Source organism: Cryptomeria japonica, chromosome 5, assembly GCF_030272615.1.
Source record: "Cryptomeria japonica chromosome 5, Sugi_1.0, whole genome shotgun sequence".
Classification (NCBI taxonomy): domain Eukaryota; kingdom Viridiplantae; phylum Streptophyta; class Pinopsida; order Cupressales; family Cupressaceae; genus Cryptomeria; species Cryptomeria japonica.
Window position 1 is genome coordinate 854,090,691 of NC_081409.1, and position 288,358 is coordinate 854,379,048.

The window sequence follows — 288,358 nt, forward strand, 5'->3', positions numbered from 1 at the left end:
TTACAAAATGATTTTAACTACAATCCAAAAGAAATGAATTGCAATAGTAGCATCTACATATGCTTGATGACAGTTCCTGTTAACCACACTTGTCTACTCTGCAACATTGATCTCACCACAAAACTTCACTGAATGATGTATCTCTTGTTCACACAATTACCTCTCTCTGATAATGCACACATAATACTAACACCAAAATTACATAAGTATATCACCTATATATACAAATCATCAACCATGATAGCAAGGTCGGTTAACCCCTCAACCCTAAACTCATAATCACAAAAATTACATCACACGATACAAATATCGACCACCAGACCAATATTATGATTTACATTATATAGCATGGACCTAATTCAAACTTTCAAATTATCACATCCACCATAAATCATGCCAAGATCAACCTCAACACGCTACACCACCAGAAATACTGCATAACACACAAATGAACATCAGTTGATATAAATCACCAAAAAATTGCACAATGATCAATATGGATCACCAAAACAAATAGGAAATGATTAGGAGAAATCAACTAACACATTAGAATCATCTGAAACAATTGCACCAACACCTCTTTTCAATTCTTCATCGATCAATGTCTCAAAGCTCAAGAACACAACCAAACAACAACTGTCACAAAGAAATATAACTTGTGGGTGACCAAATCATGAACCATCTGAAATGAAGATACACAAGATCATCCCAAACAATATCCCAAACTCTCAGCAAAAAATCTGATTATACTAGAATATATTGGAGGGAATATCGATAGGAACACCAACAAGAACACCACTAGGAACTTGTAACCAAAGACGAGCAAACTGGATCAGAAAATCTTCCCAAACTCACCAGAATAAGCCATAGGAATATGTTGGCATCAATGACAACAACATATCAAAGTCCAACAACCAAATCTAACAGACTACAACAATCTCCCCAACAATCTCCAACAAGAATCTCCAACAACCTATCCCTATAGTTTCCCCATTTTGTAATCTAACTCAAAATTGTAGTGGCACCACTAGCCAATGTTTCTAGGATAGTGGAAAAGGATAAATGATTTTCAAGCTTAGATGTTTTCAATCTATTAATCAGTCTAGTTATTTTAGTTGTGATTTTCCCTAACTGATTAAGCAAATCCTCTTGTGTTGTTGTAGTATGGTCTAAAGGAGAAGCTGGAGGTGTATCCTGAGGGTTTTGTTGTGGGTTTTTGTTGTGTGTTTTGTTGTGGGTTTTGAGGTGCATCGTGTTGTGTTTTTCGATTTTCAGAATCTAATATTGGTAACAAAAAAATAAATAATCAAAATCAATGAATTTCAATTGAAAATGTAAATAAAATTTATCAAATGTGCAAGAAAAATTAAAAAAATGTGTAACCTACCTCTTTCCATGGTGTCTCGGTGTGAAAAAATGGAGCCCGTGCACGGTTTGGAAGGAAAAAATGCTCAAACTTGCTCTCAGCAGCGGGATAAAATGATACAATCGACAATGAAAAAAATAATTTATTAATAGGGACCGCGTACATAGTTTTTTAGGAACTAAAACTGCATACAGGGTCCTAGTTCCTAAAGGAATGCGTACATTGTTTTTCCCCTTTAGACTCGAGCACAATGAACCTAACCACATACAAGGTATTTTAAAATTTTAAAACCACAAACACGGTTGGTATTTTTCAAATTTTTTTTGGTGTGTCCATTTTTTTGCACACATTTTAATGTAAGGTGCAAAGGAATATTTTCAGTTAGAATAAAAGGGAAAAGTGCACATCAGAAGGTTGAGAAATCAAAATATTTTCACATGTAGAGAGATGAAAGAGGAAGGACAAGGGTCACTTGCAAATCAAATTTGGGGAGAAGACATGTGGTAGCAATGAGATGATTCTGGAAGCATCTTCTCTTCCTTTTTATTTTCCTTTCTTCTTCTTTTTAAAAGGTTTTGAAGTTTTTTTTTAAGTTTTTTTGTGTATAGAGATGGAGCTGAATCTCAAAGTTAGGGATATGACTTGCTATTTCCAAATGTGTGGTTTCATGAAGTAAATAATAACCATTTTGGGCATTAGGTAGATAAGATCACAAAATTGTCTCCATGATTGAATATTCAGTTTCATTTGAATGCAATACATCAAGGATTCCTTGAATTCATCCTTTCAAAATTCTTAATTTGTGTTAATTGTTTCTTGCTTCTTTCCAAGGGAGGGATTAAATTACTTTGAGAAACTTACAGTGATATTGATTGAATGATTTGGATCTGTAAGAAGAATTTTATGACAATATGAGAAGATTTGTTAATGTCAAGCATTAACACAATAAAATATATTGGTTATAGTGTGTTTACTACTGGGATTCTATTTGCAGTCTCTTGTTTGACTCCATGCCCTAGGATAAACATTGTTCTATGTATGGCTTAATTCATTTTTAGAATACATTCAAATTATCAACATCAATTTTCCTTTCATGTTTGTAGAAGTAGATTTAGAGTAGAGATTCTATGTGGTGTACGTAAATGATATATAACTAGAATAGAACCAATTCCGGATGAAGTTTTATGTATTTTGGGCATTTTACTGAGTTATTTTTTGTACTCAATATTTATCCCAATTATCTTAGATTTATGGATGTTGTAAGAGGTCTACCCACCTATGTTTTATAGAGCCTGGAGTGCAAAAGGGTTTCTTAGCTTATTGAAAACCCTTGTTAATTGGCCAATGATCTTAGAATATTGTTAAAGGAGGAAGGCTAATACTTACATAATTCAGAGAAATCAATCTAGAGAAAACCACAAAATGACGACTATTCTAGGGAGACAATGTTGAAAATCTTGTGGGTAAAGAGTTGAGAAATATTTAGAATCTGAAATCTATTTCAAATCTAGAATTTTTCAACCTAGAAACGGTTTAATAGCTAATAAGGAAAGAAGAATGTGACTCTACTATTGTAAGAAGCCCAAAATGAAAATGTATCTCATATGGCTTCCAAAGGTTTAAAAAAATTTCCTCTATGAGGGAGGTGGTGACATTGTGAAAAATGAACCTGAGATGTGAAGAAGATCTTCAAATATTCATATGAAAATGAACCGAAAGCTGCAATTTATTTTCAAGTATTCTTTAATATTTTCATGAAATAGAAAAGTTCCCTTATAGGTGAAAAATAGGACTTAAATAGGGAAAGACATGGTAGTCTTTTATGTTTCTCATATTTGATTGTATTCATTATACAAAGAGAAGCATGCAAATGGTATCAATCTATGACTAAGACCTTGGGTATGTTAGATCATGTATTACATAATTTTAAGGTCTCATGTGAAAAAATCTTGTAACAGCATAAATGTCCAGGATGTATTAGCAATTTATACATCCTTGTGTGATTCCAAATGAAATCACACCATGTAATAAGTCTTATCAATGTAGTCTGAGAAGTAATTTTCATGTTGAAAGGTATAGACTCATACATTTCACTCATATTCATGGTTTTCCAAATGTCACACAAGCTGGAGTTAAAAATGAGATACCAAAGTTTAGTGGCTAGGAGCATTTTAAGATCTAATAGATGACAATGAAATAGACCATGAGGATGTAATCATGAGGTTATTTGTCCAATCCTTGAAGGATGAAGCAAGAGAGTGATTCTTGAATTGGCTTCCAATTTCAATCAGATCTTGGAATTCCAATCAATTTTCATTGAGCAATTTGGTGAAAGGGCTTGTGTTGCATCAATGGTCATGGATTTCATGAATATTCACATTAATGAGAATGAATTTGTTTCAACTTTCAACCTCGGGTTTATGAAGACACTGAACAAAATACCGAAGGATACTAGACCAAATGATGATTTGGCTTTGATCATTTACTTGGGTGCATTTGATAAAAAGATGAGTTACCAATTGAGGAATGGAGATCTTTAAATTTTGCATGAGTCTCTTCAAATCGCCATGAATATTGAAAAGGTCTCAAGGTTTAGAATGAGCATAAGATAAAAGCCTGAGAAGGGAGCTATAAGTACAAGGAGATGGTGCAATTCAAAATTTAGTTGTGGCATCCCAAATGGTTATCAATTTGCTACTCTAGCTTGTCCTTACTTCTATGGTGTTGACTAGTCTTCTCTGCTTGCTAATAATAGATTCAAAAATGATACCATGGATCTTTCCTATGTACCTTCATTTCATGATATAAATCAAGTTCCATGTTGTCCTAATATGTACAGTAACCTTTATGAATTAGATTTAAAATCATTTGTAGCACTAGAGTATGTAAATGGCTTATATGATGCTCATGGTAAGTGTAATGGTGTTGAACCTTTTCACAATATCGTTGTTTGTGAAGATAATCATACTACACATCATGTTGTTGATCAAGATGATTTGAATGAAATGTGAATGCAGTCAGTCATTGTAAATGAGTATGATGTTGACATACGAGTGTTTGACAATGTATATTCATAAATAAAAATTCCAAATGAATATTGTGTTGATCATCTAGATCAAGAATTCATGTCAATACCCATAGGAGGTTTGGGTGACCTTGAGAGGTTTTCAAATTTGTATGAGCCAACCTACGAAAGTTTTCATTACGAGATATCCTATCAGTTGAAAAAGAAATCTGATTGTATATTGGAACCAAAGATGGAAATGTTCATGTATGATGTAAGCATTGATGACATGGATATGAATCATGGTTATGAAAAGGAGGATGCAAATGTTGTCTACTATGTGGAGGTACTGTCTAGTCAAATGGAGACCAATGATATTGATAAAGTTGTCTGTAGCAGCTATTTATACCAAGAAGAGTACCATTATGAAGATATTTATAATGGGTTGCCCTTAGATTTGTTTGAGCCATGCAATGAAATCATATATGTGGTAATGAATATAGATGAAAATATTGAATCAGAACTTGACAATAAATTAGAGATGGATGCATTTTTACAAGATCAGGATGATGAGGGTTCGCTGTGTGGTTTACAATCTAATGACCATGAGAGTTCCATGATATGTGTGCAAGATTGTGACAAAATCAAATTTGATGATACCAACTACATGGTAAGGAATAAGTGTTTTAATCTTTCACTCCAGTTAGATGAATTTTTTATGAAGCATGAAAGTGATATTGGTGATGAAGGATATCACATTAAATATGAATATGCACTAAATTATGGGTATGAAAAATATATCTTAGATTGTGATATATTTTAGTATGTGCATAATTTTTTGACACCTATCAGTGTTAGGTTTGTTGATATTGACAAGAATGATGGATGGGTGAATGATGATGGTTATAATAAATGTTATCAAGTGGTTTTTAATGATTTTTTCAGATTGGTCATATTGGTATATGATGAAAATAAGGCTTATGACATAGGGAGACTTTGGTATTGATGGACTTGAAAAGCACTGAGAGGGGGGGGGGGTGAATCAGTGACAACAAAATAAAACTACTTCAAATTATAACCGGTAGATGAACTTATCAAAGCTTTTAAACACAATGCATGCAATCCAAAATGATATAACATCCACAAAAAGTAAAGCATCCACCATAACACAAGTGTTTGTATGTGGAAAACCCAAATACGTAAAAACCACGGTGAGATGGAACTCACAAGTTAACTATCTGCAGTAATAGATAACTGACCAATTAAGGTCTACAAAGTGATCTGCTAGGAGTGAATCTTGTTAGAGATCCCAAAGCTTGATTAGAAGCTTATACCCTGTTAAAGGTAGTACCCTGTTAAGAGTAACCTCGGTGGAGGATTTCTGAATCCAAACTAATGGATCACCCTATTAAATAATTTATACATTGAAGCTTGTTAGAGCTTACCTGATTAGGGGATTGGAATTTGCTATAATTGTTAGAAAACAACAAGAATGGTTTGATCTGTTCTGAGTAGCACATTACTTGCTTAATCAAATCCTTCTAAACATATTCAACACTGCTCTTCTACATACTCTGCGACTTAACTCTTTTTCCTGTCACACATAACATAACACTTTCACTATATCAAATAAGTCATTTCCATGCCAATATATAGACCTTATGATTTCATGTCGGCCTTAAGAAATCATAACACAATTTCCTAGGTGTAATGTATCTAGACAAGTGATTATAACTCATCACAAAAATTACTGCCAAGCAATCAGTGCAAGTAACTCATCACAAAATTACAAAATACCAGTTGGAACAATCAAATACAGGTGTGAGTAAAACATATGAACCGTTGTCCTTGAATCTCAAATTGGTCTCAATCTTGATCTTCAACTTGATGCCAACTTAGTATAACCACAGATTGTCTATTATGCACATACCGATTGACACAAAGTACCAATTAGAGATAAACCACTAAGTATAAACTCTAACATACCTATTGATAGAGTAAACAATTTGAAGTTACACTGGTAGTCAATATAATCATATGTGTGTGTGAGAGTGTTTCATCAATGACAACAAATGATGAATAAATTACAATCATCATCAAGCCAACAATCTCCCCCTTTGGCATTGATGGCAACACTTAGAAAATTTTACAGTATTACTGCTAAGTGTGCATACACAACAAGTTTACACATATACTCATGCTCCCCCTTAATGCATACATTATACAAAATTTTCAAAAACACACATACATATTTCTACTCCCCCTTTGACAACAATGCCAAACTGAAAAAGTAAAAAATATATATATAGAAAATTTGTATCAATGTTTTTAGCATATACACAAATAACTTAAAAGTTCATGCATTAGCTAATCTCATAAAAATATCATTAAAGTTATGCTTCAACTGTGATATGGCATTTGACCATGTTGCTAGCACATTCTTAGTGTACTCTTTTGTAGACATAAGCTATGTATGGAATTCTTCCATTGAGTCCAATGTGTAGGTTTCAGGAGTTGCTAAGATAGTTTCTTGATTTGATTAGGCTCTCTGTAATATGTCTACCTGTGATGTGAGAAGACTCTTGATTTCCTTGAGAGATCAGAGTCTCTTTTCTTTCTCAATATCATGGGTATCCAACTTGCGATGCAAATCGTCTACAGTTTTGATAAAGGAAAATATAGAGTCCTGAAGTGGGATATATGCCTTGCATATCTTTTCCACCTCTTGCTTTGTTTTTGTTTGTCTTTTTGAGATATTAGAATAACAGAAAGAAATAGTAGAGGTAGAAGAAAGATACTTTCCTCCTATTTCAATAGCTTTACTCAACAAATCTTTACTATGCGACAAAGCCATTCTTCCATTATCAATATCTTTTCCCAATTTTTCTCCATACTTCTTGTGACTCTTTTCAACATAGAGTTGAGAAGCATCTTATAGTGACTTGATTTGATCAGATGAATCTGCAACTAACTGACCAAGTTTGCTAATAGGTGTAGGTAGATGTGTTGTAGATGTTTCCGGTAGCAAACCTGATAAAATATCTACTGCGGTCTGAATTGTTTCAGCTTAAACCCTTTGCTCTTTTAGTCTCTTCTTATGTGCTCTTTTTCTGAAATTCATTAAAATACTTATTCAACGTTGCTAGAAAAGTATTTTTTACCACCTTAATGTTGCTCTTAATCTGTGTCGAGACTGGTGAGTCTTTTGGCCACTCAATGTCTCCAATTCCTAGTAGAAAGTTCTAAAAATAGAAGAATAATCTGACCAATAGCTGACTATACTTGAATTTTTGACTGTTATCCTTTGTAACAGATTGCAAATTCAGAAACAGTTGACTCCTGATAGCTTCATACAGATCATAATTTTGATTATAAACAATCATTTTGTGAGTTGTATGAACTACTGCAGATGGAACTCTATTAAGTCTACTGGAGTAAAATACTTGGTAGCCTATCACCATTACTGCTAGTTTCACTGTAGGGTCTTTAATATTGTTAACGAAAAAGGCGCGACTATTAGAAGTAGAACCGGTTAAAGAGAATACCGTGTCTTTTGAAATTCGTCTGAGAACAAGTACCTCACCGGTTGAGAAATAACCAGTTACATCCTGAATGGCTTCCTTGGTTATTGTGTGAATTCTCTCTAAATACATATTCTCTCCATGAACTTGACTCAAAATGTTTTTGATATGCTCTTCCTTGAAATCTTCAAGAAAGTAAGCAGCATTATGAAAACCCTTTTCGAAAACCCTAGAATACTTTATTTCAATCTTATTGTTCTCATCACAAAGTGATTTCAGCTGTGTATAAATGTATAGAGATCCTAAATCTTCTATCTTGTTGTCAATGTAACTAGATAAATCACCTTTGACCAAAAATCCACTCGAAACTTGTGACAACACATTATATGACACAATTTGTTTTGCCTCTACAACTTCCATAGGCTCAAAAGTAATCATTAACCTCTCTACAATCTTTGAAGTTGATGTCATTCCAGATGAACAAGATTCAAGGTAGTATGTTCAAAGAAATACCTTGTTTTCCACATGTTGCCCCGTTTACTAGTTGAGATGCCCAAGTGCACACCAGTTCGACCTTCTGCAACCTTCAATTTAGCTTAATTTCAAAAGTCATGAAACAATTTGGCAATTAATAGAAAAACAATCTTTCTCAGCTCAACAAGCGCTCCAAATTTCTTTCTCGAATGAGAGGGTAAAAATGACAAAGAAAACTCGCTTTTATGCTTTTTACCTATTGAATTAAATTCTCTCCCATTAGGGTTACAAACCCTAATTTCACCACTCAAGGAGAAAACTGGTTGATAACATATTGACAAAAAGTTACCAAAATTTTATGTTTCAAAATTCTTTTCTCACTCGTTTTTCTCAAGGGGTCCAAAGGTAATTAGACCATTAATCTCCCTTTCGCCATATTAAAAAGGCTTAAGTCATCAGTGCAGGGTTCTCTTCACTGGGTGAAGGAACGGTTTCTTCAACAGGTGATTCATCACTTTTCTTCTTCCAAATCCGATTCATTTCCTCTCTGGCTTCTTTAACATTAACTTTCTGCTTTCCTTTCTGATCCTTTGAAAAACTGTCTGGTTTGCTATGTCTAGATCTACAGAATTTTGCTAAGTGCCCCGGTTTGTTACAATGATAACAGGCCATACCACATGATCTCCAAGGTCTTGCATTTCCTCTTCTTGTTCTTCTACTGCAGTTCATAGCCACATGATCAAAGTTATTATAGATGGTGTAAATAACATTTGTTACCTTTTCCATCTCAAATGGACTAAACCGATTGCCACAGGGTCTTTGCCAGTTCAAGTTTATTAAGTTGTCAAAGTTCCTCATGTGATCACCATTTGGTCTTGGATGCATGTGTAGTATAGGATTGTTTTCTCCATGTCTACACTCAATAGATCTATGTCCATACATTTCACATGTGAAGCAATGACCTTCAAATTTCTTGGTCACATACCTAGCATTAGTATTGTAACTTGCATTTCTATTAGATTTGTCTCTACCAACATTTACAGTGTGACCAAGTTTTTGGCAAACAAAACAAACAGGTTTAAAGACCTTCTTACCGGTAGGCTTATTGATCTTAGGAGTAGATTTGTTCTTAAGAATGTTTTTCTTTGTACCAAAGCATTCACCTTTTTCAGATGTGTGAAAACAAAGTCCAGAGATATCACCCTTCATTCTTTGTGATTGAATTTGTTCTTCCAACTTGGTGGAACTTCTGTTGAACTTCTCCAATTTCTCATTGGCTTCAATAAGCTATTTGGTGAGATCTTCATTATGCTTTGACAGGTTATCTCTCAGAGATTATGCAAGTTCAAGATCTAGCTATAGGTTCTCCTTTTCTTCTCTTTCAGCAACCAAATACTCATGCATAGTGACATTTTCCTGTTTGATCTTTGTAATCTCTTGATATCTTTCCTTGATAAGATCTTCCGCAGCTCTTATGGCTTCCAGTTCCTGACTCATGCGGATAGTGAGACCTTCTAGCACTCTCCTTGGATTCAGTTTCTCACCATTTAACTTTTCAACTTCCTCTACTAAAGCATCAATATTGGGTTCATCTAAAGAACTATTATCAGATATCTCTAATAGTTGTTTAGTAAGCTCTCTCATTTTGACTTGTGAAGTTTTTCAGTTTGAACCTAAGGGTTTCAATCTCATTTCCGCTAGCTTCTAGCTCTCTAGCCATCTCAAAGTAGCTCATGTCCCCCATGGTGGTTTCAAGACTAACTTCTAAGCGATTAGGCCTCAAAGAAGTTAGCCTCTAATACCAATTGATGGACTTGAAAAACACTAGAGGGGGGGGTGAATTAGTGACACCAAAAATAAAACTACTTCAAACACTAACCGGTAGATGAAGTTGACAAATCTTTTAAACACAATGCATGCAATCCAAAATGATATAAGAACATCCACAAAAAGTAAAGCATCCACCATAACACAAGTGTTTGTACATGGAAAACCCAAATAGGTAAAAACCATGGTGAGATGGAACTCACAAGTTAACTATCTACAGTAATAGATAACTGATCGGTTAAGGTCTACAAAGTGCTCTGCTAGGAGCGAATCTTGTTAGAGATCCCAAAGATTGATTAGAAGCTTATACCTTGTTAATGGTAGTACCCTGTTAGGAGTAACCTCAGTGGAGGATTTCTGAATCCAAACTAATGGATCACCCTATTAAAGGATTTATACATTGAAACTTGTTAGAGCTTACCCAATTAGGGGATTTGATTCTGCTGTAATTGTTAGAAAACAACAAGAATGGTTTGGTTTATTCTAAGGAGCACAATAATTGCTTAATCAGATCTTTCTAAACATATTCAATACTGCTCTTCATACTCTCCGACTTAACTCTATTTTTTCACACATAACATAACACTTTCACTATATCAAATAATTCATTGTGATGTCAATATATAGACCTTATGATTTTATGTTAGCCTTAAGAAATCATAACACAATTTCCTAGGTGTAGTGTATCTAGACAAGTGATCATAACTCATCACAAAAATTACTGCCAAGCAGTTAGTGCAAGTAACTCATCACAAAATTACCAAATACCAGTTGGAACAATCAAATACCGGTTTGAGTAAAACATATGAACCATTGTCCTTGAATCTCCACTTGATCTCCATCTTGATCTTTAGCTTGATGTCAACTTAGTATAACCACAGATTGTCTCTTATGCACATACCGGTTGACACAAAGTACCGGTTAGAGATAAACAATTAAGTATAACCTCTAACATACCGGTTGACGGAGTAAACAATTTGAAGTTACACTGGTAGTCAGTATAATCATATGTGTGTGAGAGAGTGTTTCATCAATGACAACAAATGATGAATAGATTACAATCATCATCAAGCCAATCATTTTTTTTTTGTTGGCCTTGGTCCACCCATTGAGAGACAAGTTTCATTTTCATCCGATGTAAGTTAATGCTCAAGGAGGCCAATAGAGTATGCGAATGGTATCCTTCTACTAGAGACTTGGATCCTTGCTATGCCCAGAGGAGGCACACATCCCTAGAAAGAGCCATTGTTGGCACCTTCAAGTTTGAGAGAAATTTGAAGTGCCTATGAATTAAAATCAGTTGTAATACTCAAAGGTACACTTGGAAGGATTGCCCAAGTAGCTCACTTTGAAGAGCTATATTTTGAAGCTTGGTGAATACTATGGAAAATGGCTCTGGGAATGTGGTCACCTAATATCAATAAGAATATTAACTCACTTGCAGCCTCCCATGATTAGATTTGACAAGTTTTAGATGCACTCTGTTGGAGGGGTCGACAAAGGTTCACTATGTGCATATTTTCAAAAAAATCTAAATAGCCTACTTTGAAGGCTTGCATTTCACACCCAATTAATTGTAATAACAAATCACTTGTTCACCTATATTCCTAGCATATTTTTGTAGTCCTTTGTCCATTTGCATGTCTCCAGGACCTCATTTGGCATGCTGTCCATGTCAAATCCATTTGCGCAAGTTGAACTATGTAAAATCTGCTGAAGTAGACTACATTTGAATTTTTATTCCGTGGCCTATTGACCTGGATGCAAAGGTGAATTGTCTCCATGATTCTCCATATGTTTATCTACCACTTTGTTAGTTTGTAGCACCGCATCTCTTCATTTGATATTTTTTCAAAGGCCAATCCAAATGGACTTTGTAAGGGCTGAAAATCAGCGTTTCCACAAAATTCAGAGGAGACAAGTTTGATGTTAATATCTTGTACATGTGGTCAATTCGAGCGAAACACCATTTCATACATTCTCACTATATCCAGATGAAGTGATTCCCCAAGTGGCGGCCTCTGAATTCAAAGTTTGATAGTTTTTCAAAAAAGTGATTCGAGGGGTTTCAGACAAGTTCGGCATGTGAACTGTTAGAAAATATTCAAGTGAGCAATTTTGAGCTTTGAAATTTTTCAACTCAGGACACTTCAAGAAAATCCATTTGGCAAAGTGTTTTCTAGAGGCATAGGAGAATATGTATGCTCAACTTCGAGGTCTGTAAGTGAGGGCCAGTATAGTATTTAATTGTTTTTCGACTGCTCTTGAGCTAGATTTGACGTCCTAAAAATATTGCAAAATTCAAAAAATGAAGAATGTCACGAGTTTTGGTATGGTCTCAAGAGTCTCCAATTTTGATTTCATCAAAATCCCAACCCGTTTGATGTTTTATTTTATACTTTACATATTTTTGCTCCCCGCTGCAATGGGCCAGTTTACAAATGAAGTATCCCAATTTGATGAGCTGCTCAAAATCCAACAAAAAAAACTCATGTTTTATTTTAATTATAATAGCATCTCACAAGATTCTGCAGCTCCGAGATACCTGGTTAGCCCGTAGTGAAATTAGCTCAAAATAGTTACAGCAAAAATTAAAAATTGCAGTCATGCCTAATGTCTAAATTTTATTTATTTTAAAACATTTTCTTTTTAATATTTTTAAAATGGGATTTCCAGGCAGCCTTTCAAATGTTTTGAAGATTTAAATAAATCGAAAAAGACTTTATAAACCTTTTGATTTGTTATTTCATAGAAAGTCTCTCTCAGCACTCGATGGAATAAAAGTAAAATCTGAGCAAGCCCCGAGTTATGTGTATGTAAGCTGCCACATATGCTGGAGATAATGCGGAGGTTTCAACTCGCATACTCAGTGAAGGAAAAATGAATGTTGAAAGTTGCCCTAAATTTGTGCCTGTAGAGTGAGAATAGGGTTTTATCTCAGACTAAGAGCAGTGAATGATGAAAGCTTTTGGACGATGTATGGAAATCCATTAAAGCATTGAAGGAGCAGAATGCTAGAAACATTGCAAACATATATACAAAATAAAGAAGCATAGGCAATGCACAAATAGTTTTCCAGAAGGCACCAAAGAAACGTGGTCTCATTGGGCTACACTGACTGCAGAAAATAAACATAAGAATTTGATGGTGAATAGACAAGAAAATTTCAGCAAATGCATCTAGCAGAGTGGTAATCAAACCAACCTATGACCATTTTTAAAGTATTGTGGCTAAGGATGTAGATATTATTCATTCCATAGCTCAATTTAGCATAGTGATGAAAAGGATTTTCTGACAGTTAAATTGCAGTAGTGTCCTTGATGTGGATCACACTCTAATGGGGAATGGTTGCAGTAGCTAAATTTGTATTGGCTATACCTCAGTTGGTTTTGCTTAGCATGTGGAAGATTTAATTTGTGAAATAATACGTCTGACAAGAGGGTGTTTACCAGACAAAGATCGTTGAGAAAGGAAAGCTACAATAGGGATATTGAGATAATAATATGCATATGTCGGATTAAATGTTTCCACTTGTGTGAAATATATTGACAAAAAGGTCCTATATATTGCAACATAGTGAATGTTTTCACGTCCATCTGGAGTATCATAGAGTAAATTATTTTCAAAATGAGTATGCTACAAGAAGTTGCATCTGAGCTAAGAGTTTAAAATTATTTTTACATATGTTTCAAGTAAAAGAGTATAAAATGTAAAAAGTGAAATAATTGTTGAAATTAATCTTCAACTGCCCACCTACTCCTCCGTAGACTGCTGTCCATCCCATCTACTCAACTTTACCATGCCTGTGCCTTCCTTCTTACTCCAAACATGACAGTTTTTTGAATTAAAAATATTGATTGCAATCTTTTTGATGTACATACAAGACAGTAGTAAATCGACTTGAACTAAATATAATTTACTGTTTATAATTTACTGTTTAGTTTTCTTCTTCTTCTTGTAGAATTTGTAGAAGAGTCTAGACGCTGTATTATTTTAATACAAAAGTTAATTTGTAAGAAGTATTGTAGAAGAGGTAATGCTGGGAGAGCAACACAGAAAAAACAGTGTATGAAAAATACAGAGTAGATGATGTGGCTGCAGTAACATAAAATCAGAACTGGGGAGCTGTTTTGATGCATTAGATTGGAAAGAGCAGTAGCTCTATTTTAAATCAGATTGTATATCTTTTATGTATGTATATATGAAGTGTTCATAGCTATAAAGCTCATTTTTCTGTCTTGTCTCTATTATAGTCTATTTATAATTTGTTTTATTTCTATATCCTCTGCCTCTCTTTCCATCAGTGGTATCAGAGCTGAAGGTTAAAGGTTAGTGGGTGAAGTGACTGAAGAATTTTTTTTCAAAGAGATAGAAGGGTTATACAAAGTCTATAATGGCAGCTCCAAGCACAAGTTTGACAAATCCACAGATCCCACAGTTTAATGGGAAAAATTATGATTATTGGCAATCACAATGAAGGCATTATTTTGTGCACAAGATTTATGGGAGTTTGTTGAAAATGGCTACCAAGAACCAGTAGATGCAACAACATATAATGCATTAACTCAAGCAGAGAAAGACTTATTGAAGGAAAATAAAAAGAAAGACTCAAAAGCCCTCTTCCTCATCTTTCAAGGAGTGAATGAAAGCATGTTTCCAAGGATTCAGGCAGCAACAAAGTCCAAGCAAGCATGGGACATTCTTCAAACAGCTTATCAAGGAATGGAAAAGGTAAAAATAGCTAAGTTGCAAATGTTAAGAAGGGATTTTGAGACCATCTACATGAAAGAATCAGATAAAATAGATTCATTTTTCACTCAAATCATTGGATTGGTAAACCAAATCAGATCTCACAGTGAAAACCTTGAAGAAAGAAGAGTGGTTGAAAAGGTTTTGAGAAGTTTGCCTACAAGATTTGAATCTATTGTGGTGGCCATAGAAGAGACAAAGAATCTCTCACAATTTTCAGTGGATGAGCTTCATGCTTCACTCATTTCTCATGAGCATAGACTGAGCAGGTCAACAAATTCAAATTTGGAGCATGCATTCAAGACACAAGTTTCAATCAGCCATGGTAGAGGCAGGGGAAGAACAAATTTCAAAGGTAGAGGAAGAAATTCATATAGAGGTGGAAGAGGCAGCCCATCAAACTCAAGTGGAAGAGGCAACTATCAAACATCAACTCAAAATCAGCCCCAAAGCCAAAGGTATGACAAATCCTCAGTCCAATGTCATTATTGCAAGAAATTTGGGCATTACATAAATGAATGTCGAAAGAAGCAATATGATTCTAGATAACAAAGTGCAAATTTTACCAAGGAAAATCAAACTCAAGACAGCATGTTCATAGCTTGTAATGTTGCACAAGAAAGTGAGAAAGATATATGGTTTTTAGACTCGGGTTGTAGCAATCATATGATTGGAAATTTGGAAATGTTTTCTAGTTTGGATGAGACTGTAAAATCAGATGTAACATTGGGGAATGACAACAAAGTTTCAGTTATGGGTAAAGGTAGTGTCAACATTCTAACCAAAATGGGGGAGAAAAAGTATATTTCAAATGTCTATTTTGTTCCTGGACTGAAACATAACTTAATAAGTATAGGGCAGCTCATTCAAAAAGGGTATAGAGTATATTTTAAGAACAAAGAATGCACAATTTTAGACAAATTTCCAAGCAATCAGCTCATAGCAAAAGTCCAAATGACAAGCAATAGAATGTTTCCCCTAACGATAAAATCAGATTTAAAGGTAGAGTTTTCTCAAGAACATAACACAATGAATCCACGAGTGCATGAAGGAAAAATTGCAGCAGTCCCCCAAGTAGTTTATCAAGCTGAAATTAAAGATGAAAATTGGTTATGGCACCTAAGATTTGGGCATCTAAACTTTGGAAACTTAAACTTATTGCATAAGAAGAAAATGGTGAAGGGGTTGCGACTAATAGAAAAATCAGATAGAATATGTGAAGGATGTATTTTGGGTAAACAACATAGAGAATCATTTCCAGCTGGAAAGTCAATTCGTGCAAACAAACCATTAGAGATTATTCATTTAGATTTGTGTGGACCAATGCAAACACCTTCCATTGGTGGGAGCTACTACTTCTTGACATTCATTGATGACTTCATAGGAAAAATATGGGTCTACTTTCTAAAACATAAGCATGAGGTGTTTCATTATTTCCGTCAATTCAAGGTTCTTGTTGAGAAACAAAGTGGGCACTACATCAAAGCAGTGAGAACAGATAGAGGAGGTGAATATATCTCAAATGACTTCATAAGATTTTGCAAAGATGATGGAATCCACAAACAATTTACTGCAAGGTATACCCCACAACAAAATGGTGTCGCTGAAAGGAAAAATAGAACAATAATGGAAATGGCTAGAAGCATGTTGAAGGCAAAACATTTGTCAAATGAGTATTGGGCTGAAGCAATAGCATGTGCAGCATATATAATTAATAGATCTCCTACTAAAAGTGTTATCAATATGATTCCGAAAGAAGCATGGAGTGGAAGAAAACATAATGTTTCTCATATGAAAGTATTTGGATGTGTGGCATATGCACATGTGCCAAATGAGTTGAGAAGAAAGTTGGACAACAAAGGAGAAAAATGTATATTTGTGGGATATAGTGATGAGTCAAAGGCATACAAGTTATACAATCCAATCAGCAAAAAGGTTATAATTAGCAGAGATGTGCAGTTCATAGAAGATGAATCATGGGATGGAACTTTGGACAAAACAATCAATATTGCAGCCAACATACCACAAGAAGAAAATGAAGATTTTATATCAGCAAGTAATCGTTCAAATGTAACTCCTCCTATAGTTGTTCAAGGTCAACAAAGTGGACAACAAATGACACCATCAAGTGTAAGGACAACCCCATGCACTCAAGCAAATACTCCATCAAATGTGCAATTAACACCATCTTCAATTGGTAGTCTTGGTGCTAGACCATCAAGCCCACATTCAACAAATTCAAGTGACATGTCCAATCCTACATTAGCAAGCTTGAGGAGACAAAAAATCAGAAGTTTAAGGGAGATTTATGAACAAAATAAAGGTGAAAATAATGCAGGTCAGACTTCTCTTTTTGCTTTATACTCGCATGTAGATGATCCAATTCATTTTGAAGAAGCTATTAAGGAAGAAAAATGGGTGCAAGCAATGGATGAAGAAATTGAAGCAATTGAAAAGAATGAAACATGGGAGTTAGTCTTCCACAAGGAAAAGAGGTGATAGGAGTGAAGTGGATTTACAAAATGAAATTGAATGCAAATGGAGATGTGCAAAAACACAAGGCAAGGTTGGTGGCAAAAGGTTATTCACAATAACCTGGGGTAGACTACAATGAGACATTTGCACCGGTTGCCCTCTTAGACACCGTGAGAACAATACTAGCCATAGCAGCTCAAAACAAGTGGGCAGTATATCAAATGGATGTGAAATCAACTTTCTTAAATGGTATTTTAGAAGAAGAAGTCTATGAGGAGCAACCACCCGGATATGAGATTTTGGGTCATGAAAACAAGGTTTACAAGCTCAAGAAGGCACTTGATGGACTCAAACAAGCCCCAAGAGCATGGTATAGCATAATTGATAGTTATCTTTTACGAAATGGATTCAATAGGTGCAGCAGTGAGACTACATTGTATACCAAGATGAATGAGCAAGGTGAGATCATAATTGTTTGTTTATATGTTGATGACTTGATATTCATTGGTGATCTTTCAATTGGCATGTTCAAATCAGCTATGAAGAAAGAATTTGAGATGACTGATTTGGGTTTAATGAGATATTTTCTTGGCATTGAAGTAAGTCAAAATGATAAAGGTATTTTCATTTCACAATCTAAGTATGCAAATGATATTTTGAAGAGGTTTAATATGATGAATTGCAAATCAGCACCAACACCAATAGTGACAAGTTTGAAGTTGAGTAAAAATGACAAAGGAGCTAATGTAAATCCAACTTTGTGTAAAAAACTTGCTGGTAGTCTCATGTATCTAACAGCCACAAGGCCGGATATAATGTTTGGAGTTAGTCTCATTTCAAGGTTCATGGAGTCTCCAAAAGTTACACATTGGAATGCTGGAAAAAGAATTTTGAAATATGTTAGTGGAACAAAGAATTATGGAATATTTTACTTAATGTCAAATGATTTCAAGTTGATAGGATACATGGATAGTGATTGTGCTGGCAGCATAGATGATAGGAAGAGAACTTCTGGTTATGCTTTTCATTTTGGATCAGGTGTAGTATCATGGGCTTCAAACAAACAACCAATTGTAACTCTTTCATCAGCTGAAGCAGAGTATGTAGCAGCTACAGGGGCAACGTGTCAAGCCGTTTGGATGAGAAGAATGTTGAAAGAATTGAGGTATGAACAAGAAAGTGCAACAAAGATATATTGTGACAATAACTCAGCTATAGCATTATCAAAAAATCTAGTATTTCACAAAAGGAGAAAGCATATAGACACAAGGTATCACTTCATCAGGGAGCTGATCAACAATGGAGAAATAATTTTGGAGCATTGCAAGTCAGAAGACCAATTTGCTGATATCTTCACCAGACCATTGGGAAATGAAAGTTTTGTGCATCAATGAAACAACTTAGGTATTATAGATGGCAGTTGCGATTAAGGGGGAGTGTTGAAATTAATCTTCAACTGCCCACCTACTCCTCCGTAGACTACTGTCCATCCCATCTACTCAAGTTTACCATGCCCGTGCCTTCCTTCTTAATCCAAACATGACAGTTTTTTGAATTAAAAATATTGATTGCAATCTATTTGATGTACATACAAGACAGTAGTAAATGGACTTGAACTAAATATAATTTACTGTTTAGTTTTCTTCTTCTTCTTCTTCTAGAATTTGTAGAAGAGTCTAGAAGCTGTATTATTTTAATACAAAAGTTAATTTGTAAGAAGTATTGTAGAAGAGGTAATGCTGGGAGAGCAACATAGAAAAAACAGAGTATGAAAAATACAGAGTAGATGATGTGGTTGCAAAGAGCAGCAGCTCTATTTTAAATCAGATTGTATATCTTTTATGTATGAATATATATGAAGTGTTCATAGCTATAAAGCTCATTTTTATGTCTTGTCTCTATTATAGTCTATTTATAATTTGTTTTGTTTCTATATCCTCTGCCTCTCTTTCCATCAATAATTCTCATCAAGGTAAATGATTCTCATAGGGAATAAAATCATGGGCAAGTGAGAATACATGATTTTCACCAACAATGGAAACTTTTGACATAAACTACTAAATATGTAAAGGAGTAAAAACTTAGCATAATGGGTGCATGTTTTTACAAAGATAAAGATGTAATGCTAGAGTAAATTTACCACAATGTCAAGCACATGGGAGAATTATTTATACAAAGGGAATTAATGTGATGTAGGGAAAAATGTTTTCATCAAAGTAATATTTGCACCCAGTAGAGTACATGAAGAAGTGAATTTTTTTTTCATCAAAGTCTAAGGGCACAAATTTTATTTTTTAAAATATGTGGTGTGCAACAAATAATATTTTCCACTTCTGTAAAAAAATATTCACGATAAGAGGTAAAATGTAGTAGAATCAGTGTTGCAAGTTAAATATTTTAATGTAAGCTCTAAAGGAATATTTTCAGTTAAAACAAAAAGAAAAGTGTAGATCAAAAGGTTAAGAAATTGAAATATTTTGATATGTAGAGAAATGAAAGAGGAAGGATAATTGTCACTTGCAAAACAGATTTGGGGAGAAGACATGTGGTAGTAATCAAATTCTGGAAGCTTCTTCTCTTCCTTTTTATTTTCCTTTCTTCTTCTTTTTCAAAGGTTGTAAAGTTTTGTTTTAAATTTTTTGTGAATAGAGATAGGGCTAAATCTTAGAGTTAGGGATATAACTTGTTGTTTGTAAATGTGTGGTTTCATGAAGTAAATAATAAATAGTTTGGACATTAGGTAAATAAGATTACAAAGTTATCTTCATCATTGAACATTTAGTTTCATTTGAATGCAACGCATCAAGGATTCCTTAAGTTCATTCTTTCAAAATTCTTAATTTATGATAGTTGTTTCTTGCTTCCTTCCAAGGAAGGGATTAAATTGCTTTGAGAAAGTTACAGTGATATTGAGTGAATAGTTTGGATCTGTAAGAAAATGTTGTGACAATATGAGCAAATTTGTTATGTGAGGAATTACTGCAATCAAATCTATTGGTTATAGTGTGTTTACTAATGAGGTTACAGTTGCACTCTCTTGTTTAACTCCATGCCTTAGGATAAGCATTGTTTTATATATGGCTTAATTCAATTTCAGAATACATTCAAACTATCAAGATCAATTTTCGTTTCATGTTTATAGAAGTAGATTCAGAATAGAGATTCTACTCTCAGGTGCACATAAATGATATATAACTAGAATAGAGCTGATTTTGGATGAAGTTTTATGTATTCTGGGCATTTTACTGAGAGTTATCTATTGTATGCAACATTTATCCCAATTATGTCAAATTTATGGATGTTGCAAGAGGTCTACCTACATAGGTTTTGTAGAGCCTAAAGTGTAGAAGGGTTGCTTAGCTTATTGGAAACCATTATTTTTTATTAAGGTTAAATAAGTTTTGAGGGGACCAGAAACCTCGTAAACAGGTTTTTAAAGGACCCAAAACCCCCAAATTTTTAAGGGACCCAAAACCCTCAGATTTTACCAGGATCTAGAACCCGCATAACAATGTTGCTAAAAGAAAAGAACATCAGCGAACCAGTAGCCAAGACACAAACTAGACACAAAGTGTCCCTAACAAATTAAAAAGGGTTTTACAAGGCTCCCTAAACCTACATAATATTGGGGTTTTGAAAGGCTCCCCTATCCTTCATCAAGGGTTTTAAATTGGCTCCCAAAACCAGCATACAAGGGTTTTCCCAGGCTCCCATAATTAGTAACATAGTCATTAGCTTACCAATAGTACAAGTAACCCTTAACCAAAAACCATCACTAGCCAAACTAGGCTCTTTAAAATTGTTAGCATCTAGCATGCCTATGGAACGAACAAAATACATATGGGGGTTTTGAAAGGCTCCCCTAAACTTCATGACATACACAAAGATGGGTTTTAAGGCTCAGTCAAATCCCCAAAAGAACTGGAAAGCATGGTTAAAAAACCCATCCCTAACCATGAAAGTAATGGCAAGTAGCCTCAACCAGCAACTCGAGCAGCATCCTCACCCAAAAGACCTTCTCCCACCAGCTTCCCACCTCAATAGGGAAGAGGTCCACCTCAATAAGAATAGAAAGAAGGAAGATATTTAGCTTCAGAGACTCTCATGTAGCAAGAAAAAACTCGACCGCTCCCAACTACCAAATCTCTGCCTCCATAGGAGAAAGGGCCACTTTAGATAGGCTGGGAAGAGAGTAGTCCAAAAGCCCCCACAAAATAATCATGGACTAGAAAAGAAAAGTCTCCTCCACCTCAGAAGAAGGACTATCTAGAATAGGGAAGAGAAAAGCAGATTGAGCAGAGGAAACCCTAACCTAGAATAAAATATGAGAGGACCATAGGGTCTGCTCACCCCTGAAACAAAAAAACCCCTCCAAAATAGCCATACTCTTCCATGACCACACAAAGCCCTACTTCCAAAGACCCACAAAAACATCAAGGGATAGGAGATCCCCCCATAGAGGCCCGAGAAAGAAAAAGTCATGCAGAACAGTTTGTACCCCATCGCGAGGCACCAAGGACAAACCTACACCACCAAAAAGATAGGACCAGACAAAAAGGGTGGGAAAAAAAACTTCACCAGTCCCTGAAAGGGACCCATAGCCTAGCCTGACACGGGGCACCAAAGCCAAAACACCTCCATGCAAGATCAAAGACACCCAACAAGGAATATCTCCTGTGGGCAAACAACTGCAGCCATCCGGAAGCACAACGATCTCACTGCACAAAAACACGAAAAGGGGCAAGGACACACCACCCATCTCAATGTGATCAAACCACACAATCTGTGAACCACATAAGCCTGTGTAGAAATCAGGGTAGCCAACCTGGGACAAAAAGAAAGCCCCCCCCCTTCACCATCTGCCTCGCCATCGTCCTTGTCTCTATCGCCTGAATCAGCAAGCATCGAAACCCTAGCTTTCCCTGCTCCTCCTTTCTCACTCATCGCTAATTGTTAGAACTATACAAGCTCATCACTAATTACCAATTATTGAAAACTATTGTTAATTACCCAATGATCTTAGAATTTTGTTGAAGGAGGAAGGCTAATCCTTAGGTAATTTTGAGAAATCAATTGGAGCAACCAGGAGAGATTAAAGAACTTGTTGTCTCGAGAGGAAGGTCACTACCATAAAAAGATGGTTAAACACTGAAAATTATTGAAATTTTTGTAGCTGCCAAATAGAAGAGGCAAGTACGGAAAGAAAGCCAACACCCAAACAAGATAATATGTAGAGCTTAGTTTGCAAAAGCTATTAAAATCAATTTTTAAGAAGACAATATAGAGAGGTCATTAGTGGACAAGAGGAAAAGATTTTAAAAGAAGAGTTAAAGGCATAGAAGAATTGGCGATCCATACAAAAAACAAAAAGTTGTGGACCACATAGTCAAGTCACTACATACAAACAAGAGACCATTTAGCACCAAGAAGTGTTGTGTAAAGGAATCAAAGATTGAGAAAGCACAATAAAATAAGGTAGAACTGCCACAGACCAAGAAGGAGCCCACAAGCATAAGGCGACTGCTAAATTTTGAAGATCAAATATATTAAAAAGGTATGCATGGTTGGTTGATAATATTTATTGTTTCAAAAGAGAATTTATTACTATCAATAAAGAGAAATAGTGATTGATTCAAAGGCCAATAAAAATATAGGATGAATAGTTTATCAAGACATCAAGGCAAGATGATTCCTTCACAAGAAAGTTGTGATTTTTGTGTGAGTCCCTCAAAATTTGTGTAAATTATATGTCAAAAATTATAATTTGCAAGCTTAATTTATTGTTAAAAACTTTTAATCAAATAAGAAAATAAAAAAGAGCCAAAGGTATTTGAAGGTTGATGTTGATGGTATGAAAAAAGAATAAGTATCCTGTAGATTACTGAGAGTGGGGGGCTGAATCAATAAACTGAAAAACTAATAAAAACTTTCCCAAACTCAATTTCAATCTATCAATGTAAACTTATCAATGAAATACCACTGTCAAGATAAAAACTAATAAGATAAACCAGTTGAGTGTTATAACAATTTAACAGTTTACAACATCTAACTTATAAACATCCAAATGCTTTATCATATATCAACAAACTTCATTCTCAGTACTTTCGGTTATCATGACTTATCAAAAATAGTTAAGTAGTTAATCAAATCAACCATAAGATCATAACCACAAAAATATTCATCACTTGAAACAAATATTTTTTACGTGGAAACCCAAATCGAAAATACCACAGTGAGATGAAACTCATAAGATAACTATCTGAACTCTTCTAAAGTTTGCCCTATTAGGAGCCAAGCCTATTAAAGCTTTACAAAAGTCTTGTTAAGAACCACCCGGTTAAGGGATTGACTACAAATGCCTTGTTAGAAGCAATACCTTGTAAGGAGTAACCTCGGTAGAGGATTTGAAAACCCAAACTAATGGATCACCGTGTTAGAGGATTTAAATAGCACCAAGCTTGTTAGAGCTTACCCGGTTAAGGGATTTCAATTCTACTGTAATTGTTAGAAAACAACAAGAGTTTGTTGATTTGTCTGAATAGCAGTACACTTGCTTGATTAGATCCTTTTTATACTCCTATCTGCCTTTTCTCAAACTATAGATACATCATCCTATTCAAAATCCACACATTGAAATGATCTTTTGTCAACACTTAAACTAAACAACTTCATAGACCTTATAAACAAATCAATTAGGTCGGTAATACAACAAAAATCTATTTTTTATAGAGATTACAAACAAATCGATTCAAGTATGACCATTAGATCACATAGAAATCTTTTCACATTAATTAAGAAAACCTTGACCGCTCCTTGATCACCGCTTCATTGATCTTAGTAACTCATCACGCACTTTGCATTATATGCAATACAGTTTGCTCATTCCCTAGACAAAAATTGTTACAACAACGCGCCAAAAACCACTTGAAATTTATTTTATACAATAATCATACGTGTCACCATCATTACCGCTTATCATCAGATCATAAACCAACATAACCAATTCAACAACCTTAATCGGTTAGGGTTTAACAAAAACAATAGGTAGGATTTACCATTTACATAAATGGATAGGGTTTAACCTTTTTATCGGTTCCTGGTTCAACTCACAAACTTACATATCATTACTAGTTAATTGATATCAATGAAAACATAACAAATCATTAATGCAATCTTCATGCAAATGCCAACAATATCCCCCTTTGGCATTGATGACAATACAAATATCAACACCATTGATTGTTGTGTGATTGTGAATAGGAATCCTAGTTTACTAATTACCAAGTATTCACCATGCTCTCCATGTCTTCAGCTTGTCACTAGTTCTCCTCCTCATAATCACATAATTCTTCCCCCCCTTTGACAACAATGCCAAATTGAAAGTAAAACATGTAGTGTCAAATTTCACTGTGCAACAACAACAATCTGCAACTAGATGCTCCCCTTGTGGAATAACTTACAATTCTACACCAATCCTTCTATAAAATTATGCAAGTAGCTTAGGGACTGATGTAATCTACGTCATGCTCAACTAACCTCATGAATTGGTACAACCCCTAACTAACTTCTAAGATACTGAAATATAGTCTTAGGTAGAGGTTTAGTAAAAATATCTAGAAGTTTCTCCTTGGTAGAAACATGCTCTAAGAAAAAATCTTTGCTTTGCACTTTTTCCCTCAAGAAATGATACTTCAATTCAATATGTTTGGTTCGTGCGTGCAAAACAAGATTCTTGGAAATATGTATGGCACTTGTATTATCACATAGAATCTTTATAGGTTCTGAAATCTTCATCTTAGAACCTTCCAAAATGTACCTCATCCAAATATCCTTTGTGCAATTCATGTAAGCTGTAGAATACTCAACTTCAGTAGTAGACTGTGAAGTACAACTCTTCTTCTTACTACTCCATGAAAAATGTCTTCCTCCAAGAAAGAATTCTCCACCGGTTGTGCTTTTCCGGTCATCAACATTTCCTGCCCAATCTGCATCTGTGTACACCTTCAAGTCAAAATTTCCTCCATATGGATACCATAATCCATAGTCAACAGTACCTTTCAAGTACCTAAAAATCCTCTTCATTGCTATCAGATGTGTTTCCTTAGGATTCTTCTAGAATCTTGCAACTATCCCAACTGCATGAGCTATGTTTGGTCTGCTGTGAACAACATAGTACAATTTTCCAATCATTGACCTGTATTCCTTCTCACCAACAGACTTTTAAGCATCTTCCTTAGACAACTTATAACCTACAACAATTGGTGTCCCAACTTGTTTATAGTCACTCATGCCAAATGTCTTCAAGACCTCTTTTACATACTTAGACTGTGTATTGAAAATACCATTCTTCATTTGTTGTATTTGCAAGCCTATGAAAATATTTATTTCCCCTACTAAAGACATTTCAAATTCATTTTTCATTTCATCTGCAAAACTATTGCTCATGACATCTCCAAATATGATATCATCTACAAATACTTCGTTGACCAGTATTTCATCTCCTTCAGATTTGAGATATATGTTAGTTTTATCACTAGTTGTCAGAAAGCTTACCTTCATTAGATGTGTATGAAGCCTTTCATACCATGCTCTGGGTGCCTTCTTTAATCCATATAAAGCCTTATGAAATCTACATACCATGTCTTTCTCATTAGTTAAAGCATACCCATCTAGTTGCTCAATATAAACTGCTTCTTCCAGTATCTCATTCAAAAATGTAGACTTAACATCCATCTGGTACACCTTGAATTTATTATGGGCTGCAAATGCAAGTAAATTTCTTACACCTTCCATTCTTTCCATTGGTGCAAAAGTCTCACCATAGTCTTATCCTTCCTCTTGAGCATAACCTTTGCAAACCAACCTAGCTTTGTTGTGAACTACAACAGTATCTTCATTTAGCTTGTTCCTGAATACCCATTTAGTACCTATTACATTTTTATTCACCGGTCGGGGTACTAGGGTCCAAGTATTGTTCTTCTCAATTTGATCCAATTCCTCCTCCATAGCTTTAACCCCATTATCATCACCAAATGCTTCCATAGCAGTTCTTCGTTCAATGGTGGAGATCATGCAAGAATTTTCTCATACTCTTCTTCTGGTTAGTACTCCAGCATCCTTATCTCTAATAATCTATGTAGGATTGTGATTCAATCTCACATATCTTGGAATAACATGATCATTATCTTTAGGTTCAGCTTCTTCATTATCATCATCTTCAAAATTCGTCTATTCTGGTTGAACTAGTGCATCAAAATTTGCTTTGTCGGTTTCAGATTTCACAGTTTCTAGTTCCAAAAATAAAATGCAAGGATCTTCATCCTTCTTCTCCAAACTAGTTTCCTTTGAGACTTTAGAATGTTCGGTTGTTAAAATACTTGTAGGCCTTACTCTTGGTTGAATAGCCAAGAAATATACCTTCATCACTTTTAGCCTCAAATTTTCTAATATAATCTCTCTTAATTAAACATTTTCTTCCAAATATCTTGAAACAACTAACATCACACGATATTTCATACTAGTATTCATAAGGAGTCTTGTCCTTATCTCCTTTTACAAGAACTCAGTTCATAGTGTAGACAGTTGTCCTAACAACTTCTCTCCAAAAACATTTTGCTACACCTCCTTGTATCAACATTTTCCTAGTAGCTTCAACAACTGACCGGTTGTTCCTCTTTGCTATACCATTTTGTTGTAGTGTGTCCTTGGTTCAGAAAGCTATCATTTGATACCATTCTCTTCACAATACCTAGTGAATTCCTCAGAAGTAAATTCACCGCCTTGATCTGTCCTTAAAATTTTTATCTTCCTACCACTCTCCTTCTTAGCTAAGGCCTTGAATTCCTTGAACTTACCAAAAGTTTCAATCTTATCCTTCAAGAATGTGATCCACATCATCCTTAAGCAATCATCAGTGTGGATCATGAAATATCTCTCGCCTTGAATTATTTTTGTTTGTTATTGGTCCACAAATATCTATATGAACCAAATCTAACAATGCTCCACTGAAAATGATTTTCTGTTGAAAGTTGAGGATGTCATCTTTCCTAACTGACATTCTTTGCAAAGAGAATTAACAGGTTTGTCCAGTTGACGCAAACCTCTCACTGTCTTGGACTTACTAACTTTAACAATGTTATCAAAGTTTATATGACAAAATCTCCTATGCCAAAGCCAGCTATCATCTATTTTTTCAATTAAACAGTTGCTAACTTTAGGATTAAGGTGAAACAGGTTATCTTTAGTTTGCTTCTTGGTTGCAATCAATTCACCTTTGTTGTCAAATATTTTCAACATACCATTTTTAAACTCCAGTGCGTATCCTTTGTCATCAAGTTGTGCCACACTCAAAAGATTGTGCTTTAGACCTTAAACCTAGTAGACATCATATCCACTGCTCTTCCCATTAAGAGAAATAATTCCCTTACCTTTAACCATGCAGGGTGAGTCATTACCAGATCTTACAACTCCGCCATCAAATTCCTTCAAAGAAAGAAATTTTCTCCGATCATCGGTCATATGATGTGAACAACCACTATCAATGATCCAATCATCAGAGTTATCCCTCCTGGATACTAATGCCTTCTGGTCTGATATCTCTTCTTTAATAGCTAAAAACACTATATCTTCATTAGCATCACTATCAGATTCTTCATCAGTGATACCACCATCAATAGCAATACGACAATCTCTCTTGCCTTTACCCTTATACTTCTTGAATTTCTCTTGCTTGTTTTTATTTTCACCATTAGGACAATAAGAAGCTATGTGTCCAATCTTGTTGCATGCAAAACATTTCAAAGGCAATTTACCTCTATATTTTCCAGTGCCTCTAGGCAACCGCTTTGCCAACAATGCTTCAAGCTCCACTAAACTGTCTTCATCATCATCATCTCTGCTAGAACTGGATTCATAACTGTGACTAGCATCTCTACTTTTTCTCATAGATGGGTTAGAAATAGAAGCTCTAAACACAGAAACAGATTTATGTACACTACCATCATAACCGTTCAATTCAAAAGCAGCAACTTTGTCAATGATGGAGTCTAGAGTTACCTTAGTTTTGTCAATGGACTTCATCTCCTGAATGGCTACAACTCGGATAGCATAGAATGGTAGCAGGGTTCTCAGTACATTACTGATCACTGGGGCATTTTCCACTTTCCATCCTGCACTCTTAATTTCACTGACTATCTCATCTTCAGCCATCTCCATGTGCAGTGTCATCAAACTTTCCTCTTAGACTCTCCTCTTTATCAATCTTAACATGTTCATCACCACTATAAATATCTTCAAGTTTTTGCCATACCTCATGTGCAGTCTCTAGACCATGAACATCTACATATTCAGCATCAAACAAGGAACTAATAATGGCCTCTAATGCTTGATGATTTTCTTGTTGTTCTTTCCTCTGATCATCAGTTAACATCCCAGTGGGTGCAATATATTTAGTACTGACATGTTCCCAATACTGACTTTCCAGACTCTTGATCTAAATTTTCATTCTGTAGCTCCATATCCTATATTTCTCTCTACTAAACTTCAAACCTTCCTTCTTCATCACGATCTGCAAGATCTTTACCTCAAGTTGTTAGACTTAGATCTTAAAGGACTTGAGATGCTCTGATACCAATTGATCGTATGAAGAAAGAATAAGTATCTGGTAAATTACTAAGAGGGGGGGGGTGTGAATCGGTAAATGGAAAAACTGATACAAACTTTCCCAAACTCAATTTCAATCTCTCAAAGTAAACTTATCAATAAAATACAACTCCCAAGATTAAAACTCATAAGATAAACCAGTTGACTGTTACAACAATTTAACAGTAAACGACATCAAACTTATAAACATCCAAATGCTTTATCATATGTCAACAAAATTCATTTCTCAATACTTCCTGTTATCATGACTTATAAAAAATAGTTAAGTAGTTAATCAAATCAACCATAAGATCATAACCACAAAAACATTCATCACTTGACACAAATATTTTTGACATGGAAACCCAAATGAGAAAAACCATGGTGAGATGAGACTCGCAAGATAACTATATGAGCTCTTTTGAAGTTCACCCTATTAGGAGCCAAGCCTGTTAAAGATTTACAAAAGTCCTGATAAGAACTGACCCTGTTAAGAACTACCCAGTTAAGGGATTGACTACAAATGTCCTGTTAGAAGCAATACCCTGTAAGGACTAACCTCGTTAGAGGATTTCAAAACCCAAACTAATGGATTACCTTGTTAGAGGATTTAAATAGCACTAAGCTTGTTAGACCTTACTCAGTTAAGGGATTTCAATTCTGTTGTAATTGTTAGAAACAATAGGAGTTTGTTGATCTGTCTGAATAGCACTACACTTGCATGATCAGATCCTTTTTATGGTCCTATTTTCCTTTACTCAAATTATAGATACATCATCCGGTTTGGCAACCACACACTCAACTCATATTTTGCCAACACTTAAACTAAACAACTTCATCGACCTTATAAATAAATCAATTAGGTCGGTAACATAATAAAAATCTAATTCTCATAGAGATTACAAACCAATTGGTTCAAGTTTGACCGTTAGATCACATAACAATCTTTGTACATTAATCAAGAAAACCTTGACTGCTCCTTGATCACCGCTTCATCAATCTCAGTAACTCATCACGAGCTTTGCATTATATGCAATACACTTTGCTCATTCCTTAGACAAAAATTGTTACAACAACATGCCAAAAAACACTTGAAATTGTCTTCATACAATAATCATACGTGTCACCATCATTACCGCTCATCATCAGATCATAAACCAACATAACCAATTCAACAACCTTAATCGGTTAGGGTTTAACAAAAATAACAAGTAGGGTTTACCGGTTACATCAATGGATAGGGTTTAACCTTTCTATCGGTTACCAGTTCAACTCACAAACTTACATACTAGTTTACAGTTTCCTTCACTTAGCTCATCCTACCAGTTACGAGACAATATCAACAACATCAGCAATATCATTAGTATCATTACCAGTTAATTGACATTAATGACAACATAATATATCATTAATGCAATCTTCATGCAAATGCCAATAGATGTGAACCAATATTTAGGAATTAATTGCTAGAAGACATTAAAGCCACCATTCAAAGGTGAGATTACCAATTGGAGATCAATCATTGTTTTTATACCAGCCACTAAAAAGAATTGAAGATGCTTTAAGGAAGAATTCAAAAAGAGATAAAGTCAATGATTGAGATTGCCAAAGTTGCCAGTTTGTGTAGCCACTGACCAAAGCGAACAAGTGTGGAATAATTTATTGTTGGAGAAGACTGCCGGCCAAATTGTAGGAGCTAGAGATGAAAGAATCATGCATGAGTAAGAATGTTGTCTTCCTTTGAAAATTAATTTTTTTGTGATTAAAGATGTAGTTGTTAAGGGGGAGTCGGTTGCCATGTAAAAAGAGAGGTTATTGTTCCCAGAATATTATTGCTATAAGATTGTAGATTCTGAATTTGTTTGGAGAAAGACTGTCAAGACTAAAGATTGAAGACATTGCGAAAAGTCAAAAGACTAAAGGCAAGCATAGTTGTTGAATATCAGAATAATGAAATCATGAGAACAAGGTGAATTTAATTGACTGTTGCAATGGGAAATATAGGAGAAAAGGTGAAGAAAGAAATCAAAATTTTAATTTATGAGGTAGATCTTTTAAATGGAGAATTAATGAAAATAAAAAAAGAAAATGAAACTTTAATTTGTAAGGTAGATCTTTTAAGAGAAAAACTCAAGAAAAATAAGAGAGTTGAAGAGAAAAACATAGAGTTAGAAAAAAAAAATCTAAAGTTGTTTGATGATATTAAGAAGAGGAATAAAGAATTAGAACAAAGAGGGAAATTGATTGATGAAAAGAAGCCAAAAAAATTAGTATAAAAAATAAAGAGCTAGAGAAAAAGATGAAGATGTTTGATGAAGTTAAGAAAGAGAATGAAGATCTAGAAGAAAATATGAAAAGATTAGAAGACGAGAATAGGTTGCACAAGAAGGAAACATGAAGATTGAATGGATGTCTAAAGTCAAAGCCAATGGTATGTGATGTTTCATGCAGTATGGAAGATTTGTGTTTATCATTTGGAAAGTGTGATTTTGTTGAAGTTGTTTGTGAAAAAGAGTGTGAAGTTGAACATATAAGGTGTAATGATAATGAAAAAGGTACTAGTTGTTTGACAACAATGTTGGCTTAAAATTATGAAAAAGAATGGGTTATAAAAGTCAAGGATTGGGAAACAATGAACAAGGAATGAAAGATCCAATTTGAACCAATAATGAGGTCGAAGCATGAAGGTCTCAAGTATGTTGCAATTAAAGGAAAGAAGGATACATGTGTTCCAAGTGCAAGCAAATTAGTTCAAGAGAAGCAGAGTACGGGGTCTTCATATTGTAACAAGAAAAGACACGCAAAGGACAAGTGTTGGGATTTATATCCTTGAAATTATTATGATTTGAGAGATCATTATGAAAAGACATGTTCGAAGAAAGAGTCAAAGAATGAATGTATGAAAACGGATTGTGCATGGTGTTATGGATCAAGTATGATCAAAAGGATGTTTAAGTTTAAATATTCATATGTTGATGGTAATCAAGAAAGGTTTGAATTTTCAAAGAAAACATATGTTTTGGGTCATAGAAAACTATTGTCTAGCAAGACATCTACAAAAAGTGAAGTTGCAGGAAGATCAAGATGGGTATTTTAAAGATTTGAAAACAAAGGTTTCAAAGACTATTGTAGCGATTAGACAAAGCTAATACAAAGGTGTCATGATTAATATTAGATCAATAGATCTAGAAATGGTGTGAAGCTATGGAAGAAAAGAATTTGATGAAGTTCACAGACTTCATTGAAGACAAAGGAAAATAATTTGCAAAGAATAATGTTTTATTGGCATGATTGGATTATTGTGAATTTGATTGTAAATGGGTACCTAACAAGGCTTTAGGCTAGGACCCATCTCTACTAAATCATGGCATGTATATTCAAAGCAATTGGTTTGTGGTAGTTGTGATTAAGGGGGAGTGATGGAGAAATAATCCCAATTACCTTGCCCTTACTATCATCCTCCGTATGCACATTGTCGATAAAGCATTAACTACAGAATTCTACTAACCATTCTGGATAGTTCTCACCAACCATGGAAATTGCATGCGTTTTGAATGAGTAGAATTCTAGATTGTTCTAAGACCTCTATTTAAAGAGGCACTTAAATGGTTTTGAAATTAAGGAATCAAACTGATTACCAATATGATTAGTAGATCATTTGTAATATTTGTATCATGAAAGAGTAATAGAGTTTGCGCTATAGCACATTAAGTAAGTTATGTGTTTGATGTGTTTATGTATGTGTTTGTGAGTTTTCCAGATCCACCCCATCCACCCCATCAACAAGCAGTTCACAAACAGTTCCCTCATGAAGTGGGAGAGATTACAAACAGTTCCAGGGAGAGCGGCATTAGCTTCAACAGATTCTATGACAAGTTGAAGGAGTCTGAAGAAGAATGGATTTGTTAAATTTTCTGCAAAACAAAAATATAGATCTAGCTAGGAAAGAGAAAACAAAGCTTGTAGGAGAAATCAAAATAATGAACAGAGAGAAAGAAACTCTATTAATTCATCTTCATTATTACAAATCTGTATAATTACAAATGATATATAGATCATAGGAGCAGAAATTATGCATGAGATGCATGAAATTTCTGAAGATGTAGATCAGTTAAATTGAAATAATGACGTAGATGGAGTTTAAAACTCTTTATTTAGCTTACATTCACAATGCATATGCAACTCTTATTAATCATAAATCATGGGCAAAACATGGAGTTTACTATGTGCTAACAGGATTAAAGTGGTGAGTTGCAACAGATAGGTGGTAGAGTTCTTACACATTGCCTAGGCAAGCGTAAGGGCACTCGACGTTACCTCCCCAATCCACCATAACATTGCTTGATTTAATGTCTCTGTGGACCACACATTAATCCTGCAACTCATGAAGGTAAAACAGTGCAGAGGCTATGTCGGAGGCAATTTTATACCTACGCTTCCAAACTAGCTCTCCTCTTCTTTCTCCGAAAAGGAAATTGTCAAGACTTCCATTACACAGTCTATGTTTTACTGTTTAATATGCACTCAATACATAATGTGTGTAGACGTCTAAAAATGGTCAACGCTTGCGGAGTCATACTTTAACATTTGCGCATTGCCTTATTTTAGGGTTCTTGCGTCGCATTAACATTTCTTCTATGTTGCGCACTTTGTCTTTATCATTTGCGAGCATCGAGTCCTTCTTCTACATTCCTCATTTTTCTCGCTTTCGAATTAGGTCTTGTGGATAACAATCTTTAGTCATGATTTTGGTCGATCCTTGTCCTTGTCAATTTTGTCATTTTGCGATTGATTCGTCATCGATCCTAGTCCTTGTCTATTTTGTCATTTTGCGATCAATTTGTCATTGATCCTAGTCCTTGTAAATTTTGTCATTTTAAGATCGATTTATCATTGATCCTAGTCCTTGTCAATTTTGTCATTTTGCAATCGATTTGTCATCAATCCTTGTCCTTGTTTGCCTTGCCATTTTGCGATCGATTCGTCATCGATCCTTGTCCCTTGTCAATCTCGTCATTTTTGCGATCTATTCGTCATCGATCCTTGTCCGTTTCAATCATGTCAATTTGGATCATTTAATCATTGTTCCTCATCAATTGGCACCTATCAATTTGATCTCCTTGTCAATTTTGGTCAATTTGTCATTGATTTTTCTCAACCAATCTCAATCATTTATCAACATTGGTCCTTTGCCAATCAGAATCATGATCGAACCTACATTGATTTCTTGTTGTCTTCACCTAATTCCTTGTCCTCTTATTTCTAGGGTTTTAATCCTTTTCTTCTTCTTGGTGGGTTAAATAAATTAATTTATTTAGTCCTAGGTCTCTTTCATGAATTAATTAATGGATGAAAACCTATTAATTAATTCACCTAATTTCTATTTTTCCTATTTTCTTCAATTTTTCTAATATTTCCCCTAATTTCATGGGAATGGCATTTCAATTTTGTCATAATTTGTCATAATTTGTCAATCAATCAATCTTGCATGTCAAATTTGTCATAATTTTGTCAATCAATCAATCTTGCATAGAAAATGTCAATCTTGTCATAATTTGTCATATTTGTCATCCTTGATTTGAAATTTCCTTTCAAATCTCTTCATGCTAATCTTGTCATCTCTCCAGTTTGTCTATAAATTGGATGATTTTCTTCAATCAATGGAGGATCAATCACGATTCTAGTATCCTTATGCTGCCATTTCATCTTGTCAATCTTGCTTTCATACTATGCTTTTGCATTTGTAGGTGAGATCCACAAACAAAGTAATTTGAAGGAGAAAGAAGGACAATGGAGAATTATGGAGGAGATATTCGCATTTGTAATGGTTTGCATTTGGTTTGATTATCTTGTCTTCATACCTCTATTGAATGTTTTTTAGGATTTCTTATCATAGCAATCTAGTTTTTGTGGTTGAGCTAGTTTAATATTTATTGCTTTGATACATCCCAAATTCCTATCTACATTTTCTGGTGAACCCAACATGAACTAACCCCTTAACCCTGTTTTTGAGTGCTTTTCTGCTGATTTGCAGGTAAAAAACTCAAGAAACAGGGCGACTCAGAGCTTTCTGGACACTTATGTGCCTGTGTCAAAGCATTATGCGCCTGTGTCAGGGCATCATGTGCCTGTGTCAAAGAGATATGCGCCTGTGTCAAAAGGATCTACAGCTGTGTCAAGGCATTTTGCGCCTGTGTCAAAGCATTCTGCGCCTGTGTTGAGACATTATGTGCTTGTGTAAGGCCAGAAACAGAGGTGAAACCAGTGTTTTTACTTGCAAATTAATTTGTTTTCATTTTGTTCTTATATTATGGTTTTTCTTTGGTACTGATTCTCTGTGCAGCACCTTGGCGTTATGTGCGACGAAGACTAAAAATGAAACCACTAACGAATCTTATGCAGGACGCAGTCAAAGACTTTATTAAAACATCTTGCATGTGATTTTTAAAGTAGTTGCACATTTAGTTTCTTAAAGGTTAATGAACACCATTCCTGCTTTGTTTGCTTTTAGTTTAATTGCATGTTTTAACCCTTAGAATTGGGCCTGCCTCCCGATTTGCCTGGCACTTCGCACAGGCATTGGTGAGAGGGAACGACCCAAAGTGGTGACGAGCTGAAGCCAAGCTCTTCCGAACCACTCTAAATAACTTTGGATGCAATGAAAGTTGTAGACAACGGGTGCTGGAATGGTATTGCGACGATTTATTCGCCGGATCAATACCCACCCAAACGGATGCCCTTACTAGAATCTCTTGTTTTTAGATGCCAAAATCCTTCTATCTGTTGGCTCAGGCATTGTGATACGTGCATGCCAAAAACACCTCTCATCTATTGCTCAGTTAGAGATAGCAAGTTCTTAGGAAGTGATGCCCCTTGAACTCGAAGCTTGGTATGCTCGAGAAGTGAGTGCACTGTAAGGGGGAGCCAGTGCTACCAAGCGTCTAGCTATCCGGCTGAGTGTTGTATTTTATGGTTAGAGGATTCAACAGATATTGCCCTTGCCAGCCATAGGATTTGTTGTGAATGTGCTTGATTGTCTTGAGTCAAAGTCAAACAAACATTTTGTCTTCCGTGATTGTCAAAGGTTAAAAAAAAAAAAAAAAAACCTTTCAAAAGTGCTCATAATCAACTTGGGTTTTTCAAAATCAACAACCTTCAATTCAAAACAAAATCCAAACAAAAGTCCAAATTTGTCCAAGTATTCATCCAACATTTGAACATGGCTTGTCAAAACATTGAATGTCTTTGTTTCAAACTTCATGTCACTTTAGGCTAGGTTTTGCATAGTCCCACTTAGGTCCTAAGGCATATTGTCATCTCCTTTCATTTTAGTCCTTTTCATTGCAAGCGTCCTCATTTTGCACTTAGGTCCAAGATCATTTTCCCTAAGTTTGCATTTCATTGTCATATCTAAGCTAGATTTCCATTTAGGTGACATTCGTGCATTATCCTTGTAATGCTAAAATTAGGTCTTGCCTAGGTTGCATTTTGCATATTCCAAGCCATTGGTCTTCGCATATAATTATCATTGTATTGTCATCTTGTCTTGGCTTCATCTTTTCATATCATATCCTTAGATCATTTTCATGTCATAACCTAAGTCATTGTCATAATCATTGTCTTCCTGCATTTAGTCTCAAAAATTTGATTTGTCAAACTTGGAAAATTGAAACTTTGGATAATACCCTAAGTTGTTGTTAGGGAGTCTTGACCTTGTCTAAAATTTGTCGTCTCATTAATATCATTTTTTGTCAAACCTATCTTAGTATCCAAGCATATAGGTGAGACATTGTCAATTTATCCTATTGTCATTTGGTCCTTTGTCCTTTAAGGTCTTGGCTTCATTTCAACTTCCCAAGGTTGAGTCTTTAGGTTTGCATTCCAAAAAGTTTGTCCAAATCTTGAAAAACAACAAAAACATAGGTTGCATTCTTGAAAAACAACAAAAAAATAGGTTGCATTCTTGCCATAGATTGCATTTTCATTTATTTAGGTTGCATTTAGTTGCATATCATACATCATCCTTTTAAAATAAAAAATCCCAAAAACATTGCATAGTGACATGTCTATTGAAACAAGGTTCCAAGCACCAATGATGCAACAAAGTTTGATGTATCAACCGACAATGCAATCAAATTTTAATCCAAGTCAATCACAATTATATACAACCCAACAACAAGGCAATATCGGTCAAACTTTTTATGATGAAACAGGGCTCCAAATACAAAAACTAGAGGAGAAACTAGCTCAAGAAAAGGAGATTTTGGAACAAAAAGTAAAAAAAATTGAGAAGAATAGATCACAAATGTCCAAAATGTTTTAAAAATTTCCAGGTCGAAATCCAAAGATTGAGCCAATTGATGTAAGATCTCTTATTGAACCATCAGACATACCAGCTCTCCTCTCACAAATAGAGATGATGAAACAATTTCAAGAAAAGAGACAACAACATTATGTGCCTCCACAACAAGAACAAGAAGGTGTTTACTATCAATCACATTTTCAACCATCACAACTAATTGTTCAACAGTTCAAACATTTCCAACAGACACAACCAATGGTCCAACATATACAACCAACACAACCAATGGTTCAATTTCAACAATATGTCCAACCAACTATACAATGTCCACAAATAGTTCAACCAATGGTGGAATATCAATGTCAACAACTACAACCAAACATTCAAAAACAAAGGTTGCAACACACACCAACCCAAGTTTCAAACATGTCGGAACAATTGAACCAAGTCCAATATCAAAACATGACATCAAACCAAAAACAAGTTCAAATTCCAGATACAACTATGTCAAAACCTTGAAAGAAAGGTGGCCTTATTGCAAGGACCTTAAGGAAATTACCAAGTGAGTTATTTGAGGAAGATCAAGATAATACACTTATGTCTAGCAATGCCTCATCCCCCCACAAACAAATTGACTCTCCAGTGGCATCTATCCCTACACCTTTAGAAGTTTCACAAGAACCTTCCATATTGTCCTCATCAAACAATACACCCAAGGATAAAATTATCCAAGGGCTATCCATAATTGATTGCCAAGATAATCAATTCATTTATACAAATCCCTTGTACTATTTGGAAATGCAAGATTTAATGCCATCAAATGCTTCTCTTTTAGAGAGTCCCATTCAAATTCCATCCCCTTCGTGCCAAAGCATTGATCCCTTGCCAAAATCCCCTATGCATATCCAAAGTCCAACCCCATGTCAAGAGGATAATTTAGAGCATGAAGAAACATGTCTTGAAATAGATGAAGATCAAGATCTTGAAACCTTATCATCCCATCCAATTGTTGACCAAGATCCCATTTCCCCAGACACTCGCAATGATTCACTTATTCCTGTCAATTCTATCCAAGAACACAATGTCCTTTCAAATCCCATTGACATTCCACTTCCTAAGAAAGATCAATATATCCCTTCCATCCTTTCCAATGATCCCACTAAAAGTCAAGAGCAAAGCACCTTTAAAGAGGATTCCAATGATCTGCCTCCTTGTCAAGATCAAATTATTCCTTTAAATTCTCCACAAGATCCTTTTGTTCCTCCATCTCCTTGTCTTAATGCTCCATATACACTCCAAGATCTCATTTCTTTTGATGATCCCATTATTTCTCCCATTCCATCTCTTGAAGAGTCTGTCATTGAACCATGTCCACTACACAATCCTAGTCCCCCTCATGATCCTAATCCCCCTCATGATTCTAATGTGTCAGTGCAAGATGTTCATGAACCCTCGACATGCATAATGGGTTCTTCCACTTTGGTGCAATCTGATCCACTTCAAGATCTCATTATTTCTCTCATATCATATCCACTTCATGATGGACTCGCATCTTCTTCCCAAAGAAAAGAGTATCCTACAAGTCAAGATATTCATAAAGGCAAAGGAGTAGACCTTCATGAGAAAGAACCCCTCCATATCAAAGAAGATCTTAAGGGTCATGTCTACACAACTCACTCTCAAGACGTTGGTATCCCTCCATCAAAATCAAAACATACACCTTCCCCATCATACTTTCTATCCATCTTAGGTCCTTATATCCCTTCATCCTCTATGCAAGGTCAGCAAAGGCACACATCCTTGAGTAAATTTCATCAATCCAAAAGAAGTCCATTTCATTCATATCCATCCATGCATTCCTTTCCCCCTCCAAGCAATTTGGATGTCAAGTATAAAAGTCACAAGTCTAGAAATCCACATGTATTCAAGGATCAACATGTCCAATATAATCAACATGTCAAAACAAAGAAAAATTTAATCTATAAAGCAAAGGAAAAATCCAAAAGGTCACAAAGGCCCATTGCTCAAAAACAAAAGTTAAAATCTATATGGGTTCCTAAATCCCTTGTGTTGGCAATGCACTCCAAGGAACCACAAAAGCATGAAAAATCAAAAACCATGTGAATCCCTAAGTGGCTCCTTGAAGCACAAAAGCCTAAAGAAACATCCAACTTGGCATCCAAAGTTGCTATTCCTCCATCCAACCCTCTCAAATTTGTTCCTCCATCACCTTCTTCATCCATTTTGGGCCCTTATGTCCCAAAATCCCAAGCTATTCCTCCATCCAAATCTCACAATCTGAGATCCATTTTTCCTCCATCAATCCACCACCCGTCAAGGTGTGTGCCAATGTCAATCTTGCCAATATTTATATACACTCAAGCACAGTTCTTCCAATACCCCATCCATTATCCAATGCATATTTTCCATCCTTCGATCCCTTTGGTCCAATCCTTTGCATAAATCCTTTCCTTAGTTCCATCTCATTTTCCATATCTTTATCCTACCAACGTCTTTGAGCATTCTTTTAAAGGTCATGGTCCATTTTTTTTTCAAGGCTACTATCCAAAAACAAAAAGACGCTTGAGTCCTTCTTCCATTCCCTATCATGTGTCCATCTTCTATTGAAAAAGTCAAAATACAAAAAAAAAAATCAAAAAAAAAAGTGAAAAAAAAAAGACAAAAGAAAAAAAGTAAAGGAAAAATAATTCATCCATTGGTGAAAACTTGGCAAGCAGGCGTCTTGGGCAAGTACCGTGATGAAAACCTGGCAAACATGTGTCATGCGTAATCTATGAACTTCTTGCATACCGTACTTGGGGACAGGTTTTATCCTATCATATCCTTTTGTCCTTCATTGTTCCATTATCCTATCGAATCCCTGTCATTACACTTCATTATCCTATCATGTCCTATTACCCTTCATATCCTATTGTCCCTCATGCACATATCCCCTTTTCCACATTTGATCTTGACAAGGCTGAGGATCGTCATGAGCATCATGCATCTTGTTTGCAGCTTTTAGTCCATCATAGCTTTTCGTCTTTATCCATTTGCTTGTTATAACCTTTCATCCATATTCCCTAGCTGATTGCAACTTTCTGCCACTATCCCTTAGCCTACCCCAACCTTCAGTCCATGTCCCTTATCCATTCTTGGTCTTGCTTATCCTATTCATATCTTATCACTATCCATACACCCTTTTTCATTCCTCGATCTTGATCTGACATAAGGACGCAAAATTTAAACATAGTTTCAAAAACCTCTTGACATGTCCCTCATGCCATGTCAGTGCTTTACATTGTCATATCTAGTCTCTTGTCCCATCACGCAACAGCCCTTGAAAATTGCATCTATATTGTCTCCATAATAAAAGGCCTTTGTCTTCCCTCTATCCACCATCATTTTAGAAAGCCTATTTATTCACCTGTCATATTCCTTGCCTTGCTAGACACTGGGGGCAAAATCATAAAAATTGAAAAATGTCCTGAAATAATCAAAAAAATTGAAAAAAATCCTGAAAACATTCAAAAACATAAAAAAAAATCATGTGTTCATTTTCAACTAAAATGTCTTGAAAAAATCCCTAAAAATCAAATAATGTCCTGAAAAAAATCTCTAAAAATCAAATAATGTCCTAAAAAAATCCCTAAAATGTCAAATAAAGTCTTGACAAACGAACAAAAAAAATTGTAAAAAACTCGAAATTCCTACAAAGTAAAAAACATCAAAATCCAAAAAACAATTTCTGTGGCATTTTGCATTTTGTCAATAAATGGTACCCTTTGTGCATAGACAAATTGTTGAGCATACATTCAACGACAATCAATCAAACATTGTGCTTTAATGAAATCATGTATTAATAGATGAACTTTTCAATCAAACCAGGCATTCAAACTGATCAAAATTGTCATGTCCATCAATCAACATCCATATCATTTGTCCTTGTCACTATTATCATGGGTCTTATACAGGGTGTGGTATACTCGAAACCAAATTGTGTCCTGACTTTGATGGGGTACCGCATTCCCTGAAACCAGACAGCATGATCATTCTTGTTTTCCACTTTTGACAATGACGATCAAACTGTTTGTTTGACTTGGTTGAATTTGTGCATCTTATCTTTTTAGTGATTTATCTTTGGCTTCGATCATGTTCCTATGTTGCTCGATGATGTCACTGAGTGATTTAGAGTGACTGGGATGGTTCATGGTCCCTTTCTTTTTTTTGTTGTGTTTGTTGTTTGTGGAATGTTTGTCACAAACTGGGGCAACTATATCATTGGGTGTCTGTGATAAGTACGTTCTCTTTGTGAACGCCGCACATACCTCGACCCTTGGTGTATGCACCCTAGGATGCTTCACTCATTCCTTGTGTGTGATGTGTCTGTCTTTTGCAAAAGGGGTTCCGTTCCAGCTCTGGCCTTCAATGCCATGATGCTCTGCATCCGCTTTGCTACAATAAATAAAGGTTCTCACCTACTTATGTGCATTTGTGAAAGCAAGTTTTCCTTCATCTCTAACTGTCCTCTGTCTAATTTCTGCTTACTAACATTTCTTCCGTCAGTCTTGGCAGTCCGTTTGGTCTAGTTCTCCAATCTCCAACCTATTGTCTTCTGTCATTCTTATCGATCACTTGGCCTCTTTTCTGGATTTTTCCAGCCAATTCCTCGAGGGGGCATGCATATGTCATTGTTATTGTCTGGGGCATTTTCATTATTGTTCTTTGAAACAACGCTTAGAATCGCATTGTCTCAAAGAGGGGCAAAATGTAGACATCTAAAAATGGTCAACACTTGCGGAATCATACTTTAACATTTGCGCATTGCCTTATTTTGGGGTTTTTGCGTCGCATTAACATTTCTTCTATGTTGCGCACTTGGTCTTTATCATTTGCGAGCATCGAGTCCTTCTTCTGCATTCCTCATTTTTCTCGCTTTCGAATTAGGTCTTGTGGATAACAATCTTCAGTCATGATTTTGGTCGATCCTTGTCCTTGTCAATTTTGTCATTTTGTGATCGATTCGTCATTGATCCTAGTTCTTGTCAATTTTGTCATTTTGCGATCAATTCGTCATCGATCCTAGTCCTTGTCAATTTTGTCATTTTGCGATCAATTCGTCATCAATCCTTGTCCTTGTCAGCCTCGTCATTTTGCGATCGATTCATCATCGATCCTTGTCCCTTGTCAATCTTGTCATTTTTGCGATTGATTCATCATCGATCCTTGTCCTTTTCAATCATGTCAATTTGGATCGGTTAGTCATTGTTCCTCATCAATTGGCGCCTATCAATTTGATCTCCTTGTCAATCTTGGTCAATTTGTCATTGATTTTTGTCAACCAATCTCAATCATTTATCATCATTGGTCCTTTGCCAATCAGAATCATGATCGAACCTACATTGATTTCTTGTTGTCTTCACCTAATTCCTTGTCCTCTTATTTCTAGGGTTTTAATCCTTTTCTTCTTCTTGGTGGGTTAAATAAATTAATTTATTTAGTCCTAGGTCTCTTTCATGAATTAATTAATGGATGAAAACCTATTAATTAATTCACCTAATTTCTATTTTTCCTATTTTCTTCAATTTTTCTAATATTTCCCCTAATTTCATGGGAATGGCATTTCAATTTTGTCATAATTTGTCATAATTTGTCAATCAATCAATCTTGCATGTCAAATTTGTCATAATTTTGTCAATCAATCAATCTTGCCTAGAAAATTTCAATGTTGTCATAATTTGTCATATTTGTCATCCTTGATTTGAAATTTCCTTTCAAATCTCTTCATGCTAATCTTGTCATATCTCCAATTTGTCTATAAATTGGATGATTTTCTTCAATCAATGGAGGATCAATCACGCTTCTAGTATCCTTACGCTGCCATTTCATCTTGTCAATCTCGCTTTCATACTATGCTTTTGCATTTGTAGGTGAGATCCACAAACAAAGTAATTTGAAGGAGAAAGAAGGACAATGGAGAATTATGGAGGAGATATTCGCGTTTGTAATGGTTTGCATTTGGTTTGATTTTCTTGTCTTCATACCTCTATTGAATGTTTTTAGGATTTCTTATCATTGCAATCTAGTTTTTGTGGTTGAGCTAGTTTAATATTTATTGCTTTGATGCATCCCAAATTCCTATCTACAATGTGTACTGCCTTGTAACATCAACTTTGATTGATTAAAGGTAATGGTGTATTACGAATGAATCGAGGACTTCATATTCCGTGAAATTCTCTTTGAAATATAATTAACTATTTTAAAATGCATTCACAAGATTTGCAAAAAATTTTTATTTCAATTCCATTAAAATCGAACAAATTTCGGACATTTTTGAGAGAGCAGAGAGAAAAAATAATAAAAATACAATCGCTACTGCAGAGAAAACAGATTTTATTAATTTATTAATCAATTTGGATTACAACATAGTCACCTCTTTTATAGAGGATTTCACTTCTTCTAAACTGGGAATAAGAATCAGTGAAAGCACTCCCTAACTCAGTAGGTTGCATTGGTGGAGAAACCAACACCTTAACTACATGCAGAGTTTTAGGGAACGTGAGGAGAATCTGCAGTCTTAGTTTAACTCAATGCAAACGTGGAGAATATACTTGGAGAAGTTTCTCCTTATTAATAGGAAATGTGAGGAAACATGTACTTAACTTCTGGCAGAACTTTACGAATCGTGAGTAGGTGTTTTAAATTGATCTAAACAACATGAGTTTTAAATAAGTTGGAATAAACTCATATATCTAGATAAGGATGGATATGATGATGGAATGATCCTAGTAATTCAATAAAAAAAATTGAAGATCTTAGATTAAAATCGTAACCGATACATCGAAAACTAAATACTTGTGAAAGCATTTGTTTTTATGCTCAGCCTCTTCACTTGTTTAAACGGATTCTGAGTTGAAGAAATTGAACACAGGAAGTGCTAGAAATCTCTATAGAAATAAAGACAAATATTTTTTCATTTAATGAAATACAAAAACTTCTTGATCACAAGATCAATTGATCGACAGATGAGAGAAAAACAAAAAAACCTAATTACATTCTACCTCTGTATATAGAGGTCTTAGGCAAATCAAAACACGACTAAAATAAAAGAAATCTTGTGCATATTCATGTAAAACTGGAGATTAAACAATCTATTTTTACATTCATACAAGACTGCACAAGCAGCTCCCTCATGTGAAGTGGGAGAGATTACAAACAGTTCCAACAAGAGCATCCTTAGCTTCAAGAGATTCTAGGACGAGTTCAAGGATTATGAAGAAGAGTGGATTAAAGCGGGGAGTTGCAACAGAAGGGTGGTAGAGCTCTTACACATCGTCTGGGCAAGCGCAAGCGCAATCGATGTTACCTCCCCACCATGGCTAAGAATAAGACTGAGCTATTCTCAGAGCTCACATCCAGCCTGCAAAGCTTCCAAACAACAGTGAAGACAATATAGACAGTAAGCAGTTATGCGAATATCTGCATCTTGTTGAGGAGTTTATGTTCAGAGCCCAAAAAATTGTGAAATCTGAAACATGTTGCGAGCTGATGCATGAACCTCACTGCCAAGCACTGTTTAGTTCACTAACATGCACCGACCATGCACTGCCGCGCAAGCAATTCATCCTTAGGTATAATTTTTGACAGTTGTTTAGAAGTAGTTTGCATATTTCAATAACAGTTAATAGTGTTTCATTTCACCGTTTATACCAGTCATCAAGTTGGATGAATTTGCATGTTATAGTTAATTTTGTTATATTTAGCTGTATATGTTATAGTTTATTGTAAAGGGCTGTGACCTCTATGACCTCTATAAAATAGAAGCTTATTGCTATTTCAGATACAGCCTTGTCGCCAGAATGTAGAGTAGGAGAAAGACCTCAAATGAGGCATGATCTAATGCAGTTTGTGAATTGAATAAAGATTTTAATTGTGTGTAAATCAGTGCTCTGTTTCTCCTCTGTTTTACTGTAGCATTTTGTGTTTCATTGTTTTTTTCGCCTCTGCTTTCAGAATTTACAAAAATTGTTTAGAATGTCATCAAATCAAATTCAATCAAACATTTTACCTACCATCATGTTACAATCATAAATCAAGAAAAGAAAGATTAATAGATATTGATCTTCCCCATATGTTACAATCATGGATCTACTCTAATGTAAAATGACCAGTTTGTAGGTTATATTCATTACAACTTGATGGTCAAGATCTTTGATAATAATTCTGTTAATTTCCCCCGATCTTTATATTTCTTGAAATGCTCCTCACAAGAAACCGCCTATAAATATAATCAAATAGCAGGAGGAACATGTGCATGTCATTAGTATACGAAAATGTGATACATAGAATGATCTTGGGTTAGATTAGAGGAATGGTAGCTAAAAGACAGGGAAACCTTATATTTTTACTGGAAATTAAGCCATATTTGAATAAAAAATGGACCTGTCATTAAACTGTCAGTAGTCTAGTGTTAGATTATCCTGTTGTAAATGAAAGGTATCAGATTTGATAGTAGTTGATCTATGAAATGCTTAAATATGGTATAAACGTTCAATTAGGTAGAGTCCAGGTCAAATTAGGATTCTCACCACCTATAACCTATATTCTAGTTCAAGTGGGATGTTGGAAAATGAGTCATATCTAAATCAGAGATATACAGTGGGATGTTGGAAAATGAGTCATATCTAATCAGAGATATACAGCTTCAGCAGTAGAACATTCCAATATAAAAAAACTTAAGCTTAACTTTTAATTCGTCCATCACAATATTAAAGCCCAGTCCACAAAACCATCAGGAGTTAAAATCCCCTCCTTCAATGTTGCCCAATTGAGATGTTGAAAAATAAAACACCCTCTGACTGATTATTAAAAAGATAAAAGGAACTCAATAATAGAACACCCTTACAGCAAATAAAAGATCCTAAAACCTACTCTTAATATCATATAGTCCAATTTTCCGCTGACACATACAATTCAAAGAAAACATATTTCACCCTATTACACAACATAATAAGCGAGCTGCTGTATCAGACCGCTTGTACTTTGACATAGGTTGCGAAAGAAGAAATATTGTACTGCGAGACATACAACTATTTGCCTATGTCTAACTGCGGCCATGATTACAATACCTTATATGTACAAGAAAAGCCCAATTATCTAATTCTTTAGAAATTAAAACTAATGTTGAGGAAAACCTTTTGCTATTATTTGGAGATGCTTGAAATGTTCGATGCAGACGCCAGAGTAGAAGAAGAAGCTGCAGAGCTTGAAAACAAGCTCATCTCCTGCGAACTAGACCCAACTGGTCGAGAAATATCTGATGTAGTGTCAAAGCAAGAGCCTTTTCCCAGAGTAGAATATGCTGCTGTAGGCAGCGTGTGTGGAAGGCTAGGCAGAGGTACTTCAAAGTTTAAGAGCTGGAGGACTTGCCTTATTTTGGGTCTGGTAAAAGGATCTGGATGCGAGCACCATAGTCCTATCATAATCAGCGTCTCCATTTCTGCCCTGTCGAACTCTCCATTTAGTCTGCTATCAGCTGCGTCAAACAATCTTCCTTGCCCATATAAATCCCACACCCACTCCACAAGGCGTATCACTGATTCTCCCAGGCTGAAATCAAGGGCTCGCTTTCCGCAGGCGATTTCCAAGGCAACAGCGCCAAAACTATAGACGTCTGATTCTGAGCTGGAGATTCCTGTGACTGCACATTCAGGGGCCAGGTACCCGAGAGTTCCTGCTATAGTGGAGGTTTGGGACCATTGGTTATGCTTCACCAGCCTTGCCAATCCGAAATCCCCAAGCTTCGCATTGAATTCTGAATCCAGCATAACATTGCTTGACTTAACGTCTCTGTGCACCACACATTCATCCCACAACTCATGAAGGTAAAGAAGCGCAGAGGCTATATCAGAGGCAATTTTGTACCTGCGCCCCCAATCTAGCTCTCCTCTTCTTTTTCCGAAAAGGAAATTGTCTAGACTTCCATTAGGCAAATATTCGTAGACCAACATAAGCCGGGCTTTTTCATGGCACCAACCCAACAGCTGAACCAAATTGCGATGCCGCAGACGGGTGATTGTGCTTATTTCTGCAAGATATTCCTTTTTCCCTTGCCTTGATCCCGCGGATATGCGTTTTACTGCCACAATTTCATCTGATTGCACTAAAATGGCTTTGTAGACATCGCCGAAGCCGCCATGTCCCAGCTTGCAGGATTCGCTGAAATTATTAGTACCCGTGCAGAGCTCCCCGTAGGTAAATTTACGGGGAATATGATCCAACGCCATCTCTATATCTGCATCTACCTCCATATCTGACCCTTGCAGGTCTTCCATGTTTTCAGATGTTGTTCTGCTTCGCTTTTTATAATAGATGATAAAGGAGATCAAACTAGTTATAATCAAACTTGGAAAACCGATTGCTATAGTTACTTTCCATGGGAATTCCTTTTTCCCTCCACCCTTCAAAGATTTATAAATGGTGTTGGTGAAGTTCCAATAGATCAGTTCGTGACTCTCACTTGACTCGTATGCTGCTGCAGAAAATCCCACCACAATATCCTCCGGAAGATACTGTGTCAAATTTATTCTATGTGACAATTTCCATGGTCCTTTGCCGTTGCATCTGCACGAAGCAAGAACTTCCAACACATTTTCTCGGCCTTCGTAATCTACCCGAGCAGTCCATATTTCACCCCCATTCAATCTGTGATCTAGAGGAAGGGTGGCTGATGACCTGATTGTGTTGACATCAATTCCAATGTGGTTACCGTCTGCATCCCACGGACTATTTTTATATGTATCGAATTCAACAGCAACAACTTTGTTGGATGAGTTCCCGTCATTTTCACTATTAAAAAGGCCAATATATGCGCCTTTGCCTCTGAATGACATACTGTAATCCGATTCTTTACGCGCCATGTAAAAGGTAATTCCACTCCCACCATAATCTTTAATACTATCAGTGCTTTTGTTAGTCCAATTGAATCGAAATTGAAAATGTGTGGTAAAGTTGGCAACAGCTTTAGTAGAAGCGTCCAATAGAGGAATCGTTTCATTATATATCAACCCCCCTGCAGATCCGTCGTTTAAACCCCTGACATCATTTGTAAGTTGTAATATATTTTCAGAGTCAAAAATTGCATCTCCAATAAGTCCAATGCGATCTGCAGGAGAACTATCTGCAGTGGAAGCATTCCATTCATAGCTAACTTGGACAATTTTGGCTTCGATAGCCGAAATTTCTGATATGAAAAAATGCAATATGACAGAAACGAGAACTGCTTTTAGGGTAGAAACAGCCATCAAAGAGTCGTGGACAGGAAACTTAGATTAACAAAAGCATTCTGCTAAAAAATATTTTGAGAGTATCACGAGCAGCAGACCAGAATCTCCTTCAAACAAAGAATAATGTCAGCAGTACCGTAGCTAAAACGTCTAGAAGAAATTTCCTCCATTATCGTCATATTTACTCCCCGATGTGATGATGAGTACTAGTCTTATGATAATCGGATTGTGACAACCTGACCAGTGGGGCTGTGGATAGTTTCCTCGAGTCAAGTAGGTGACACACAACTACCAGACATTTTAGGTCGCAAATCCTCAAGTCAAGTACGTGACACAACAACCAGACTTTTTTAAGTAGCAAAAGTGATGTTTCGGGATTCTTCGTTAAGTTGCAGACCTCGGGCTTAAGCTAAAAACATGAAAGAATGGCAAATCGACCCGTTCTGATGGGCAAATACATTCTTTAGTTTCTTTGAAAGGTAGAATACTATTGTTATTATGTAGTTTAGTACATCAGAATAAAAATTAAAAATTTTGAATTAAGAATTTATAGTCTATATTTATTTTATATTTTATATAATTATTATAATATCATTTTTCTTTATTGCTATTGGTTCATATTGAAAAGTGGGTTAAAATTTTAATTTTTCTAAAAAATAAATACAAATTATTATGCATACAACAAGTACTTCATTTAATATTATATAAGTACAATTGGCATCACTGTCAATAAATTGTTCCTGTTGTTAATTAATATATAGCATGAGAACAATACGTTAGATCGGTTTTAATAAAAATAAATCTTAAATCTGCGTACAACAAAGGACTTTAAAAATGATGTTGCTGGTAGAATCGATGGCGCCCGTGCGAGCTTTTGCGAGCAACCGAGCTAGGGCATCGATGCCCTAGCTCGAGGGAGGCGGAGCTGCAGGTGGGTCGTCGAGGGGAGGTAGGTACATGTGCTACGGGGGAGTGGTGGTGCAGGCGGGGCAGGGTTGGGTTCTGCAGAGGGAGGGGTGGGTGTTTCGGGGGGCTGCTGGTGGAGTGTGGTCTACATGCGACTGGGGGCTGCAGGTGGAGTGGGGTCTGTGTGCGGCTGGGGGTTGGGGTTGTTGTGGGCCGTGGGTGTTATAGGGGTTAGGGGTTAGGGCAGGCTCTCTCTCTTGGTGGGCTTTGAGGGGGTGGGGCTGCTGGTCGAGTTCTTCCTCGAGAGGCCCTTCGGGGTGGGGCTCATTTTCTAAACCTTGTTTATTTTTTTTGGAGCTCCGATGATGAGTATTGGTGGTAAGGACTCGCAAGTACCTCCAGTCATGGATTTTCGCGCTACGGTGGGCTCAAAACCCCCATTCCAGAGTATGAAGACTATTAACAGTAACCTTTTCTCATCTGAATCGGGATATGGGACTGCTGGCGGTTCTTGCATTATGAAGATTAATGGTTGACTAGAGAGATGCAATGAGAGACCGAAGCTGGTTATTCCTCCTGAACTGATTGCTGCAGACAATGACTACTTTTCAAAACATTTGCTTTATTGCAAGTTTTTGGGAATGAGGGTTTCTTTGCAGTTTCTGGATAATTGGGCGTAGAGGATTTGGGCTCCGGAAGGGGAAATGGAGATTATGATGTTGGAAAACAACTATTTCATGGTTACCTTCAACTGCATGGAGGATCGCAATAGGGTCTTTGAGGGAGGTTTGTATTTTTACAATCAGGTAGGGTTGTTCATCAAGCCTTGGCATGCAAGGTTTAACCCTTTGGAGGAGCTCCCAAACAGGGTTCTAGTGTGGGTTTGTTTGCCACGTTTTCCTATGGAATGTTGTCAGAAGGATGTGCTACGGATGCTAGTGCACTGCTTGGCAAGATAGTTGGATCCTCAACGCAAACCCTAAGAAGAAAGGTGATGACTTGCTCGTATCTGTGTTGAAATTGATCTTAGTAAACCTTTGGCAGATGCTATAGATATGAGTGCAGGCTCTTATTCATAGGTCCAGCAGCTAGATCAAGAGACTTTACCTTTTGGATGTCGTCTGTGTCATGAGTATGGTCATTTACAACGTAAGTGCCCTAGATATAAACCGGTGGTACGCCAACCTCAACAGCCGGCATAGAGTCAAGATAGGGCTGATAAAGGAAAAGCTTCTATGTCAGCTAAGGTAGAGGGCGTTGATGGTTTTGTCTCAGTTAAGACAAGGAACACGAATCGAGGACAAAAGAGGTCCTTACAGGAGAGACAAGAGGAACATACCTTTAACAGATTTGAGGCCTTGGATGACCTTAGCCATTGAGAAGTGAACCCAGGGTTCACTCCTTTGGAACTAGGTGCTTCAGGTGGGGGTCTAGAAAGTGGTATTGAGGATTTTACTCAACCCCTGCAAGTGATTGGAAGCCAACAAATGGAGATGGACCAGTCAGTAGGGGTCCAGCTGGGAATCACTTTGGGCTCTGAGGTAAATTCGATTGGGGGGAGGGCTCTTTGATAGCCCTGAAATTGGAACCGGTTGGGGCTAAAAATAACAAGTCTTCCTTTCACTTAGGTCTACATCAGAAGGATATTAAGAAAAGTGCTACGGAGAAGAACTCAAAGGTTGGCAGAAAGAAGGATTTGGATAAAATCAAACTGATGGGAGAAAATTTGGTTGAGTCAGGGTCAGTAAAGACTTTGGATTCTCACTTTTCCAATCCTCCTTAATGTGCTCTCATGGAATGTAAGGGGCTTGAATAGTGGCCTTGGACAAAAAGTTGTTCCGGATTTGATCAGGAATCATTCACCTGATGTCTTGCTCTTGCAATAAACTAAACTCTCGGTGGAGAGTATGATGGGTCTGGTGCCGAAGCTCTGGGGGTGAGGCGAATGTCAGTGGATAGGGGCTACTGGCTCCTCTGGAGGGGTGGCCTATCTATGGAACCCTTCAAGGATTCGCCCTGTTTGGTGGATGGCTTCCAGATCTTCGCTATCCAGGGTTGCCTCCAGTCTGGAGACCGGAGATCTAATTTTGTTTACTAGTATATATGCTCCCATCGATTTCCAGGGCAAATAGAACTTATGGTCTCATATTTCTTATATACGAAGGCTAGTCCCTTTCCATCCTTGGATTATGGCAGGAGATTTCAATGCTATCCTAGAGTTGAGTGAGAAGAAGGTGGGTGTCATGCGGTTGAAGCCCTCTTCTCTCCTTTTTTGGGATAGTATCTCATCCTTGTATCTTGTGGCCATTAAGCCTGGTAATAGTATGTTCACTTGGAACAATAGGAGAATGGGGGAGGGTTGGATTGCGGAGAGGTTGGACCGATTTCTGGTTTCCAATTTTTCAGTCGGTGGAGGGTGGTCCACTAGCTCTGAGATTCTTGATTGGAGAGGGTCAGACCATTGGCCTATCAAGCTGGTTTCTTCTTCTGCCCGGAGTGCTCACTCTCCTTCTTTCAAATCCCAACTTATGTGGCTTCGAAATCCTGCTCTTGTTGAGCAGTGGTTGAGGAAGGGGAGGGTGGCCTTTGGTACAGCTATGTACACTTTTGCCAAGTAGCTGCAGTTTATTAAGTTCCAGCTTAAACAATGGAATCGACAGGGTTTTGAGAACATTTTTCATGCTATGAAAGCAGCCCAAATAGAGTTAAATGGCATCACCAGGGAAATCAGAGAGCATAGTTTGTCTGAAGCTTTTCTTAGGGAGGAGGAGAGGGTTGTGAGGGTCTTAGAGGAATGGGAGCTTAGGGAAGAAATTTATTGGAAACAGAGAGCCAGTATTGATTGGCTTCAAGCGGGCGATAAGAACACGACTTTCTTTTTCAACTCAGTGAAAGAAAGATGTCATGGAAACTCCATTCCTGCTCTGGTCAATGATAGAGGTGAGGTGTTATTATCCTTGGAGGAGATATCTAGGGAGGCTTTACAGTATTTCTAAACCCTCTTTAGTGAGGAGTCTTAGGGGGAAGCGGTGGAGGAGAACCAAGTTCTTGCTTGCATTCGTCCTCTTGTTACCAGGGAGATGAATGAGAAGCTTATGGCCCTTATTTTGCTGGAAGAACTTGAGAGGATTGTTTTTTAGATGAGGAAAGGAAAAGCCCCTGGCCCAGATGGGTTCCCTATTGAATTCTTTCGGGAGTTCTGGGATATCATCAATTTGGACTTACTAGCAGTAGTCCAAGAATCCCAAAGGAATAAACAAATGCTGAGGATCTTGAATGCGACCTTCACTGCACTTATCCCTAAGTGTGAGGGGGCCAACAGGTTAGGCTAGTTCCGTCCTATATCTCTCTGCAATGTCATTTATAAGATCATCTCGAAGCTGATTGCATCAAGGCTGAAGAAGTGCCTTGGGGGTGTTAGCTCTGAGGAACAGAGCAGGTTTGTGGAAGGGTGTCAAATTTTGGATGGTGTGGTCATTGCTATGGAGACCATTCATTCTATGGCTACATCCAAGGAAAAAGCTATGTTTATCAAGTTGGACATGGCTAAAGCTTACGATAGAGTTCGTTGGTCTTTCCTCTAGAAGATCCTTAGGGCTTTTGGTTTTGCTGAGGAATGGATTCAATGGGTTATGAGTGGAGTTACGTCCACTTCTTTCTCATTACTAATCAATGGGGATCATACTGAGTTGTTTGGTGCATCTAGGGGCAATGAATTGCAGCCGTGGTCTCATTTGCAATTTGTTGATGACAGGACCTTGATGGGACTTGCTCGGATTAGAGAAGCTACGAATATGCATAAGGTTCTGGATGTTTATCTGGTGGCCTCAAGCTAGTTGATCAATGAAGATAAATCTTCTATCATTTTCTTCAACACCCCTGAAGCTATTCAAAGGAGGATTTCTCTTATCTTGAGATTCCAAGTTGGCTCCTTGCCCTTGACTTATTTGGGTATTACTATCTCTCCTGGTAACCCTCCTCGGGAGTCATGGCAGGGTATCTTGGATAAATTTTGCTCGAAGGTTGAACATTGGACTCATAGATGGTTGTCTTTTGCTGGGAGGGCTCAATTGATTCAGTCACTAGTTCAAGCTCTTCTGACCTATAGATGTATGCTTCAAGTGGCTCCCAAGTGGTTCTTGAAGGACCTGGATTCTTTGGCAAGGCAATTCTTATGGGCAGGCAATCTATCCTCGTCCAAATGGAGTCTGGTCAATTAGGACCTGGTGTGTAGCTCGAAGCAATCGGGTGGGCTTAGTTTAAGGCAGACTATTCTATTTAGGGAGGCTCTGGTGGCAAAATTGTGCTAGAGGTGGTGTGTTGAGCAGGATCGTGGCTGGGCTAAGATTTTGGCCTTCAAATATATGCAAAGGATACCAGCTTAGGAGGTTCCAAGATATCCACTAGAGGGTAAAGGCTCTACGATTTGGTATACTCTCAAGAGGGGGTCTTCTCTCATTAAGAAAGGACTCTTTTGGATCTGTAGGAGGGGGCAAGAGGTCCTTTTCTAGAATGACTCTTAGGATGGGTACCCCCCCATTCTTGATCAGTTTCCTAATCTAGGGAACCTTAGCTAGAGGTTTTTGGAGGTGAGGTGGTCAAGGGTGAGTGACTTCAAGACTGTTTATAGGTGTGGGAGGCTGGAGATCGAGTAGTGGAAGGATCTTAATGAGTGGCCGGTTCCTGGGATGGAGGATTGTGCTGAGTTACAAGGCATTTGGCGAGTAGACACTGTAGTGGCATTATTGGTAGGGATGGACTTGCCTGGTCTCTGAATCCTAAGGGAGTCTTTACCGTAGCTAGTGGTTACAGGGAACTGTTGAACCGAAGATTGGAGGGAAGAGAGGTGCACTGGTGGAAACAATTTTGGAACAATTCTTCTTGATCAAAGTGCAACTACTTCATGTGGACTCTGGCCTGGAATATATGCCTTACTTGGGATGATATTCGCAAGCGGGGTTTCTCGGGGCCTTTAATTTGTGCTTTGTGTGGCAATGGGGAGGAAGACTCCTCACATTTGTTCTTCAGATGCCCCTTTTCTATGCTTATTTGGCATTACTGGTGGGGTGTGTGGAAGTGTACTTGTGTTCACGCAGAATATCTCGTGGAGTTTTGGAGCAGTTTGGGCAGACCTCCTAGCTTGTCCCCCTTCCTCTAGACGGTCTGATATATTGGGCCCATCTTCTTTCTCTGGCAGATTTGGCTTGAGAGGAATAAAAGGATCTTCTATGAGGCCAGACTGTTAGTGCAACGAGTGTTGAACATAATCATGGTTATGATTCGGGAGACGGTGGAAGCTAAATGTGAGGTGAATTTTCCTTTGGACAAAGCTAAGGTGGATATCGTGAGTAGGTTTGGCTGGTAGGAGTTGTCTCCTGCCTCTACTTGTGTCAGAAGAGGTAGGTGTGCTATGAAGAAGGTCCAAAGGTTGGGAGGGTGGAGGCACCCCCAGGATGAGATTATCAAGATTAACACTGATGGCTCCTCCAGGGGCAACCCAGGCCCGACAAGGGTTGAAAGTGTTGGTAGGAATTGTTTGGGGGAGGTGGTGTTCTTCTTTTCAGTGCATAAAGGGAGGCAATCTAATAATCTTATGGAGGGACTTGCTATTCTCTATGCCCTGGAGCGGACTTGGGAGTTGGGTAGAAGGAAGGTTATCTGTGAATCAGATTCATAAATTACTGTGAATTTGTTGACTAAGAAGAAGGTAAGTGGGATTCATTGGCAGATGGCAGGGATAGTTCATCAGATTCTTCAAATCAGTTCTTTAATGGAGCAGGTCTCCTTCATCCACATTCCTCGTGAATGGAATAGAGAAGCTGATTGTAAAATATTCATATAGTTTATTTCTTTTTCATAATTTATTTGCAGTAAAATTTTAATTTTTAAAATTTAATTTATTGAAATTAAGTTAATTATATTTTTATGCAATTTAATAATAATATTTTATTTGTTCTCTTTTTCTCTATATCTCTATATCGGCATATATTTATCTCATTGTCTCTCTGGTATAGCTCTTTATCTAGATATATCTCTACCTGTCTCTATATATCACTTCCTATCATTCGCTCACTTTGTCTCTCCCTCTATATATGTTTATCTCTTAAACATCTCTCTCTCTCTCTCTCTCTCTCTCTCTCTCTCTCTCTCTCTCTCTCTCTCTCTCTCTCTCTCTCTCTCTCTCTAATTATTGGCAAGAACTTGATGCATTGCATCCCTTGTTGTTAGAGGTAGATTTTCACAAGGAGCATCTTTCTATTTAATTTGATAAAAAATGATTACAAATTATTTAAATAGCGAGTTCTTAATATTTGATCTATTTAGGTGTTTTATCTAAAATCATACTTATAAGAGAGTCTTATTGGAGAGGCTAACATGATTTTAGACATTTCACTTAAACAGGTCAAATCTTAGAGTATTTTGTTTAAGCTTGATTATTCTTAAGTGGTCTCTAGAAATTTAACTAACATGAAAATTAAAAAGCTCTAGTGAATATCCAACATGTAAACCACATAATTTAGTAAATAGTTTTAATATTTTTTTCTTTTTAGAAACTATAAACAATTTACTATTTTTATGGTGGTAAAAAATATTTTTTAATTCAACACTCCCAATTAACTTCTATAACTAATTGCTTTAGCATTCACAATATCCAAATGCTATTTTAAATGTTTAAAATTACCCTTTTCTCATGCCTTTGTGAGTATATTTGTCAAATAGTCTTCAAATCTCCAAAACTAGAAATAGTTTTTTCCATTGTTTCCTCTCTTATGAGATGTTATTTGGTATCAATGTATTTTCTCCTCTTGTGAAAGGATGATTCTTTAAGACAATATAATTGTTAACTTGTTATTGCAAAATATTGTTATTAGATCCTCTAATTTATGCAATATATTAAAAAATAATCTCTACATCCTAACTAATTTACATGATGTTTATGTCACTACCACATACACTATTTTTATTTATGAAATTGTCATTATAGGTTGATTCTTTGATGCCCATAAGATCAGACCTAATTCAAAATGAAAAATATACTCAGAAGTGAAAAAAAATTAATCATATATGTAATTGGCAAAACTATTATCAATATAACCAATCGAATAAAAATAAATACTTGTTTAATATAGTTTTCCATGCATTGTTATTCCCTCTACATATCTAAATATTCTCTTGCCAACTTGTCAATGTGAGTCTTTTAATCACTCCATAAATATTGAAATTAGCCTTATGGATATGACGTACATCTTGAACTTCCAATTAGTCCTTTGAACTTTATTGAATCAATATTAGACTCTTCATCTTTTTTGCTAAGTTCGATTCCTATTACAACTAGATTTGGTGTTGTATTAGAACTCAATAACCTAAATCTCTTAAAAGAATCCTTAGTAAAATTTGATTAACAAATAAAAATGTCATTATCTAATTAGACAAATCTCATGCCAAGAAAATATCTAACCAATACAAAATCTATAATTTCAGACTCTTTATTATAATTGATTTGAACAAGTGGTAAGTGCACGAAAACGGGAATCAAAAGGAGGTCTTAGGTAGCAAAGTTTTGTAAATTAAGAAAAAATGATCTTGAATGAGAAAATGAGGATAATTATATTTAACATTTGAAAATGCAACAAGAACAAGAATCATAATGCTCTAAATCTACTTTCTAAATTATTATTTATAAAAATGGTAGAGAGTAAAGGGTTCAATGCGTGTGCGTGCCTGTTAGGACTCCTTACCAAAGAGCTAGTCAAGTCAATAGAGTGTTTTTAACTTTGGTTTTTAGGTCTTTTTCTTAGTATGGCGAGTGTTAGGACTTCTTACCAAAGAGCTAGTCAAGTCAATAGAGTGTTTTTAACCTTGGTTTTTAGGTCTTTTTCTTAGTATGGCGAGTAATGAGATTACAAAGTAACATGTGAGTTTTCATATTGTAAGGGATTAAGGATTCTTATTTTTTTATTTATCATTCATATATATTACTTTATCTATCAGTTTTATCAATTGTAATGTCTTAAATCATAGAAAAGGTATTCTAAATAAACATATATGATTGTAGGAAAATGGTAGATGAAATGTATTTTGTAGCAAGTGATAAAAAAGAGAAGAAAAACACTTATTGTAGCATAATATTTTATGTTGGAAATAACTAGAAAAAAAGACTAACCACAAATATATTAAGGGTGGTCATACTCTTTTGAAAATTTCTATTAGAGATCAAGTATGCTATGGCCTACATGTGCTCAAAATTCTAGTATAATATTAAAACATAATGAAATCAAATAGTGTCATGTTTCTTTCAACTTCTACTTGCTCATTCCTTCTGCTATCAAAATTAAATTAATATTTGACAATTAAAATTATCATTAAAGATGAAGACTCTTCAATTGATTTTTTACTATAGTTTAAGAATTATTAAAATAACAAAAGCAATAAGAAATTACCTTTGAGCAACCACAAAGTATCCCAATAGCAAGGACAATTCATCATCATTTTCATAACAAATCAATTTTTTTAGTCTTGAATACCATGAGCTATGTCACATAGAAAGAAGTTTGTGTTGTAAAAGACTCATTCCATAACAAAGTAGTAACTCCATTGTAAAATCCTCCAAACAAAAACACATAATTAAGAAATAAATGTCCCAAACCAACCTTTCAATGTATTTCCAGACAATAATGTCATTATTAATAAACTATTTATTTATTTCTTAATCGAACAATGCAAAAATACAAAGGATAATCAACCATTGGAAAATGCTGGATCAAAAATATCAGAATAATTACTTTTATATATAAACTCTTAATTTGTACAAAGTTGCCCTCTATGTAGAAATTGAAAACCAACCAAGGTAAGCAAAATGTTGAGAAACAAAACTTCAACTAAACAGAAAAGCTAAGTAGGGGAAGAGTACTAGTAGTGGATCATATTCCAATAACCAATCACTCCTTGTGCACCTGATCACTCAATTACTAATTTTAAAGGAGCCAGAAAAATGATAATGAAAACCTCATTAATAAGTTTGACATGTACCAATACCAAATCACTTTTTCACTTTTTCAATCCATAATTGGCCTATTTGTGCACCACTATTAGGAAATTCATGCACAAGTATTGGGACATTTGTCCACAAGTACTAGCAATTTTGAGGGGAGGGTTATTGGAACATCTTTAAGTAGGTATTGGGTGACACTTTGAAATCTGTACTTTTTTTTTAATCTTTGTGCAGAGAATTGAACCCATAGTGTGCGTGGTTACCACATAGAAACCAGATCCTTAGACACAAATAGTTAAGTCGCATACGAAGAAAACAAAAAAATTGTTGAAATCCGACATATTGTGTAAGATCTATAGATGTACAAAGCTAATTATAACCACTACTAATATACTTCCCCAAAAAAAATCACAAAATTTATTTTCATAATCTCATTTTACCATTGTAAAAAATTACTTTTAACTATTTGATGTGAACGGCATATCAGTACAGGAAAGATGCGTATTCCATCAACGATCTACTTCAATTTATCACTACCGAACTCTATCCCTCGATGAGCTGTAATAAACTACAAAACACATTTTTCTTCATTGACCAGGCTAAACCAGACTTTTCAGCATCGATTTCTACCTGCAACTTCCAAGGATCGACCCAAAGTCTTCAGAAAAAAGACTCCAGGCATCGACCCAAAGTCTTTAGAAAAAATACAAGGTAGTGCATTGTCATTTGATTGGAAGAATATCAACAAGCAGTGACACATCGTATTCATATCTACCATGGCGTGTCACCAATAGTGATATCTATCAAACCTTCTGCAATGGTGAAATTACCACAAAATTACTCCGAGAATGCTTCGATTACTAACGACGCGCAGAGGTTGGGTTGTTCCCCAAATGTCATTGTTTTGTTATTTATAGGGACAAAATAAACTGATTTCTAGATCTTATATGTGCTGCTTTTGGATTTGATTGTGTGAGTGTTTTTGAATCAACGTTTCGGATGACAATTCCTATACAGTCTCATGGATTGTGGAAATCAACTAGCATTAGACCTCTAGATCACTAAAAATTAGTGTGTTGGAAATTTCAAGTTATTTATGGAGAACGGCACCTAGATTAAGGCTTATTTAGATGTAAGAGACATAATGTCTTATGAAATGTATGATATATGTAAGCCACATGTGATGGAAAATGGCAAGGGCTTGATGGTGTAGTGGTCTTTATAAAAGAAACATTCAATTCAAAGAATTAAAAAGATAAATAAATAAATAAACAATATATTTGATTTCAATGTATGTGAGGCTCACAAGAATTGTATCGTTTGATTTTGCTCTTTAGTTGTAAAAAATCTACACAAAAAGAGTTAGATTGTAAGGACCCTTTTATAGTACTTAAAAAAGAAAATTCATCTTTCTCCCTATAAGGTTTAAAAGATGCTTCTCTAAATTCTTAAGAGATACCTACACAACTAGGGGTTGTCATTCATGAAGGAAAAATAAAGGTTGAACAAAAAATTAAAAAGGGTATAAAGTCAATAAATGAAAGTGGATACGCACTCCTACACTTTAGGCTCAACTTACATCTTAGAGGGTACTCCTAGAGGTATCCTCAAAATATTAGGTGCTTAAAAATAATGTAATGTATGAAAATTAGAGTTGTATTCAATGTAAGTTGAATCTTAAAGTTTGTCACTAGGTTAAAACTAATCAACTACATAATGACCTCTCATATAGTTGATATGGGCATCATTACAAGTACACTTGCAAGATGTAGGAAATTTGACATGATCAATGGAGATAGATAAAGATGAGAGGCTTCACTAATAATGTTCCCTAATTAATTTCTAACCAATGAACTCTAAAGAAACCTATTTCTAATCCTAAGCTACCACTGAATGATTTCTTTTATTCTTAGGAATGGATGATTGAATTGTTAATTATCAATATTTTAGTGCCTATTTATTAGGGATCAAAGTCACAACTTATTACAAGAAGGAAAACTAAAACCATAAATATTATTGATCTTTGTATTTTCATACATCAAATGAGTGAAATTAAGAATAGAATGTACTTAAAAATTAATCAAAAGACTACATTAATCCATGTATAAAACTGAAGGAGGCCATTACAATACATTCATATTGCTTTAGATTGTTGTCATTTTCATTAAATTCAATATTGCACTTGTAGCAATAAATGTGGATAATAAAAGAAACCCCTAGCTATGACAAAAAGTCTCTATCAGGTCTTGAAACCACTTCCCCATTTCTTGTAATTCACTAGCAAAGCTAGGGTTTTCATTGAGTAAGGGAAATTCCTTCATCAATAGAATATGAATGGTTTGAGATAAACTCAAGAGAGAGGATTTTCTCTTTTATTATTTGATCTCTTCTTAACTTAGGAAGGTGTTCCTAGATCATTGTGTTATTAAAAGTAGAACTTAGAAACAATGGTACTAAATCAAAATTGTTAAAATGGTTTATGGTCTTCCCTTCTAGATTTGAACAAATGGGGTTTTGATTCTGAAAGGTTCATTATTGGTGATAGGATTGAACTTTATCCCACTAGTAGGGTTTTTTTTTGTGGTAACCTTCCAAACCTCTTTTTAAATCTATTAATGTTTTTCCTACTTCCTAATCTTCTTCTTCAATATTAGGTTAAGTCTTTCTTTGAATCTATTGGAAGGTTTGTTATAGTTGATGCTTCTTATTTAGTAATTGATCATCCTATATTTTCCAATATTTTTATGGACATAGATACCTCAAAATATTTGTTTGGATAGGTCATTTATGGTTTGGGATGGACATTTGTCTCATATTCTTGATTATGATGGTCTCTCTTTTTGTCATACTTAACATATTTTTCTACTAGTTACCTTGCAGCTAATTGTCAAAAATCTCATCATAATGATGTGGCATGGTGGAATTTTTCTGTTGTGAGAATCTTATTGTGGGAAACTTTTATGATTTTTAAGATGATTTGGGGATGAGAAAGTGGACGTTTCAGCTACTTTAGTGATTCCTAATGGTCCTATTGAATAGTGTGTGAATTTTACCATGCCATCATAGCCTATTGTGGCATGTTCACATGATGATCCTACTCCAGTATCTATACCTTCAGAGAAAATGGCAGGTCATCCTCCTACCTATCCGTGCTCATTAAATTTTGAGGATGAAATTTCTTAGGTAGTTGTGCATTGTAGGAAGAGAGGTTTTTTGAAGCATAACCTAACTTTTCTATCTTCTCTATCCCTAATTAAGGGTGCTCATGGTGGTCAAAAATATTCAAAGATGGTTTAGTTTCCATATTTTCTTCCTTCAAATTTTTGTAAAGGATTTCAAGATGGTGCAGGGTCACCTAGTCAACTTTTGTAAATAGGGTCACATGTTAAGTATTTAGAAGTATTGTTTGGTGTAATAAGGTCTATTTAGACTATTTGCAATGTAATAAGTCTCATGGGGTTGGTTTGAGTACATTTTGTCATGTTTGTAATTTGCTGCAAAAGTTGCTTTGCAACTTTGCAATTTTGTCATATTTGGAAGTTGAAGGGTCAAGTCATTCAAAAGTTAGTTGTAACTGATGATTGTAATTTGGAAAAGTCTTAAACATAGCCTCCAACTCAAATTCCAGGGTTGGAGGTGGTTGGAGAAGGGTTTGGTTACATTTTTGAAGTGAAATTTAATAAAGACATCTTTGTTTCTACTAATTTGGGTTTTTCATTGTTGTTGTTTAATGTCGTAGGGACATGTAGGGTCGTTTTAGGGTGTGAGACCAATGGAAAATGAAATTTGATTGAGTCTACCTCATTTTTATTTTTGTGGCATCAGTTTTCATTAAGACATGAAAGTTATCACTATTTTTGTGAAAGCAGTTTTGTAGCAGTTCTAGGATTTTGCACAAGAACAGTTGTCTTTTTGTCCTAGTTCATGCAAAGGAACCACAAACCATTTTCACATATGTTGTACAAAGCCCAAATAGATATTTGAATAAAAAAAAAAATTCTTGGAGATCAGTTCTTGTTTGAATGTAATGGGCAAAAAATATCATTTGCTGCTATAAGTTTGTTCATGTAATTAGGCCTCGTTGCAACATTACCAGTCAATTGTTGAAGGTTTTGGTCTATAATAACCCCATCTATAAATTGGATATGTTAAATAAGGCTGAAATGGGTACTCAAAAATAGTTTTACATTATAGGTATTAGGTCTTCATAGAAAGTTATGATGGAAAAACCAATTAAGGAGTACTACTAGGAGAGGGAGGCCTTATGAATGAAAACCCAGTATTTGAATGTTTAGAGATTGAAAATTTGGTTTTTTGAGGATTGTTTGGATCTTACCACCACTGATCTACATCAAATTGGTATCAGAGCTAGAATACACTGAGAGGGAGTTGTGAGAGAGAGTTTGGTGTATCTTCCAACAGTGATGAACCTAGGTAGAAGGTGTGCAGATTTCTTCCACAGAGAGGAAGTGTGTAGAAGCGGTCTTGGAGAGTGCATCTTCCAGAATACTATTGGGTAGAGGATAGTTGTGTGTGTGAAGAATGGATGTGTGGAAGAGATACTTGCAAAGTGAGGTTTACAAAATAAGAAACATGAGAGAAAAAGAGAAGAAAGAGAGGTAAAGAAGAAAAATGAGAAGGAAGAACAAATAAACATTCAACAAGAGATAACCGAGTTAAGGCAGGCCTTGGAGAAATTAAAAGAAATGCAAGAAAAAAAGGAGAAAAGAATGGAATTTGAGATGCAAAGTTGGCATTTGTCAATAAAAAAGAAGGTTACATGGCCTATCAAGAAGATTATTCAAAGGAGAAGATAAGAGGAGACAATAGGACCAAACAACACAGAATGTTTGTTAATGAAGGAAGAGCCTAAGCCATCTGAGAAAGAGGAAAAATATGAAGAAAATGGGTCCATTGAGACTCAAGATTTTATTTCTAACAATAATTGTGATTATGTGTTTGCAAGTGCAATAGATGAAGACAAATATGGAAAATGCTATAAAGAAAAATGAGAAGTGATGTATGCAGATTTTTATGCACAATATGATGATGAAGATGAAGACATGGATAATGGTAATAAGATGTATGAACAAGAACTCAAATTTTTGTACCTTGAAGTTGAGAAGATGCTTAGTAAGAGATGGTACAAGAAGAAGAAAAATGATCCAGGGAAAGTTGCAAAGATGAAGGACAAATTACAGAAGAATTGGAAGACCGCGAAGAGAAAGAAGACCTGCACTCAACTAGAGTTGAGTTCATTTTTTGACCAAGAGTATGGTGCAAGGGCACCTAGTCAACTTTTGTAAATAGGGTCACATATTAAGTGTTTAGAAGTCTTATTTGGTGCAATGAGGTCTATTTATACTATTTACAGTGTAATTAGTCTCATGGGGTCAATTTGAGTACATTTTGTCATGTTTGTAATTTGTTGCAAAAGTTGCTTTGCAACTTTGCCATTTGTCATATTTGGAAGTTGAAGGGTCAATTCATTCAAAAGTTATATATAACTGATGATTGTAGGTTGGAAAGGGTTTAAACATGTTCTCCAACTCAAATTATAGGGTTGGAGGTGGTTGGAGAAGGGTGTGGTTACATTTTTGAAGTGAAATTCAATAAAGACATCTTTGTTTCTACAAAACTGGGTTTTTCATTGATGTTCTTTAATGTGGTACAGACCTATATAGTTGTTTTATGGCATGAGACCAATGGGAAATTAAATTTCATTGAATCTACTACACTTTTATTTTTGTGGTATCAATTTTCATTGAGATTTGTGAAAATTGTGGCTATTTTGGTGAAAGCAGCTTTGTAGCAGTCCTAAGGTTTCGCACAAGAAGAGTCGTGTTTTTTCCCTAGTTCATACAAAGTAACTGTTGTGACCTTTTTCAAACATAATCTCATTAAGAATGGGGAACCTACATTTTTCCTTCTTTCTAGGGTTTTTGTTAGAGCCTTGTGACCTTTTGACATTAGTATTGCCAAGTTTGTAAGTTTTGAATCGTCTAAATTTTGAAAGTCATCAGTCAGTTTGTGCAAGCCGTGTTTATAATAGAGTCTAGACACTGTCAGAATTCCTAGAAATTCTGAAGGACGAATATTGCAATTGATTTGGGTCTATTTGGACAACTTTCTATTTTTGGAAAGTTTTTCTTTTTGCTTTTTCCTATTTTTTTGGAAGTTTCATTTTTGGCATTTTAAGCACGATCCCTAAAATGGATATTCTTAGAAATTTTTTCCTATTTTTTAGTGATGCTTTCTTTTTCTATTTTTAGAAAGAGGATCTAGGGTTTGCACTATCAACTTTGAATTACACTAGAAATGAAGCATGATCCCAAAAATTCAAGTTTTGTTTGGAAAAGCTAAATTCCCAAATTTTAGGGATCATGAGGAATTCAAGGGATGATTGAAGTATTGTTTTCAAATTTCAAGGCAATCCAAGGAGTATTGTTCAAGTTATTAATATTCAAAGTTTTGATCTCATGGTGCATGGATTTCTTGAAGTCCACCCTTCTTGGTTCTTGAAATTCATGAAGTCTACCTTGGAGGTGATAGAAATGGGTCATGAAGTTGAGAAAGCCTGCCCTTGTCAAAGTGAAATGTGCCTAAGATTATCCAACTCCACCCTCACCATGGTGCAAGGAAGTGATAAAGTTCACCCAAGGGTATGAAGGTGGCATGAGAAAGGTTCGCCTTACTGTATGAACAAATGTGACATGAAGTAAGTAAAGTCTGCTCTCCTAAAATCACAAATATGACAAAGTCCACCTTCATGAAGCTTAAGATTAGTAAAGTCCGCCATGAGTAAGGTGTATGCAATTAACAAAGTTTGCCTTGGAGGTGTTAGGAAAGGTTTTGAAGTGCACAATGCAAGTGAAGTTTGCCTAAAAGCTAAATAGGAGTGGCATGAACATTACAAAGTCCGCCCTTAACCAACATAAAGGTGCATATGTTTCACTAAATCTGCCCTCACTTAGGTGCAAAGAATGAGTGAATTTTAGCTAGAGGTATATGGAGTGCACAACCTTGATAAAGTCTGCCCGTTATCACTTGAAACATGGAATAAATCACATGAAATCCGCCATGCTCATTGGGAAGAAAATTGTTGAAGTCGGCCTTGCCTTGAAAAATGTGATTAACAAGGAAAGAAGTTCTTCAAGTCTGCCATGAAGAATGAGGAAAGAGAGGGTTGAAGTCCACCCAAGCTCAGATATAATGAGGAAATATTTTGGTGAAGTCTGTTGGGCAAGAGGAAAGAATCTCCAAAAGTCTGCCCAACTATCAACGTATTGAAGTTTGGACAAAGAAATAATTCTAGAATGTTTTGAGATTTGGAAAGAAAAAATTTATTTTAGAAAGTTTCAAAATTTGGAAGAGAAGGAAGAGATGAGTTCGATTCATGAACTCAAATTAAAATTAGAAAATTTCTCAAGGAACTAAACTCAAACTAGAAACAAAATTAGAATTTTCTTAAGTGACCGAGTTCAACTGAAATCAAAATAGAAACTTTCTTAAGGAGATTAAACTCAACTGAAAATAGAAATGATAACTTTCTTATTGCATTCAAAGACTGAAATAAATTTGGAAACAAATCCAGTTCGAATTTGGAATGACCAATTGTGTTTCCAATTGCCAAAAATTGAACTACTTGAAGGTTTATACGAATGGCAAATCATTCATTCATTTTGTTCATTGTGAAAGTTTGAACATGGAAGAGAAAGACACAGGAGGAGGAGAAGATTTTAAGAGTTTTTGTCAAGATTTCAAGAGGATTTTGAAGGTTTTCAAGAGCATTTCAAAGACATTCCAAGTGCAGATTCAAAATTTTCTGAGATTTTGAAGGTGATAGGGGTATTCAAGGTAGATTTATTGAATTTTCAATCTACTATTCAAATTTTGAATGAATTTTTTAGGGACTTACTCTGATTTTCACATATTTTCCAAGATTTGAATTTGATTATAACATTTAATTTCACATATTTTGGGACTAAGTTGTTCATTTTCATATTAATCAAAGACAAATTTCACTCCCAAACCTTCAAAACAGATTGAGTTTTCAAGGGTTTCTAAAATTTCTAAGTGTTCGCAGCTTGTTAAATGCTAAAAGTTCTGAGGAATTCGAGAATCAGAGCACACTCTACCATCAAACCTTCGAAATTTACACTCAAATTTAGAATCCTAACTTAATTTTGTTTTGGTTTTGTAGATCATAAATGGCAGGTGAATCATCACAGAAAACACAATTGGAGTTTCAGGCCAAATTCAAAATTGAAGACAAGGCGACGAGCAATGTTCATCCAAGCATAAAGATGGCCAAAATTTGGCTAAGTATGAGAAATACTTTGCAAAGGGATTCTTCTCCAAATTCAAGGCACTTGAAAGAATCTCAAAGCATCAAGAAAGAAAACTTCTCAGACTTGGTAAAAATATAGAAAGAATTTTAGACTTCTTGGGGGATTTAATCTACAAAACTATACCTATGAAAGCAATCAGGACAACTTCTTGAAGGATTTCATCTCCTGAAAAATTAAAGACAAGCTCCCAATCAGAATCCAATGGTGACAAGAAGAAACAAATTTCTATACTTAGACAATTTATTGACACAAATTGGAGAATTCAAAGAGGACATCCAACACATTGTGGTGGCGCCTCATCATCTTCGAACCAATCAGATTGTTCCAAGTCAACATGTCCAGGATCAATGAACCAGACTTATCCAAAAAATCTTCTAGAGGGAACACTTCACAATTCAACAACCTTTTATTTTTATTGTTGGTTCATATTTAGCAAGAAGGACAAGTATCCCCAAATGTAATTTCCTCATTGGTCGAGGGTAGTTAGTTGTAACAAACCCTAATTAGGGTTTTTATCTTTCAATCTAGGCCCTTGATCGCTGTTCGATCTCGGTCATTCAAAAACTTTTGTGTGCGTATATAAGGTTTCCTCCTCTCATTTGGAGAGTATGAGGTTTTTGAAATATTGTTGCAAGAAAGTCATTTTCAGATAATATATTACTTGTGTGCTTTTTCTTGAGGATTTTGTAATCTCTACTATTTGAGTGATTAGCAAGGTTTTCAATTTCTTCAACATCTTAGTTAGATTTTATTTCATGTTGTTAGGATTGAATGAAAGATCTAATAAGTGTTGATTCATGGTGTATCTTCGCTCATAATTTTGATGAATAGATGATTTTGATTCATTGTGCAAAGTTAGTGTAAGCTTTCCATTTTGTGTATTCTTAAACTTTCGATCATAAGCACATTCCTTGAAGATCGCGTCCACTCTGTGCATTTGTCTTAAGTGAGGTGAAGCAAAGTGTGGTTTATTGAGTTCACCAAATCAATACCATTTCTTGAGTTCATAGGAATAGAGTATATTTCTAAACCCTTACCATTTTTTATCCCTTTTTGAGAGTCTTAATATGAAAATCCAAAAAAAAGAGGAGAGCATCAATCGATAAACCTATCTAAATCCCAAAGTGGTGAGAAATTCAAGCGTAAGCCCCTTTGTGTATTACCATCATATCACAATGCCCATTGAACTTATCCACACGTCAAGACCTAACTAAAAAAACCTTGGAATTTCCATATGATCTTCTAGAAATCTTAGCATACGCGGTGATTTTTTTCAAGAAAGGATAAATTATCTTTGGGTACTTTATTCTAATGTTTGGTATATGATAAAACGTACACCAATAGGAACCACAACCCATTTTCACATATGTTCTATAAAGCCCAAATGGGTAATTGAATCAAGTTTTCTCTCTTGTAGATCAATTCTGGTTTGAAAGTTATGGATGAAAAACCTCATTTAGTGCTATAAGTTTGTTCATGTGATTAGGCCTAGTTGCAGCATTACCGGTCAATTTTTGAGGGTGCTGATCCAAAATAACCCCTTCTAAAAATTGGATATGTTAAATAAGGCCGAAATGGGTGCTCAAAAATGCTTTTACATTTTGGGTATGAGGTTTGCACAAGAAGTTATGATGAAAAAACTAGTTAGGGAGTACTACTAGGATAGGGAGGCCTAATGAATAAAATCCCACCATTTGAATGTTTAGATATTGAAATTTTTCTTGTTTGAGGATTTTTTGGAGTTTACCACCCATTCTCTACATCACAAGAGCCTTCAAAATCTAGTTGTGTTCTTTGTAAAGGGTTTTGGATGCCCTTCAAAACCTGCTTGTCTTCTTGTTGGTTGGCTTTTTTTTACATGTGCTCTATCTTCTATCAACATTCTATATGTGGGTTTCAAAATGTAGCGAAAATATATTCCTACAAATTTTTGGATCCCTTTAAAACCTAGTTTACATTTGATCAAAAAGTAGACCCAAACCATTGATATAGCTCCCATGATTTATTATTGAGCATGAAAGTAGCTGGTTGCCACTTACCTTGCTACCTCTATATAAATAATTAAATAATATTTTAGTGAGTTATATGTAAAAGGAAAGTACAGAATTCACATAATACTATAAATACTATTCTCTATAAATATAGAAAAATAATGAAAAATATGTACGTTTATTGATTTTCTCACTTAATGAGTTGTGATTGAATTAAATTATTCTTAGATCAGTGCTTGATGATGCTTTAGATAGTCAACCTAGTAGGGTAAACTTGTAGTGAAAGGGACAATATTGAGTTGTTGATTAAAAACTAAGATGCATCAAATTTAGAATATTGAAGACAAAACACCCTTAGCTATCCATAACCAAACTTCACAAGTTCATGTATAAATGTTGAGTGGTTACTACAACAAATAAAATTTTATTAAAATGTCATATTTTAAGACAAGATTTACATTCATTACATCAAAAATGTTGAGGAAAATCTTCAAAATACTCAAAAGATCCTTGAATATGTACTCATTACTATGAAAACATTACATCTACAATACATTCTCTACCTTATTAATATAAGTATCATGGCAATGTTCAATACTATTCTATAGTTTATTTTCAATGCTGAAACCCTTGAATATGTTGACACCTATTTTTCACTACCTCAATCATTCATTAAACAAAAAATTTAATAAAAACTTGTTTTTAGTTTGTAGTGAGTCAATGTAGTTCACAATTTCACCATATTTTTAGGGAATAATATTTGCAATCTTTTGTGAATCATGTATATGGATATCACCTTGCACTAATTACAATTGTATTTGATTGGTTATATCGAGGTATAGAAAGCTAACTAGTTGCTCTCATGCTTAGTGAAAAATATTTGGAGCTATATAAATAGTTTGGGTTTAGTTACCATCATTTATAACTATTTTTTTACTACACATGGTCTCCTAAGTTTAATTCAAGCTTGAAGCACTGGAGAGATAATCTACTCTCATAGAGATGACCTTAAACCATCCATTAATTTGTTGATGAATCAATTTTAATTAATGACAACATTGTCCTTTATGAGTGTAATTTTGTTCTGCAAAGTGAAGTTGCAGTTTTTAGACCCAATAGAATGTTATTGTTTTTGGGAGAAATTCTTAAACATCCAAAATCTATTTACAGATTCTAAAAATTTAGTGTGCTCGTAGTTCTTATTAGGTAAATCGAGATAGGGCCCGAACCCTACTACATATCAACCAACTAGGCAGAAAGAGAGGGATATCACAAGAAGTGAGACTACGTATATTGCCTATAGTGTGAATAGAACTAGTTAAAAGGGCTTGAGTTAAAGAACAAGAGCATGCAAATATTCGGCATGCAGAAGTAGTGAGAAATCTTCTCAAAATGGACACAAAACTAAATAGAAAAAAGGTACCCAAATGAATTCTTTGTCATTACAATGATCCTATTCCTTAATAATTCTTGTAATCTTGAATTTAGTGTGCAGTACCATTAATAAGGCTCAAACAATTTACAATAGCATTTTTACTATTTTTTTTTAACAAATTAAGTAGGTTAAAGATATTTCCCTTAAATATTGCTTTCATTAACATAAATTTCTTTAATAAATGTGACAATGTAAAAGTTATGGAGAAGTAACTACCAGAGCTACAACTTTACTTTGTCTATGAATATGCATATAATTATACTAGATATCCATAATGAACAAAAAGATTAAAAAATATTTATGCTAAATTTAGAATGTTGCACATTTCAATTATATAGATATGGGAGAGGACACAATGCATGGAGCACATTCTAATAGTGGTTGTATTTGTAAACAATATATGACACAGTACTTAGTACTTGTGAATTTGTTTGATCTAAAACTTATTGTTTAAATAAAAATCATGACAAATGAAATAAAACTATTTAATTATATGATTAGATGTAATCAGCAAATGATATTCCACATAATCCAAACCTCTTAATCCTATTGACTAATATGGTTCCAAATGAATATAGCAGCACTCTCAACATGAAGTCCCCTGCTACTATCCTTTGTCCTATTTCATTTTTAAAAATTTCATTTATCAAATATTTAGAAAGAATTAAATAGTTTTTAAAACACCTGCCAAACAAAGTATAATTGGCTTTCCATTTTGTACCAAAGATAATAAATATCTAATACTTTGCACAATATTAAGTTGGTGCAATCTAAATAGTTGTTCAACTAAATAACCATTTAGATTTAGTATTCTAAATAATTTTCAAATATCATTCCTATGTTGGATGAAAACAATTTATTTCAAGAATTTATAATACCATAGCTTTCACAATAAAATTATCATTTCATATTTTATTATCATAGAAAGAGTATAGAAATAATGTATATGATTTTCATACTTCAATGCCCAGAAATTATAAAATAATATTATTAAAATTTCTAATATAGGTAAGTGTAGATTAGTAGTTATATTTGGATAAATTCTTAAAAAGTCTTATTTGCTTTGTATTGTCTCTATATAGTACGCAGACTGATATTAAGATGTAGTGTCATTGGAATTAAATTATTTGCATTTATTTGTAAGGAATGATATATAAAATTATGGTTATAGTTCGATTTACAATTATAATGAAACTTAAGGTTAGAGATAATGAAATTTGTGTATAGTATCATTTAGAGATAATATTTTTTTTGTATATTATAATTTAGAGTTAAATTTTCATTTAGGGTTACCAAATTTGAAGTGAAAATATATAAAAGATTGACAACAATAATAAAGAAGACAATTCATAAATCAACAACACATGTGCTGAATTTAATAGAATTTTTAGATAAATTATTTTTTATAGATTCTAAAACCAGTTTATATTGTAAATACATTTTGCACAAATTAGTTTGCATTAATTAGCATTTAGATTTCTATATATTAAAATCTCTTCATTTACATTACAAATAATTACAATAAATTGCATAAATAAACAAATAAGTGTTTTGGATTAGTTTAGATTTCTCATAATAAAAATAAATAAGTAAACAATTATTCAATAAATTACATAAATTTTAAACTAAACAAAATAATTAGAAAAATTAATTGTTAAATAGTTTTAAATTTTAGAATAAAATAAAATGAATGTAAGAAATTGGAAATAACTTCTAGCTATAATAAAAGCATACTTTTCTAATATAATGAAATAATTTTTAAATTTTAAAGTAAATAATACAAATAGAAAAAAATACTTCTTAAACAGTTTTAAATGTTAGGGCAAAAAGGAAACAAAAAAAATTATTAAAAACATAATTTTTCTAATAAAAACAATTATTAAAATACTTCTTAAACAATTTTAAATTTTAGGGAAGAAAATAAAGACAATTATTATATACTATCTAGTATATAAGGTAATCAAATTTGTATTTTTTATTTGCTTATGTTTTAAATATTTATTAAAATTATTTCTTTAATAATAATACCATAATTTAATTATTCATTTGTGCATAATGCAAAATAATGCAGTTGATTAAAATATAAGTTTATAAGCTTTTTTAAAGTAACATATTATGTCAAATGCTAATTGTTATCGATCTTACTAATGACTCCTATCATTATGACTTCTACCAAAATCCTTTTCTGTCACCCCCTCCCAATACATAGGCTGAATTAAAAGTCTCCTTATTTTCGCAAAATCTTGCCTTCTTTCATAGCCCAAATTAAATAAACCCCTATATTTTCACTCATAGGCAATATATTGTGATAGTTCTGATACTAAATATGATTAGTACAGATGCCAAGCTACCAATATGAGAGGGGGGGTGAATCATTCAAACTTAATCTTCAATAAAAATAACAGATTCAACCTCTGTAACCTTATCAGAAAAACAGTAATGCATGCAGACCCATAAATAGATAAGATCACAAACATATAACACCAGATTTAACGTGGAAACCCAAATAGGGAAAAACCACTATGGGATTTCAGACCCACTAAGAAATATACTCTTCTAGAGTATGCTCGGTTAAAAGAAAATCCTGTTAAAGATTACAAACACATTGCTAGATGTGACCCGGTTAAGGGATTTCCCTCAGATCTATTAGGATCTTCACCTTGTTAGAAGTGACCTTGCCAAAGGATTTCAAACACTCAATAAGAATGTCACCTTGCTAGAGGATTTTACAAATAAGACTGTTAAGTCCACTCAATTAAGAGATTTTCTGCTACTTCTCAAAATAACAGTAATAAAAATATGTCTGCAACTTCACATCTAAAAATGCTGAAGCAAATTCTTATTTGCTCAATACAATCAATTCATAGGACTTATCTTGTCCCTCTGCTAGGCTCTATACTCTGTTATCAAAACAGGTCTTCAAGCTTCTATGCTCGGTAATCACTATGTAGCATCCTTGTGCATACACTTGCTCACATACATTGTTTATCAATAGTTTCCTATTTATAAACAATCTTCCAACCGCTTAATCTCCTTGATCACATTTCCCATGATCAATCATAGCCATCAGATCTTCAATCTTGTCTAGGTTCAATGTATCCTTCAATCTGAAAATGTTTTACCTGGCCTCGGAACTTGCATTTTCATCTTGGAACTTGTGTTAGGGTATTGCAGTTCTATCTGAGCTGTAGATCTTCCTGTCGATCTTTCTTTACCATAGATTCTTTAACAATCTTCATACATGGCTTACCAATCATTTAATTCGTTCCAGCTCATCAGCTTCCTTCATTAAATATCACATGTAAACATTTAATGCATTCTGTTATAGCTCGGTTGTAACTCAGTAAATACTAAACTTCACTCGCTAGACATTCTGCCTTCATTAACCGATAGTGATAACCTTAGGGTTTACCGACTAGGTTCTTTGCTTGGTAACATAGTATAGTATTAACCTTTCAAACAATAACATATGTAGGATATCAAAACAATCTAAACATCATGATCTCATCATTGTCTAACTTGGTAATAGTTGCCCATTGAATAACTTATCCCCTTATTCATCATATTCTTTCTGTGTCTTTTACCGACATCTTTATACTCATCAAATCATACTTCTTAAAATATGGCAACATCATACTGAATTAGAGAATCAATTTCTTGACATCAATGACAAAATAATAATATTAAGACAGTAATCATCCTTAATCTGTTATATCCATAGTCATCAACAACCTTCTCAATATCCTTATTGAAATGCCAACAATCTCTCATTGTAATTGGAATTCCAACCTTCTTCTTGTCTGTTATAATGCCAACAATCTCCCCCTTTGGCATTGATGGCAAAACCAATTGATTTGACTTTATTGATTCGGATTCAGATTGTTGTGAAATTCTGAAATGCTGAAATGCTCTCCCCCATACATTAGTCTTCTCTTGTTTTCTCAGTGTTCTTTCCAATCTGTAGTCTGCTCTTCTCTTCTTTCATATGTATTCTCCCCCTTTTACAACAATGCCAAAAATCAAAAGAACTAAAAACATAATTTGTTTCTGTAAGAAGTTATTTCCTGCTGTTGAGTATCAATTCAGTCTTGGTCAAAGCATTTTGTCTTCAATTCCTATTCCCTGTTTATTGTTTCCTGGACACCTTTAGAAAACCTCCTAAAGTGTGTAAATCAGCATCAACTCCTAAAAGATATTCTATAGAGTCATTGAATTGATGCTTTCACTGAACTCGATCAGTGAATGAAAGATAGGGGTAGGACCCCTAACTAACTTTTGAGATACTCAAAAGTGTCCTTTGGCAGTGGCTTGGTGAAGATGTTTGCAATTTGCTCCTTTGTGCTAACATACTCCAAAACCAATTTCTTTTCTTGAACTTCTTCTCTAAGATAATGATATTTGATAGAGATGTGCTTTGTCTTAGAGTGCATAACAGGATTATTTGAAATGTTAATGGCACTAGTGTTATCACAGAATGTAGTTACTGGCTCGGTAACTTGCTCATTTATACCTTCCAATAGTTGTTTGATCCATGCTATATTGGTGCAATTCAATGCTGTAGCAACATATTCAGCTTCTGTTGTTGACTGAGAAACACATCCTTGTTTCTTGCTAAGCCAACTCACTAGTCTTTCTCCTAAAAAGAAAGCTCCTCCACTTGTGCTTTTCCTGTCATCAATGTTGCCTGCCCAATCAGCATCAGTATAAAATTTTAAATCAAAAACATTTCCTTTCTGATATACTAAGCCATAATCTTCAGTACCTTTTAAGTATCTAAAAATTCTTTTGATTGTCGTCATGTGTGTTTCCTTAGGATCTGCTCATTCTTTGATAGTTTACAGTTGGTAGTCATAGGAGTACTTACTGGTTTTGAATCCTCCATTCCAAATTTCTTCAAGATTTCCTTTATGTACTTGGATTGGGTAATCAAAATCTCATCTTTCATTTGCAGTATCTGCAGACCTATAAAATATTTTATCTCACTGATTAATGACATCTCAAATTCTTTACTCATTTTATTTCGAAAGTTCTAGCATAGAGAGTCATTTCCACTAAAGATAATATCATCAACAAATATGGCTGAGATCAATATTCCATTTTCATCATTCTTCATGTACATATTGTTGTTTTCACTTGTTCTTATAAGACCAATTTTGATCAAATATGAGTGCAATCTCTCATACCATGCTCTAGGTGCTTGTCTGAGACCATATAAAGCTTTGTTCAATTTACATACCCGATCATTAGTTTCTCCTTCAACAAATCCTTCAAGTTGTTCAATGAAAACTTCTTCTTCTAATATACGATTCATAAATGCAGATTTGACATCCATTTGATATACCTTGAAATTCTTGTAAGTAGCATATGCCAACAATGTTCTTACTCCTTCAAGTCTTGCCACAGGTGCAAAAGTCTCACCATAATCAATTCCTTCTTCTTGGTCATAACCTTTGCAAACTAGTCTTTCTTTATTCTGAATGACCTCACCTTTTTCATTTAGCTTGTTTTTGAAGATCCACTTTGTACCGATTACATTTTTGTCCTTCGGTCTTGGGATTAGTGTCCATGTGTCATTCTTCTTGATTTGATCAATCTCTTCTGTCATAGCATTTACCCAATCTTCACTGTTAAATGCCTCTTTTACTATTCTCGGCTCAAATTTAGATATTAAACATATGTTCTGTCTTAGTTTGTTCCTTGTCATCACTGGATCATTCTTAACTCCTATATTTTGACTTGGTGCATGATTCCTTCTGACATACTTGGCTAATACAGGCTCAGTAGGCTCTATATGATCTTCTTCATCACTCGGTAGCTGGATATTCTCTTCATTTTCTTCAGCAGTCTTCTCGGTTGAACATAGAAATATCCTTCATAATCTTCTAGTTCTTTGGAGTTTCCTTCATCATTTCTTTCTGCAAATTCATCAATTTTCACATTTGCACTTTCAACTATTTTGTTAGATGATTTGATCAGACATTTAAATGATTTGCTTCTAGAAGAATAACCTAGAAATGTTCCTTCTTCACTTTTCTGATCAAACTTGCCATTTCTATCATCTTTATGAACATAGCATCTACTTCCAAAGATTTTAAAATAACTAACATTAGGTTTCTTATAATACCAGATCTCATATGGTGTCTTCAAAGTACCTTTCTTCAATTGAACTTCGTTCAAGGTGTAAACAACTGTGCTTATTTCTTCTCTCCAAAATGTTTGTGGAACTTTCTTTTCAATCATCAAGGTTCTGACACAATCCACAATAGATGTGTTCCTTCTCTCAGCGATCCCATTCTGCTGTGGAGTTCTCGGTGCAGAGACTTGTCTTTTTATACCATGATCATTGCAAAATAAGTTGAACTCATCAGAAGTAAACTTTCCTCCTCTATCTGATCTAAGACATTTCAGTTGTCTTCCTGTTTCATTTTCAACTCTAGCCTTGTACCATTTAAACATTTGAAAAGCTTCTGATTTTTCTTTTAAAAACATTACTGACATCATCCTTGAGTAATCATCCACAAATAATATGAAATATTTATCACCATAATAACTCTGAACTTTTTCACAAAGATCAGTATGCACAAGATCTAAACTTCCCTTAGAAGTGTAGGACTTACTTGTAAAGCTTGATCTTGTCATCTTACCCATCTGGCATCCTTAGCACATAGCATTCTCAGGTTTTTCAAGACTCGGTAGACCTCTTACTCGGTGCTTCTTACTTATTTTGATCAAATTATCAAAATTAACAAGACAAAACCTTTTATGCCATAACCAGGTATCATCTATCCTTGCATATAGACATTTATTCTGAGTTGAGTCAAGATGAAATGTATTACCTCTTGTTTGTGTCTCGGTAGCAACTAACTTTCCATGCTTGTCATGAACTTTGACAATTCCTTTTTCAAACTCTATTCGGTAACCTGTGTTGTTTAGTTGAGCTACACTCAACAAATTGTATTTCAAACCTTCAACCCAATAAACATCATTACATTTAGCATTGTCAAGAAGTGTTATAGATCCTTTACCTCCTACCAAACATGGTGCATCATTACCAAATCTTACATAGCCTCCATCATAATCATCTAATTTAATAAACTTGTGTTTATCACCTGTCATGTGATGTGAGCAACCACTATCTATGATCCAAGAATCATTAGTATTTATATGAGATATTAAAGCTTTTTCTTCATACCTTTCTTCATCTAATCCATCTTTGATAGCCACATAAACAACTTCCTCTGTATCAGTTTCATCTGATTTATCATCATTAGATTCTTCATCAGCTATTAAGCATGTCTTTCTATCTCTTCTTCTGAAGTCTTGGTGTCCTCTGTAATGGTTATCTTTCTGTCTATCATCACGGTAATCTCTCTTTTCACTAGATTCTTTATCAGGACAGTTAGAAGCCATATGTCCTATCTTATCACAATTGAAACATTTTAAAGGTAGCTTTCCTTTATACTTACCTTTTCCTCTTAGTAGCCTTTTGGCTAATAGTGCTTCAAACTCTTCTTGCTTTCTGATTTCCTCATACAGTTTGTGTACCTCCTCCATGTTTTTGTGAAATCTTTCACTTGCTCCACTGTGATTCCCTTCAGAGTACTTATACTTTCTATCATTGTAATCATTAGTTTCATCAATATGAAAAGAACTGAATGCAGATTCAACTTTATTTACCGATGACCCACTATTATCAAAGTTACTTAACTCAAATGCATGTAGCTTACCAATAGTAGCATCTAAAAAACCTGGCATATTGGGTACAGACCTCAATTCATTGATTGCAGAGACTCGGATTGCATAGGCAGGTAGAAGGGTTCTCAACATCTTACTTGTTACATCCTTTTCTTCAATAGTTCCTCCTACTCCTTTGATTAGATTTACAATCTCCTATAGTCTTGTACTATACTGGGTTATGTTCTCACCTTCATTCATCCTCATAGATTCAAGTTGTCCTATTAGACTATCCACTTTTTCTCTTTGAACATGTTCATCTCCACCATACACAGATATGAGCTTAGTCCACATTGCCTTTGCATCAGTACATCCTTCTAGATCCTTAAACTCTAAGTCAGTCAATGCAAATGGTATTTCAATCATTGCTTGAATATGTTCTTGCTTTGCCTTTATCTCTTCCATTATCAATGGATAGGTGCTCGGTGTGATGAAATCATTCTCTAGATAATAGACAGCATATTCCCCAATTCTTGATAGTTGCAGCTTCATCATTTTCTGCCATGTAGAGAAACTTGACTTATTCAACTTCGGTGCATCCCTCTTATACATCTTTTGGATCTTTAACTCAAGTGCCTTTAAAATTTTTTTCCGGAGTCCAAAGCTCTGATACCAATTGATAGTTCTGATACTAAATATGATTAGTACAGATGCCAAGCTAACAATATGAGAAAGGGGGGGGTGAATCATTCAAACTTAATCTTTAATAAAAACAACAGATTCAACCTCGGTAACCTTATCAGAAAAATAGTAATGCATCCAGACCCATAAATAGATAAGATCACAAACATATAACACTAGATTTAACGTGGAAACCCAAATAGGGAAAAACCACTGTGGGATTTCGGACCCACTAAGAAATATACTCTTCTAGAGTATGCTCGGTTAAAAGAAAATCCTGTTAAAGATTACCAACACATTGCTAGATGTGACCCGGTTAAGGGATTTCCCTCAGATCTGTTAGGATCTTCACCTTGTTAGAAGTGACCTTGTTAAAGGATTTCAAACACTCAATAAGAATGTCACCTTGCTAGAGGATTTTACAAATAAGACTATTAAGTCCACTCGGTTAAGAGATTTTCTGCTACTTCTCAAAATAATAGTAATAAAAATATGTCTGCAACTTCACATCTAAAAATGCTAAAGCAGATTCTTATTTGCTCAATACAATCAATTCATAGGACTTATCTTGTCCCTCTGCTGGGCTCTATACTCTGTTATCAAAACAGGTCTTCAAGCTTCTGTGCTCGGTAATCACTATGCAGCATCCCTATGCATACACTTGCCCGCATACATTGTTTATCAACAGTTTCCTATTTATAAACAATCTTCCAACCGCTTAATCTCCTTGATCACATTTCCCATGATCAATCATAGCCATCAGATCTTCAATCTTGTCTAGGTTCAATGTATCCTTCAATCTGAAAATGTTTTACCCTGCCTTGGAACTTGCATTTTCACCTTGGAACTTGTGTTAGGGTATTGCGATTCAATCTGAGCTATAGATCTTCCTGTCGATCTTTCTTTACCATAGATTCTTTAACAATCTTCATACACAGCTTACCAATCATTTAATCCATTCTAGCTCATCAGCTTCCTTCATTAAATATCACATGTAAACATTTAATGCATTCTGTTATAGTTCGGTTGTAACTCGGTAAATACTAAACTTCACTCAGTAGACATTCTGCCTTCATTAACTGATAGCGATAACCTTAGGGTTTACCGACTAGGTTCCTTAGGGTTTACCGACTAGGTTCTTTGCTCGGTAACATAGTATAGTATTAACCTTTCAAACAATAACATATGTAGGATATCAAAACAATCTAAACATCATGATCTCATCATTGTCTAACTCGGTAATAGTTGCCCATTGAATAACTTATCCCCTTATTCATCATATTCTTTTTGTGTCTTTTACCGAAATCTTTATACTCATCAAATCATACTTCTTAAGATATGGCAACATCATATTGAATTAGAAAATCAATTTCTTGACATCAATGACAATATAATAATATTAAGACAGTAATCATCCTTAATCAGTTATATCCATAGTCATCAACAACCTTCTCAATATCCTTATTGAAATGCCAACAATCTCTCATTGTAATTGGAATGCCAACCTTCTTCTTGTCTGTTATAATGCCAACATATTGTACCCTCATTTTTGGATATTAAACCCCCCAATATGAATGCATATGATATAATATTGCCAAGCCATTGAAGCCTCCATGAAAATAATATAATAACTGTTTTATTGAAAATAAAATATTATCCCACCAGAATATAGGAGGAGCATATAAAGATATTTACAAAAATTAAATGATTGTTTTATTGAAAATGGTTGAAAAGGGTTTTTATAAGATTGATTTAAAGTAGAATTATGTTTCAAGATATAACTTTTATAAAATCTACATTACAAAAAAATTAATATGTTTTTAAATTAATCATTTCAATTATATTATGTCTGAAATCTTAGATTGTTATTGAAAATAAAGATATTAAAAAAATGACATTATGTTTCTTTAAAAAAATTCAATTATAAGAAATTTTGGGAATATAATATTTTTGTACGCTATCATTAGAAAAATTTATTTTATCAAAATTATTTAGAAATTGATGTGTTTTTTTAAATATTTCTATTTCATGAAAAATAAAATATAGTATTATTTCCAAATTTTCTTTATTTAAAAAAAATAAAATTTAATTACGTGAATATAATATATTTGCATTATGATTAGAAAAATTATTTTATCAAAATTAGTTATAAATTGATGTGTTTTTTCAAATGTTTGTATTTAATAAAGAGTAAAATAAATTATTATTTAAAAGAAAATTCTAAATTTTTTTTATATATTAAAAAGGTTCAAGTAAAAATAAGAGCCTATTGTTATTTGTAATTGTCATTTTATTATTCATAAACTATTATAAATTATATAAATATATATATAATATATTTTTTTCTTTTTTAATAGATTTGAACTCAACATCATTTAGGTACCTACAACACAGACCTTTTTCCATTAAACTAAGTTCCCTTTGACATATTAAATTAAAAAATTGATTCTATCATAATATTTCAATTCATATTAAAATAGTTAAATTCAGTTGAAATTGAGTGTAAGGTATTATTAAGAATGTGTATTGAATATTAAAGTGAAACAATGTATATGCATTTTAGGATAGATTAATATTTTGACTTAAAGTTTAATTTATATATTAATTTGTTTTTTGGTGAGAGTTGTTTAATTTTAAGAAAACATTTCATGTGATTCCAAAAGAATTACCTATTTCTATTATCACAAAATTATATTAGTGTTAATTTAAAATGTATAAGGCAACATAGGTTAGCAATAAAAATGATTTGAAAAAATTAATTCTATACTATATAATATATATACCTACATACCAATCTACATATTTTTTGGTAGGAAATAATGAAGCTTTATAATATGCAACTTGATCAGGCAACCCAACCCACATTGTCAACTTTAATCTAATGGGTGGCACTTTCACCTAGCCGCTCACTACTCTCCCTCTTGCCCATTTTTATTTTTCGTTTGGTTGTTTAATTGCCTATTTTATTATTTTTGTATTTCCCTTTTTATGGTTCTTTCTTTTATTGACCTCTCTTCCATTTATTTAGTTTTTTAGTTTTTATTCTTTTTTCTTTAATTTAAATTTTTTATTTTCTAATTTAAATGATAGAATTATATTTAATAAATAATATATTAAGAATTTGAATTTTTTTTTTTTTTTTTTAATTTATAATCATGTTTCTAATTTATTTGGTAATTTAGCAATCTTATGTAAAATGGCATCTGAATTCTTGTTATAAATTTAATCAATTTTTATGTTTTTTAAAAAAAAGAAAAATAGTGACGATGAAAGATAAATATAAAAAGAATTTTGGATGATCTTTTGGCCAATCATAGAGTTGTTCCAGGTTTATGGTGTGTAATAAAAAAGAAACATCCATAAAAGTATTTCCATTTCAATATTTGACTAATTAAATTGTTTCTTAATATGTGATTTTGAATTGCATCTAAAAAAATGATGACAACACCAAAAAAAATGGATTTTAAATTGTTCAATTATATTCACATTACATCTTAATGAAGTTTAGTAAAACACTAATGTTGACAAAAATCTTTAGTACTAGAGCTTGGTTAAATCTTGTTAAAATAGTCCAAATTGTAACCCAACAGATTGGGGACGATAAAAAAAGATTGATTCCATGTTCATTCAAATTGATCATCTTTCATGTATAGAAGTATGACCCTCCTATTATAGGACTCAACTCATGTTTAGATGTATTTTTTTTAAGTTAATGATAATGCTTTGAGATAAATATTATATTGTACAAGCATTTTTCATTGATATTCAAAATTCCAAGATTTTCTAAAATACAACACTATAATCTGTATACAAATAAAATTGGCTGAGTAATTAAATAAATATTTTATATTTATTTAATAATTATTCTTTTATTAAATAATTAATTTGAAAAGATTAAATTATTTAATTCATTATTATTTAATATTATTCTATTAATTAATTGAGTTGAAACATTTAATTAATTAATTCATTATCCCCCTTTCTTCTAAGCCAAATAATTTAATATTTAATATTTCATTATCATACCTGTAGTCACATAAATCTATCCACTTAATTAAATGAATACTTAGTATTTATTTGATTATTTAACCATCAATTAATAATTAATTAAATTAATATTTAATTAATTCATCTTAACCCTATTCTCCTATTAATTAAATAAATTATTCAATTTATTTGATTTAATTCACTTAACCAAATTCAGACCATTAATTAAATAAATAAATCATATTTATTTAATTAAATCTTCTCTCACATTTAAATAAATTAATATTTATTTAAAACCCCCAAAATCCCACCTCTCACATTTAAATAAATAAATCATTTATTTAAAATCACCTTTATCCTCCACCCACTTGTATTTTCCTACAAAAGCAAGTTGCACAATTATTTTAAATAAATAATTTATTTAAATCACCTTTATCCTCCACCCACTTGTATTTTCCTACAAAAACAAGTTGCACAACTATTTTAAATAAATTATTTATTTAAAATCCTATTTATCCTCACCCACTTGAAACCTTTAATGGTTTCCCTTAAAGTAGTCAAACTTGATGGCTTTAAAGTCTTCAAACTTGATGGCTTCCTTCTATAGTCTTCTTAAGACTTTAATGGTTTTCCTTAAAGTCTTCAAGCCTTTAATGGTTTCCCTCAAAGTCTTCAAGCATTTTAATGCTTTATCTTCATTTTTCTCATTTAAATAAATTAATATTTATTTGAATATTTATCCAAATGCAAATTACACCATTTAATTGAAATAAATGATTTTATTTTAATTGAAAATACCAAAATTTCTCCCACTTGCATTTTCCTACAAAATCCACTTGTATGCCTAAACCCCTTCTAGATTCTTCTAAACCCTTCCTAATTAGCCTAATCCATCCCCTAAATATTGTCACATTCCTAAGCAAATTGGAGTCACTTCTCAAAGACTCCAAAGTCTTTGAAAAGCAATTAATGCTTTGTGTGTTCAACAAATTAACCCTCAAAGTCTTGGATAACCTTTGAAAGCTTTCAACCTTCAACCACTTAATCCCCAAAGTCTCCAATAACCATTAATGGTTAATTCAACCCTCCCACATGGTTAAAACATTTGTTTTGACTCAACCTCTACCCAACCCAAAGGTCTCATCAAGCCTTTAATGCTTTGACCATGATTATCTCTTAAACATTTGCACAAAGGTTTATCCTTGCATTAACTCCTAATCCAGTGGGTAATCCTAATTTAGACTTGACCCTTACCTTCTAGATAACCATGAGGTCTTCTCAGGCCTTTAATGCCTCCAACCTCTTCTCTCAACCCAATCCTATGTTGACACTTGTCACCATTTTATTGGTGCCAATTGTGCACATGGATCCCCAACTTTCAAACTTGGCCCTTGATTAAACCATTCAATCTTAACCCTTCATTTCCCCCATTTCTTCTATAAATAGAACCCTTCTCCTCAAGCAAAAGGAAGCATTTTAGAGTATTGTTGTTATACTGGCATTAGCATAGAGCTTTTTCATAGCATCACTATCTACTCTTGCATAGTATTTGCTTATCATATTCAACCATCTTGAATCTCCATATGGCATCCATGGCTAGTGCTAAAAGCTGAGAGCTACACTCATTTGGGACTTGGAGAGGAGAGAAACAAGGGAGAAGCATCAAAAGGCATCATGGAAGCATCTTAGGGAGGCTCTTCTCCTTTCTTTTATTTTGTTAAACTTCTTTCATGCTTTTTTGAAATCTCTCTTGATATGTTTGGAATGGTTTTTAGTTCTTTGTTTTGTTTTTATGGTTGAAACTAACTTATTAACATTGAACTTTGTTGTTGCCTTGTCCCCATTTCTATGACATCATTTGGTGAACCTGACGTGAATCCAACACCAAAAAGATCAACTTTTTTTTTTTTTAACCAATAACATGTTTGAATGTTGAAAATGTCACACAGGTTGCGCTTTTGACACTGTTTTCGTGCGTTTGACATTATTTTGGCGCTATTCACCCTGTTTCAGTGCTTGTCCCTTCTTTGTCTTTCCCTTTCTTTTAGTGCGTTTGTGTTAAATAGTGCCTCTGTTCAAACGCAGACTAGTGCTATTGTAACAAAACGTTGTACAAATCACCTTGTAACCAAAAAAAAAAAAAAAAAAAATTAGGCTTGTAGAAGCCCACCAAATAGGCGGATTTTACTAACTATTTTTCTCTTTTGTGCAGATTTAAATTAGATTAAAAAGTAGATTTATATTTTTTACTAACTTGTTTTTTGAAGTTGGTTTTAAAAATGAATTCACTTTTTATTTTGGTTTAAAATTAACTTCACATTTCAAATTTGGGCTTTTAAAAAAAGAATCACATATTTGTTTGGGGCTCTTAAAAAGAATTTCATTGTTCCAAGGTAAAAAGAACCACAAACTTATACAAAAACAACTTTATTTTTTTTGCAAGTTAGGAAACAAACTTCGTTTTGGTGCTTAAAATAAACAAGGCAAAATTTATTTCTTGCATCAAGATAAAACTCACAATCCACACTTCCATTTTTGGTGCAAATAAAATTCACAATCAACTTGTCTCATTTTTAAAGCAATTTTACTTCATGCAAACGTATTTTTCATTAAGTTGACCAGGATTTTCAAATTCTAGTTTACTCAAACAATTGCCTTTGAAAATTAAAAAGAACACCATGATTGTTGGAGCAACATCTCCAAATAGTTAGATCACATTGCAATGATAGATTAAAAAGAACAAGTGTTTTTCGTGCTTGGCACACTTGTGCAAAGAGTTGGTCGAGTGGTCCTACTTCTAACACACACTATCCTCTCCCTTGGCTTTCGTGGTCCTAGGTGCAAGAGAAAAGTGTTAGTAACACTCAAATTTTATCTTTTTAAGAGAGGCCTGCCAAGGGATCGATACTCTTGGGAATGACCTCGAGCGGTAAATCCTTCGAGCCGCTATAGAAATCAGGTGAGAGCGAAAGCTGTAGCCTTGGGTATAGCTGTTCCTACAGTGTAACTGGCCGAAAGGACAAATGGGCCCCACCACCAGTTACAAGGCTCTTAAGTGAGTCACTGCAGAATGAACTTATGTCCAAAAATATCGAACATGACTAAACACCTTTAAGTAGTAGCCCACCCGTTCTATTGATTGAGGATATTTGAGATATAATTTAGTGCAAGAGCATAGATGGTTTTTCTCCCAAGATACTCACCATACATATTTCCTTGAGTAGAAACATAGCTTTTTGAAAAGTCACTTGTGGCTTGATAAAAGTGGTGACTCCCCCATCATAGGGATCATCTATTTGTTATGCTCGTGCAAGACTTAGTATATCACATCCTTACCTGCCACGGCGGGATTCATAAGGTATGTAGTACCAAAGTCGAAGAAATATCAAGATGTGGGCTAAATTTATCACAACTGGCCATTTGACCTTAGGGATAAAAAGTGTTTGAAGTGTGTTCGTTTTACAGACCTAGTGCGAATTGAGCCGACTTTAGGCTTTGGAAATACACCTTAAAATAAATCTAAAGGAAGGGTCAAAAACAAGTCCAAGGATTGGGTTGATCTAGACCCATACTCATTTGTGCCTTTGAGGCTACAATTTTGTGTTTGTGTGCTTGCTTTGTTTTCTTGTCAAAGAAAAATCAGAAAATCAATCCCAAAAACAAAGTATTCATCCAACATCTGTCAACACAACCAAAAATACCAAAAACAAAGTGCAAACAACACAGAGTCACAACTTTTATGACCATTCTTCACATCTTGCGAAAGAAGAAGTGTCATCAGAATATTACCTTGAAAAGAAGACCATTAAGCTCAAAGGCTTTGATCAAAAGGAGGAAATTCTTCTATCTCAATAGACAAATCTTTGTCTCACATAGAGTCTTTCTACATCGCATGCGTCTATACCTTCAAGGTAAAACAAACGAGTTTGATTCAGAATCATTGAACAGCAGAGCTTTTATGCAATATAGAGCTCTGAGTTATCACAAAAATCAAGGAGGAAAGATTAATCCCAACTTCTTCCCAAACATCTGTATCACCTACAACACAGCTCAAGAAGTGCCACCAACGCCTGAAAGGGAAGAAGTAGAGTTTGTTCCATTTGTAACACAAAGTTTTTATTGAAGTTGAAAACAAAACATCCATCATCTCATTCATACATCATTTTTCCATCATCAATTCATCCCAAAACTCTCAAAACATTAAGAGGTTCTTGTCCCAAGTTCTCTTTTAGATATTGCTTGAAATCAAACACATCACATCATTTTTAGATTGTTTCTACATCTAGGATAAGCTCATCCTAAGAGACACATCTACGCAGGTTAAAACTAGTTCATGAGTGAATCCTCTCATTACTAGGTAGTCAAAATCTGTAACACATCTCAGATTTCTCTACACCTTATCACATCCAAAATCATCAAAACAAACAAGCAATTCAAAGAAAGAATTCTGGTTACATTTACCTTTAGAGTGCTAGAGATCTACAATCCACCAACCATCAATCTTTCATTTCATCACCAACTCATCATCATCTTCAATCAACTTCAAAACAAACTTGCAAACAAAATGGCTCAAACCCGATCACGATCAAGGCAACGAGAAATAGAAATTGAGGAAGAAGAGGACAACCTCAATGAATTTCAAGAAGCACTTGGAGGAAATGTGAATGATGAAAACCCAAGTACTCCCACTCCTTCAACAATCGAAAGGGTTCAGCATAACCCTCATTTTAATAGATTATTTGATGAAATATTAAGGAGCAATGCGGATGCTCACTTTTTAAGACTCGCTCAAGAAGGAGCCAAACTCCCCTCGGACTTTGATCTTGCCCAATTAAGACAAGCATCAGAAAGACAAAGTCGCCATGAGGAGGAAAGAGGTAGAAATCACATCAGATATAACATCCCTCGAGGTAACCCACCACCTCCTCCTCCAAATGAAATGGAGATGTTGCGGCAACAAGTCGAGAATCTCGCCCAACAACTTCATAGTGGTGTTAAGACCAATCAATTCTCACTTAACGACATCTGTCCCTATCCGTTTGATAGGAATCTTTATATGCCACCCTTTCCACGCGGGTTCGAAACACCCAAATTTGAAAAATATAGAGGAAAGGGGGATCCCCGTGATCATGTCCGAGAATTTCATTCCGCTTGTCTTGAAGTGGCTTATGAGGACACATACCTAATGCGCCTTTTTCCCCAAAGCTTGGGAGGAACCACCACATCATGGTTTTCCCGACTACCAGGTGGCATTAGAACATTTGAGGAACTCATCCAGAAGTTCCTATCTCATTACTCTTATAACATTGAACGCGACATCACCATGGCTGATCTGTGCAATACCAAACAAAAACCAGGTGAACTATTCTCAGTATTCCTGCAACGATGGCACCAAATGTCTAGCAGACGTTCTCTTCAGTTACCTGAACAAGAACTAGTGGAAATTTTCATTTCCAACTTAAACGAAGAAATGGAATTTCACCTGGATGTCAAAGACACAGACTCCTTTAATGATATGATCACCAAGGGTATAAAATGTGAAAGGGCACTCATCAAGAAAGGACTCATCAAAATCTTTAATGAACCAAAAGATGGTCCTCGCCCGCGCTTCAATAGTGATAAACCAAACTTCTGGAACAAGAATAAAAATATCGTCAACGATGGGGTTGTGGATGCTCGAACTATCCAAAATGCACAACCTGTGGTTCGGGTTGCAGGACAAAATCCTCCACCTCAGAATAACACAAATGTTCCTTCCAATCAAGGTCGCATCACATCTCACGATGAACCAAAACCTCGTCAGCAAAAACAGAAACGCACATACACTCCCTTAGGGGAACCCATTGAAACAGTATTGCAACAACTCATTTCTCAAAATTTGGTCACTCTACCTAAACTATCAAACTATGAACCTTAGGTCAAACCAGTATGGTGGCGAGATACTGAACACTGTGAATTCCATCAAGGAAGAGGACACAAGACAAGTAATTGTCACCGATTGAAAGATCTCATTCAGGATCTTATTGACCGAGGAGAAATTGAGATTGAAGGACATGACCCAAAAACAACAAATAATGATCATCTCATGTTCAAGGATCCACTTCCATCACAAGATCAAAGGGGTCCTTCCACTTCCCGGCGAGGCACCGATACCACTGACTATACGTAGGCTGCGTATAACTACACTGTAAATCACCTATATGATGCCAGTGAACAAATTGCAACTATAACCTTCAAAAATCCCACCTTAAATTGCAATGTTGTTACACGTCGCGGCAAAGTTACCATAAAGGCAGCTCCACAGGGCACCACCTCTGTCCCGAAGCAATACAATCTTGTGGAACAATTAGACAAAACCCCTGCACTTATATCCATTTTGGAGCTTTTGCGTCTGTCACCCTCTCATAAAACAATCTTGGATCACGCACTCCAAGAGGCGTCAGTCCCTGCAAACCTAAACACGGACCAATTTCAAGCCATGGTTGGAACTCTAAAGTCATCACCTTGTCTCACTTTTTTCAAAAGTGACAACTCTTCGTCCAACAACCTCATAACGCCTCACTCCACATTGAAGGCTTTGTCAACCAACACAGGATCAAGCGAGTCTTGATAGATAATGGAGCGGGCCTAAACATTTGTACACTACAGTTGGTCACAGCATTGGGATATGCAATAGAATCAGTGAATCCTCGCAAGAAGATCACCATCAAGGCCTATGATGATGCAGAGCGTTCATCCAAAGGAGCTGTGGTACTACCAATCTGGGTTGGCCCTGTGGTAAAGCACATAATTTGTCAGGTTCTGGACCTTCCTCTGCCATATAATCTATTATTAGGGAGACCTTGGATACATGCCATGCAAGCCGTTCCATCTACCTACCATCAATGTATCAAGTTCCCACATAATGGTGCAGAGATCACAATCCTGGGCGATGCAAATCCCTTTGCTTTTTGCCATAATATCAGCCATCAACCAGAAATTACTGTTCCTAATAATAGGGAAGCCATTTCCTCCACATCATATGTAAGTCCCACCTCTCTTGCCAGTTCGAACACCCCTATACCCAAGAAAGAAAAGCTTAAGATGAAAGTCGCAGAGGAAGGTCCCGGGGAATACAACTTGAGTCAACTCTTTTGTGTGGGACAGATGCCCACTTCTCCTAGAACACATGGTAAACCACAGCAGTTACTCCAAAAACCCATAATCACGCCTGCATATGCCTTGACGCCTTTCATCCTTGGAAAGAGTCAAGAGGAAGAGACACAAGATGAGGACCTAGCGGAATGGATCTATAAAGATCCAATCACCACTGATAAACCGCAAGTTACACTTCCTACGGAGCAGTATGGCAAAGGCCTCCTCATTATGCAAAGAATGGGATATGATGGTCAGAGTGCTTTGGGATACTGCAAACAAGGACGACATGAACCTCTGCTGCCAGAATTCAAGCCCAGAGGTAATACAGGCCTAGGCTTTGAAAAAGAGATTCTTCCTAAACTCAGATTCAAAGGAAAACCTAGCAAATCATTTTGCCCACCTACTGCAAAGAAGACACCTTTCATAATCAAAGCACCATCAAGAACTGTCCCCACTGCCCCATCGAGGCTCACAACCCCACTGCAACCATCATCAATATCATTCATTCCATCAACCAAACCAGTAATACCATCAGCAACACCATTTGTAGCAGCAACTATATTGGAACCCGTAGCAGCATCTATGGCACCAGCCCTTCCAACAGAAGTTACTAAATCAACACTGCCGATACTTCCAGTGACAGATCCTTTAAATCCCATCACAGTTCCTGCAGCACCGATCACCTCAAAGGTACATAAACCAATCACACCTGCAGTATTCAACTCTAGCGACATCCCAGTATGGTATAGGAATCGGATGCTGGAAAGTGATTCAGAGACTGACTCACATGAGTGGGAATTTGATTCTGTACAGCTTAACACTTCAGATGAGGAAGACACATCACCACCTCCGCCACGCAAAGACATCCCTGTTTACGGAGAAGCACAGATAAAGACCACTTGGGTACCTGAGCTGGAAACATCTTCCACAGACCCTATGTCTCATCCTACGCCTGATTCTGACAAGGAGAGTACCATTAACGACCTTCACCACACTGTCTTAACCCTCACTGATACATCTCCTGCACTTTACCTAATCGATGAAGTAATGCCCATTATCCACCCTGAACTCATCGAATGGAACCAACCAAATCCCCCATGTCTTGACCTCTTCCAAAACGATGAGGCTATCATTGACTTTTTGGAATTAAGGGATAATCTACCAAGCGGGGATCACAAAGCTGGATTCGCCATTGAACTTAATAGCGCAGCATACTTTGGGGCGGATGCCAAACCCTTCAGCTGCAAAAATATAACATTAAAACATGGATCTTCCAGTGAAAACCACACTGTGGCACTGTTTGATCCAACAAAAGTAAAAAGAAAGAGCGTATCCAACGGTGAAAACCTCTCTGAGGCGCCTGAGGATGAAGGGTTTGACATTCTCCCTGCTAATACACAACAGGAATGATCAATGATCCTCATTGAGGAGACCAAAGAATACAATGTGGGGACTCCTGAAAACCCTCATATCATACATCTGGCATCTCTTCTCACTCCAGAGGAACAACCTCAATTTATCGAGTTCTTCCAGCAGCGCTAGATCAACTTTGCATGGTCATATGCAGACATGCCTGGGCTTGATCCAGATTTAGTCATGCATCATCTCACAGTAGCAAAAGGAGCCAAACCTGTCAAGCAGAAGCTTCGTAAGATGCATCCTCAGATTGCCGTGCTAGTCAAAACCGAACTCAAGAAACTCCTGGATGTTGGTTTCATTAGACCAATTGATTATGCAGAATGGATCTCCAACATTGTGCCAGTCGGCAAACCAAAAGGGGGCATCCGCATTTGTACAGACTTCAGAGATCTGAATAAGGCATGTCCTAAGGATGACTTCCCCCTACCAAATATCGACATCATAGTAGATTTGACAGCAGGACATGCCATGCTTTCACTCATGGATGGCTTTTCAGGATACAATCAAATAAAGATCGCACCAGAGGACCAACATAAGACAGCCTTCACATGTCCATGGGGCACATACTGCTGGAATGTAATGCCTTTTGGTCTAAAGAATGCAGGAGCGACCTATCAAAGAGCAATGACCACCATCTTCCATGACATGATGCATACTATAATGGAAGATTATGTGGATGATTTACTAGCAAAATCACTTACTAGAGAAGGACATCTTCACATCTTAGATAAAATCTTTAATAGACTGGAACAATACCATGTTCGACTCAACCCAAAGAAATGTGTCTTTGGAGTGACCTCCGGGAAGCTTCTAGGATACATTGTCTCAAGCAAAGGTATTGAGGTCGATCCAGCAAAGGTTAAGGCAATCATGGACATGCCACTTCCAAGAAATATCAGTCAGCTAAGAACACTACAAGGACGGCTTCAATGCATCCGAAGATTCATTGCACAATTGGCTGATAAGTGTCACCCATTCACACACTTGCTACACAAGAACATCCGCTTTCAGTGGGATCACAAATGCCAGCAAGCATTTCAGGCACTTAAAAACTATCTCATGAATCCACCATTGCTGATGCCACCAGATCCAAGTAGACCATTATTGCTCTATATCTCAGCAACAAGTACAGCATTGGGTGTACTACTGGCACAACATAATGCAGAAGGAAAAGAGTGTGCTATTTACTACATCTCTCGCACACTGGTGGGCTATGAACTCAATTACACACCTATTGAGCGAGCTTGCCTAGCAGTAATCCTGGCAGCCACTAAATTGCGGCACTATCTATTAACACACAAGGTACAACTCATTGCAAAGATTGATCCACTCAAGTATTTACTCAGCAAAGCAGCATTGACAGGTTGCTTAGCCAAATGGGTGATGATTCTAAGTGAATTTGATACTGAGTATGTGGACCGTAAAGCTATCAAAGGTCAAGTTATTGTAGATCAGTTGGCTGATGCACCTCTCATAGACGATCATCCTCTCATTTCCAATTTTTGAGATGAAGAGATATTCATTATCACAAAAGTACAAACATGGAAACTATATTTTGATGGTTCATACACTAGGCACGGCTCGGGGGCAGGCATTCTGTTTATCACACCTCAAGGTGATAGCATCCCGAAGTCTTACAGGCTCACATTTCCATGCACAAACAACATAGCAGAGTATGAGGCCTTGATCACAGGACTCAGGTTAGCCGTACAATGGAAATTACAAGAACTACAAGTATATGGCGACTCACAACTAGTCATTCGACAAGCAACAGATGAATATCAGACCAAAGATGATAAACTCATGCCATATAAGCAAATGGTGGACAATCTAAAGGCATCATTTACTACTATCACTTTTGAGCAGATACTAAGAGATCAGAATCGAGCTGCTGATGCCATGGCTACCATCGCATCTCTACTAAATCTTCCATAGAATTCAACATGCTACGAGTTCTTGGTAGAACAGCTTTGGATCCCCGCTTATGATATCCCTGAATCCGAGATGATATGTCGCCTTGTCGGTTCAGAATCCCCATGGTACGGTGAGTTCTACACCTATCTCCGTGATCACACCCTTCCTCCCAACCAATCAAATAACTAACGTAAAACCTTCATTCGCCAAACTGCTCGATATACCATTATTGCCGAAACCCTATACCGACGCGGTCTTGATGGTACTCTCCTTCGATGTCTAGAACAAGGTGAGATAACAAAGGCTTTGGAAGAGGTACATGAAGGAATTTGCGGGACTCACTCAAGTGGTCCATCACTAGCCAAGAAGATCATGCGAGCTGGATACTATTGGCCATCTATGGAAAAGGATTCCTACTACTTTGTCAGGAAGTGCAAAAAATGTCAAGTTCATGGCGACCTAATACATGCACCAACTCAAGAATTGCAATTAATCACAACACCATGGCCTTTTTGTCAATGGGGTCTTGATCTTGTGGGTAAAATCCATCCATCTTCATCCAATGGCCATAAATTCATTATTACCCGCCACCGAATATTTCACCAAGTGGATCGAAGCTGTTCCACTTACCCAAGTCACCGGCAAGCAGATCGCCTCATTCATCCTCAACTACATCATCTGCCGGTATGGTGTGCCCATGTCCATTGTCACAGATAACGGTCTTCCTTTCAAAAATCAGGATGTTCGTGAGCTTTGTGAGAAATTTCATATCCAACACCGCTTTTCCACTCCCTATTACCCACAAGGCAATGGTCAGGCCGAAGCATCCAATAAAAACATATTGAGGATCCTAAAGAAGACAATCAATGATGCCGGCCGTGATTGGCATGTTCAATTGAATCCAACGCTATGGGCATATCGAACTAGCATTCGGACCCCTACAGGTGCAACTCCTTATTCATTGGTCTATGGTGCTGAAGCTATCTTACCTATTGAGGTTGAGATACCATCCTTATGAGTTTCATTGCACAATCTCATCGATGATGAAGCATACAGAGTATCTCGTCTTCAGGACTTAGAGTTACTAGATGAGAAGCGACAAGCTGCATACAATCACCTCAAAGCCTATCAGCAGCGCATGAGTAGAAGCTACAATCACCGAGTTAGATCTCATACATTTGAGGTAGGTGATCTTGTTCTTCGAGAAAATCCTCGCAACCAACCAAACAAAGAACATCAAGGCAAGTTTGAATCAAATTGGCTCGGCCCATATGTTGTCACTGCTGTATTCGGGTCCGGGGCATATCAGTTGGCTACATCAGACGGAGAACCGCTCGCAAATCCAATCAATAGCATGCACCTCAAACGGTTTTATACCTAAGGTATACAGAGCATCAGGCTCCCCTACATATCAGAAAATATCAAAAACATTCAGAAAATGTCCTAAAGAAAATACAAAAAAATTCAAAAAAGTAAAGAAAAATCATGCATCCAAACGGTGAACAACCACTCCGGTGGCACCTTGGGTAAGTGCGATGGTGAAAACCTGGCAAATAGGCACCACTCGTAAGGGCTATGGCTCCATTATCTTTTCAGACTTGTTGTGATCACATTTACTTCATACATACATCCATCCATCCAAAGCCATGGCTTGTTATTCATCTATCATTAAGAAAGTACTCCATGCGTCTAGCATCCCACCTTTTCATAGTCAGGTCTAAAAACTGGGGGCAATACCCTTAACCTATTGATGGAAGTGGATTCTACATTGTCTTATGTGTCATTACGCTCTTCATTCAGGCAATCATCAAAAATATCAAAAACATTCAAAAATGTCCCAGAAAATATCAAAAACATTCAAAAACAATACAAAATCCAAAAACATTCAAAAACAATACAAAATCCAAAAACATTCAAAAATGATTCACAAAATCCAAAAACATCAGAAAAACCATCAAAAATCACCCAAGAACATGACAACACCTTGTACATATTCATCCGATCAGATACAAAACAAACATTGACAAAATACTCACACAAATGACCATTTATCAATGGACCACACAATCCACATCCAACAAATCAGAAACTGTCTTTAAAAAACAAGGATGCATCCTTCCTTACCAAAACAAAGACAAAAGTGACGTTTTCTTTGACAAGAAAATTATGTTAAGTTATCAAATACTTGGTTGATTTGTGAGTACAATCGTTTGTTTATCCGTATCGAAATCTTTTAGCATTGTTTTGTATCGTTTGCACATTACTTCCGATGAAGTACTGGGGCATGTACTAATGGTGTCTACGTGGGAAGTTCACTAAGCTATGTGATCATAGACAAAAATGCAGTCATAGATCACTACGGCTTGCTGACTACAGCGTATACCTCGACCATATGAGCATGAACCATTACCAAGGATCCATATTCTTTATTCTTTATGTATATATTGTTTGTTTGCAGGTACAATTCTCTTTCTTTGGTTCCTCCTACCTCATCCAAACTGGATAAAGGTTTTATCTCTTATTACGGTATGCACTTGTCTTAGGATATGATCAGCCTAAGATCAAGGAGGACGTTCCAAGTCATACATGAAAGGAGATAATCCTTATCTGTTCCACAAGCAATACTCAGGTCAACTTGATCCATTATATCAAGTTGCTTGTATTAACTTGCTATATAAAATCCATGTAAGAAATACTCTAGTCATCTTGAATCTTTATGTCAAGTTGCTTGTATTTTCTTACAACATTTTAAAGCTCAATGATGAAAATAGAGCACTATGGATCGTCATTCCATCTCATTTGCATATATTGCATTTCATTGCATTCCACCCATCCATACATTCATAATAGCTGCATATCATGCATACATAGTCATAATAATGCATACTCTATTTTACTCATCTTCTTCCATAGGACTCGGTCCTAGTCCTCCATATCTTCTATCTAACATCAAATCCCCCCTCACCCTCCCTATCTTGATCATCAACATCATCCTAATCCCTTCATCGCTTCCCATCCTCACTCATCCACAAAATTAAGCAGTTACTCTGTCTACATAGGTACATCGACTCACACACACCTAGACTATCAACAGATACTCTGATCAAGTATCTTCGGGTCTCAACAGGTAATCGATTATGGTAATCCTAGACTACATCAGGCATTTATCATAATGACCTAGTCTCAACGGGGCTGCTATGATTCACCACAATCATCCATCCCACGCACACACTATCAATTGATCAACCAATCAAACACAATCCAATGGACAATTACATCAATTGTCTAAGTCTCAATGAGTATTTTGCTTCATATACCTTGACTTCATCGGACAATTACATCAATTGTCTAAGTCACCATCAGGTCACTTTGATTCACTTACTCAGACTTTATCATGTTCAAGCGACCAACTGACATCAACTGTCATGCTTTGACTTGACCGGGGCAATTCAACCGATTGCACCAGATTGTCCAACCAATTTTGATCAATTGTATAGCATCAATCCAAACCCCACACTACATCTTCTATGTATCTCTTGCATGACCTCAGGGTACTCGTTGGCTTGTTGTTTCTCCGTATTCACTCTATTTTTCTTCCATTCTTTCACTGTTGTTGCTAATTTCTTCTATTCTACCTCCCCTCCACTTTTCGTTCTTTTTCGAGAGATCGCCCGATTTTTCAAAACAAAATTTGGCCCATCTCTCGAGGGGGCATACCACCCATTAAATTTACATTTTATGGGGCATTTCTTCACACCTATTTTTCTTTCTTTGAAACGACGCGATAAACCGCACCGTCTCAAAGAGGGGCAAATGTAGTCACATAAATCTGTCCACTTAATTAAATGAATACTTAGTATTTATTTGATTATTTAACCATCAATTAATAATTAATTAAATTAATATTTAATTAATTCATCTTAACCCTATTCTCCTATTAATTAAATAAATTATTCAATTTATTTGATTTAATTCACTTAACCAAATTCAGACCATTAATTAAATAAATAAATCATATTTATTTAATTAAATCTTCTCTCACATTTAAATAAATTAATATTTATTTAAAACCCCCAAAATCCCACCTCTCACATTTAAATAAATAAATCATTTATTTAAAATCACCTTTATCCTCCACCCACTTGTATTTTCCTACAAAAGCAAGTTGCACAATTATTTTAAATAAATAATTTATTTAAATCACCTTTATCCTCCACCCACTTGTATTTTCCTACAAAAACAAGTTGCACAACTATTTTAAATAAATTATTTATTTAAAATCCTATTTATCCTCACCCACTTGAAACCTTTAATGGTTTCCCTTAAAGTAGTCAAACTTGATGGCTTTAAAGTTTTCAAACTTGATGGCTTCCTTCTATAGTCTTCTTAAGACTTTAATGGTTTTCCTTAAAGTCTTCAAGCCTTTAATGGTTTCCCTCAAAGTCTTCAAGCATTTTAATGCTTTATCTTCATTTTTCTCATTTAAATAAATTAATATTTATTTGAATATTTATCCAAATGCAAATTACACCATTTAATTGAAATAAATGATTTTATTTTAATTGAAAATACCAAAATTTCTCCCACTTGCATTTTCCTACAAAATCCACTTGTATGCCTAAACCCCTTCTAGATTCTTCTAAACCCTTCCTAATTAGCCTAATCCATCCCCTAAATATTGTCACATTCCTAAGCAAATTGGAGTCACTTCTCAAAGACTCCAAAGTCTTTGAAAAGCAATTAATGCTTTGTGTGTTCAACAAATTAACCCTCAAAGTCTTGGATAACCTTTGAAAGCTTTCAACCTTCAACCACTTAATCCCCAAAGTCTCCAATAACCATTAATGGTTAATTCAACCCTCCCACATGGTTAAAACATTTGTTTTGACTCAACCTCTACCCAACCCAAAGGTCTCATCAAGCCTTTAATGCTTTGACCATGATTATCTCTTAAACATTTGCACAAAGGTTTATCCTTGCATTAACTCCTAATCTAGTGGGTAATCCTAATTTAGACTTGACCCTTACCTTCTAGATAACCATGAGGTCTTCTCAGGCCTTTAATGCCTCCAACCTCTTCTCTCAACCCAATCCTATGTTGACACTTGTCACCATTTTATTGGTGCCAATTGTGCACATGGATCCCCAACTTTCAAACTTGGCCCTTGATTAAACCATTCAATCTTAACCCTTTATTTCCCCCATTTCTTCTATAAATAGAACCCTTCTCCTCAAGCAAAAGGAAGCATTTTAGAGTATTGTTGTTATACTGGCATTAGCATAGAGCTTTTTCATAGCATCACTATCTACTCTTGCATAGTATTTGCTTATCATATTCAACCATCTTGAATCTCCATATGGCATCCATGGCTAGTGCTAAAAGCTGAGAGCTACACTCATTTGGGACTTGGAGAGGAGAGAAACAAGGGAGAAGCATCAAAAGGCATCATGGAAGCATCTTAGGGAGGCTCTTCTCCTTTCTTTTATTTTGTTAAACTTCTTTCATGCTTTTTTGAAATCTCTCTTGATATGTTTGGAATGGTTTTTAGTTCTTTGTTTTGTTTTTATGGTTGAAACTAACTTATTAACATTGAACTTTGTTGTTGCCTTGTCCCCATTTCTATGACATCATTTGGTGAACCTGACGTGAATCCAACACCAAAAAGATCAACTTTTTTTTTTTTTAACCAATAACATGTTTGAATGTTGAAAATGTCACACAGGTTGCGCTTTTGACACTGTTTTCGTGCGTTTGACATTATTTTGGCGCTATTCACCCTGTTTCAGTGCTTGTCCCTTCTTTGTCTTTCCCTTTCTTTTAGTGCGTTTGTGTTAAATAGTGCCTCTGTTCAAACACAGACTAGTGCTATTGTAACAAAACGTTGTACAAATCACCTTGTAACCAAAAAAAAAAAAAAAAAAAATTAGGCTTGTAGAAGCCCACCAAATAGGCGGATTTTACTAACTATTTTTCTCTTTTGTGCAGATTTAAATTAGATTAAAAAGTAGATTTATATTTTTTACTAACTTGTTTTTTGAAGTTGGTTTTAAAAATGAATTCACTTTTTATTTTGGTTTAAAATTAACTTCACATTTCAAATTTGGGCTTTTAAAAAAAGAATCACATATTTGTTTGGGGCTCTTAAAAAGAATTTCATTGTTCCAAGGTAAAAAGAACCACAAACTTATACAAAAACAACTTTATTTTTTTTGCAAGTTAGGAAACAAACTTCGTTTTGGTGCTTAAAATAAACAAGGCAAAATTTATTTCTTGCATCAAGATAAAACTCACAATCCACACTTCCATTTTTGGTGCAAATAAAATTCACAATCAACTTGTCTCATTTTTAAAGCAATTTTACTTCATGCAAACGTATTTTTCATTAAGTTGACCAGGATTTTCAAATTCTAGTTTACTCAAACAATTGCCTTTGAAAATTAAAAAGAACACCATGATTGTTGGAGCAACATCTCCAAATAGTTAGATCACATTGCAATGATAGATTAAAAAGAACAAGTGTTTTTCATGCTTGGCACACTTGTGCAAAGAGTTGGTCGAGTGGTCCTACTTCTAACACACACTATCCTCTCCCTTGGCTTTCGTGGTCCTAGGTGCAAGAGAAAAGTGTTAGTAACACTCAAATTTTATCTTTTTAAGAGAGGCCTGCCAAGGGATCGATACTCTTGGGAATGACCTCGAGCGGTAAATCCTTCGAGCCGCTATAGAAATCAGGTGAGAGCGAAAGCTGTAGCCTTGGGTATAGCTGTTCCTACAGTGTAACTGGCCGAAAGGACAAATGGGCCCCACCACCAGTTACAAGGCTCTTAAGTGAGTCACTGCAGAATGAACTTATGTCCAAAAATATCGAACATGACTAAACACCTTTAAGTAGTAGCCCACCCGTTCTATTGATTGAGGATATTTGAGATATAATTTAGTGCAAGAGCATAGATGGTTTTGCTCCCAAGATACTCACCATACATATTTCCTTGAGTAGAAACATAGCTTTTTGAAAAGTCACTTGTGGCTTGATAAAAGTGGTGACTCCCCCATCATAGGGATCATCTATTTGTTATGCTCGTGCAAGACTTAGTATATCACATCCTTACCTGCCACGGCGGGATTCATAAGGTATGTAGTACCAAAGTCGAAGAAATATCAAGATGTGGGCTAAATTTATCACAACTGGCCATTTGACCTTAGGGATAAAAAGTGTTTGAAGTGTGTTCGTTTTACAGACCTAGTGCGAATTGAGCCGACTTCAGGCTTTGGAAATACACCTTAAAATAAATCTAAAGGAAGGGTCAAAAACAAGTCCAAGGATTGGGTTGATCTAGACCCATACTCATTTGTGCCTTTGAGGCTACAATTTTGTGTTTGTGTGCTTGCTTTGTTTTCTTGTCAAAGAAAAATCAGAAAATCAATCCCAAAAACAAAGTATTCATCCAACATCTGTCAACACAACCAAAAATACCAAAAACAAAGTGCAAACAACACAGAGTCACAACTTTTATGACCATTCTTCACATCTTGCGAAAGAAGAAGTGTCATCAGAATATTACCTTGAAAAGAAGACCATTAAGCTCAAAGGCTTTGATCAAAAGGAGGAAATTCTTCTATCTCAATAGACAAATCTTTGTCTCACATAGAGTCTTTCTACATCGCATGCGTCTATACCTTCAAGGTAAAACAAACGAGTTTGATTCAGAATCATTGAACAGCAGAGCTTTTATGCAATATAGAGCTCTGAGTTATCACAAAAATCAAGGAGGAAAGATTAATCCCAACTTCTTCCCAAACATCTGTATCACCTACAACACAGCTCAAGAAGTGCCACCAACGCCTGAAAGGGAAGAAGTAGAGTTTGTTCCATTTGTAACACAAAGTTTTTATTGAAGTTGAAAACAAAACATCCATCATCTCATTCATACATCATTTTTCCATCATCAATTCATCCCAAAACTCTCAAAACATTAAGAGGTTCTTGTCCCAAGTTCTCTTTTAGATATTGCTTGAAATCAAACACATCACATCATTTTTAGATTGTTTCTACATCTAGGATAAGCTCATCCTAAGAGACACATCTACGCAGGTTAAAACTAGTTCATGAGTGAATCCTCTCATTACTAGGTAGTCAAAATCTGTAACACATCTCAGATTTCTCTACACCTTATCACATCCAAAATCATCAAAACAAACAAGCAATTCAAAGAAAGAATTCTGGTTACATTTACCTTTAGAGTGCTAGAGATCTACAATCCACCAACCATCAATCTTTCATTTCATCACCAACTCATCATCATCTTCAATCAACTTCAAAACAAACTTGCAAACAAAATGGCTCAAACCCGATCACGATCAAGGCAACGAGAAATAGAAATTGAGGAAGAAGAGGACAACCTCAATGAATTTCAAGAAGCACTTGGAGGAAATGTGAATGATGAAAACCCAAGTACTCCCACTCCTTCAACAATCGAAATGGTTCAGCATAACCCTCATTTTAATAGATTATTTGATGAAATATTAAGGAGCAATGCGGATGCTCACTTTTTAAGACTCGCTCAAGAAGGAGCCAAACTCCCCTCGGACTTTGATCTTGCCCAATTAAGACAAGCATCAGAAAGACAAAGTCGCCATGAGGAGGAAAGAGGTAGAAATCACATCAGATATAACATCCCTCGAGGTAACCCACCACCTCCTCCTCCAAATGAAATGGAGATGTTGCAGCAACAAGTCGAGAATCTCGCCCAACAACTTCATAGTGGTGTTAAGACCAATCAATTCTCACTTAACGACATCTGTCCCTATCCGTTTGATAGGAATCTTTATATGCCACCCTTTCCACGCGGGTTCGAAACACCCAAATTTGAAAAATATAGAGGAAAGGGGGATCCCCGTGATCATGTCCGAGAATTTCATTCCGCTTGTCTTGAAGTGGCTTATGAGGACACATACCTAATGCGCCTTTTTCCCCAAAGCTTGGGAGGAACCACCACATCATGGTTTTCCCGACTACCAGGTGGCATTAGAACATTTGAGGAACTCATCCAGAAGTTCCTATCTCATTACTCTTATAACATTGAACGCGACATCACCATGGCTGATCTGTGCAATACCAAACAAAAACCAGGTGAACTATTCTCAGTATTCCTGCAACGATGGCGCCAAATGTCTAGCAGACGTTCTCTTCAGTTACCTGAACAAGAACTAGTGGAAATTTTCATTTCCAACTTAAACGAAGAAATGGAATTTCACCTGGATGTCAAAGACACAGACTCCTTTAATGATATGATCACCAAGGGTATAAAATGTGAAAGGACACTCATCAAGAAAGGACTCATCAAAATCTTTAATGAACCAAAAGATGGTCCTCGCCCGCGCTTCAATAGTGATAAACCAAACTTCTGGAACAAGAATAAAAATATCGTCAACGATGGGGTTGTGGATGCTCGAACTATCCAAAATGCACAACCTGTGGTTCGGGTTGCAGGACAAAATCCTCCACCTCAGAATAACACAAATGTTCCTTCCAATCAAGGTCGCATCACATCTCACGATGAACCAAAACCTCGTCAGCAAAAACAGAAACGCACATACACTCCCTTAGGGGAACCCATTGAAACAGTATTGCAACAACTCATTTCTCAAAATTTCGTCACTCTACCTAAACTATCAAACTATGAACCTCAGGTCAAACCAGTATGGTGGCGAGATACTGAACACTGTGAATTCCATCAAGGAAGAGGACACAAGACAAGTAATTGTCACCGATTGAAAGATCTCATTCAGGATCTTATTGACCGAGGAGAAATTGAGATTGAAGGACATGACCCAAAAACAACAAATAATGATCATCTCATGTTCAAGGATCCACTTCCATCACAAGATCAAAGGGGTCCTTCCACTTCCCGGCGAGGCACCGATACCACTGACTATACGTAGGCTGCGTATAACTACACTGTAAATCACCTATATGATGCCAGTGAACAAATTGCAACTATAACCTTCAAAAATCCCACCTTAAATTGCAATGTTGTTACACGTCGCGGCAAAGTTACCATAAAGGCAGCTCCACAGGGCACCACCTCTGTCCCGAAGCAATACAATCTTGTGGAACAATTAGACAAAACCCCTGCACTTATATCCATTTTGGAGCTTTTGCGTCTGTCACCCTCTCATAAAACAATCTTGGATCACGCACTCCAAGAGGCGTCAGTCCCTGCAAACCTAAACACGGACCAATTTCAAGCCATGGTTGGAACTCTAAAGTCATCACCTTGTCTCACTTTTTTCGAAAGTGACAACTCTTCGTCCAACAACCTCATAACGCCTCACTCCACATTGAAGGCTTTGTCAACCAACACAGGATCAAGCGAGTCTTGATAGATAATGGAGCGGGCCTAAACATTTGTACACTACAGTTGGTCACAGCATTGGGATATGCAATAGAATCAGTGAATCCTCGCAAGAAGATCACCATCAAGGCCTATGATGATGCAGAGCGTTCATCCAAAGGAGCTGTGGTACTACCAATCTGGGTTGGCCCTGTGGTAAAGCACATAATTTGTCAGGTTCTGGACCTTCCTCTGCCATATAATCTATTATTAGGGAGACCTTGGATACATGCCATGCAAGCCGTTCCATCTACCTACCATCAATGTATCAAGTTCCCACATAATGGTGCAGAGATCACAATCCTGGGCGATGCAAATCCCTTTGCTTTTTGCCATAATATCAGCCATCAACCAGAAATTACTGTTCCTAATAATAGGGAAGCCATTTCCTCCACATCATATGTAAGTCCCGCCTCTCTTGCCAGTTCGAACACCCCTATACCCAAGAAAGAAAAGCTTAAGATGAAAGTCGCAGAGGAAGGTCCCGGGGAATACAACTTGAGTCAACTCTTTTGTGTGGGACAGATGCCCACTTCTCCTAGAACACATGGTAAACCACAGCAGTTACTCCAAAAACCCATAATCACGCCTGCATATGCCTTGACGCCTTTCATCCTTGGAAAGAGTCAAGAGGAAGAGACACAAGATGAGGACCTAGCGGAATGGATCTATAAAGATCCAATCACCACTGATAAACCGCAAGTTACACTTCCTACGGAGCAGTATGGCAAAGGCCTCCTCATTATACAAAGAATGGGATATGATGGTCAGAGTGCTTTGGGATATTGCAAACAAGGACGACATGAACCTCTGCTGCCATAATTCAAGCCCAGAGGTAATACAGGCCTAGGCTTTGAAAAAGAGATTCTTCCTAAACTCAGATTCAAAGGAAAACCTAGCAAATCATTTTGCCCACCTACTGCAAAGAAGACACCTTTCATAATAAAAGCACCATCAAGAACTGTCCCCACTGCCCCATCGAGGCTCACAACCCCACTGCAACCATCATCAATATCATTCATTCCATCAACCAAACCAGTAATACCATCAGCAACACCATTTGTAGCAGCAACTATATTGGAACCCGTAGCAGCATCTATGGCACCAGCCCTTCCAACAGAAGTTACTAAATCAACACTGCCGATACTTCCAGTGACAGATCCTTTAAATCCCATCACAGTTCCTGCAGCACCGATCACCTCAAAGGTACATAAACCAATCACACCTGCAGTATTCAACTCTAGCGACATCCCAGTATGGTATAGGAATCGGATGCTGGAAAGTGATTCAGAGACTGACTCACATGAGTGGGAATTTGATTCTGTACAGCTTAACACTTCAGATGAGGAAGACACATCACCACCTCCGCCACGCAAAGACATCCCTGTTTACGGAGAAGCACAGATAAAGACCACTTGGGTACCTGAGCTGGAAACATCTTCCACAGACCCTATGTCTCATCCTACGCCTGATTCTGACAAGGAGAGTACCATTAACGACCTTCACCACACTGTCTTAACCCTCACTGATACATCTCCTGCACTTTACCTAATCGATGAAGTAATGCCCATTATCCACCCTGAACTCATCGAATGGAACCAACCAAATCCCCCATGTCTTGACCTCTTCCAAAACGATGAGGCTATCATTGACTTTTTGGAATTAAGGGATAATCTACCAAGCGGGGATCACAAAGCTGGATTCGCCATTGAACTTAATAGCGCAGCATACTTTGGGGCGGATGCCAAACCCTTCAGCTGCAAAAATATAACATTAAAACATGGATCTTCCAGTGAAAACCACACTGTGGCACTGTTTGATCCAACAAAAGTAAAAAGAAAGAGCGTATCCAACGGTGAAAACCTCTCTGAGGCGCCTGAGGATGAAGGGTTTGACATTCTCCCTGCTAATACACAACAGGAACGATCAATGATCCTCATTGAGGAGACCAAGAAATACAATGTGGGGACTCCTGAAAACCCTCATATCATACATCTGGCATCTCTTCTCACTCCAGAGGAACAGCCTCAATTTATCGAGTTCTTCCAGCAGCGCTAGATCAACTTTGCATGGTCATATGCAGACATGCCTGGGCTTGATCCAGATTTAGTCATGCATCATCTCACAGTAGCAAAAGGAGCCAAACCTGTCAAGCAGAAGCTTCGTAAGATGCATCCTCAGATTGCCGTGCTAGTCAAAACCGAACTCAAGAAACTCCTGGATGTTGGTTTCATTAGACCAATTGATTATGCAGAATGGATCTCCAACATTGTGCCAGTCGGCAAACCAAAAGGGGGCATCCGCATTTGTACAGACTTCAGAGATCTGAATAAGGCATGTCCTAAGGATGACTTCCCCCTACCAAATATCGACATCATAGTAGATTTGACAGCAGGACATGCCATGCTTTCACTCATGGATGGCTTTTCAGGATACAATCAAATAAAGATCGCACCAGAGGACCAACATAAGACAACCTTCACATGTCCATGGGGCACATACTGCTGGAATGTAATGCCTTTTGGTCTAAAGAATGCAGGAGCGACCTATCAAAGAGCAATGACCACCATCTTCCATGACATGATGCATACTATAATGGAAGATTATGTGGATGATTTACTAGCAAAATCACTTACTAGAGAAGGACATCTTCACATCTTAGATAAAATCTTTGATAGACTGGAACAATACCATGTTCGACTCAACCCAAAGAAATGTGTCTTTGGAGTGACCTCCGGGAAGCTTCTAGGATACATTGTCTCAAGCAAAGGTATTGAGGTCGATCCAGCAAAGGTTAAGGCAATCATGGACATGCCACCTCCAAGGAATATCAGTCAGCTAAGAACACTACAAGGACGGCTTCAATCCATCCGAAGATTCATTGCACAATTGGCTGATAAGTGTCACCCATTCACACACTTGCTACACAAGAACATCCGCTTTCAGTGGGATCACAAATGCCAGCAAGCATTTCAGGCACTTAAAAACTATCTCATGAATCCACCATTGCTGATGCCACCAGATCCAAGTAGACCATTATTGCTCTATATCTCAGCAACAAGTACAGCATTGGGTGTACTACTGGCACAACATAATGCAGAAGGAAAAGAGTGTGCTATTTACTACATCTCTCGCACACTGGTGGGCTATGAACTCAATTACACACCTATTGAGCGAGCTTGCCTAGCAGTAATCCTGGCAGCCACTAAATTGCGGCACTATCTATTAACACACAAGGTACAACTCATTGCAAAGATTGATCCACTCAAGTATTTACTCAGCAAAGCAGCATTGACAGGTTGCTTAGCCAAATGGGTGATGATTCTAAGTGAATTTGATACTGAGTATGTGGACCGTAAAGCTATCAAAGGTCAAGTTATTGTAGATCAGTTGGCTGATGCACCTCTCATAGGCGATCATCCTCTCATTTCCAATTTTTGAGATGAAGAGATATTCATTATCACAAAAGTACAAACATGGAAACTATATTTTGATGGTTCATACACTAGGCACGGCTCGGGGGCAGGCATTCTGTTTATCACACCTCAAGGTGATAGCATCCCGAAGTCTTACAGGCTCACATTTCCATGCACAAACAACATAGCAGAGTATGAGGCCTTGATCACAGGACTCAGGTTAGCCGTACAATGGAAATTACAAGAACTACAAGTATATGGCGACTCACAACTAGTCATTCGACAAGCAACAGATGAATATCAGACCAAAGATGATAAACTCATGCCATATAAGCAAATGGTGGACAATCTAAAGGCATCATTTACTACTATCACTTTTGAGCAGATACTAAGAGATCAGAATCGAGCTGCTGATGCCATGGCTACCATCGCATCTCTACTAAATCTTCCATAGAATTCAACACGCTACGAGTTCTTGGTAGAACAGCTTTGGATCCCCGCTTATGATATCCCTGAATCCGAGATGATATGTCACCTTGTCGGTTCAGAATCCCCATGGTACGGTGAGTTCTACACCTATCTCCGTGATCACACCCTTCCTCCCAACCAATCAAATAACTAACGTAAAACCTTCATTCGCCAAACTGCTCGATATACCATTATTGCCGAAACCCTATACCGACGCGGTCTTGATGGTACTCTCCTTCGATGTCTAGAACAAGGTGAGATAACAAAGGCTTTGGAAGAGGTACATGAAGGAATTTGCGGGACTCACTCAAGTGGTCCATCACTAGCCAAGAAGATCATGCGAGCTGGATACTATTGGCCATCTATGGAAAAGGATTCCTACTACTTTGTCAGGAAGTGCAAAAAATGTCAAGTTCATGGCGACCTAATACATGCACCAACTCAAGAATTGCAATTAATCACAACACCATGGCCTTTTTGTCAATGGGGTCTTGATCTTGTGGGTAAAATCCATCCATCTTCATCCAATGGCCATAAATTCATTATTACCGCCACCGAATATTTCACCAAGTGGATCGAAGCTGTTCCACTTACCCAAGTCACCGGCAAGCAGATCGCCTCATTCATCCTCAACTACATCATCTGCCGGTATGGTGTGCCCATGTCCATTGTCACAGATAACGGTCTTCCTTTCAAAAATCAGGATGTTCGTGAGCTTTGTGAGAAATTTCATATCCAACACCGCTTTTCCACTCCCTATTACCCACAAGGCAATGGTCAGGCCGAAGCATCCAATAAAAACATATTGAGGATCCTAAAGAAGACAATCAATGATGCCGGCCGTGATTGGCATGTTCAATTGAATCCAACGCTATGGGCATATCGAACTAGCATTCGGACCCCTACAGGTGCAACTCCTTATTCATTGGTCTATGGTGCTGAAGCTATCTTACCTATTGAGGTTGAGATACCATCCTTATGAGTTTCATTGCACAATCTCATCGATGATGAAGCATACAGAGTATCTCGTCTTCAGGACTTAGAGTTACTAGATGAGAAGCGACAAGCTGCATACAATCACCTCAAAGCCTATCAGCAGCGCATGAGTAGAAGCTACAATCACCGAGTTAGATCTCATACATTTGAGGTAGGTGATCTTGTTCTTCGAGAAAATCCTCGCAACCAACCAAACAAAGAACATCAAGGCAAGTTTGAATCAAATTGGCTCGGCCCATATGTTGTCACTGCTGTATTCGGGTCCGGGGCATATCAGTTGGCTACATCAGACGGAGAACCGCTCGCAAATCCAATCAATAGCATGCACCTCAAACGGTTTTATACCTAAGGTATACAGAGCATCAGGCTCCCCTACATATCAGAAAATATCAAAAACATTCAGAAAATGTCCTAAAGAAAATACAAAAAAATTCAAAAAAGTAAAGAAAAATCATGCATCCAAACGGTGAACAACCACTCCGGTGGCACCTTGGGTAAGTGCGATGGTGAAAACCTGGCAAATAGGCACCACTCGTAAGGGCTATGGCTCCATTATCTTTTCAGACTTGTTGTGATCACATTTACTTCATACATACATCCATCCATCCAAAGCCATGGCTTGTTATTCATCTATCATTAAGAAAGTACTCCATGCGTCTAGCATCCCACCTTTTCATAGTCAGGTCTAAAAACTGGGGGCAATACCCTTAACCTATTGATGGAAGTGGATTCTACATTGTCTTATGTGTCATTACGCTCTTCATTCAGGCAATCATCAAAAATATCAAAAACATTCAAAAATGTCCCAGAAAATATCAAAAACATTCAAAAACAATACAAAATCCAAAAACATTCAAAAACAATACAAAATCCAAAAACATTCAAAAATGATTCACAAAATCCAAAAACATCAGAAAAACCATCAAAAATCACCCAAGAACATGACAACACCTTGTACATATTCATCCGATCAGATACAAAACAAACATTGACAAAATACTCACACAAATGACCATTTATCAATGGACCACACAATCCACATCCAACAAATCAGAAACTGTCTTTAAAAAACAAGGATGCATCCTTCCTTACCAAAACAAAGACAAAAGTGACGTTTTCTTTGACAAGAAAATTATGTTAAGTTATCAAATACTTGGTTGATTTGTGAGTACAATCGTTTGTTTATCCGTATCGAAATCTTTTAGCATTGTTTTGTATCGTTTGCACATTACTTCCGATGAAGTACTGGGGCATGTACTAATGGTGTCTACGTGGGAAGTTCACTAAGCTATGTGATCATAGACAAAAATGCAGTCATAGATCACTACGGCTTGCTGACTACAGCGTATACCTCGACCATATGAGCATGAACCATTACCAAGGATCCATATTCTTTATTCTTTATGTATATATTGTTTGTTTGCAGGTACAATTCTCTTTCTTTGGTTCCTCCTACCTCATCCAAACTGGATAAAGGTTTTATCTCTTATTACGGTATGCACTTGTCTCAGGATATGATCAGCCTAAGATCAAGGAGGACGTTCCAAGTCATACATGAAAGGAGATAATCCTTATCTGTTCCACAAGCAATACTCAGGTCAACTTGATCCATTATATCAAGTTGCTTGTATTAACTTGCTATATAAAATCCATGTAAGAAATACTCTAGTCATCTTGAATCTTTATGTCAAGTTGCTTGTATTTTCTTACAACATTTTAAAGCTCAATGATGAAAATAGAGCACTATGGATCGTCATTCCATCTCATTTGCATATATTGCATTTCATTGCATTCCACCCATCCATACATTCATAATAGCTGCATATCATGCATACATAGTCATAATAATGCATACTCTATTTTACTCATCTTCTTCCATAGGACTCGGTCCTAGTCCTCCATATCTTCTATCTAACATCAAATCCCCCCTCACCCTCCCTATCTTGATCATCAACATCATCCTAATCCCTTCATCGCTTCCCATCCTCACTCATCCACAAAATTAAGCAGTTACTCTGTCTACATAGGTACATCGACTCACACACACCTAGACTATCAACAGATACTCTGATCAAGTATCTTCGGGTCTCAACAGGTAATCGATTATGGTAATCCTAGACTACATCAGGCATTTATCATAATGACCTAGTCTCAACGGGGCTGCTATGATTCACCACAATCATCCATCCCACGCACACACTATCAATTGATCAACCAATCAAACACAATCCAATGGACAATTACATCAATTGTCTAAGTCTCAATGAGTATTTTGCTTCATATACCTTGACTTCATCGGACAATTACATCAATTGTCTAAGTCACCATCAGGTCACTTTGATTCACTTACTCAGACTTTATCATGTTCAAGCGACCAACTGACATCAACTGTCATGCTTTGACTTGACCGGGGCAATTCAACCGATTGCACCAGATTGTCCAACCAATTTTGATCAATTGTATAGCATCAATCCAAACCCCACACTACATCTGCTATGTATCTCTTGCATGACCTCAGGGTACTCGTTGGCTTGTTGTTTCTCCGTATTCACTCTATTTTTCTTCCATTCTTTCACTGTTGTTGCTAATTTCTTCTATTCTACCTCCCCTCCACTTTTCGTTCTTTTTCGAGAGATCGCCCGATTTTTCAAAACAAAATTTGGCCCATCTCTCGAGGGGGCATACCACCCATTAAATTTACATTTTATGGGGCATTTCTTCACACCTATTTTTCTTTCTTTGAAACGACGCGATAAACCGCACCGTCTCAAAGAGGGGCAAATGTAGTCACATAAATCTGTCCACTTAATTAAATGAATACTTAGTATTTATTTGATTATTTAACCATCAATTAATAATTAATTAAATTAATATTTAATTAATTCATCTTAACCCTATTCTCCTATTAATTAAATAAATTATTCAATTTATTTGATTTAATTCACTTAACCAAATTCAAACCATTAATTAAATAAATAAATCATATTTATTTAATTAAATCTTCTCTCACATTTAAATAAATTAATATTTATTTAAAACCCCCAAAATCCCACCTCTCACATTTAAATAAATAAATCATTTATTTAAAATCACCTTTATCCTCCACCCACTTGTATTTTCCTACAAAAGCAAGTTGCACAATTATTTTAAATAAATAATTTATTTAAATCACCTTTATCCTCCACCCACTTGTATTTTCCTACAAAAACAAGTTGCACAACTATTTTAAATAAATTATTTATTTAAAATCCTATTTATCCTCACCCACTTGAAACCTTTAATGGTTTCCCTTAAAGTAGTCAAACTTGATGGCTTTAAAGTTTTCAAACTTGATGGCTTCCTTCTATAGTCTTCTTAAGACTTTAATGGTTTTCCTTAAAGTCTTCAAGCCTTTAATGGTTTCCCTCAAAGTCTTCAAGCATTTTAATGCTTTATCTTCATTTTTCTCATTTAAATAAATTAATATTTATTTGAATATTTATCCAAATGCAAATTACACCATTTAATTGAAATAAATGATTTTATTTTAATTGAAAATACCAAAATTTCTCCCACTTGCATTTTCCTACAAAATCCACTTGTATGCCTAAACCCCTTCTAGATTCTTCTAAACCCTTCCTAATTAGCCTAATCCATCCCCTAAATATTGTCACATTCCTAAGCAAATTGGAGTCACTTCTCAAAGACTCCAAAGTCTTTGAAAAGCAATTAATGCTTTGTGTGTTCAACAAATTAACCCTCAAAGTCTTGGATAACCTTTGAAAGCTTTCAACCTTCAACCACTTAATCCCCAAAGTCTCCAATAACCATTAATGGTTAATTCAACCCTCCCACATGGTTAAAACATTTGTTTTGACTCAACCTCTACCCAACCCAAAGGTCTCATCAAGCCTTTAATGCTTTGACCATGATTATCTCTTAAACATTTGCACAAAGGTTTATCCTTGCATTAACTCCTAATCCAGTGGGTAATCCTAATTTAGACTTGACCCTTACCTTCTAGATAACCATGAGGTCTTCTCAGGCCTTTAATGCCTCCAACCTCTTCTCTCAACCCAATCCTATGTTGACACTTGTCACCATTTTATTGGTGCCAATTGTGCACATGGATCCCCAACTTTCAAACTTGGCCCTTGATTAAACCATTCAATCTTAACCCTTCATTTCCCCCATTTCTTCTATAAATAGAACCCTTCTCCTCAAGCAAAAGGAAGCATTTTAGAGTATTGTTGTTATACTGGCATTAGCATAGAGCTTTTTCATAGCATCACTATCTACTCTTGCATAGTATTTGCTTATCATATTCAACCATCTTGAATCTCCATATGGCATCCATGGCTAGTGCTAAAAGCTGAGAGCTACACTCATTTGGGACTTGGAGAGGAGAGAAACAAGGGAGAAGCATCAAAAGGCATCATGGAAGCATCTTAGGGAGGCTCTTCTCCTTTCTTTTATTTTGTTAAACTTCTTTCATGCTTTTTTGAAATCTCTCTTGATATGTTTGGAATGGTTTTTAGTTCTTTGTTTTGTTTTTATGGTTGAAACTAACTTATTAACATTGAACTTTGTTGTTGCCTTGTCCCCATTTCTATGACATCATTTGGTGAACCTGACGTGAATCCAACACCAAAAAGATCAACTTTTTTTTTTTTTAACCAATAACATGTTTGAATGTTGAAAATGTCACACAGGTTGCGCTTTTGACACTGTTTTCGTGCGTTTGACATTATTTTGGCGCTATTCACCCTGTTTCAGTGCTTGTCCCTTCTTTGTCTTTCCCTTTCTTTTAGTGCGTTTGTGTTAAATAGTGCCTCTGTTCAAACGCAGACTAGTGCTATTGTAACAAAACGTTGTACAAATCACCTTGTAACCAAAAAAAAAAAAAAAAAAAATTAGGCTTGTAGAAGCCCACCAAATAGGCGGATTTTACTAACTATTTTTCTCTTTTGTGCAGATTTAAATTAGATTAAAAAGTAGATTTATATTTTTTACTAACTTGTTTTTTGAAGTTGGTTTTAAAAATGAATTCACTTTTTATTTTGGTTTAAAATTAACTTCACATTTCAAATTTGGGCTTTTAAAAAAAGAATCACATATTTGTTTGGGGCTCTTAAAAAGAATTTCATTGTTCCAAGGTAAAAAGAACCACAAACTTATACAAAAACAACTTTATTTTTTTTGCAAGTTAGGAAACAAACTTCGTTTTGGTGCTTAAAATAAACAAGGCAAAATTTATTTCTTGCATCAAGATAAAACTCACAATCCACACTTCCATTTTTGGTGCAAATAAAATTCACAATCAACTTGTCTCATTTTTAAAGCAATTTTACTTCATGCAAACGTATTTTTCATTAAGTTGACCAGGATTTTCAAATTCTAGTTTACTCAAACAATTGCCTTTGAAAATTAAAAAGAACACCATGATTGTTGGAGCAACATCTCCAAATAGTTAGATCACATTGCAATGATAGATTAAAAAGAACAAGTGTTTTTCGTGCTTGGCACACTTGTGCAAAGAGTTGGTCGAGTGGTCCTACTTCTAACACACACTATCCTCTCCCTTGGCTTTCGTGGTCCTAGGTGCAAGAGAAAAGTGTTAGTAACACTCAAATTTTATCTTTTTAAGAGAGGCCTGCCAAGGGATCGATACTCTTGGGAATGACCTCGAGCGGTAAATCCTTCGAGCCGCTATAGAAATCAGGTGAGAGCGAAAGCTGTAGCCTTGGGTATAGCTGTTCCTACAGTGTAACTGGCCAAAAGGACAAATGGGCCCCACCACCAGTTACAAGGCTCTTAAGTGAGTCACTGCAGAATGAACTTATGTCCAAAAATATCGAACATGACTAAACACCTTTAAGTAGTAGCCCACCCGTTCTATTGATTGAGGATATTTGAGATATAATTTAGTGCAAGAGCATAGATGGTTTTTCTCCCAAGATACTCACCATACATATTTCCTTGAGTAGAAACATAGCTTTTTGAAAAGTCACTTGTGGCTTGATAAAAGTGGTGACTCCCCCATCATAGGGATCATCTATTTGTTATGCTCGTGCAAGACTTAGTATATCACATCCTTACCTGCCACGACGGGATTCATAAGGTATGTAGTACCAAAGTCGAAGAAATATCAAGATGTGGGCTAAATTTATCACAACTGGCCATTTGACCTTAGGGATAAAAAGTGTTTGAAGTGTGTTCGTTTTACAGACCTAGTGCGAATTGAGCCGACTTCAGGCTTTGGAAATACACCTTAAAATAAATCTAAAGGAAGGGTCAAAAACAAGTCCAAGGATTGGGTTGATCTAGACCCATACTCATTTGTGCCTTTGAGGCTACAATTTTGTGTTTGTGTGCTTGCTTTGTTTTCTTGTCAAAGAAAAATCAGAAAATCAATCCCAAAAACAAAGTATTCATCCAACATCTGTCAACACAACCAAAAATACCAAAAACAAAGTGCAAACAACACAGAGTCACAACTTTTATGACCATTCTTCACATCTTGCGAAAGAAGAAGTGTCATCAGAATATTACCTTGAAAAGAAGACCATTAAGCTCAAAGGCTTTGATCAAAAGGAGGAAATTCTTCTATCTCAATAGACAAATCTTTGTCTCACATAGAGTCTTTCTACATCGCATGCGTCTATACCTTCAAGGTAAAACAAACGAGTTTGATTCAGAATCATTGAACAGCAGAGTTTTTATGCAATATAGAGCTCTGAGTTATCACAAAAATCAAGGAGGAAAGATTAATCCCAACTTCTTCCCAAACATCTGTATCACCTACAACACAGCTCAAGAAGTGCCACCAACACCTGAAAGGGAAGAAGTAGAGTTTGTTCCATTTGTAACACAAAGTTTTTATTGAAGTTGAAAACAAAACATCCATCATCTCATTCATACATCATTTTTCCATCATCAATTCATCCCAAAACTCTCAAAACATTAAGAGGTTCTTGTCCCAAGTTCTCTTTTAGATATTGCTTGAAATCAAACACATCACATCATTTTTAGATTGTTTCTACATCTAGGATAAGCTCATCCTAAGAGACATATCTACGCAGGTTAAAACTAGTTCATGAGTGAATCCTCTCATTACTAGGTAGTCAAAATCTGTAACACATCTCAGATTTCTCTACACCTTATCACATCCAAAATCATCAAAACAAACAAGCAATTCAAAGAAAGAATTCTGGTTACATTTACCTTTAGAGTGCTAGAGATCTACAATCCACCAACCATCAATCTTTCATTTCATCACCAACTCATCATCATCTTCAATCAACTTCAAAACAAACTTGCAAACAAAATGGCTCAAACCCGATCACGATCAAGGCAACGAGAAATAGAAATTGAGGAAGAAGAGGACAACCTCAATGAATTTCAAGAAGCACTTGGAGGAAATGTGAATGATGAAAACCCAAGTACTCCCACTCCTTCAACAATCGAAAGGGTTCAGCATAACCCTCATTTTAATAGATTATTTGATGAAATATTAAGGAGCAATGCGGATGCTCACTTTTTAAGACTCGCTCAAGAAGGAGCCAAACTCCCCTCGGACTTTGATCTTGCCCAATTAAGACAAGCATCAGAAAGACAAAGTCGCCATGAGGAGGAAAGAGGTAGAAATCACATCAGATATAACATCCCTCGAGGTAACCCACCACCTCCTCCTCCAAATGAAATGGAGATGTTGCGGCAACAAGTCGAGAATCTCGCCCAACAACTTCATAGTGGTGTTAAGACCAATCAATTCTCACTTAACGACATCTGTCCCTATCCGTTTGATAGGAATCTTTATATGCCACCCTTTCCACGCGGGTTCGAAACACCCAAATTTGAAAAATATAGAGGAAAGGGGGATCCCCGTGATCATGTCCGAGAATTTCATTCCGCTTGTCTTGAAGTGGCTTATGAGGACACATACCTAATGCGCCTTTTTCCCCAAAGCTTGGGAGGAACCACCACATCATGGTTTTCCCGACTACCAGGTGGCATTAGAACATTTGAGGAACTCATCCAGAAGTTCCTATCTCATTACTCTTATAACATTGAACGCGACATCACCATGGCTGATCTGTGCAATACCAAACAAAAACCAAGTGAACTATTCTCAGTATTCCTGCAACGATGGCGCCAAATGTCTAGCAGACGTTCTCTTCAGTTACCTGAACAAGAACTAGTGGAAATTTTCATTTCCAACTTAAACGAAGAAATGGAATTTCACCTGGATGTCAAAGACACAGACTCCTTTAATGATATGATCACCAAGGGTATAAAATGTGAAAGGGCACTCATCAAGAAAGGACTCATCAAAATCTGTAATGAACCAAAAGATGGTCCTCGCCCGCGCTTCAATAGTGATAAACCAAACTTCTGGAACAAGAATAAAAATATCGTCAACGATGGGGTTGTGGATGCTCGAACTATCCAAAATGCACAACCTGTGGTTCGGGTTGCAGGACAAAATCCTCCACCTCAGAATAACACAAATGTTCCTTCCAATCAAGGTCGCATCACATCTCACGATGAACCAAAACCTCGTCAGCAAAAACAGAAACGCACATACACTCCCTTAGGGGAACCCATTGAAACAGTATTGCAACAACTCATTTCTCAAAATTTCGTCACTCTACCTAAACTATCAAACTATGAACCTCAGGTCAAACCAGTATGGTGGCGAGATACTGAACACTGTGAATTCCATCAAGGAAGAGGACACAAGACAAGTAATTGTCACCGATTGAAAGATCTCATTCAGGATCTTATTGACCGAGGAGAAATTGAGATTGAAGGACATGACCCAAAAACAACAAATAATGATCATCTCATGTTCAAGGATCCACTTCCATCACAAGATCAAAGGGGTCCTTCCACTTCTCGGCGAGGCACCGATACCACTGACTATACGTAGGCTGCGTATAACTACACTGTAAATCACCTATATGATGCCAGTGAACAAATTGCAACTATAACCTTCAAAAATCCCACCTTAAATTGCAATGTTGTTACACGTCGCGGCAAAGTTACCATAAAGGCAGCTCCACAGGGCACCACCTCTGTCCCGAAGCAATACAATCTTGTGGAACAATTAGACAAAACCCCTGCACTTATATCCATTTTGGAGCTTTTGCGTCTGTCACCCTCTCATAAAACAATCTTGGATCACGCACTCCAAGAGGCGTCAGTCCCTGCAAACCTAAACACGGACCAATTTCAAGCCATGGTTGGAACTCTAAAGTCATCACCTTGTCTCACTTTTTCCGAAAGTGACAACTCTTCGTCCAACAACCTCATAACGCCTCACTCCACATTGAAGGCTTTGTCAACCAACACAGGATCAAGCGAGTCTTGATAGATAATGGAGCGGGCCTAAACATTTGTACACTACAGTTGGTCACAGCATTGGGATATGCAATAGAATCAGTGAATCCTCGCAAGAAGATCACCATCAAGGCCTATGATGATGCAGAGCATTCATCCAAAGGAGCTGTGGTACTACCAATCCGGGTTGGCCCTGTGGTAAAGCACATAATTTGTCAGGTTCTGGACCTTCCTCTGCCATATAATCTATTATTAGGGAGACCTTGGATACATGCCATGCAAGCCGTTCCATCTACCTACCATCAATGTATCAAGTTCCCACATAATGGTGCAGAGATCACAATCCTGGGCGATGCAAATCCCTTTGCTTTTTGCCATAATATCAGCCATCAACCAGAAATTACTGTTCCTAATAATAGGGAAGCCATTTCCTCCACATCATATGTAAGTCCCGCCTCTCTTGCCAGTTCGAACACCCCTATACCCAAGAAAGAAAAGCTTAAGATGAAAGTCGCAGAGGAAGGTCCCGGGGAATACAACTTGAGTCAACTCTTTTGTGTGGGACAGATGCCCACTTCTCCTAGAACACATGGTAAACCACAGCAGTTACTCCAAAAACCCATAATCACGCCTGCATATGCCTTGACGCCTTTCATCCTTGGAAAGAGTCAAGAGGAAGAGACACAAGATGAGGACCTAGCGGAATGGATCTATAAAGATCCAATCACCACTGATAAACCGCAAGTTACACTTCCTACGGAACAGTATGGCAAAGGCCTCCTCATTATGCAAAGAATGGGATATGATGGTCAGAGTGCTTTGGGATACTGCAAACAAGGACGACATGAACCTCTGCTGCCAGAATTCAAGCCCAGAGGTAATACAGGCCTAGGCTTTGAAAAAGAGATTCTTCCTAAACTCAGATTCAAAGGAAAACCTAGCAAATCATTTTGCCCACCTACTGCAAAGAAGACACCTTTCATAATCAAAGCACCATCAAGAACTGTCCCCACTGCCCCATCGAGGCTCACAACCCCACCGCAACCATCATCAATATCATTCATTCCATCAACCAAACCAGTAATACCATCAACAACACCATTTGTAGCAGCAACTATATTGGAACCCGTAGCAGCATCTATGGCACCAGCCCTTCCAACAGAAGTTACTAAATCAACACTGCCGATACTTCCAGTGACAGATCCTTTAAATCCCATCACAGTTCCTGCAGCACCGATCACCTCAAAGGTACATAAACCAATCACACCTGCAGTATTCAACTCTAGCGACATCCCAGTATGGTATAGCAATCGGATGCTGGAAAGTGATTCAGAGACTGACTCACATGAGTGGGAATTTGATTCTGTACAGCTTAACACTTCAGATGAGGAAGACACATCACCACCTCCGCCACGCAAAGACATCCCTGTTTACGGAGAAGCACAGATAAAGACCACTTGGGTACCTGAGCTGGAAACATCTTCCACAGACCCTATGTCTCATCCTACGCCTGATTCTGACAAGGAGAGTACCATTAACGACCTTCACCACACTGTCTTAACCCTCACTGATACATCTCCTGCACTTTACCTAATCGATGAAGTAATGCCCATTATCCACCCTGAACTCATCGAATGGAACCAACCAAATCCCCCATGTCTTGACCTCTTCCAAAACGATGAGGCTATCATTGACTTTTTGGAATTAAGGGATAATCTACCAAGCGGGGATCACAAAGCTGGATTCGCCATTGAACTTAATAGCGCAGCATACTTCGGGGCGGATGCCAAACCCTTCAGCTGCAAAAATATAACATTAAAACATGGATCTTCCAGTGAAAACCACACTGTGGCACTGTTTGATCCAACAAAAGTAAAAAGAAAGAGCGTATCCAACGGTGAAAACCTCTCTGAGGTGCCTGAGGATGAAGGGTTTGACATTCTCCCTGCTAATACACAACAGGAACGATCAATGATCCTCATTGAGGAGACCAAAGAATACAATGTGGGGACTCCTGAAAACCCTCATATCATACATCTGGCATCTCTTCTCACTCCAGAGGAACAGCCTCAATTTATCGAGTTCTTCCAGCAGCGCTAGATCAACTTTGCATGGTCATATGCAGACATGCCTGGGCTTGATCCAGATTTAGTCATGCATCATCTCACAGTAGCAAAAGGAGCCAAACCTGTCAAGCAGAAGCTTCGTAAGATGCATCCTCAGATTGCCGTGCTAGTCAAAACCGAACTCAAGAAACTCCTAGATGTTGGTTTCATTAGACCAATTGATTATGCAGAATGGATCTCCAACATTGTGCCAGTCGGCAAACCAAAAGGGGGCATCCGCATTTGTACAGACTTCAGAGATCTGAATAAGGCATGTCCTAAGGATGACTTCCCCCTACCAAATATCGACATCATAGTAGATTTGACAGCAGGACATGCCATGCTTTCACTCATGGATGGCTTTTCAGGATACAATCAAATAAAGATCGCACCAGAGGACCAACATAAGATAGCCTTCACATGTCCATGGGGCACATACTGCTGGAATGTAATGCCTTTTGGTCTAAAGAATGCAGGAGCGACCTATCAAAGAGCAATGACCACCATCTTCCATGACATGATGCATACTATAATGGAAGATTATGTGGATGATTTACTAGCAAAATCACTTACTAGAGAAGGACATCTTCACATCTTAGATAAAATCTTTGATAGACTGGAACAATACCATGTTCGACTCAACCCAAAGAAATGTGTCTTTGGAGTGACCTCCGGGAAGCTTCTAGGATACATTGTCTCAAGCAAAGGTATTGAGGTCGATCCAGCAAAGGTTAAGGCAATCATGGACATGCCACCTCCAAGGAATATCAGTCAGCTAAGAACACTACAAGGATGGCTTCAATCCATCCGAAGATTCATTGCACAATTGGCTGATAAGTGTCACCCATTCACACACTTGCTACACAAGAACATCCGCTTTCAGTGGGATCACAAATGCCAGCAAGCATTTCAGGCACTTAAAAACTATCTCATGAATCCACCATTGCTGATGCCACCAGATCCAAGTAGACCATTATTGCTCTATATCTCAGCAACAAGTACAGCATTGGGTGTACTACTGGCACAACATAATGCAGAAGGAAAAGAGTGTGCTATTTACTACATCTCTCGCACACTGGTGGGCTATGAACTCAATTACACACCTATTGAGCGAGCTTGCCTAGCAGTAATCCTGGCAGCCACTAAATTGCGGCACTATCTATTAACACACAAGGTACAACTCATTGCAAAGATTGATCCACTCAAGTATTTACTCAGCAAAGCAGCATTGATAGGTTGCTTAGCCAAATGGGTGATGATTCTAAGTGAATTTGATACTGAGTATGTGGACCGTAAAGCTATCAAAGGTCAAGTTATTGTAGATCAGTTGGCTGATGCACCTCTCATAGGCGATCATCCTCTCATTTCCAATTTTCGAGATGAAGAGATATTCATTATCACAAAAGTACAAACATGGAAACTATATTTTGATGGTTCATACACTAGGCACGGCTCGGGGGCAGGCATTCTGTTTATCACACCTCAAGGTGATAGCATCCCGAAGTCTTACAGGCTCACATTTCCATGCACAAACAACATAGCAGAGTATGAGGCCTTGATCACAGGACTCAGGTTAGCCGTACAATGGAAATTACAAGAACTACAAGTATATGGCGACTCACAACTAGTCATTCGACAAGCAACAGATGAATATCAGACCAAAGATGATAAACTCATGCCATATAAGCAAATGGTGGACAATCTAAAGGCATCATTTACTACTATCACTTTTGAGCAGATACTAAGAGATCAGAATCGAGCTGCTGATGCCATGGCTACCATCGCATCTCTACTAAATCTTCCATAGAATTCAACACGCTACGAGTTCTTGGTAGAACAGCTTTGGATCCCCGCTTATGATATCCCTGAATCCGAGATGATATGTCGCCTTGTCGGTTCAGAATCCCCATGGTACGGTGAGTTCTACACCTATCTCCATGATCACACCCTTCCTCCCAACCAATCAAATAACCAACATAAAACCTTCATTCGCCAAACTGCTCGATATACCATTATTGCCAAAACCCTATACCGACGCGGTCTTGATGGTACTCTCCTTCGATGTCTAGAACAAGGTGAGATAACAAAGGCTTTGGAAGAGGTACATGAAGGAATTTGCGGGACTCACTCAAGTGGTCCATCACTAGCCAAGAAGATCATGCGAGCTGGATACTATTGGCCATCTATGGAAAAGGATTCCTACTACTTTGTCAGGAAGTGCAAAAAATGTCAAGTTCATGGCGACCTAATACATGCACCAACTCAAGAATTGCAACCAATCACAACACCATGGCCTTTTTGTCAATGGGGTCTTGATCTTGTGGGTAAAATCCATCCATCTTCATCCAATGGCCATAAATTCATTATTACCGCCACCGAATATTTCACCAAGTGGATCGAAGCTGTTCCACTTACCCAAGTCACCGGCAAGCAGATCGCCTCATTCATCCTCAACTACATCATCTGCCGGTATGGTGTGCCCATGTCCATTGTCACAGATAACGGTCTTCCTTTCAAAAATCAGGATGTTCGTGAGCTTTGTGAGAAATTTCATATCCAACACCGCTTTTCCACTCCCTATTACCCACAAGGCAATCGTCAGGCCGAAGCATCCAATAAAAACATATTGAGGATCCTAAAGAAGACAATCAATGATGCCGGCCGTGATTGGCATGTTCAATTGAATCCAACGCTATGGGCATATCGAACTAGCATTCGGACCCCTACAGGTGCAACTCCTTATTCATTGGTCTATGGTGCTGAAGCTATCTTACCTATTGAGGTCGAGATACCATCCTTATGAGTTTCATTGCACAATCTCATCGATGATGAAGCATACAGAGTATCTCGTCTTCAGGACTTAGAGTTACTAGATGAGAAGCGACAAGCTGCATACAATCACCTCAAAGCCTATCAGCAGCGCATGAGTAGAAGCTACAATCACCGAGTTAGATCTCGTACATTTGAGGTAGGTGATCTTGTTCTTCGAGAAAATCCTCGCAACCAACCAAACAAAGAACATCAAGGCAAGTTTGAATCAAATTGACTCGGCCCATATGTTGTCACTGCTGTATTCGGGTCCGGGGCATATCAGTTGGCTACATCAGATGGAGAACCGCTCGCAAATCCAATCAATAGCATGCACCTCAAACGGTTTTATACCTAAGGTATACAGAGCATCAGGCTCCCCTACATATCAGAAAATATCAAAAACATTCAGAAAATGTCCTAAAGAAAATACAAAAAAATTCAAAAAAGTAAAGAAAAATCATGCATCCAAACGGTGAACAACCACTCCGGTGGCACCTTGGGTAAGTGCGATGGTGAAAACCTGGCAAATAGGCACCACTCGTAAGGGCTATGGCTCCATTATCTTTTCAGACTTGTTGTGATCACATTTACTTCATACATACATCCATCCATCCAAAGCCATGGCTTGTTATTCATCTATCATTAAGAAAGTACTCCATGCGTCTAGCATCCCACCTTTTCATAGTCAGGTCTAAAAACTGGGGGCAATACCCTTAACCTATTGATGGAAGTGGATTCTACATTGTCTTATGTGTCATTACGCTCTTCATTCAGGCAATCATCAAAAATATCAAAAACATTCAAAAATGTCCCAGAAAATATCAAAAACATTCAAAAACAATACAAAATCCAAAAACATTCAAAAACAATACAAAATCCAAAAACATTCAAAAATGATTCACAAAATCCAAAAACATCAGAAAAACCATCAAAAATCACCCAAGAACATGACAACACCTTGTACATATTCATCCGATCAGATACAAAACAAACATTGACAAAATACTCACACAAATGACCATTTATCAATGGACCACACAATCCACATCCAACAAATCAGAAACTGTCTTTAAAAAACAAGGATGCATCCTTCCTTACCAAAACAAAGACAAAAGTGACGTTTTCTTTGACAAGAAAATTATGTTAAGTTATCAAATACTTGGTTGATTTGTGAGTACAATCGTTTGTTTATCCGTATCGAAATCTTTTAGCATTGTTTTGTATCGTTTGCGCATTACTTCCGATGAAGTACTGGGGCATGTACTAATGGTGTCTACGTGGGAAGTTCACTAAGCTATGTGATCATAGACAAAAATGCAGTCATAGATCACTACGGCTTGCTGACTACAGCGTATACCTCGACCATATGAGCATGAACCATTACCAAGGATCCATATTCTTTATTCTTTATGTATATATTGTTTGTTTGCAGGTACAATTCTCTTTCTTTGGTTCCTCCTACCTCATCCAAACTGGATAAAGGTTTTATCTCTTATTACGGTATGCACTTGTCTCAGGATATGATCAGCCTAAGATCAAGGAGGACGTTCCAAGTCATACATGAAAGGAGATAATCCTTATCTGTTCCACAAGCAATACTCAGGTCAACTTGATCCATTATATCAAGTTGCTTGTATTAACTTGCTATATAAAATCCATGTAAGAAATACTCTAGTCATCTTGAATCTTTATGTCAAGTTGCTTGTATTTTCTTACAACATTTTAAAGCTCAATGATGAAAATAGAGCACTATGGATCGTCATTCCATCTCATTTGCATATATTGCATTTCGTTGCATTCCACCCATCCATACATTCATAATAGCTGCATATCATGCATACATAGTCATAATAATGCATACTCTATTTTACTCATCTTCTTCCATAGGACTCGGTCCTAGTCCTCCATATCTTCTATCTAACATCAAATCCCCCCTCACCCTCCCTATCTTGATCATCAACATCATCCTAATCCCTTCATCACTTCCCATCCTCACTCATCCACAAAATTAAGCAGTTACTCTGTCTATATAGTTACATCGACTCACACACACCTAGACTATCAACAGATACTCTGATCAAGTATCTTCGGGTCTCAACAGGTAATCGATTATGGTAATCCTAGACTACATCAGGCATTTATCATAATGACCTAGTCTCAACGGGGCTGCTATGATTCACCACAATCATCCATCCCACGCACACACTATCAATTGATCAACCAATCAAACACAATCCAATGGACAATTACATCAATTGTCTAAGTCTCAATGAGTATTTTGCTTCATATACCTTGACTTCATCGGACAATTACATCAATTGTCTAAGTCACCATCAGGTCACTTTGATTCACTTACTCAGACTTTATCATGTTCAAGCGACCAACTGACATCAACTGTCACGCTTTGACTTGACCGGGGCAATTCAACCGATTGCACCAGATTGTCCAACCAATTTTGATCAATTGTATAGCATCAATCCAAACCCCACACTACATCTGCTATGTATCTCTTGCATGACCTCAGGGTACTCGTTGGCTTGTTGTTTCTCCGTATTCACTCTATTTTTCTTCCATTCTTTCACTGTTGTTGCTAATTTCTTCTATTCTACCTCCCCTCCACTTTTCGTTCTTTTTCGAGAGATCGCCCGATTTTTCAAAACAAAATTTGGCCCATCTCTCGAGGGGGCATACCACCCATTAAATTTACATTTTATGGGGCATTTCTTCACACCTATTTTTCTTTCTTTGAAACGACGCGATAAACCGCACTGTCTCAAAGAGGGGCAAATGTAGTCACATAAATCTGTCCACTTAATTAAATGAATACTTAGTATTTATTTGATTATTTAACCATCAATTAATAATTAATTAAATTAATATTTAAGTAATTCATCTTAACCCTATTCTCCTATTAATTAAATAAATTATTCAATTTATTTGATTTAATTCACTTAACCAAATTCAGACCATTAATTAAATAAATAAATCATATTTATTTAATTAAATCTTCTCTCACATTTAAATAAATTAATATTTATTTAAAACCCCCAAAATCCCACCTCTCACATTTAAATAAATAAATCATTTATTTAAAATCACCTTTATCCTCCACCCACTTGTATTTTCCTACAAAAGCAAGTTGCACAATTATTTTAAATAAATAATTTATTTAAATCACCTTTATCCTCCACCCACTTGTATTTTCCTACAAAAACAAGTTGCACAACTATTTTAAATAAATTATTTATTTAAAATCCTATTTATCCTCACCCACTTGAAACCTTTAATGGTTTCCCTTAAAGTAGTCAAACTTGATGGCTTTAAAGTCTTCAAACTTGATGGCTTCCTTCTATAGTCTTCTTAAGACTTTAATGGTTTTCCTTAAAGTCTTCAAGCCTTTAATGGTTTCCCTCAAAGTCTTCAAGCATTTTAATGCTTTATCTTCATTTTTCTCATTTAAATAAATTAATATTTATTTGAATATTTATCCAAATGCAAATTACACCATTTAATTGAAATAAATGATTTTATTTTAATTGAAAATACCAAAATTTCTCCCACTTGCATTTTCCTACAAAATCCACTTGTATGCCTAAACCCCTTCTAGATTCTTCTAAACCCTTCCTAATTAGCCTAATCCATCCCCTAAATATTGTCACATTCCTAAGCAAATTGGAGTCACTTCTCAAAGACTCCAAAGTCTTTGAAAAGCAATTAATGCTTTGTGTGTTCAACAAATTAACCCTCAAAGTCTTGGATAACCTTTGAAAGCTTTCAACCTTCAACCACTTAATCCCCAAAGTCTCCAATAACCATTAATGGTTAATTCAACCCTCCCACATGGTTAAAACATTTGTTTTGACTCAACCTCTACCCAACCCAAAGGTCTCATCAAGCCTTTAATGCTTTGACCATGATTATCTCTTAAACATTTGCACAAAGGTTTATCCTTGCATTAACTCCTAATCTAGTGGGTAATCCTAATTTAGACTTGACCCTTACCTTCTAGATAACCATGAGGTCTTCTCAGGCCTTTAATGCCTCCAACCTCTTCTCTCAACCCAATCCTATGTTGACACTTGTCACCATTTTATTGGTGCCAATTGTGCACATGGATCCCCAACTTTCAAACTTGGCCCTTGATTAAACCATTCAATCTTAACCCTTCATTTCCCCCATTTCTTCTATAAATAGAACCCTTCTCCTCAAGCAAAAGGAAGCATTTTAGAGTATTGTTGTTATACTGGCATTAGCATAGAGCTTTTTCATAGCATCACTATCTACTCTTGCATAGTATTTGCTTATCATATTCAACCATCTTGAATCTCCATATGGCATCCATGGCTAGTGCTAAAAGCTGAGAGCTACACTCATTTGGGACTTGGAGAGGAGAGAAACAAGGGAGAAGCATCAAAAGGCATCATGGAAGCATCTTAGGGAGGCTCTTCTCCTTTCTTTTATTTTGTTAAACTTCTTTCATGCTTTTTTGAAATCTCTCTTGATATGTTTGGAATGGTTTTTAGTTCTTTGTTTTGTTTTTATGGTTGAAACTAACTTATTAACATTGAACTTTGTTGTTGCCTTGTCCCCATTTCCATGACATCAATACCTTATCATATTTGTACACTATTTACTATCCTATAGTTCAATTATTTAATAATTTCATAATCATTTAATTAACACTTTCCAACTCACTGTTCATCTCCACCTTTGCCAACTCATCCATCATGTGGGTAAATTAAATCAATAAAATCAAATAAAAATAAATCATTTATGAGCCACTTATCTCTAACTCCCATATTGATGAATAAAATATGTACGTACACATAATCTTTGAAACCTCCCTATATTTGCTCGAACACTCCTATATTCTTGGAGGAGGTTTTGTCCACCTAACCCTAGTCCATCTCCACTTGTCCCTCCATCCCTAAATATTCTCCAACCAATCCTATATTCTCTCAATCAAGGGGAGATGACTGACACTTGTCTTCTCCTTCTCCCTTTCTCTCAACCTCCAAACTCTTTCTCATAGCCATCAAAAAAAGAAAGATTTAATCATGATCATTGATCTCTACCACCTAAGCTTATGCACTCAAAAAACTGTAAATAGAGGAGTTCTAGTGCATTTTGAGCCCAATGTCCAATAGTCTAAGTTAATTAGGAGTATTAATCTTTGCATTTGTGAGTTCATTTGTCTAAGAATTTTAGAGTTTTTGAGAAAATTAGCATAAATCATTTTCATAGAATTCTAGCATATTATCACATAGCTTATGCATATCATCTATCAGTCCATTCCACACTTGCCATCTTGGAAGCTACAAGTGCTTGTCTAAGAGAAAATCATCTGCAACCAAGAACAATGGGGTTAGGACACAATGAGACATAATCCATGAAGGTATAATTTGTTTTATTTACTTTATTTCATATTGTTTCATTGGTTGAAACTTGAGTTCCTGTAGTTTTTATTTTTCATAATTTACTAACAAGTTGTAGGTCAATTTTTGAGGTGAAAACTTAAGTCGACACATTTTTGGCACCCACCATGGGGCTTAGGCATTGCACATATCTTTCTAATATCTTGTCGAATTATCGTAATAACTAAATGAATTGACACATTTGTAAGCCAAAAACTATGTGCAATTTGGCAACTCATTTACTTCGTAGGTTAGTTCTTATATTGCATAGGTTAATGCATTTATCACTCAAGTTAGCACTTTTACTGCATAGGTTAACACATTTATCACTCAGGTTAGAGATTTTATTGCATAGGTTAACATATTTATCGCTCAGGTTAGCACTTATGTTTGTGAAATCATGCATTTATTACACAGGTCAACACATCTATTCAATAGGTTAGCACTTATGTTTTGCAGGGTACCGCTTTTATTTTGTAGAATAGCATGTTTACTGTTTTAGTGCTTTCATTCTGATTATCTACAAATTTTGAAATTTTACAATCTGTCAGCTAACAAATTTTTGTAGGTTCGACTGTACAAGACTCAATTTTTGCAAACTACTGACTTGTGTGCATGCAAGGTTTTATTTTGAGCATTTTTTTATGCATTTTATCACTTAGTCTAACTAGGAGTTCTTTTGGAAAGTAAAAGATCATACATCTTTCATCTAGCTTAACTAAGGGGTTAATGAACTATATGCAAACATGCATTGTATGTTTTCAATAAGGTAGTTACACATAGATGATTTAAAGGTTAAAAAGAATCATTGTCTGCCATGTTTTTTTAAAAGTAGTAAGTGAGTATGCTCTCACCCTAATACAGTGATGAGAAAGATAGACTTGCTTTTATCTTATGTGTTACCTTTAGAGGGCCTACCTTCCCAAGCTACCTTGAGGGGGCCAATAAGAGGGGAATGACCCAAGTGGAAACAAGCTAATACCAATTCCTTCCAATCCACTTTAAATAAATCATGTCTATGATGAAAGTCATGGGCAACATGTGCTGATTAGTTCATATCGACACTATGTTTCCCCATAAACCCTATAGAGCGCAACCTCTATAGGCTAGGAACCTTCTGTATTTATAGAGTGTAATAAGTGTCACATGTATGGCCACATGAGTGGAAACCCTTACTAAAAATCATCTTGTCTAGCTGCCAAAATCCTTTTAATTGTTGGCACACGAGGTTGAACCTTTTAAGCGACTCATACACATATGGTTCCTATTAGAGATATGCATTTTGCCATGGCGAGTTTTCACAGAAAATGGTAATTGGTTGCCCTGAAGAAGTGAGTGCCAAGTGTGGAGCTAGTGGGGTCAAACACCTAGATATCCACTCTGAATAATGTAGGCTCAAGGGAAACCTAGCGTGAGATTCAACAATTATTGTCTCGGCCTACCATAGGACTTGTACTTGCTTGTGCACTTTGATTTTTCAAAGATTGTGTCTTTTGTGTCTACAAAATATTCTCAAAATGGTCAAAAACTTGAAAAATCATCATCTTGAAACAAGTCAAAAATCTGATAACTTGCTGGAAAACTAAGAATTTCAATCAAAATAGTGAAAATAACACTTTTACAATGCAAAGCAGCACTTTTGCACATGAGGATATCACTTTTACTCAACAGTACAACACATTTGAATCATAGGATCACACATTTGTTAAATGGGATAGTGCTTTTGTAATAGAAACAATGCATTCACACCCTAGGTTCACGCTTTTACAACTACAAAGTAGCACTTTCACTCAACAAAACAATACATTTATTCCACAAGGAAACACTTTTATTCAACAGGATAGTGAATCTTCTTCATCACATCTGTAGCAGTGAGCATTTCCCCATATCAAAGAAAAATTTTCACATCAGTTTCAAATACCCTTTTTCGAGGAGATTCATTTTCAACTATCACAAATTTTGAAACTAGTCAAACAATTAGGTTTATCAATCAAATAGGTCATTTCCAAAGGTTTTCATAAGCGTAAACATTCAACAAGTTATTGGTTCAACCATCTCAAGTGCAAAATCATCACCATCATTAGTTTTTTATTAGGATACATCAAATCCTTTATCACAAAACTAGATGATATCAACCTTTGTTCATTATCTTGGATATATTGTTCCTATTTGGACCTAGGTTATATCAAAATTAAAATTGCACTCACTTTGGAATCAAACAACTTGTAAATCAATATATGCTTATATGTCTTTTCAATATCGCCTCAAGAAAAGAAAACAAAGTTGGAAGGCTATCTTGAAGAAGAGGAGATTATTATACATCAGCCACAAACTCTTGTTAAAACATAGAATATTCCTACATCATTTTTGTAACTATCTCCATTGTTATGGAACAGAGTTTGATGAAGAAACTTTACAAGAATGTGCTTTTCAACAAAGAGACATCCTATCTCAACGCACTACTAATGGTGGTAAAATCAACTTAGCCTATCTTCATAAACCATTGATCACCTATTGAGTTACATCTAGAAAACCAAAACTTGGGAAGTTCAAGTCAATCATATGCCAATTTGGATCAGAGCTCACCACGAGCAATTGAGAAGACAACAATAACAAATGGAAGAGGAAAATCCAATGTTTCATCAAATTTTGATACATAGATGTTGATGAAGAGGCAGTCAATAATACCATTAGAGACTCCTTTTCGAGGAGACTCACTTTTTCAACAACCCCGTATGTCTGATGTAGGAACATCTCTGATTCTTGGCAATCTTGCATCAACCAAAAATATATCTTTTTTGTTTGTTTTCAGTTTTATAGTTTCAACATTTTATTCTATATTTTCTTCCATTGGCTCATTGAATCTTGTGGAGCTGAATTTTGCTTAAGGACTTGATCATATTCCTTATTCCTAAACCATAGAGAAATTGGATCATTTTCTGACAAGTTATCTCCCTTCCATATCTTGCGGAGCCTTGTACATTGATTTCGATGTTCCTTGGCTTGTGGTCAACCGTCCCTTTGATTCACACTTCATCCTTTGGATTCTTTCGAGGAATCTCTTTGGCGGAGCTTGACCTATTGGTTTTACACGTTTGATCTTGTTCTTTGGCATTTGATCCTTTTTGGGCCGACCAGATCTTCTTGGATCATATAAATTATTGTAATTGAGCATTAGAAGTCAGTCACAAGGAAATTAGATACAACATAGTAGATAGATCTTAGCCTTGGAGGTCCAGGAGTGACCTTTTCTATAATTAAGCATGTTTTTAGTAGGCTAGTGAGCTAAATCTTGTAACCTAGATGTTATCGGTTATCTGTAATCAATTTTAATGATCAATTATATTCAGCTATGCATTGCCTCCGTCATTGCCTCTTGTTTCCATTGTGTTTACTCTTGCTTCCCGGTCCGGATTGATCTCTTTGAGGTCCCTCCTAATCGATGACTACACCAAGTGGTATCAGAGCGAGATTTTGTTCCAGAGATTACGTTGTCTAGAGAATCTTGTTGTGGGGTAGTGGACTATAGATCCAACCCACGGCTGCAAAGGAATGGCATGAAGATGGCGTGAAGAGGAAATAGGAATGGTGGAGTGTGTGGGAATGTATACGCTGCTATGATGGAAATGTTGTGAGGAATTGTAGCTTGGTTGGAAGTCATTGAGACAACCCAGAGAAGAGGCCAACATATTGAAGATGTAAGGGAAGATGAGGAAGACAAGGCCTCGACAGAATAAGTAGCAAATCCACCAGTGATAGATCCAGATGAAGAAAGGTTCTTGAGGGTTTTGAGTATGGCGAACACTAAACCACATTTTACCCCACCTGAGTATGATGGAAAGTTTGATTCAGATGAATTTAGAGATTGGATCTCGGAGATGGGGAAGTATTTTGATTTTGAGAACACCAAAGAGGAAAGAAAGGAGAAGTACATGCTTGTACCCGGTTGAAAGGTCACACATCTCTTTGGTGGGAGAATTTAAAGGTTGATAGATAGAGGAGAAGTAAAGAGAAGATCAAATCATGGGATTGGATGGTTGCCAAGCTAAAATAAAAATTTGTGCTATCTGATTATCAAGTGAGCCTGTTCCATAAGTTGCAGAACTTGAAGCAGAACGAATCTAGTGTGAAGGAGTACACCAAAGCATTCTACAAGTTGAATATCATATCTAAACATGTCAATGATGAGATTGAACAAGTTTCAAGATATTTGAATGGACTACGAATGTCTATACAAGATGAACTCAATTTGATTAAGTTGTAGAGTGTTGAAGAAACTTATCAATATGCCCTAAAAGAAGAAGAGAAATTGAACAAAAGAGATGAGCAAAGATAGAAAGGTAGAGGTGGAAGGTTTTTCGGAGGAGCATTTCAAGGACGAAGAGGATATATCAGAGGAAGAGGAACCTATATAGATCAGAACAAGGACAAGGAAGTAAGAAAAGATCTGGCAGTTCATACTAGAAGGATGATAGAAATTTATACAGGAGGAGAGAACCTAATGGCTACAAGAATGAGGGTTTTGGAAAAGATGATAGAAGACAAGACAAGAGAGTGTTTAGAGGAACTTTCTTTAAGTGTGGAGGAGAAGGACACAGTGCTTTCAAATATAAGAAGGCAAATAACACTAAGAGAAAAGAATTGGTAGAAGAAAGCCCCACCAAACCAGCTAACAAACCAAAAGATGAAGAACTATTGATGATGAGGAGAGCTTTGTACGATACCAGAGAAGATTAAGAGACCTAGCAGAGGAGAAATTTGTTCAAGACTAGATTTAAGGTATCTGGTAAATGCTCTAAATTTGTTTGATAGTGGTAGTTTGGATAATCTTGTTTCAAAATAAATGGTGAACAAGTTGAAGTTGAAAAGATTTGAACACCCTAAGCCTTATCAGATAGCATGGATTCAAGATGATCATAAGTTGTTAGTAAGTAAGCAATGTTTGGTGAAATTGAAAATTGGAAATTATCATGATGAAGTCTTGTGTGATATAATGCCTATGGATATTTGACATATTTTATTTGGTAGACTTTAGCAGTTTGATAGACAGGCAATACAAGATGGGAGAAAGAACATATACACTATTGTAGCAAATGGGATGAAACAAACCTTGTTACCCTTGGAGGAACCCCTAAAGAGTGAAGTATGTATGAATATTAGAATCTGTTTGGTAGGTGGAAGGAAAAGATGAGAATGTGTATTTTTCCTTAGTTCCTAAGAAGACCGAGTATCTAGAGCATGAAGTAGAACAACCAGAAGAGATAAAGTAGTTGTTGACAGAGTATGAAGACATCATTTCAGATAATGTGCCTGATGGATTACCATGTTGGCAATTGACACTCAATTGGTTGGTTACAATATGTTGTCATGGATGGCAACATGGCAACTTGTTCTAGCTTCATATTTCGGGTAACTTGTGTACCGACAAGCACTTCACAGACACTTCACCAGCACCGACACCAACACTGGCAGGTTGGAAGGAATTCTTTGGTTACCGGCAATGCAAGCCGACATGGTTTAGAATCAGGTTAGATATTCATGAATTAATGTTATTGAGCCGACATGTATATTCATATCATAATTATCTTTGTAAGCCGACATAAGGCATGATAAATTGTAAAGGGTATATAGGTCAGTCGATTAGATCATTTTGTTATATGCATGAGTAAGGAAATAGTGAGGGATATGCAAGATATATGAGATAGATCATGTATGTAAGGATATTTTTGTAAAGGGTTTCAGACTAGAAGAGATAGAGCTAAATCGAAACTGTATTCACGCATAGAAGATGCTATCTTTGCATTTCAATCATTTCTTTGGATTTTAGTCTAGATTTGTATGTAGTCGGTGAGGCTCCTTTTGTCATTGAGCAATCATTGCATGGACCTAGTTCCCGGAGCTAGTTTTCCTAGCAAAGCTACAGACTGATTGACACTGGTAGAGAATGAAGAGTTGAATAGACAAGTGTAGGAATTGCTAAAGAAAGTTTTGAGCAGAGAAAGTCTGAGTCCTTGTGTTGTACCAGTAGTATTAGCACCTGAGAAGAATGGAGAATGGAGGATGTGTACTGATTCTAGAGAAATAAATAAGATCATAGTGAAGTATCGGTTTCCTTTACCTAGGATGGATGACATAATGGACTGTTTGAGTGGAGCCAAATACTACACAAAGATAGACTTGAATATTGGACATCACCAGATAAGAATCAAAGAAGGAGATGAGTGGAAGACAACATTCAAGACAAATGAAGGATTGTATGAATGGTTGGTGATGCGTTTTGGGTTGACTAATACACCTAGTACTTTCATGAGGTTGATGAATGAGATATTAAAAAAATTCTTGGGTAAGTTTGTTATTGTATATTTAGATGACATTCTGATTTTGAGTAAGACAAAAGAGGAGCATTTGTTGCATTTAAAACAAGTTTTACAGAGGTTGAGAGAAGAAAAGTTGTTGATAAACCTTAAGAAGAGCACTTTCATGAAGGAAGAGTTGGTCTATTTGGGATTTGTGATATCTGTAGATGGTTTGAAGATGGACCCTAAGAAAGTAAAATAAATTGTTGAATGGCCTACACTAGAGAGCATTGGAGAGGTAAGATCATTTCAAAGATTGGCTAGTTTCTACTAGAAATTTATCAGAAATTTTAGTTCAGTTTGTAACCCTATGACTGAGACACCGAGGGGAGATAGGAAGGAATTCAAGTGGACAATTAGAGCAAACAAAAGCTTTGAACTATTAAAGCAGAAAGTGACTGAGAAGCTTGTGTTAGTTTAATGTGCCCGATGGATTACCATGTTGGCAATTGACACTCAATTGGTTGGTTACAATAAGTTGTCATTGATGGCAACATGGCAACTTGTTCTAGCTTCATATTTCAGGTAACTTGTGTGCCGACAAACACTTCACAGACACTTCACCAGCACCGACACCAACACTGGTAGGTTGGAAGGAATTATTTGGTTATCGACAATGCAAGCCGACATGGTTTAGAATCAGGTTAGATATTCATGAATTAATGTTATTGAGCCGACATGTATATTCATATCATAATTATCTTTGTAAGCTGACATAAGGCATGATAAATTGTAAAGGGTATATAGGTCAGTTGATTAGATCATTTTGTTATATGCATGAGTAAGGAAATAGTGAGGGATATGCAAGATATATGAGAGAGATCATGTATGTAAGGATATTTTTGTAAAAGGTTTCAGACTTGAAGAGATAGAGCTAAATCGAAACTATATTCACGCATAGAAGATGCTATCTTTGCATTTCAATCATTTCTTTGGATTTTAGTCTAGATTTGTATGTAGTCAATGAGGCTCCTTTTGTCATTGAGCAGTCATTGCATGGACCTAGTTCCCGGAGCTAGTTTTCCTAGCAAAGCTACAGACTGATTGACACTGGCAGAGAATGAAGAGTTGGATAGACAAGTGTAGGAATTGCTGAAGAAAGTTTTGAGCAGAGAAAGTCTGAGTCCTTGTGTTGTACCAGTAGTATTAGCACCTAAGAAGAATGGAGAATGGAGGATGTGTACTGATTCTAGAGCAATAAATAAGATCACAGTGAAGTATCGGTTTCCTTTACCTAGGATGGATGACATAATTGACTGTTTGAGTGGAGCCAAATACTACACAAAGATAGACTTGAATATTGGATATCGCCAGATAAGAATCAAAGAAGGAGATGAGTGGAAGACAACATTCAAGACAAATGAAGGATTGTATGAATGGTTGGTGATGCGTTTTGGGTTGACTAATACACCTAGTACTTTCATGAGTTTGATGAATGAGATATTAAAGAAATTCTTGGGTAAGTTTGTTATTGTATATTTAGATGACATTCTGATTTTGAGTAAGACAAAAGAGGAGCATTTTTTGCATTTAAAACAAGTTTTACAGAGGTTGAGAGAAGAAAAGTTGTTGATAAACCTTAAGAAAAGCACTTTCATGAAGGAAGAGTTAGTCTATTTGGGATTTGTGATATCTGTAGATGGTTTGAAGATGGACCCTAAGAAAGTAGAATGAATTGTTGAATGGCCTACACTAGAGAGCATTGGAGAGGTAAGATCATTTCATAGATTGGCTAGTTTCTACTAGAAGTTTATCAGAAATTTTAGTTCAGTTTGTAACCCTATGATTGAGACACCGAGGGGAGATAGGAAGGAATTCAAGTGGACAATTAGAGCAAACAAAAGCTTTGAACTATTAAAGCAGAAAGTGACTGAGAAGCTTGTGTTAGTTTTACCGGATTTCAACAGTGTTTCAAGTATATTGTGATGCAAGTGGAACCACAATTGGTATAGTATTGAGTCAAGAAGGGAGAGAAGTAGCTTATTTCAGTGAGAAGTTTAATGATGCCCGGAGGAGATATTTAGTGTATGATCAAGAATTTTATGCCATAGTTCAAGGCTTGAAGAAATGGACACATTACCTATTGCCTAAGGAGTTTGTGTTATATACCGATCATCAAGCCTTACAGTATTTGAACAGTCAAAGTAAGTTGAATCAGAGACACATGAGATGGGTAGAATTTTTACAGAGTTACACCTTTGTGCTGAAGCATAGAAGTGGAAAATCTAACAAACTTGCTGATGCATTGAGTAGAAGGAGAAATTTACTGACAAAGATGAGAGTGACAGTATCAGGATTTGAGGAATTGAAGATCTTGTATGATGATGACGCAGATTTTGCAGAACCTTGGAGAGAATGTAGAGAACCAGTTATGGTAGATAGAAGCCAATGGTTGGATTACTTCATTCAGAATGGGATGTTATTTAGAGGAGTTTAGTTGTGCATACCTAAGAGTTCTATGATGGAGAATATGATAAAGGAGAATCATAGTGAGGGATTAGCCAGATACTTCGGTGTTGACAAAACAGTAGCATTAGTAAGTGAGCATTACTTTTGGCCTCAGATTCATAAGGATGTTAGGAAATTTGTGTAGAGTTGTAGATTTGTCAAGTTGCAAAAGGAAGTAGTCAGAATGTGGGATTGTATAAGCATTTGACACTACCAGAGAGACCTTAGGAGGATACAAGTATGAATTCCATAATTGGATTGCCTAAGAAATAAAGAGGGAATGTTTCTATATTTGTGGTAGTGGATATATTCTCAAAGATGGCTCATTTCATACCTTGTAAGAAAACATAAGATGCAATGCATATAGATGACCTATTTTTCAAGGCAGTGGTGAGATTGCATGGATTACCTAAGAGCATAGTTTCAAATAGAGATACTAAGTTTGTTGGTTATTTTTGGAGAACACTTTGGAAGAAGATGAAGACAAATTTGAAGTTCAGTTCTACTTTTCACCCATAAACTATTGGACATACAAAGGTAGTAAACCGGAGCTTGGAAAAAATTTTGAGATGCTTGGTTGGCTTAGAAAAGATCGGAAGTTGGGATTTGATTCTTGCACAAGAAGAATTTTCCTATAATAATTCAATGAAAAGGAGTACTGGAAGAACACCTTTTGACATTGTTACCAGAGCACACCCTAGAGGTATATCAAAATTAAGAGATGTCAGTAATGAAGACAAGTGGCGTGTAGAGGCAGAAGAATTTGTAGATCACATGAAGGCCTTATATATTTAGGTTAAGCACCATTTGAAGGACATGAACAACAAGTATAAGGAGAAAGGAGATGAGAAAAGAAGACAACGAATTTTAAGTTGGTGATGAAGTGATGGTGTATCTAAGAAAAGAGAGATTTCCAATTGGAACCTATAACAAATTGAAGATGAGGAAGTTTGGACCTTGTAAGATCTTGAGGAAGTTCAGTTCTAGAAATACGTATGAAGTGGAGTTACTAGATAGTTTGAGTATTTCACCTATATTCAACGTTGAAGATCTACACTAGTACCATGAACTAGAATTTAGTGAGGACAATATTGCAGAATTGGAGAAATAGTTGCCCCGGAAGAAGCCAGATCAAATTGAAGACATTTTGGACAGTAGGATTGGGAGTAGCATCCGTAGCAATCAATTCAAGGAGTATCTTGTAAAATGGAAGGATAAACCAGTGGAAGATTCATCTTGGATTTCTCAGAAAGAGGTAGACCACCTTGGTTTTCCTCTAACCCTGATAAAGTGAGAGACTCACTTTTTCAACAACCCTGGATGTCTGATGCAGGAGCATCTCCGATTCTTGGCAATCTTGCATCAACCAAAAATATCTCTTTTCTTTTTGTTTTTCATTTTTATAGTTTTAACATTTCATTTTGAATTTTCTTGCATTGGCTCACCAGATCTTGTGGAGTTGGATTATTCTTGAAAACTTGATCATATTCCTTATTCCTAAACTACAGAGCATTTGGATCATTTTCTAGCAAGTTATCTCCCTTTCATAGCTTACGGAGCCTTGTGCGTTGATTCTGATGTCCCTTGGCGTGTGGTCAACCATCCCTTTGATCCGCACTTCATCCTTTGGATTTTGTAGAGGAATCTCTTTGGTAGAGGCTAGCCTATTGGTTTTACACGTTTGATGTTGTTCTTCAACATTTGATCCTTTTTGGGCCAACTGGATCTTCTTGGATCATATAAATCATTATAATTTAGCATTAGGAGTAAATAAGAAGGAAATCAGATAGAACATTGTAGATAGATCTTAGGCTTGGAGGTCCAGGAGTGACCTGTTATGTAATTAAGCATGTTTGTCGCAGGGCAGTGAGCCAAATCATGTAACCTGGATGTTACCGGTTATCTGTAATCAGTTTTCATGATCTAATATATTTAGTTTTGCATTGCCTCTTGTTTCCATTGTGTTTACTCTTGGTGTCGAGTCCAGATTGATCTCTTTGAGGTCCCTCCTAATCGTTGACTACACCAACCTTTCATGGTTTTTCTATAGTGATAGAGATGATTGTTTAATAGGTATCCAAGAGATGTACGAGATCAAGAGAAAATGGACATATTAATTGATAATCCGATAAGTGAAATGATTTATCACCTCAAATTGCAATGTCCTCTTACTTTTTTGAAAATGATTGAAAAATGGTCTAAAGATAGAGGATGCAATGGTAAAGAAAGGAGAGTTAAAATTCTACAATAATTCCTATAATAACAATCATTACAACAACAACAACAAAAACAATGGTAACAATAACAATGACGAACCTAAATTCTGTTCAAAGAATACAAACGTTACCAATGGAGGAAATGATGATAACAATGGTGGAAAACAACAACCAATCTTTAACTTATCAAGTCAAGCGCCAAACAACAACAATCAAGAGAACAGTAAACCCAAGTCTTTCTTCTCCAATCCCCATAGGAAATTCAAAATCATTGGGGAACCATTGGAATCGGATTTAAATGATCTTGTTGTGAATAAATTGATTACCTTACCAGAAGCAACAAATTATGAGCCTCAAATCAAACCAAGTTGGTAGAATGGGAATCATTTTTGCAACTATCATTGAAACAAAGGACATCAAACTAATGATTGTCAAAGATTAAAGCACCTTATTCAAGACTTAATTGATAATGGAGATATCATAGTGGATGGTCATAAAATGAATGAATCGTATCTAGCATTCAAAACTCCACTCCCAAATTATAAAAAAGGTGAACAATCCATCCCAAAGGATGACAAGGGCAAAGCCAAGATAAATTAAACTTATACATATGATGATGTGGTAAATGTCATCATTGTCAAAGACAAAACACCTTCAGAACCTATCAGCATCATTACTAGAAGCAAAGAAAAGGTTACATTTCTGGGTACAACAAATGAATCAACATCTACTTCGAGACAATACAAATTAGTGGAACAATTACAAAAGATACTTGCCCAAATATCAATTTTGGATCTCCTAAAAGTTTCACCTATGCATAAGGAAATATTGGAGAGAGCCCTAGCAGAAACAACGATCTCAAAGACCTGGATGTGGATAAATTCCAAAATATAGTGGGACACCTCATAGCCCCCCATTATTTATCCTTTTCTGAAAATGATGATGCATCCTTACAACACCCTCACCATTCATACAACTCGTGTCAAATGCATACTCATAGATGGTGGAGCTAGCTTGAATATTTGTTCATTAAGTTTAATAAAGGCTTTGGGATATTTAGAGAATGCAGTGGATCCAAAGAAGAAGATAACTATCAAGGCCTATGATCACGAAGAGTTTTCTTCTAAAGGGACTGTGGTGTTTCCAATCAAAATAGGACCAGTAGAAAGAGATACACTATGCTAGGTTCTAGATTTGAATCTAACTTAAAACCTTCTTTTGGGAAGACCATGGATTCATGACATGCAAGCAGTTCGTTCTACATAGCTTCAGTGTGTTAAGTTTCCTTACAATGGACAAGAAATCACTATATTAGTAGACTCCGACCAATATTGCAAAAATCTAAAACTAACGCAAGATACAAGGGTTCCACATAATAGGGAAGAAGTTTATCCCACCAAGGAAACTCAAGGAATATTATGGAAAATCTTTGAGAAAAATCTCAAACTAAATGATGAAGGAATGGGGAAGTACTCATTGCATAACCTACCACTTTCACCTAAATTATATGCTCAACCACAGATGCAATAGAAATCAATTGAAATGTTTAATGGAGCATTTGTTAGACCTGAAACACTTAGAGAGGAAACTGAAGACAAGCACATTCTTAGCTAGTTGTACAAAGATGAAAACAAAACTATAGCAATAGCTGTAGAAGTCATTATTCCCATAAAGCAATATGGCAATGGTTACAAAATCATGCAAAGGATGAGATATGAAGAAAAAGGACCAATTGGTAAGTGTTAGGAAGGTATTTCAGAACCCATTTGTCCTCACACACAATCTAAGAAGATAAATAAGGACTTGGGTATCCTCAATCAAAACCAAAGGAGCACAATTATCAACACCCAAATTGGAGAAAGAAAGCAATTCCTAAAGAAGAACCATGGCAAGAAAAGTTACATCAAGTAGCAGAAACAGTAAATAGAAAGTAGAAATAAGAAGAATATGAGAGACAACAAGAAGAGATTTCTATCAAAACAGGAAGAAGAATCTTACAAACAAGTCCAAAGAATACAAGAAAGCATGGAACCTAATCAAGATATTCCAGAAATAGTAAAAGAACATATGACAAAAATCAGAGAACTATTCTCACTGCATAACATTCCTATTAGATATAGTGGTGTGATTATAGATAATGATTTAGAGACATATTCAAATGAATATGAATGGGGTCTAGATCCATTATCTGATGCATCAAGTGAAGAGAATGACAAGGAAAAAACTGTTGTTACAAGTGAAGACACACTTTCCATAAAACAAAGAAGAGTGTTGGAAAGAAGACAAGAAGAAATCAGAATTCAGAGAAAAGAGGCATATACAAGACAACAAAGAAAAGAGAATGAGAAGAATCAAGAAGTGACAACACAGTGAACACAAACAGTCACTAATTAATCATCAGAAGATCAACAAAATATCATATTTATATCAAACATTGAGAAATAAACACCAAGATATGGAAAAACTCTAGAAGAACTAATAGAAAGTAAAGAGGGAATGACTATTAGTCTAGAAGAAGCTAAGTTCAAGAGAAGGAAGAAGCTAGCAAAGAAAACAATAACAAAATCCTCTACATCATGTGCACAAGTATGTAAACTTCAAGCCACAAATGAATCTAATTAAATTGATCTAGAGGGAACTTGCAGTAACAAATATGTATGTGTTGATATAATTCATTTGTTTGACGGATAAACATCAAATGATGAGTCACTTGAGAGAGAATCGCAAAATACCCATCCTAACTTGTTAGAGGTAATTGGAGAGCACTTGGGAGACATTATCCTCAAGAGAGTTCTATATGTGACATCACCTACTCAACACCAAATTATTACTATTACATCATAAACATTGAATTACTTAATGATGATGAAGACTATGACCTACCTATGCTTCATCCATAACTGATTGACTGGGAAAACACTAAAAACCCTGAATTGGATATCTTTTCCAATGATCATTTCTTAGTCATCTATCTTAATGTCATTGAAATAATCACACCTAAGAGATCTTCCACTGGTGAATCAAGTAACACTTCTTCCAGTCAAGAGGGTGCCAAACTGTCCAGTCGAAAAATTGAAATAAAACAAGGAAAAAGACATAGTGTTGAAAACCATTTTATGGGAACACTAGGTCAATCAAGAGAAAAAATAAAGGATGTATCTAATGGTGAAAACCTTCTTGAGGTGCCGGAATATGGAAGGTTTGACACCCTCCCTGCATATTTTCAGGAGAGATCTACCATATTGATAGAGCCAACAGAAGGAATAAACATTGGCACACCAAAGGATCCCAAGGTCCTTCATCCCGCTGAATCATTATCAAATGAAGAAAAGAAAGACAACATATATTTCTTCAAACAAAGGAAAATAATTTTTTCTTGGTTCTATGTAGACATGCTAGGACTTGATCCAGATCTTATCATGCACCATCTCAATGTAGATTAAAAATAAAAACCAGTTAAGCAAAAGCTAAGGAAGATGCATCCACATATTGCTCTCCTTGTAAAAACGGAGCTAAATAAACTATTAGATGTGGGTTTCATAAGACTTGTCTCTTATCCAGAGTGGGTCTCAAGCATTGTACCAGTGTCAAAACTAGATAAAAGCATAAGAGTCTGCACCAATTTAAGAGATTTGAACAAAGCATGTCCCAAAGATGATTTCCCACTACCAAAAATTGATATAATTGTAGAATTATCAACGGGTCATGAGATGTTTTCCTTAATGGATGGATTCTTGGGGTATAATTAAATAAAAATTACCCTTGAAGATTAGGAGAAGACATCATTCACTTGTGCATGGGGAACTTACTGTTGGAATTTCATGCAATTTGGGCTTAAAAATGCAGGAGCAACTTATCAGAGATCCATGACAACAATTTTCCATGACATGATGTATACTTAAATGGAAGAGTATGTGGATGAAATACTTGAAAAATCTCATACAAGGAATGAACACTTGAAGATCTTGGGCAAGATCTTTGACAGGCTTGAATAGTATCAGTTAAGATTGAACCCAAAGAAATGTGAATTTGAAGTTATATCATGAAAACTTCTGAAGTACATTATATCAGCTCGTGGAATCGAAGTGGACCCTGAAAAAAGTTAAAGCTATCATGGAGATAGAGTCACCTAAGAACATAAGCTAGTTACATTCTCTACAAGGGAGACTGCAGTCAATCAGAAGATTTATTTCTTAGCTAGTTGATAAATGTCATCCCTTCACTCACTTATTACACAAGAATGTCCCATTCAAATGGGATCATAAATGTGAGAAATATTACATGCAAATCAAAGAATATCTGGTGAATCCTCCAGTACTAGTATCACTGATCAAAGGGAAACCATTGTTGCTTTACATCTCAGTAACAAATATATCACTAGGAGCTCTCTTAGCACAACATGATGAAGAAGGAAAATAAAGAGAAGTATATTACATCAGTAGAACACTTGTAGGCTATGAATTAAACTACACATCAATTGACAAGACATTCTTAGCAGTTGTATTTGCAACTCAAAAATTGCGACATTATATGCTGACTCATTCTATGAAATTTATAGAAAAAGTAGATCCACTGAAGTATTTTCTAAGGAAGCCAAAAGTGACAGGCAGATTGACCAAATGGGTTATGATACTAAGTGAGTTTAACATAGAATATGTTGATTGAAAATCTATCAAAGGATAAGTAATTATTGATCAATTGGTTGATGTACCCCTGCAAGATTACACACCATTGCACATTGAATTTCTTGATGTAGACCTTCTGACAGTTAGCACAACTTTTTGGGAGTTATACTTTGATGGCTCCTATACACAACATGGATTAGGTGCAAGAATCTTGTTCATAACACCTCAAGGCCACACAATTCCAAAATCATATAGATTGTGATTCCCATGCACAAAGAACACTGCAAAGTATGAGGCATTGGTCATTGGGATCAAAATGGCCATTAAATGGAACATCAAGGACTTACATGTTTATGGACATTCACAGCTCATAATCAGACAGATAAATGATGATTATCAAACCAAGGATGACAAGTTGATGCCCTATAAAAAGTTGGGTGAAGATTTTAAAGAGCACTTTGAAGAAATATCATTCACTCAGATCCCAAGGAATGAACATAAAGCATTAGATACAATGGCTACAATAGCATCTCTTTTGTAGACCCAAAAGAATCAACAACATTACGAATTCTTGGTGGAAGATATCTTGCATCCTACTGCTGAGTCCTAGAACAACCACATGATTTTCTGCATATCTGAAACCGATCAATCCTTATATAATCAAACTTATCGATACCTAAAGGATAATATCCTTCCCCCAGACCTATCATGCGATCAGAAAAGAAATTTTATCCGTCAGTCATCTTGTTATACTATCATTGTTGATACTTTATAAAGACGAGGTCTAGATAACACTCTACTTAGGTGTCTCAAATAGGAGGCATCTCAGAAAGTTCTCAAGGAAGTCCACAAAGGTATTTATGGCATGCAATCAAGTGGCTTAATGTTGGCTAAGAAACTTATTCAATTGGGTTATTATTGGCCTACTATAGAGAGAGATTCATTTACATGCCAAGAAATGCAAACAATGTCAGATCCATGGGAATCTCATCCATGCACCAACACAAGAGCTGCATCCTATGGTAGGATCATGGTCATTCTCTCAATGGGGACTTGACCTAGTGGGTAAGATAAATACTTCATATTCTAATGGACATAAGCTCATTTTGACTGCTATTGAGTATTTCACTAAATGGATTGGTGACAAGAAAGTAAATATCATCATTTATCTTAAACTACATAATATGTGGCTATGGAGTCCCTATGACCACCATCACTGATAATGGGAGGCCATTTAAGAATCAATACATGAAGGACCTATGAGAGCGATTCCATATCCAACATAGATTTTTGACACCATATTACCCATAGGGAAATGGTCAAGCTGAAGCATTAAATATAATCCTAAAGATTTTGAAGAAAATAATCAATGAAGTTGGTAAAGACTGACATGTTCAACTAAATCCTTCTCTATGGGCATATAAAACTAGAATTCATACACGAATGAGGGAAACTCCATTTTGCCTTGTATATGGATTAGAAGCAATATTACCAGTAGAAGTAGAGATACCTTCTCTATGGGTGTCCTTGAAAGGTCTTATCCCAGAGGAAGAACAACGAGTCTCTAGGCTTCAAGAACTTGACCTAATTTAGGAACATCACCAAAATGCTTTAGATCACTTAAAATCATACCAACAGAGAATGGTGAGAAGCTACAATCACAGGGTTAAGCCACAATTTTTTCAGATTGGAGATCTAGGGCTAAGAGAAAATCTAAGCAATTGGCAAGATCGAGAAAAGAAATGCAAATTTGAGCCAAACTGGTTGGGTCCCTTTGTCGTGGTAGCAGCATATGGTTCAGAAGTATATAGATTATCTACACAAGAAGGTGATTGGTTTGATGAGCCTATCAATACTATGAATCTGAAGAAATTCTATGCCTAAAAGTATCAGTAGAAAATACCAAATAATAGTGAAAAAGTAGAAAAAGTCTAAAACTAAAAAAAGCCACTAAATCCCTAAAAAACATAAAGAGAAAAATACAAAAACAATGTAACACAACAAAAAATAGTCTATATATATATATATATGAAAAATGCAATAAATTTAGATGGTGAAAACTTGGTAAACGGGTGCTATCTAAAAGTGGGTTCTTCCATCTATGAGATCACTTTGCTCATCTATTCATCCTATCACATCTATCCATCCTAGCATATCCTTTTCATCTATCACATCCATTGCTTTGAATCATTAGCAAGAAATTTGCATCTTATCAATAGTTATCAATCTTTGACATACTTAGTGTAGTCACTGTCTTGGATTTTGTTAGATTCAATCATATCTGCATCACATCCCACCATGGTTTGGAATATCCTTTGTATATCCATCATAAAGTTTGTTTCCACTTGGGGGAACATCCTAAAACCTTTGCATCTTTAAAAGCTTTGAAAAAATAAAAAACATTCAAAAACTTAGAAAAACCAAAAACACCCACCGTTTTTGAAACAGATGATGAACAACAAGGAAATGAAGATCAAGAAATTTGTGACAACTGAATCCTGAAACTCGGAATACAAAGATTCAATCAGAAAGTAATGAAGGATTATGAATTATCATTCAATCAAGATGATTATATAAATTAATGACTATGAGAACACATGTATGACATACATGATTCAATGTTCATATCTTGATTTTTGCTAACCATGTACCCTATGCAACTCGATGATGTCCATGACTAGAGGAGCTATGATGTGGCATGATTATTTTCTTTTTTTGTTGTATGTGGTTTATCTCTTAGTAATGTATGTACTTATCTAAGGATATGATTGGAAAAAGATCATGGAGGACGTACCGAGTCATGCATGAAAGGGGATACTCAGGTCAACGTGGTTCATCATATCAAGTTGCTTGTATTAAATTTCTATATCAAAATCCATGTAATAATTACTCAGGTCAACTTGAATCATTATGTCAAGTTGCTTGTATTTTCTTACAAAATTTTAAAAGCTCAATGATGAAATAAAGACTGTTACAAGAAAGCATGTGAGGAATGGCAATATTATTTAAGTTAGGTCATTTTAGATTAGTGTCATTGTTAGTTGCATTATAAGCATTCATTGTCAGTTGTATTACAATAATTTCACCCCATTTCATTCGAGATCAAAGGTTGAAATAAAGATTGAGTATATTTGGACAAACAAAAACAATTTGCATTGATCATATCATTATTAGGTTGAATTAGGCTGCATTCAATTATTTAGGTTAATTTCATCTTTCAATCATTAGGTTTGCATGTTATCATAATCATCATTCATCATTAATTATTTACATTCATTTTAATTTCATTAGGATTGCATTTGTTTGAATAGAGTTCAATTTCCATCATTCATATCATTATTAGTTGCATTAGGTTCATTTATCATTATCATTTTCGCATTTAGTTATCATTAGTTCCTATTATTACATCATTATTATTAATATCTCATCATCTAATCATCATAGGCATTTACATTATCATCTATAAACATCATATTGTATCCAAATAATCAAATCAAAATCAAATGCATCTTAGTATCATTTCATCATTTCATCATCATATGCATGTACATCATGGAATAGAAATAAACATCCATTGCATAACTTATCATTTTAAGTATTTTTCATATAGATCATTGTATTTAATCATTTAAGTTAAGCATCATAGAGTCATTTTCATATGCATATGGATCATGCAAATCATACAAACATCCTCATCATATAGATCATATAATCATAGGTAACATCATTTCATAAATATCATCATCATCACATCATATATCATATAGATCATTTAAACACATGATAAAACATAAAGGAAATAAAAGATCATCATAGCATCATCCATGTAATCAATGCATATAGGTCATCATCATCATAGTAGAATGCATAATAAATCATGAAATCAAAGAATCATATAAAGTCCATGTCTGTATATCATCATAAACATAAAAAAGGTCCAAGTATCCCATGATATAACAAAGAAATAATCAATAAAATATAATGTCCCATGATACAAATCAATTCTCCAAAGATATAAATCAAGGGTGTCCAGTGCCACTGTCATCTGAATCGGTCTATCTCTATGGAAGTGGACAAGAAGACCCACCAGATGGTCCTACTCCTGGATCCTTGTCTCTACCTCTCTGAGGAGGCCCCATCACCCCACCACTACTGGTATCCATCCTTCCTGGTAACTGGGTGGTTGCATAGGTGCCTCCTCTCTGGCTCCCTGAGACCAGATCCTCATATAATCTCCCACAATGTGCAATCTCCTTCCCAGCCCAAAATAATCCTCTAATAGTATCCACTAAGAGTGTACCAGAACCAATCTCCTATATATGATCGAGTAAACCCTGTGCATCTTGGTATCTCCTTAATTATCTATCTCTCTCAAGGGTGAGAGACTATACCTATTCTCTCAGTTGATCAATCTGTGCTCTAAGATCATCCATAGTCACATCCTGCTGAGGTGCATCCTGCATAGCCTCATCACCACCCACCTCTCCTACCTCTCCACCATCTAGATTTTGAACCTATGTGGATCTCATGATCCATCGACGAATAAATGGCACATGTTCCTCTAAATCCTCCTCCCCCTCATCCTAGCCTCCATGTGCTGCTATGACCCTAGGATCTAGATGGATCTGACCAAAATCGATCCCTCTCCCCCAACCTCTATCCAATCCACCACCTCTACCCAATCCAGAAGAGGTTAGTCCCTTCACTGATCAAATATTGCCACTTCCTCTACCTGTATCCCTACCTGCATCCCTCCCACCAAACTGACCTACATCTCTACCTGTCATAGGAAGTGGTCTCCCTATCTTTCCAATCCGACCACTCTATCCAAAAGGTCCTCTTCGGACTCTAGCCCTGCCTCCTCTCTATCCTCGCCTCTCTCTACAACCATCACCACCCTCATCCCCAACATCTCCCCTAGCCTCCCATACAGCTTTGATCTCTCACCTCCATCTCCACCTCCTCACAATAGGATCATCAGAATCTTACTCCTCACCTCCTAAGCTGGGAGGAGGGTTTGCAGTATCAGTAATATGAATGAATGGATGACTAAGAAGATACTGAGCATAATCAACTATAATACCCACATCTAAAATATGAGGTCTTAAATCATAAGAAACAATAGGAACAACCAAATTCTCTACGTGTGCTATATTAAAAGACAAGGAAGGACCCCAAACTTGCCTATTCTTGTATGCTTGTGCATACATGGCCACTACAGAAGGCATATGCTAAATGATCCTGAATTATCTCAAAATCTGACCAAATAAATCTCTCCCAATGATGAAAGGAGTACGATCGATCAAATATCTTCTCTGCAAGATCAATGGTAGCACACAAGTATCCTCTAACCAAGGCTCACAATATATGTATGGCCACCAAATAACTGTATCCATCAAATCAAGAACCCATCTCCAATACTCTAGCTTACCCAGCTTAGGCTTAGGAATGATACCTCTATACAAGTAAATAGAAGGTTGATCATCACCTCAAACCCTATCATGAACTGGCCATGTGATAACATTGTGCTCCCAACACCGGATCTAAAGGAGTGTGCGCCTAGTACACAGACTAACCCCACCATCATACACAACATGATGTAAACCATGACAAAGATGCGCGAGCATACTTGAACACCCCACACATATCAAGTACGGTGCTCCATCAATATACTCTAAAGAATGTCACCCCATCCAATACAAAACCCTCATAATCTCCTATCTGGGCAGATGAATCCACTAATCAAAGCTGCGAGTATAACTGGGAGAGTCTCATAATGCATAATCATATCCTTCCATTTGATCTCCCCGCCATCAATGCTCTCATGTACAAAAATGGCCCTACAAGTTTTTGTGCCTCCTAAATCTTGGTAGCCATACTAGACAAGCTCACTAGTAACAAGAATATGTAGGATCCTATACCCATCCTCAAGCATAACATTGATCTCACTAGTGGGTAGGTGAAATGTGTTATGCTCACTATGCCATGTCTTGGCCAATGTTGTCAAAAGACCCCTATTATGTGTGATATCTAGCATATACAAGAGGTGACTAAGACCACAAGCATCAATGTGTCTAACCTCAACCTAGTACAACTCTAGAGCCAAGTGGCGCATCATCGAGAATTTCTCATGACACTGGAGAACATCAAGTTTCTCATGTTTAATCAAACACGTTTGTCTATCAATCATCTATCCTATCAATCAAACATTTCAAGAAAATCTTATCTATCAAGAAAATCACGCTATCAATCAAATGATCAACATATCAAGCTCTTCATCAGAGACTAAATTGGTCTCTTAGAGCTCTTATCAAACCATCAATCATGGTTTCAACAAACAACTATCCTATCAATCAAAACATCTATCAAGCAATCAAATTGCTTATCAATCAACAATCTATCTATCAAATAAAATCAATCAAATCATCGATCATAGTTATCTTTCATCATCAATTGTCTATCAATCTCTCAAATTCAAGCATCAAACATCCAATCAAATCCATCAAAGTGAATTCAAACATTGCATCAATAAAAAAGTTCATTTTTCAATGAAAGCATTGTGCATTTTAACATATGCGGTAACATACTATACATTGGTGAAAAAAAAACTAAAATCTCTAATCCACATCATAAATGCGTGACCAAAACAAGAACATGCGTGAACTCAGGCAAATGCGCTAACATACACAACAAATGCGATAACCTTAACATGCAAAAGCGCTAACCAAGCAAATGTGCTAACCCAAATGATAGAGGCATGAACATAAAAGGTGAATGCTTTAAACTAATAAAAGTGATAACCTAACTAATGAAAGCGCCATCCTACCAAATGAAAGCGAGAAACAAATGCGGGAAAATAGGAAAATTTTCAAAATACCCTCAATCATGCAAAAAACATATAAAATTGTACAGAAATAAAAAACTAAGCTTAGGATAGGTCACTCACCAGTGGTTTGTACTCGATAGGTCGCTAATATTGATGAATGCGCTCAAATTTGTGGTTCTCATATAGGATCATCATCTTGCCAGCTTAGCACTTCAACACAACACCTCTTATTTTTTCTCCAAAAGCTGACAAATTGCAAATGAGGATAAAATGAGCCGATGGTTAATTTTATTATTACCTTTTTGATTTTTTTGAAGGGGTAATTAATTTTTCAATTGGGGTAATTTTATTTAATTGAATGGCCTATTTTTAGTCAAATCTTTTCAATCAATTATCGTGAGATTAATCGCTTAATCAAATTTTTCATAATTTCATGATCAATCTCTTGAGGGGGCACACAATCAGGATTTTCATCATCGTTAGGAGCATCATTGAGACTTGATTTAATCTTTGAAACAATGTGGTTTCAATATCATTTCAAAGAGGGGTCTTTGGACATGTAGTGTCGCGGTTAAAACACTTCGTAGGTGAAGCGGCCACCAAGGTTCAAATCCCTGTATTTGAACAAGTGAAGTGTGGGGATGAGGTCCCCCGTTTGTGGCCTCACTGGTTCATAGATCCAGGTCAAAAGCCTTTACCCCTTATATATATATATAATTTCAAAGAGGGGCAAAATGTATACACATAAAATTGGCTATGAGTAATTCAATAAATATTTTAAATTTATTTAATGATTATTCTTCTATTAAATAATTAATTTGAAAAGATTAATTTATTTATTTCATTAGTATTTGTTTATGGTGAAAATGGATACAATAATAACAATATTGAAAGGCTAAATGAATTCAACCACAAAACCCTAGCCTAACAACAACAAAGATCCACCATAACATATGAAGATTACCTAAGACAATGCAAATCAAACGAAATCACAAAGATTATACCATCACATGTCCAATAGGGTTTTCATCTCCATTCTTCCTATCTCCATTGATCTTGCTTGATATATTTGCTCTCAGATTTTATATGCACAAGAGCTCAACAAAGAACGGAATGTGGTTGCAAGTAGGATCGTAGTGTAGTCAAGTCCTTAAGATCTTTCATTAGCTCATTAGGGTCTGATAATGAAGGAAGCATCTCCTTATATAGAAGACACTATATGAAATGGAGGGATAAGATTGAGAGGTGTAAAAGGAGGTCGGCTATGATTAGATGGTAGGTAAAAGAAATAATAAAATAATGAAAGGGGTAGGTAGTGTAGGAATTAAGAGATGAATGACATGTGTCATAGGTAGAAAAGGTTAATGAATTAATTAAATAAATAAAGATTTATTTAATTAATAGAGGAAGTGGGATAATTAAATAAATAAGATATTTATTTAATTTAGGAAAAGGATAATTTAAATAAATAAATGTATTTATTTAAATGAGAAATAAGGCTAGAAGAGGATAAATGAATTAATTAAATAAATAAAGATTTATTTAATTAATAGAAGAATTAAGCTTAGATAATTAAATAAATAAAATATTTATTTAATTAGACTGGACAATTTTGGGTGTCTACATTTTGCCCCTCTTTGAGACTGTGGCTTGTCGCGTTGTTTCAAAGAAGATAAGATGAACTGATACAGAGTTGCCCCAAGATGGGAATGATATGCCCCCTCGAGAGATTGGATGAAAAAATGTCTGAAAAGATCACAAACAATCTCTCGATAAGAAAGAAAGGCTAGAATGGACTGACCGGATAAAGTGACAAAGTCACGGGATAATGAAGATTGACTCAGGAAATGAAGGCGAGGGCTAGGGTAGGCTATAAGATAGACCACGGGGGAAATACATCCTCATTGTCATCTACACATCCACGAGAGCATATTGCAGAGCGAAAATAGAGCAGCAGCAGTCAGCAGCAATGGCTTTCACTCACAGATTCGACCGCGTTCGCCGATTCCAGAGGCCAGCAGAGGCAGGAGAGCTGGTAAGTACCACCAAACCTCCTCGTACTTTGATGCATTTAATTTTGTCATTAATGCATAGTAGGTAGGGTAATAAATGCACTTAGACTAGGGTTCAAAAAGTGTCAAAAAAAACGTCCAGGTGTGTTTGCGTTGGTGCCAGGCACGTCTGTGCTCGCTAGGCGCGTTTGTGTTTGTGTCAGGTGCGTCTACGTCTGAACCCGCGTCTATGTCAATTGCGGCCGCGTCTGTGATGTGCAGGCGCATTTGTGCCAAGAAGGCATGTTTGTGTCTCCCAGGGGCATTTGTGCAAAGCATAGGCACGTCTGTGTTTTTCAGGCACATCTGTGTTTTCCAGGCACGTCTGTGCAATCTTTAAGCGCGTTTATGTCATGTAAGCACATTTGCATTTGAAAAAGTGTGAATTTGCATCTTCTAGGTCAAACCGGCAGTTCTGTGATGAACATACGCTGTCGATTGGATAAGCTGCTGAGAGGATACACTCAAGCAGGTCCTCTAGGAAGACTAGGGTAGATCAAGGCACTTTGTGATGAATAGTGAGTACCAAGATAGAGTACTTTGTGATGAACAGGGAGTACTAGAGTGTGAGCAGCACTTTGTGATGAACAGTGAGTGCAAATGTGAGTAACACTTTGTGATGAACAGTGAGTGTCACACACGTAGTACTTTATGATGAACAGGGAGTACTACGAGGATAAATAGCAACACTTTGTGATGAATAGTGAGTGTCACTAGGATACAATGCCATATGCATTTAGATAAAAAGTAGCATTTTGTGATGAACAGAGAATGCCACTATGACTGACATGAGTGATTTGCTTGACTGCAGGAGTATTTGTCGATGCTAGAGTCACAGGAGAAATTCCCGTCTACTCAGAGGTTGCGACCTGAGTTGTCATTCGAGGACAGAGCTGCCATCGAGGAGATGGGATTGAGACATGTGTTGTATGTGCCCAAGTTTCGGGCAAACATGGGTTTGCTGACTGCATTAGCTGAGAGATGGCACTCCGAGACGTGCACATTCCATTTGCAGATGGGTGAGATGACAGTCACCTTGGAGGATGTATACAGGATTCTGCGGATACCAATTGATGGGGAGCTGATCCCATACGATCGAGATGGAGACAGGGAGGCCTTGAGACGAGTATTCCAAGACCCTGGACTGGAGATGAGGGCAGGACACGTGGCATGGGATACCATGATAGCCACAGGATTAGCATTGTTGGCAGTGATAGGAGGAGCGATCAGTGGGTTCCTATGTCTAGATAGGGCAACACGGGGGTTGGCTGTGGGCTGGGGAGGAGCACTAGAGACATTGGTGACATAGCACACCGGATATGCCTGGGGACCGTGTGTGTTGGCACACTTGTATTATGAGCTACATCAGTTTGTGTATCATGGATCCGTAGGATTGGGCTACAGAGTGACATTGCTGCAGGTATAGGCCTATGAGCATCTGCCGGTTACCCGACCCATACACTTCAGGGGCAGGGGTCATGGATGCAGTTTTGTTCATTTGTATGACATGATCACATTGCAGCCACGGATTGGCAGGCTAGAGCATTGGCGGCGAGTGATAGATGATATCGACATGGTCATATGGAGACCATACCTAGGCTGTGAGTAGTGGGAGGATGATGTAGTTGAGCTTCCCTACACCTTCTGGAGCAAGTATTTGATTGGGCGGACGCCCTATGTGCTGGAGAGGCAGCTGGTGGACAGGGCTGGCCAACAGTTTGGCAGGATTCAGAGGATGCCATGGGGCTCAGGTATGTATGCCCGGACGGTCAGAGATCAGGCCCAGTTTGGGCCTTTGCTGTCATATGATCAGGTAGTGACACAGCCGGTAGAGATGATACCCCTACCCTGGGACATGTGGCCAGAGATCGAGGATTCCGGCATGGATGCCGAGTACATAGCTTACTGGGCAGAGCATCCCTTCCCACGCTTGACAGATCTGGGAGAGGCATTGGATGGAGATGGGGGTGGTGATGATGATGATGGTGGAGGTGATGGGGGCAAAGGCTGACGGAGGAGGAGGGGAGCAGTTGGAGAGAGGACGGTTGCACCTCGGAGGGAGGGTGGCGAGGAGAGGCAGGCTCAGGTAGTGAGGGGTTGCGATGGATTGCCGCTACAGGTGCCAGCAGCATAGGGTCCCAGGCAGGTACAGATACAGGGATAGAGACAGGTACCATTACAGGTACCAGTACAGGCACCAGTACAGATACAGGTACAGGCACAGGGGTAGGCACCCATATAGGGGGAGCCACAAGCAGAGGCAGAGGGGGCTGACCCAGTGGGGGATGAGCTACTAGAGCTGAGGGAGATCTGCTAGGGCCAGGCAGATGAGATCCAGGAGCTGGAGAGGGAGAGGGATCGGCTCAGGATGAGGCTCAGAGATACTGAGCGAGAGCGAGATTAGGCTATCCAACGCTATACAGAGGCTGAGACAGTGTTGAGGGCCGGGAGACAGGCAGCAGAGGATACAGGGGCAGGATATGCTTATGTCCTGCGGGCAGGGGAGGAGATTGCCTACTGGAGAGATCTCTACTATGGTGCAGTGCCAGCAGATCAGCGAGCGAGGAGCTTCCATAGACCATCGTGTACAGCGATAGCTACGGGAGGGAGCCAGAGGAGATAGGCATCAAGTGGTGGGGTTATGGGTCCTCCACCACCACCAGATAGAGGAGACAGGAGAGATGATCCTGGGGCGGGTCCTTCAGGGGCTCACATTCCGTCAAGGCCAGGCGGCTCCAAGGGAGGGAGTTCATCATAGCCATAGAGGGCTTCCCTTTGTATCAGTATTGTACCATTTTTGTATTGTAGACACCTGCGGGTGCTTTTGTAGTCATATGATTTTGACATCATTGTATCATGACACTTTTATGATTATATATGTGAGATGATTCATTTTTGCGGCAGCTATATGCATGTGTACCTATATGATGAGATGTTCTTATGTGATGTATGTTTTATGCTATGGATGCAAATATTGACATGATGAAATGCCATATTTTTGTTCTTTTATGTTTTTAATATGTTATGCATGATGCAAATGTGAATGTATGTAATGCAAATTAATATGATAATGCAAAATGTAAATTGTGCTAACAGGTGTTGTGTGCAGGATGTGATGCAATTGTGATATCTATATGTATGTATGAAATGCTTATATGTGGTAATGCAGGTGTGACTCTATGAAATGCAAATGTTTTTGGTGTGTCATTATACTTAGTCATGTGATAGCAGGCTACACGGACTCGAGAAGGACGATGGAAGTCAATCAAGAAAGGGGGATGAAAGACAGAAGATATAAAAGTGAAAGAGTTTCTTGTGTGTTATCATCATTGAGCTTTATTATGGCAAGTAGGTTATGACAATCGAGGCATATGTTCGACCCAGAAAGTCATTGTACCTGTTTGCATGGAGATAAAATAGTCACAAACAAGGAATGCCCCAGTTCACACTAGACTCATAGTGTCCTCATATCCTTGGACAAGTCATAGCATTACTAAGAGACAATCCACAGACAGCAAATACAAATAGGTGACAATACCCCATCCTCGCCTTTCTAGTCAAAGACATCCTGGAGATAGAATCTCTAGTCAGAGACATCCTGGAAAAGCTAAAAGACATGTCACCAAAAGATAAAATCAAAAGAAAACCAAGACTCGACACAAACATTCACTGTAGTCCTCAAGTTTAGTGTCTCTTGTCACTTGTATAAGTCTTATTTGATTGTGGTCACAATGTTTACTTTCACAAAAAGGATAGATAGCACTGAACCATAATGTTGTTTGAGTCTGTTGAAAGATTTGATTTGTTGAAGCCCATTGTTGCTGCTGTGTCTCATCTGAAACTGACTTAATCCATGAAATTGATACTTTATTGCGAAGAAGACGGAACTTTATTGCGGATTTGTGATGCAAATGTTGCTTTATTACGGATTGTGCACGGATAGACTGAAGGAAGCTAGAAAAAATTGTACTCCTCGAAACATGTGATGTTCTCAGTTCCACACCCATCACTAGACGTAGGATTTTGCCTTAGCCACAGATAGGATCTGATTTATTATGGATGGAAAGGGAGTGAAAAGGGAGGTTTATTATGAATGGCTAACCAATCTTGGGTAGATCAATAATAAGCCATTATGGGAATGGGTAAGTTTATTATGAACGAATAGGTTGTGAGTGTGTGCAAAGTGAAAGGATGAAAGTGAATCCTGAAGGAGGGAGGAGCAATGTCTCTACGCATGGCGCTGGTTACCCATTTTTCACCATGGTACTTGCCCAGGGCACCACCGAAGTGGTTTTCACCGTTGGACGAAATTATTTCTCTTTACTTTTTTTTTTTTTTTTCAATGTTTTTTGTGTCACAAGGCGCCTGTTTGCCAGGTTTTCACCAAGTAACGATTTTTATGTTTTTTTGTTATTTTTTTTGTATTTTTGAATTTTATTTTTTTTTGTATTTTTGAATTTTTTGATTTTTTTGTATTTTTGAATTTTTTGATTTTTTTGTATTTTTGAATTAGGATACTCTGAAGAGCTATGTGTAAAACCTGCGAAGGTGCATGTTGTTGATAGGATCCTCCAAAGGTTCACCTTCTGTAGTTGAGAGCTGATATGCACCAGATCCATATGCTGCTGTAATAATGTAGGGACCAAGCCAGTTTGGTTCGAACTTGCCTTTCTTCTCTCTGTCTTGTTGATTTTTAGGATTTTCTCTGAGAACTAAATCCCCTACCTCAAATGTGCGAGGCTTGACCTTGTGATTGTAGCTGTGACTCATTCGTTGTTGGTAAGCTTTGAGATGATTAAAAGCAGTTTGTCTTCATTCATCCAGTAGTTCCAGTTCTTGTAAGCGAGAGACCCTATAGTCTTCATCACTAATGATGTCTTGCAAAGAAACCCGTAAAGAAGGTAGCTCGACCTCAATAGGCAAGATAGCTTTAGCGCCATAGACAAGTGAATAGGGTGTAGCTCCTGTACGTGTGCGGACACTTGTGTGGTAGGCCCAAAGTGCAGGATTAAGTTGGATATGCCAATTACGACCAGCATCGTCGACTGTCTTCTTTAGGATTTTAAGGATTGTTTTGTTAGACGCCTCAGCCTGGCCATTACCTTGGGGGTAATATGGTGTGGAGAAATGATGGGAAATATGAAAGCGGTCACAGAGTTCATGAACATCCTAATTTTTGAAGGGACGCCCGTTATCAGTGATAATGGAAACAGGAATGCCATATCGGCAAATGATATAGTTAAGGATGAATGTAGCAATTTGTTTTCCAGTAACTTGTGTGAGAGGCACGGCTTCAATCCATTTTGTAAAATACTTTATGGCAGTGATAATGAATTTATGACCATTGGAAGAAGGAGGGTGAATCTTGCCTATGAGATCGAGTCCCCACAGACAAAAGGGCCAAGGAGACGCAAGTGGTTGAAGTTCTTGCGCTGGCGCATGTATGAGGTCTCCATGAATTTGGCATTGCTTACATTTCTTGACAAACTGATATGAGTCTTTCTCCATATTGGGCCAGTAATATCCAGTCCTGATGAGTTTCTTGGCCAAGGTAGGACCACTAGCATGTGGACCACATATCCCTTCATGAACTTCCTGTAATGCAATCTGAGCTTCGTCACTTTCTAAACATCTAAGAAGAGTGCCATCTAGACCTCGCCGGTATAGGATATCAGCTAAAATGACATATCGAGAGGATTGGCGAATGAAAGTGCGACGTTGGTTATTTGATAGATCAGGAGATAAAGTATTGTCATGTAGGTATATGAAAATGGAATCATATAACTGGGACTTGGGACCGACAATGCATATCGTCTCAGTAGGCATGATCTCATATGAAGGGACCAAAAGGTTATCCACCAAGAACTCATAGCAGGTCTCGTTTGGAGGTAAATCAATCAGGGAAGCAATTGTAGCCATGGCATCTGCGACATGATTCTGTTCCCTTGGTATCTGCTCAAAGTCTATCTTTGTGAAGTGTTGTTTCAGGTCATCCACCATTTGTTTATAAGGCATTAATTTTTCATCTTTTGTTTGGTAATCATCAATTTCTTGACGAATGACAAGTTGGGAGTCCCCAAAAACACGAAGCTCCTGGATCTTCCATTGAACTGCAATTCGTAATCCTGTTGTTAATGCCTCATATTCCGCTATATTGTTAGTGCAAGGAAATGATAAGCGGTATGATTTTGGTATAGAATCTCCTTGAGGAGTTATAAAGAGGATGCCAGCTCCTACCCATGCTATGTGTATGAGCCGTCGAAGTACAGTTGCCATGGCTTTGCATGTGACATTGTCAAAATGGATTCATCTGGAAATTCGGAACTTAGAGGAACATCATCTATCATGGGAGCATCTGCTAATTGATCTGCGATGGCTTGTCCTTTTATTGCTTTTCTGTCCACATACTCGATGTCGAATTCACTTAGGATCATTACCCATTTGGCCAGTCGCCCAGTAAGTGTTTCTTTATTGAGGAGGTATTTCAATGGGTCTATCCTTGCAACTAACTTAGTCTTATGAGTGAGCATGTAATGTCATAATTTCTGCGAAGCAAAGACCACGGCGAGACATGCACGCTCAATTGGTGTGTAGTTTAGCTCGTATCCCACCAATGTGCGACTGATATAGTATACTGCTTTTTCCTTGCCCTCAGCAATTTGTTGTGCTAAGAGTGCCCCCAGTGCTGTTGGAGTAGCTGATATGTATAGTAACAGTGGTTGATCTGGAACTAGTGGCATCAGAACTGGCGGATTTAGAAGATAATCTTTGAGTGTCTGGAAAGCCTGTTGACAGTTATCATCCCAGCTGAATTTGATGTTTTTATGTAGCAGGTGTTGAAAAGGATTGCACTTATCTGCCAGTTGAGCTATGAATCTTCGGATGGGCTGGAGTCTGCCCTGTAAGGATCGAAGTTGACTGATATTTCTTGGTGGTTGCATTTCCAAGATGGCCTTGACTTTTGCTGGATCAGCTTCAATTCCTCTTTTGGATACAATGAATCCTAGGAGCTTCTCGGAGGTTACTCCAAAGACACATTTCTTGGGGTTTAATCTTACTTTGTATTTTTCCAACCGATCAAAGACGACTGAAAGTATATCCAAATGTGTCTTTTTGTCTATTGATTTGCCCAAGAGATCGTCAACATAATCTTCCACGGTTATGTGCATGAGATCATGAAAGATAGTAGTCATGGCTCTTTGATATGTAGCACCTGCATTCTTTAGCCCGAAAGGCATGACATTCTAGCAGAAAGTTCCCCATGGACAAGTAAATGATGTTTTGTGTTGATCCTCGGGTGCAATCCTTATTTGATTATAACCAGAGAATCCATCCATCAATGATAACATTTCATGACCTGCTGTGAGATCAACAATCAAGTCAATATTTGGCAATGGGAAGTCATCCTTTGGACAAGCTTTGTTGATGTCTCTGAAATCTATACATATTTTGATGCTGCGTTCTGGTTTGCTAATAGGTACCAAGTTGGAGATCCATTCGGGATAATCGATTGGGCGTATGAATCCGACATCCAATAACTTCTCAAGTTCTGCTTTGACTAGTAATGCCACTTGTGGATGCATTTTTCTCAATTTCTGTTTCACTGGTTTTGCCCCCGGTTTGACTGTCAAATGATGCATTACCAAATCCAGATCTAATCCAGGCATATTAGCGTATGACCAAGCAAAGTTGATTTGTCATTCTTTGAAGAAACTTATGAATTTTGACCTTTCGGACTCTGTCAATGATTGAGCTAGGAATATGTTGTGTGGAACCTCTTCTGTACCAATGTTTGTTTTGATAGTCTCCTCTACCAACATGGATGACTTTTCCTCATATGATGTTGGGAGAATGTCGAGCCTTCCATCTTCGGGTGCCTCAAAGAGGTTTTCGCCCTCAGATACGTCCTTTCTTTTTACTTTTTTGGGGTCAGACAGCGCCACAATGTGGTTTTCACCATAAGACCCTTGATTTGTTCTTATTTTCACATTTTTGCGACTGGAAGGTCCAACACCCTCACCAAAATATGCCATGCTATTGAGTTCTATAGTGTATCCTGCTTTATGATCTCCATGGGGAAGATCATCTCGTATGCCCAGATAGTCAATAAAAGCTTCATCATTTTGGAATGTATCAAACTGTGCAGGTCCTTCATGATCCCAGTCAATGAGTTGGTGGTGAACAAGGGGAAGGTCGTTAATGTCTTCGAAGTTAGGGGAGATAAGAGTGAAGATGGAGTTATTTTCTTTTGTAAGTCCCTGATTTGTTGTTCCAAATTGCTCTTAGGTGGAGATCGACTTCTTGGACCATACCCCATGCTTGAGACACCAATTGGAGGAGGAGCATGTTGCATATATGGATGATATTGATCATACACATGTTCATATGGAGGAGGTCTATAGTAATGCTATGTATATGGGCCACTTGGTATAGATTCATGTTGAGGAGCACCATATCTATTTTGCGCATGTATACCATATTCTACAGGCATGTCATGTTCTATTGTGTTGCCCCCAAATTTGACATGAGGTTTCCTTGTGTCCAAAATTTGAGCATGCCTTTGAACATCCAATTGCTTTGGTGGTTTATCCTTAGCATTAGTATGTGATTGAGCATATCTGTCTACATAAGACTTCCATAATGGTCTACGAAGGTAAGTATCATATGTTTGACCATGTGTATGTGGGACCTCTGGTTTTTGAAGCAAAGCTGATGGTGATTCAGGTACCATGTGTGGTCCTCTATTTCCTCCACTATTAGGTCTCCTTTGATCCATATTGGACTGAGGTTGTTGCAAAGGTCTATGTTCCATTATTTGAGACATGTCAAAATCATGAGGTATCTTGGCTCCACTTTGTGCCATCATTTGTAAGAAGTATTGTCTATCCCTCCTCATTATTTCCTCAGCCAATCGATTGAAATGGGGAATCATAATGGATTCTTCCACATCTGCTGAATGTACTAAAAAGTTGTCCACATTGTCATTGTGTGTAGCATTGTTGTTTATAGTGTCCATGTTCTCAACATTTGGAATGTTTCTATAGGCATCCATGTCAGGTAATGTAGTATGATCGGAATTGAAAAAGATATCATTATCATACTCATAAGAACTCATGTTTGCAGACTCTTGAGGGTCTTTAGTTTCTCACCTAGATTTTTGAAGACGGGTTTCAACCATGAACTAGGTATTGACCGAGATGTGTGAGACTAGATGAAAAATGGAAAAAGTATGGAAGACCAAGAGTTGGATGGAATGTAAATGAATCTGAGGTGTACTTGCAATGTCCAAAGTGTAAGACCAAGTATGTATGTAGTAGAGTAGGTGTGACTTCCAAAGAGAGGATAGTTTCTCTTGATAAGGTAAGTTGACCTTGACTCTAAGTAAGACCAAATGAGACCCAAAGGTAAGAAACCTTGATGAGGGAACACTTAGCAAAATGTTGTTGTATGTAGTGTGTTGACAAAGTATGATGAGGACAAGCAAGTGACCTTTTGACTCAAGTTTAGACAATTGTGAATGTAATGAGAGATGTAAAGCAATGATGGACTTTGTGAGACCCAAGGACAGGTTGAATGCTAAATGAAACCCTAGAGAAATGACCTAGGAAGCTCAAGAATTCCGAAACTGACTGTGTTTATTTGCTGGAGTGTAACAGTTTTTTCAATTCTGGACACAGACGCACCTGTATACCTCACAGACATGGTTTCCCGACACAGACGTTGCTCTGTTTAACACAGATGCATTTCTGAGACTTTTTGCAAAGTGTAATGTTTACTGTTGGAACACAGACGCGATTCTATCCTTCACAGACGTGGCTAAACAACACAGATGCTATTATGCCCGACATAGACGCGTTTCTGCAAATTTTGCGCAATTTTTCCAATCTGTGAAGTTGTTTTGTTGTGACCAAATTTGACTGTTTGACTGTTTGTGACAAGAGGACACAATGTTGATGAGGACTCAATGTTTGCAAGTGTCTAGACTCAAAATGACTCCAAGAAAAGTGTGTTGTTTGATGTAAAAATGTTTTTGCATACACTTGAAGACACAAAAGACACAATGTTTTGCTGTTTGGTCTTAAATGTTTTGAATGTTTAACATAAGTCAAGCACAATTCTTATGGCTAGCCAAGACAATAGTTGTTGGTCCCACATGGGGTTTTACCCCTGAGGCTACGCTATTCAGAGCGGATACTTAGATGCTTGACCTCACTGGCTCCACCCTCGGCACTCACTTCTCGGGTCAGCCAAGCATCAGTCCCCACAAAAACTCCCCGTGGTGAACTTTGTATCTCTACTAAGAACCGCATGTGTGTGGGCCGCTACCAGAGGTCCGACCTCCTGCCCCAACAACTAGAAGGATTTGGGCTTCTAAAACAAAAAGGTGCTAGTAAGGGCATCCACTCGTGTGGCCATACACGTGGCACTTTCAGCTTTGTAAATACAAAAGGCTCCCAGCCGGTAGGGGTTATGCCCTACAATTGATCAAATAAATTTGATCAAACGAGTTTATGGGGAGACATAGTGTCGGTATGAACTAATCAGCACACGTTATCCATAGTTTTCACCATGAATACATTTATTTATAGTGGTTCGGAAGAGGTGGGTTTTCCTCGCTACCACTTGGGTCGTTCTCTTCTCACTAGTAGTCCTAATGACCACACGGGAAGACAGGCCCTCTAAAGATTAAACAAAAAGAGCCTATTGCTTAAGACACAAAAGACAATGATTTAATTTTAGTGCACCAATTGAAGTGTTTACTAGTCTATGAAAATAAGACACACAACAAAAATCCAAAAAACCTTGCTAAGGCCCTGCAACAAAAATTTGTTAGTAGTTTGGATTGTTTCAAATGATTACCCCTTCCTGCAAGCACACCAGTTAAGTAAATTTTAAACCCAAAAGACTTTGTGAAAATAGGGGCCTTCAACCAAACGATTTAGCCTTCAAGACAAGCTGCAACAATTTTGTTAGCTAGATCTGAAAATGTTAGCTCAAAATAAACTAGATCTGAAACCCTAAATGCAAAATCCGAAAACTGAATCAATAAAAACCCAAAATTTGAACTGGTGAACACAGACGCGGTTACCCTCAACACAAACACGACTGGGTGACACAGACGCGGTTCTGTGAAGCACAGACGCGACTACAGAACGCAGACGCGCCCTCTGGACACAGACGCCGCTAAAAACATCACAGACGCGACTTTAGAACACAAACGCGCTTTCCTGGAACCTGCAAAATAAAATATTTCCAATAACACAGACGCGATTCTAGAGGTCGCAGACGCGCCAGAAAATCAAAAACGCGATCCGAAAGTGCGCAAACGCGAAAATATCAAAATGCTGCCGAAAACGTCGGATCTGTAACTTCAAAATACAAAATCTACAACAAGATGTTAAATGCAAAAAGGGACAAGAGTCCCACCGGGCGTGCCAAAATGTTTATGGTTAAAATGGATACAATAATAACAATATTGAAAGGCTAAATGAATTCAACCACAAAACCCTAGCCTAACAAGAACAAAGATCCACCATAACATATGAAGATTACCTAAGATAATGCAAGTCAAACGAAATCACAAAGATTATACCATCACATGTCCAATAGGGTTTTCATCTCCATTCTTCCTATCTCCATTGATCTTGCTCAATATATTTGCTCTCAGATTTTATATGCACAAGAGCTCAACAAAGAACGGAATGTGGTTGCAAGTAGGATCATAATGTAGTCAAGTCCTTAAGATCTTTCATTAGCTCATTAGGGTCTGATAATGAAGGAAGCATCTCCTTATATAGAAGACACTATATGAAATGGAGGGATAAGATTGAGAGGTGTAAAAGGAGGTCGGCTATGATTAGAGGGTAGGTAAAAGAAATAATAAAATAATGAAAGGGGTAGGTAGTGTAGGAATTAAGAGATGAATGACATGTGTCATAGGTAGAAAAGGTTAATGAATTAATTAAATAAATAAAGATTTATTTAATTAATAGAGGAAGTGGGATAATTAAATAAATAAGATATTTATTTAAATTAGGAAAAGGATAATTTAAATAAATAAATGTATTTATTTAAATGAGAAATAAGGCTAGAAGAGGATAAATGAATTAATTAAATAAATAAAGATTTATTTAATTAATAGAAGAATTAATCTTAGATAATTAAATAAATAAAATATTTATTTACTTAGACTAGACAATTTTGGGTGTCTACAGTATTTAATATTCTTCTATTAATTAATTGAGTTGAAACATTTAATTAATTCATTCATTATCCCCCTTTCTTCTAAGCCAAATAATTAAATATTTAATATTTAATTATCATCCCTTATCATATTTGTGCACTATTCACTATCATATAGTTCCATTATTAAATAATTTCATATTTATTTAATTACCACTTTCCAACTCACCCTTCATCTCCACCTTTGCCAATTCATCCATCATGTGGCTAATTTAAAGCCATAAAATCAAATAAAAATAAATCATTTATGAGACACTTATCTCCAACTCCCATATTCATAAATAAAATGTGTACGTCCACATAATCTTTGAAACCTCCCTATATTTGCTCCAACACTCCTATATTCTTGGAGGAGGTTTTGTCCACCTAACACTAGTCCATCTCCACTTGTCCCTCCATCCCTAAATATTCTCCAACCAATCCTAGATTCTTTCAGTCTTCCCCTCAGTCAAGGTTAGATGAGTGATATTTGTCTTTTCCTTCCCCCTTTCTCTCAACCTTTAGCCTCTTCCTCATAGCCATCCAAAAAAGCAAGATTTAATCATGACCGTTGATATCTGCGACCTAAGCTTATGCACTCAAAAAATAAATAGAGGAGTTCTAGTGAATTTTGAGCACAATGTCCAATAGTCTAAGTTAACTAGGAGTCTTAATCTTTGCATCAACGAGTTCATTTGTCTAAGCATTTTAGAGTTTTTGAGCAAATTAGCATAAATCATTTTCATAGCATTTTAGCATATTATCACATAGCTTTTGCATATCATCTATCAGTCCATTCCACACTTGCCATGTTGGAAGCTACCAGTGCTTGTCTGAGAGAAAATCATCTACAACCAAGAACAATGGGGTTAGGAGACAATGAGACATAATCCAAGAAGATATAATTTATTTTATTTACTTTATTTCATGTATTTTCATTGGTTGAAGCTTGAGTTCCTATAGCTTTTATTTTTCATAATGGACTAACAAGTTGCAAGTCAATTTTTGAGGTGAAAACTTAAGTCGACACACAACCCATGTATGATTGTGAGAAAGAAAGAAGAAGCCCGGTTTAACGAACTATCTCTTTAAGTGAAAAAGGTACACAATTGCAAACTAAAACTCTTTTATACTTTTTACATTTTTACATATGTCACAAAATTTATTTTTCCATGTTTGTATTCTAGCTTAAACTATGCATCTCTTACTTTAGAATGTGTCCAACTTGCAGGGAAATCTCATCTACAAGAGTAGATTTTATCCTCTAAAGACAAATGTATTAAATGTATCCATCTCGAGAAATATAATAGTTCACATCTAACACTATACAAATATCTTATGTTATATTTAAGACTCAAAAAACTTTTACCATATATTACTGTCGACATTACCATTACACCTCTATTTGATACAAGCTCTAATTATTTAATATTTTTAGACATCTCATTAAAATATAACCAACATAATTACATCAATTAATATCAAAACTCCAAACAATAACTTCAGCTCTTAATTCCATTTACCATTTAAAAATGTACTGTTCCTTATGTTGATGGAGGTGTAGTGCATTCTGCTTATAATCTCTTTACATGGTGAAGCTCTGCTATTTTTCTCAATGGGAGTGAAGATATTTTTTGGTTTATCTCGGCCCGTTTGCAGAGCAAAGTATGGTTCTTCTCCTGCCATGTGGAGTTTTATTGGGTTAGCCGTTTTATTGTGGTGAGCATCATGAATGAACTGCACCAATAATTTTGAACACTACACAATTTCGACACCATAACCAGAACCATAAAATGCCATTGGCATCCACTACTCATCTCAATCTCAGAGAATTATGTAGAGAGGGCCAGTTGAATGAGGCATTGCACATTCTGCTTACTCTATACAACTCCCCTGAAAGCCATTCTACATATCTTGACTTATTGCAGGCTTGTATTCTGTAGAATGCGCCTTCACAAGGAAGGAAAGTGCAGTCTTTCGTTGCTCACAGGAAATTTGCATTTTCTACTCACACAATTATTCATAATAAGCTTATTTTCATGTATGTCAAGTGCGGAAGTTTGGTTGATGCCCGTAATGTATTTGAGCATATCAAAAACCCAGATATATTCTCATGGAATACAATTATTACAGCGTACAGACGATATGGGTATCCTCAGCAGGCAGTTACTCTGTTTCACCGTATGTGGAAAACAGGTCTCCAACCCGATAGGTTTACATTTTCCAGCATACTCGCTGCTTGTGCGAAACTGGGAGCTTTAAGACAGGGTATGAACATCCACTAAGCATAAAGGATAGGCGACTTTTGTCAGAGGTAGTAGCGACTGCCTTGGTAGACGCCTACGCAAAATGTGGAGGAATGAACAAGGCATGCGAACTGTTTGACAGAATGTCTCAAAGAAAGATGGTCTCGTGGAATATCATGATTGCAGGATATACACAAAACAGATCTTTTGGAAGGGTATTTGAAACTTTCAATGAAATGCAATTGGCGGGTGTAAAGCCAAATTCCACAACCTTCGCTAGCATCCTCCCTGCCTGCGCCAAAATAGGATCTTTGGAACAGGGTATGGACATCTATAAAAGCGTAGAGGATAAAGGACTTTTGTCAGATGTAGTTTCAACTGCCCTGGTAGACATGTACATAAAATGTAGAAGAATAGACAAGGCACGCGAATTGTTTGACAGAATGCCCCACAGAAATGTGGTCTCATGGGATGCAATGATCACACGATATGTGTAAAATGGATTTTATGAAAATGCTTTAAAAACTTTCAAGCAAATGCAACTGGCAGGTGTAAAGACAGATTTGACAACCTTTGTCAGGGTCGTCCATGCATGCCTGCTCCGAAATGGAAGCTTTGGAACAGCGTATAAAAATCCATCGAATTATGAAGGACAGAGGGATTTTGTTAGATATCGTAGTTGCATACTTACTTTATTTCCCTGCAAATTGACATTAGAAGAGCGTCTTCCACACTGTGCTTTCCTTACAAATCGATCCATTGTGCAGGTTGAGGGCTGTAAATATTTCAATCATATGAGTAACCCTTATTCTATTACACCTAGAGTTGATAATTATGTGTGCATGGTTGACCTTCTTGCCCATGCTGACTATCTTGAGGACACCCTAAACTTTATTATTAAGATTCCATTCAAACCTGTGGTTGTGTGGATGAGTTTTCTTGGTGCCTGTAGATCAAGCGAAACTGGTTTTTGATTTGGATCCTCAAAATGATGCAACTTATGTTATTCTCTCAAACATCTATGCCGAAGTGGGCGTGTGGGTTGAGGTTCAAATGGTAAGGCAATTGATGAAAGAGAAAGGCATTAAAAAGATCCCTGGATGTAGTTGGATTTAAGGCCATAAAAAGGTACATGCTTCTTGTGTAGGAGACAGATCAAATCCACAGACACAGAAGATTTTTGCATTGTCAGAGAAACTGGCTTGGGAAATGAAGGCGGCAGGGTAATTTCCAGATTCAAAACATTTACTTAATGATGTGGAAGAGGAGCAGAACGAATTATTTCTGTCACCATGGTGAAAAGTTGGCAACTGCATTTGATTTGTTTCACACGCCCCTTGGAACAACTATTGAAGTTGATAAGAACAATCAGGTACATGATGATTGCCATAATGAAACAAAATTTATCTTGAACATTGTTACAAGAGAAATTGTTGTGAGAAATGCAGACGATTTTTGTGGTTCTAAACAGAGATAATGTTCTTGTAGAGATTACTGGTGATGCTAAATGAAGCATTCTGAAAAATAGGCTTGCACTACAGTAATGTACTTATCGTCAGCAGAACAAGGTTTTATTTTTAGCTTTCAGAAAAAAAAAAACTGTGTTGTTTTGAGTATTAGGCAATCTAGACCATGCTGCTGGCTTTCTAAAATTAGATGCACAGAGAGCATTGTGAATCGCTGCATATATACAATATCTGTCAAAGATCTGTTTTATAATAATATGGGCTTTTCATTGAATTGTTCTTATGAAACCTGGATATGTATGAAATGAAAACTGGAGGAACAGGGTAGAAAGAAGGTGAGTAACACATCAAGCAAATGGAAAGATTCCTGACTGGTAGAAATGGCTCTTAATTATCATTGTTATTTTGTGTAATTCTTTTATTTGCATTAATTGTATTATCTTTTACCTATGTAAAAAGTGGTAATCGTTTGAGATTAAATTATACATTGTAAGATTCAATATGTAGTTTTATACATGCAGAATTATACATTGTAAGATTCAGTATGTAGTTTTATATATGCAGATTTTATCTCATTTATGTTAAGATACTTCTAATGTTGTTTCACGTCTCTTTATTTGGTGATATAACTAATAGATTTGCAAATTTATAGATATCTTTTAATTAAATAAAAATGTTGCTCTATATTTCACGTTCATAGTGTTAAATAATTGTACGTTATAAGATTTGTATGGTAATACTAATAAGAGCCTGGTTAAAGGTGGTTGAGATAGAAAAATAACTCTTTCATAAGTGTGTGGGTGACAATTGGTTTAAAAAAGAGAGTTTCAAAAGGCATTCGTGAATTTCAAAGAAACACCATGGAAGACATCCATAGGCTTGAAAAGCATATTATAATTAATATGGTCAAACTGACTACTTTATTCAGTTGTGACAAACCAAACAAGTTTTAGTAAAATATAGGAATGAATAATCTTGCACTACTACCATACCTAGAAAATGTTAGGGAATACTTATTTTCATATACCACATAATACATATAATGGTTGTTTACAATCCTTAATAGCAACTACATAACAACTACATTAAGAACCTTGAATTTCCATACTTGTTTCATGTCAAAATGTAATAATAGAGAGTTCAATTCAAATGTTTAGATTTTCCAAAGTCATGTGGCTAATAATATATGTTTAGTCAACTTAAAAATGTTGGGATATGATCATTTGCATATATGGTTGTATGAATGACTTGGCAGAAAAAAAGTTGACTATTAATGTTTTTGGATTCAATTGTGTGAGAGTAAAACCCCTCATACAATTGAATCCAAAAACAACAACAATCAACACTATGGATTGTGGAAATCTAATGTCATGAAGAAAAATAGTTTTTGGAAAGAATATGGTGAACTTTAATTCTTTATCTTGTGGAAATGCATTTAACAACCTTATGGTTATAAGCAAACATAGTATTGTTAGAGAAGTTTGCACCCTTGCCGAGTTATAAACTCAGCAACCTCCTAAAATATGTAATGAATTTTTCAAGTGTAGGCTTTGCTAAATTGAAGTCAACCTCCATCCCTAAAATTGAACTACACTACTAGTATTGCTGAGGAAAAGAGGTAGAAAAATAACTAAATTGAAACTACCTTTTGTTGATGTGTTTTTTATGCACATGCGAACACAGAATAAAATACCCAAAAATTATCTTATCCTCTCTTGAATAAAATCTCTCAAATGTTGAAGATTAGCTTAAGGCTCACTTGAGAAGACTCCAAGGTTCATGAATGTAGGGTCACTACATGTGGATAAGCTCTATTGGTCATTGTGATTGTTCTTTCACCATGGGGCATTTTACTTAAGGAGAGATTTCATAGAGTACTTTGTGAATGATATGTGGTGAAGTTTCTTCATAACACTACTGAATGTTTGTCAAAAAATGGCAAAGGATAAGGGTTTAGAGAGGTTCTAAGATATCCCAAGAATGGATGGATGAAGAATGACGCAAGTGAAACTCTTCTAGTTTTAGCATTGCCATGCAAGAACAACGCCATTAGAACTAGTGCAATCTTCTAAGGATATTTAGGGATTTTCAAATCATTGCTAAGCATAGACACCATTACTTGAATGCATATCAATGATTGAGAAACAATTGAACTTAAGCACTATCAATGGTTCCAGTTGACAACACTAGACACTCTTACAATCCGCAAAAGGCTAGTGGTATGGATTACGATTTTCACAAGACATCAAGTACAACATTCCATTATTCAATCTAAATATTTAAACTAATATCAAAGATTGACTTGAGAAGATAAAGAACCATGCAATAGGCTTCAAAGATCACATAGAAACACCATAACTTCAATGTTTTATTAATCCAATAGCCAAACAACAACAATTCTTCAAGTCCTTCTCTTATCACTATTGACTTCTATCTCTAATATCTAATCTCTCTCTTCATTTTTCTGGCACTATTCACTTTTTGCTAACTATTAACCTTTACAAATGAAATGAGTGGGGTTTAAATAATAATACCAAATACGATGAAGGGTCGAGATCGAATGGAGATCAAGGGCCAAAATTTTGCCACCTAAACCCTAATTAGGGTTTGATACAAATGAAACCCTATCCAGATAAGCATTATCATGGAAACAACCAATGAGAAAATAGCAGGTGTTGACACAAAATTTGAGCAAATATCCTCCAATGAGAAAATGAGCTACCAAGTAGGATCATACAAACTGTGTTCTAGAATCTTGTTTTCTTTCTCACATTCCTTTCTGGCATATTCGATGAATCTTGTCACTATACCTTCTATCTTTGGCATTGGGATCTTAGGTAGAGACTTCAGTTGTTCCTCCATGTGCATGACCTCGTCGAAAGCTTTGATGATGGCATCTTCCCATTCAGGTTCAAGTTCTTGGCTTTTGCTTGTTAAAACCACAAACTGAAGCATATCATTCAATCGTTCCTTGGTGATCATTCCATCAGCCCCATGGAAGATAGCTCTTATTTTTTTCTCCAACTCCTTGTCTTCTATAATTATTCTAGGATCAATCTTTCTTTCCAAAACAATCTGTGCTACTTCCACTATCTTATGATGGATTCAGTGCATATCATCTTGAACTTGACTACATCTTCTTCATGCAAAGTAGGCTACTCCATTGTAGAAGGCTAGGTGCAATTCCTTCTCTTCTTATATTCCCTCTTGATAGGACTTCCCTAGTTGTTTTCCTTATTACTTGAAGTACTGGAATGATGACATCTCTAGCATGAGCAAATGTTTTGGAGGCTTCTATGAGGACATGAGTTCTCCCAAGGAATTTTATGACTGTATCAAGTGTCTGCATTATGCCCTTCATGAACTTGCTAACTCTAGTATATGTATCCTCTATCCATGCATCCATCAATTGTTCGGAGTTACTCATTTTCTCCATATGATCAACTGATTCTGGAGGAAGCAAAGATGGTGGTGTAGCTACTGGACTCTAATGTCTCAATGGTTGCTGAAATTGTTGGACATAATTTCTCCACGCACTTATCTCATTTTCTAATCTTCTATTCTTTTCTATTTGAGCTCTCAACATGTCATCAACTACTTTCAATGAATCAGGTGCATCACCTATAACCTGTTCGAAGGTGGGTGTACCCAAATCAATAGTCTCCATATCATACTCATCTGCTATGATTTCACCTTCGTACTTCTCAACCCTTGGAATAGCTATTTGCAACTTCCTTGATCCTAAATTATCTCTAATCACCTTAGACATCTTCATAGCTTTCCTCTTCTTGGTGACTTCTTGAGTTTGTCTTAGAAGAATCACTATATCATATGTTTCTCTTCCTTGACTAATATCACTTCTTGAGCCAGTCTTTCTTTCAGTCATTCTAGAATGGAGGATCTTCCTTCTTGAATTTGTGCTTCTTCGTGAATTTGTTGAAGTCTAGGTGGTGAGGTAGTCTCATCATTATCCTCTCCTTCGCCTCCTTCAATCTCTTGAATGAGATAAGTGAGATCTTCTTTCCCTTGAGACAATTTCTCCTTTCCTTTGTCATTGTGAACTGTAGATTTTGTTGATTCATTAGCTCATTGACTCAATTCTTTTTCTATCCCTTGTTCATTGTGTCTTTCGTCCAAGTTTGGTTCTTCTTCATGTTTGGAGGAAGGCTGACTTGTATTTTATTTATGCTTCTTTCTTGAGGGCTCCTTTTCTCCACAATCCTCCTTTCTCGTACATCCTCTTGAGTTACATGGTTCACGAGCACTCCCACTTGCACTTTCTTCATTTTTATCAGCTGCTCTTTTTTTGGAATGTTGGTGCTATATTTTGTTCTTTCAACTTCTAGTGTTGTATGTCTATCCATATGCGGGTGTATTCTAAAACTGGTTTCATCAACTCTTTCAAGTCATCAACCTCTATGTCGAGACCCATTTGAATTTGATCTCTTTATCCTCTTTGGCATAGGTTGCTTGGAGATATTTTTCATTGTCTTGAACTTGATCGACAACATGAAACAACTTGTATTTCCTGATGAAATCGAGAGATAACCTCGAATACATCTTCTTCTTCACTTCCACATCATTTTGAACATTCATCCAATTGTCTTTTAACTACCATCAGTGTCCATATTTCTTCCCTAGAACTTCTTTTACATTATCATATGGATCGAAATAATCTCTAGGCATGAATGGATTGAGTGAATGAAATGCTAACTCTTTCTCGGCATCTTCGGCTGTATGGGTGGAGGGGCATACTTCAATAGAATCTCCAAGTGTGATAGGAAAAGAAACACCGGTTCCATGCTTATGCCTATATGCTTTGACATATGACAATAAATGTCTCACCACCTCGAGTAGCACCACTCTATTCATTGGTTAGTGTGGCAACATGTAGGGAGGAGAAGGACATCCTTGAACTTTGATATATGTGAATTTCAGGAACTGGATGAACCATGCACCATGTTGTTCTACCAATGCTTGTGCTTCTGGAGAGAGCCTTCATTGCAATCCACCTCAAAGTGTTCTTTGATATAGTGAATGCATCATTCACCCTCTTATAGTGTTGTTTTGGTAGATGCTTAAGTTGTGAATAACAATCATACACCTTAATCTGTCCAGGCCTCCTTCCAACTATGCCCCTGTACATGAGTCCTGGATACTCATAATTTCTTGCAATGGAGTATATGACGTAGGAGCTCATATAGAATGTTCTTGTGTGCATCAACCTCCTTAATTGTAGATTAATGTTATTGTTGATCAACCTTTCCCAATTTATTGCATTTTTTCCATGAGTAATAGTCTCAATGAAGTAGAACATCCAATCCTCAAAATATGAAGCTTCAAGTGAACCAACCAATCGATGGAGCAAGGTGATGAAGTCTTTGAATTCATCATTGAAGTCTATCCTCTGTATTCTATCGAGCCATCTACTTCTACCACCTCTACTCTTCTTCAACCAAAACTTGTCAATGATCTTCGCACAAGCATCTAGTCATTATCATACATGGACTTAGCTCCTTCCAGGCTTATGTAGACCATGTACTTAGTGTTGGCATTGTGTTGTCATTGATGTCAATTAGTATGGAATGACTACCAGTATGAGAGATGTATGTACAACACTGTCTAGGAGGAGTACAAGTTCAGATATCTTTGATATCACCTTGTGTTGTAGGACACCGGTAAGGTAAGGATGAATGACCACTGGAGTCACTAGTACACAAGTTAGTGTCTGACTTGTGTGGATGGAATGATGAGGTGACTGATACCAGTACAGTATATTACCAGTAAGGAAAGGATGTCAACTGGTAAGTGATGTGTTGACATCGAAAATTCATATCAACCAAGTGAGTGGTTATCAGCCGGCAAAGCTCATGACCGGTGTACAAGCTGGATGGCCAATGTGATTGAGATGTTGTTTGTGACAAAGAGGCAAAATGTTACCTAAATCACATCAACACTGGAGGAGAAGAATGAAAAGGTCACAGGTTCGTTGTGAGGTTGCAAAACAATAGGAACCCCACTGGATGAAGATGCAGTCACTATGGGAAGAGATGATTGACAGTGAAAGTGCCAACATTGGATCACTTGTTCCTATTTGAAGATATGTTGCACAAACAGGGAAGTCACATGAGTACATTGCTGGATGCAGAAGACAAGATGTCACTCCATCAGTAAGTGGAAATTATCTCCTATCATGCATTGTGTGCATCATAGTTTTGTGAGATAAGGAAGAAGAGGTGTACATCAAGTGCATAAAAGAGGGCCCAATATTTTCATCAACCATGACAAAAAAATCCATGCAAGCATTGACAACATTAAATTCCTTGAGGATTTTAGTCCCAGATATCAAGTGTCATGTGGAGAAATTTGTGGACCTTGGCCTGCCTTCACCTGTTCCTACAAATGATGTTATTTTGGGGATTGAACAAATTATGAGCCAGATCGAGCATCTCCAGCAAGATCGGACTTTCCGACAGTGCCTCACTAGTCTATTGGAATTCGCATGAAGATTTTATTAATGATATGTTATGTTGTCATTGATGTCAATTAAACCAGTAATGGTATTAATGATATTAATGATATATTTGTTATTATTGATATTGTCTTGTAACTGATAGGAAGAACTTTTTGAAGGTTATTGTAAACCGATATGTAAGTTTGTGAGTTGAACTGGTAATCGAAGTAAAAGGTTAAACCCTTTCTATGTTATGTAATCGGTAAACCCTGCCAGTTGGTTTTGTTAAACCCTAACCGATTAAGGTTGTTGAATTGGTTATGTTGGTTGAGCGGTAATGATGGTGACACATAAGGTCATTGTACGAAGATAAGTTCATAATGTTTTGGCAAGTTTATTTGTCTAGGGAATGATCAAAGTGTATTGCATCCAATGCAAAGTGAGTGATGAGTTACTAAGCTCAATGAAGCAGTAACCAAGGAATGGTTGAGGTTTTCTTGATTGATGTGATGAGATTGATATGAAATCCAATGTTCATGCTTGTACTGACTCTTTTATAATCTTGATGATGAGAGGATTAGATTTTTGTTTTTTTACCGACCTAATTGATTTCTATCTAAGGTCGATGAAGTTGTTTTATTTAAGAATTGGCAAGAGTTGGTAGAAATTAGTTGAGTATGTTTGCCGAACAGGAGAATGAGTCTGCAGTTTGAGTAAAGGCAGATAGAAGCTTAAATGGATCTGATCAAGTAAATATAGTGCTATTTAGACATATTAAGAAACTCCTGTTGTTTTCTAACAATTACAACATAATTGAAATCCCCTAACCGGGTAAGCTCTAACAAGATTTGTTACTTATTAAATCCTCTAACAAGGTGGTCCATTAGATTGGATTCTCAAATCCTCTACTAAGGTTACTCCTTACAGGGAATTTTCTTCTAACAAGGCATTTGTAGTCAATCCCTTAACCAAGTGATTCCTAACAGGATCAGTTCTTAACAGGACTTTTGTCAAACTTTTAATAGGCTAGGCTCCTAACAGGGTGAACTTCAGAAGAGTTCAAATATTTTCTTGTCAGCCCCATCTCACCATGGTTTTTACCTATTTGGGTTTTCCATGTATAAATATTTGTGTCATGTGGTGAATGTTTTTGTGGTTATGATCTTATGATTGATTTGATTAACTATTTCTGATAAGGTGTGATAACCGGAAGCATTGAAGTAGTGAAGCATTTGGATGTTTTCAAGTTGAATGTCGTTTACTTTTAAGTTGCTATAACAGTCAAGCAGTATTCTTATGAGTATTGATCTTCACAATGGTATTTCATTGATAAGATTACTTTGCATGTTTGAATTTGGAGAGTTTGTATCAGTTTTTCTAGTTACCGATTCACCTCCCCCTCTCAGTAATCTACTGGATACTTATTCTTTCATCATACCATCAATTAGTATCAAAGTGTTTAAGGTCTTCTAAGGTATAAGCCTAACAGCTTGAGGAAATGATATGCTAGATCATGATGAAGAAGGAAGGTCCAAAGTTTAACAAAAAAAACTATAGGATATGGAGCGACAAAATAAAGATTTACATCAAGAGTTTGAGAAGTCAATATTGGGATCATGTAGAGACTCAGTATGTTTCACCTACTAGAACTCTGACTGATGATCAGAAGAAAGAACACCAAGAAAACCATCAAGCACTAGAAGCTATTTTTAGTTCCCTGTCTAATGTTGAATATGTAGATGTTCATGGTATTGAAACTACATATGAAGTATGGAAGAAATTTGAAGAGATTTATAGCCATGATGAACATATTAAGATTGCTAAGGAGGAGAATCTAAGAGGAAAGTTTGATAAGAATTGTTGGCAAAGAAGTTACATAGAGGCACTTGTAAATATAGAGGAAAATTACCTTTAAAATGTTTTGCATGCAACAAGATTGGTCAAATAGCAGCTAATTGTCCTAATGGTGAAAATGAACACAAGAGAGATAAATTCAAGAAGCATAAGGGTAAAGGCAAAAGAGATTGTCTTATTTCTATTGATAGTGGTATCACTGATGAAGAATATGATGATGATTCTAGTGAAGATATTGTGTTTGTAGTTATTAAGGAAGGGATATCAGACCAGAAGGCATTAGTATCCAGCATGGATAACTTTGATGATTGGATCATTGATAGTTGTTGTTCACATTATATGACTGGTGATCAGAGCAAATTTCTTTCCCTGAAGGAATTTGATGGCAGTGTACTTAGATTTCACAATGACTAACCCTGCATGGTTAAAGGTAAAGGAGTTATTTCTCTTAATGGGAAGAGTAGTGCAGATGATGTCTACTGGGTTGAAGCACTAAAGCACAATCTTTTGAGTGTGGAACAACTTAGTGACAAAGGATACCCATTTGAGTTTAAAAATGGTATGTTTAAAATCTTTGATAATAAAAGTGAATTGACTGCAACCATGAAACAAACTAAAGGTAACCCGTTTCATCTCAATTCTAAAGTTAGCAATTGTTTTATTGCAAAAATAAATCATAGTTGGCTTTGGCATAGGAGATTTTGTTATATAAATTTTGATAACATTGTTAAAGTGAGTAAGGCTAAGACAGTGAGAGGTTTGCCTCAGTTAGACAAACTGGTTAATGCTCTTTGCGAAGAACGTCAGTTAGGTAAGATGACTTCTTCAACTTTCAAAAGAAAATCCTTTTTAGCAGAGCACTTGTTAGATTTGGTTCATACATATCTTTGTGGACCAATAAGAATAAAAAGCATTCAAAGTGATAGATATTTCATGATTCTCACTGATGATTTATTAAGGATGATGTGGGTCACATTCTTGACGGATAAGATTGAAGTTTTTGGTAAGTTCAAGGTATTCAGAGCCTTAGCACAGAAAAAGAGCTGTAAGAAGATAAAATGTCCGAGGACAGATCAAGGCGGTGGATTCACTTATGAGGAATTCACTAGGTACTATGAAGAGAATGGTATCAAATGACAGCTTTCTGCACCAAGGACACCACAATAGAATGGCATTGCAGAAATAAATAACTGGTCAATTGTTGAAGCTACTAGGACAATGTTGATACAAGGAGGTGTAGTGAAAACCTTTTGAAGAGAAGTTGTCAGCACAACTGTCTACACAATGAACCGGGTTCTGGTAAAGAGAGGTAAGGAAAAGACTCCTTATGAATATTGGTATGGAAGATCACCTAATGTTAGTTATTTTAAGATATTTGGAAGCAAATATTTTATTAAGAGAACTGATTACATTAACAAATTTGAGTCTAAGAGTGATGAAGGCATATTTCTTGGCTATTCCACCAAGAGTAAGGCCTACAAATGTGTTAACAAATGGACATAGAGAATTATTGAGAGTGTTGATGTTTGAGTGGCTGAATTATTGAAGTCTCAGAAGGAACCAGTCAGAGAAAAAGGATGAAGATCCTTGTATTTTGTTTTTGGAACCAGAAATTGTGAAATCTGAAATCGCCAAAGCAAATTCTAATGCACCAGTTCAACCGAAATAGACAATTTCAGAAGAAGATGATGACAAAGAAGAAGTTGAACCTAAAGATAATGATCATGTTATTACTAGATATGTGAGAATGAATCACAATCCTGAGCAGATTATTGGAGACAAGGATTCTGGAGTACTAACTAGAAGAAGAATCAGAGAGAATTCTTGCATGATCTCCACCATTGAATGAAGAACTGCTAAGGAGGCATTTGGTGATGATCATTGGGTTAAAGATATGGAGGAGGAATTAGATCAAATTGAGAAGAACAACACTTAGACCCTAGTACCCCAACCGGTAAATAAGAATGTTATAGGTACTAAGTGGGTATACAACAACAAGTTGAATGAAGATGGTGTTGTAGTTCACAACAAGGCAAGATTAGTGTGCAAGGGTTATGCACAAGAGGAAGGAGAAAATTATGTAGAAAATTTTGCACCAGTAGCAAGACTAGAAGGTGTCAGAACTTTACTTGCATTTGCAGCCCATAAGAAGTTCAAGGTATATCAGATGGATGTTAAGTCTTCATTTTTGAATGGGATATTAGAAGAAGAGGTATACATAGAGCAACTAGATGGTTATGCTTTGACTAATGAGAAAGACATGGTATGCAGATCGCATAAGGCTTTATATGGATTAAAGCAGGCACCCAGAGCATGGTATGAATGGCTTCATAGACATCTAATGAAGATAGTCTTTCTGAGAACCAGTGATGATAGTAACATATATCTAAAGTCTGAAGGAGATGAAATACTGGCAAGTGAAGTATTTGTTGATTGTATTATATTTGGAGGTAATGATGTCATGAGAAATAGTTTTGTAGATGAAATAAAAAATGAGTTTGAAATATCTTTAGTAGGGGAAATAAAAAATTTCGTAAGTTTGTAGATAAAACAAATGAAGAATGGTATTCTCATTACACAGTCTAAGTATGTGAAAGAGGTTTTGAAGAAATTTGGCATGAGTGACTGTAAACCAGTTGGAACATCAATGGTTACAGGTTGTAAGTTGTCCAAGGAAGAGGAATCTAAGTCTGTGGATGAGAAGGAATACAGGTCTATGATTGGAAAATTGCACCATGTTGTTCATAGCAGACCGGACATTGCCCATGCAGTTGGCATAGTTGCTAGATTCCAGAAGAATCCTAAAGAGACACACCTGATAGCAACCAAGATAATCTTTAGATACCTAAAAGGTACTGTTTACTATGGATTATGGTATCCATATGGAGGAAACTTTGATTTGAAGGCATACATAGATGCTAATTAGGCAGGAAATGTTGATGACCAAAAAAGAACAACCAGAGGAGCATTTTTTCTTGGAGGAAGGCTTGTTTCATGGAGTAGTAAAAAGCAGAGTTGCACTTCACAATCTACTATTGAAGTTGAGTATGTTGCAACTTATATGAATTTCATATAGTCTATTTGGATGGGGCACATTTTGGAAGGTTTTAAGATAAAGATTTCAGAACCTATAAAGATTTTATGTGATAACACAAGTGCCATAAATATTTCTAATAATCCTATTTTGCATGCATGAACCAAGCACATTGAATTGAAGTATCATTTCTTGAGGGAAAAAGTTTAGAGCAAAGATGTTATCTTAGAGCATGTTTCTACCAAGGAGCAACATGCAAATATTTTTACCAAACCTCTGCCTAAGACTACTTTTGAGTATCTTAGAAGTCAGTTAGGGGTTGTCCCTCTTCATGAAGTCAGTTGAACAAGATGTCGACTGCATCAGTCCCTGAAACACTTGCAAAATTTTACAAGGATTAGTGTAGAAGTGGATGTATTCCACAGGGCGAGCATCAAGTTGTAGTATGTTGTTGATGCATAGTGAAATTTAACATTACATGTTTTAATTTCAATTTGGCATTGTTGTCAAAGGGGGAGAAGAATTATGTGATTATGGGAAGGAAAACAAGTGATAGACTTAAGATAGAGAGAGCATGTAAATACTTGGTAATGTAAATGAGGATTCCTATTCATAATCTCAACAACAAAGTAATGGTGCTGATATTTTGTATTGCCATGAATTCCAAAGGGAGAGATTGTTGGTATTTGAATGAAGATTGCATCAATGATATGTTATGTTGTCATTGTTGTCAATTAAACTAGTAATGATATTAATGTTATTAATGATATCTTTGTTATTGTTGATATTATCTTGTAACCGGTAGGAAGAACTTTGTGAAGGTTATTGTAAATTGATATGTAAGTTTGTGAGTTGAACTGGTAATCAAAGTAAAAGGTTAAACCCTTTCTATGCTATGTAATCGATAAACCCTACCAATTGTTTTTGTTAAACCCTAACCAATTAAGGTTGTTGAATTGGTTATGTTGGTTGAGCGGTAATGATGGTGACATGTAAGGTCATTGTATGAAGACAAGTTCAAAATGTTTGGCAAGTTTATTTGTCTACGGAATGAGAAAAGTGTATTGCATCTAATGCAAAGCGCATGATGAGTTACTAAGCTCAATAAAACAGTAATCAAGGAGCGGTTGAGGTTTTCTTGATTGATGTAATGAGATTTATATGAAATCCAATGGTCATTCTTGTACCGACCTGTTTGTAATCTCGATGATGAGGATTAGATTTTCGTTGTGTTACCGACCTAACTAATTTGTATTTAAGGTCGATGAACTTGCTTTGTTCAAGAGTTGGGAAGAGTTGGCAGAAATCAGTTGAGTATGTTTGTCGAACTGGAGAATGAGTCTGTAGTTTGAGTAAAGGGAGATAGAAGCTTAAATGGATCTGATCAAGCAAATGTAGTGTTATTTAGACAGAATAAGAAACTCCTGTTGTTTTCTAACAATTATAACAAAATTGAAATCCCCTAACCGGGTAAGCTCTAACAAGCTTGGTTACTTATTAAATCCTCTAACAAGGTGGTCCATTAGATTAGATTCTCAAATCCTCTATTGAGGTTACTCCTTATAGGGTATTTGCTCCTAACAAGGCATTTGTAGTCAATCCCTTAACCGTGTGATTCCTAACAGGATCAGTTCTTAACAAGACTTTTGTAAAAGCTTTAACAGGCTAGGCTCCTAATAGGGTGAACTTCAGAAGAGTTCAAATATTTTCTTGTGAGTCCCATCTCACCATGGTTTTTACCTATTTGTGTTTTCCACATATAAATACTTGTGTCATGTGGTGAATTTTTTTGTGGTTATGATCTTAAGATTGATTTGATTAAATATTTCTGATAAGGCATGATGATCCGAAGCATTGAATTAGTGAAGCATTTGGATGTTTACAAGTTGAATGTTGTTTACTGTTAAGTTGCTATAACAGTCAACTGGTATTCTTATGAGTATTGATCTTGATAGTGGTATTTCATTGATCAGAGTACTTTGCATGTTTGAGTTTGGAGAGTTTGTATCAGTTTTTCTAGTTACTGATTCACCCCCTCATCTTAGTAATCTACCAAATACTTATTCTTTCATCATACCATCATAGACCTATTTCTGTAGAGTAGGTCAAACAACTTTTACACCCCCTGGCTCAGCTCTATGCACTCCTGAGGATGGTCCATGAGGAACCAAGGATCTTGCCATTTGATGAAGTTATATGTTTGTACCAGAGTTGCCAGATCCTGGAAGCTTAGGTATTTCCCTCTTAAGATAATTGGATTCCATTGTAGTAGGTATTTAATCTTCTTTTCCCAATTCAAGCTTAAATTTTGTTCTTTGAACGAACAATTTTGGGGCCTAGCATTCCGTAGGTAGAATTCCCCATTTCATCACCAAGAAATGTTAATATTCTTTTGAATTTGTGCGCAAGCGACATTTTGGTTAAGTGTTTAGCATTCCCCTTTTTCTCTTTGGCCCTCTCTCCTGTTTGATCACACGTACCATGTGGTGTCATAATGTTGCGTTAAGAGGCTCGCCTTTCTCACCTTGTCATTGAGAAAGTGCAGAGCTTCCGCATGGAATAGGTTTTTCCTCGATGTACATTCTCTTGGCTACACCATTCTCTGTGTCCTGGCAGTAACACTTGGCATCTCCGCGTTCCATGTCCTGATCCCCATTTTGCATTCGACTTTGGCTCTCCTTCGAGTTTCCACGTGTCCCTTTGATGATTCATTAATCAGAATGGTGTTGGTGTCGTGATTTTCATGTTCTGGCAGGTGAAGAGATCGCCATGATGAAGTTTGCATAATGACATCAAAGGGTTGTTTTTGCCTTTTTTGATTGCATGTGTCTCTATGGACGCTATGTAGGGATTTTCCTGACAGGGAGTGGTTGTTGGGATTTTTTTTGTGTTTTCCTACTGTTGGGCTATTTATTTGCTTTCCCTTTGTTGTTTTAGAGGTTCAGACTTTTGAGAATTTTTTTTTGACTTTAGCTCTATGAAGAAGCCTTTATGTTAATTATGTTTTGTGGATGATAAAGATATCAGACTATTCCTATGGCATTTATGGTTATTTTGTTTGAAGTTTAATAGATTAACTTCTATGCTATATTCAAATTTAGTAACTTCCATGATATGTGATGTGAGACTCTATAGATTAAACTATGTTATATGACTTGTTATCTATCAGATGAATAGTGTATGTCATATTATGTTAAATGAGCCTCGTATAATTATCTTTTCAAATTGTATTGGGCATGTAGATTGTTGAATGGACCTTAAAACTACAATTACTTGGGTTTTTTGTGCTACAAATGTCTTAAGAATATTTTGGCGCATCGCCTAATTAGTGTATCTTTTTTTCATTTTTCTTTCTCCCTTTTCTCCCCCCATTGTATGAAGAGCCGACTTCTCAAACTTAGAGGTTATTTAGTGAACTTTGTGGAAAGGTCCCCCATCACTGAATTTCCCATAAGGTTGTTAGTGTTTAATGCAAAATTAGTTGTCAACAATACCAGAACCAATTTGATGACCCATGTCAAATGTCTTACTAGAAAAATGTTTTTTTTCTAATAGTAGCTTCTTCACTTCTTGATATATTAGTGGTTCCAAAAGTGGGTTGACGGGTCTTTGCCACTATCTGAATGGTTTAGTTCTTGGCTTCAAATGTATTGTATGGGTGATGATTGTAGTGTCGCATGTCTTGAGATCTTCGTAGCTCCATGTAATAACATCAAGGAAGTCTTTCATATTTTTCAAATTACCCTCCTTTTCTTGTGGAGAGCGAGATTTGCCTACAAATATATTCTTGATTTGTTCTTCATTGCCCAAGTTGTTAGTCTCACAAGAATTTACTTCTACATTATGACTCTTGATTGCCTGCAACTTATTTGGGTCAAAAATTATTTTTAATTCTATCATACCCTTTGGGATGGTATTAGTTTTCAAATTTAGGATCCCTTCTGGATCGAACTCTACACCTTCCATATCTTCCTCATCATTTATTTGAGTTAAGAAGACATTTGTATTGGTCAAAAAGTCCAATATATGTTTGTCATCTTCAAATAGTTGAAAATTTATAATATTATTTGGAACTGAAGGCACTGGTGTTAGCTCTACTGTAAATTTCTTCAATCCTTCCATCGCTAGTGGAGCGAATGAGCTGGCAGCTTGAGCATGGGAATTAGCTACTTGATTCTGATGTCTGTATACTAATTTGATATTGAAAGAATCAAAGCTCTCAATTGGATCCCATACTCGGTTGCGGTACCTTATTAGACTCTTGTCATGACATACATATTACTTCTTTGTCTGCCTTATGACAATTTCCGAGTCTCCAAACAGATTTAGGATCTTTTCTTTCTTCTTGATAGCGAGAAATAACCCATGAATCAATGATTCATATTCGACAATGTTATTTTTATTGGGAAATTACAATCTGTGTGCGACCAAATATGTTTCTCCTGAAGGACTGATTAGCTCAAATTTGGCTCTTGATCTTTGTTTTGATTTTGATCCATCAAATCTTAGAGTCCACGCTTGATTTTCATCTTTCTTCTCTTCTTCTTCTCGTAAAGTTTGATTTTAATTGTTTCTCTCCTCTGATAAACTTGATAAAGTGTCTTCTTCAGATGAACTGTCAATCTTTGGAACTTCAATCTCTTCTGATGCTACAACCTTAGGAATCTTCTAGTAAAATTTCTCCAAAGCAATTGTGCACATGGCACATGAAAGTTTACAATGAAAGGCATTATGTATCCTATACCAATTTGGTGATAGTAGATCTTAGATACATTCCAAACTTCCAAGCTCAATCCCTTGTTGGATGTTCTTACGGATAAATTTTCTGAAGTTCTCAAACATTCCTTCATTATCTGAGTCATGGTCACTTTCAACAATAGCTTCAATGGACTCTATGATCTCTTGGGGGTAACCTTCTTCATCAGGGCCTTGTATAATTAGGACTTCTTCAACCTTGGGTTTTTAGGTTCTTAGATCTATGTCAAGGAATAGAATTTTATTGTTCTCACAATATTTTGTTATCATCAACTTCAGTCTGGGAGTGATGTCAATCTTGATTTGGTTTGGAACTCCTCCCCATGGTAGCCACATGTGAGAAAAAACTGTTGAAACATAACCATTCAATTTGCATTACCAATCCCTACTCAACAACATGTCATAGGTATTAGGTATTTATACTACTAATATATCAATGAAATGCTGAACTCTTGGGTTGACTGCTAGTTGCATATGGATATTATCGAGTTCTCCAACTATTGGAACATTTTTCTTGTCTAACTGAGTTACCTTCTTTGTGGTAGGTGGAGGAGTTATACCCAACCTCTCACATATATCTAAAGGCATTATGTTGCTTGAGGCTCCTGAGTCATACAAACAGTTATGTAGGAGTTTCCCAAATATTCTTATTGAAAGTAGGAATGGGGTTGTCTCATCTTTCCCTTGACATAAAACCATAGATTTATCTTTCTGCACTTGTTGACTTATTTCACTTTTTTTATTATTCTGGTGTTCTTTTGAACTTCTGTCTTCAACATTATTTTCTTTCTTTGATGTTTTTCCTTTGGTTGGATCCCTTTTGGTGGTAGTCTATTTTTTTGGAAAAATCTCACTTGAAGTAGGCTTTTCTTCTACTTTTAGGGTCTCCAAGGTCCTTTTGTTAACTCTTTTGAGCAGTGTCTTTCCTTGTAACATATATTCTTTCTTCGGCAAGAAGGATGAAATATGGACCATGCATTCGTTGCTAGCTAGTTGTTGTTCTTCATTTTCTTCTTCCTAAATCATGTCTATATTAGCTTGAGGAGCATTTCCTATTCCTCTTGAAGTATTGGAAGTGTTCTGACTATTCAGCCTTTCTATTGTAGCATCACTCAAATTGTTAACTAATGTTTCCTTGATCTCAGGTACCTTCATTAACTCAAATAATGACAAGCTGACTTTGACCTTCTTGAACTCCTGAAGCACATACAAACTGAGCTTCTTCCATTCATCCTTGGGAGGAGAAGGAATTTTCCTTTGTCTATATTCTTATGCATCTTGTGAATAGCTTGGAACATTGCTGGCATTTGGATTTGGCAGGGTAGAGAAATTGTTTGGAGGAATCGATGTTGTTAACGGCTCTTGATTTCTATGATTCCTCTGGTATACTTTTGTTCCTTGGTTTCCTAATGATTGTTGCAATGTGTGTACTTCTGTCATGCCTTTAACTAGGACGTTCTTGTTAAGAGGTAGAAAGACATATTCTGAGTTTTCAACAGGTCCGTTTGTAGAAGTGGGTGGAAATGGAGAGCCTAGTGGCACCATTGGAGCTTTGGGATATTGATCCTCTGACCATGCTGAATTAGGCTTGTAGCTTTAATGCTTGATCATATCATGTTGTAGGAACCATTTCATAGCCTATGGTTGGAGGATTTTTAGGTTCTTGAGTATTGCACATCTCTTGTTGAAATATGTCAGCATCTATTTTGAATTCGGGGCATTGGAGCTCAGAGTGTTGGTTTGAATTATGTAATCTGCACCAACTAGACAATGCTTCTTCCTCTAAGAACACTTTGTCAACTGGATGTTTCTCTTGATTTTGTGAGAGAGGTTGATTATCTAGTGGTGAAACTATATTTCCATTATTAGGAGCTGTATTCCATGTTCTTCTTTGAAATCCTTGGTTGTTACTCTTGAATCCTTGATTGTTACCTCCTTGATGATTCTAATTATTTCCTTGACAGTTCTCATTACTCCTTTGCATGCTCTACAACTGATTATTTCAATTTCTCAAGTATGTTACTTTAGTCGACAACCTAACTTGCTCAATTAATTCTTTCATTTCATCATTTTCTTCCTGCGTTCTTGTAGATCTTGTTGCATTTTGGAGATAGACTGGGTGTGCTAGAGGGGCTTGAGAAAGTGTGACTTCTAGATGAAGTACCAATTGGTTGGATGGCTGCATGCTAGGATATGCTTCTTGTAGAATTGTATTTAGGATTGGATTTTTATGTATCAAGGCCTGACTTATGGGTTGAATTTGGTTAGGTGTCATGGGAGGTCGCATGTGAAGCAGTGGTCTAGTGATGTTTTGCCCCATATTCTCTCTTACTTCAATATCTTTTGTATATGCTTAATTCAAATCATTTGGGGTAGGGTAGGCTCTTACGAACATGGAAGTTAAATGATCTAAGGCACCATAGTAAATTTCTCTTAGATCCTCTTTGAGATATGGAGCTTGCAGCATCGTGTAAACTCTATCGAAACGGTTTTTGAAATAGGTGATAGGTTCATGTTCTCTTCTTTTGATCTCCTCAATTTGTCTATATAACTCAACATGAGTGGTTGGAATGCCAACTTTTGCAATGAATGCATATTTCATTGCATCCCATGTTCTTATTGATTGTGTAGGTAGATGAATGAACCATAAGTAGGCCTCCTCTCCTAGCAAGTATGGAAAAAGTCTACATGCCACATCTCCATATTCAATTTCCCTGTTGCATTGGAGGTCTTCAAACATATTGATGTGATCTTCTATTGTCTGGTTGAAATCATTTGCCTTAAAATTAGGACATAAGTTCTCCATATTTTTTGGTATCTCATGATGTACTACAAATTCTAGCGGGGATGGATTGTTGATCATCCATGTAGCTCCATTAAGCACGTGAAGAGGAGGAGGGGGTGGTATCTGATGAGTCATTCTACTTCCTTTGCCTTGTGACCTTGATTGGGTGCTTGACTTAGATATTTCTTGCGATGGTGATTGAGAGATTGATGAAGTAAAATGATAACTTGTTGAAGTAGAAATTGCTTGACTTACTGATTGTGTGATTGTTGAATACTTGTTTGAATTGCATCTTGAACTTGCTCTTGGAGTGATGAAGTTTGAGACGAATTGGTTTGATTAGATGAACTAGTTTCATCTTGTATTCTCAATACAGGTTCTCTTGATGTTTCTCCTTTCTTCACTCATTTTGATCTTGAACTGAACTGCAATTCAGTTAGCTCCTTCTCTCCAGGGGTTGATCTCAATATCCTTTGGTGTTTCTCGGGTGAGAAAGAACCAATACGCTCCAGAATGAAGTAATTGTCCTTTCAAACTCACAATGGATTTTTTTGATAAAAAAATTCTCTTGAGGTAGCTCTTCAAATTCTTTCAGCGTTTGCTTCTTCTCAGTCTAGCATGATTCAAATTCTTGTGTACTCTTCTTCACTTCTCCTGACATTCCAACCTATGTCATTTAATCCTGAGAGGATGTCTTCTTGCACATTCCCTAATTATAAGATTGGTTGTACTAATTCATCCAATCCTCTATGTGGTAATATCATTGAAAATGACAACTCCTTCAATTAAGCTTGTTCTTGAATGACTTATTTGGGAGCAATTCGGTATTGTAGTCTATGGGCAAGCAAATCTCTTCCAATTTGCGCTTCAATTATGTTTGCTATTTCTTATTCTTTGTCCAACACAAAAGTTACTCCAATGTATTATGGTTCACTTATTTTCACTTCCCAAGCAAGGTTGTTTAGACTGGCTATGATGTCTCTTTCGTCTCCTAAGTTGGGTTGCCTGAATTTGCCCTCTCTAGCAGGTTCACCCCTTCTAGCAAGAGCAAGTAGCACCATAGTGATTCATATTCAGCACACCAACTTTTGAATTTATTTCAATTCCCTCTTTGTTGATCGGTGGCAGGTAGATTATTAGTATTACTTTCTCTTGTAACGATGATAACTAGAGGCAAATTTCCTAGTTGTTTGTCTTTATCAATTACAACTCTCACTTGTCGGAATTCAGCATGGCTCCTTTGATTTCTCCAAGAAAGAGTGTTCAACTATGAGATGATATCTTGTTTTTCACCTAATATAAGATATTATTTAAGAAATACCATTATGCATCATGATCTACAAAAATATTTCACTTTAGTGAAGCATGCCGTCCTTCTAGCGCCAATTTTGTTGATGTGTTTTTTATGCACATGAGAACACAGAATAAAATACCCAAAAAATATCTTATCCTCTCTTGAATAAAATCTCTCAAATGTTGAAGATTAGCTTAAGGATCACTTGAGGAGACTCCAAGGTTCAAGAATGTAGGGTACTTTGCGATTGTTGTTTCACCAATGGGCATTTTACTTAAAGAGAGATTTCATAGAGTACATTGTGAATGATATGTGGTGAAGTTTCTTCCTAACACTACTAAATGTTTGTCAAAAAGTGGCAAACGATAAGGGTTTAGAGAGGTTCTAAGCTATCCTAAGAATGGATGGATGAAGAATAACAGAAGTGAAACTCTACTAGTTTTAGAATTGCCATGCAAGAACAACTCCACTAGAACTAATGCAATCTTCTAAGCATATTTAGGGTTTTTTAAATCATTGATAAGAAAAGAGACCATTACTTGAATGCATATAAATGATTGAGCAACAAATGAACTTAAGCACTATCAATGGTTCCAGTTGACCACACAAGGCACTCTTACAACCAACAAAAGGCTAGTGGTATGGATTACAAGTTTCACAATACATCAAGTACAACATTATATTATTGTATTAAAAGACAATTTTTTTTAGGATAATAGTGAAACAAAGGATGAAAAATAAATTCCTGATTGGTCAGAGGGTGAGATCATAAAGGGAAGCACCTAGAGTATGTGGTGAGGACTCTCAAAGAAAAGGGTGAGTTTGATTATGAACTGATAAACAACAGGGTTCAAAAAACCAAGAGTGCTCTGAGGAAAATGATGGAGCATAGCCTAGCTGTGATGAAGGTGACTTCCCAAAATATGAATGCACTGGTTTCTTGCCTGGAGAAGGATAAGAAGAACACAAATACTATGATTGTTGATGATGAGTTAGGTTCTAGCTCTATCCAACATTCTTTGAGATACAAAAATGCAAAATGCTAAAGAGTTGGAGTTGAAGACTAAAGGTAATCAACAAGTGCAGGAAAGCAAAGACTTTAAAGAGGCAGCAAATGCAATGATGATGCTTGTCAAGGATGCTAAGGAGACCATAAATATTTTCACCTAGATGTTCTAGTTTTGTTTTAGGTGTGTCAATATCTCGCTAGTCTTTTGTTCTACTTTTCTCTGGCTGCTGTCTTTTGTTCTGATCTTTTGCAGCCTTTGTTTCTTCATTCTGTCCTTTCTTTCTTCTCTAATGCTTTTCTTTATGATATGTAAGTGGGTTTTGGGTCCCTTAAAACTTGCTTTTCCTTAATAAAAAACATTATATTATTCAATCTAAATACTTAAAATAATATCATAGATTGACTTCAGAAGATAAAGAACCATGCAGTAGGCTTCAAAGATCGAATATAAACACCATAACTTCAATGTTTTATTAATCCAATATCCAAACAAAAACAATTCTTCAAGTCTTTCTCTTATCACTCTTGACTTCTATCTCTAATATCTAATTTCTCTCTTCACTTTTTTATTACTATTCACTTTTTGCTAACTATTAACCTTTACAAATGAAATGAGTCGAGTTTAAATAATACTCCCAAACACAATGAAGGGCCGAGATCGTATGGAGATCAAGGGCCAAGATTTTGCCACCTAAACCCTAATTAGGGTCCGATACAAATGAAACCCTATCCAAATAAACATTATCATGGAAACAACCAATGAGAAAATAGCATATGTTGACACAAAATTTGAGGAAACATCCTCCAATGAGAAAACGAGCTGCCAAGTAGGATCATAAAAAACTATCTTCTAGAATCTTGTTTCATTTTTCATGTTCCTTTCTAGCATATTCAATGAATCTCATCACTATACCTTCTATCTCTGGCATCATGATCTCAGGTAGAGACTTCAATTGTTCCTCCATGTGCATGACCTCGTCAAAAGCTTTGACAATGGCTTCCTCCCATTCAGGTTTGAGTTATTGGGTTTTGCTTGCTAAAACCACAAACTCAAGCATATCATTCAACCGTTCCTTGGTGATTATTCCATCAACCACATGGAAGATAGCCTTTATTCTTTCCTCTAACTCGTTGGCTTCATGATCAATCTTTCTTTCCAAAACAATAAGTGCTACTTCCACTATCTTATTATGGATTTGGTGCATATCATCTTGAACTTGACTACATTCATTTCCAATTTCCTTAAAAAGGATATTCTTCATGCAAAGTAGGCTACTCCATCGTAGAAGGCTACGTGTAGTTCCTTCTCTTCTTATCTTCTCTCTTGATAGGACTTCCCTAGGTGTTTTCCTTATTACTTGAAGTGCTGGAATGATGACATCTCTAGCATGAGAAAATGTTTCGAAGGCTTCTATGAGGACATGAGTTCTCCTAAGGACTTTTATGATTGTATAGAGTGTTTGCATTATGCCCTTCATGAACTTTCTAACTCTACTATATGAATCCTCTATCCATGCATCCATCAACTATGCAAAGTTCCTCATTTGCTCCATATAATCAACTGATTCTGGAGGAAGTAAAGGTCTTGGTGTAGTTGTTGGACTCTAATGTCTCAATGGTTTCTCCTACTTTGCTCCAATGCAACATGATCTTGCTTTCGAATGCACCACTCTTAGAGTCTTCCTTGATATAAAGTTCACTCCAATCTCAAACATGAAGTTAAAATTCTCTTATGCACCTTGATTCATGAAGTTGATATTCGCTCATGTGGTCTTGAGCATGAAGATCTCTCTAAGTGGTGTGCACATGAAGTTTGTTTCAAACATCTTTCTCGTCAAGTTCACTTGTATTCTCTAACTCATGAAGTTTGCTCCAAATCTCCAACTCACAAAGTTCGCTCCAAATCATCAACTCATGAAGTTCGCTCCAATCTTCCAAGTCATGAAGTTCACTCCAAATCATCAACTCTTGAAGTTCACTCCAATCTTCCAAGTCATGAAGTTCGCTCCAAATCTCTAACTCATGAAGTACACTCCAAATCCTCAATTCATGAAGTTCGTTCCAAATCATCAAGTAATGAAGTTCTCTCCAAATCATCAACTCATGAAGTTCACTCCAAATCATCAAGTCATGAAGTTCGCTCAAAATCATCAAGTCATGAAGTTTGTTCAAAATCATCAAGTCATGAAGTTCACTCCAAATTCTCCACTCATGAAGGTCTCTCCTAGAGAAGAAATGAAGATTAAGTAGATTACAAATGAGCTTGTCAATTATTTCATTGTGTATGAACTCAACCCTTGGACTATCTCACTCAAATTCTCAAACTCATATATACACATCTACTTAAATAAGGTTCTCAAGGAAAATTCGCTCATCCACCTCTCAACATAAAGTTCGCTCCTCTATGCCTGAACATGAATTTAAGGTTTTAGGGGCTTGGAAAATGAGGTGAATTGGAATCGAATATTGCCTTCTTGTACATCAACTTGATTCATTTTCTTCCTTCAATCTTGTGAGAAGAGGCCTCTTGGAAATAACTTCAGCCAAGGATATTTAAAGTTAATTTTGCTTCCTATGAGAAGCAATTAGAGTTTTTACCTTGAACTCTTGGAGTGTTACTAGCTAGCAACTTCTTTAGACTCTTCAGTTGAGCTCTTGATTAAGTCACATGACATCGAAACCCTATAAACTTACTCACCTATAAAAAATGGAGAGAATAGACCAAGAGGCTAGGGCTTGAAAAAAAAAGGGGGGGTCCCATCATAATGGGGCAATGTGTGAATGGTCATAACACCTTCTAATGCGGTGATTTGCCAAATTAATTTCAATACCTATACTACTGTTTTGTACACACAATATGATAAACAACTTAAACCATAGCATACACAACGTAGAATTTCATGTCTTTGCAAAAGTGTTTCATAACTAGGATTAATACGTCAAGAACAAAATTTAGAAAATACATATCTTTCTACAAAAAGACAGTGAAGACAGGACATAAATCAAGGAGAAAAGACATCAATTTTAGTTTGAAACCAGTTACAGTGAATTACTATATAGAAATAGATATAGAAATAAACAAGAAAGAACCCTATTTTATGTTCTAATGCTTAATCTCCATAGCAAGAACTGAAAGAGAAAGGCCTCCTAATATGCTATCTAACAACTTTCTAAACATTAGGAACATGCTTTAAAGAAAGAAAGGCAAGTGTTTACATCCATTTGCTGAGTCAAACCTTCCTAGGTGTCCAGCTGAATTGTCCCTATATTTTAGCACCTTAAAGCACCGCAAGGTGGTGTTTGAATGAAGAAAACTTGTTTCTTTGACGCTATCTATCAGCCAATGCTCCTTGAACATATCCTAATGCCCTCAATAGGTTCAAACTGGGCCAAAATTGCCTCCAAAATTTTCTCAATATATTAGACAAGCCACCAAACTGCTCTAGATTCACTCCACTTGCCCACAACTGGTCACTAAATCTGCTAAACAGTTGCAACCTCTATCTCCTTGCTTTACTGAATGCAGAAAGTGATTTTCAAATAAAAAAACCAAAACCTCTTAGGGGTGCGGAAATTCTTCAGGGATAGATTCTCCCATTTGGTATGATTGTGTCTGACCTCACGACTGATACAATTCATGAAATTTTGTCCACTCATTATAACTGCAATCCTTATTGCATGGTCTTTTTGTCATTTGGTCTCTGTAACTTGAGGAGTCTTGATGAATCTTCAACATAACAAGTTTGCTCTTCATTAGCTTTTGTCTTCTACACAGTCTTTGTGGCTCTTGTTCCTCATGAAGCTCTTCTCATTATCATATGACAATTAACCTTGATATGTATACTACCACATAATCTTCCTAAACTCGGCTCTAGAAACTGTTCATCACTGTGTTCCATGATTCTCTGCCTTCACTGATGCCCTCATTACATTTTCCCCTTTGTTCAACAGGTCTGCAGTCTTATTCACTACTCCCTTTGTTGACTGTCGTCAACATCTTGCCACTGTCATTCTTCTTTGATTGTTTTTCCATATCTTGACTATCATAAGTATGCCCTATATTCTTTTGGGTGTCCATTTGATTCTTGCTATGAGACTTTGAAACTTTCAATGTCCACTGTACCCCTCTAGTTTGATAGTCCATTTCTTATCTAAAACTTCTTCTTAGCTTGTATATTGTTATTCTTCTATCCCTCTAACTCTTGTCAACAAAACTTTGTTATGAAACTTACACTTGCACCATTAGAATGTTATTATCTTCAAGAGTTATTGTCTCCATTATTGGCAGGTTTTCTTGAGTTGTCATCTCTTTTTCTTTAAATAAGCATTGTCTTCAACTTTTTAATAGTCAATACCATAGAGAGCCCACCAGTTTCCGAGTTTTTTAATAGTTAACATTATAAAAAATGGAATGTCCTAGATTTGATTCTTACTTTATCCATGATATAAAAATTGTAATAAGAAAAAGCAAACCAAATTATTATCCCATCATCAATATGTATTGAAGTGGGACTAACAAATGAAACCCCCTTAACACCCTAATCTAATCCTACGGGATTGAACACTTTCTCAAACTTGTGCCCATATATGTGCATGGACATAGATAAATGACTCACAAAGCTCCAAAATTACATTTCTCATTCTCAAAACATACAAATGAATTTGACCCAAACGTAATCAACGATTCCATCGTTATGGAATTTCTCAGAGACAGGGACTCAGTTTTCCTAACAGAAGCCATTTATATAGTCCAACTATCTGCTGCCACATACAATTCAAAACAAATATATTTCACCCTATTACACAACATAATAAGCCAGCTGCTATATTAGCCCGCTGGTAGTTTGATATATGTTGGGAAAGAAGATCTATTTTACTACGAGCCATAAAACTATCTGGGAGAGTATGCTACCCTAGGCAGCGTGGGTGGAAGGTGAGGCAGCGACACTTGAGATAGAGGACTTGCCTTATTTTGGGGTCTGGTAAAAGGATCTGGATGCGAGCACCATAGTCCTATCATAATCAGCGTCTCCATTTCTGTCCTGACGAACTCTCCATTCAAACTGCTATTAGCTGCATCAAACAATCTTCCTTGCCCATATAAATCCCACACCCACTCTGAAATCAAGGGCTCGCTTTCAGTGGTCAATTTCCAATACAACGGCACCAAAGCTGAAGACATCTAATTCTGAGCTGGAGATTCCCGTGACTGCACATTCAGGGGCAACGTACCTGAGAGTTCCTGCTATAGTGGTGGTTTGAGACCATTGATTATGCTTCACCAGCCGTGCCAATCCGAAGTCCCCCAGCTTCGCATTGAATTCAGAATCCAGCATAACATTGCTTGACTTAACGTCTTTCTGCACCACACATTGACCCCACAACTCGTGAAGGTAAAGAATCACAGAGGCTATGTCAGAGACAATTGTATATCTGCGCTTCCAGTCGAACTCTCCTCTTCTTCCTCCGGAAAGGAAATTGTCCAGACTTTCATTAGACATATACTCATAGACCAACTTATGGGCCCTTTCATGTCACCACCCCAACAACTGAACCAAATTCCGATGCCTCAGACGGGTGATTGTGCTTATTTCAGCAAGATATTACTTTTTCGCTTGCTGTGATCCCGCTGATATGCCATTTACTGCTATAAATCATCTGATTTCACTAAAATAGCTTTGAGCACACCGTCGAAGCCTCCCTGTCGCAGCTTGTAGGTTTCGCTGAAATTATTAGTGCTCGCGCGGAGTTCACCATACGTAAATTTACGGGGCATATGATCCAGCACCACCATCTCTATATCCCCATCTGCCTCCATATCTGGCTCTCCTTACATGTTTTCAGATGTTGGTCTGGTACGTTTTCTAAAATAGATGATAAAGTAGATCAAATTAGCTATAACCAAACAGGAAAAACTGATTGCTATAGCTAATTTCCACGGGAACTCGCTTTTCCCTCCACCGTTGAAAGATCTAGAAATGGTTCTGGTGAAGTTCCAAGAAATCAGGCAGTGAATCTCACTTGACTTGTATGCTGCAGCGGCAAATCCCACCACAATATCTTTTGGAAGATAGTGTGTCAAATCTATTCTATGTGACAATTTCCATGGTCCTTTGCGCTTGCATCTGCAGGAAGCATTAACTTCCAACACATTTTCTCGGCCACGATAATCCATCTGACCATCACATATTTCACTACTGTTCAAGCTTTGATCTAGAGGAAGAGTGGCTATAGAGTTCATTGTGTTGACATCAATTCCAATGTGGTTACTTTCTATCCCACTCTGAATCATATGTGTCGAATTCAACAGCTATAAGTTGGTTGGATGAATTTACATTTGTAGACATCTAAAAATTCTCATTGATCATGTATTAATTATTTTTCTAATTGATTAAATAATTATTTAATTATTTAATTTAGTCATTTAATCTTATTCTTTTAATTTCATATTTCCTCATCATCTTACTAATTATTCTATTTCTTACTCTTTCATCATTTAATTATTTTTTAATATTAATTAAATATTTATTATTTAATTAATTCTGATTAATTCCGCAATTTAATTAATCTTTATTATTTAAACAATTATATTCTCCATCTCTATCTCTAATCATCTAATCATTCAACCCTTTTCTAAATATAAATTAAATATTTATTATTCAATTAATTGTGATTTAATTCTTTTAAATTAAATAATTTCTATTATTTAATTAAAGTCCATTTCTAAATAATTAAATAGTTTTTTAAAATTATTTAATTAACTAATTGATTCTTCCATTTCCGAATCCCCCAAATTCTAATTTCATTCTAATTTCATTTAATTTCTAATTTCTTCCAAATTCAATTACATGTGCATGATTTCAAAAACCAAATTGAAAATGAAAGTGAAGTTCTAAATATATTCAAATGCTAAATTGAATTAAATAAATTCAATTATTTGAATAAATTTCATGCAAAGATTAAATTGAAAATCTAAATCTAAATGCAAGCACATGCTAGATTAATTAATTAATTAATTTAATTAAGTCATTTATCTCTCCAGACTCTATTTCCATCTTCTAGTTAGCTTTTTCTAAATTAAGCTTTCTTTGTCTTCCTCCTTATTTCCTCAAGTCGTTCTTTTTCTTCCTACAGTCAGTTTTTTCTCAATCAGTTGACTCCATTAATTTATTCAATCTATTCCGTTTCACTCCTCCAATCAGCAACTCAACTATCAATTTTCATTTGAGCTCACCTGAGTTCCACCTCTTGATCAATCTGTTCCACCTTTCAATCAATCTTCTCCAAAAATCTATAAATTGAGCATTCAATCTCCATTTTCAATAATCACAAACTTTGAATCTTTGTGTCACTTGCAGGTTACCAATGCAATATCTGAGAGCCATCATACCATAGAGAAGAGAAGAGAAATGGAAGCTATATGCAATATTGGAATAAGGAGTTTGATTTGAATTATTTTAATTCCTATTTGTTTGATATTGCATTATTTCATTGTCTTGTTTGTTAGAATTCTTTGATTAGATAGGGATTTGAGATTTCCCTTTGATTCTAATTGATTATTTTGATTAAGATGAATTTTACATGTGACATTTTGGTGAAACCGATGTGAATCAACAACTGATTAACCTTCTGCCTTTTTTGTGTGATTTGTACAGGTCATACAGATTTTTTCATTTTTTGCTAGTTGCACGAATTTTGAGAACAGACTCTCTGTCACACAATCATGCTTACATCATCATGCAATCACATAGACAACGCTATGCATTCGACCCCTCGAGGTCACACATTCACTCTGAAAGGGTTATTCAATCGCCCTTTCCAGATCATGCAATCGACCTTTCCGAATTACACATTCACAAGAAGAATTGTTGTCTAATTTTTTATTCTGTCTGTTATTTGATCTGTCTAATTTTGTCTAAAATTGGGTTAATCTGGGATCAAATTGCTTCTATTTCATGATTTGTTTATAACAGTTTGTGGCAAGAAAAGTACAGTTCAGGATTTCGGGTGCAAGAAGGCTGAAACAACAAAGAAGAGAAGCCAAACACTATCAAAAGGTTCTCCAAGCAAAAAAGTAGATCCAAGACTCAGAAGATCAACTGGCCTTTGATAGATATAACAACTTAGTTCTTTCTTATCAAGTTAAATATGATCTAATCAATATTGAGTGGATGATGAGAGATTTGGCTAGGGCCTCATAGTTGGTTTTGCAGGTTTTTGATCAGGTTTAGTTTTCTTTTATTTTTTATTTTTTAATTTTTTCTATTGTCTGCCTGTTTGTCACACAATCAACCTATTAGTGTTATGCAAGTGATCTGTTATCATCACGCATTTGGTTTGTCAAAATCACGCATCAAGTGATCTTTTATCATCACACATTCAGTCTATCAGAATCATGCATACAATCTGTCAGGTTTACACATTCAATCTGTAAGTATCACGCAATCGCACAAGTATTGTCACACATTCAGTTCTATCAAATTTTGAGTTTCTATTTTTTGTTGGTTTAATTTTACTACTAATCTCCTGTTTACAGCCTGTGGTGGATTTACAGAAAGGATTAGATTAGTATTTTTGCATCCATCACCTAACACTTCATCTTTTGGTGCTTAAAATCAACAATAGTTAAATTGGGCATGCATGGATAATCTCACACTTTGTTGTTTGGTGCTTAAAATAAACATGGGCTAAAATTGACATGCATGTATCTCAAACTTTGTCTTTTGGTGCTTAAAATTAACAAATGGTTAAAATTGACATGTATGCCTTCATATTTCAATTTGGTGTTTAAAATGGATATGCAGATGCATATTCAACACCTAAATTTGGGCTATAAAATGAACATGAATAAGACTGCATTAGATTAAATCATATATATTTTTTTTTAAGGTAAAGAATTTTTATCGTGTTTGGGGTGGACCTACTATTGCATTAACTGACTTTCCACCCACCCTTGGGGTCTTGGGAGAAAGGAAGGAGGTGACAACGACATCCATTTTTTATTTTATTCTGCGTAGTGAGGGGTATCTTTGACTAGAGATTTCATCACCTACAGAGGTACTTCGAATTGGGATGCGTTGGGGATATCATCTCTCCCAGTGTACTCTCGAGCGGGTTTTTAGAGCCGCTATATAAGTATATTGGTTAGGTGGCTAAAGTGTTGAGTGAATTTGATGTATGTGGGGGCCTTCCCTGCACTGATAAGCTCAATTAAAGTCTTAAGTGGCTTGCTCTGAGAATCCGTCGTTGGATCGAGATCCCTCAAAACCTAATACTATGAACCAATTTAGTTGCCAAAAATCCTACATTCAGTGATTCCGGGAGTGCAGATCATACCTGATAAATACCCTTCATGTACCTTACACTATGATACATAAATCCCTCGGCTATAAGATCTTCGGATCTTCGAGGTAAGAGAGACTTGCATGCCTGAGAAGTGTGTGCCGTTGAGTGGAGCCAGTGCTGCCAGACTCTCTATTTGTTCATTTTGTCTTGGTATTTCATAAGGGCCTCATTGATTGGTTTCCACTATCCAGCCTAAGATTATATTCTGTGCTTTTTTATGTATCATTTTGCTAGACCAGTATTGAGTTAGTCCTCTGGGCTATTTTAGGCCCTATCCTATGTATCTCCAAATTTTCTGAGATTGTATGAAAATTTAGTCAGTCAGCTATACATACCTCCAAGCAATTGTCCTTAGATTTTGAAAACTACAAAAACATTGTCCCACACATGAAGTTACAGAAAACAAAGTCCATTTTGAAACAAAAAACTTAAAGTCCTTACATACTTGTGACCCTAGGAAGTCTTTTACATATTTACGTCCTCATTATCGTCCTAAGTCTTTTGCATAGTCCCACTTACATCCTCATTATCATCCTAAGTCTTTTGCATAGTCCCACTTACGTCCTCATTATCATCCTAAGTTTTTTGCATTGTCCCACTCACATCCTCATTATCATCGTAAGTCTTTTGCATAGTCCCACTCACGTCCTCATTATCGTCCTAAGTCTTTTGCATAGTCCCACTCACATCCTGATTATCATCCTAAGTCTTTTGCATAGTCCCACTCACATCCTCATTATCATCCTAAAGTCTTCACGTAGTCCTCATTCATGTCTTCATTATCATCCATAGTCGTTGCATAGTCCTAATTTTGAGTCCACATTATCATATACATCTTCATCTAGACCTCATATACGTCTAAGTCCATTGTCAGTTATAGAGTCATAGTATATGTCATCATGGGTCTCCCAGGTGATGGTTTGCTCCCCTTTGAGCAACCTAATCTAGTACCAAACGGTGATCAACGAGAAATCATTGATGGTCTAGCTAACCTAGCTTGGGACTCAAGAAGAAACACACCTCAAAATATAGGAGTCATACACGAGATAAAATATTGAGTCTAAGATTTCTAATGCATTACCCAAAGAGCGCAATCGATTAGTTGCACATGAAGTTCCAGAAGTGTGATCTTTTTCAAATCCTAATATGATTTCTATCTCGCCAACCTCTAGAGGAGCCACCTTGCCTAGCCCCACCCAAACCAAGATCCATTCTTCCCACTTTTCAAGAATGCATTTCTATTCACTATCTTGCAGTTTCCCTCATGAATTTTCAATTATTGTGCAGAGTTCTTCACGAAGGACACCACCACATCGTCTACAGTCTAGCAATTCAATTTGTTTGATCCCATGAAGGCCAATAGTCCTTTGTTTCAGGAAGTTCTTCCTGAATAGTCATGGGGGGAGAGGTAATGCTTGAAATCGCCCTTTTATTGCAAGATTGTGTACATAACTTCTTGGTCTTCTGGAAGCCGAAAAGTACTTCGAGTCTACCAACTCTGGTTCCACACTATAGAAATTGTCGGATATTTCCTTCCAAATATCCTTCGCTGTAAAAGCATCATTCTCATAATAGAAAAAAGGTGGTCCTTGCATGAACACATTGATTTCCTCCAAGCATGGCCCAAAAGATTTCCCAGGAACTCCAAAACCAGTTAGTCCCTCCGGACATAAATTAGAGATGTCACATCAAACACTCCAGACATTGTTTGTTTGTATTGCATACTCTCTATGTATTTATCACCCTTTAACACTTTCCTCTGCTTCTCTCCAATTGTTGTCTTGTAGGTAGTTGATGAGCTTGTTTCCATGTCATTCAAGATAATGCTTGCTTGCTTTCTTTTATGAAATTTACTTGCGCACGAGTCTTCAGCTTGTATCTTCTACTTCCACACATATATAAATTATAGCTCACACTCAGATGATAATTAAATAAAATAAGCATTTGTAAAGAAATTATTTAGTCATTGGATGTTACATATTATCTGACGTAAAGATCCTAGATCCATTAATTCTTGGAGAAAGGAAACATCAATATTGATAAAAAATAATTCAAATAACACTGAATCCAATAAATTAAAAATGTTTCATGTAATTTTTAAAAGTAGAACTCATGCAATGCTTTCATTCACCGACGACAAAATCATATGACCCACAACATTATCCATAATAGAACAAATCACTATAATAGACTATTATAAAGAATCTATACAAAAGTATGAAAGAACATTAAATTACCATTACAAACCCATAAACCATTAAATAGTGAAAATAGATATTAATTTGTAAATGTCTCCCTGCAAACAGCACAACCATAACCAAAATAAATAAAAAATCTTACCCGCAAAAACTAAGTAGCTGGTGAGTTGCAAGTCTACAACATCTATTAGATGATTGAACCGTTTCTTAATTTTGTTCTTCTGATTAGTCAATGGATTTAGTTGCATGTACAAGTTTTCTATTTGAAGGCTTTCGTTTTCTTCTGCATCATTCTTCATGTCTATAGTATTGGATAGTTGTACAATTTGTGATGCTATAATATCTATGTGACCCTTAATATCCTTAGTATATTTAGGCCATTGCCTTTAAAACATGTATGCTGCCACTACATCCTTTACACTTTTCTAAAAAGAAAATTATGCTTTCTTGTAGTTGGATATGTGTTGTTGAACATCTAATCACCAAAACTTCTAGTCTTTTCTCTCCCACCTTCTCTACATCCTTCAATTAAACTTTGGCTTTCAATTTGAAAGAATGTTCCTTAAATCCATTAAGCATCAATTGTTTTTTCTCTGCACTTGACAAAGACTCACCCAAAAATACTTCTAGAAGTTCTTCATGAAGGACTTTCACTACATCATTAATAAGTTAAGATCCCTATATTTGAGACTTAAAAAAATTCTTGTGAGTAGAATGGTGAAGTTTATCACCCAAACAAATCATATGCAAGGGAGACAATAACTTAAGGTCCATCTGATCTTGAGACATTGATGCATACAGATAAATTAAGAAATGGGCAGGAGATTAAGAATACAAACCTTCCATATTGAATGCTTCAAGGTATATTCAAACCTATTTGACCTAGGAAAGCCCCTATCAACAAACCTATTTTCATCATTTTGTGTTTAGGAAATTGATTCAGGAGTTACGTAATAGATAATACATGTGTATTTTAATTGTAGGGCAGTTCCATACACCTTCCTTTACTATTTTAAAAATATCATCGACCAAAATATTGTGTAGTAGTAGTATGGAGTGCATTTCATCTATTTTATGCCCAAATATTTCATCATACCACTTTCTTTTCAAAGGCGACTGAACGATTGCATTGTTTGGGTAATGCATTCCAAATAGATACAATTGCATACCATTTATCTGTCTTGAAATCCTTTTATCCTGATGGCATTAAATTAAAGTTCTTTCTCTATTTTTTGGTGATCTATGGAGCAGAGGTTGCTTTGCATCGACCTGGGATACATTTAACTTGTGTTGTATCTGCAAAAATATGTATCCTAGGTCGATGCAATGCAACCTCTGCTCCACCAATACCAAATTGAAGAGAAAGTACTTTAATTTAAAGCCACCAAGATAAAATGCTTTCAAGACATATATTAGGTATAAAAGGAAGCCTACCCTGTCATTTGAAGGGGTTTACCCACAATTCAAGTGATTTCTTAATTATAAAAGCAATTCAATTCCAAGTGAACAAGCAATCAAGCATTCATCAAGCATTGAAGGAGAATTTAAGTTAAAGCACACCATTCTGCATGACATCCTAAAACCTTGTGTCATGAGGATTCAAGAAAGATTCATCAAGGTATCATGTTTAATTTTAAGCATATTTAGAATAGATCTATCCTTTCCCTCAAAAGGAAAACAATATACTTCAAGGTTAATTCACAACCTAAGGTTTGACCTAGGAAAGCCCTCATCAACAAACCTATTTTTTGTCATTGTTTGTTTAGGAAATTGATTCAGGAGTTACATGTGAAGAATTTAGAAAAGTAAATGATGACAATCAAACTCAAATTTTGATGACATGAAAAGCATAAGCATTCATTTTGTCTACATCCAACAGGTGGAGGATCTAGTCGATCCACACCTCCTAGTCCCAAAAATTCTACTTGAACACTCTGTCATGGGAGAAGAGATATGACTTCTAGGTCTACTAAGGAGATGCTTACTATTAGTCATATGATAAGAGAAAATAGAAGAAACGTGAGTACTACTAGCTAACAAGTTGTGTAATGTTGGGTGATTCATGTTACATCATGGATTTCATTGGCTAGAAAGTTGTGTTATGCTAGGTGATCCATGATAGAGAAGATTAACAAACAAAACCATTTGTTCGCAAGGCAATCCAAAAACTCTACTACAAAATGGTTGTTGTAGTGACACAAAACACAAAAAACAATAATAACCAACACTTGCAAAGGTGTAAAAAATAGAAATGGTCACACTAGCATTAATCCATGTTATTCCAAGTAATGAATCTCAAAAAAATAATAACCATGCCCTAGGGGGACCTATGTACCACAACACTTCTAGTTTGAGGATATAACATAAATGAATTAACACGAGAAAAAAGGAGAGCTCATATGCCTCCCCTTAAGATGTCAACATACCTCTAGGTTGATATCTTAAGGTAGATAGCGATAAAGGCTGATAAGAACCTTCAACACCAAGAAGATACCCTTAATAAACATACATGCATTCCAAGCTAGGAAGAAAGATCCTTGCACATGCCTCATTGCTATAAGAAAGGAAGAGATAGTTGTAAAAGAGATGTTATGGAAACATTAAACATAATTTAAATGTAGGCAACCAAAAGAATGCAGAGAGATAAAAAAACTCTTTAGAGCAACTATTTTACATACCTCAAATACAAAATTGTAGGGTGGAACAATAAAAAATGGCAAATCAAGGAAAGAATGAAAGATCCACACCAAATTCTTATACAATGCAGTCTAGTTGAATGATTTTCATTCAAGAGAAGATAGTGAAGGGGTCATTATGATGATTTATTTGAAGGTTCATAAGTTAATGGTAGTCACTAACATATAAAGAGTAAATAAATTGAAGAGCCCGATGAATTGCCAGTGTAGCATGAGGATGTATGATGTCAATAGTAGCAAAATGATATTATGCTGGTGGTGAAACTATAAAAAGTTTTGATCATATTTTTATTGAGCATGAAAGAAACCGCCTTGAGCTCATGAATGATAGGCATCATGTTGTAGAGTATCAACCCTTGTTTAACAAGGGTGTCACATTTTTGTGTATATAAAGTGGTTTCAATTAGCCATTTTATGTATAAGTAGAGAGGAGAGGTTGATGTATTTGTTTCTTTGCCTAAAAAACAATGAAAGAGGTCCTAATAAGGGAACACACATGTCCAAGCAAGGAGAGAATTTGGATTCAGGACCATTGTATGCAAGAAAGGATATCAAGTTATAAAAGATAAAAATCAACAAAGGTAAAGTGGATCCTTAAAAAAGAGGAACAATTGACAACTATTATTCTTGCTCCACAATGTAGAGACAAGAAGAACTAGGCTATTATGTTACCTCTCAAGTATGATTGCACATGAAATCATAGTACCATGAATGGAAATGAGCCCCTAATAGGTAATTAAGTTGTCAATGTTATATAGAAAGATAAAAACATAATAGGTTATAAATGCCATTTAGAAGGGATATGATGAGTGTATAACTCATTGTCACCTATTATTTAAATTTTACTAGAACTACAATAAGTTGTTGACTTTTAATCTCTAAATCATGACATTCATTAGTGGAATATTTGATGATGCTTGAAAAAAGGATTGTCCTAATTTTTTTTTATGGTTTTTTCTTCAATTTTTCAAGGGGAGAGTAATAAAGTTGGCTTTAAGAAGCTCATACAAAATTATCTCTGGTTGTGATATTAAAAGTTGTTGGAAAAGTCATAGATATATTAGACAATGGGGGAGGGGATGTCAACAAAGGAGGAGGATAGAAACCTAAATCGGTGTATATCACTTAAAAAACCACCTGATACTTAATAGACATGTCTATTATATGGAAGACAACCGATACTAATAGAGGGATGTGCCACCAAAAACCAAGCAAACTCTTTGGCTTAAGAGATGAATAGAGGGATGTGGCACAAAAAACCATTGCATGTCAAGCCTAAAATCCACTCTTGGTCAAGGCTTCAAGATGCAAGTGATGCCATTATGTGCCTTGTGTGATTGGAAATGGAATGTGAAAGCATAAAGTGAGCTACTCATGAAGAGGCCACAATCTGTAAATTGCACTATGACATGCTAGGTTTAACCGATGGTCTTCTTGTCCTTCCCTAGCAATGCACTTGAAGTGATTCACATATAACAAGTACATTGCATTTCCTAAGAACTTGGGTATAATAAAATAATTTATTTATATTAATAAACTATCATTACATGTTTCCTGGTGTTGTCTACTTAAGAGGGGACCATTAATATGGAGAAAACATAGTAAATAGACACCATAAGTGTGATCAAGTACTAGAATAAGAAATGAGAAACTCTAGAAGTACATCTCATGGAAGGCAAAAACACCCGGTGGCTATCCTTGGAAGTTCAACTTTCACCGCAAATAATGGTTGTGAATGTATATGGCAAAAGAAGATAAGATTTAGTGCCATGATTATCAAATTGAAGGAATTAAAAGTTTGATATTTGTCCCTGGTAAAGGAATCTATAGATTTAACAAACAATTATGTGTAAAATATGTAATAAACTCAAAAAAGTTAATTCTTGGTTAACAATATGTGTTGCACTTGCAAATTAATGTCAAAATGATTAACTTTTGAGGTCATTATGCTCTAGTTAGGTCTAATATGTTTTTCTGATACAAGTAAACTAAAATTGCAAAACCAACAGATAACTATACTTGCTCTACTATATTCTCAAGGTCATGACCCAACTTGTTGAGAGCAGAAGCATATGCATCGATAAAGCCAAGTTTTCCAATTGCATTTGTTAGTGCACATCCTTGAAGATATTCGATTCGTGATTGATTGCCAAGGACACAATTTAGTTCACCAAAAAACACCATGGAAATCCTCTTCGCCCTACCCCTGAATAGAGCGGCTCGTTATCTAAAGAGGAGCCTGGTTTTTACTTGTATCTCTACGTAAGTGGGTGTGGAAGTGCAATACAGTCTACTCCTACTGGTGTCACTACCTTTGTTGCCTTTATAATGGCCCATGCTTATGATCGTGCAACTCCAATTCATATTGGTTTGACCCTTAATAACCTAATTCTTTTGTTCACTCTATATGCAGACCAATAGCCACAGGCAAGACCAACAATACTACATTATCCTTAGCTCACTTTGTTTACTCTGTATGCAGATCCTCCAATAGCAGTTCAAGATATAAAACCCACTAGGGATGCGAGGTAACCAACTTCATTGGATTGTTCGGCTCACTCGAGAAAGGTTATGGCTCTCCCAGAAAAAACCAGTCGTGGCATTACGCAAACACAACATCCTCCATATAGTTGTTGGGGTTTAACAGAGGTGGAACTATGGGTGGAAATACGCAGTTGGAGCAGCAACATGAGAATGGGAAGAGGCCATGAAAATGATTTGAAATGTCTTGGTCTTTAGTTTTTTTTTTAAAGTAATGCCTGCTATCATTGGAATTTTGACGAACGTGGGCACTTTTTATAAAAAACACAAATGTCATTGCCAATTCCTTCAAAAACATATATTGAATTATTGTCGAAATTCCAACGAATGCAAGCAATTTTTCAAAAAATATCAAATTTGTTCACAATATACCTTCTCCGTCGTAAGCCTCTATCGGAATTTTAGGGAAAATGTATTAGTGTGTTAATACAAAATGGGGCAAAACTACCTGAAGATTTTGATGTCACAAAGATTTTACCACTGGGAAAAACTTTAGGTCAAGATAACAGTCAAACACCACCCATGACACAAATAGAAGCAACGACCTCCAGTTTTCCTCAAAATGTACCTATCCAAACAAATGTTAACACAAATGCAAAATTTAAAACAAGTGTGTCATCCTCAGTGATCAATGCTAGTGCACCAAGACAAAGCATACCAATAATATCAAGTATCTCAGCACCTATTCGAACACAAGCAACAAGTGCAACCCAACCTCCAGTTTCATATTCTATGGGATCAACATATAGTCATCAAAATGCAAATCTAGGTCTTGCCAATACAACATGTACAACTCAACCAGACATGGGTTCGCATATCACCTATTTCACAGTACCTAGTGGAACGCACAACATACAAAGTTATAATCTTGGTACCTTCCAACAACCTCCTAGTTATGCAACCACGAATCCTTTTGTGGGACATACATAAAAACAAGGTCTACCTTTGACTCAAACAAATGTCCTGACACAACAAATACAAAATTTGCAACAACAAATGATGACCATGCGGACCGGTAACAATAAAAAGAGCTACATAATGCAGGACTTGCGTTCGTATCTATTTGATCACACATTATACATGTCGCCTTTCCCACAACATTTTGGAATGCCTAAATTTGATAGATATCGAGGGAAGGGTGATCCTAGAGATCATATCAAAGAATTTTTTACGACATGTATAGAGGTTGCCTCAGAAGATACTTATTTAATGAGACTATTTCCTAAAAGTCTAGGAGGTCCGGTTTTAGAGTGGTTTTCACATTTACCACCAACCATCACATCATGGGGAGAATTAGCTGAACAATTTATTGCAAACTTCTCACAAATTATTGACACCCCGGTTACTTTGATGGACTTGTGTGCCGCTAAATAATATGAGAATGAAACATTTGCATCCTTCATACAACTATTGAGGGCTCTCTATAGGAGCTGCAAGAGAGTTATCCTAGAAACAGAGCAAGTGGATATGTTCATAGAAAACTTGATTCCCAAGATTAAATATCCAATACAAATACAATGTTTAACCACATTCAAACAAATCATGGAAAAATATCTCAAATGTGAGAAGGGACTAGTAGAACAAGGTCTTATTAAGTATGGCAACACCAACAACAATGACAAATCCCAGTTTTGGTCAAAAAATAAAAATGTGACAAATGATGATATTGTAGATGCCAGAACGATAAACAAAAATCAACCCATTTTATCTTTGGGGACGAGTTAGTCATCTAATCCACATATAGGGAAATAAGACAACCTCCACAAATGTAAATGCTACACAAAACACGAACACAAGATAGTGAAGGGTAATTGCTCCAAGGAGAAATTATACACCACTAGGAGAACCTATCGAGTCAGTGCTCAAAAAGTTAAGAGAGACACACATGATCACTTTACCTAAAGTAAGAGTATATGAACCAGATCCTTTCAAACCCACATGGTGGAATGATAATGATTTTTGTGATTATCATCAGACTAAAGGTCACAAAACAACAAGTTGCTACAAATTGAAAAACTTGGTCCAAGATATGATAGACCAAGGGGACATCATAATTGATACCGATAAAACCTCAGCAAACACAAATCATACAATTTTTAAGGATCCTTTTGTTAAGGATGACAAAGGGAAAGCTACCACATCAGGTACCCAAGACAATATAGCTATCTACAAAAAAGTCTCATATGACTACACTATTCATGCCATTAGCTCAGGAGATATAGCAACCAATGATTCACAAGAAACACTTGATCAAGATGAACAATATCAAGACACTCATGTAGATGATAACCAAATTTGCAGGATATCAGAGACACCAAGTATGATGATGATAAAAATATTTGTCTCAGAGACTAGGGGCATGATCAATCATCTCACTCAAGTTGGTTTGAAGATGAACTCATAGAACACATCATGGATGTCAAACATACACATAAAGACTATGAAGAGGGATTTAACATAAATCTTGATAAAACAACTTATGGTATCGAAAAATCTTGTAAGTCAAATGATACAGTTGCTATAATCACCATAACTCCCAGAGACAGAGACTGTACAGTGGTTACTCACAGATCAAAGGTAACTTTACAAGGGATACCACCAAGTCATCTACCAAAAGTAGGGACTTACAATGTTGTTGAACAACTTAAGAAAACTCCAGCATAGATATCATTATTAAAACTATTGCGTATTTCACCCACTCACAGAGCTATACCAGATAAAGCACTTGAAGATTCAATAGTGGACAGAGATATAGATGAGTGCCTTCTAGTCTATGGTAGGGAATTTGACACAAGGCACACTTATTGCATTCATAGAACAAGATATTCCTAGTGATAGACTACTTCATAATGACCCACTACATCTAGAAGCTTACATTCATAAGAAAAGAATCAAAAGAGTACTCATAGATGGGGGAGATGGTCTCAACATTTGTACTTTAAAGCTGGTTAAAGCACTTCGATATTCTAAAATTCACATTGATTATTCCAAGAGGATAAATATCAAGGCATACGATGATGAAGAAGGTCCATCAAAAGGCATTGTAACATTACCCGTATAGGTGGGACCAAAAACAAAAGAGCTCACTTTTCAAGTCGTAGACAGAGAACTGGGATATAACATGGTATTTGGTCACCCATGGATCCACACCATGCAAGCAGTACCATCCATATTTCATTAGTGTGTCAAATTCCCATATAATGGTATTGAAATCACCACAAGGGTTGATCCAAATCCCTTCCAACATTGCAATTACTTGAAAGAAAGTGTGGATAATTAGGTACCTATCAATCAGGCAACACCTCTCACTACACAATTGGAGGCATTAAAAATCACAGAAATAAAAAAGGATATGCCTACAACATCCTCCTTACAGATAAAAGATATGGGTTGTGGAGAGTATTCTATTGCAAATACTTTAAGTGGGAAACATTTATCTCTTTCTCCTAAGTCCTTTGGGAAACCTCACAATACAATTCAAAAACAACACAAAGGAAAAGAAATTGTTAGATACTTAGACTCATGCTCTTTCATTAGATAGGGTAATTTACAAGAAGAATCCTTGAACGAATATATGTTAACCATTGGATATATAGACAAGAAGATCATATGAAAATACCTAGAATACACACAGATCAGTATGGAAATGGATTCAAAATGCTCCAAAGACATGGATATGATGGTATCACAGGCTTAGGGTTATAGAAACAAGGAAGGCTAGAACCTATTGTTCCTAATGATAATCCAGGGAATCAAGGATTGGGATATAAGCATGTGCAATATATCATAGAAGCAAGACAACACACCCTTGATATGCTAAATCGACCAAGCAAAACTCCAGACTAAATACCACAAAGGGATTTGTCCACGCAAGTGTTTCCATCTTCATCTCAAACAAGTAATCAGGTACCCACATCACCTAGTGCAAAATCAGATTGAGAAGACACGAGACAACTCCTACAAGAACCTTCCACTGAGTTACAAAATGATGCAGTTATTGACACAATAGTCCAGGCTAATGTGGCAACAGATGCAGGTTTACCAACTCCACCTGAATCTCATCCATGGTTATTGTCATTACTTCTACCATGAGAAACGAATCTAGCTCAACCAAACGAATCAGAGGAAGAAATATTGCAAAGGCTTATACCAAGCTTAAGAAGGGTAACTGATGTACATAGAAGACTAGTCAATCTACACCAGAATCAGAGGTGGGAACAAGAAGAAATAAGTGATGATAGCTCACATGATGAAACATATATTGAAAGTGAGACAAAATCTCATGACTATGAATTCTTATCACTACATGATTCTAGCCCAACAAAAAGTGTAATATCAAGGTATCAAATAAGGCTTATACATGATGAAAATACACAAAGTCATTCAAACAATCAAGTATTCATGTTATCAGAGTCTAATATAGAAGGGAGTAATAATTTACCCCTAGTACATTCAAACTTGATTGATTGGGTGCAAGAAGTGTTATCACTATTTAAAATTGGGTATTCTTGTCCCATAGTTGGCTAAAAATCCGCAAAATGTGCTTGGTGTGGCCTTGTTGCAACTGTGTTTTTTGGTCAAAAGAGGGTTTAAGGTTTTTGAAAAGATTTAACCCTTCATATGTTTGAAAACCCTCACGTTCTATTCGCACATTACTTTTTCCACTTAAGGAAGGGTTGGTTTATCATGGAAAGTCTCACCCCCCATATGGTTTTCCCTAGGCAGTCTTTCTAATGTTTTTTAAATATTATGCCTTTGCCTAGGTCTTGTTCTAATGTTTGTCGGGCTCCTTAACTATCATGCAAGTTAAGTTTCATCCTGCGGTGTGCATTGGTTTGCTGAGAGAAGATGCCTGTGGTTTATGTCTTCGCGAAGTGGAAAAAAGAAGTAAGCGGGTCCGATCAGAGGATTGCTCATCAGGTTAAAAGACTGCATCTCGTATTTGATCCAACGGCTGGCGTTTCTTTTCTAGCCCGAAGATGCACGTGATCTACCCTTTGCAAAATAGAAAAAGACTTGGTGGGTCCCAGAGGCGAGCAGTTCCATTGGATAAAGGATGACCAGTTCAGAAGAGATCAACAGCTGGCATTGCTTCGATAGCTAAAAGATGTATGTGTTTTACCTTTCACGAAATAGCAAAAAGGTGGAGGGCCCGAGCGAGGTGGTCATGACAAGTGTAACAGATGACCAAGTTTTCAAGATCCAACGGTTGTCGTCGCTTCACAAAGATAAGTTGCTTGAGATTTAAGCTTTGCGAAATAGAGAAAGGGTCGGTGGGCCCAAAGGATAGGCAGGTTGTATGTTTTAAGACCGATTAAGTAGGTGTGAATCGGATGGTTGTCATGGATTTGGAGCCTCAAGTTGAGCACAGATTAATGTTCATGAAGTAGCGAAATGATGTGGCAATCACATGATGGATGACATGGCAAGACAGATGGGTTGTTTCGTGGAATGTAGTGGTGACTTGTCAAGTGTGCGTGGCTCTGAAGGGTAGTTGGGGGCTCGCCTTGATTTAACCAATGGTTATGTTGGAAATGGTAAAGTAAAACATGTGGCGGCTTAAGAATGGAACCCAATGGAATTACCTGAGCAAATAGCCAACTGCCATGTGGCATCTGTTAGTCGATGATGAAACAGAGAAAGTGGTCTCTGAGTTGGGGTCCCACTTTGAAGGTCCGAGTGTGTTAAATGTTGTGCATCTCATGTTTGATCCAACGGTTGTCATTGTTTCGCAGCCCAAAGAGGCCTGTAGTTTATGTCTTTGCGAAGTAGCGAAAACTGTTAGCCATCATGGTTGAGCACGGTTAGTTAAGGAGACTGGCAGTCACTGTAAGAAGTAAAGATCGAGAAAGTAGGTGATGATCTAGTGGCTGACGTTGTTTCGGGTGGTAGAAAGTGCACAAGGTTTAGTGTTCATGAAATAGAGAAAAGAAGGTAGGTCTCATCACTAAGACAGAGGGACCAGAAGGAATAAAGGCATTGCAGGTTACTAGGATCTGACGATCGTTGTTGCTTCACGAAAGAAAAGTGCATGGGTTTTAAACTTTGCGAAATGGCAAAACAGTGAAACAAGGAAAATCTTAGAAAATTTATGATCCATTGGAGCCCGTTTTTTGAATTCGATTTGCAAATTCAATTCTAAGGTGCTGAAGCATGCGGGATTAATTTCTAAATTCAATGCCAACTTGCCGTATTAAGGTTCACATCAACTTGAATGTTGGCATCATTTTAATGAGCCTGTTGCAGAAGAACTCATGTAGAGCAGTTTTCTTCAAGCGAATAACAGGTTTTTTGTGTTCTTCTTGCTCATTTTAGTCTGAAAATCGGTGTTGCTGTGTGAATTGCTTCATTAGAGTTTTGTGTAAATTTTAATTGGTGTAATTGCATTAATGGGATGGCACCAAGAAGAAAGTTAACAAGAAAGGTAAACTACTAGGATAGGAATATATGTGATGATTTTCTAGAACAGCTAACTATGTCTACCAATGTCAGGGCCAAGGCTAAAGAATTGGTACCAAAGAAACCTCGTTTAAGAATTGGGGATGGCCTATATGACAAAGGTAATTGGTTAAGGGATCCACAAATAGGGATGTCTGGTTTAGGATTGTTCAAGGTAGGTTTTGGTCAAAGATATTCCCTTTCCCCTTTAAATAGTATATGGGAATTGGATGTGGGGAAGCTTGTAGTCCCAGGGGTCTTCATGGATATAGATTTGTTGACCCTAATTGCACAAAATTATGACCCTATAGCTTGATGTATCAGGAATGTGAAGGGATCAACCCTGATTGAAATTAATGATGATGAATTCAAAAGTATGTTTAAGCTCAGTGAAGCTTCAAATTTGTTAGAGCCTATTGATTTTGAATCACTGGCCTAGGTTTATAATGCATAAAAGGATCACCTTAGGAGTGGCCCACTGAAAGAGTTTTTTTTGAAGATAGGAGGGTTGACTGTTGTAGGCCCTAGCACCATGGAACCCTTCTCCCTAAATTTGTTTACTCTAAGAGCTAAGGGCATGTATTGGGCACTTTTTTCAATTTTTGGAGAAGATACTGAGAAAAACATGTCAACCCATTATATGCTAATGATTGCACAGATTCTAAACCCCTCTCTGACAATAACATTTGATTATGTGCCCTACCTTATTGATGCAATTCATGCAGAGCTGGTAGGGATAAAAAAGTGTAAGGTGGATAGACCATTTGGATGGTATTCTCTTCTAATGCGCATGTTTTTGTTCAAGAGTGCTGATTATTTGGCAAAGGAAATGGATTTGGTTAAGCTGAAAGATAAGGAAGAGATGCTTGTTCAACTTTGGATTATTGTTTTATCCTGGGACAGAGAGGATGCTAGCTATCTAAAGTTTGACAGATGCTTTGCATATAAGATTAGGATTCTTTTGTGCACAGAAAGCCCTAGGATTTCTAAGGCTCTCTTGGAATTCCTCAGGCCCAAGGAGTTTGCAGAAGGTATTAAGATTGTTCATAATTGGGGAGATATGTATTTGTACCATGTTTCTATAGTTTTTTAGAGTATATGGTTTCAGAGGCACTCCATATTTATTGCCTTATCAAGTCCCACTGAAGATAGGAATTGCTGAAGTCTTAAGGCAAATTGGAGGTGTACAAGAGGCAGAGCTGACAAATAGGGGTAAAGGGACTATTTTCCCAACTATTACCATGGCTCATCATTTTGTGATGACTAAAGGTGGCTAGAAGTATTTTGAATAATTCTTCAAACCATATAGGTTGTCAACTGTAGTTTCAGGATTTGTAGACCTGAAGATTTTTTCAATGGCATGTTTAGGAAGAGAGCAGTTTGTAAAGGTAGGCCTCACCAATTTTAGTTCCCTGAAGATCTAATTAGGAATGAATTCAATTTGGATGAGCAAGAACTAAGGAAAGAGAATTGGGTTGCATATAAAAGGGCTCTTGACTTCATTCATTAATTTGATAGTAGTTATGACCCTCTTTCTAGTTTCAATTCCTTTGAGGAGAAAATCAAGTTCTTGATTCTTTATTTTGAAGACCTTATGCAATCTTTGAAAGAAAAAAGGGAGGCTATAATGTGAAATGATCCTAACAGGTTTAAATTGGTTCTAGCTAATCCTGCCTTTGCTAAGGCTATCCCACCTGGTGATTATGTAATGCACAAGAAATCAAAATACAGTGTGATGATGCCAATAATAGGTGAGCCCTCCACTTCAAGAGGGAAAAGAGCAATTGAAGATGTCATTGACATTCAAGACTCCCCTAAAAGGCAAAGAGTGGGGAAGGAAGTGCAAACCAGTGAACCTCTGTATTCTCCATCTCAATCCCCCATCCACATAGGAGATGAGCAGGTAGTGGCCGAACAATTGTTATAGTTAGGGAGTCTCAATGAGATTTCTTACACATATGAGGAGACACAAGGGGGGATGCCAAAAGAGCCACCTAGTGCTGAGATGAACTTGACTAAAGATGAGCTCAAAGGTAAAGAGCTAGACCCAACTGTTAAGAAAGCTAGTGAGGAGTTCCTGGCTGATAGTAACTTTGCTACAATAGGGGCTTTCATGCAATTTGTATGGAAGAAAAACATGGAACAACTTAAAGCCAGATGTGAACAAAGGAAGAGTGAGTAGCCTCACAAAGATGTAACTCAGGTGGAGGAAGAGGTAAAACAAGAAATGATTGAAGAGTTCAAGACCATTACTCTTGAAAAGGGAAGAGAGACAATATCAAAGGTTGGTGTTGTGATCCTCCCTGAGTGGGATATAGCTGATGCTCTGGTACTTGAAGCGGTCAGGAAGGAAACTAAACCCATGGAAGGAGTGACCTTCAGCAAGGATAATGTTGCTTTAGTCATATGGTCATTGACAAAGGATGAGAATAGAAGAAGGAAAGATGCCTCAGATTCTAAATTCCTTGGAGGTATGATTGTAAAAAGAGTTCAAGATATAGGGATGGTGGAAGTTGCAAGCACAGTCTTAGAAACTACAAACTTCAGTGTAGCAGTAATAGAAAAGGAGGTAAAAATCTCCAGTTGAAATTGGAAACAATCTTGAAGGCTTATAATGAAGCCAAAGAAGGAATAGCCAACTGAGATAGCATTATTGCTAGGCTTCAGAGTCAGTTGGCAGGTCAGCACCATCAAGGTGAGTCCTCTACTCTTATGATAGCTTCTTCTCTAGCAAGATCTCCACCTACAAGCCCTATCATATAATAGCCCCCTTCTCCTATGCCTTATGGTTTCCAGTCAGCTGAAATTGTTCAACATGAGTTGGAAAAGTTTAAATAGGCTCAAGCCCTATTTGCAGGAAAATATGAGGAAAAGGTAAAGGCTACAATTTTGAAATTTGCTGATTCAGTTAGGGTCTCTGTTGTGCACACTTCTATGAAAAGGATTCTAAATATTTTGACTGAATTAAGAGAAGATGAGACCACTTTGGAACCAATTTTGAGTAAATGGATGCCTAGGGGAAAGGACTTAGAGCTTATGTGTTCATCCCATGTAGATGCAGAGGCAAATGATAGTCTTAGGTCCACTGGCGAATTCATAAGAAAAATGAATATACTCTCAAAAGAAAGGGTAGGTGTGAAGAGAAAATCCCAATTATATAGAAAAGAGTATTCTGATCACATATATGAATTGTTTCCAGGGGGTTTTGTTGGTTCAACTTAGTTAAAAGATGAGAAAGCATGGCTGGAAGAGCTGGACCACAAATTGTCCCAAAGAGTTAATAAAATCATTAACACTGATGACACATCCTTATTTGTCAAGACAATTGAAGAGATTGAAAAGGTGAAATCACATTATGGTTTCATAGAAACAGAAATTTGATAGCTAAGAGTCACGTGGAAAAGGCTAGAAGGGATGAAGAAGAAAATTGTTAACTTCTCTTGGCCGAGTAATGACGTGTTCCAGGAGTGGAAGGAAAAATATGCCAGACAAAGAGAAGATATTCCAGAATAGTTAGAAGATGTGGTAATGGAGCAACCAACTCAAGAAGTTGTTGTTACTAAAAAGGACTTGTAACTATTTCTTGGAGAACATTGTGGTTTGTAACAAACTTTTCTAGGAATGTCCGAAGATTGTATGTATCCATGATATTATAAATGGATACCAGGACTATTAAAAAAAGGATCACAAGAATTTTGTAAAGAAACTCTAGCAAAATATAGTTAGGGCTTTTTCTTGTTTTAAGCAGATTACTTTGAGTGATGTAATTTTTTTCAAGAATGAATATGAATATACAGATCAAAGTTTCAGGCCTAAAATTTCTTTATCTTTTGGTGTGCATTCTTTAGTTTGCTGGTTTCATTTGGATAATCTAGGGTTGTTTGAGTGAGCATGGATTTTAAGGCAATCTTATAGACGCTATTTCTAGCTTTAGGAGAGGGAGTAAATGTGCATGAAATATTTCTGTCAGCAAATCTATCATTTGTTGATATGAATATGATGAATTGTTTTAGTTAAATGGTAGAGGACCTATGTATATGTTAGGCATGTACGGGGTTTATGAAAGCCAAGATGATGAGATGTATGAGAAACTTCAGTTTTGAAAATTATTGCTTGATTTAGGTGACTTTGTGGTCTGGATAAGGCACTGGTACTTGTTGTGGGATTCTTTCTATTTTTCTTGAAGATCAATACTGAAAATGTATACAATTTTTTCTTCTAATATTTCAGTTTATGTTGAGGTGATGAAATCCACTGGCTTTTGACACTGGTTTACTATGGATCTCGTTTTTAAAGTGTGAAAGTATTCATAGAAGGTATACCCACCTAAACTTTGGATCAGTTCAAAGTGTAGAAGGCTCTAAAACCTTTCTATATGTTACTCTAGAGTTCTTTTTCCTTGATCTCTTCATATGCATACAAAGTTATTCATTTTCTTACAGGAGGATAGGAGGGAAATCAGAATTTGAGACTAACAAAAGTGGTGACTCTGCTAGGGAGAGTCATAGTGCATATCCATGTTACAGATTGGTTCCTGAAACTAGTTCGGAAATTTGTCTGGATATCTATGTGTTTGTGGCATATTGTGTTATCCCTCGTATGGATTGTTCTTTTCTCCGGAAATTATCTCAATCTTTGAAGTCTTTGTAAGAGATTTGTTAAAACTTGCTTTCTTATTTCCCCACAATTTGTGTGGGTGGCGACTCTGACAAGTATAACCAGTCCTTTTAAATAAGTGTAATTCTTTTAAGAAAAGCAAGTATAATGTAGAGAGGAAGGAATACCAGATCTTTCATGAGGAAGCATCCTCATGTGACATTGCAAGAGGGATTACCTGAACAGGCATGGAGAGGCTAGAAAAGGTCAGCCGTACACGAGCCATCTAATGCTACCTCGGTACAGAAGAGTATCAATACGGGTAAGTCATTCGAGGGACCCATTTATGCAAATTCAAATTCTTCTTCCCACGAATTTGATCAGGACATTTTAGGTTTCCATTCTGGTTTGTTTGGTAATATTGAAGATGTCCAAGTTTTAGATCAAAGGATCTCCCATGTTAGCTTGTCTGGGAAGGATAGGAATAGTTCAAATATTAAGAGGGATTTTGTACCTAGGACAATTGATGGAAACATCAATTTAATTGATATTGACCAAGTCAATGTATCAGACTCTAAAGAAATTTTCCTTGATGAAGATAAGGTATCCCAAGAGATTGAGACCCTTAATAGAAGAGTCCATCACTTAATTTCCTTAAGAGCACAAAAGGAAGCAAATAAAGAAAAATAAATTAAAGCTAAATTGATGGAGAGGGATAGGCTTCTAAGACAAATTGTTGACCTTGAGTTATTCACCCAAGAAGAGGCTAAGAGTGAGGAAGAAGGTCCAGTCATCAGAGAAATTTTAGTTCCGAAGACCAAACCTGCATACAAGTCAGTGGTGCAACCAAGTAGGGAAGTCCTTACTGACCCACAACCTATTAGAAATAATATTGACAAAGGAAAGTAGAAATGCATAGAAGATGGATTTGGATCTAAGACTACAAAAGAAATCTCTCATATGTTATCCGCACATTAGAGAGAGATGGAGAGGATGAAGAAAGAGAAAGAAGATCTACAAAGGGAGTTGGAAAAGGCTGAATTAGAAGCAGCCAATCAAGAAGTTAAAAGAAAGATTAATTATCTAAAGGCTCCTCCTATCATTTTTCCTTTAGTAGACCCAAATAACCTTGTTCCTCAGCAAGCCTCACTCCTTCCAGTCAAAATTTAGTCAACCTTGCCTATGAGTACTATCCCAGCAAATCAAGCCTCTATTACTAGCCAAAGTAACCAAATCCCTCTGACTCATGGTCATAATGTAAGAATGAATGTGGGAAATAACTCTCTTGCTAATCAATTTCAGAGAAGACCCATTAATTTAGAGTTCTATAAACAACTCTTTTTTGATGGAATCCCAGGGTACCCTAACCATGTTCCTACTGAGTTAAGGGATAAACTTCACAAGTTTGCTGGAAATAATGCAATTAGTGCAGAAGAGCACCTAAAATATTTTGGTGACTTGATAAATGATTATGAAATTGTAGATGAAGATGTCATCATGAAATTGTTTGTACAGTCCATAGTAGATGATGTAAGGGATTGGTATAGAGGTCTTCCTATGAGTAGTATTGGGTCTTGGAAAGATTTTAAGAATTGCTTTCAAAAAAAATATGGTGACAAAACAAATGTGAGTTTCATGCTCAACGAGTTCAATAATATTAGAAAGTCTGATAATGAAATTGTCACAGATTTTAATGCTAGGTTTTAGAAAGTGATGCATAGGCTATATCAAGTAATGAGGTTAGATGATAACATGTGTCTAAATACTTATTACAATGCCTTTGATTCTAAAATGGCCTATATTCTTAGGGACAAAACCCCGCATAGTCTGAGGGATGCATTCAAGATTGCCATTAATGTAGAGAGCAATAGGAAAGCATCTGGTAAAATAGGAAGGAGAACTGATGGGAGGTTGTGGAAAGAATCAAAACACCAACCCAATAAAGTTGCTAAGGAGGAAGACAAAATAGAGAAATTAGTGATTGCCATGAAAGATCTTACTGCCAAGGTGAGTAAAAATGACAAGCCTCATTACAATTGGCAGGATAGACCTCCTAGGTTGCATGACATGCCTTATAACACAACTTGGAAGGATGGTAAACCTCAAAATGAGAAGCCAAAAAACACTTAGAACCAAGATACCCCAGACCCTTTGAAGGGAGGAAATGTTCATAATATGGAGAATACTCCTTGGTGCATGGCTTGTGATGGACCACATTCTCCTTATCAATGTGCTGTAGCTCAAGCCCTTGAAGAATCCATGAGACAAGAGGTTGAGCCTGATATTAATATGTTCAAAATTATTATTGAAAGTGAAGATGAGTCATTACAAAGTGAATCTAGTGAATGTGATGTGCTAAATAGTAAAAGGTCTTACCAAGGATAGTTGACACTTGATTGGCATCCCACTTTGAATGTGGTAACAATTGAGGATGAAGAAGTGTTGGCATATGGACACTCCAATGAGACATTGTGTGTGATTGAAGGTTTTGTCATTAATGGCAACCTAGCAATCCTATGGCACCGGCAAGACATTCTACTGGCAAAGCATTATTCAAGCAAGATAGTGCACCAGCATCAGCAAGACCACTTTACACCGGCACCGACACCGGCACAGAAGAAAAGATGTATACCAGCATAGAGGTCGATAGGATTTTTGATATTCAATATTTTGTTTATTATTATAAGCCGACTTGGCAAATTGTGAAATGACTCTTATATATAAAAGAGATCATTGTAGACATTTGAAAGGGTAAGGTAAGCGAGTTGTTAGGGTTTCAAGCAGATCCGAAGCAAATATGAACTAACAATTATATGCAGATTTAAATACAAAAGATAAAGAAATAAAATAGGACACAGATAACACAGAGATTTAATGTGGTTCACCCAGAATGGGTTACGTCCACCATACACAGCCGTCCAATCTTTCTTATTATCCAGCAAAAACAGTACATCAACCTTACAATGCCTTAAGCATCCCAGCCGCTTATAACATGCGTTTTTAGGGCAACAAACAAAGTCGACCTTTTTTAGGGTTTTAAATCTGAAAGTCCTGCCAATTTACAAAAAACCTCACTCTGATAACAATTGTTAGGGTTTCAAGCAGATCCAAAGCAAATATGAACTAACAATTATATGCAGATTTAAATACAAAAGATAAAGAAATAAAATAGGACACAGATAACACAGAGATTTAATGTGGTTCACCCAGAACGGGTTACGTCCACCATACACAGCCGTCCAATCTTTCTTATTATCCAGCAAAAACAGTACATCAACCTTACAATGCCTTAAGCATCCCAGCCGCTTATAACATTCATTTTTAGGGCAACAAACAAAGTCAGCCTTTTTTAGGGTTTTATTACAATGTCGGTTTTCATCAACAAAAACGGCAAAAAAAAATTTCTCGGGGGCTGCCGCCCTCGAACCCCTGCTCAGGGCCCGGCCCGACCCCAGACCCCAGCGAGGATATGTGCTGAGTGTACAGTACTATACTGATCAGTCGCCACATTTCAAAAATCTCCCACTTGGAGACTGATCAGGCTCCACATCGAACAATTTTCCACTTGGAGACTGATACTACACGACACCACTATACATGCAACATCCGCTGGATAAAACACTAGGACTTGACTGGTATAAATTCCACAATTATCAATCAAGAAGACCAACAAAAATTGATGAAGAAATTAGCTTCTCCTATGGAACTGCCTTTGTGAACATATCGGCAAGATTCTCACTTGTGTGAATCTTCTCAAGCTGTAACTGACCCTCCTCCAAAATAGTCCGGATGAAGTGGTACCTGAGCTGAATGTGCTTTGTCCTTGAATGAAAAGGAGAGTTCTTCGCAAGATGAATGCCACTCTGGCTATCAGTATACAATGGGCTATCCTCTTGTGTCTGACCCAATTCCTTCAGAAAACATTGCAACCAAATCATCTCTTTGCTGGCTTCTGTACCAGCAACATACTCAGCTTCAGTGGTTGAAAGTGCAACAACCTTTTGCAGCCTAGAAATCCAACTGACTGCAGTTCCCCCTATAGTAAAAACATACCCTGTAGTACTCCTCCATGAATCAATATCACCCGCCAGATCAGAGTCAACAAATCCACTTAGAGAAGCATTAGATCCTTTGAAACATAATGCCTTCGTAGTAGTTCCTTTCAAATATCGAAGAATCCATTTCACAGCATTCCAATGTTCCATACCCGGATTACTCATAAACCTGCTCACAACTCCCACTGCATGTGCAATATCCGGCCTTGTGCATACCATTGCATACATCAGACTACCAACAACTGATGAATATGGGATGTTAGACATTTTATTAACCTCTTCCTGTGCCTTTGGGCACATCTCCTTAGTCAATTTGAAATGACTAGCCAAAGGTGTACTAACTGCTTTTGCATCCTGCATGTTAAATCTTTTCAACACCTTCTTTATATACTCACTTTGGGACAAATTTAAGGTTCTATTTTTCCTGTCCCGTGTAATCCTCATACCGAGAATTTGCTTAGCTGCACCCAAATCCTTCATAGCAAATGACCTGGCTAATTTCTGTTTAAGATCATTTATATGTTGCATGTTAGACCCAGCAACAAGCATGTCATCAACATAAAGCAACAGGATAATATAACTGCCATTATCAAATCTCTTAAAATATACACAATGATCAGAATGACATCTATGATAACCGTGTTCAGCCATGAAACTATCAAATTTTAAATACCATTGTTTGGGTGCTTGCTTTAGGCCATACAAACTTTTCTTCAACCTGCACACCAAGTTCTCCTTACCTTTGACCTCATATCCCTATGGTTTCAACATGTAAATTTCCTCCTCTAAATCTCCATGGAGAAAAGCTATTTTGACATCTAATTGTTCAAGATGTAAATCATCTGCAGCCACAAGACTAGGTACAGTTCTAATTGAAGTCATTTTTTCAACTGGAAAAAATATTTCATCATAATCTATACCCTTTTTCTGTGCAAAACCTTTTACGACAAGTCTGGCCTTATATCTTTTCTGACCTCCTTCCTCCTCCTTCAGTCGATAAACCCATTTGTTAGGCAAGGCTCTTTTTTCTGCAGGTAAAGGAACTAAATCCCAAGTCTTATTTTTCATTAGGGAGTCCATCTCCTCTTTCATGCCTAGCTGCCACTGTTGTTTAGCATCCACCTACATTGCTTCTTCATATTCTTTCAGGGGGTCTACTTGTCCTCATAGAACGTCTAACACTTGAAGAAGTTTGTGGGACAATCTGTTGTTGCTGAGCATCAGGTACCTGTGGCATTTCATTTTCAGGAATCTCATCCAACACCACATATTCTTGTTTGTCGCGTTCATGCTTCTTTTCCTGCATCTGTTCTTTATACATAACCTTCTCATTGAATATAACATCTGTACTTCTAATTATTTTCTTATTTTCAAAATCCCATAACCGATAGCCATATTCATCTATCCCATATCCAATGAAGGTACATTTATGAGATTTAGCATCAAGCTTGGTTCTGTTTTCTTTATCAACATGGACAAAAGCTTCGCAACCAAAAGTTTTTAGAAAAAAATAATTTACCTTTTTACCAGTCCATGCCTCCTTTGGAATACCACCATCCAAAGGGGTTGAAGGTCCTCTATTTATCAAATAGACAGCAGTATGTACAACATCTGCCCAAAAATGTAAGGGCAATCCAGCATGCAATCTCATGCTCCTCGCACGTTCCATGATGGTCCTATTCATTCTCTCTGACACACCATTTTCCTGTGGGGTTCTTGGAGCTGTCTTCTGCTTTCGAATCCCATTTAAGGAACAGTAATCTTCAAATGCTTTGCTGCAATACTCACCTCCATTATCCGATCTGAGACACTTCAACTTTTTTCCTGTCTCATTCTCAACCAAAGCTTTCCATTTCTTAAAAGTTTCAAAACATCTGATTTTTGTTTTAGGAAATATACCCATGTTTTTCTGGTTGAGTCATCAATAAAAATAACATAATAACAAGAGCCACCAAGAGATGATACCTGAGCCGGTCCCCATACATCTGAATGTACAAGCTCTAACTTCTCACTCTTCTTCTCTTTCCCAACCTTGAGAAATCTGACTCTTTTCTGTTTACCACAAACACAGTTTTCACAGAACTCTAAATCAATCTTCTTTAGTCCTGGCAATAGATTTTTGGAGTGAAGGATTTTCATCCCTTTCTCACTCATGTGCCCAAGCCTATGGTGCCACATTATCGAATCTATTCTTGCAACATTTATTGTTGTTGTCCCTGCAGTAACTTTATTTGTAGCAGCTAAGGTAGAGTAAGTGTTACCAGTACACAGATATAATGTGCCTACCTTCGCACCTTTAGCTACTACTAATGATCCTTTAGTGACCTTCCACATACTCTCTGAGAAGGTAACTATGCAACCTTCACTACCTAGTTGCCCTGCAGAAATTAAATTTCTTCTTAAATTAGGAACATGTCTTACCTCCTGCAGAAACCAGTCATTACCATTCTGCAACTTGATCTTTATCTTTCCTTTTCCTATAATTTGACAGGGCTCATCATCACCCAAATATACCTGTCCAAAATCACCTTGAACATAATCTAGAAAATATTTTCTATGGGGTGTAGCATGAAATGAAGCCCCAGAATCTATTACCCAGGAATCATTAACATTATCCAAACATAAGATTAAAGCATCTTGTAGAGTATTACTTGCAATATTAGCTTCCTTACTGTCATTTTCATTTTTGTCTCCTTCTTTATTTTTCCGAGACCAACAGTCTTTCTTTAGATGACCAGGCTTTCCGCAGTACCAGCAATCCTTCTTTCCTCTAGATTGAGAGCGTCCTTTCTTTGACTTCCCTCATGATTTCTCATTCCTAGGGCCTTTTCCTCTTTCCTTTGATCTTCCTCTATTCTCCACATTCAAAACACTACCCGATGATGTTGGAGTCTCACCTGTTCTTTTCCTTCGCATTTCCTCGCTTAGGATAACACCAACAATATCATCAAATACCAAAGTATTTTTACTAGAGACAGAGTTACTTACAGCCATAACCAAGCTATTCCAGCTTTCTGGCAAAGAACATAAAATCAAGAGAGCCCTAACCTCTTCTGCAAAGGTAATTTTTATCGAAGACAATTGACTGGTAATTGTATTAAATTCATTTAAGTGCTCCGCTACAGATCCTCCCTCACTCATTTTCAAATTAAACAAACGCTTCATAAGAAATACCTTATTCGAAGCCAAGGGTTTCTCATACAGCTTAGCCAATGTTGCCATCAAATCTACAGTCATTTTTGCTTCTGTTATATTGAATGCTACAGACACCGCAAGGCACAATCGAATGGATCCCAGTCCCTTTCTATCTAAAATGTCCCACTCTTCATCTGATATTGTGGTCGGTTTCTTTGCCTTTCCTTCCAATGGCCGCCACAAATCCTTTTGATACAGGTAATCCTCTATCTGCATTTTCCATAACTGATAATTCTGACCGTTAAACTTTTCGACCTTGAATTTGGAATCCTCCATTGCTCCCACTCAAATCTGAAAGTCCTGCCAATTTACAGAAAACCTCGCTCTGATACCAATTGTTAGGGTTTCAAGCAGATCTGAAGAAAATATGAACTAACAATTATATGCAGATTTAAATACAAAAGATAAAGAAATAAAATAGGACACAGATAACACATAGATTTAATGTGGTTCACCCAGAACGGGTTACGTCCACCATACACAGCCGTCCAATCTTTCTTATTATCTAGCTAAAACAGTACATCAACCTTACAATGCCTTAAGCATCCCAGCCACTTATAACATGCATTTTTAGGGCAACAAACAAAGTCGGCCTTTTTTAGGGTACTATGCTGATCAGTCGCCACATTTCAACACGAGTATAAAGAAAATAATTAGGCAGACCTAATGTTCGAATTATAGGTCAAAGGTATATGTAAAGAACCGAGCAAGAACTGGTACTGAATCTGGCATTGGAGATGCTAATGTAAAGCAGTATAGATCATTGGATTAGTATAATCCTTATTGTAAGTCAGTGTGATTTCTCACTGAGTAGTGTGCTCTAGGCAATTGGCCTTCCTGCATGTGCAGGCCCCTATTGTAAATAATATTCTCTTATTGGCCAATAAGTGAATATTGTGGGTCACAAATCCCACCGAGGTTTTTTCCACACCAATTTTCCTCATTAAACATCTTGTGTTCTGGTGTTCTTTTCATGTAGATGTTTTTGATTCTGTTTATTACATTAATTCTTGCATACCGATACACTACTACTTTATGTTCTGTATGTTTTAACTTAAGAAATTCTTACTACCGGTTAGATGCTGATTCACCCCCCACTCTCAATATCTGTGGGAACCCTAACAAGAAGTTCATCTTAGAAGACCCAGTAATGAAGAAGTGAGAAATCTTACTAAGGCTGTCATAACCAAGGCTAAGCATAATTATAACCTGAGAAGTAATAAGAAAGATGGGGATCAAGGTGAACCTCGCTCAATGTTCATAAAAGAAGTATCATAGAAGAAAGAAGCAAATAATGCCACCTTGCCTCAAGATGGTCCATAAAAGAAGAACCAAATTAAAGATGTAGCCAAGGGTATGGATAATAATGCTACTGGTGACATACAAGGAACCGCCACAATGAAGAAGGCAAGTCAACGTAAGACAAAGAAAGTTAAGACTAATACTGAGTTGATTAATAATTCCACATTTGATATGACTCGAGCTCTTACCCAGATGAAGGTCGGTGTCCAATTGATAGAATTATTGAAAATAAGGGAACATAGAGAAGTTGCTTTATCTTTATTCTCCAAGATATCAGACAATAGTAGAGCTTTACCTTTAGGTTCAACTAAGGATGAAAAGGATCAGGAGCTAAAAACCCCAGAGGTATATGTTGGAACAACTATTACACAAGAGCCTTCACAGGTTGACCCTTTCTATGTTACTTTGTTAGTAAATAACCGATTGATTAAGAACTGTATGATAGATTCTGGTGCAGCTGCAAATGTGATGCCATATGGTGTCATGAAAGAATTGGGGTTGTCAGTAAGTATAGTGTATGGGAAGTGTTATGCTATGGATAACAAAGAAGTGCCAGTGATAGGTACAATGAAAGATGTGGAATTAAAGATAGCAACATTCCTTGAAGCAACATATAAGATGGATGTTATTGTAACTGATACAAAACCTCACTATGGCATGTTGTTATCTAGACAGTGGGCTACAGCAGTAGGTGGAAATATTCAGTTGGATTTGTCATATGATACTATCCCAATTAATGGAAACCAAGTCAAATTGTATAGAGAACCACATGCCCCTAGGGTAATTGAGAAAATAGACCCTAGTATGCTCAATTGTATGATTGATGTGGATCTTGACAATTTTAGAATACAGTCAATTTTACCTCAATTGAAGAATACTGATTCTATTATGACTGAATTGGAATCTCAACATCATGATTTGTGGCACATGTATTTTGATGGAGCTTTCTATAAAGAAAGATCTGGAGCAGGAGTTCTTTTTGTGTCCCCATTAGGTATAACCTTCAAATATTCCTTTTTGCTAGCCTTTCAGTGTACAAACAATACTGCTGAATATGAAGCCTTGTTATTGGAGTTTGAAGTTGAAAAAAGGCATGGGATTCAGTTGTTAAAAGTGTTAGGAGATTCATAATTGGTTGTTTCTCAGGTTAGATCTAAATATACATCTAAGAATGATAGATTGAAAAGATACAAGCATGCAGTATGGGATGTGATTGAATATTTCAGTGCATTCTCCATTAATTGAATATAAAGGTCAAAGAATATCATGGATGATTTCTTAGCAAATTTTGCACTAAAAAATGATGATATAACATTAACAGGTGTATCCACAGTTGAGATAAAATCTAGGCCAACCATTCCTGATAATGTGTATAATTGGCAAGTGTTTGCTAATGATGAAGACATTCTCAGATTCATACAATGCATCGATGACTATGATGGACAAAAATTTGATTGCAATGCATTGGTAGACGTGATGGAAGATAAGGAAGCTATGTTTGGAAATGACTTTGTTCAATTGGAAACTAATGAAATACCTAAAGGATTAGTAGAACTGGAAGGTATGTTTAGTTACGGTGATAGTCATTTGCATCAGCAGTCAACCACCAAGTTAGATGAATTGGAGGAAGTAAACTTAGGGACAAAAGCATCCCCTAAGTTGGTGTATATTGGAAAAAACTTGTCTCCACATGTTAGATTTAACCTTATTAACCTATTGAAAAAATATAAGCATGTTTATGCTTGGTCTTATGAAGATCTGAAGGTGTATAGACAAGATCTATTTCAGCATGAAGTCCATTTGCTTCCAGGTGCTAAGCCTTTTAGACAGAAACAAAGACCTATCAACCCCTTGCTGGAATCTAAAATGCAACAAGAGTTAACCAAGTTGAGGGAGGGGGGAATCATTAAGCCTATAAGGCATTCATCATGGGTGTCTAATTTGGTCCCAGTTAGGAAGAAGAATGGGGACATAAGGCTCTGTGTTGATTTTAGGAACCTAAATGTTGCTTCTCTAAAAGATAATTATTCTTCTCCCAATATGGAAGCAATGTTACAAAGGGTAACTAGCTATGACTTGTTCTCTATGATGGATGGGTTCTCAGGGTACAACCAGGTGTTAGTAAAAGATTCTGAACAATTCAAGACTGCCTTCTATTGGCATTACAATAGAAAGGAGATTGTTGGTATTTCATTAAGGATATTGAGAAGGTTGTTGGAGATTATTGATATAACTGAAGAAGGATGATAACTATCTTTATAACATTATTTTGTCATTTATGTCAAGAAATTGATTTTCTGATTTAGTATGATGTTGCCATATCTTGAGAAGATTGATTTGAAGAGAATTAGGATGTTGGTAAAAGACATAGAAAGGATGTGATGAATAAGGGGAGAAATAAGTTATTTAATGGGCAACTATTACTGAGTTAGACAATGATGAGATCATGATGTTTAGATTGTTTTGATATACTAGATATGTTGTTGATTGTAAGGTTAATACTATACTATGTCACTAAGCAAAGAACCTAGTCGGTAAACCCTAAGGTTATCGATATCAGTTAATGTCTATCGAGTAAAGTTTAGTATTGACTGAGTTGCAACCGAGTTATGACAGATCGCATTGGATGGATAAAAGCATTATTAAATGAAAAATGTTGATGAGCTGGTGATGAATAAATGATAGGTATGCTACGCATGAAGTTTGTTAAGAATCTACGGCAATGGAAAATTAGGAGGAAGATCTACAGTGCAGATTGAACCGCAATAACCTAGCACAAGTTCCTAGGAAGGTATGCAAATTCCAAGGTGAGGTAAAACATTTTTAGATTGAAGTATACATTGAACCTAGTCAAGATTGAAGATCTAATGACAAAGATTGATCATGGAATATGTGATCAAGGAGATTCAGTGGTTAGCAAATTGGTTATAAATAAGGAATTGCTGATAAACAATGTATGCGGGCAAGTGTAAGCATAGGGATGCTACATAGTGATTACCGAGCATAGAAGCTTGAAGACCTGTTTGAATAACAGAGTAGGGAGCCCAGCAGAGGGACAAGATAAGTCCTATGACAAGATTGTTTTGAGAAAAATAGAATCTTCTTTAGCATTTTAGATGTGAAGTTGTAGATATATTTTTATTACTGTTATTTTGTAAGTGACAGAAAATCTCTTAACCGAGTGGAGTTAATAGTCTTATTTGTAAACCCTCTAGCAAGGTAACATTCTAAATGAGTGTTTGAAATCCTTTGACAAGGTCACTTCTAATAGATCCGAGGGAAATCCCTTAATCAGGTCACATCTAGCAATGTGTTTGTAATCTTTAATGGTATTAGCTTTTAACCGAGCATACTCTAGAAGAGTATATTTCTTAGTGGGTCTGAAATCCCACAGTGGTTTTCCCTATTTTGGGTTTCCATGTTAAATCTGGTGTTATATGTGTTATGATGATTATGTGTTTATGAGTTAGCATGTTTAGCAGTTTTTGGTTATATTGCTAAAGTTTAAGTTACCGAGGTTGAATTTTTTGATTTTTTGGAACATTAATTTTGTATGATTCACCCCCCCCTCTCATTTTGTTAGCTATTGGCATCAGAACTTTACAATTGGTATCAGAGGTTTGGACTCCGGAAGAAAATTTTAAAGGTACTTGAGGCAAAGATCTGAAGATGTAAAAAAGGGATGCACCAAAGCTAAACAAGTCAACTTTCTCCACATGGTAGAAAAGGATGAAGCTGCATTTATCAGGAATTGGAGAATATGCAACATATTATTTGGAGAAATAACATCAGCATTGACCAACTCAGAGTTTAATGATGTAGAAGGTTGTAATGATGCAAAAGAAATGTGGACCAAGCTCATATCTATGTATGGCAGTGATGAACATGTTCAAATAGAAAAAGTAGATAGTCTAAGAGGAAAACTTGAATCCATGAGAATGAATGAAGGTGAGAACATAACCCAATACAGTACAAGGTTAAAGGAGCAGGAGGAACTATTGAAGAAAAGGATGTAACAAGTAAGTTGTTGAGAACCCTTCTACCTGCTTATGCCATTCAAGTCTCTGCAATCAATGAATTAAGGTCTGTACCAAATATGCCAGTTTCTTTGGATGCTACTATTGGTAAGCTACATGCATTTGAGTTAAGTAATTTTGATAACAGTGGGTCTTCAGTAAATAAAGTAGAATCTGCATTCAGTTCTTTTCATATTGGTGAATCTGATGATTACAATGATAGAATGAGTAAGTACTCTGAAAGGAATCACAATGAAGCAAGTGAAAGATTTCATAAAAACATGCAGGAAGTGCACAAACTATATGAGGAAATCAAGAAGCAAGAAGAGTTTGAAGCATTATTATCCAGAAGGTTACTAAGAGGAAAAGGTAAGTATAAAGGAAAGCTACCTTTAAAATGTTTCAATTGTGATAAAATAGGACATATGGCTTCTAACTACCCCGACAAAGAATCTAGTGAAAAGAGAGAATGTCGAGATAACAGGTAGAAAGACAACCAATACAGAGGACACCGAGACTTCAGAAGGAGAGGCAGAAAGACATTCCTAGTAGTTGATGAGAAATCCAATGATAATAAATCTGATGAAATAGATACAGAGGAAGTTGTTTATGTGGCTATTAAAGATGGATCATATCAAGAAAGGTATGAAGAAAAAGCCCTAATATCTCACATAAATAATAATGACTCTTGGATCATAGACAGTGGATGCTCACATCACATGACAGGTGATAAACACAAATTTGTTATATTAGAAGACTATGATGAAGGTTATATAAGATTTGGTAATGATGCACCATGTCCAGTGAAAGGTAAAGGATCTATCACACTTCTTGACAATGCTAAATGTGATGATGTATATTGGGTTGAAGGTTTGAAATACAATTTGTTGAGTGTAGCACAGCTAAACAATACAGGATACTAAATAGAATTTCAGAAAGGAATTGTCAAAGTCCATGACAAACATGGAAAGTTAGCTACTACCAGGACACAAACAAAAGATAATACATTTCATCTTGACTCAACTTGGAACAAGCATCTTTATGCAAAGATAGATGATACCTAGTTATGGCATAAAAGGTTTTGTCATGTAAATTTTGATAATCTGATCAAAATAAGTAAGAAGCATCGAGTAAGAGGTCTACCGAGTCTGGAAAAACCTGAGAATGCTATGTGTCGAGGATGCCAGATGGGTAAGATGACAAGATCAAGATTTACAAGTAAGTCCTACACTTCTAAAGGAATTTTAGATCTTGTGCACACTGATCTTTGTGGTCCCATGAAATTTCAAAGTTATTATGGTGATAAATATTTCATATTGTTTGTGGATGATTACTCAAGGATGATGTCAGTTATGTTTTTAAAAGAAAAATCAGAAGCTTTTCAAATGTTTAAATGGTACAAGGCAAGAGTTGAAAATGAAACAGGAAGACAACTGAAATGTCTTAGATCTGATAGAGGAGGAGAGTTCACTTCTGATGAACTTAACTTATTCTACAATGATCATGGTATAAAAAGGCAAGTGTTTGCACCAAGAACACCTCAGCAAAATGGGATAGCCGAGAGAAGAAACAGATCAATTGTGGATTGTGCTAGAACCCTGATGATAGAAAAGAAGGTACCTCAAACATTTTGGAGAGAAGCAATCAACACTGCAGTTTACACCCTGAACTGAGTACAACTGAAGAAAGGAACTATGAAGACACCATATGAAATTTGGTATGACAAGAAACCTAATGTAAGTTATTTTAAAATCTTTGGAAGTAGATGCTATGTACACAAAGATGATAGAAATGGAAAGTTTGATCAGAAAAGCGAGGAAGGAACATTTCTTAGTTATTCTTATAGAAGTAAAGCATTTAAATGTCTGATCAAATCATCTAACAAAATAGTAGAAAGTGCAAATGTGAAAATTGATGTTTATCCAAAAAGAAATGATGAAGGAAATTCCACAGAACCAGAAAATTATGAAGAATTTGTTTATGTTCAACCGAGAAGTCCTACCAAGAAAGCTGTTGAAGAAAATGAAGATAATGTTCAGTTACCAAGTGATGAAGAAGATCATACAGAGCCTACCGAGCCTATATTAGCCAAATATGTCAGAAGACATCATGCATCAAGTCAGATTATAGGAGATAAGGATGATCTAGTGATGACAAGGAACAAACTGAGACAAAACACATGTCTGATATTTGAATTTGAACCAAGAATAGTAAAAGAGGCATTTAACAATGAAGATTGGGTAAATGCTATGATAGAAGAGATTGATCAAATAAATAAGAATGACACATAGACACTGGTCCCAAGATCGAAGGGCAAAAATGTAATCGGTACAAAGTGGATTTTCATAAATAAGCTAAATGAAAAAGGTGAGGTCATTCGCAACAAAGAAAGACTAGTTTGCAAAGGTTATGCTCAAGAAGAAGGAATAGATTATGGTGAGACTTTTGCACCTATGGCTAGACTTGAGGGAGTAAGAACATTGTTGGCATATGCTGCTTTCAAAAAGTTCAAGGTATATCAAATGGATGTTAAATCTACATTTTTGAATGGTATACTAGAAGAAGAAGTTTATATTGAATAGCCTGAAGGATTTGTTGAAGACAAGAGTAAAGATCAGGTATGTAAACTAAACAAAACTTTATATGGTCTGAAACAAGCACCTAGAGGATGGTATTGAAGACTGCACTCTTATTTGATCAAGATTGGACTTATAAGGACAAGTGAAAACAACAATATGTACATGAAGAATGATGAGGACAATGGAATATTGATCTCAGCCATATTTGTTGATGATATTATTTTTTCTGGAAATGATTCTCTATGCAAGAACTTTGGAAATGAAATGTGCAAAGAATTTGAGATGTCATTAATCGGTGAGATAAAGTATTTAATAGGTTTACAGATACTGCAAATGAAAGATGAGATTTTCATTACTCAATCCAAGTACATAAAGGAAATCTTGAAGAAGTTTGGTATGGAGGATTCAAAACCTGTAAGAACTCCTATGACTACTAATTGTAAATTATCAAAGAATGATAAATCTGCATCTGTTGATGAGACACTTTACCGATCCATGATTGGAAAGTTGCAATATGTTGTGCACAGTAGACTGGATATAACACATGTAGTAGGTATTGTTGCAAGATTTTATGCAAATCCCAAAGAAACCCATATGACAACAATCAAGAGAATTTTCAGATACCTGAGAGGCACTGAAGACTATGGCTTAGTATATGAAAAGAGGAATGATTTTGATTTGAAAGTTTATACTGATGTTGATTGGGTAGGAAACATTGATGACAGGAAAAGCACAAGTGGTGGAGCTTTCTTCTTGGGAGATAGACTAGTAAGTTGGCTTAGCAAGAAACAAGGATGTATTTCACAGTCAATAGCTGAAGCTGAATATGTTGCTGCAGCATTGAATTGCACTAAAATAGGATGGATCAAACAACTGTTGGAAGGTATAAATGAGAAGGTTACCAAGACAATAACTATATTGTGTGATAATACGAGTGGCATTAACATTTCGAAGAATCTGGTAATGCACTCTAAGACAAAACATATCTCTATAAAGTATCATTATCTCAGAGAAGAAGTTCAAGAGAAGAAAGTTGTACTGGAATATATTAGTTCAAAGGAGCAAATAGCAGACATATTCACAAAGCCACTACCAAGGGACACTTTTGAGTATCTCAGAAGCAAGTTAGGGGTCCTACCCCTATCTTCTATTCACTGACAAAGTTCTGTGAAAGCATCAATTCGACGAATCTACAAAATATTATGTGTGGATTGATGCTGATTTACGCACTTTAGGAGGTTTTCTAAAAGTGTGCAGGAAACAGTATTGAAGGAAAGGTTGCTCTGACCAAAACTAAGATGACACTTAGCAAGGCAAATCACTTCACAGGGGAAGAAATCATGATTTAGTTCTTTTAATTTTTGGCATTGTTGTCAAAGGGGGAGAAGACTGAATGATAAAGCCCTTGGTAAAGCCCTAAATGAAGAAGATTACAACACAAAGGGGAGAAGACTAAATGCAAGACAACAACTCTGAAGCCTAATGAAACAAGGAGAAAGCCTAGAAGACTTCATATGATTTTAACAACTCAAGGATAACAGGAGTAGTCTCCACAGCAATCTGAATCTGAATCAATTTAAATATCTTGTTGGTATTACCATTTACAAGTTGGTTTTGCCATCAATGCCAAAGGGGGAGATTGTTGGCATTACAATAGGAAGGAGATTATTGGCATTTCATTAAGGATATTGAGAAGGTTGTTGGAGATTATTGATATAACTGAAGAAGGATGATAACTATCTTTATAACATTTTTTTGTCATTGATGTCAAGAAATTGGTTTTCTGATTTAGTATGATGTTGCCATATCTTGAGAAGATTGATTTGAAGAGAGTTAAGATGTTGGTAAAAGACACAGAAAGGATGTGATGAATGAGGGGAGAAATAATTTATTCAATCGGCATCTATTACTGAGTTAGATAATGATGAGATCATGATGTTTAGATTGTTTTGTTATCCTACATATGTTGTTGATTGTAAGGTTAATACTATACTATGTCATCGAGCAAAGAACCTAGTATGTAAACCCTAAGGAACCTAAACCCTAAGGTTATCGATATCAGTTAATGTCTACCGAATAAAGTTTAGTATTTACTGAGTTGCAACCAAGTTATGACAGATCACATTGGATGGATAAAAGCATTATTAAATGAAGAATGTTGATGAGCTGGAGATGAATAAATGATTGGTATTCTGTGCATGAAGTTTGTTAAGAATCTACGGCAATGGAAAATCAGGAGGAAGATCTACAGTGCAGATTGAACCACAATAACCTAGCACAAGTTCCTAGGAAGGTATGCAAATTCCAAGGTGGTGTAAAACATTTTTAGATCAAAGTATACATTGAACCTAGTCAAGATTGAAGATCTAACGACAAAGATTGATCATGGGATATGTGATCAAGGAGATTTAGTGGTTAGCAAATTGTTCATAAATAAGGAATTGTTGATAAACAATGTATGCAGGCAAGTGTAAGCATAGGGATGCTACATAGTGATTACCGAGCATAGAAGCTTGAAGACCTATTTGAATAACAGAGTAGGGAGCCCAACAAAGGGACAAGATAAGTCCTATGACAAGATTGTTTTGAGCAAAATAGAATCTTCTTTAGCATTTTAGATGTGAAGTTGTAGATATATTTTTATTACTGTTATTTTGTAAGTGACAGAAAATCTCTTAACCGAGTGGACTTAACAATCTTATTTGTAAACCCTCTAGCAAGGTAACATTCTAAATGAATGTTTGAAATCCTTTGGCAAGGTGACTTCTAACAAAGTGAAGATCCTAACAGATTTGAGAGAAATCCCTTAATCGGGTCACATCTAGCAATGTGTTTGTAATCTTTAACATGATTAGCTTTTAACCGAGCATACTCTAGAAGAGTATATTTCTTAGTGGGTTTGAAATCCCACAGTGGTTTTTCCCTATTTTGGGTTTCCATGTTAAATCTGGTGTTATATGTGTTATGATGATTATATGTTTATGAGTTAGCATGTTTAGGAGTTTTTGGTTATATTGTTGAAGTTTAAGTTACCAAGGTTGAATTTGTTGATTTTATGGAAGATTAAGTTTGTATGATTCACCCTCCCCCTCTAATCTTGTTATCTATTAGCATCAAAACTTTACACCTTCACCACCCCTTGGAGAACATATATATATGTAAGAATGCCTTTTGGTTTGAAGAATGTTGAAGCTACTTTTTTAGAGAGCAATGGATGTAGCTTTCAAGGAAATCATTAATATTATCATGGTAGTGTATCAAGATGATTTAACATGTTTCTCCAAAATGGGAGAGGAACAGTGTGGGCAGGTGGAAAAGTTTTTCAATAAAGCTTTGGAATATGGTGTTTCCTTAAATCCAAAAAAGTGTCATTTTTCTATCATTGAAGGGAAGCTACTTGGGCATATTGTCTCCAAGGAAGGGGTTAGAAAAGGCCCTGAGAGAATTGAAGCTATAGACAATGTACCTTAGCCAAAGAGTGTTAAAGGTATCCAATCTTTCTTGGGCAAGGTAAATTTCATTACAAGATTTATCGCAAGTTTTGTAGAGATAGTCAAGCCCATTGTTAAATTGCTTAAGAAGGATACAAAGTTCTACTGGAATGAAGAAGATTCAAAGGCTTTTGATGAAATTAAAAGGGCTATTCAGGAGGCACTAGTGTTGAAGTCCCCTGACTACAGTAAGCCTTTCTCTTTGTTTTCTTTTGCTTCATATCATATAGTGGTTGTAGTTCTCCTACAAAAGGATAATGAAGGATATGAACATCCCATAGCTTTTTATAACAAATCTTTACAGGCTACAAAGTTAAAATATGAAATTATGGAAAAATAAGTGTATGCTTTGGTTAAGGCTGTAAAAGCATTTAGGCCATATCTTGTAAATGCTCAAGTAATTGCTTATGTTCCACATGTGGCTATCAAAGACATTTTGTCTCTGTCTGAGGTTACTGGTAAAAGATGCAAATGGATAACTAGAATTCAGGAGTTTGATTTAGAGATTAAAATTACTAAATTGGTAAGAGGGTTAGGTTTGTCTAAGCTAATGACTGAATCAAATCTTCTTGATGTTGAGGTAAATAATGTTGAAAGTTTAGGATATTCTGGTCACAAGTATTGAGACACAGCCTTGGTACTTAGAGATAGTACATTTTTTAAGGGATGCAACATTTTTAGAAGGGATGACTCATAATCAGAGAAAAACATTGAAGTTGAAGTCTTAGAAGTATGTTCTTATTCAGGGTGATTTATATTGGCATAACATAGATGGGGCATTGTTAATGTGTTTAGACAAGTCCCAAGCTAAGAGGATGTTAACTGAAATGCATGATGGAGTGTGTGGAGGTCACTATTCTGTCAAGACAACAACTGGTAAGATAGTCCGAGCTGGTTATTATTGGCCCACTTTGTTCAAGGATGCTCATGAACATGTTACGAGATGTGACCCATGTCAAAAAATTTCATCTAAATTGAAGTATGAGGGAGCTTTAGCGCTCAACCCAGTCACAGTGGAGGCCCCTTTTGTCCAATGGGGCATCGATTTTATTGGAGAAATAGTTGAAAGATCAAGAAGAGGTCATAAGTGGATCATTGTAGCTACTGATTATTTCACTAAGTGGATTGAAGCTATACCCATGAGGAGAGCCACAAGTAAAGTTGTTATTGACTTCCTGATGGATAATGTTATAACCAGATTTGGTGTCCCTATGAAACTAGTAATGGATAATGCCATGAGCTTCAGGTCAGAGGAGTTCATTGAATTTTGCACCAATCATGGAATAGATATGTCCTATTCCTCACCATACTATCCTCAGGGTAATGGGCAAGTTGAATCCAGCAATAAGAGTCTTTTGAACATCATTAAGAAAATCCTTGAGGAGAACAAAAGGTCTTGGGACTAGAACTTAAGGTTAGCCCTTTGGGCAGATAGGGTTACTGTCAAGAGAGAAATTGGAGTCTCACCTTTTGAGTTAGTGTATGGCATGAAATCTAGGGTGCCGGTTAATAATTTTCTTCCTGTATACAACTTTCTATAAGCTAAGGATATGGAGCTATCTGAACCTATGGAAGACAGGATGATTCAAATGGTGGAGGTAGAAGAAATCAGAGCTTTGGCCCATAAGAGGAATTTGAAAATCCAACTGCAATCCAAATATTTGTTTGATAGAAGGACCACACTAAGGAAGTTTCAGATAGGTGACATGGTTCTTCAATGGAATGCAAGAGGGTAAGACAAAGGGAAATATAAGAAATTTGAATCATTATGGGTAGGCCCTTCTGTTGTTTGTGATCTGAATGGAAAATACTCATATTTTTTGCAAACAATAAGTGGTGAAGTACAAGAATTTCCAGTGCATGGACAACTCTTGAAGCATTACTTCTCTTAAGTCCATTCACAGTAGGTCTTAGTCTGTATATACTTAGGTTTGCTTTTGTTGGTTGTTTTTGGGCTTGTGTTTGGTCTGTTCTCTAGAGTTTCTAAATTCTTGTGTTGATCTTGCAATCAACCATCCCCAGTCAGAGCCGCTATTATCAATATTTAAAATTGGGTATTCTTGCCCCATAGTTGGCTAAAAATCTGCAAAATGTGCTTGGTGTGGCCTTGTTGCCTCTGCGTTTTTTGGTCAAAAGAGGGTTTAAGGTTTTTGAAAAGATTTAACCCTTCATATGTTTGAAAACCCTCGCGTTCTATTCCTACATTAATTTTTTCACTTAAGGAAGGGTCAATTTATCATGGAAAGTGTCCCCCTCCCATATGTTTTTCCCTAGGCAGTCTTTCTAATGTTTTTTAAATATTACGCCTTTGCCTAGGTCTTGTTCTAATGTTTGTTGGGCTCCTTAACTATCATTCAAGTTAAGGTTCATCCTGTGATGTGCATTGGTTCATTGAGAGAAGATGCCCATGGTTTATGTCTTCACAAAGTGGCGAAAAGAAGTAAGCAGGCCCGACCAGAGGATTGCTCATCAGGTTAAAAGATTGCATCTCGTATTTGATCCAACGGCTGGTGTTGCTTTGCTAGCTCGAAGATGCACGTGATCTACCCTCTGTGAAATAGAAAAAGACTTGGTGGGTCCTAGAGGTGAGTGGTTTTGTTGGATGAAGGATGACCAGTTTAGAAGAGATCAACGACTAGCGTTGCTTCACTAGCCAAAAGATGCGTGTGTTTTACCTTTCACGAAATAGCGAAAAGGTGGAGGGCTCGGGCGAGGTGGTCATGACAAGTGTAACAGATTAGAAAGTTTCCAAGATCCAATGGTTGTTGTCACTTCACAAAGATAAGTTGCCTAAGATTTAAGCTTTGCAAAATAGCGAAAGGGTCTGTGGGCCCAAAGGATAGGTAGGTTGTAAGTTTTAAAGACCGATTAAGTAGGCGTTAATCAGATAGTTGTCGTGGATTCGCAATCACACGATGGATGACATGGTAGGATAGATGGTTTGGCTCATGGAATATAGTGGCGACTTGTCAAGTGCACGTGGTTCTCAAGGGTAGTTGGGGCCCCGCCTTGATTCAACCGGCGGTTATGTTGGAAATGGTAAAGTAAAACACATGGCGGCTTAAGAATGGAGCCTGATGGAATTACCTGAGCAAATAGTTGACTGCCACATGGCATCTATTAGCCGGTGATGAAACAGAGCAAGTAGTCTCTGAGTTGGGGGCCCACTTTGAAGGTTTGAGTGTGCTAAATGTTGTGCATCTCGTGTTTGATCCAATGGTTGTCGTTGTTTCGCAGCCCAAAGAGACCTGTAGTTTATGTCTTTGCGAAGTGGCAAAAACCGTTAGCCATCATGGTTCAGCATGGTTAGTTAAGAAGACTGACAGTCACTATAACAAGTAAACATCAATCAAGTAGGTGATGATCTAGTGGTCGGCATTGTTTCGGGTGGTAAAAAGTACACAAGGTTTAGTGTTCACAAAATAGAGAAAAGAAGGTAGGGCCCATCACTAACACAGAGGGACCAGAAGGAATAAAGGCAGTGCAGATTCCTAGGATCCAACGATCGTCATTGCTTCATGAAAGAAAAGTGCATGGGTTTTAAACTTTGCGAAATGGCAAAACAACGAAACAAGGAAAAACTCAGAAAACTTATGATCCGTTGGAGCCTGTTTTTTGAGTTGGATTTGCAAATTCAATTATGAGGTGATGGTCGAAGCATGTTGGATTAATTTATAAATTCAATTCCAACTTTCCATATTAAGGTCCGCATTAGCTTGAATGTTGGCATCATTTCATCGAGCCTATTGAAGAGGAACTGGTACAGAGTGGTTTTCTTCAAGCGAATAATAGGTTTTTTGTGTTCTTGCTAATTTAAGTCTGAAAAATTGGTGTTGTTGTGTGAATTGCTTCATTAGAGTTTTGTGTAAATCTTAATTGGTGTAATTGCATCAATGGGATGGTGCCAAGAAGGGAGTTAACAAGAAAGATAAACTACTAGGATAGGAATATATGTGATGATTTTCTAGAACAGCTAACTATGTCTACCAATGTCGGGGCCAAGGCTAAAGAATTGGTACCAAAGAACCCTCGTTTAAGAATTGGGGATGGCCTATATGACAAAGGTAATTGGTTAAGGTATCCACAAATAGGGATGTTAGGTTTAGGATTGTTCAAGGTAGGTTTTGGTCAGAGACATTCCCTTGCCCCTTTAAATAGTATATGGGAATTCGATGTAGGGAAGCTTGTAGTCCCAGGGGTCTTCATGGATATAGATTTGTTGACACTGATTACACAAAATTATGACCCTATAGCTAGATGTATCAGGAATGTGAAGGGATCAGCCCTGATTGAAATTAATGATGATGAATTTAGAAGTGTGTTTAAGCTCAGTGAAGCTTCAAATTTGTTAGAGCCTATTGATTTTGAATCATTGGCCTATGTTTATAATGCACAAAGGGATTACCTTAGGAGTGGCCCACTGAAAGAGTTTTTTGTCAAGATAGGAGGGTTGACTGTTGTAGGCCCTAGCACCATGGAACCCTTCTCCCTAAATTTGTTTACTCTAAGAGCTAAGGGCATGTATTGGGCACTTTGTCAGATTTTTGGAGAAGATGCTGAGAAAACATGCCAATCCATTATATGTTGACGATTGCATAGATTCTAAATCCCTCTCTGGCAATAACATTTGATTATGAACCCTACCTTACTTATGCAATTCATGCAAGGCTGGTAGGGATAAAAAATGGTAAGGTGGATAGACCATTTGGATGGTATTCTCTTCTAATGCACATGTTTTTCTTCAAGGGTGCTGATTATTTTGCAAAGGAAATGGATTTGGTTAAGGTGAAAGATAAGGAAGGGATGCTTGTTCAACTTTGGAGTACTATTTTATTCTAGGACAGAGAGGATGCTAGCTATCTAAAGTTTGACAGATACTTTGCATCTAAGATTAGGATTCTTTTGTGCACAGAAAGCCCTAGGATTTCTAAGGCTTTCTTGGAATTCCTCAGGCCCAAGGAGTTTGCAGAAGGTATTAAGATTGTTCATAATTGGGGAGATATGTATTTGTACCATGTTTCTACAGTTTTTCAGAGTATATGGTTTCAAAGGCACTCCATATTTATTGCCTTATCAAGTCCCACTGAAGATAGGAATTACTGAAGTCTTAAAGCAAGTTGGAGGTGTACAAAAGGAAGAGCTGACAAATAAGGGTAAAGGGACTATTTTCCCAACTATTACCATGGCTCATCATTTTGTGATGACTAAAGGTGGCTAGAAGTTTTTTGAAGATTTCTTTAAACCATATAGGTTGTCAATTGTAGTTTCGATATTTGTAGACCCTGAAGATTTTTTCAATGGCATGTTTAGGAAGAGAGTAGTTTGTAAAGGTAGGCCTCACCAATTTCAGTTCCCTAAAGATCTAATTAGGAATGAATTCAATTTAGATGAGAAAGAACTGAGGAAAGAGAAGTTTGTTGCATATAAAAGGGATCTTGACTTCATTCATCAATTTTATAATAGTTATGACCCTCTTTCTAGTTTCAATCCCTTTGAGTAGAAAAGCAAATTCTTGATTGTTTATTTTGAAGACCTTATGCAAACTTTGAAAGAAAAAAGGGAGGCTATAATGAGATGATCCAGATAGGGTTAAATTGGTTCTACCTAAGCCTATCTTTGCTAAGGCTATCACACCTGGTGATTATGTAATGCACAAGAAATCAAAATACAATGTGATGATGCCAGTAATAGGTGAGCCTTCCACTTCAAGAGGGAAAATAGAAATTGAAGATGTCATTGACATTCAAGACTCGCCTGAAAGGCAAAGAGCAGGGAAGGAAGTGCAAACTAGCGAACCTTTGTATTCTCCATCTCAATCCCCCATCCACATAGGAGATGAGCAGGCAGTGGTTGAACAATTGTTACAGTTAGGGAGTCTCGGTGAGATTGCTTACACATATGAGGAGACACAAGAGGGGATGCCAGAAGAGCCACCTAGTACTGAGATGAACTTGACTGAAGGTGAGCTCAAAGGTAAAGAGCTAGACCCAACTATTAAGAAAGTCAATGAGGAGTTCCTCGCTGATAGTAACTTTGTTACAACAAGTGCTTTCATGCAATTTTTATGGAAGCAAAACATGGAACAATTTAAAGCCAGATGTGAACAAAGGAAGAGTAAGCAGCCTCATGGAGATGTAACTCAGGTGGAGGAAGAGGTAAAACAAGAAATGATTGAAGAGTTCAAGACCATTACTCCTAAAAAGGGAAGAGAGATGGTATCAAAGGCTGGTGTTGTGATCCTCCCTGAGTGGGATATAGCTGATGCTCTGGTACTTGAAGTGGTTAGGAAGGAAACTAAACCCATGAAAGGAGTGACCTTCAGCAAAGATAATGCTGCTTTAGTCATGTGGTGATTGAAAAAGGATGAGAATAGAAGAAGGAAAGATGCCTCAGATTCTAGTTTCCTTGGAGGTATGATTGTAAAAAGAGTTCAAGATGCAGGGATGGTGGAAGCTGCAAGCATAGTCTTAGAAACTGCACAGTTCAGTGTAGCAGTGGCAGAAAAGGAGGCAAAAGAAAAGGCTAATCTCCAGTTGAAATTGGAAACAATCTTGAAGGCTTATAATGAAGCCAAAGAAGGAATAGCCAACCGAGATAGGATTATTGCTAGGCTTCAGAGTCAGTTGGCAGGTCAGCGCCATCAAGGTGAGTCCTCTACTCTTATGATAGCTTCTTCTCTAGCAAGACCTCCACCTACAAGTCCTATCATAGAATATCCCCCTTCTCATATGCCTTCTGGTTTCCAGTCAACTGAAATTTTTCAACATCAGTTGGAAAAGTTGAAACAGGCTCAAGCCCTATTTGCAAGCAAATATGAGGAAAAGGTAAAGTCTACAATTTTGAATTTTTCTGATTCAGTTAGGGCCTCTATTGTGCACACTTCTATGAAGAGGATTCTGAATATTTTGACTAAATTAAGAGAAGATGAGACCACTTTGGAACCCATTTTGAGTAAGTGGATGCCTAGGGGAAAGGAGTTAGAGGTTATGTGTTCATCCCATGCAGATGTAGAGGCAAATGACAGTCTTAGGTCCACTGGTGAGTTCATAAGAGAAATGAATATACTCTTAGAAGAAAGGGCAGGTGTGAAGAGAAAAGCCCAATTATATAGAAAAGAGTATTTTGATCACAAATATGAATTGTTTCCAGGAGGTTTTGTTGGTCCAACTCAGTTAAAAGATGATAAAGCTTGGCTAGAAGAGATAGACCACAAATTGTCCCAAAGAGTTAATGAAATCATTAACACTGATGACATGTCCTTATTTGTCAAGACAATTGAAGAGATTGAAAAGGTGAAATCACATTATGGTTTCATAGAAACAGAAAATGGGCAGTTAAGAGTCACGTGGAAAAGGCTAGAAGGGATGAAGAAGAAAATTGTTAGCTTCTCCTGGCCAAGTGATGACGTGTTCCAGGAGTGGAAGGACAAATATGCCAGACAAAGAGAAGATATTCCAAAATAGTTAGAAGACCTTGAAGTGGAGCAACCAACTGAAGAAGTTGCTGATACCGAAAAGGACTTGTAACTATTTCTTGGAGAACATTGTGGTTTCTAACAAACTTTTCTAGGAATGTCCAAAGCTTGTATGCATCCATGATATTATAAATGGATACCAAGACTATTAAAAAAAGGATCACAAGAATTTTGTAAAGAAACTCTGGCAAAATATATTTAGGCCTTTTTCTAGTTTTAAGCAGATTACTCTGAGTGATATAATTTTTTTCAAGAATGAATATGAATATACAGATCAAAGTTTCAGGCCTAAAATTTCTTTGTCTTCTTGTGTGCATTCTTTAGTTTGCTAGTTTCATTTGGATAATCTAGGGTTGTTTGAGTGAGCATGGATTGTAAGGCAATCTTATAGACGTTATTTTTGGCTTTTCTCTTCATGAGAGGGACTAAATGTGCATGAAATATTTCTATCAGCAAATCTATTGTTTGTTGATATGAATATGATGAATTGTTTTAGTTAAATGGGAGAGGACCTATGTATATGTTAGGCCTTATGGGGTTCATGAAATCCGAGATGATGAGATGTATGAGAATGTTCAGTTTTTAAAATTATTGCTTGATTTAGGTGACTCTATGGCCTAGATAAGGCATTGGTACTTGTTGAGGGATTCTTTCTATTTTTCTTGAAGATCAATACTGAAAATGTATACAAGTTTTTCTTCTAATATTTCAATTTATGTTGAGGTGATGAAATCCACTAGTTTTTTACACTATTTTACTGTGGATCTCATTTTTAAAGTGTGAAAGTATTCACAGAAGGTATACCGACCTAAACTTTGGATAAGTTCAAAGTGTAGAAAGTTCTAATACCTTGTTATATGTTACTCTAGAGTTCTTTTTCCCTAATCTCTTCATATGCAGATAGAGTTATTGATTTTCTTATAGGAGGATAGGAGGGAAATCAAAATTTGAGACTAACAAGAAGGACAACCAACACTGGATTGGTTTGAAAATGACGAAGCAATTTCAGAATTTCTCGGAGTTAGAGAGTGATTTCCACAAGGAGATCACAAAGCGGGGTTTATTGTAGACCTGGATAGAACAACATACTTTGGAGAAGAAAGTGCTTCTAGAATAGAAGATAAAGATCAAACTACCCAAAATGGTAAGAGTGAGCTAGGTAATCTTCGTATGGAAAGAGAAAGTTCAACATTGCTTATAGAGGAAACATATGAAGTAAACATAGCAGAAGGGGAGGTTGTACATAACATCCATCTAGCAAAATCACTCAACAAAGAAGAAAAACACAGATTCATTCATTTTTTCAAGTAAAGACCTATCAAATTTGCTTGGTCCTATTTAGATATGCTAGGATTAGACACTGAGTTAGTGTTGCATAATTTACCTCTACTACCAAGAGTTAAACCTTACAAGAAAAAAATGACAAAAATGCATCCACGTATTGCATTACTGGTTAAAATAGAACTACAAAAGTTGCTGGCTGTAGGTTTCATTAGGCCTTTTGATTACACAGAATGGATATCCAACTTGGTACCTGTGATTAAGCCCACAGGAGGGATAAAAATCTGTATGGACTTGTAGGATCTAAATTAACCTTGTCCTAAGGATGACTTCCCGCTACCTAATATTGATATGATAGTTGACCTAACAACTAGAAAAGAAATGCTATCCTTAATGGATGGATTCTTAGGATATAACTAGATTAAAATTGTACTATAAGATCAACATAAAATGGCCTTCACATGCCCATGGGGAACATACTGCTAGAATGTGATGCCATTTGGTCTCAAAAATGCCGGAGCAACATACCAAAGAGCCATGACAACAATTTTTCATGACATGGTCCACAACATAATGGAAGATTATGTAGATGACATATTGGCTAAATCAGAAAAAAGAGAAGGTCACCTCATGGTCCTTGCATAGATATTTGATCGATTGGAGTAGTATAATGTCAAGTTAAACTTGAAGAAGTGTGTGTTTGGTGTAACAACAGGTAAAATATTAGAGTTCATAGTATAAAATAGAGGAATTGAAGTAGACCTTGCCAAGGTCAAGGAAATCATTGATATGCCACCCCCGTTGATACTTGAACAACTCAGAGGGTTACAAGGAAGACTGCAATCCATAAGGAGATTCATAACACAATTGGTAGATAAGTGTCACCCATTCCAGCATTTACTCAGGAAAGGAGTTACTTTTAAATGGACAGAACAATGCCAGAAAGGTTTCCAAGCTCTGAAAGATTATCTTGTAAACACACCAGTGTTAGTATCACCTACTCTAGGAAAACCTCTATTATTATACATATCAGCAACAAACTCAACTCTAGGAGCTTTGTTGGCACAACATGACGATAAAGGAAAAGAAAGAGACATTTATCATATAAGTAGGACTTTCATTGGCTATGAGCTTCATTATACCCTATAGAGAAAGCATGCTTAGAAGTAATATTTGCATCCCAAAAGCTCAAACATTACATGTTATCTCATAAGGTACAACTCATTGCATGTAATGCCCCGCCAGGAAACCCCGAAGGGATAAGCCACAATTACGAGAATAGAGTGCAAATTTTTTTTTTAAAAAAGTTACAACACATAAGATCCAACAAGATAACAAAGATTCAGATTACATAGCGAAAGACTTCAACTAACACCTAAAGAGTTTCCCAACGAGATTACTTAATTTTCACAATTCCATTAACTCACACAGTTAATCCAATAAGCTGATTATTTAATAACGAGATAATTTCATAAACAGGGTAATTTCTTTCAAAGGACGGAAATATAAATCACAACGAAGATTCATCCATTAAGATCCATTCATCAACCTCATTCAAGCTTTTCAATTAAAATTACAAACCATACATCTACATACTAATACACTAGGATCTTCATCGAAAACATAAGAGATCTTACCAAGCATATTTAAATTCCTTAACAACAACTAAGAGTAATTCATTACTCTAAGATACATTATTCCATATTCCAACTTATTGCATTAAAAGGACGATTTCACACATGCATTACGATAAATCGCATCTCAATCAATTATGCATTCGATCCACATGGCAGTCAAGAAAGAACTGAATATAAGCATTAATAGTTAATTCCAATTATCCACATAACCATTTTAACATAAGCAAATCATGCAAGATAAAGCTGAATAAAGGAAACATGAGAGAATACACCACATAACACCATAATGATCTCGGAGTTCACCCCTAAAGGGCTACATCTCCGGGTCTGCGCAACTGCAAGACCCCTTCTGATAAATAAAAAAGTTAAGAGTACAAGAGGTTACACTATACAATCCAGCCATCAAGGTGATACATAAGCAATATACAACGACCACAATGGTCAATAATACATAAACGATCCTTACAAAGAACAGGATCCAGCTGAACATAATCAAAGCTAATAACATAAGAGGTCCAAGAGAGCATCCATAAAACTGAGCCATCACCACCCAAGGTCTTACATGAAACCGACACTCACAAGGGCAGAGGCAAAAAGGACGACTCTCAAAGGTACTCAAAGCAGGACAAAACAACAACACACTAGCGAACGTAGGGACAAGTGTCATCACACAACCTGGTATGGATACCATGGCAAGTCTTCATAGGTCCCGGCCCATACACTGGTAACCCTGGCAACCTAATCCGAACTTCCGGCCCATCCAAGCCTCATGTGGACCCACACATCCTCTCGTGAAGACAAGGAAGGTAGTTTGCCATTTCAGGCCTTCTCACAGCATGTCGAGTCTATGCTAGCACTCGTCCCATGTGTGAGGCACATTATCTTATTTAGAGATTATTTTCTAATCTACTTAGGTTATCACTTATTAGACTCACTTTCGACGGGTTACCCGGCAGCCACTTTGGGCGCGGCCCCCAATCGAAAGCCACTTTCCCATATGACACTAGACCAACTCAGACGAACTCAAACCAAGGAATACACATGGTCAGACGAACGGAGTTCAAGAAGAGAGAAACATTCATCTGGTCACACACGACTCAAGTTGAACACTTACTGACGGTACTCTAACTAGAGACCCGACCAACTACGGTCAACCACAATCATCATTCGACTCACACACAAGGAGGATATGATCAATTATGACAACATCACAAAACAATAGTCAACTCGGAATCGAGGACTGAAACAGGAACACCAAATCATCCATACGACAGGGTCCTACTAAACAAAGCAATCTTGCCATTTCATAATTAAAGGCGAATACAGAAATTAAACTCGCAAGGCAATAATCAGAAAAGACAATATTTTCTCAAATTGATTTAATCATTAAAATCGATCAAGTTTTCTACAAGATCTAAAACAACTTACAGTAATCTACCTCATCAAGGAATAATTTTGTTCTTGGTTTTCTAACTCCTAAGGTTCAAGCATCGAACAGGAAATTTAAGCCATGAAGAGTTTTTAACAAATTCATATGAATTAAATTCAAACAACCATTAATCAACTAAAATAAGATATTTTTAATCTCCAACAAACATCATTAACATACCGGTCCAAAACTGACCTCTACAGTTTCGTAATTTCAATGATCTTCCAATAACATATTATTCTCTAGAATTTTTAACCAGTACTACCTCGATTAGCCAAGTGTTCTAATTAGCTAGAAGGTAGGATCTAGGTTTATTAATCCAAGATCAGACAAAATAAAATCAACAATATTCAATTGCGATAATCAATAGTTTTAGAACTTAAACAGAAAAAGAGCAAAAGTCATGAAATGAGATTGGATATTGACTAACTTACCAACTCCATTATAGAGTTAATTAACATCAAATTATCGTTTATCATCCTTTTGTGACCTTAATCAAGATTATGAACTAATTGATACTCCACATTTAAAATAACCTACATTAACATGATATTACATATCATTTGCATTTCTTTTTTTTTTGAATGATTAAAAAAAATACCCATAAAAAAAAAACATTTAATAAACCATTTATTTTTTTAACACCAACGAAAATCGCATTTAAAAGAAAACTAATTAATAAAAAAAAATGTAATAGGCAAAGGGGGGAGGGCGGGCCGTGCCCTAACCCTACCCCAGCCGCAAGCATTGAGGGTCCTCGTGGGCGGCGCTCACGACGGTGCCCGCAGGTGCCGTGGCGCCCTGCGGCCACCGCGGCCCCTGCGGCCACCGCCGTGGGCCGCAGGCCATGCACAACACAATCACTGCGGGGTGAGAACGGAGGAGAAGGGGGAGGAACGCGCGGGGGAGAGGGGAGAGGGAGCGGTGGAGCTCCGCTCCCCACCTCCATACCCTAAACCCACGCGTTTTTAATAAGGTATACACCCGCGCCCAGTTCGGTTTAAACACAAATACGCACAGTCCGAACAAACAAAACGAACGCACAGTTCGAAAATAAAATCTTTCCTTTATTTTTTTTTTTCTTTAATACACACAGTTCGATATAAAAACAATGTTTCCATTTTTCTTAAAAACACAGTTCGAACTAATAAAACAAACGCCCATTACAGAGCTTGCAAATGGATTCAATTTCAACATGGTTTCGGTTTTGAATGACTGGTTTAGATATCACATCTTCTTGATGGCATCCTCATTCTATACAAACATCCAAGGGTTTCAAACACCCAAACCAGAATGGAAGAATACACACCCAAATTAAAATCTCCAGCCAAATCAAGTGGACAATCTAATTAATTTTCAATAACCAGTTCAGAATCCTACCTCAAATCGCAATCCTGGTATGGCTGAGGGAGAGCTCAATCCTGTCAGATCCAGACCAACCATCTTCCTCTCCAAAAACCCCCAATTTGTCCAAAAATTCTCTCCAACCAAAATCTTCTCCAAATTTGACCTCCCTCTCATTTTTTTCCAAATTTGGGTTATATGGAAGAGTTGACCCAGAATTTCTATTTTTGGAATAAAAACTCTTATTTACAAAATAATTCATAAAATTAATCCTTTTCAACAATATCAACAATATAACTTGCTTTTCCAATTAAAAATCGACTTCTTCAATCAATTAAATTTAACCTTTCAATATCAGAAGCCACAAAATACAATTAATCCATTGCGATTAAATACACAGCTTTCCTTTTTCAACAGCATAAACAAAATGCATTAAATATTCAGAACAGTCATTTAATCGAATTCACTCCCAATATAAAACGAGCAATTCATTAACAACGAAAATCGCATACGAAAACCAGATTAATTTAATCCATTAATCATCAATGCACAAACGCATATATAATCAAAATAATTACTAAGGAATAATAATCGATTAACCAAACACACCAGGCACGCAAATCGAGAAAACCAACCAACAGACGACTCGCAACCCAAACAAGAAGGGGATTACCGACGACGACTGGCGATGCTCACTAGAGCACGACTAAGGTCAACTAGGGTCTTACGACCACCTAATCCGACTCTAGGGATTAAAAGGTACACTCAAACCTGCAATCCAGGTGAAGACGAACTTTGCACTCATGCGGCGTGGAACCTGAAATTTCCTGCAACCAAAGATCATACATGCATACATATATACAATTTAATGAAATCATTAGTCCGATACTAACATCACGAAATAGGAACACTGAAAATCTGCATACAACTAGTGTGAGAACCACATCAATAGCTATGCGTTAAATCAAACATCTGATTGTAACATCATATTACGATTAACTAATCAAGATTAAACCCAGGTTAGAGATCGATTACGGTAGGGGTACTACATTGCACACCTTGATCCACTCAAGTACCTATTGAGCAGACCAACCTTGACTAGGAAGTTGGCTAAGTGGGTCATGATCTTAAGTGAGTTTGACATAGAGTACATAGACAAAAAGGCCATTAAAGGAAAAATTATAGCAGATCAGTTAGCAGAGGCTCCTTTACAAGATAGTCATCCATTACTCATAGACTTTCCAGATGAATCAATGTTTACATTGACAGGATCTCTAATGTGGAAATTATACTTTGATGGGTCATATACAAGTCATGGATCTGGAGTAGGGATTCTCTTCATTACTCCTCAAGGGGATTTTGTACCTAAATAATTTAGGATAAATTTTCCATACACAAGCAATATAGCCAAATATGAAGCTGTCCTCATAGGACTTCGTAGAGCTATATAGTGGAGAATACAAGAATTACAGGTCTATGGTGATTCATAGTTGATAGTAAACTAGGTCAATGATGATTACAACATGAAGGATGACAAACTCATGCCTTATAAGAAGCTAGTGGAAGATTACAAAGAGCACTCACCTTTGAACAGATCCCAAGAATATAAGACAAGGCATCAGATGCAATGGCTACCATAGGATCTCTAATTAATATGCCTAGTAATGAAACTCAATCTAACTTTATCATAAAATAGTTGATGCTACAGGCTTATGAGACTCCTTCAGCAGAACATGTATGTACAATTGTGGGTCCAAAATCACCTTGGTACAATGAAATATATACATATTTACACACTCAATACATATCACAGGAACTATCCAAAAATCAAAAGAAGACATTTATTTGTCAAGCATCTAGATATACAATCATAGCTGATACTTTGTACAGAAAGGGCTTCAATGGAACTCTTCTCTGATGTCTTGATGAGAATGAAGCACACCTTGCTTGAAAAGAAGTCCATGATGGAATTTGTGGGTCTCACCAAAGTGGCCCACCATTGTCAAAGAAATTGTTGAGAATAGGTTATTATTGGCCAACTATGGAAAAGGATGCTTATAAGTATGTACAGAAATGTAAACAATGACAAATGCATGGAGACCTCATTCATACACCAACACAAGATCTTCAACCCATTACATCACCATGGCCATTTTCACAATGGGGATTAGATCTAGTGGGTAAAATCAACCCTACTTCTTCCAATGGGCACAAGTTCATCTTGACAGCCACTGAGTACTTTACTAAATGGGTTGAGGCAATTCCTCTTACATATACCACTGGAAAGAAGATACCAAAATTCATGCTCAACTACATTATATGCAGATATGAAGTTCTAATGTGCTTCATGACAGATAATGGACGACCATTTAAAAACCAGGAAGTGAAAGAGTTGTGTGAAAAGTTTCACATATAATAGAGATTTTCCACGCCATATTATCCACAAAGCAATGGACAAGTAGAGGCTACAAAGAAAACAATATTGAAAGTTCTTAAGAAAGTGGTCACTGGTATAGGATGGGACAGGCATCTCCAATTAAATCCTGCTCTTTGGGCTTATGAAATAGGGGTACGCACACCTACAGGAGCAACACCGTATTCCTTGGTCTATGGTATAAAAGCAATACTCCCCATTGAAATAGAAATACTGTCTCTAAGAGTTTCCTTTCAGAACATCATATCAGAAGAAGACTATAGGGTAGCCAAGTTACAAGAACTCGAAACCCTTGATGAAAAAAGACAAACATCGGTTAACCATCTACAAGGCTATCAAAACAGACTGAGACGAAGTTATAATAAAAGAGTCTACCCATGAACTTTTGAAGTGGGAGATCTAGTCCTTAAAGAGAATCAAAGGAACCTAGCAAAACAAGAAAAGCTAGGGAAATTCAAACCTAACTGGCTAGGTCCTTTCATCATAACAAGGGTTATAGGAAATGGAGCATATAATTTGGCTACCATGGAGGGAGATCCACTGTCTGACCCTATGAACAACATGCACCTTAAATGATATTATACCTAAGGGTTGTGTAGTTTAGGTTTTACTTTTTGCATTGCATATCATATCATTCAAAACATGGCATTACATATAGTTTCTTTTTCAAAGGCATTGCATTCCCAAAAATTTTGCATTTTCATATAGCAGCATCAATAAAACAAGGCAACTATTTAAATTTATCATTCATTTGCATTCAAGAGAAACAAGAGTCATTTCCTTTCTTAGATATTTGGACATGAAGTCTTTGAGATCCTAAGGTTTTTTATTTTCAACATTAATCTGTGATGACGCTTTACTTATGGTTGGGTAGTGATTTCACTATTTGAGACTTGTTAACCCAAAATCTATCAATTGCTATATCTGAAACACAATAAATCTCTAATTCATTCTAGACACCTAGTTGATCATATGACTAGTGAAAAATCTAAAATTCTACTTCAGCGCCACTGTAATTGTCACACCCAAGTAGGTTTCATTACTTACAAGTCAAGGCAAGAAAATAAAAAAGAAAAAAGAGCTATGCCAAATATCCATCTCAAGTCAAAAGAGAAATGATATATAACTGAAATATCATATATACAAATGCGACAAAAAGCTTGACTATGTGAACATGCAAGTAAATCCATCAAGGCTATGAACGCCTACTGGCAATAGAGCAATATTTGAGAAACTGCAGTCTATAACCTCGTCAGAGCTCTCAAGGCTTGCTGGCAGTGAGGCTCTATTCGAGATGCTTTTGAAGTTAGGATAATCCATGTAGCTAGTCATATAGGATGCTAAGGATCTTTAGTGCACACAAGAGCAAGAATTAACTCATCTACACACACATGGGCAAAAGAAGATCAAATTTTCAAGAACCAATGGGGAAGTTTTCCGTGTCTCCATTTTTAAATCCAAGTCACTAAGTCTGTTGATTTGTATGATCCCAGGGACCTTAGGGATCGATTGACCACTTATCTATGAAATGTTTTGCACCTCCATTTCAATTGGTGTATTACAAATGCTATAAAAAACACAGTCAACCTTGTTCAAATAGGAAATGCATCTTCATAATGCATATTGCATTAACATAGGTCATGTAAAAAATTCATTGTCTCCACATGCATTCTGCAGATGATCATGTCATATAGCTCTAAACACTGGGGGCATAACTGAAAAAATCCTAAAAATCAGATAAAGTCTTGAAAAAAATCCTAAAAAGTATATAAAGTCCTACAAAAATCCAAAAACAATGAAAAAATCAAAATCCAAAAACATTGAAAAACTCAAAATCCAAAAACATTGAAAAACTCAAAAATACCACAACCATCTATATAAAGTCCTGAAAAAATCATCCAAAAACATTCAAATATGGGAAACATAACAACCCAAAACATCTGCAAAACAATCCTTCAAAAATCAAAAACATCTGCAAAAATTCCTAAAAAAATAAATCAAAAACATTCAAATATCGATCCACATAATCCAAAAAACATTGAAAAAGCTCTTGGAAAAGAAATAAAAATTGAAAATCAATCAATCAGAAAAAATTGCAATAAAATGTCTTCTGAGAAACAAATACCCTAGCAGATATCCAACAAACACTTTGCACAAAGTTAACAAAGGATACGACTATCCAGTCAAACATCTGCAATCAACTGATCAAACTATCTTATCAATGATAACATATCCATATCAAAGTGATCATTATCTTATCTTAAACAGAAGAGCATACACTTGCAATCAGACAAATCAATCTTAAATGGGGTCTGCAACTTTATGAGATCAGATATTATCAACCATCACATCAAGCAACTGAGAATGAAGGCACAAGGTCAGTATAGTTACTAAATTTTGTCCGGATCAGTCTTTATCTTTTATCATTTGGCAACAGATATTGTTCCTATGATACTCAAGGATTTCCACAAGTGACTAGAGGAGCTATGATGGGCATTATCTTTTTCTTGGTTTGTTGTTTGTGGTGTGAACCCATGAAATTCTAGGAAAATTTCTCTAGTGGGTGTCTGTGATAGGAGCATCTAGGTACTAGATGCCATAGATACCTCTACCCCTAGCATAATTCCTAGAATGGACGGTTCACTACTTGTCTACTACGTGTTTGTTTCTACAATGAGATATCTTTGCATCTTGGTTCCTTATACCCTGATGTGCTAAGCTTCATTGTTCAATAAAAAGGCTCAATGATGAATATATATTAACGTAATAAAATATGTGACACAGGTTCGTGATTCTTTCAATTTCATTCTCATCTAATTTTCTTATTGATAGTTTGTTGGTTTCTCATCTTCTTTCTAAATCGCATTCTTTCCAACATTCTTTTCATCATCATTTTATTTCTCTATCATCTAACTAACATTTCTTCACAGTGTATCTAAGTTAAAATTGGTTCAGCCATTATCATACAAAAACATTAAGCATTCATCATAGGTTCCATTAGATTTCAATGCATTCATAATAGATTCCATTGCATTCATTATAGATGTCATTAAAAATTCATCATAGATTCCATTGAATTCGTTATAGATTTCATTAAAACATTCATAATAGAGTTCATTGCATTCACTAGCCTCATTGATACGTACATGTACTACCATTCCATTCAAAATTACATAGAATCAAATAGATATGCATCATAAAACTCATAGCATCATATAAGCATACATGAAAAATAAAATACAAATAGATCACTGCCAAAACCCGCATATCATATATATATATGACTCAAAAATGATAATGTGTGTGAATACAATAAATAAGGCCGAAGGCTTAGATAACATGATCAAAAAATGTCTCAACCAACACTACCTCTTTCAGTAGGTGAATCTTGTCCACTAGATCCTACCCTACGATGTCGAGGTGGTCCCATAACTCCACCAATGCTAGTCCATCATGAAGTAGATCTACTCGATCTCCTCCTCATAAATGCACTGAAGCTAGGATCTCTCTGACCCTCAGGGATGGCTCTCTCATATGTCTGTCTATAATAAATAGCCTCCTATGTAGTAGTGAAATACCTATCTGCTTGGTCGCGTGCATATGTACTTGCTCTAAAAAGCTGATCAAAGGCATCCATGGTGATTTGACATCTCTGCACTACCTCATCTCTCTCCCTCTGGAGATGATCTCTCTTAGCCTCAAGGGCACCATAATCTGCATGGTAGGTCTCCCACTCGACATCTCATCTAGTGACCTCATCCTCTAAGCCCTGGACCTGCACTTCAAGAGTCTGCAACTCATCCTCCTCATCAACCTGTCCTCTCCAACCCCCTGGAGTAGGTGCATCCTCCAGCTCTGGCATATCCTCAGCATCATCTCCATCCTCCCTACTCGATGACTTAGAAGAATCTTTTCTATCCTCACTACTAATAGATTTGGTGTCTCCACCAATGTCTACATCCTCATCCCCCTCACCTCCTCCCTCATCTCCCCCACCTCCTCTCTTAGCTCCACCCTCTCCTCCTCCTCTGGCTCCCTCCCATGCGTCTATCCTCAACCGCTATCTAGGATGGCGAATCTATTATGCTATAATAGGAACAACAGGATCAGTTTATGGTACCAGCTTGTGCCTAGCAAACCACGCATCATACTCCATTGTTGTCCCTGGATCTACTACACCTCTACCCCAACCCCAGAGTAATGGCTGCAGAGCATCAAACTTAGAAAAAGCAACATGAGGCTATATACACACACCCCAATTAGATACCTCCCATGATATGCAAGCAAAGTAAGTAGTAACCACAGGTGTCACCTGTACCTCACCGAACTGTCTCAGAACTTGCCTTGGAAGATACATCTTGATAATCCACTAGGTCTCAAATGTCCTATCGATAAGATATCTTTGCTGATTTGTAGAAAGGAAAGTGCACTGCATCATCAGGCCAACCAAGGCAATCTAAGTATGGTCTCCAAATGAAATGCTGCAAAATGTCAAACTGATGTCTCTAGTACAAGGTGTTCCCCGAACCCCTCTGTCTAATACCTGTTGTGTACCTGAAAGCATAAGGCTCACCGGGCTGCAAATCCACATGAATGATAGGCCTAGAGACAAAAATATGCTCCCATGCAAATGTCTAGAGCAGAGTCATACCACAATTGATAGATCGATATCCTAGATACACAATACCATGCATCTGATAATATAACATGGCTAGTAGACAAGGACCCCATGCATATAGTCAACGATGAAAAATCATATCATGGAGCACTCTACCCCATCCAACTGGAAATAAGGAGGATGACAAAGAAAGCTTAATTACACTCATTGTTTAATTTCTGTATTTGTGTCTTACATTGCTTCTTCAACTTCAAAACCAAACCTCTTTCTATGCAGAACTGTAATCTCAACAACATTTTTATTTATATAATAGTATATATTAAAATACCTCTATAAGGTTGGAGTCAATTAGATTGTCTTTTTTAACATTTACCATGATTACATAGAATTAATTAACGATGAATTTATAAATTTAACTATGAAGGTTGGAGATTGGCCAGTCCTTTTTAACCTTCAACCAATTTAATGGTCATACCAACAATGATAATTTTTCTTGAAAATTTTGAAGATATTCATATAATATTCAGAAAGAGAGTTTAAAATAGATAAGTAATGGGTTTTTATAAAGATAAATGGGTTTTACATGGACCCGAAACCAAGAGTTTTACTAAAACTCACCATCACCCAACCAAATAGAAACCGACAGCAAAATAGGGGAACACCCCAGACCAAGCTCAAAAGAAAAAAGAAACAATAGGCAACAAAACAAAGCACAAACAAACACTCAATTAAGTGAGTGCACCAGCTCCTTGTTCTTCTGGATGGTAACCTTGTTTATTTCCTCCAAGTCCTCCATAATGAACCTGGAGGTACCCTTATTGCTGCTCCTACTTCTGGTCCTAGAAGTAGGGCCCATATTTTCATTGCCACCCACAACAAAGTCTTCACCGCCCAAATCTTTCTTTCTATTACTGTCAATAGGATTGGATCTGTACTCCGCCACCATGGCATGGGGTGTCTAAAAAAAATCTAAGAACTACAAAAAAATATAGCTCTATGCCTCTCCCTCATCACCAGGTGGTGGAGGAGGTGAAGCCTGCTGACTAGGATCCTAACGAGGTGCCCAAGCTCCCTTAGACCATGCCATGTACTGCGAGTAGGGTGCAACATGCTGCGCTAATGGAATTGCTATGCTGTAAACCATGACATAATAGGCCACATGACTAGTTTGATGTAGAAACTCCTACTGCAAAGGATCTCGCTCTACCCTCATCTCTGCGACCTAATGATCGCGCTCACCCCTAAGCTCTAATAGCTGTCGGTCTCGCTCCACCAGTTGTATTTGTGCCACTGTCAACTATGGCTACAGATCTACCAAATGTTCTCTCATCAATCATGCTACATCTACCCCCTGCTCCCTCACAGGCTCGCCTCCTACATCTCCTCCTCCATCTCCACCTCTAGCTCCCCCCTGCTCATCTCTCCTCTATCTCACTTGCTTGGGAGATAATCACTCCTCCTCACCTCCACCCTCTTGAACCCTAGCTCCACTCAATCTAACATGAATAACCCCTAGGGATCCACCCTCTCTTCGTTGTTGTTCTCTACCCCAAGCTACTACCCTACTACTGCTAGCACTAGGATCACCATCTTCCTGCCTCAAAGCCTTAACTCTCTATCCCTACCTATGTACCTATCCATGTCCCTGTGTAGGGACATCATCCTCAACCTCCTCTATCAGAGGTGCCTGCTCTGCTGGATCTATGAATCTAGGGAAAGGATGTTGCTGGAACCAATCCCTATACTGGGGCCATACCCCCACATCTGCAATATCCTCCAAATAGTCCCACCTGAGCCGCTGCAACCCAGTCAACTCTTGCATGCCTAAGGTGTATAATAACCTAGGGCCCCATCCTTGTCTCTCCACGTCTGTATAATGTACATATGTAGTAAACTCCTGTGAGGTCCCCTGAGGTCTACCATACTGCCTCATCACCTGTGTAACAACAAAGTGCTCGACCACTATCACTGATCTGTCGATGAGAGGCCGAGTCATGAATAGATCTCTATACATAGCTCTCTAATCGTCCCAAGGCTCCTAACCCCTATACAGTCTTCATATGACAACTATCAAATCATCCAGCTATCGTCTCTAGTACTTTGTCTTGTCCAAATAGGGCTGAGTAATGTATCTGGAGTATCTATAAACATTGGGCTATTGTGGATCTCTGGCATCATCAACTATCGGTCTGTAAATTGGGAGGTTCTCCTAGGCCCATACCTAGAAAATCAATACCCCTGCTACCATACTCTTCCCCTCTCTATAGACCACCTCATGCATCTCACGATACATGTGTGCCAAAATACAAGAACCCCATCCTAATCTATGGGGGTGATCCATCAATCTCTCCAACATCCTACCCCAACTGCATAAGAAACCCTGTTGTCCCTTGTCTGGCATAAGGAAACAACCGATGAATTCTACTAGGACAAAAGCCAGTGGAAACTACAGACTATACCTAGCCATCATGTCATCCCAGCTGATAGACCGTGTAAGGATGTCTGCATCATAAAAAATCTACCTCAGAACTAGTAAGCCAGGACACTCTGCCAAATCATAATCCACCTTATCCCTAGCAAATGGAATCCTGAGAATCCCATATACATCCTCGGGAGTGATAGTCATCTCCCCAACTGGAAAATTAAACATGTTATGCTCATAATGGAATCTCTCAACAAGCATGGTGAGCATTCTATGATTCAAATGGATATCAAGCATGTCAAACCACACAAATCAATATGTGTCCTATCCAAATCGGATAACTCATGAACTAGTCTCATAGTCGGTGGATAGACACATCTAAAAAGAGCACGTAGTAGTCAAACCTACAAGAATCAAACAATAGAGCATCATAAAATTATTCAAATAATGCTACAAGACAAGTAAAACATCACGCAAATCCAAAACAATCAATTGCAAAACCAAATTTTCAAGTTTGCACCCTAAAAAATGCTCACTCTTTTTCATACGACATAACATAGATTATATAGAAACTCCTATGAGTCAGGAAAAGGTATAGGATGACAAAAGACTAATATGACAAAAGAAAAGCCTTTGCATGACAAAATGGTCTCTTTTACACACACTCATACGATACAAGGGGAGTCCTAAAACAACAAAACTAATGGATTTAAATGACAAAACATTTCAAAATAGTTTGTCGTACGACATAGGATGTCGTCTCACATGACAAAACAACAACGTCTGACTATTACAAAAAAACTCAAAATTGAAAAAATAAAGATGCTTAAGATCGATCACTTACCACTAGCCCATAATTTCAAGGTCGATTATGTCGTCTTTAGTACTCAAATCGATGCTCCTGGGTGGGAATAATCATTTTTCTTCATAGAAGGCTTTTTAAATTTTCAAAATTGAGAGGTTAAAATGAATTGAAAATGACACTTGGACCCCTTATATAGCCAAGACCCTAATTTTTTAACTTGCTCCAATGGACATGAAAAATGTACCCTTAGCTAATTTCCCTGTCCTAATTCCATTTTTGGGATTGAAATCAAAATTCGAGATCATTTTCCTATTCAATTTCACAATTTGGATCACTTAACACTTTTTACTCATTCTTTCTTCAATTTGCACTCAATTTCTCATTCATCCACGCTAAATCTTTAAATATTCCTCTGAATCAATTCGTACTCAAATAATTTTGATCGCTAAACAATTGCCTATAATTGTGTACCCTCATTATCTTTTGATTTCACTCCCAAGGGGGCATACCGAGGACCTTATAACCTCACGTCTTCAAATGTCGAGAAAATTTTTAAATCTTCATCAAAATTCAAGCAAAAATCTTTTTCAACTAAAGAAAATAAAATCCTTATTGCTAGGGGCATATCAGTTTCAATGCTTCATATCAAACTGATATTTGTCTTCATCTGAGTTAGTCTCTTAACATTAATCAATTTCATTGCTTTTCATCAAGTTGATTATTCATTTAAACTTAATCAAAATTTTAAAGAGTATCTTTGATGACACGCTCAATCTAAGCAGGTGTTTGGTTTCATTGGTTCAAATCAAGATGGATAGTTTATCTTTGCTCACTGTATCTTGATCCATCAAGTTCAAGATAAATTTTATCTTTGCTCACTGTGTCTAGTTCAATCAAGTTCTAGATCATTAAGATCTACTTCTTGATCAATCAAGTTCAAGTTCGGTGTCTTTTCTCTCTATCGGTCCTAGTTCAATCAAGTTCGGGATTGGTGTTGCTTTAATCAACTCTGTTTAGTTTCATCGCTTAAAATCAAGCTGAACACCTTGCTCTTCATTTGGTTCATGATCAATCAAGTTCAGAACTAGCATCTCCTAGACATCATCTATTATTTGAACCAATGCACTGCTCGCACATTAATTCAAAGAGGGGCAAATGTAATGCCCTAAAAATGGTCATCTAAACCATGGGCCCCTAATATCAACAACATCACCAAGGTCCTAACCAAACGCATTTAAATCAATTTTGAGCATTTAATTAATTAATCCTTCAATCATTAATGTCACATGGCAAATCAATCACTCAAGATTAATTAAATATTTATTTAATTAATTAAATCATTTCAAGAAAAGCATTTTGATCATTTATCCTATTTAATTTATTTAAATATCCTAGCATATTTAACTAATTAGAATAGTTGCCATTTAATCATGCAAAAGAGGAATTAATTTATTACAAAAGAGGAATTAATCACAAAGCAAGAGTTAAATTGAAAATAAAATAAAAGAATTGAATTGGAGAGAAATCAAAATTGAGATATTATTTCTTCTTCTAAATTGAGATAACTTGAAATCAGGAAAAATAATTAAATTGAATTATTAATCATTATCCAAAATTAGAACTCAAAGCTTTTGAGAAAAGAAGTTCAGTTGCATTAAAAAGACTTTCTTTTTTAATAAATCGAATAATTGCATGGAATTACCTATTTTTATCACAAGTGCATGGAATTAATTAATTTTTATCACCAATGCAACTCGAACTTATAATTTGAATGCATTTCAATTAAGCTATAATTGGATTCTATCTCAAGGTTAACTGAATCTGATTTCTCAATTATTCTAATTAATCCTAAATTGTGATTTTTCTTGATCTCGCTTGCATTTATATAAATTTAGCCTTCACCTCTCATTCAAAACACCCTAGAGATTTATTGTTATTATGTTGATTTTTCTCTAGAGTCATTGAATATATTATCCTGCCTTTTTGAGATTATTTGCATCTTAGTTTAGCTTTTTTGTATATTTAGTTTACTCATGATTGCTTGAATCCATGATTGCTTGAATCATTATTTCTTGAATTTTCATCCATCTTGCATCCATTTAGCTTAATATCATGCTCATATAGATTAGATCCTTCGTCTTGGTGTACTGTAGTCACTAGTATTGGTTATACAAATATGAGAGTAGGTCTATACTCACATCTTTTAGAAGGCAATTGGGCGATTTGTTATGATTTTATTATTCATGATTATATATGTCTAACTATACATGTAATGACTTAATTGAAGTGTTGTGTCTTACAACTTATAGATTATTTTTTCACTTTTCACACACACATCTCTCAACCTATCACCTAGCCTATTATAGCTCTTTCATCTGGTGGGAGTCCTGCTTGTTATCCTTACACTAGAAATCTAGTGGCCTACACATACTTCGCCTCCAGATTTGATGTGATCCAAATAGAATTCCACCTCTTCATCACAATAAATATTCCATCATGTAGTCTCTTCATTCCAGTTGTATGCAACACTATATCAACAACCCTTTTACTGAGTGGTCACTTTACTGTACCTCTAGCATACTGGGACATATTAGTTCATCCTTTTGCATGAAGATGGTCACCTAGTTGTCACTAATGATAACACATCATTTCTTCTTCCTGGAAGGTACTACTAATGATTGTTTGATAGTGTTATCTTTCTTGGATAGATTTTTGGTATCATAGATATGTTAGTTTTAAACATCGTTGCATTCTTTGAAATTTGTCGTATATTTTATAGCAAGTTGTGATATTCTATGTTAGACCTATCTTTGGGACCAAATATGATTTGTGGAAGCTAATTTGATGTGCTATGGGTCTCACGGTAGCATGTGGAGATCCGCATTATAGTTATTGGTATTGGAAAATATATTTCAATTATTATTTGTTTATATTATATGGATGCATAATGTGTTGGTATGCTATTAGTTATGTTTTGATGATTGTGAATTGGTGAATAGATCTTTTGAAGATGTGTTTTAGTTGCCTCTTTCTCTTGGAGTGGATTAGTGTGTGTTAGTCACCTCTTTCTCTTGGAGTGGATTAGTGTGTGTGTTTTTTTGTTTGGAAGATATATTTTGGTTTAGGCCAACCTGGTTCCAATTTTGATGATATATCTTGTATATAAGGAATGAATGTGGCTAAGTATGAAATGAGGTGTTGAGTGTAGAGAGAATGGGAAGAATAGTGTAGAGAATGTGAAAAGAACAATGCAAAATTCAGTGAAGAGCAGAAAAGAAGATTTGTGTTTGAATGATATGAAAGTTGTTTTGAGATTGTGACAGATGTATGAGTTAGAGTGTTGAGAACTGAGGTCTGAATTATGTGTGTTGATGTTGGTCACTTGGTGTAGAGTTCAAGGACAACTTCATTATCAAGAGATCCTACTTTTTCAGATCATTTTTATATCTCTCCCTATTGCAATTAGCTTTAGGTTTTGCAAGTCCCCTTTTCTATCTTTCCTCAGAGTAATTAGAGTTGGTTTCCAAGTCCATAATAGTGAGCTCTTTTCATTATAATTTGATTTACATAGTGGATATATTTTGTGGGAAGGTCTTCTCAATCCTACCTTGGGTTCAAAAAATTTTAGAGTTAAGTTTGATGTATAATTTATCATTTAATAGTTATTTATTAACTTATTATTTATAATAATTAAAATAGTGTACAAAAATGTTCTGAATATATTAAACCAGGAGAGGTCCAAACCTTTACATAACCACAAAACTAGTAAATGACAAAAACCAAGTGCTTAAGAAGGGTGAGGGCCCAAGACTAGAATGCCTATTGCCAAAAAGGAACAAAATCAAGTAGGCATCCAACATAACTAAAAAAACCTCAAAAATAAACAAACATAAGAAACAAGCCAAAATTTAAAACAAGACACCCCCCCCACCAAAGGCATGAACCGATGGCATACCTGGTTGGGGAAAACACCAACTTCCTATCCTGTCTAATTTCTTTTCCTTTTTTTTTTGAAAATGAGACATTCCTATAAGAACCTTTCCTAGAGGAGACAGTTGGGGAATACAGGGTTTCCTTCACCTTTGGCATAGATGCCTCTAGCTGAATGGTAGTTGAGGAGTCCAAGTAGCACTTGTTTTTTATCATCTCCTCACAATTTCATCTTGTATGGCTTGGAGAGCACTGAATTTCTACTTGGTCATCTCCATGTTTTGAGAAAACATGTTCTCCACTTTTCTTTTCATGGGGCCCTAATTATCATTTAGTGCCTCAACCACTTCAGCCAAATCCTTCATGTCTTTACCTTGATTTACTTTCTCATTAAGTTGTTAGCAGCAACCAAAGAGGAAGACTAGGAGGGTGAATCAATCTTCACCAGAATATAAAAATTTAAGCACAATAATAGATCTACCAAATTCCAGCAATAGATAGATATTCAAATTAATATCACAACACACAACACCAAGATTTTGATGTGGAAAACCCAGTTAAGGGAAAAACCATGGTGAGATCCTACCCACAGTAAGATGATACTCTGCAGTAGTATGTGAAGATATGACAATGGGAAATGAACATGCATTCAAGTACATTGCCTAGAGCTCACTGCTCAAATAATATTTTCCTAGAAGGCTAGAACCCTCACGGAAGTCTCACTGACTTACAATAAGATTCATACTACAATCTAAAAGAAATGAACTAAAAGAATAGCATCTTGAAATGCCTGATTATAGTTCTGGTTAAGCACATATATCTTCTCTGCAACACTGAAGGATAAATCACTTGTTTGTACATAAACTTGTCTCTAATAATGCATACAAAACATCAACACAAAAACTACATGACTATATCACCTATATATACAATTCATCAACCTTGATAACAAGGTCCGCTAAACCCTTAACCTTCAATTAAAATATTACATCACACGATACAAAGATCGACCACTAGACCAATATAACAATTTACATAGCATTGAATGGTACTAAATTAAATTCCCAAATGATTGCATCCATAGAAAATCATGCCAAGATCAACCACAACACGCTACACCAGAAATACTACATAACACGCAAATCATAATCGATTGATAGAAACAACCAAAAAATTGCACAATGATCAATGCAAATCTCATAACAAATAAGACATGATTAGAAAACACCAACAAGAATGTTAGAACCATCCAGAATAGTTGCACAAACAACACTTATCAAATCTTCATCGATCAACATCTGAAAGCTGAAGAACACAACCAATCAACAACTATGATGAAGAAAGATATCTTGGAAAGCACCAAATCAAGATCCATCTAAAATGAAGATACACAAGACTATCCTAAACAATATCCTAAACACTCAGCACCAAATTACACTATAATATACCGGAGGTAATATCAACTTCTACGAAACAGTGATCAGCAAACCAATACTACAAACCGAATAAAAAAATCTTCCCAATCACACTGGAATAAATCATAGTAATATGTTGATATCAATGACAACAACATATCCTAGCAACAACAATTACTAATTGTGACCAACAATCTCCCCCTTTGGAATTGGTGGCAATATATGAATGTGAAAAATAGTCAATGCAAAGAGAGAAGATATCACTAGCAAACTCCTACTAAGATCAAGACAGATAAAGCAGTTTTTCACATGATCTTCTCCCCCTTTGATAAAAATGCCAAAGATCTCAAATTTGATAACCAAACTTATTCTCCCCCTTTGAATATGAAACACAAATTTCTCTCCCCAAAACACAGAATAGTCTAGTAGAGGAGAAACACCAAATCATCAATCTAGATAAAAGAATAAGGCTTTGAAATCCACCAGATCGATGGCACTCAATGCATCTAGTTCTCATCAGGAGAGGTGGATACCCCTAACTTGTCTCTCAAATAGACAAATGTATCTATAGGCAAAGGCTTGGTGAAAATATTAGCAATCTATTCCTTTATAGATACCTACTCCAGCTTCACCTTCTCCTCACTAACTTGCTCTCTCAAGTATTGATATTTTATTGATATATGCTAACTCTTTGAATGTTGCACCAAATAATTTGACATGTTACTATCACTAGAATTATCACAGTATATAATAGTAGGCCCATCATCAATAAATCTGATATCTTTCATTATTTGCTTCATCCAAGCCACCTGAGTGCAATTACTAGCAACAACAATGTACTTAGCTTCATCAGTAGATAAGGACAATAAATCTTGTTTCTTGCTAGCCCATTAAAACCAACTTCTTACCTAAAAATAATGCACCATTGGTAGTGCTCTTCTAGTCATCTACATCAATAGCCTAATTAGCATCAGTGTAGGTACACAACATGAAATCATTATTTCTTGGGTACCATAAACAATAATCCACAGTTTCCTTCAGATATCTAAATATCCTCTTAACAAAAGTGACATGAATCTCCTTCGGATCTGCTTAATATCTAGAAGCCATACACACATCATGGATAATGTTAGGCCTAGTCTAAGTAAGATATAGCAGTCCACTAACCATAGATCTTGACAAAATTTGATTATCTTTTGGAGATTCATCATTCTTAAACAATCTATAACCAGTTACCATAGGAGTTTCAACTATTTTTGAGTCATCTAAATACAGATTATTGTCAGCAACACCTTTAGTAAATCCCAATTTCAACAAGTATTTATCTAATATAGCATACCAAGCTTTAGGAGCTTCTTTCAATCCGTAAAGGGCTTTCTTCAACTTACATACCATGTCTCCAATATCCGACACTGAAAATCCATCAAGTTGTTCAATGTAAACCTCTTCTTCTAGATCACCATTCAAAAAGGCTGATTTGACATCCATCTGATAAACCTTGAAATCTTTATAAGTAGCATAAGAAAGTAGCAGTCTAACAACTTCAATTCTAGAAGCTGAAGCAAAAGTCTCCTCACAATCAATTCGTTATTGTTGTGAGTAACCTTTGTAGACCAGTCTAGCTTTATTTCTGACAATTTCATCAACTTCATTCAATTTGTTTTTGAATAACCATTTAGTACTAATAATATTCTTATCCTTAGGTCTAGGTACAAGTTTGCAAGTGTTATTATTTTCAATCTGATCTAGTTCTTCTTTCATAGATCTCATCCAACATTCATCTTTACAGGTTTCAACAACATCTTTAGGTTCAACTTTAGAAATCAAAGAGACTTCTTCAGCAACTAACCTTATTCTAATCATCACACCTTTATTCTTATCACCAATAACCTGATTTTCAAAATAATTTAGTGTTACATACCTTCCAGTCTTTTGATTGTTCTAATTCTCAGGTTCCTAAACATCTTCATGGGCAACAACAACATCCTGATTAACAGTCTCCACCAAATCATTCTACTTAGTTTCTTCAGGCTAAACAGGGGCTAGAACAACATGATGACCATCATCATAACACATGCTCTGATCTCCTTCCCAAGGTTCTCATCCACTTTCAAATTTTTACTCTCAACTATCTTTCCTAGTCTCTTATTATAGCATCGATAGGCCCTCCTCTTTGTTGAATATCCCAATAAAATACCTTTATCATTTTAATCATAAAACTTACATATATCTTCATCTCTCTTGATATAACATTTGCTACCAAATACTCTAAAATATTTAATAGTAGGAACATGACCAAACCAAATCTCATAAGGGGTCTTACCGGTATCACCTTTGATGTGAACTCTGTTGAATGTATAAACAACATATTCCTTCAATTAACATATTTCTAGCAACATCCAAACTAGTTATGATCTTCCTCTCAACAAATCTAATCTCCTGAGGGGGTCTAGGAGAAGATAATTGTCTTCTAATTCCATTCATCTTATAGAATGAATTGAACTCACTAGAACATAATTATCCACCTATATCAGATCTTAGATATATCACCTTCAATCCAGACTTAGTTTCCACCTTAGCTTTGAATATTTTGAATTTGTCCAATGCTTCTGAGTTCTCCTTCAAAAAGACAACCCACATCATCTTGGAATAATCATCAATTAGCAGCACAAAATATCTATTACCCTGCACACTTCTAACATTTGTAGGTCCACATAGGTCATTATGCATAAGATCTAGCGGTCCATCAAATGTATATTGTTTTCTTTTGAAATAAATTCTTGTTTGCTTACCCAGGTGAGATTCCTTACATACTGGATTAACGGGCTTAACAAACTTAGACAAATCTCTAACAACATGTGTAGAAAAGATCTTAATCATTGAATCAAAGTTCACATGACACATTCTCCTATGCCACAACCAACTCTCATCTATCTTAGAATCAAACAAATTTTCTCACCAGTATTCAAATGAAAAATGTTACCTTCAGTCTTAGTCCCAAATGCAATCTTTATACCGAAGGAATTCAAGATCTTGCATTTACCATACTTGAATTGTACACCACAATCCTTATCAACCATCTATCTAGTACTCAAAACATTATGCTTCAAACGTTCAACATATAAGACATCATCAATTTTATGGTTACCATCAAAAGAAATAGAACCTCTCCCATGGATTACACAAGCTTTTTCATCTCCAAATCTAACTATTCCACCGTCATACATGTCCATGCTTACTAATTTTCTTTTATCACCAATCATATGATGTGAACAACCACTATCAATCACCCATTCATCCTTTTCTTCTACCTTAGCAGCTAAATCTTTCTCCTCAACATAACAGTTAGTGGAATCAATAGGTACAAGTCTATCATCTTTAATGGAAATAAACACAACTTCATCTCCTTCTGATTCATCATCTATAACACCTTCATCTGTAGCATAACAACAGTTCTTGTGGTTCCTAAACTTTCAATTAGACTTATAAAGTTTCTCATACTTCTCATAATTCTCATATCTATCATTCCTATCATGCTTATCAAACTTATCATGCCTATCATACTTAGCCATTCTCTCCGAGCATCTAGAAGCAAAATGTCCTATCTTATTATAAGAGAAACATTTCAAATGAAACTTTCCATCATACTTACTGACACCTTTAGGAAATATCTAGGCAATCCGTGCTTCAAGCTCATCAAGCTCTCTTTCACGGTCTTCCATCTCTCTTCTCTGTCTTTCATATCTAGATATTCTACACTCATCATGGTCATAATTCTTCTTACAGGATATAGATGCAGATGTTCTAAATGTTGTCTCAGACTTTCCATGTGATTCTCTAAAATCAATAAGCTCAAACGCAGAAAGATTTCCAACCAACACATTGATACTACTTATCAAATTGCCATTAGTTTTTATATTCAATGTCATACTATATATTCTAGTCGGTTAGCACTACCGAATCATGCAGTTGGTACACACAAAGAAGTCGATATGCATAGTCTAGTCGGTTACAGAGGAAAGCAGTCACAAAATGCAGTATACACCGAGTTGTCTACTGAGTATCTTTTTGTGACTACCGAGCAACAAAGTTGACACACCGACTTGACATACACTAAGTGAAACATGTTACCAGATACATTGAACCTGGACATGCATATGAAAACATGTTACAAGATCAAGGCACATCTAACCATTATTACATTGGAAATTGCACCAGAAGATTGTGTATGATTTTGAGATTAATCTAACCAATGAAATATTTTGTATAGTTATTCATTCGAGGAATCTTGTTTGTAAGATCGAAGCAATGAATTGGATCACCATTTTAAGAGATCTATTTATACAATATTAGCTAAGGGTGTATGCATGTGTGTAAGAAGACTGTTACAGAGACATAGAGGTCATCGAGAAGGTTTTTAGAGAGCAGTCAAAGAACAGAGTAAATAGAAGGGTTTACCGAGTTACTATATGGGTTACTGAGGTATGCTATAAGCAAGGTAATCTATTTTGAGCACATAGAATCTGCTATAACATTTCAGATGTAAAGTTGTAGATATTTGTAATGATTTTATTGTAATATTGTGAAGTTGAAAGAGAAACCTTTAACAAGGTAAAAGACTCTAATCAAGTCTATAAATTGTAAAGCCTCTAACCAGGTGCAGCATTCAGAATAAATGTTGTAAAATCCTTTAGCAAGGTAGATCTAATAGATCTTGTTACTCCTAACAGGGTATGCTATCAGAAATAGCTAAATGTAGCTCTAACTGAGCATTCTTTATTATTGCAGTAGTGAAGTTGTGGGTGCCATCCCCACCACAGTTTTTCTCTCTAACCAAGAGTTTCTGCATAACCAAAATATATGTGTTATGGAGTGAATCATGTATGATTGTTACCTATTTGTTTTAACTTTATTTTATGTTACTGGACTATTATGTTTATGCATAACAGTAAAGTTATTATTCAAGAAATTTTTTGGAGTACTAATTCACCCTTCCCCTCTTAGTACGTTAGCTTTCCATATTGGGCCTAACAATTGGTATCAGAGCTTGAATCTTGGAAAAGGGTTTAACTACCTAAAGAGAAAGATCTTATCAATGGAAGGCTATAAAAAATCTCGAAGGATTGTATATCTGCAAGAAGAGCTGGATCATGCAAATCAAGTGATTGTAGACATGCAAAGGCAAAGGCAAATGCAAAAATCTCTGAAAGTAAGAAGAAGATTATCTGATGATTTGCAAGATTCTCAAGAGTTAGTGGAACAAATTGAGACATCATCTGAGAATAGTATATTTGAAGAAACTGAAGAAATGATTGGAGTATTGAAAGAAAAGAACAAAGCACTGGTTGATCAACTAAAAGCAATGAAAAGAGAACATGAACATTTCAGCACATAGATGACTGAAAATCTAGATGCATTAAGGACAACTGAGGATAAAGCAAGAGATCTACAAAGAGAGAAACAAAAACTTGAAGTCTTAGTGTCTGATAAAAATGATGAAATCATAAGATTAACTAGGATTCAACAAAATATGATAGATCAACTAGGTTATGCACATCATGAAGCAATTCTAAAGAATGATGAAAATCAAGCATTAAAACTTGAAGTATCAAGGTTGACCGATGAACTTGAAATAGAGAAGAAATCCAAAGAAACATTGAAGAAGAGTTATGAAGCATCAAAGATGTTGGATGAGCAACTGAATACAAGAAGACCCAACAAAGATGCAGGACTCGGTTACAAAGGAAAAGAATCTACTAAGAAAGGAATTCATACTACCTAGAGAGGAGAATCATCAAAGCAAGCTGGAAACAGGAATAACATCAAAAGAAAGAATCCTATTTTCTACTACTATGGAAATCAAGGTCATACTGCCATCATATGCTAGATCAGAAAAGGTAAGCAACTGGATATCACTAAATCAAATGGTTATTGTTACAATTCCAATAAATATGGTCACACATCTAATCAATGTAGGACAAAGTCTATTAACAACTATCAGATGGAAAAATTCAAAGGGTTTTGTAGAAACTACAATAGACATGGACATAGTACCGAGAAGTGCTGGCTTAAGCAAAAGAACTACATGTGGTCTGCACACCGAGCAAACACTAGAGGTTACCAAACTCACACAAATCCTTACCGACAATATGCAGCAGTACCATGGTATTACAATACAAGGATATGGTGCAAATGTTGTGGAAGATATGGACATATAAGTGCCAACTATTTTATAAGGTTTGGAATGAACAAACGAAGATCATGGAGAAATCCTGGTATGGCATGTTTTCATTGTCACAAAGTTGGACATTTGGCTGGAGATTGCAGAGATCAACCTAGAGGAGACATTGAAGAAATAAAAGAAAAATGAAAGATGATTTGGAAAAAGAAGGAAATCATGTCAAATGAAGAAAGCACCTTACCTACTGAGTTGGGTGCACCTACTCCAAATTAATTAGCAAAGGTATGAAGGGACTGCATTCTCTGAAGGTTAAAATCATAATAGTTCCTATTCTATTATGTACTAAATTCAAAATCTGCATAGTTAAGATGCATTAGTAAGTTTGAAATTCTATCAAAAGTACTTTATAGGAAGCCTATCAAGTCGGTAAATAAAGGAAATTTGGTTACTCGGTTAAAATGAAAAAAAAGGAGTAAATCGGTTAAAGGTGAATCGAGTGCATTTAATGTTTTGACCTAACCCGCACAGAGCCCAATAAGGTATTTTGTGTACTTAAAAGCATTTTTTTTTCATTTTCATTCACCAAGTTTTCAAGAGAGAAAAACAAAGAAAATCAAGACGATCAAACCTCATTCAGAGTGAATTTCAAGGTATTTACATCAAATCTCATCGCACTATTAAGCTAGTTTACCGATCTTGTCAAATTGCTATTATCTGCTGAGTGTGAAGCGTCTGCCATTTGTAAACCATCAAACCCTTAGGATAGTTTGCTAGTTTTACATGAAATCTACAAATGGCACCCAAGATCCAAGATCCCATAGTTATCAAGAATGTAGAGAAGCCCTCACTAAAATACTCTTTGACTCCTAAAGTTGCCTCCAAACCGGATGACAAAACTGCCTTTTCACTCATCTCGGATCGAGTCTTGTTAGTTGAAGATGTTAGATTCTTCACCAAATGTCATGTTGAAGAACTCGGTCATGTTGAGATAGGTGACACATATGCTGAGCTATGTACCGATGATAAAATGGATAGCAAGTATGAACACATCAAAATCAAGGGATTAACTGAAGCCCTAACCTATCCCCGTGTGTTCAAACCCCAGTGGGTCAAGTTTGTTCTAAGCAGAGTTCATGATGATTTCATGTGGCTAGAAGAGAAAGCATTCATGTGATCATTGGTTATCCTATCTATGATCATGCACAAGCACAAAAGATGATATCATAGAAGGAGTTAATTAGTTTAACTGGAGTAGAATCTGATTACAAAGGATTAAAACCGAACAATGTCACTGATGTAGAACTTAAGTTTTCCATTAGAGTAATTGGTTACTATTTCTTCCAATTAGCAAAGGAAAACAATGTACCCTATGCAGCAGTTGACTTAGCCTATAAAATTGTAAAAAAGGGAATGAAAGTTGACTTATGTGAAGTGTTATTGAAGAACTTGTTTGAAAACCTGAACACAATAAGGAAGCCGAAGAAGAACAACTCGGCAAATACACTGAAGTTTGGTTCACTTCTTGTATGCATGTTTTTCTACTTTGAGAAATTCTTTCCATCAGTTGGTAAAGTAGTTTGGGAGCTACATCGACCAATCACCCATCAAATTAACGACTTTATCAAGAAGTTGGAAGATAATTTCAATGATATAATGGATGATTATTTCAGCAAATTTCAAGAGAAGATGCACAATAGGTATTGGATTCCACCCCAACTGGTAGAGAAATATAAAGATGATAAATGCTTTGAGGTAGACACCGATTACTGTTATGTGAATGTTGTGGAACCAAGGACTCAATCTTTGCCACTAATGGGTTATGAGATTGACTTTGACATCACATAACAACAAATTGATGCATTTATTACATTGCCAAGGCATGCTACCAAGCTGAGATATGGAACTTATGAAGAAGTTAAGGAAAAGGTAAAAATGAGCATTGTAGTACCCAAAGCTACAAGAAAGGCTACAAAGATGAATAAGGCATTATTTGAGAAATTTAGAGAAGAATCTTCCTCCACACCTGTCAAAGGCACTCTTGCCATCATCGAAGAGGAATTAGAAGCTCAAGAGGCAGCAATAACATTGAGCACCGAACTACCTAGGGGTAAAGTATTGAAAAGAAAGAAACAAGACATTCCAAAGGCCCTACCGACTCCTCCAACAAAGAAGCCTAATACAAGAGCATCAGCTGCATCACGGAGTAAGAAACAAAAGAGTGTTACTACTCCCAAGGTAACCAAGACCTACAAGAAATCTACTCGAAGACTCATCTTGGCAAAAGAGTCTAGTGATATAGAATCCAAAGATGCAAACAAATTCCAGATTGTAAGGAGCAAGAAGGTAAATATACATAGTGTTGAAAACTTTCGTGCCAATTTAAAAGAATATGGTGGATTTGGTTCCTTTAGATATGTCAAGTATGAAATAAGAAACAATGATGAGAAGAGACAAATTGAAGAAGCTATCATTTGTACACTTCTAAAGTTTCGGCTAGCTCCATTGGAACTAGTAAAGTCACTTCTGAATGAACTTTACTTGCATATTGATAATAGGTGGAAATATGCAATGGACTTAGAAAAACAAATTAGAGAAAGAAGTCTAGTCCATCTATTTCCTGATATGTTTGTAGCAGAAATAGAGGAACATTTGACAACCTACAATTCTAAATTTCTTGTCAAACAGAGAGCCTTAAAAATGATGAATGGGCTATACATTGATGTAGAAAATGAGACAAAAGTAAAATGGCAGGAAATCTTCAAAAGAAAAGATGCCAGTGAACAATCTAAAGTGGAAATCGTTGATGTCACCGAGCAAGATCCTGATGTCACCGAGCAGGGTCCTAATGCTACCGAGCAAGACCTGGCTGACACTATTCAAATTGATGAAGATGTCAAGGATGCAGAAGCACCAGAGTAGGAAATGATAGAAGGCACTACATCTACAAAACTTGTATCTAGTGAATCCATTTTAGAACAAGTTCAGCCTTATCCGCTAGCCAAGCAGCCTGTCTCTACTGAAGCTCCTAAAGATACAGCACAAGGCACCAAAGGTCACCAGTCTGAAGCAGCAGAAGGTATAACTCAAGAAAGGACCTCTCAAGCACCATCAAGCACTAAAAATGTAGCAGCTGAGACACCCAGTACTAAAACACCAAAAGACACCACAACGGCTACAGGAACCAACCATAGTGTTGCCTCTACCGCAACCTACTGAGGGTCAACAAGCCTCTCAAGCTATTATCTTAGTTCACCCAACCAAAGGTAAAGAGAAGAAGGTGAAAAAGCATAGTTTCAAAGTTGATTTATCTAAACCAATAGTGTTGCCCAATGTGGATATCTCAAAATTAAAGGGGCAAGCACTCATTGATTTTAGTGAACTATGCAAAGAAAAGGCTGAACAAGAAAAACAAATGGCCATACAAAAGAAGAATAAATTACTTTAGAAGGTGAAGACACTGCTAACAAATATGCTACCTACAACTACAGTGTCAACCAATGCAGCCATCCACATTCAACTGGATGAACTCATTAATCAAATAGAAACATCTGGAGTTGATGCATCTGAGTACTTGAGCAAGATCAAAGACAAAGAGCTTACTGCAAAAATGATAGAAGAAGTACAAAAAGCTCTAGCTATTGGTAAAGTCAAGCTTGTCAAATTCATTACTGAGTTGTCCCCTCAACTCAAGCATATTCTTTATTTATTTCAGAAAATTTGCACATTTTCCATATTCATTAAAGATATCAAGAATAAAACTAATGCAATTGAGAAAGAGATCACTGATCTCTCAAATAAGTTGACCACAAAGCCCAATTCAGTTCAAAAATTTTATACCAAGCTTCAACAGCTCATGGCTCAACAACTGGAACTCAGAAATGAAGAACATAAGATCAGGATGGATATAATGACACTCCAGACATTATTTCTTCCTCATCTTTCATCAGTTCAAGAACAAATTAACTGAGCTACACGCCTATCTACTACATAAGAGGGAAGCACTCTTGATGGCTTAATATCACTATTGGCTGATATTCAAGTAGAAAATTCTTTAATGGAAAGTGTCAAAGATGTACTCTCAGTCACTCTCACCGATGGCCAAACAAAGTATAAATCTATTTTTGATCAGTTACCACCCCCAGATGGGAATTAAGTTTTTGATGTTTGTCAAAAAGGGGGAGTGATACTATATAGGAGGAGTAATATAATATATTTGGAGAGTGATATAGTTTTGATATACTATTCGAAGCAGAGTATACAGAGTATGCAGAATAAGCAGAGCACACAAGCATAGAACCGAGCATGCAAAAATTAGAGTTATGTATAGTATAATGATAAGGGGAGCATATCTGAATATACTATTTCATTGACTATTGTATTTATTGTCAAGTATAGTCATTTTGCAAAGTATATAGATTTTTGAGTTATGACTTTGAAAGTAGTTTTTGTCAAACATCTCAAATAATGTCAAAAGGGGAGATTGTTACTACTTATCAAATTGCCATTAGTTTTTATATTCAAAGTAATACTATATATTCGAGTCGGTTAGCACTACCGAATCATGCAGTCGGTACACACAGAGAAGTGGGTATGCACAATCTAGTCGGTTATAGAGGAAAGCAGTCACAGAACGCAGCATACACCGAGCTGTCTACTGAGTATCTTTTTATGACTACCAAGTAGCAAAGATGACACACCGAGTTGACATACACCGAGTGAAATGTGTTACCAGATACATTGAACTTGGACATGCATATGAAAATGTGTTACAAGATTGAGGCACATCTAACTGTTATTACATTGGAAATTGCACCAGAAGATTGTGTATGATTTTGAGATCAATCTAACCAATGAAATATTTTGTATAGTTATTCATTCGAGGAATCTTGTTTGTAAGATCGAAGCAATGAATTGGATCACCGTTTTAAGAGATCTATTTATACAGCATTAGTTAAGGGTGTATGCATGTGCATAAGAAGACTATTATAGAGACACAAAGGTCACCGAGAAGGTTTTCAAAGAACAGTCGAAGAACAGAGTAAACAGAAGGGTTTACCAAGTTACTAAATGGGTTACCGAGGTATTCTATAAGCAAGGTAATCTATTCTAAGCACATAGAATCTGCTATAATGTTTCAAATGTAAAGTTGCAGATATTTGTAATGATTTTATTGTAATATTGTGAAGTTGAAAGAGAAACCTTTAACAGGGTAAAAGACTCTAATCAAGTCTATAAATTGTAAAGCCTCTAACTAGGTGCAGCATTCAGAATAAATGTTGTAAAATCCTTTAGCAAGGTAGATCTAACAGATCTTGTTACTCCTAACAGGGTATGCTATCAGAAATAGCTAAATGTAGCTCTAACCGAGCATTCTTTATTATTGCAGTAGTGAAGTTGTGGGTGCCATCCCCACCACAGTTTTTCTCTCTAACCAAGAGTTTCTGCGTAACCAAAATATATGTGTTATGGAGTGAATCATGTATGATTGTTATCTATTTGTTTTAACTTTATTTTATGTTACTACACTATTCTATTTATGTGTAACAGTAAAGTTATTATTCAAGAAAAGTTTTGGAGTACTGATTCACCCCTCCCCTCTTAGTACATTATCTTTCCATATTGGGCCTAACACACATCTCTTGTCACTATAATCACTCTTTGGATATCATGAATAGCAACAACCTTATGTTTATAAAAGGAAGGAAAAGATATTAGCACCTTGGAAACAATTTCATATTCCTCAATGCTTTCTCCAACATATTTGATACCTAGGATAAGGTCATTCACCTTAGCCATAAAAGAATGTATTTTCTCATCATCTCCCATCTTCAATGTCTCATAATTTGCTTTTAAACTCTGCAACTTAGTAACTTTCACCTGTTTGTCACCTTCATAAAAAATCTCAAGATTCTCCTAGATCTCATGTGCAGTTTGAAGTCCCATAACATTTGTCAATTCTGAATCAGTCAGGGCACTAAACAATGCTTCCTTCACTCTGATGTTATATTCTTCTTCCTTAACCTTATTTGGAGTAGATGGCTCATTTTGAGGAACAACATAGGGATTCTTTGTTATCTTCGAGTAATCTTCTCCAATACATTTCAAGTGCACCTCCATCTGGTTCTTTTATATAGTATAGTTTCTTCAATCAAACCTCATACTATGCTTCTTGAAAAGAATACCTTAAGCTCTCATCCTGAATCCCCTCAAGCCGTTAAGCTTCTACTGAAGGATCTGGCTCTGATACCAATTTTTAGGAGTAGCCAAGAAGGAAGACTGAGGGGGGGGGGGGTAAATCAGTCTTCACCAAAATATAAAACTTTAAGCATAATAATAGATCTACCAGATTAATAGCACAACACACAACACCAAGATTTTAACATGGAAAACCCGGTTAAGAGAAAAACCTCGGTGGGTTTGTACCCATAGTAAGATGATACTCTGTAGTAGTATGTGAAAATATAACAAGGAGGAATGAACATGCATTCAGGCACACTACCAAGAGCTCAATGCTCAAATGATATTTTCCCCGAAAGATACAACCCTGAAAGAAGTCTCACTGACTTACAATTAGATTTGAACTATAATCTAGAAGAAATTAACTAAAAGAATAGCATCTCCAAATGGTTGATTAAAGTCTCGGTGAAGCACATATGTCTTCTATGCAACACTAATCTCACCACAAACTCAACACCAAAGGATAAATCACTTGGTCGCACATTAACCTCTCTTTGATAATGTAGAAACGACATTGACATGAAAACTACATGACTATATCACCTATATATATAATTCATCAACCTTGGTAGTAAGGTCAGCTAAACCCTCAACCCTCAATTACAATATTACATCACATGATACAAAGATCGACCACTGGACCAATATAATGATTTACATAGTATAGCATGGTCCTAAATCAAATTTCCAAATGATTACATCCATGGGAAATCACGCCAAGATCAACTGCAACAGACTACACCACCAGAAATACCGCATAACATGCAAATCATCACTGGATGATAGAAACAACCAAAAAATTGTACAACAATCAACATGGATTTCCAAAACAAATACTAATAGGACATAATTAGAAAATACTAGAAATCATGTTAGAACCATCTGAAACACCTGCACAAACACCACTTATTAAATCTTCATCGATCAACATCTGAAAGCTCAAGAACAAAACCAATCAACAACTGTGATGAAAGATAGCTTGCAGAGCACCAAATCATGATCCATATAGAATGAAGATAAACAAGACCATCCCAAAACAATATCCCAAACACTCAACAACAGATCTAATCACACCAGAATATATAGGAGGGAATATTAACCTCTACAAAATAGTGATCAACAAAACAATACTACAAACCAGATTAGAAAATCTTCACAATCACACTAGAATAAATCATCGGAATATGTTGACATCAATGAAAACAACATATCCTAGTAGAAGAAATGACCAACCATGACCAACATAATATCCTTCATTATCTCCTTCAAGGCTTCCTACTTTTAAACAATTTCAATGAATTTACCCACTACCATCCAAGCACCCTAGTCCTTATTGTTCATATCCCAACTTGAGGCTCTAGCATCCACTTGAATGAGGGCTTCAAGTTTTCTAATTTTCTTATTTGTCACATCAAATTATCCTAGAAGCCAATCAAATGGTAGGTTAATTCTTATTGAACCCCTCATAGAGTTCATTCGTGTAGGTTGCATAGAGAAGAAATTCCTCCTTAATCAAAAATTCACACGTGAAGAATGAGGGGAGCTAAGGTGTAGGAGGGTGGGAGGATGAGAGGGGTAGCAACATTTCTCAAAGAGTTATCAAGAGCCTAGTCAAACCCAATGGACCAAGAAGGAGTCATCTCCTCTGAATCTTGTTCAATAGTTTCCATCTTTTAAACAAAGCATTCACCAACAACGGGGTCCAATGACTTTTTTAATTTAGTAGTCCTAGAAGGGTTAATTCGAATAGGATTCTTCTAGGCATTTGGTATAGCTTTACTATCAATCAAGTTGACTAATAACTCAATGCATAGAGCCGAGGTAGAAGGATTAATGGTAGGCAAACAAGTAGGTCTTAAACCCAGGTGAAAATTACAAAAGGCATACATGACACCTTGGTTCAAGGGAAGGGTACCTTTATATTTTGCCTCCACAACAGATTGGGAAATGGATCAAGAAATACAAAAGACAAAGTTATTTTTAATGCCATACATTAAATGATTAAAATTGGGAAACAGTTGGGAGTGGAAGCGCTTAAACCACCTGTTGTTCTCAAAATTTGATTCCCCTTAAGACCCTTATAGTAATATGATAAACTCTATCTACAGAAGAGAGATCAAAGAGAAGGAAACTTTTAGAACAACATATGACAAGGTTTGATTTAACCTTCTACACTTCAAACTTGTCCAAAGTTCAGGCGGGTATACCTTTTGTGAACTGAATTCACACTTTTAAAAGACAAATCCATAGTAATCAGTCCAAAAACTAGTGGATCTTATCACCTTAAAACCAACTGAAACAAAGAAATGAAACTTGTACTCATGTTCAGTATTGACCTACAAGCTATGTAAAAAGACAAGCACAATAGATACCAGTGCCTTATCCATTAGCCACAAAGTCATCTAAGTTTAGATAATACTCCCACAATCAAATATCATCACACATCCTATCAGCTCAGCCTCTACAGATCCCCACATATGCCTAACATACGTCAGAATTTCACTCATACCAAACCAAACTGCATTTATCAAATTCAAAATATCCCAAAAAGAATTTACTAATAGAAATGATTCCCGCGTATTTAATTCCCCTCCTGAAGAGAAAAGCTAAGAAGCACATCTACTTGAAATTGCCTTACAACCCATATTCAAAACGAATAACCCTAGATTACTCATAATGAAATAGTAAATATTTGCAAAACATACTTGAAGACAACACAAAGTTTAAGCTCAAAAATGATGGTTTGTATATTGATATTATTTAAGAAAGTATTACAAAACATTTGAATGTTCTCCATTAAGACTTAGAAAAAAGCTCAGATAATTTTCTGCAGCGTTTTCTTACAATTCGTTGCGATCACTTGTTTACTAGTCCTGGTATCCATTTATAATAACTTGGATGCATACAAAGCTTTGGAATTTCCTAGGAGAGTTTGTTACAATCATTACTTCTCTTAAGAAGTAGTTACAAAACCTTTTCCAAATGTGGTTACAAGTCTTTTTCAACATCCGCAGCGTCTTCTACTTGTTGTTCTATTGCAACATCTTCTACCTGCTCTACATCTAGTACTGCATATTTTCTTGTCCATTCCTGGTACACATCATCAACAGGCCATGAGAAGTTAATCACTTTTCCTGTTGTCTTGGCTAATCTTTTCCAAGAGTTCCTCATTTTACTGACCTCTGAATTCAGAAAACCATAATGAGATTTGATTTTCTCAATTTCCTCAATTGTTTTGATAAAGATGGAGGCATCCTCTGAATTAATAATTCCTTTTATTCTCAATCACAATTTGGTTTCTGATTCCTTAAGCCATATTTGTTTGTCCTATAATTGAGTTGGATTGGCAAAACCCCCTGGGAGTAATTCAAAAACTTGATCAGTGTACTCTTTCTTGTATAAGTTGATCTTTCTATCTGCATTATCTACTCCTTCTGCTAACTTTACTAAATCCTTTGTCATATCATTAGTAGATTTAATAATGGGGTCAGCCCCTACCTCATCATAGGATACATAAATAAGTTATATATCCTACTCTCTGGGCTTCCACTTGTCAAAAATAGGTATTAGAACAACCTTGTCTCCATTTAGCGTATTCCACATTTCCAAGATCTTACTCATGTTATTGTACATTAGTGAGGACCCTATGGTGTTAGCAAAACTCAAAATTGTAGCCCTTGCTCTCTCTTCATATTTGTTTGCATACAAGGCCTGAGCCTATGTTAGCTTCTCCAATTCATGGGGAGTGATCTCAATCAACTAGGAACTAGAAGGTGCTGGATATGGTGGGAATTCAATAATGGGGCTGGTAGGTTGAGGCCTTTCAAGAGAAGAGGAGATCATCAATGTTGAGGAGTCACCTTCATGGTATTGTCCTACCAACTGGCTTTGTAGCTTGGTAATGATGCTATCTTTACCCGTTACGTCCTCCTTGGCACTATTATAAGCTTTTAAAACTGTCTCCAACTTAACTCGGAGATTTGCCTTTTCTTTTGCTTCTTTCTCTACCACTGCGACACTGAATTTTGTAGTCCCTAGGACTGTGCTTGTAGCTTCTACCACCCCAGTGCTTTGTACTCTTTTCACTATCATTTCCCCATGGTAACTTGATCTTGAGGTGTCCTTTTTCTTCCTACTTTCATCTCTTTTTAGAGACCACATAACCAAGGCAACATTATCCTTGTTGAAATTGACTCCCTCCATGGGTTTAGTCTCTTTCCTTACTGCTTCTAAAACCAAGGCCTCTGCTATGTCCCATTCAGGGAGAATGAGGACACCAGCCTTTGCTACCATGTCTCTTCCTTGCTCGAGAGTGATGGTATTGAACTCAGTGACCATTTCTTGCTTTACTTCTTCCTCCACCATAGTTTGATCCTTGTGGGGCTGGTCACCTTTCCTCTTCTCACACATAGCATTAAATTGATCAATATTCTGCTTCCACATGAATTGCATGAAAGCTCCTGATGTGACAAAGTTTTTATCAGCCAAGAAATTGTCACTGGCTTGTTTGATCTCAGGATCCAACTCCTGGCCTTTTAACTCATTAGTGTTTATGTTCATCTTAGCATTAAGGGGCTCTTCTGGCATTCCCTCTTCCACTTCATCATAGGTGTAGGCTATCTCTCCAAGACTGCCTAATTGTAATAGTTGCTCAGCTGCTGCTTGTTCATCTCCTATATGAATAGGGGATTGAGATGGGGAATACAAGGGTTCATCAGATTGTACTTCCTTTCCCATTCTTTGCCTCTTTGCCTTAGCATCGGGCCCTACCTCCTTTTGACCACTTCACAAGCTTTAACCCTCAAGAATTTTCCTTTCGTGAAGCTATGCCAAGCGTTAGATGGAACTCTAACCACCTGGCCTTTAACAACAAACTAGGACCGTCAACCTTTTTCACTAACCGTGTCTCATCTTGACAGCTAACGGTTTTCGCTATTTCGCAGGGGTTAATTTGCTTCCATCTTTGGGCCACAAAACAATGAGAAGCGTTGGATCAATTTTGAGATGAACACCTTTTAAGTGGGACCTTTATCCAGATATTACTCACCCCACTTGTTCACTTGTTAGCTAGTGCCACGTGGCAGTCGACCATTATCCCTAGAAGCTCCTTTGGGTTCAGTTTTGAGTCAGCCACGTGTCTTACTTCATTATTCCCACATAACCGCTGGTTACACATAGGCAGGCCCTTAATTTATTTTAAAACCATGTGTCATCTGGCATATCACCATCGAGCCCCACAAAAAGCAGCAAATGTCATGCCACGTCATGTCAGATAGAACCTCTATTTGTCTTTTGCCATTTCGTAGGCCTTAATCTTTGATTGGCTTGTAGCCACGAAACAATGAGAACCCTTGGATCAAAATGGAGTTGATCGGCCTTTACCTTTATGCCTTACCTATCCTTTGGGCCCACTAGCTCTTTAGCCATTTCGCAGGCTTTAAACTACTAGCATGTTACCTTCACGAATTCATGCGAGCTGTCAGATCTCAAGAACTTGCATGATACTTCACATCTTACTTAAAACTGGTAGATGTGGGTCTTCTGACTCAGCTTTATCCACCTTGCATTCGGTCATTCCTAAACTGATGTGTCAACTTCTTACTTGCTATTTTCAGCCAGCTGAACTGCTCGCTTGGAATGCCATGTCATTTCGCCATTTCGCAAAAGCTATCTTTTGAGCACCTTCCTCCCGCAAAACTGTGCTGTCCGTTAGGTCTTGGGGATCTATGTGTCTGTTATGCCTTTTAGGAACCTCTTTTTCCTAGGCCCAAAAACCTTTCACTATTTCACGAAGAATAAACTATGAGCACCTCTCAGCCGCGAAACAATGAGAGTCGTCAATTTCTTTTAAACTTGATCACTTTTTAGCCATGGAAAAGTATTCACCATTGGGTCCCATCAAACCTTTTCACCATTTCGGAAAAGGTAACTTACTTGCTTATTTTGGCTTCGAATCAATGCAAGTCGTTAGATTCAAATCAAGATAGAGTCTCGTTAAGTTGGCCACCAATACACACAGTAAAGCTTGCTTTTGCTTTTCACCATTTCACATAGCTTAACGCACCCGCAACTTCGCCTAACAAAGCAGTGAAAGGCGTAGATTAATCTGAGAGTTGTGCGACACTTACTGGGCCCAACAAACATTAGGAAAAGGCATAAGGCGTAAAATTTTACAATTATTTAACGACCGCCTAGGCAAGTAATAAAGAGGGGACACTTTATGCAACTTAAAGACCCATTACTTAAGTGAATAAAGTAATGCAGAAATAGAAGCCAGAGGATTTTTTATCAGACATTTGAGTGATTAAAAACTAAACCCTTAACCCTTAAAGACCTAGAACAGATTTGAAGCAACTAATAGCATACCTGACCCAAAAATTTCAAAACTTAGCCAATCATGGGAAAAGAAAACCCATTTCTTAAATAGTGATAACAACGGCTCTAACTGGGGATGGTTGAATGCAAGGTCAACACAAGAAACTCAGGAAACTCTTGAGAAACAGACCAAAACACAAACCCAAACAACAACAACATAAAGCAAACCAAATATATACAAATAGAGGACCTACTGTGCATGGACTTCAAGAGAAATAATGTTTCAGGAATTGTCCATGCAACTAGAAATTCATGTACTTAATCATTCCTATTTTTCATAAAATATGAATCCTTTCCATTTAAATCACAGACCACAAAAGGGCCAATCCATAATGATTCAAATTTCTTATGCTTTCCTTTTTCCTGTCCTCTTGCATTCCATTGAAGAATATCATCACCGATTTGAAATTTCTTCAATGATATCCTTTTATCAAAAAGATACTTAGACTACAATTAGATCTTCAAGTTCCTCTTATGGGCTAATGACCTGATTTCTTCCACTTCAACCATCTGGATCATTCGATCCACCATAGGCTCTGACATTTCTATGTCTTCAGCTTGCAAAAAGTTATACGCTAGAAGAACATTGTTTATAGGCACTCTGGCCTCTGTTCCATTTACCAATTCAAATGGTGACATTCCAATGGATTTCTTGATAGTGATTTTGTCCGCCCACAAAGCTAATCTCAACTTTTGATCCCATGACCTCTTGTTTTCTTCTAAGATTTTCTTGATAATGTTCAAGAGTCTTTTATTACTAGATTCTACTTGTCCATTCCCTTGAGGATGATAGGGTGAAGAGTAAGACATGAGTATCCCATAACTAGTATAAAAATTAACAAACTCTTCTGACCTAAAACTCATAGCATTGTCCACTACTAGTTTCACAGGATCCCCAAATCTAGTTATGATACAATCCATCAAGAAATCAATAACAATTTTACTTGTAGCTCTTCTGGTGGAAATAAATTCAATCCACTTTGTAAAATAATCTGTAGCTACTATAATCCACCTGTGACCTCTTCCTAATTTTTCAACAATCTCTCCAATAGAGTCTATCCCCCATTGGACAAAAGGGGCTTCTACTATAGCTGGATTCAAGGGCAGAGCTCCTTCATACTTTAGCTTGGATGAAAACCTTTGGCATGGGTCACATCTCCTGACATATTCATGAGTATCCTTGAATAGGGTAGGCCAATAATACCTAGCTTGGACTATTTTTCCAATAGTTGTCTTCGCAGAGTAATGAGCTCCGCATATTCCATCATGCATTTCAATCAACATTCTCTTTGCCTGGAATTCATCTAAACATATCAGTAACCCTCCATCTCTATTTCTCCAAAACAAGTCACCTTGAATGAGAACATATTTTTGAGACTTCAATTTTAGGGTTCTTCTTTGGTTGTGTGTCATCTCTTCTGCAAATGTTGCATACCTTAATAAATGCACTATCTCGAAATACCAAGGTTGCTTTTCAATACTAGTGATGGAAATACTTTTGATTTCAACATTATTTATCTCAACATTCTGAAGATTGGATTCAGTCATAAGCTTGGCTAGACCTAAGCCTCTCACCAATTTGGTGATCTTTATTTTCAACTCAAATTCTTGGATTCTATTAATCCATCTGCACCTTCTTCTTGTAATCTTAGATTGGGACAAAATATCCTTAACTGTAGCATGTGGGACATAAGCAGTGACTTTTGCCTTCACTAGGTATGGCCTAAAAGCCTTAACAACTTTAACTAAAGCATAAGCTTGTTTTTCCATGGTTTCATACCTTAATTTTGCTACTTTCAAAGACTTTCTATAGAAAGCTATGGGATGTTCATCAGAGTTAGATACATTAACTTTGTCTATATCAATCAAGCTGATGTTTCCCTCAACTCTTCTAGGCATAGAATGTCTGATTGCATTCAAACTAGTCATATCTCTCCCAAAAAGGCTAACATGAGATATATCTTGATCTGAAGCATGAACATTATCTATATTTCCAAATAAACCAGACTGGAAACCTAATATATCATGTTCAAATTCTTTGGAAGAAGAATTAGATTTTGCATAAATAGGTCGATCAGGTACCTTACCAGTATTGTTGTTTTTCTACACCCAAGTAGCATTTGATGGTTCATGGAGTACTGATCTCTTTTGACCTCTTCGTGACTGTTCAGGCAAACCTTCTTGCAAGGTTTCATGAGGATGCTTCTTCACGAATGATCTAGTGTTTTTTCCTCCTTGCATTATGCTTGTCTCCCTTTTAGAATTATATTTATTTCACAAGGACTGGTTACAAAATAACAGAGTCGCCACCCATAAGACTATGGGAAATATGGAAACAAGCTTTGAATAAAATGTTGCAAATCTTAAGACCAAAATCATATATCAAAAGAAATATAGGGAACTTCCAAATAAAGACTTCTAGACACCACTGCTAAATTCACTGAAGCACCAATCTATTCCACAATCACACAATGATTTTCCTTCTAAAATTTAAGCACCCATCTGCATCTGGATTCTCACTATGACTCTCCCCAGCAAAGTCACCACTTTTATTGTTCTCAAAATCTGATTCCCCTTAAGACCCTTATAGTAATATGATAAACTCTATCTACAGAAGAGAGATCAAAGAGAAGGAAACTTTTAGAACAACATATGACAAGGTTTAATTTAACCTTATACACTTCAAACTTGTCCAAAGTTCAGGCCGGTATACCTTTTGTGAACTGAATTCACACTTTTAAAAGAGAAATCCACAGTAAACCAGTCTGAAAACCAGTGGATCTTATCACCTTAAAACCAACTGAAACAAAGAAAGGAAACTTGTACTCATGTTCAATATTGACCTACAAGCTGTGTAAAAAGACAACCACAATAGATACCAGTGCCTTATCCATTGGCCACAGAGTCATCTAAGTTTAGACAATACTCCCACAATCAAATATCTTCACACATCCTATCAGCTCAGCTTCTACAGATCCCCACATATGCCTGACATACATAAGAATTTCACTCATACCAAACCAAATTGCATTTATCAAATTAAAAATATCCCACAAAGAATTTACTGATAGAAATGATTCTCGTGTATTTAATTCCCCTCCTTAATAGAAAAGCTAACAAGCACCTCTACTTGAGATTGCCTTACAACCCATATTCAAAAGGAATAACCCTAGATTACTCAGAATAAAACAATAAATATTTGCATAACATACTTGAAAACAACACAAAGTTTAAGCTCAAAAGCGATGGTCTGTATATTGATATTATTTCAGAAAGTATTACAAAACATTTGAATGTTCTCCATTAAGACTTAGAAAAAAGCTGAAATAAATTTCTAAAGTGTTTTCCTACAATTCCTTGTGATCACTTTTTTACTAGTCCTAGTATCCATTTATAATAATATGGATGCATACAAAGCTTCAAACTTTCCTAGGAGAGTTTGTTACAATCATTACTTCTCTTAAGAAGTAGTTACAAAACCTTTTCCAAATGCAGTTACAAGTCTTTTTAATCATCCGCGACTTCTTCTACTTCTTGTTCTATTGCAACATCTTCTACCTGCTCTACATCCAATATTGCATATTTTCTTGTCCAATCCTAGTACACTTCATCAGCTGGCCACGAGAAGTTAATCACTTTTCTAATATTTTCCAAGAGTTCATCATTTTGTTGACCTCTGAATTCAGAAAACCATAATGAGATTTGATTTTCTCAATCTCCTCAATTGTTTTGATAAATATGGAGGCATCCTCTAAATTAATATTTCCTTTTATTCTTAATTACAATTTGGCTTCTAATTCCTTAAGCCATATTTGTTTGTCCCTTAATTGAGTTGGACTGGCAAAACCCCTTGGGAGTAATTCAAAAACTTGATCAGTGTACTCTTTCTTGTACAAGTTGATCTTTCTATCTACATTATCTACTCCTTTCGCTAACTTTACTAAATTCTTTGTCATATCATTGGTAGATTTAATAATGGGGTCAGCCCCTACCTCATCATAGGATACATAAATAAGTTCTATATCTTACTCTCTGGGCTTCCACTTGTCAAAAATAGGTATTAGAATAGTCTTGTCTCCATTTAGCTCATTCCACATTTCCAAAATCTTACTCATGTTATTGTACATTAGTGAGGACCCTATGGTGTCAACAAAACTCAAAATTGTAGCCCTTACTCTCTCTTCATATTTCTTTGCATATAGGGCCTGAGCCTATTTTAGCTTCTCCAATTCATGGGGAATGATCTCAATCAACTGGGAACTAGAAGGTGCTACAGATGGTGGGAATTCAATAATGGGGTTGGTAGTTGGAGGCCTTGTAGGAGAAGAGGAGATCATCAATGTTGAGGACTCACCTTGATGGTATTGTCCTGCCAACTGGCTTTGTAGCTTGGTAATGATGCTATCTTTACCCTCTACCTCTTCTTTGGCATTGTTATAAGATTTTAAAACTGTCTCCAACTTAACTTGGAGATCTGTCTTTTCTTTTGCTTCTTTCTCTACCACTGCAACACTGAATTTTGCAGTCTCTAGGACTGTGTTTGCAGCTTCGACAACCCCAGTGCTTTGTACTCTTTTCACTATCATTCCCCCAAGGTAAATTGACCCCGAGGTGTCCTTTTTTTTTT

At 36.4% G+C, this 288,358-nt stretch overlaps 3 protein-coding genes across 3 annotated transcripts; 1 reads left to right on the forward strand and 2 right to left on the reverse strand.

The window, feature by feature from the left end:
* Positions 1-46,118: 46,118 nt before the first annotated feature.
* Positions 46,119-48,745, reverse strand: LOC131035292 (L-type lectin-domain containing receptor kinase IX.1-like). Its single transcript, XM_057966968.2, has one exon. It carries the CDS (start codon positions 48,659-48,661, stop codon positions 46,562-46,564), a length of 2,100 nt encoding a protein of 699 aa, XP_057822951.2. The 5' UTR covers positions 48,662-48,745; the 3' UTR covers positions 46,119-46,561.
* Positions 48,746-51,897: 3,152 nt separating this feature from the next.
* LOC131876231 (pentatricopeptide repeat-containing protein At3g53360, mitochondrial-like) lies at positions 51,898-168,523 on the forward strand. The gene is made up of 7 exons (XM_059221110.1): positions 51,898-52,128; positions 52,210-52,494; positions 166,744-167,068; positions 167,596-167,823; positions 167,999-168,107; positions 168,194-168,269; positions 168,311-168,523. Exons 1-7 carry the CDS (start codon positions 51,898-51,900, stop codon positions 168,521-168,523), a joined length of 1,467 nt encoding a protein of 488 aa, XP_059077093.1.
* Positions 168,524-194,835: 26,312 nt separating this feature from the next.
* LOC131876232 (L-type lectin-domain containing receptor kinase IX.2-like) lies at positions 194,836-195,198 on the reverse strand. The gene has a single exon (XM_059221111.1). The coding sequence runs from the start codon at positions 195,196-195,198 to the stop codon at positions 194,836-194,838; it is 363 nt and encodes a 120-aa protein (XP_059077094.1).
* Between the last annotated feature and the right edge of the window lie 93,160 nt (positions 195,199-288,358).

Coding starts and splice junctions, on each gene's coding strand:
- LOC131035292 (XM_057966968.2), bottom strand. CDS start 48,661: ATGGCTGTTTCTACCCTAAAAGCAGTTCTCGTTTCTGTCATATTGCAT.
- LOC131876231 (XM_059221110.1), top strand. CDS start 51,898: ATGGGGGAGGGTTGGATTGCGGAGAGGTTGGACCGATTTCTGGTTTCC. Junction 52,129..52,209: donor AGTGGTTGAGGAAGGGGAGG/GTGGCCTTTGGT, acceptor TGGAATCGACAG/GGTTTTGAGAACATTTTTCA. Junction 168,270..168,310: donor TGGGAAATGAAGGCGGCAGG/GTAATTTCCAGA, acceptor ATGATGTGGAAG/AGGAGCAGAACGAATTATTT.
- LOC131876232 (XM_059221111.1), bottom strand. CDS start 195,198: ATGTCTAATGAAAGTCTGGACAATTTCCTTTCCGGAGGAAGAAGAGGA.